At 30.1% G+C, this 288,358-nt stretch overlaps 3 protein-coding genes across 4 annotated transcripts in view; 2 read left to right on the top strand and 1 right to left on the bottom strand.

The window, feature by feature from the left end:
- The window catches only part of mmd (disintegrin and metalloproteinase domain-containing protein mind-meld), a 499,030-nt gene extending 493,655 nt beyond the window's left edge, over window positions 1–5,375 (top strand). Inside the window, exon 36 of the mRNA XM_075381718.1 lies at window positions 4,810–5,375. Within this exon, the coding sequence (XP_075237833.1) occupies window positions 4,810–5,241 (432 nt within the window). The 3' untranslated portion in view covers window positions 5,242–5,375. The remainder of the gene's footprint in view (window positions 1–4,809) is intronic.
- An 84,933-nt stretch (window positions 5,376–90,308) lies between these two features.
- On the bottom strand, window positions 90,309–213,752 carry LOC142333620 (serine-enriched protein-like). Its single transcript, XM_075380959.1, has 10 exons — window positions 213,571–213,752; window positions 205,264–206,042; window positions 137,968–138,188; window positions 129,816–129,951; window positions 117,314–117,352; window positions 102,800–102,917; window positions 100,861–101,018; window positions 99,106–99,237; window positions 95,911–96,093; window positions 90,309–90,538 (listed from the first exon to the last, which is right to left on the bottom strand). The coding sequence occupies exons 3-10, from the start codon at window positions 138,180–138,182 to the stop codon at window positions 90,356–90,358; spliced, it is 1,164 nt and encodes a 387-aa protein (XP_075237074.1). The 5' UTR covers window positions 138,183–138,188; window positions 205,264–206,042; window positions 213,571–213,752; the 3' UTR covers window positions 90,309–90,355.
- Window positions 213,753–259,417: 45,665 nt separating this feature from the next.
- LOC142333823 (uncharacterized) lies at window positions 259,418–280,904 on the top strand. Of its 2 annotated transcripts, none has more exons than XM_075381367.1 (6): window positions 259,418–259,515; window positions 262,200–262,352; window positions 264,484–264,612; window positions 268,628–268,756; window positions 274,526–274,654; window positions 279,067–280,904. In XM_075381367.1, the coding sequence occupies exons 2-6, from the start codon at window positions 262,203–262,205 to the stop codon at window positions 280,099–280,101; spliced, it is 1,572 nt and encodes a 523-aa protein (XP_075237482.1). In that variant the 5' UTR covers window positions 259,418–259,515; window positions 262,200–262,202; the 3' UTR covers window positions 280,102–280,904. The 2 variants fall into 2 exon arrangements, with proteins under 2 accessions (XP_075237482.1, XP_075237483.1); XM_075381368.1 differs by lacking the exon at window positions 279,067–280,904 and adding an exon at window positions 277,616–279,043.
- Window positions 280,905–288,358: the final 7,454 nt, after the last annotated feature.

Raw genomic sequence — 288,358 nt, 5'->3', positions numbered from 1 at the left:
TACTTGCTTATATTAATATACATTCAGACCTTCACCGGTATAAGTTGACAAACACAGATAAGCTGTGGTAGGGGTCGAAATGATAACTAGAAATTAAAAATAAAAATCACCCGATAAAAATCTCTAAGGTAAATAAATAAATTACGAAAAACCCACACAGGAAAAAAAGAAATTTAAATTTAGGTTAATCTCATCTAGAATGTTAAATATACAAATTATATGTTATTCTCCAGCAATGGAGATGATTAATCAAATTCACTGCATTCAGCTTGCATTGATGGGGAAAGTTGAATAAAAATGTTTTTATAAAAAAATTGAGCAAAGGGCAAACCATCTGATGACCATTTATTTGTATCGTTATCATTCATCGATGCATTTAACATATTCTGTGTATCGTGGTTGGCGTTTTCAATTTATAAAATGCTGAAAATTTGATTAATTTTTTTTTATAAATGTGGTGAATTTGATTAATTACCTCCAATCTTGGAGAATAACATATATAATTTGTATATGTAACATTAATTAGATGAGGTTAAATGAATGTTGGCTACATTTGGCTTAAATTTAAACTTATGTTTTCAATCTTTTTCCGATGCATTTGGTTTATGTCAACATTCAGCAAAGAATTGTTGTCGACATTTAACAGATATTGGTCTTTCACAATAACATATACATTAGTTTTTGTTAGGGGAGGATAGATATTTTATAAGCGACATGAAATAAATTAGAAGTCTTATGAAAACTCCCCAGCTGTTCTAAAAAATAATAAATGTTCTGTTTCAAGCTTGCTGATAATAGAACTGGTAGAAGAATTCCTCTTGCCTTTTATTTATTGAACAAAATATACTGTTGCATCACAACTCAGCAAATTTATTATAGATGATATTAAAATACAAATTGATTTGAAAGATTGATTCAAGTAATACCTTTTCTCTAATAACCATAGGAATTCGAATAACAAAACTACCAGTACTAGTAGAAATAGTTATTGTTGGTTTTTTACCTGATTTACTAAAACATCTTTTCTTTCTCACATGCCTTTCCATTTCTTTATCACTAGTATTGTCACTTTCAGAATAAGAAGGTAAACATCACCTAATATTTCACTCCTGTTAAAGTCATCCTCATGTTTATCAGACAGTAACTGTTGCCGTAACTTATTCGCATGATTTTCTAACGATTCACAGTTTCTTGCCATGTTGTAATGAAATAAAAATACTTCTAGTTCAATCTACACTAATAACACTATACTTTTATTCTATTCTACACAAAAACATACACTGAAATGTTTATAAACGTAACCTCAAATAACAAAAACACAGCAAATGCAGTACGTTGTCAATTCGTGGCAGATCGGGGAGGTACCTGTAGTTGCATAATCAGGCAGACATCAGCTGAGTACTCATTTTATTCACTCGACCACTACTGCTGTAAAATATCATTTCTGACCCTGTGAGTCCAATAAGGCATCATATTTTTTTGTGGTGGCATATTGAACTACATGTATAACAGTCAACTATTAGCTCAGTGATCCCAATGTGGCACCACAAAAAAAAAACAAGAACAAATTTTAAATAACTAATTTTTTTCAAATAGTGTAAAGTAAATTAAGTTAAAATTATGGAAGAAAAGAATTGAGCCAGAAGTTGAATTTTTTCAAATACATTTGGGCACTCAAGGTGTTTTAATAAAACATAATTTCTGAAAGGTAATGTATAGAAATTTATTTTTGTAACAGATTTGTTCAAGTTATTTTATTTCATATATTGCATCATTCAGGTTTTTTTTTCTGTATAAGATAAAAACTTTTGGGTAGCATCTCATACGTATAAAGTATTTTTATAAATTCAAAATTTTTAACATATATATTTTTTTAATTAATTAAAACATGATTTATATTGATTTGAAAAAATCCTTGACCTTACTGACTCCTCTAAAAATCTCCCCTTCTCTTTCTTATATACTTTTCCTCTACCTGAAATAAGGTAATTAATATTAGAACATCAAGTTTTCCATTCCAAGCACAAATCTAATGTTAATGTATATTCCACATTAATACGTGGTTTGACATTGCTTTTTTCATTATTGTATTACAGTTTGTTATACATGAGCTTATACAGAATGATTCACGAAGAATGTAACATGCTTAAGGACGTCTTCTACTGATAAAAATAAAGAAGTTGTTACAAATGTAGGTTTTGAAACCCTTTGTTAGTGAGTATCGGCTGATGAAAGATTTTTCTTTGATTTCTGCACCTTTTCTATAATTAAGCTCTACTGTAATTCTTTGGGCCAGAATTAAGAGGTGAATTTAGTGGTTTTATGTGAGATCTGACCTTAAAAATTAAAGAAAAAGAAATAGGTTCGAGATCTGTATTGTTAGTAATTTTTTAGATCTGGGTTAAAAGACAAAAAATTTGGTCAAAAAGCACTTTCTTTTTCCTGTTTAGCGTCTGGTAATTACCATTCAGATAATACTTCAGAGGATGATGTATATGAGTGCAAATGAAGTGTAGTCTTTTACAGTTTCAGTTCGACCGTTCCTGAGATATGTGGTTAATTGAAACCCAACCACCAAAGAACACCGATATCCACAATCTAGTATTCAAATCTGTGTAAAATAACTACTAGGATTTGAACGCTGGAACTCTCCAAATCAGCTAATTTGGGAAGATATGTTCACCACTAGACCAAACCGGTGGGTTGGGTCAAAAAACACTAGTTTATGTTTGGGTTAACATAATTTTGTTAAATATTGATGCATTGTTTTATATTTGATGTTTCATTTTTTTAATTTTGTTATTTTGATTGTTTATTTTTCTAGAAAATTTAATATTTTTGTTTTCTAATATTGAAAATTTTGTTTCATTTATAATATCTAGTTAAAATTTCCCACCACATTTTGTAATGTTTTGTTTTTAACAGAAAATTCTTACGTTTGCATTTAGTTTCTGTAGGCTTTATTCATAACATTTCAGTTAGAATCAAATTCTATAAAGTTTTATTTAATTTTTTTTCTGTTTATTACCCATTTAATAAAGGTTTTACACCAAACATAGGTACTTAACGTATTAACGCCACCGCAGCTACAGCTTTACTTAAAAACAAAGTAGTCAATCGGATTTCGGTGGAAAATGAACAGTCTCTTTATTAATTTTAATAAATGGTTATTTATATTTATTTATTTTATAAATATAATTTAACGAAACTTAACCTTGGCTCGCTAACCTTGACTAATTAACAACATAATTTTTTGAGTATTTATTTAATAAATTCAGTAATTATTGCAATTATTTATTATTTAAATAATCAATCAAAACACTCCTGTAAATTAGTCAAGGTTAGCGAGCATAGGTTAAGTTTGGTTAAATTATATTTATAAAATAAATAAATATAAATAACCATTTATTAAAATTAATAAAGAGACTGTTTTGAATCTATGTTAAACTCTATATCGGCCCATTTTCCACTGAAATCCGATTGACTACTTTGTTTTTAAATAAAGCTGTAGCTGCAGTGGCGTTAATACGTAAGTACCCAAACATAAAACAGTGTAATTGATGAATTGATTTTTTTTTGTTCTTTTTTTAATATATTAGTGTGTTTTTTGGCTCCAATCTTTTGGGTTTTTTTTACCCCAGGTCTCAAAAACTACTAAAAACAGTTCTGGTACCTATTTTTTTTTCAGGTCAAATTTCATATAAAACCATTAAATTTACTCTTTAATTTAGGTCCAAAGAATTACAGTACAGCTTAATTTTATCAAAAGCACAGAATCAGGGCCAAACCAAAACTCTCTAATGAAGCATTGCTGAACCTATGTTTATATGAACTTTCTTCTTTATTTTATTTTGTAGAACATGTCTTAAAAATTTGTTATATTCTTCTTGAATCACTTTGTATTTTATGAAATATTGTTTTTTATTACAATTTTTTTTTAAGAAAAACATTCTTGGTAATCATAATCTACAAAACTGAATGGTAAAATATTTTGAAAATTTTAAATTTAATTTTCTTATCAGATTTTCCCATGGTTTTCTATTTAAGATTCTTAAACCCGTATCTGAAGATAAGCATCATTCAGAAGCAGTCTATATAAAAAAAAAAATAACTTTCATTAGTTAACTATGTGCCAAGTTTGGCCTCTTCATTCCATTTGATATGTTTTTTTTATTTCCCGTATTATATCATTCTTTGAATAATTAAATCATTTGAGAAATTTTGATTAATTGCATTATGCAGGTGAATGAGAAGATAAGATTGAGTAAATCATTCCTACCCTGTACATGTAACAAGTGCCTGATTAATATCAGCTAGATTAAATTTAATTTTTTAAAAAATAGAAGCGGCTTGGTTTTAATGAGTTGGCACCTAAGCCATAAGTTCGGTTTATTGTCCAACCTACTGGTTTTGCTGATCTAAAATTTTTGGATTTTTCTACATGCAGAGAGTGTTGCTGTCCGCTCTGTTCCAATAAAGAAGCGGCTAGAGTGCCACCTACTAGGAAGTATCAGATATGATGCCACAAACAGAACCGGGGCAGGATCCCAATTTCCATGATGCTTATCTTAAAACAAAAAGGAATAAAATAAAAGGAAAGGGATAGGAAGAGGAAGGAGATGATTAAGTAGAGAAAGATTGCGCATGTGATCAAGGTTGATCAGGTTAGTTTATTGTTTTGTTCAAATCCAAGCATTATTTATTTGAGTATACCATTTAATTTACCACTCATATCATTTCATTTTATCCTTGATATCAATTATTTTTCCTTACTTATCCTTAAAATAAAATATGTTATAAAATGTATAGTATGAAAAAAAATCATGGTTAGAAACATGCTGGTATCAGTTGCATGGTAATATCAGTAGTTATTTAAGATATCTCTCTAGCACATTAGGAATTCTGCCGTTGTATTCTAGTGATGAATTTATTCAAGCTCAACCGTTAGTCCGGTCGGCTAGTGAAGAACTAGTGGGAGGTGCCAGCTCGTCCGGCCTATGCGCTCAGTCGGGCGCAGTAGGAGGCGCGACGCAGCGAGAGTACTTCCCATCGCCGCTGGACAGCGGAGAATCGTCCCCAGAGACAGAACCAGAAGTCAGAGATCCACCCAGTCCAGAGGAGCTAACGTCACGACCTCCTGTTCCCGACAACGCCTCATCTCAAGACACTCTAGACTCGTCACCTACGACAGAACAGTCCGCCCTATTACGACCGAATAGGTATCCAGAATATAAACACTGACCACGTCTCATCTCCCCCATCATCGATTTTACATCTCTTTATCCAAATCAGAATCGCATCATGTTTACCATTGTTCGAATTTCCTGTATTTTTTAATTTATATCAGTACATTTTACCATCGTTAAAAAAAAATTTAATAAATATTAGAACAATGAACTATCTGAGCTAACAATCGTTTTCTTATTTGTTCATCGAATCATATGGTGAGTGATTGTTTGTTTGTTTGTTTGACTGGTTGATAATAGTTTATTTGTTAAATTAAGAGTAAGTAGTTAGATGTCATATGTTTAAATAATACAGTATAGAAAAAATAAAACAAAAAAAAAAACTATCGCGATATTACTTTACATTATGTGAGAATAGATTATGTATGTTCATATGTAATACATTGTATTTTTTTTTCTTTTATTTTACATTTATGTAATAAACTTTTTTATTTTAGATTATTTTATTACAAGAATAATTTTAAAGTGTTCCAGAAATAAAAACCACACTTATAAATGAATGAAAAACATACAGTCAATTATTTAAATTACTGGCATTTAGAAGTTGGAATTTTGTTTTAAATTATGTGATTATTAGATATATTTATAAGTAATTTTATTTAATGTAGTATATTACCTTTATTTATTCATTTTGTATACTTTTAAGAATTCAGACTAATCATGACTTATCAAAACATGGAAAAATTATTAAAAAAAAATATTTTATTTAAAAGATAAAACTGGTATTTTGATCTTACTATGTAAAAAATAAATGTTAATTTTTTGTTAGAATATTCATATGAATAATGATTTTCTTATTAAAATTAAGTATTAATCACTGTTATAGCACTCTGGTGGAGAAAAATGAAAACAGTGAAAACTTACCCATAACACCTGTTTCTTTATATTAAACTATTATATTCAGTCTAAATCAGCTCAATAGTTTTAATTATTATTATTCAATATGTAGTGTAATTCCTTTACACCTATCTTCGTAGTGGAGTGGTAGCAACTCTTCCTTTTTTCTAAAGGTTCTGGGTTCAAATTCTAGTAAAGAATGGATTTCTCACGCTCTTACAACCCTCATTATCAGTTATTGGTATATAACATCTACCTATTGTTGTTGTATAAATAACCAAAAAAATTATCATATTATTCATTAAAAATAATAATTATATTGAAAAATATATCGTAATCGTGCAGAAATTATAAGTCGTAACAGCATGATGAAACATGGTGTAACACATTAAAGTACAAAGTGTGATCAAAATATCCAATCTTGTTTCAAAAACAAAAATACTTTTTTAGTTTTTACCTATTTAGTTTAATGACTTATCCCCTTCAAAGTAGACACCTAAAGACAATAACACATTTATCCCAGTGATGTTGAAAGCATTTGTCAAAGTCAATTTTAATGAGCATTATAAGTCCTCTTATTTCACTTCTTTTTTACTCTTCTCTGCCATAAGATCTCTTTACTTTAAAAAGAATTTTAAGCTTAAGAAGAGCCAAAAATTGCAGGGAGCCTTGTCTGGTGAGTAAGAATCCTGCTGAAGTCTTTCGATCCCTTGTTTTCCTAAAAATCCTTTCACCCAATATGTTGTGATGCTTGAGCCTGGAACATTGTCGTAATGAATTTTCCCAAAGCTGTATGCTTCTTTTGTCGATCAGCATCTCTTAACTGACGAAGAACAGTCTTATAAATACTGTTTAATGACAAACAGTCCTTGAGGAGAATATTCTTGATGAGCCATGCCTTGATAATAAAAAAAAAACTGTCATGAAAATTCATCACAATAATGCTCTGTAATAGATAATTTTCTGTATAATTTTTTGATGTGGAACGTTCTTGATTCAAATTACAGTCAGATTTAGTATTTTTCATAGATAAAAGAAAAAAATTAATTATTGTTACCTAATAATATATCCTAATAATAAACCTAATATTAATGGTATGGTAGTATCTAATGCCAAGTAATAATGGTATGGTGTATGTATATATATATATATATATATATATATAATAATAATAATAATAATAATGCTAATATTTAGCATAATTTTTTCCAAAAGAGTTTTTAGGAAATTATAAATTATCATAAAGGATCAGTGTACCACAATTGTTTTGGTTACATTTTTTTATTTATATAGAATCATTTATATCAAGTTAAAAGTGAATATTATATTTATTTTTTATAATATTTATTTTTCTTTTACATGTTTGCTTTATTATTATTGTTTCATATATTTAACTCCTACTCAGATAATATATTTTAATTACATCGTTTTTCTAATTTTATATATATTCTTTTTTTTTAATTTCATATTGTACAAATAGGTTGAGATCTTGGAATTTTATATGATATGTAAAAAAGGTATTCATTTATTGTGTTTTTAATGTCTTTCTATGTGTTCCTGTTTCTATGAAGTGATTTAAAAAATTTTATATAAATTAATTTACAGTGATCATTCAATCAAATACTACATTAGTTAGATTAAACATAAGTTTACCCGTCATACAAAAGACACATAATCATTGTACACAACTAAAACAATTTCTGAAAATCAAATTACAGAAACAGACACGAACAACGTAAAGATTTTATATAAACTGTGTATAAAAATCTCAACATATTTAATCAATTTATAATTTTCAAATAATAAATTTAAAAAAAGAATCAACAGATCAAATGCATAGTTTAATTATATATTTAAGGTATTTCTTAATTTTTATTTAAGATGAATTTTCTAAATTTGACAGCTAAATCATTACTAAAACCATAAATAAGATCTACTGAGAGAGAGAAAAACCTGTTGTATGTGCTCACATTTTTATTTTAGCTGCTATTGGTGCAGATCAGTGGTGATGTGCTGGGCAGTGCCCAGTACACAAACAATTCTTTGTTTGAACGATTTATCTAAAATTATATTTGTGGATAAAAAACGAAAACATTACGGTTAGAGCTGTGTTAAAAAAATTACAACTCAAGAAATAATTTTAAATGTTCAAGATTTTGAAGCTTTTCTTTGTAAAAATTTTTGTTGTTAGTACACTAAATTCATGAACAATTGGCAAAAACATTTAATAAGATCATGTTTAATGAAATATAAACCATGTAACATTTTCACTGTAGACTGTAGACCTGCTGTTTTCCTAATACATGAATAAATTATGTGTTTTTACTGCATAACTTAAATTTTTTTATCCTTATTACTTCTATAATTAAAATAGTAAGTAAAAGAAAAAACTTTATCAATTGTTTATACATATGTATAAAAAAATAATTTTAAATCCAATATAATTCTAATTATTATATTTTGACTATTGTTAATACCCAATAATGTAATTTTTTTTGTCTTTATATTCTTTTGTAATTAACATTGTTCTGAGTGAAATTACTTTATAAACTAAACTTCCCTATTATGTGCCTTTTAACTTCGAGGTATCCGTCCAATTTCTTCTGTGCTTAATAATTTCTAATACTTCCTTCAATTACAATTTAAAAATCTTTTGAAATTTTCATTATATGTAGTTTTTTCATTATCATATCTGGTCATGGGTATATCTTCTTTAATCAAAGTTTCTTACTCAAATATATCTTGTACATTTGTAAAACTAGTTTTATAATAACTTCCTCAAAATAAAATTAGTTTCCATTTAATATTATTTTGCGTTTTTTTTTTTCTAGTTTTAAAACATATATATGTACGAGCAGAATTAATTGGTCTAGATTTACCCAAAGTATCTCAGGTTCAGGATGTAAACCTCCTGATTATTACATAGATGTAACTTCCAACGTAAAATAATTCGTATACCAAAATTATGGAGTTAGTAATCTTATTTTTATGAGAAACTTATTTTCAATGAAGGAAAATTAATCTGCTTCTAGAAAGGATAAATGAAAAGAACTGTAAGGAAATAAGAGAATTTTTAACATTGATCAGTTTAAAAGTAGTTACTGATGAGAAGATCCTACTGAATTGAAGAAGAGGTTTACTACAAAATTTTTTCCATTTAGTGTATTGTTATATGAATATACTATCAAAAATAAGAAGATAAATGATTCTTCTTAACAATATAGTTGAAGAAGAGTGGAGAAAGTGAAATGAACTGATAAATGAGGTATAAGGAAGCATTGAGAAGAATTGGATGAAAGTTAAAGAAAGGGAAGTATTGTAGTTGGGTGTAGTGATTGTCTTCAAAAAAAAGTATTGGAGAGAGAAAATGAAAGGAAGAAGGATTGGATTACTTGTATACATTAATAAGAGAAAAAACAATCAAGAAAATGAAGAGAAAAAACAATCAAGAAAATGAAGAGAAAAAATGCTAAGACAAAACCTTTTGAAAAAAAATTTTCCAAAAAAGATAAATCATAATTTTAACGATCTCTATATCCTTAACACAGATTCATTAAATATGTAGCCAAAATCTACAATGTGTTACAGAGAAGGAATAGATAAAAAATAAATGAAAATGTTTAGATATTAAAAAAGAACAATTCATTCGTTCATAAGAAGGCTCTAAACGACTTCTTCCAGAATCTTTTCAAGAAGAATCTTCTATCCTGACCACAATCCCGAGGGGAAAAAATCAGGGTATCTTTATTCAGGTTGGGAGCAAAGTATTGTTGAACAGTGATTTTATTTTAATCAGTATAAATGTATCTTGTATCAAATTGTGTTTCCTTGTAAGTGACAAATTATCTCGAATCTAGCTCAGTTTTCATTCTTTCCCTTTTGCAGAACTGTGTGACTCATGAAAGTATCAAACTGAACTAAAATCTAAATAGCTTCCCCACTATAGGAATTTTATCTAACGTATCTTTACAGTCTTGTGTTTTGAAGTATAAAGAGGTCATCCAGATAATAATTTTATAGTATATATTATAAATGATTTGGTCGAATAATTTATAAAAAAATATATTTTTGTAATTATTTGTTTATACAACAATAAGTTGATTATGTTGTCAAAAATATATTTATTGAAAATTTCGTGCAGTGTATTATTTAAATATCTTTTGGCTTGAATAAAATTAATATTCTATAAATAAAAAAATCAGGTTTAAGCTGGTTTAAATGCAAACATAATTTAACTTCAACTGTTGTCTGGTTACAGTATACTGTAATTAAAATGAGATTTAGGATTTATATTATTTAATAAATAAATAATCTGTTGTTGAGTTTAACTAATTCCAATGGCTTTATAATAATATCTTTTTTTTTCTTTTTTTGTTAATTGTGTTTATAAGATCATTAGTATTACGCATACTAGAGGAAAATTGAAAAATTGTGTTACAAAGAAATTTTCATTTAAAATTGAAATACTCACAAAGTAGTGTAATGCAATGTATATAAACTACATTATTTAGATTTACATAAATATAATCTGTTTGGATTTTACAATATTTGTTTTCTAAATCTAAAAAGAAGAAAACATGATTAAAATTATATTTTATGTGATTTATTTCAAAACTATTAATCATTAAAACAAAAATAATATTTTGTTTTTTTGGTTCCAGGTATACTTCTTTTAAAATAGAATGCTTGTGATTTATTATTTTCAACGTAGAACTTTTTTCAATGTTCAAAATATTTTTTAGAAATCGTTTTTCAAAATAGTGTTCATGTCATTTTTTTTCATTGTGTTTTCAACACTATTTTCAGCTTTCGAGAAAAGCAGAAACCACAGGAAATCATATCTGGAGTAAAAAGTGCTTGATAGTCTGGCAAATCATACGTTTAATTAAAAAGTTATATAATTGGTCCAAGAATAGGTGGAGGTATTTTGTATAGTTTGGTATTTTTATGATGAGCACCATCTTTGTATTAAAAAGTATTTTCGTAATCTTAAAATTTTGTTTATCATTTTAATGATTTTCAATTGATTAATAATTACTTTCTGTGAAAGTTTACTTTTTTCTTTTTTTTTTGTAACCCCCTTATATAGTTTTATTAGCAATTGCGTGCTGAATTTTACTTACTTTCTAAATTTAAGTTATTTAGTAGCTTAAGTTATATTTCTCATTATTTCACTTTAAAAATCGCAGGAATATGATTTACATTTATAACAAAAGTAGAATAAAATTACACAAGAAAGTTTAATTATTCCCCATTCTTATTTAGTTGTTTCTTGAGAAAAAAATAATAGATGGACTCAATAAATAAACATGTTCATTATGAAATATTTTTATTTATAACCTATAAAACATGTAAGCTCTTGAAAAAAATATATTAATCCATCACATCGACACTTTATGACATTTTAATTTTATGGTATTAATAATGGAAACTTTTTCTAGATTTTATATAACTTAACTATTATTTTACTGTTATCAATATACTAAAATAATAAAAGATTTTTAACACAATTAAATATCTACAATCTCATTCCTCAGCATTATAAACAGATATTTTGAACGTCTAATTATAATTGACTTGAAATAGATAAGCTCAACAGCAATTAACTCTTCTATATTCCATTTTATTCTGGCTAGACCTTGTAGTAACAGCCGCCAATGGATAACGGTATGAATTATTTATAGCATCATCCTGGTCAGTCATAGCATAATTTTCCATTCTACAAAAGATTCATTTCATTATCATCCATCGACAGCTGTTACAGGGTGTCAGCCAAAATATAATACAGTATAGAGAAGTTAATTGCTGTTGAACTTTTTCTCCTTCAAATTAATTATGACATTCAACACATCTGTTCGTTGTTCTGAAAGAACAGATCGTAGAATGATAAAGTAGAATGTTTGTTTTTTCTTGTAACCAAATCTTCGTAATTTTCAAGGCCAGAATTAAAGTATAAAATTAAAATTAGATTTCTTTCCTGTTATAATTAATCACTATGTTTTCATCATAAATTTGGAAATTAAAAAAAAATGATTTTATTGATAATTTTATTACCTGTCAGTTAATCGAGTTGTACTGATTGGTGTAAATTGATATTATTTCTCTTATGTGGTACTGTAATCCATCAATTCAAATCCAATTAGTGTTAACAGTTATTTGAATTTGAATGTAATTTTATCAGCATTCTTTAATCAATAAAATATTTATATAATTCAAATCTCATGATGAATTGACAAACTATAATTCAACATCTTTTAACTATAGTCTTTTATGCGGCACTATTCCAAAAATTCACTTAGTTGATTTTAACGTTTTAATTCAAAATTTTTTACTTGTAACTAATTGTAAAAAACATATTCTACTAAATTATTTCATGAAAGAAAACATTTTTTATTGATTATTTTTATTATAAAATTATGAAGAGATCGTATTTATTTATAATTAATTTTAGTATTTTATTTTTATATTCAAAATTCTGTAGTTGTTTTGTAATTTAAATGATTTAAATTAATAAACTTACCATAACCTAACCTTATATTAGTTTTTTTTTTTAAATAGTGATATATAAAGCTAAATAATTCTTAGGAATATTCCTAAGAATAAGAAATTAAAAGATAGATAATTTTTTAAGATAATTTCTATATAGAAAATATCTTACAACTATATCTTTTTTATTTTCTGGAACACTTTAAACAACTAATTATTTATTTGTAATCCACTTCTATATAACATTATTTTTAGTTATTAATATATAAATTTAAGTTTGGTATACCGGATTGTCAAATTAATTTAAAATGTACTATTCTGTTATAATTATTAGTTTTATAAATGATAAATGCTCTTTCATCATGATGACATCTTCATATCAAGGTAAAACTGTTACTAATAGTTGAATTGAGAATTCATTCTCCTCTATTAATAATTAAAAAGTAGAATTCTCTAAAAAAAAAAGAAAAAGAAATTCAATAATTTTATAATTTGATTGAATATAAAAATAAATAAGTTTAATAATAATAACAATATATCTCCTTCCCGCTCTGTTTATTTTCAAAATTAATAAATCTTGCTATATTAATGAAACATATAACTTTTTATAACAATTTATTTTTAAAAAATATAAAAACCGTATTTACCCAAATACAGATCAAGATTTTTCCTACATTTTTTAAAAATGGGGACATAAAATGGGGTCAGTCTATATGTGTGCCCGATTTACATTTGGTTTCGACCAGGCTTGTAAGTTGTTTCGTAGTTTATTTTCGTTTTTATGTTTATGATTGGAGACTTATTACAGTTTATATTATAGTAATAACTACCTTCAGTTATTTTTATTACTTATTAATAATAACAGTTGCTTTTATATGGATATGAATGCTAGACTGTGGGTAAAGATGTTCTTTGGTGGTTGGGTTTCAATTAACCACAACTCTCAGGAGTGGTCAAACTGAGTCTGTTCAAGATTACATGTTTACCCCGGTATATTTACACATATATTGCAGTTACATCAGGCCTGACAAACCAGTAGCGGTAATTGTATTTGCGTATACACATACATACATACCCAGACCTGGCAATAGCTGTTAAACAGGCTGGAGAAAAATAAAAGTTAATAACAGTAATTCTAATTAAGAATTTCTTATTTTCATGAAGATATTGACTTTTTAAATTACAATATAGGTAAATTTAAAATGTAGAATTACATTTTCAAACTTTCAAAGAAAAGGGATGAGTCTACATAACCAGTTAGTTTTTAATTTTTTCTTCAAATAATATTCAGGTCAACATTAAACAAGTATTATGTGTAATAAATTTAAAAATTCATTTTTTTATTAGTGGTAAAATTTTATTTGTTGAAACATGGTAATTTATTGCCTTAATGTCTATATACGCCAATGTAGTCTAATAAAAAACACTTTTGATTGTACATCAACAAATTAATACTAGATAAGTAATATCAAAAAAATCTTCAATTTTTCAAATTGATGTGAAAACTGATATGTATAAAATAAGTTGTTCTTATGTTCTGGTGTAAAAAAATGTAATTTTATTAGAAAAATTTAACAAGCCGATTATATGTTTTGTAATTTTTACACGATTCAGCTGATAATATTTCTAGAATATATATCTGACTTATCTGACCTTCGATATAAATTTATAAAAAGTAATTTTTAAATGAAAAAAATTCTCTTCATATTTTCTTTTATAATTTTATTCTTATAAATTGTAATACATCTAATGCAGTTATAAACTCAGTTAAGTGAACTGAACCCTTTCAGAAGTAACTATTCAGTGATTTCTTAACAAAATCAATCAACTTTCAGCCTCATTAAGTTAAAGAATATAATAGTAGTCAAATTATTAAAAGAACATTACATTAAAAATAAAGTTTTACCAATTAAAATAGTAAGGTTAGGTTACCTTACCTATGATTTACCTAATTACTTTCAAATTTTTAATTTTATTAATGTCCATGAATAAAAAAAAATTTCAATTTAGTATTTTGAATTCATTTTAAAAAAAAAAAGTTGTATTTAAATGAAATATTACACAAGATTATAATAATAATAATTATAACAGTTGTATATGATATAATTTCTGTACACAATTAATATATTCTTCTCTTGGCTTTGTTAATTTTTTATTGTAATAACTAATAAAAAAAGAATGGAAAACCTGAATACTTAAATTCAAAATTTCTTTAATTAAAGAATTATATTTTTTTTTGATAGATTAATGAATTGCAGTAGAAGAGCATAACACGAGATGAACTATATTTAACGGGTTATTAAAAGAAAATAACTAAAAGTATTGTTAAGAACTGTTTACTATATGAAGTAAAAGTCGAATAACAAAACATGCATTTCAATTTTTAAACAATCATAATTAAAATGAATTTTTAAAAATTGTTTATAAAATAGAATAAAACAAAAAATTGAAAACTGAAAACATATTTATATATATTTAATATATCATATTTCTACTTAAACATCTATATGAGCAGTCCAGGTAATGAAAAGTTGGTTATAAACTGTATTGTAAATTTCAGCTTTTTATTATTCTACAATTTTAATTATTTGCTTCATTTATACTAACTTTCTCCCTCCTCCAAAGTATTTATCTTCTACTCTTTTTTCCATTAAATTAACAGAATTGGGATGTCTTTACGTATAATATAACAATCTAATTGTAATAGGAATTTTCAACATGTACATTTTTCTTATTCTTTGAAGGATTAAGTTAATGAAAACAACTCATTCTAAAATAGAAAAATTTTTTTATCCATCACACTACATTAACGGATATTCAGTGGCCTTTCCTGATGGAAACCAAAGTAAAGAAGTACTGTATTAGTACAGTATTGTATAAAATAATATAAAATCTAAGGAAATTTTAAAATTAAAGTTATTAAATTTTTATTGAAACAAATATTTATTCTAAAAATTTTAACTTATGAAAAATTTAAACGGGAAAAGAGGAAAAAGGTAATTTTTAAAAACATTACTGAAGATGAGCTTAGGCTCGAAAACACTTTGAAGGAAAGAGAAAGAGAAGCGCTTTAAGGTAAGAGTGTTCTTTATTTCTGTACTTGTAGAGCGGCTGAATAAATTTATATTTTGTAATTAGCTAGAATTTACGTACCGAAGAAATATAGACTACAAAAAATTTAATTTAAATAAATTAATATGTAAATGTATATATAAAATTTTGAACTGACTGTGGTTTTGGGGTCTGGGGGATGTTAAACGTGAAGATATGTCAAATTTTTCCTGAAGTTGAATCATGGTACCCATTACAATTGCTTTGTTATGAAATCTACTTAATTACTGGAAATATACAGCCACAAAGACAAAGTTTTTAAGAAAAAAATTAACACTTTTTTTTTTACCAATAAGATTTAAATATATGCATTTCTTAATTTTAAAATGGAAATTTAAAACTATAGTTAACAATAAAAAACAGAAAATATTTCTTTTTATTAAAGATTTTTTCCTTGTGTTAAACTGCTTTGTATATATTATTTATTTTAAACATAATTTGTAATTTTATTACATAATGATGTAATTTAACTCTGGGTAGTATATTCTATATATTTAATCCAAAAAGGTGGGGTTTAAATCCCAGTCATTTTTCACACGCTTAAAAATTCTTCTTTCATAAAATAATCGAGCGCAGTTAGCCTGAAATTAATAACTAAATAAAATAAAATATTAAGTTCTTTAGTATTTTGATAATTACTGCTAACTACCTTGCTTGTTTATCTTTAAAAAAAATTATAGATTGATTAAAAAGATATTTGTTTAAAAATTGAAATTTTTGTTTAGGATTTTTACATATATCTAGTTCTTAAGCAAACTTTTAATTATTTTTTCTAATAAACATATATTTATTTTTAGAGAGATTATTTTAAACACTGCCAAATATTAATTAAATTAATGTTGCGTAATAATCTCGCTATTAATAATTTATTTGCTATAAGTGTTTTATCATTTAATGAAAATATTAAAGATAAGAAAGAGATCGATAATAAAAAAGAAAAATCCTGTTTAAGATTATAATTTTATTTATTATTATTTTTATTACTTCATAAATGTTTTATTCATTTATTTACTTTTCTTTTATTTAAAAAAATACAATGTATCATGTTAAAAATTAATAATAAAGAATGGATAATATAAGTATGAATAAAATATGATAAATTTATACATATATGTGATTAAATGTACATAATAAATATGTACTTATATATACATACCATATAATTATATACATAAGTACACAAATAGTTCATACTTATTTAGGTGGTCAGCAAAATAAAAATAAATTGTTATAATTAATAAATAATTAAATACAAAAGTAAAATTTATAAATAAAAAATTTAAGCATTAATGTTTTATATAATGTTCATTATATATATAAAGATTATCGGTTATATAGTTAAATTAAAAATAAAATATTTGTTTTTAAATATAAAAATTGTGTATCATAATGAAAAAATAAAATAATAATAAACAGAAAAAAGTGAATGTAAAATATTTACACATGAAACTTCAATAATTTGTAATTCTATATTTCAGTATCATCTCAGCCTTTCATCTGGAAGGTCCTGGTTTTGAATCTGGTCAGATGAGGTAACTATATTTTGTATGCTGATAAAAGTTTTACATTACACTCCTATTTATAAGTTTTTAACTTATTCTGATAATAAACAATTTCTTTTTAATGACAGAACAAATCAAATCTCAAATTTTTTCAGTGCCTATCTTTAGTGACGTACTATTGTTTTCACTCTGTGTCACTCAGCATCAGCTGATAGGTTTTTCTTTGCCTTTTTTTTTATATTCAGTTTACAATTTCATATCGCTTATACTGTTTAATTAGTAATATATTATATTAAAAAAAGAAAATCCACTTTAATTTTATTGAAGCACAATTTAATTATAATATTAATAAAAGCAATGATTCGATTAACTTTAGATTTAAAAGAACAGTTGATCTTGTATACTAAATGTTGAAAGTATTAAAAATTATAAGAATATACCAAACAGTACTTTTTAAGTAATTAAATTATGAAATATTCCTTGAATAATATTTGACAATGTTTTAATACAAAGAACGCTTAATAGTTAACGAGACAAATTGATATAGAGAAAAAAATTATTTTTTCAAAAATTACGATGAAACCTGCACCGCTTTCTGATTCCTGCAGCATAGAAGTCTTTACCTTGCTGTTAGAACCATTTGTGTACCACTTTTTTACCGCTTTGTTGTCATCAAACTTTTACCATTCAAAAAGTTTTGGGCGGACCGAATAAATAAAAATCAGATGAGCGAGGTCTGCGCTGTAAGGAGGATATAGCAACACCTAACCCAACTTCTCGAGAGTTTCTCTCATTCTCTTGGAACCCATCTCGAACACGTTTGCAATGATTCAGTACATCATGAATGATTGAATGCACAGTTCCAAAACTAATATTACACAAACTAGCAATTTGGGAAGCTGTGACTCGCCTGTCTTTGCGAATAAAATCATATATGCGATATTGCAGCGCAGTAATTAAAATTTCAACCAGTCTTCCAGAGCGATGGAGATTAATCACACTTGTTCTGTCCAAATTAAACTGTTCCACCCAATACTTATACTGCGGTTTAAATACTTTTCACTAGTTTCACACCTTCTTATAGCAAAAATCTTATCATTAAACATTGCTCTTCCAATGTACACGTTTGAAGCAGAGCTGATATTCTGAAATCAACAAAAGAGGTTATCTTTAGATTAATTATGAACTAACATATGATTAAATGTATTCCCAACGTTGCCAACTTTACTCTTAAAAAGTTTCATTATCATTGAATGAACTATATTTTCTCTACATCACTTTGTTTCATTAATTATTCAAGTTCCTCGTATTATTTTTTTAAATATTTAAGATTTATGATCCACCAAAGTAGAAATAATATTGATACTCAAAAAAGGCTTATCTTAAAAATACTCATTTCCAGAAAATTGAAACCAAATGTTATCATATTTTTTAATTACTTTTTGAAAATTCTCCAATTTATTTACATAGTTGTTTAATGTTACTGGTTTTTTTTTTTTTAATAGTCATCCATATTTACATTTATGCATAATTATTTGAATTACAAGTCAGAGTTCAAAATATATTTATTTTGGTAATAGCAATTACAGAATAAAACTACTTCTTGTCACGGCCAACTCAACATTAATAAAAAGTATGGCATTTTTTTTCCAGTGAAGAATTGGCTGGTTGCTTTTGGGTTTGTTTTATTTAAAAAACTATATATTTTTTATTTAATTATTAATGGCTTAATATTTAATAAAAATATGAACTAACTTTAAAAATATCCCGTAAAACATTTATTTTTACAAAAATTGTACATATTAAGAATTTTTAAATTATTTATTTTCTTCAAATTAATTTCCTGTGGTAACTATATACTTTTGTTAAATATTTATTAATTTTTTTTTAACTCTGAATCTATTTTTAGAAAATTTTGTCAGCAATTTTTATCACACCTTTTATGATATCAGCTTGCGAGTATGATTTGTGTATGAAGTATTTACAGATTATTTTAATTGAGGATGTACAATTAGTTTGTCTACAGGCCTACAGACAAATACAAACAATTTCCAGATCATTGTGGAAAATTACACAGTAACTTAGTATTGTTATTCAAATGTTTGATAGTATTCCTAAAATAGATTTCGAACGGAATATTTTTATGGTAGACAAGAGCTTATCACAACCAACATTAATCAAATTATCATAAAAGTGCGAACATCATGTTTTTTCTCAAGGAATTTTATTGTAATTTTTCTAATGTCATTTTTAAGCAAAATAAAAAAACAACTGTTCCTTGTTTTAAAGAAGTAAACACACACATCCACACGTAAGAACATTGTAAACTTATGAAACGGTAATTTCCCTGTTAAAATTATTATTTCAAAACGGAAGTCTCAATTTTTTTAGATTTTTGAAACCACTTGATTTAAATTTTTTACATTTTTAACTAGAATTATAAGCGAGATTCAAAAAATTAATTAATTTGTTATCATACTGGAAAAACTTTCTTTATTGACTTTATATTATTTCAGTTTTTAAGTTATTTTATAAATAATTAAAGGTATAAAAAATATAAACAAAACTGTATACTTGTAAAACATTTTTCATTGATAACACTTTTGGAATTGAACCTCATACAAAGAAATATATTTCTCTTGAAAATACTGAATGTTCCATTAGATTGATGGTCTGTTACTGTACTTTTTTATGAGAACGTTGCTTTACAAAATTTTTATAATTAGATTTTATAAGATTTAAGGACTGATTATTGATTTATATACTGGCTTGTTTCATGTAAAACAACCTTAAGAATACCATATACAATTCAGTTTTATTTTGCAGTATAAAAAACTTTGTAGTTCATGGATACACATGATATAGTTAATTCAATAAATAATTATGTTATGATTTTAAGATCGGTTAAATATTATAGTACTATAATTTCTAAATAGTTTAAGAGCTTTTCATTTTGTTCTAGATTCACAACTAGTATTCGTAAGATAAACAAAGACACTGTTTTTTTTCCACAACTGGCCTTTTGCACATCCATTGAAAAGTGACCATACTATTTTGTTAGTTGGTACCATCACTGTTTTATCATCCAGAGGGTTCTCGGTTCATATCCCAAATAAAAATCCATTATCGTAAAATAATTATAATTGAGCTTAAACCTGTTGTGGCTACTTTGCAAAAAAATAAATTACTCCACCAACAGTGGAATGATAGCATTTCTACATTTCATCCAGATTATTCTCTGTTTGAATCCAGTTAGTAAAACATGAAGCATATTTTTATAACCACATATTTCATTCATTACAGATTCATAAAAATTTAATACGTGACATATTTTTTTTAATGTACATAACTTATATATTATTGCATTTTCTTTCTGTTTTTATTTATTTTAGATCAGTTACTTGTTTCCAAATTAAAATTATTTATTGGTTTTACACCCCGTTCTCAAATTATATTCTAGATAAACGGATGATTTGTGATCAGAGTTTCCTTCCTCAAGCCTTTGGTTATCTGACACTAAACTATAAAACAGTAGCTGCAAGTTTTGTTGTACTTCTGCCTGATCATTTAATGTACCTGATGAAAATACCCCAATCCAACTCCTGGGGAGGCACTAAGCAACTACATACAATTGCTACTAGTCTTTTTAGTCAATTATAGCATTACAACATACAATTTAAAAAAAAAACAGACTCATTTAATCTAAAGAATTTACTTCAGTTTAATGTAAATGAGGAATTATGGGTGAAAACCATTTTCAGAAAGATAGCAGTGGAGCCCTAATTTTAGATTTTTGGAAAAGTTTTTTAAATAAGTTGTCAGTTAAAATTTTTTTTTTGTAATATATTTTTGATAGATTTAAGCGTGACTTAAAATTTAATAAAAAATATAACTAATTTAACAAAAATTGTTTTTGATGCAATAAAATGTTTCATAAAACACAAATGTATTAAAAATGACTTGAAATTGTTTTAAATAGGAGAAGTGACAAAGATACAGTTGCCTATTTATAAAAAAGTTATTTATATATAATAAAATTTGTTAAACAAATCCGCTAGGTTAATCTAGTGGTTAAACTTTAAACTTGTCATTGTAAAATCAGCCGATTTTCAAAGTCAAGAATTCTAATGTTCAATTCAATTTGTAAAGATAATTGCTTTTATATGGATTTGAATGCTAAACTGTGGATATCAGTGTTTTTGGTGGTTGGATTTCAATTAACCAAATGTCTCAGGAGTGGTCGACCTTAGTCTGTTCCAGACTACACGTTTATTGGAACATTCTTCTATATCTGCAGCTATTTCAGGCCTGGCAAGTCAATACCATAATTGCATTTGCCTATATACACACCTACAGTAACTGGAAAACTGGTTATATATGCGTATAATGGAGAAATATATACATATTAAATTTGTTATAACAGAAATTATTGCAAATTTTATACACTTTCTCCATGATTAGACTAATTGAAATAACTCATTTAGTGGGAAAAAAAGGTTACCTGGACTTTTGTAAGTGAAAATGGTAAAGGGGTGCTTATAATAAACGTAAAATAAATATGCGTGAGCAGCGGTAGTGGAAGGTTGATTTGGGGGGGGGGGGTTGAAAATGGGTGATAAATGGTATTATTCGAGCAAAAGTTGACATCAAAAAAACTTTTGGTTAAGACACAAAAAGGTATACTTTCACCAAAATTTTTGTCAAAATTAAATTATTTTTGCGGAAATAAAAAATAAAAAACGAAAAAGAAGATTTTTCTTGGAAATTTTGAGGTTATGTTAAAACGTGACCTCTACAAAAGTTGTAGATTTTTGCATGATCTACAACTTTCGTAATGGAAATTTTTTTTTTTAAACTGCCCAGCCCCCCAAATCACCCCTCCACCACCTCCACTCGCGCATTTATTTTTTTTACATTTATCATTAGCCCCTTTACCATTTTCACTTATAAAAGTACAGGTAACAATTTGGTTGGACTAGAAGCTTTTATATAAAGTAAGAAAATGGCAAATAAAATTTCTTATTTTTAAGAGTGAATGCTCTTTGTCATCTGCCCTCAGTAGTTGAGTGCAAAATTGTGCCCTTAGATACAATTTTTAAATGTTGTGTTTTGTATATAATTTATTCCAATAATAAAAGTACAGTTTTCTCACTTGGAATTTGTCATTCAAATTAAATTCAATCAGTTTTTCTGAAGATGTGCCATAGAAGATAAACATTTTAATTTTATTTAAATTTATTTGCTTTATTGTATATTTATATAAAATTTTAATAATATATAAAAATTAATTTCAAAATATGTAAACCATATATATATAGTAAAAATCTTGATGTCTTGAATAAATTGGCTATGTAATATGCTTTTTTTTTTACTCTGTATAATTTTATTAAAACAAGGAATGTCAATTATCATCCACGCATTATAGGACTAAATGAAAGTAATATACAATATTGTATGTATCGCACGTAATGTATCACTGCCATTTTTACCAGTAGCCTTATTACATCTTTTTTTTTTTTTAATTATTAAAAAAATTTTACGAGGGAGTGAGAAAGCACCCATTAAAATTATAATAAATTTAACTTTTTGTCATTTCTTTTTCGCTAAAGTAAGCGCAAAGCTGGACTTTTCTTTTGTATGTTTTATCAAAGCGAAATGAGAACAGTTAAATTATACATTATCAATTCCTTTTTATAATCTTTGTTGTATTCATTCTTTCGTTACTTATTCAAAAAACCATAATTCAATCTTTAAGACTAATGTCTGTTCATTAATATTGTCAAGTTTAGATTGTAACATGATATACATTTGTAAGAAGAAGGATGATATTATCAATATAAGACCTTATAAATTCATAAACTTTGTATATATATATACATACAAAGTTCATGAATTACATATATATATATATATATATATAGTCTTGTACAACATCGTCATTAAGAGCAATTTTCATATGATAATGATAACTGTATAAACCCTTAAGAAAAAATACATAAAATGATCTAATTACTATTGATGAATTCATACGTGGACGTTTCATTGTAGTTAAGCATTCCATTCATTGCGTTGATTAGATAAATTCTTCTTTTACTTATAATATAATAAAATTTGTTAAGGTTTGTTGAATTGGTACATCTTGGTATAAATCTCTCAACCAGGATTTCAATAACGCTAAAAAATAATTTTGAGTAAAAACCCTCTCCATTACCTATAAGCGTTATATAATATTTTGCTTTCAAGGACCATTTTATATACAACCGTTCAATATAAACCACCAAATACACACATATAAAGCAAAATTGATCTTACTTTCAATCTAATAAGGCCTTTTCAAATCCTTTAGATTTATAATCAGTTATTAAAAATATTATATTAATATTAGCACTTAGCTACTTCGTAAGCCAAGTGATGACTGGTCAAAATTCTATTATACAGGCCTACCAATTTAAACAGATCATCCTGCTCAAAATTTACCTGGTGATTTATTAAATTGGAATCTTTATATTTATAAATATAATATTTCTTCAAATGCTCCAGTTTGTTTTTAACGTTACAAATTTCTAATATTTTAATATTATTTACTAAATGATCATTACATTCAATTTTTTAAATACTCAAATTATATAAATCAAATGAATCATGTTTATTACTTATTAGGTATTTTATTATGTAGTTATTTGTCTGGTGTGTGGTAAATTTATTAATAAACCTTTTTAATTTGTAATATTTGGTTATCTAATAAAATAAAATAAATATATTTTTATATCGTACAGAGGAGTATGATTCTTAAAAGAATTGATTTTTAAAAAATAATATATATAGCCCACTGGTCTCGTCTAGTTTGGTTTACAGTCCCAAATCGTTGATTTTCAAATTTGAAGGTTCAAATCTTGGTTGCTTTTATACGGATGTGAATACTAGAGAGTTGATACCGTTGTACTTTGATGTTTGGGGTTCAATTAATCACACATCTCAGGAATGGTCGGTCTGAGTTTGTACTTCACTTACATGTCATATATATTATTCTTATCTCATTGTGTCGGGGAGAGGAGTTGCTTTTAGTTCACTAGTTGAAACAAATTACAATATACATGTTAGGAATAAAAATAATATATATATATTTTTTTTTTATCAAATTAGAATTTGTAATAATGTAATTAGGCTACTGGTTATTAATTTTTTTTATTCTGATTACTTAGATAAATGATAATGCTTTATACAGATTTTTTTTCGACAAATTATTGAAGTTTCATTTTGATTTATAATAGAAATGTGTAAGTCAATAAATAATTTTTAAATAAATTTAAATACAATATTGCTCGAATTTATTATATTATTGGTCGATTTTGTGATAGATCATATTACTAATATTTAATAAAATGTAATATATATATTTTTTTTTTTTTTTATTATTAATTAATCATGTACGGTTGATGATAATATTATGTATAGATATTATATATTATATTATAGTAGTAAAATAAAATAATAATTTAAATAATATAATTAATTGTGTTGGTTTTTAAAATGGAAGAAAATTTTTAAAGAAGAATAAGAAATAAAAACTTAATGTGTAGCTCCGATTATAAAATAATGAAATGAAAAAATGTAACAACGATAAATTATAATTAATTGGACTCGTACATTATATATGTTTTATTATAATTATAATTTATAAAATACAATTTAAAAATAAAGTAATAAAAATTTTTACATTACCACTGATAAATTATTTTTTTTTTATTATTACAGTATATTATTATAGTGATGGTGTATGATGTTCATTTGATGAATGGTTGATTGTGTGTTTAATGGATTAATTGTAACAAATTAAGTAATTATAATTTATTATAATTATAACATAATAATAATTATAATAAAATTTAATTAATAAAATATTTTAAAAATTAAAAAAAAAATTACAAATAACACTGTACGTATAATGATTTAAGGCTCAAATTATCTATGTAGATATTGTCATTAGAGAAATAATGAAAAAAATTAATTGTTTATGTTTTAATTTTTTATGATATATTTATTAATTAAACTAATAATTAATTAATAAAAAATAATAAAAATTATATAATATAATTATATATTATATATATATATGTATATGTAAATTTTAATAAAATTATGGTAATTTATTGTTTTCACATATTATATTAATTTTTTTTTTCAATTATAAATTAATTTTTATTAATATTTATCTATCTCCTATTTTTATTTTATTACTATATATGTAATATATATGTATATATAATTTTTTTTGTTTTAATAATTTTTTTTTATTCTAGAATCCTGTTAATGGTAAACTAATTAGTCTGGATTGATTTAAAAAAAAAATATATATATATATATATGTAAACATTTATACACTATATATTTTTTTTAAATCTATTATTACTAATGAGTAATATATAGTTTTACGAATAAAAAAATCAGATTTATTTTGTAAACATAAAACATATTGAACTTTACGATAAAATTGAATTAAAAAAATGAAAACAAAAATTTCCGGTTGTTATGAAAGGTTTAGATCGTAGGCAAAAATAGTCTTGTTGTAAGAATTATTTCTAGAGACATTGAACATTACCGATTCATGTTAATCAAAAAGGTATTTTCACTTTTTTTTTGTAATTTATAAGTGTTAATTAGATCTTTGCTGGCAGCAACTATATTTAAACGGAACATTTTATAACAAATATCTTCATACACTGTTAACATCTAATAGAAAAGTATATATATTATTACAAAAAATTGGTCATAATTGTTTCACAAACACACACAGATTAAATGTTATTAAAAGGTCGATTTAAAATTGGATCTTGATTTATTTGGTACGATCAGATTTACTTCTCTGTGATTTTCATATATATATATATATAATTTTTAAAAATGAACAACATGGGAACAAAAGTTTTTTGTAATAATCTATAAAAACCAGTGTACAGTATCTCATTTTACAAAAGACAAAAAGTCAATGTTTTGCATTTTGCGTTGTTTTTTTTTTTCATCATATGATTAGGTTCCTCTATCCCAGAGGTTCTCAAAGTTATTTTTCTCATAGAGCACTTTCAAAATTTTGCTGGTTCCGGTGGACCCCTGCAGCTACATTTCTACCATATTTCCAGTCGACGGAAAATGTGAAGATTAGATCTAACTATGAAAATTTGCGTTACGGCTGAGTTCCACGAACTAACAGCTTCCGAAAAAAAAGTGAATATGGAATATGCAAGTTTTTACAAGTAACAGTCTTGAATTTTCCACTGAATTTTCATGGACCCCCGCTTACGAATTGTGAACCCCATTTTTTTGTCACGCCAACGTAGACCCCCATTGAGTCCCGTGGACCCCTGGGGTCCACCTGGACCACTTTGGGAATCAATGCGTCTATCCAGTTATATATTAAAAAAAGATGTTTAATATATCTTACAACAATATTGTTTAAATAAAACAAAAAAGAAATTTTTTTGAGAAAATATAAATTAACATCAAAAACTAAAATTTTGTTATTAGGCAGTACTTTCGATGATGAAAATACTCCAAATAAGAGAAATTACACATTTTTACTTTTCAAAGTGTATCAAGTAGCATAGATGATGATGTTAATACTAGTAATGACACCATGTGAGAGGTTAATATTTCTGACGCCCACCAATCCTGTTATATTTTAATACTAATAACACCTTATTTTGTTCCTGGCTATCGTTTTGTTGTCTGGTTCTAATTAGTGCATCCTATCAATGGATATAATGGCTACAGATACACTTAATTTACAAAAAGAAAAAAGTTCAGCCTCTACCAACCACAAAGTAAGAAATTTGTTTTAATATCTTGAAATTTATCAAAAATCATATGAACTAATAAAAATTCCATCAATATTTTTCTAGTTATAAAAAAATAACCTCACCGGGTTGGTGAACTAGTCATCACAATTCAGCTGATTTCAAAAAATTAAAAAAAAATCTTTTATATGGATTTATATATTATTAGATCGTGGATACCGGTGTTCTTTGGTGGTTAGGTTTCAATTAACTAACCACACATCTCAGAAATGGACAACCTGAGACTGTATAAGACTACACTTACATTCATTCATATTATCCTCTGAATATTACCTTATGTTGGTTCTGGAGGCTAAACAGAAAAAGAAAAGACAAAAAAAATGTATAAATAAACTATCAAATAAATTAAGTAATCTAATGCAACGTGATCAAGTTAACATTACATTCAGAAAAAATATGAACTAGACTTATAAACCGCCAGTTTATTCAATAGGTAATATGGTTACAAATACAGATAGGTTGTAAAGCATCTATTACAACTGTTCCCGTATTATATATTAAACATTATATTTATTTTTTTATTGAATTTTCAGTTATCATTAAATTTAGTATTTTTTTGTTATTTTATCATCTATCTCATACTTTTTTAGCATTTATTTTGTAGTTTTTTAAATTATGAACAAATATAATTCTTAACTTACTAAGCATTTGCACTGTTTGTCAAATTAAATTTCCACTTACCAAGAATTTAAAAAGTATAAATCCTAGTACTTTCAGAGCTGTTACTCCATCTTCAGGGATTTTCAGGAATGTTAATTTAAATCAATAATCGTATTTAATATTAAAACTATTTCATAATAGTCGCAAACATATTACAAAAATGTCATTACTATCTTATTGACGCACAAATTAATTTTATTCTGACTATTATAAACATAACAGTTTAATTTTAAATACAATTATTAATTTGAATTTAAATTAACATCCCTGAAGATGGAATAGCAGCTCCGTAAGTACTAGGACTTACACTTTTTAAATTGTTGTTAAGTGGAAATTTATACAAATATAATTTTGCAAAGTGACAAAATTCATAGCGAAGGTAGATTAGCAATATTATTAAATACTTTGATAGAAATAAAAAATAATTATAAAAAAAAAAATCATTATTTCATCTACTTTGAAAGCTGTTAGTTTATCATTTTGTTGCATATGATGAAGTTAACTTGGTTGCGTTGTAAATTGGTGTTCGATCACAGCTCTATACTGATCTAGTCCAGATGCAATTTTAATTTGGTCATGTAGTACGTATCAGTTAAAATTTTGAGTTCTATACTCGATTTTTTTTTTTTTATATTGTAATACTCTTGTGAATAGTGTTGTGTTACTTGTGGACACTGTATATAGATTTAAAGGTTCAGCAAATATTTTTTTTCATCAACCATTTAAATTTTAATATGGCTAAAAAAAAATTGTGTATGTGTGTGAAAATTCACGTGGTTGAAGTGAAATTTCCATGCAGTAAATATAAGATAGTATTGTAAAAATAAATAATGAAAATAATAATAAATCGTTTTATATATAATTGAAAATAATAATAATTTTTATTCTGTTTGCGTATCTTCAGAATTCAAAAATTATAATTTTTTTTTTTAATGTATTATATGTGATATAAACCCCCTAGACTAGCAGAAGTTCTTAAAATATGTTGAAAATTTTGCATGAATCATAATTCCTGATCTTTTGTAGTTGCTTCGTTGTTTTGTTTTAATTTTCACTTTTAGTTGTATCTTGAAGGAAATTAAAATTAATTAAAATTTGTGCTTCTTTCATAGCAACGTTAGTATTGAAATTACTTCCAAAAATCACAAATATTTTGTCTAAATTCTTGCGTAAGATTATAGCACCATCAATTGTGTATGTTAACAATATTTTATGGAGAAAACGTATGATCTCCTAGATGGTGTTATTAGGAAAAATGTAAATTACTTTCAACTTTAACTCCACAGAACATATTTCATCGATTGGTGCTTTTATTAAATGATAAATTATGTATAATGCCATTCATAATATCGTTTAACTGTTGATAAATATCTATTCCATCAGCTCTGACTCGTGAACATTTTAATTGAACGATGCAATGAAAATTTGATACCTCTTTGTTACTTCTCATGCACACTTGACCATTCTACATTTACGATCACTCTGCATGTATGACTATACTAACTGGAGTAAAACAAAGGTTAGTGTAGTCGTGCTTCTCCCACACATCTCACTTAGAGCATTACAGATTTGTAATACTTTAAAATTATGTTACCCTTGCTATAGAAGTTTCTGTTAATTAAATATTTGTTAGTTTCCATTAAAAACAATAGTGATTCATTTAAATCACTTTGAATGACAAATTAATTATCAATATTAACAAATAGTAATCCCACAGTTAAAAAAAAAAACGATGTGTTACCAATTAAATCTTTCTGAAAAATGTTTTTAAATTTTTAATTAGACCACGTTAAGTATATTGTTTAATGTTAGATCAATCAGTATTATTGATACTAATATTTTTCACCCATTATAATAAAGAATCCTGGGTTCAATTCTCAAATATATTTTGAAAAATTTATTGTCTTAATTTTTTGATATGATTTAAAATAGATAAAAATAAAATTAATATTTAATAGAAATGTTAATATAGAATAATATTAAAATAATTAAATGAATTGTATATGATCCAAACAAATCTGGATTAATATTTCAGTATTAGATTAAGCAGTTTAAAAAAAAATATTCTTAATTCCAGTTCTAAGAAGTCCGAATTAACAGGGTTCTAACGTTTAAGTATTAGTGAATATTTATATTATAAATTTATTTTCCTTTTTAAATACAAATATTCTAAAATGAAAAAAAAATTGTAAATAGTTATAAAAAATAAGAATAATTTAATTAAATAAAATAATAAAACTGAAAAAAAAATTCAAATCGCAAATTCATAAATATTTTGAATTTATTATTATTTATTAATACTAATTTTTTTAATATTGTATAGTATTTATTAATATAAAAATGTTTTACTCAATTCAGTTCAGTCTAGAAATTAAATTTATAAATTTATTGTTTTTCATAATATGAAAAAAAATAAACAGTGAAATTCACCAAACATTAACATTACTCTGTCGAATTATATAAAGGTAGTTACTATACTTTGTATATGGAAGATTCTGGGTTCTAATCCTGGTCAAGCTCGACTTTTTTTTTAATAAATCAAAAAAATTACAGCTTACTATAAAAAAGTTGATAATTGGGCCTACGCCTATACTTCAGTGAATTAATATATAAGTAAATTACAAAAAAAAAAAAAAAAAAATTTAATAAATAAAATAAACAGGCAAAATTCAGTAGAGAAATAAATGCATGTTAAACAGATTCACAAAGATATTTTGTAAATATTTCTAATTATTTAGGTTTTATGACTTAAATTTAGACTCTTTTGTCTCCTTAGTTCAGAAAAATCTACTGATTATAATTTTTTACTAATTATTAAAACTTAATTACAATTATATTATCTAACAAAAGCCATAAGATGTTTTATAACATCAGTCTGAAGTCATACAGCTTGAGGATATGAAAATAAATTTTATGGGCAGATTTTATATGCTGTGTCATTATCTCGTTAAGTACCTTTCCTATTTATTACTACTTATCCTATACATAAAGTTAATCAGCAGTTTAAAATATCTGTTTAGCAAGTAAAATATCACGATCGTTAAAAAGGGGAAAATGATAAGAGGAGAAAATCGGTTCAAAAGCAGAATTTTTAAATCAAGGAGTAATGTGTATTATTATATCAATACTTAAAATATACTATCATAAGATCTCTGTGGTAGAATGGTAGCATCTCAGCATTTCATCCAGAGGTCCTGGGTTTGAATCCCAATCAGACATGGCATTTTTCATATGCCACAAAATTCCATTTTTTATTCCATCTATATCTTTGTAAATTTCTGTTTAATTTCATCAACCAAAAAGTAGATAAGAGAAAAAAGTGAATTCCTATTCCATAAAATAAAAAAATTATATATATACCCGTATATTATATATATATGTGATTTGCTATGCAAACAAAACATACATTTATTTTTTATTAAAAAAAAAAATATTCTGAGTAAGAAACTAATAATTTTTGTATTTAAATGCTGATTTAATTGTTCAGTTCCTGTTGTTAATATGGTTACATGTTATATAAAATATAAATGTCAGTAGAAAAAGTAATATAGGGTTTGCTTCATCTGCTACCCCTAAGCCTTCTCAATTATTTTGTTTCAAAATACATAAAATTCAATTTATACATGTGTGTGTGTGTATTTCACACACACACACATACATGAAGATTTAGCTAGTTCACTTAAATTTAATGGTTTTTTTTAATAATTAAAAGAGATATGAAAATCAAGGGTTGTTGCTAACACCCCCTCTGGCAAGTATGACAGTAGTAGAGAGGCTGTGACACTACCTATTTAATCTTTAAAAAATGGTTTTTTGACACCTTCAAATTCATTTTATATGTAATTACATTAAAGTTTAACTGAACTGATTGAGTGAAATTTCCTGTAAAAATATAGATTGTCAGATATAATGGTGAGTTTTATGTTATCCCATAACATTATAATTATATATTGTTAATTTGTTACTGTTATGTAATTAATATAATTATTATATTATTGTTATTTCAGATGAAATAATTTAATATATATTTATTTTTTAAAAATTGATTATTTTGTTTTAGATATGTATAGTACAGTTTTTTCTGTATATAATTAATTTTAATGAACTAAAAAGTTTATCAGAATATTTTTTTTTTGTATTTTTTTTTTCATGCATATATATATATATATTTATTTTTGTAACTAATTAATTTGCAATTTTGTTTGTTTTTTTTAATTTAATATTAATTATTCTATTTGTCACTTGATATGAAAAACAAATTTGTCAAAAAAAATTTATCAAATAATGAATTTTGTGTTGTTTATTTTCAATACCTTTTTTCATAATACATTATTTTTGTCAATATGTGAAAATTAACATTTCAGCACACAACCTTTTGATTAAAATAATAATAAAAGTGTTGCGACTATCCTGTGGCATAATAGTATGGTTTTAGATCACAAGCTTCTTCCATTGTAGTTGGGACTTTTATGTGTGCTATCTACCAGCAGTAATTACCATGAACTTTTTTTCAATGGAGGGAAAACTTTCGATCCCTATGGTACTGTGGAATCCTTGCATGCCTATCCATTAAAACCCCTCCTGTACAACACAGGAAGCCGAGCCTATCTTACAGTATTATCACAGCACCCTATATGTCTTGTCTCCATCCACACCTCCATTGCTGGCTCCACACCTCAAACTCATCGGGGTCCTTTAACCTCGATCTTGGGGACTCAAAGGGACTTATTCCTCCTGGGTAATCACCCAGGAGGGGTGATTCGCAACTAGAGGCGAATTGTGCCTCTAGTTGCAGAAACTGATCACATATAAACAATGTGTGTTCTGTGATATTCTCTTCCCTGAAATAATCACATTTCTACAGAGGGTGACTGTCAACCTTAAAACACCCATCACCAGTAAGGAACTGGATCAACTTGTACCCCAGTTTCCCTTATTTAAGGCACAGTCATCACTGAAGGTCTGAAGTAATGTAATTATGCCGGAGTTGGGACAATTTCAAGGTCATCCGATGTCACCAGGTATGGTGAAAAATATGTGAACCCCATGCGAGGTTAGACCGATGTAGTAAGCATGCATAAGAGGCTAGATCAATCAATCTTCACCAGCCCAGGTAATCTCTTGTAGGATAATATCATAAAAAGGGAAAAATTACATCCAGTATTTATATTATTGTATTTACGATGAAAGGTCAGCAACTGAGCGAATTATTCCGTATACAGCACTTGTTTGGAAGTCACACGAGTTGTTGTTTTCTGATAAAGCAGCATCACCTTTCCTCATCTTAATAATGTAAAGGTAAGTCTTAACATTATTTAATATAACTGTAGAAAGCTTACAAAGACTGAAGAGAGATTCACCTAAAACATGAGTTAAATATAAAAAAAGAAAAACTGTCATATTTATAAATTCAAAAAAATTTAAAGAAACTATAAAATAATATTAATAACAACTAAATAAGTATATACGAGGTCTGTAAATAAAGTAATGAATCTAGTTTTTTTTTTTTTGGCAGCTGAAGTGGTAACACTAAAGTTAGTTAGTAAACGTATGGTTATGTGAACAGCTGATTTATATTAGGTATTAATATTTTTAGTCCATTGTTGCCACGTCAGACGTAAACAAATTTATCGTAAAACGAGTTTTTGTTGTGCGTTACAAAAATGAGTGATATTAATTACGAGCAACGTTATGCAATCTACTGAAAATTTGTCAAAATTGAAAAAGGGCGTATGGAGATGATGCTCTGTTAAGCCCAATTTTCAGGTGGCTTAAATCATTTTCAGATAGCCAGGAATCAGTTGCGGATGATCCACGCTCTGGAAGACAGTTAACGTCAAACAATGACAATGTTGAGCGAATGAGAGACTTGATACGGTACTACTGGCGATTAACTGTCAGAATGATTTGCCGAACAATTGAATTTGAACCGTACCACAGTCCACAAATTTTGACAAACGAATTGGACATGAAAAAAATTTCTGCAGAATTGATCCCAAAAAACCTCATTGTTGAACCGAAAAACAACAGGGTGGTAATGTGTTGCGATCTTCTACGGCTAATTGAAACTTATCCTGATTTTCTAAACAATTTTATTACTGTGATGAATCTTGGATATTTGAGTACGACCCAGAAACAAAACGCCAGGGCAACGAGTGGCACACTTCAAACTCACCACGTCCCAAAAAATCAAAAATGACCAAATCAAAACTGCTAATTTTTTTCTTCGATAGTAATGGCGTTGTCCATAAGGAGTTTTTGCCTACAGGACAAACTGTAAATCAATATGTTTACCGAGAAATTTTTGAAAGACTGCGGAAAAGAGTTGCCCGGATGAGACCAGCCATCAAAGATAAACTGGATGCTGCATCATGTCAATGCACCTTGTCATACTACAATCTCAATAAGTTTTTGGAAAGAAAAACATTCCTGTAGTTACTTGAACATCTCAAAGGACACCATTTTTGAACAGTAAAAAACATTTTTTAAAAATTGTAACTGACCATCTGAAGGATATTCCCGTTTTTGAGTTCCAGCACTGCTGTGAAGAGTGGGAAAACCGTTTGAAGCATTACGTGGCTTCCCAAGGAAACTATTTCAAAGGCGATAATGTCCATGTATAATTAGATTGTAAATAGAGTTTTTCTGAACCAGTCTCAGTACTTTATTTACAGATCTTGTAAATAATTTAATGTACGTGTTTAAATATTACTAAAATTAGCGCATGCACACTAGCCAGACTTTAGAGGAGACTCGAGATGACCTTAGGGGGCTTGCTTCGGGGTGCTCTTATAATATCTCCGCCAGAAATCGTCTGATTTTCATTATTTAAATGGTGAACGTAATAGTTTGTTGAAGGTTAACTGTTACAAACAAATATAATTATATATTTTGTCTGCAATAGCGACTCGTAAAAATTATTCCGAAATATATTAATTAATCCCAAAATACGTTGCATCTTATTAAATACGTAATAAAAAAAAGAAAAATAAATATATATACTCCAAAATACACTGTGTATACAGTGACATACACAATGAAACAAATTTAGTACTTTAGAATCAGATTCAAATTTTCAGATAAAATCACAAATATCTCTAAAACAGTTGATACCAGAGCGCTCTGAAAGATCTTTTAGATTTCTTAGCGAAAGGGTATCAGATCTCATCACATACCATCAACTGGTAATATCAAATTACTCCTAAGGAACTTATTTATGGAGGGGGTTCAGCGGTATGCTGTTGTGATATATCTGCAACAAGATATTTGTTACTAGGTTGAGGGAGGGTTAACGTTTACATGCAACAGGTACACTCCATCAACCCACCGGGTTGGTCTACTGTTGAACGTGTCTTCGCAAATCAGCTGATCTGGAAGTCAAGAGTTCCAGCGTTCAACTCCTAATAAAGGCAGTTACTTTTATACGGAGTTGAATACTAGATCGTGGATACCAGTGTCCTATGGTGGTTGGGATTCAATTAACTACACATCTCAGGAATGGTCGACCTGAGACTGTAAAAGACTAAACTTTATTTACACTCACGCATATCATACTCATTCATCCTCTAAAGTAATACCTGAACAGTAATTCCCGGAGGATAAACAAGGAAAAAGGAAGAAAGATGGTCACCATATCCTGGCAGCTTAACAACTTTCATAAGTGACAGCTGTCATGCCTTAAATTTGGTAGTAGGTAGCAGAGGCACAGACACAAGAACTGGGTTATAAAACCTCAAAGAAAAAATTACATTGGTTTATATTGAATGATAATCTTAACAGGGCAAACAAGCTCTATTGTTGGTTTCATGTCGACCAATCCAATATTTAGGGAAAAGTCATTCAATCAATCCTAAACAGAGTTATGCCGATGCACTATTTTATTCGAAAATAAAATTCTCTGATCCATCTTGCCATTGAGGAAAGAGCCATCTATGATGTATCAAATCCTTATAAACAATTCCTTTTGTGCTTGCTTAAACAAAAAAGTACAGCCTGTAAACATGTTGTTGGAATATTGTACAGAAACTTTAATTTTGGGAAATCCTTTTCTAATTTTAAGTGTTTATTGGGATTTTCTGAGCCCTAGATACAGATATTAAACGTGTTAATTTTTTCACTAAGATAAAATGTTGTTACTTATCAGTAAACAACACATTATGATCAAGAAAGATGTATGCTACAACATTTCGATTGTGAAAGTGTAGTCAGCAGGCTTCAAAGCAACTACAATTGGTATGGACATACACAGTGATTCAGGAGGATAGGGCAATACTTTGACAACTCATTATATTCTCTACAATTTATGTTTAAAAAATGTATGATTTATTGCCAATTTAACAACGTTATTGTACGTCAAACGTAAAAAAATGTGTTTTTGATCCTATTTTTGGCGTTTTACATGGGATATCGTAGAAACTAAGAGAGATACAGTTCTGGGACATATTTTTTTCGATTTCCCAGCTCAAAAACCATAAGAAACAATTGAATTTGCCCCTAATTGACCTTCCCAGAATTTCAGAAAGCCGTAATTTACACGGAGGAATTGAAACTCGGGCGAAATCTTTCACTCTGTATAACTCGCTAACAAAGCGTTTCCGAATCTATGTTCATATGAACTTTTTTCTTACATTTAGCCTCTAGAATGAGTTGTCAAAGTTTTGCCCTATCCTCCTGAATCACGTGTATATGTAAGCATTTCAAAAACATTTCACACTGTCATCACCATCATTACAAGTTCACGGCCGATTTTCCTAAAGAAGTTTTAGGACTAGTCAGGAGAGACTCCCTGACATTCAAAATTTTCTTTAGACACCTTCCATCATCCCATACAAACATCCAATCATTTCAAACTGGTTATGCTATCGACAAATGTAATTGTGACTAAGAGGATCTCCATTAAACTTAGTAACACACATTGACTGTAACTACTGATTCAAATTTAGTTAAACTCCTAAACACAGAAGGCTTTCTATTAAGGAGTCACATCTTTGCTAATGGCACTCTCAAGCGGAAAGGTAGGGAATAAATCTGTTCTCAAGCACCCCAACTAAAACTGTCCTTTTTGCTCTTTAATTTTATCCTTAAATTCACATTATACACCTCATCCATGAAATATTATAACAAATAAAAACCTCTTCTTTTTACCCCCATTACTTTGATACACAACTGTTTCCTTTCCATTCGACTTCTGTACAATTAATATAACAATTTTTTTCATCGTGCTTATTTGTTGTGTAAAAACATATAAAATATGTACTTTTTGTGTTATTACACAGTACTTGATAAGATTTAGATTGCAGCTGTCATAATGTATGTACCCATTGAAAGGATAAATTAATATCCTTTTTTGTATAGATTTAAAGATATTCTGCCAAAAAAGTGAATACTATATTTCACTGATCGTAAAATAGCCAAAATGAAGTTTAATTAAAGGTAAAGTATTGAAATTCTGATATATATTTTTATAAAATGAATGGTTCTTTTAATCATGAGATATTATTAAACTGTACAAGTTGTGCACACAAGTTGAATACAGTTCAGCTGTGTGTCCAATCTGGCGGTATATGCAACAACGTTGAACATCTACTAATTCATTTACCTTACACAAAGAGAAGTCAGTAAACTACCTGCCCTCACATTGGACACCTTAAAATAGAACACAACAACCTGGCTGACAGTGACCTCCTGCTGGTCGACAGAGGCTCATGGGCGGAATTTGAATTCCAAGACACTGAAGTCATGATGCAGGATACACGAGCTAAAGGGTCATGCGGAGAGTGGGCGTAAGTCCTCATAGGGACAATTATAAGGGGGATCACTTTTTCTAATTTTTCTGACTTCCTGTTCGTCCCAGACCAAAACCACCCCGGAACTCCACCGATCCGGACCTCTGCTATCTCCTAACCCTGATACAAAAAAACCTCAAAAATTACTCCCCCCCACAAAATCTTCACTAGGCCAAATCTTTCCGTTTCTAGGCGTTTCACTTTTTATTTTGGATAGGGTATTTCGGGTCAGGTGTTGGATTGATCAGAAAAAGCGTGAAACGTTTACAAACGGAAGGATATCACGTAGCGAAAATTTTTTTGGGGGAGGGGTATTTTTGGGGATTTTAGAATTTTAAAGGGACTTTTGAACAAAGAACCTTGGGTGATGGTCAAAGTGGCCAGCTACGGTATAGAGAGCAGGGAATTCCCAGGGTGCTGGAATGAGGCTTGAGTGGTATTCCTACACAAAGGTAACAACCCAAGAGGAAAATATTGAGTTCAAGCCATTACGCCTTATAAATAACATGGGAAGACTAGTTGAGAAGATCTTAGCAGCACATATTATTGAGGAATTAAACAACAGCACTGGCATTATCTGCAAGTGCAGATACGTTACAGATAAGCAGTCTTATGCCGATTTGGGGAATATAATAAAATCGGCATATATATTCCTCATCACTTGATGAGGAACACTGATGCTTCAGGTTAGGGCAAGGACACAAGAGGTTTTAGCCCAGGGGACTAGACTGTTCGGATTTATATTACAACTGTAGTGGCAAAGGCCACAAGATCGAAACGTGTCAAGAACGAAAACATTATCTAAATTTTAGTAACAAGGATCACCACCACACAAGGGGCCAGATGTGTGGACAAACAGACAATGCTTAAAGTAGTACTTGCTAACGTTAATCAAAGTACTCTATCACATTACCTGGTGGAGGAGGTTCTCATAGAAAAAGGGCCTGATATGCTTAGTGCCACAAGGCCCATCATATATGTAACGGCCAGATCTGGGTGGTGTATTGACACAGAAGGTGACATTGCGATCTTGGATGTAAGATGTAAGATTGGTAAGATGGCCTGGCAAGTCGAGAGCAGAAGTAAGGGTTTTATAGCAATAGAGATGGACACAGCCTTGCATAAATGACAACATTCCAAAATATGTTGCAAAGGGACATGTTTTCAGTCTTCGACTTAACCATACTGGATAACAGTGGAAATGCATTCAGACGACATAGTGAGTGACCATATGATCGCAAACTTAGAGATTAATGAACCAATTTTTAGAGCTGTATCAAGAAGTCAACCATTGCAACCAACGATTCATCAGATAGATGAAGTTGTTGATTGAGGGGTAGGTAGAATTATTAATGGGCAGAACCTTACATCTGAAGCACTTCAAAGTGATTCAACAAGAAATGGAGAAGGAGATCAACAGAAATGAATGTAAACATAAGGTCTACTGATGGACGACAAACAACGCAATGTTGAGAAGACAGCTTCAAGCTAATCAGTGGAAAAAATAAAGATCGAGAAGAGTAGAAGGAGAAACATAAAAGGAAACAGTTGATAATTACGTGCACAGGAGAAGAATGTTGAACAATGAAATAAATAATTCCAAAAAGAACACTGGAAATTTCTATGTGAAGATTTCAACAACAACCCATGGGGTAAAACATATAAAATAAATACAAAGCGATTTGGAAGACGTTTGACTCTTCTAACAAAAGAGCAAGTACAGAACCAAGCAATGATTCTCTGACCTTGTAACGAAGAGGAACAAAAGGACATTGATGAATGTGAGATCAGGATGTTCACACTTAACGAAGTACCGACAGTAGTCAGCTAATTGGGCAAAGCGAAGTCCTGACCCAGACGCTATACCAGCTGTGATTTTAAATGGACTGTTGAACAAATCACCTTCTGAGATGGTCAAAGTGGCCAGCTATGGTATAGAGAGCAGGGAATGACCAAGGAGGCCTGACTGGTATTCCTACACTAAGGTAACAATCCAACAGGAAAGTATTGAGTACAAGCCATTACGCCTTATAAATAACATGGGAAGACTAGTTGAGAAGATCTTAGCAGCACATATTATTGAGGAATTAAACAACAGCACTGGCATTATCTGCAAGTGCAGATACGTTACAGATAAGTGCAGTTACTTAGCTTCACTTGTCTATACTGTGTGTTGTATTTGACTCTGTGTATAGTAGTGTTCTCCTGCATTTTCATCAAATCTTTTTAATACAAAAATGATTTTTCTCGTATTTTTTGCTACAACATGGCTTAGGCAAACATTTGTGGATGTTATACCTTCACCGATCCAAACGGATGATGAAAAGTTTTTATACTTACATGCACATAATATTTTAGTTAAGAAGTATGAAGTAGTGCTTAATTGAAACAATATTCAGTATTCTGAGGAGAAAGGTTATTAGGAGTATAACTAATAAGAAATGATTATTAAAAACAAAATTTATTTAAAATTCATATTATAGTATATGTACATAAACACAGCAAAATTAAATATTATACAAGTATAATTCTATAACAATACAAATACAGGTGTTTCATAAATTAATAAAAATAATCCTACCTCTTTTTCTAAGCAGCTCTATATTCTAATTTTTCTACTAAAGTATCATAGTTCTAAAATATATTTTACAATACATAATGAAGAGTAGAAGGAGAAGCATATATGGAAGCAGTTGATAATTACATGCACAGGAGGAGAATGTTGAACAATGAATAAGTCCAAACAGAATATTTGAAGCTTCTATGTGAAATTTTAAACAATGACCCATGGGCTAAGGCTTATAAAATAATTAAAAAAAGATTTGGAATACGTTTGCCTGTTCTATCAAAAGAGCAAGTACAGAAATAAGCAATGATTCTCTTTCCTTATCACGAAGAGGAACAGGGTGCTGGGAGTAGGCCAGGGTGGTATTCCTACCAAAGCTCACAACCCAAGAGGAAATATTGAGTACCGATTATTAAGCCTTATAAATAACATGGGGAAACTTGTTGGGAAGATCTTAGCTGCATGTATTATTGAGGAGTAAAGCAACGTCGCTGGCAATAGCCACAGTCAGTTTGGCTTCTGGAAGGGGAGATCTGTTGTACAAGCAGTAATGAGGGTAAAAAATTGGACGGAAGAAGTGAAGATAGGTACATTGAGGACGAAAGGAATTCAGCTCCTGATTTCTCTGGATGTCAAGAACGCATTTGGGTCGCTCCCATGGAGCGTTATCATAATTGTGATGACAGAGAGAGAGAGAGAGAGGGGCATGAGCAGGTACCTAATTACAGATAAATGAGTACCTTAATTAGAGGTTGTGCATGACTCGCAGGAGGAGAAGGTGAGATTTTATGTCTTCGGGAGTGTTCTGCAGGGTTCAGTTTTGGGGCAATTGTTGTGGCTGATAGATTACAACAGGGTTCTGAAGCTACAACAACCTGAAGAAGTTGAGTTAACAGCTTACGCTGATGATCATGGATCATGGTGAGGTCGTGATGAAGAGGTGGAACAAAGAGGAAGCCAATCCTTAATGATGGTTAGTGATTAGAGGTTAGTAGAGTTAGTTAGTTAGTGGATGAGAGGACATGGCCTTTGTCTTGCACAACAAAAGTGCAAATATATAGGAATTACAGAATGGAGAGACATATGCCCCATAAACTTGACTGTGGATGGACAAAGGGTTCAAAAGGTGAACATATTGAAATACTGGGAGGGCTGGCATGCTCCAGTGTGTCAGTTTTGATGATCAGCTGGGGACTCCAAGGTAGCAGTTAGGGTTTAAATGAATATTGAAAAAACCTGATGCCGTGTCTGGCCCAATTGTGTCTGGGTATGGCATCAAATTGGCAAAATGATAACGGATCTGATCGATAAGCTGACTTGCCATGCCAGATGTACAGCTGGTAAGTGGAGAGGCTCATCAAAAAAATAAATAGAAAGTTTAAGTTATACCTGCAAGTCGGACTGAACCAGAGGGACCTAGTGAAAAAAGTAAAAAAAACATTTAAATCCAGCCTCCAATTCACCGGCCTCCATGGTAGACGTCTCGACCTTTCATCCAGAGGTCCCAGGTTCTAATCCTGGTTCCTAAAACCAGGAAAAAAATCCTAGGTAAAAGAAAAAAAATCTCCTTTAAATCCACCAGGTTAGTCTAATGGTGAACTCATCATCCCAAATCAACTGATTTCGAAGTCGAGTTCTACAGTTCAAATCTTAGTAAAGGCAGTTTACTTTTATAGGGATTTAAATACTAGATGGTGGATACTGGTGTTCCTTAGTGGTTGGATTTCAATTAACCACGCATCTCAGGAATGGTCGAACTGAGACTGTACAAGACTACATTTCATTTACATTCATATATATCATCCTCTGAAGTAACACCTTACGGTGGTTCCAGAAGCTAAACAGAAAAGAAAGGTCCTATAAATCCAAATATAATACATAAGAACACATGATACTGTAACAACCAAACAAAACATTTTTTAATGTGCGAATTTAAAAAAGGGATGGTTTTAGTTGCTATGCAAAGTAATATAAAGTACTAAATATTCATCTGTATCAGTATATGCATCAGTCAAAGGCATATTTATTTACATTAACCGATTTTTTTTAACCAAAAATTGTATTGCCAATAATAGTTCATGGCAAGTAAATATCTAAAGCTTTAAATATATTATTTTTCATTAATTTTCTGAAAATATCTTACAGGTGCAAACAACGAATAAAAAATATCTCCATAAACATTAATTCATTAAAATTTTATAAACCATTATTGAGAAGTTCCATTTACAAATTATGTTATTTTATCCTATGAGTGATAATTAAAATTTCTAGAACAGTACCTTGCTTTTTTGGTTGTTTTTAGACAAAGTCTAAAGGAAAGCTTTATAAACTTGTAATCTCTAAAAATTAACCACTGATTTTCTGAAAGTATATACGAGTCTTGTTTATTTTTCACAAATCCAAAAAACAAATTGTTTATAATATAGTTGACTCTTGATAATTCAAATCTCAAGGGAACAAGAAATTACTTAGTTACAGAGGTTAATTTTTTTAGTTACAAAAGAAGTTATACATTATTTCAAGATTCAGAGATTTAAATAACCAACCTGAGAGACAGAGGTAAAACTTTTGTGCTGTACTGTATTTTCTTATAGCAACAACAAATCTCCAAGTACTGTATTGTAATTAAATGATTATAAAAAACTAAGTACTTAACAAATATTACTTGCAAAAATTAATATATCTAAAAGTATGTTTAGGTAAATTAAAATGTAGACAAGTGTTAGATGCAATATTAAACTCGGCGACAATTTTCTTTATTACCATTCCACTGCATTCACTACGTTTTTTTTTTTTTTACCCTCTGGGACTACCATTAGGTATTGCTTCAGTGGATGAGATGAATGATTTGTAGGCTTTTGTAATGTACTTAATTTCAATAACCACACTACACCACAACTGTTATAAATAAAGGTAACAAGCCAAACATTAGGATAATGATCAAGCACAAGTGAGAACTTACTACTTTGACAGTTGTCAACAGAAATCAAGTTACAATACGCTTGTTTATCAGAATATAGATTCAAGTCAGCCAGGCTTCATGGCAAGAATTTTTAGATGTAGAGATAATGTTCCAATAATAAAGGTAACGCTGTTTAAGTTTCAATTTAGACATCTTTTTTTCAAATTACAGAAGGAATCGATAGAAAACTTCAACTTAATTTCAACAATAATTTACAATTTCCCACAATAATTTTTTTGAATTAACCATAGTTTCTTTTCGAGCAAGTTTTCTCAAGGGAAATGAAAAAAAATTCATTTACAAAGGATTTTGAGTTATCAAGGTTCACATTATCGAGATTCAACTGTAAAACCAGATCATGTAGATACATTTTCTGTAAAATTACCAAATTGCGTACTTTCTTAGAGTCTGATTCATATATTTTCAGTTATGTGCAATAAAAAGTATTTTATAACTGGTTTTTAAAGTGATAGTAAGTAATTCTTGAGATAATCTATAATTCTGAAAAATTTGTTTAAATGAATAGCAAAATTAAAAGAATTACTTTTAATTCATTTACAAAATGAGGATCATATTTCATAAACAATATGAAGCAGATGATGAGATTTTTCATAAATTTTAAAATGTAATACATTACTATTAAAATGGAAAATTAGAATAATTATTAAATTTGGTAACTAGAGAAAATAATAAACTAACTTGTTGGGAAGACTCTCTCTCTCTCTCTCTTTTTTCCTGTTTAGCCTCCGGTATCTACAGTTTAGATAATTCTTCAGAGGATGATATGTATGAGTGTGTAAATGAAGTGTAGTCTTGTACATTCTCAGTTTGACTATTCCTGAGATGTGTGGTTAATTGAAACCCAACCACCAAAGAACACCGGTATCCACGATCTAGTATTCAAATCCGTGTAAAAATAACTGGCTTTACTAGGACTTGAACACTGTAACTCTTGACTTCCCAAATCAGCTGATTTGGGAAGACGCGTTAACCACTAGACCAACCCGATGGGTTTTGTTGGGAAGACTGTACTTTCCTATCATTCAGACCTTTTTCTAATTATTATCTCTTCTTCCTATTATTAGTTCTGTGACATCCTTTCTGAACCTACATCAGTTCGGAAGGAAAAAAATACAGACATCAAAAACTATATAAAAACTGGACATTATATGATGATGTTCAACACAACCTTTCTAACTGCCTACTATAATAATAAACAAAAAACCCTATTGCATACCTGATCCCCAGTGTTCTAATCAAAAACAATATATGCCAGTTGTAGTCGTCTGTGCGATCCACTAAAGAGGTTAATAAAAATCACCTGATCCATGTGGCATAACACATGATCTGATCAGGAATGTACCTAATTTAAAATACGTAAAGAAATCGTCATACTCTAGAGAAAAAACAAACATGTACACTTATGAATAGTAATAGTATACAAGGGGCACTAGGAGTTTTGAAATGACAGAAAGGATAAACACAGGCTACAAGTAAGCACTTGTTAAGAGAAGTCCTAACCTGTACTATAGCTGCCCTAGTCATTGTCTCAGTACCATTTGCTTTTTAGCTGTGTTAATTAAATGAAGTAGTGATATTATCATGATCAAAAACTGAATACCGGGCAATTTTGCATGTGGTTTAATTGTTGATCAGTGTTTAGAGGAAATGTCTTGTGTGCTTGAAGAGGATTGTCCTTCTTGTATAACAATATTTAGATAGTATCGCAACTTTGAAAGAAGAAATATTGGCAGTGAGGATGCACTCTAAGTCAGGTTGACCATCTTGATTTGTGACTAATAGAAACATTGCTGTAGAATGAAAATTGTTTAAAATAAACAGATGTGTGACCTACCACTAAATAGAGGTCCTTGGGCATCAATGCATCAGCAGTTCATACTATTTTGCAAGATCACATTCAAGATTGAAAGTTTTGTACTTTTTGGGTGATGCAAAACACCAACCATTAGATGGCACATTATTTTTCATAGTGCCATGAAATGCTGAAAATGGGAACTGAACTGAACTCTATGTGAACAGTATTCTAGTGACAAAACTTAGTTGTACTATTATAATGTTCCAACCAAGGCTCAGAACAAAGTATGGATGTTTGAAAATGAGAAGACCTCATGGCTGTTTGAAAATTCAAACCAGTGAAGAAGAGAATGAAAACCATAATTAAAGGAAAGGGAATTTTAGACTGAGCTGTGTTGAAAACTCAAAAGACAGTTACAAGGAAGTGGTTTACTGAGGAATGCCTTTGTAAAGTTATCAAATCTCTCCAAGAAGCTGTGCCCAAATCAAGAATGAGCGTATGGTTTCTTCACCATGATAACCTCCCAGCACACCAGTCCAGTTTGCTCCAAGAATTTGGCCACCACTGCAAAAAAAAAACTGTTAAAGCACCCACCCTACAGTCCTGACCTTGTTCTATGTGCCTTCACGCTGTTCCCCCTGTGGAGAACAGATTGAAAGGGGCATTTACAAGTGATTATGATCTCTAACAGGCTTGTGACGATTAATGTGCCCAGATATATCACAAAACATGACAGAGTTTTTTTTAGGACTGGTCTTGAAGTATGGAGAAACCCATGTGTGGTGAAAATTATGAAAAATTATAATAATAAACTAGTCTTGCGAAATTTTCCTACTGCCCTTTATATCCATGTAAACTTATGGATAGCCAGTAAAACTTTCTTAATTAGGCAGCTGCATGTTGTTCATATAAGCAAAATGTTCTTGACAACCTTTTACACCTATGCTAACTCAGAACATTATATTTATTAACCTCAAAAACAGAACAGGGACCTGATAAAAGTACTAAGAGCTGTTAATGTAATAATACAACTGTTTCAGCCAGACCTCAAACTATCAAATTCTTCCTACAAGGGAAATCTAATGCTAACTATTTGTTTAACGTAATAAAAAAATTACATTTCATTTTAATGCGAAATGCCTTGACTGATAATTAAAAACCAATAACCAATTGGGTAAAACAATTTAAAATAAAAGAAAATTTATTCAAAGAAAAGTATGAAAGCAACCAGCAAATATTAAAAAGAAAATTCAGTTAAAATTTTAATGATTTTTTTTTTTACAAATATTTAGCTTTGAATTCTTATACACTGGCAGTCACAGCTATTACACAAAAGTAGGTAGCTTTTGGTATATTTTGTTTTGACAATGGTTGTAAAATATTTTATTGGGTAACAATGTAAATAAGTAAAATATATATAGTACAATATACCAATTACATTGCTAATTATTATCCTTGTTTATGTTATAATTATTTACATATTTGTACTTCTGCTTCTTGTAACAGCACCCTTTGAAACCTAAAGAAAAAAGAAAACCAACAAAAGAAAATTAATGATATGTGATAAAATTATAAATCTATCTTTAAAATTTTAAAAATTAGTAAAAAAGGGATATAGGAAATAAACTATAATCATCACAAGGAAATATTTAATTATTAACCTAATATAAATTGAAAACTAGTTTGTGATAATTGTGGAATTAGATATTACAACGCACTGTGCTAGTTTATAACATTTTAGCTCTGATTTTAAAAAGAAATTATTGAATATAAGCAGTGTTGTAAATAATAATTTAGCAGAAAATTGTGACAAAGAAAGTTGATATGGGCACCACATGACTTCCTTGACCACCTATTAAATTACATATACACATTTTTTTTTTAAATGAAAAGTACATAAAATTTTATTTCATTAATAACTTCTGATATTTTTTCATATATTTTATTTTATTATTATTGAATTATTTATTGGAAATTTTTTTTTACAATCAAAGGTTAACAATTATTAATAAATTAATATATTTAAATTGAAAAAAAAAAAAAACGTAAAAACAAAAGGAGATGAAGTCTGATTCAAACTGATGTGCCTTCCTCTTCTAAGATCCAGATATTTCATTAATTAGAATTTTTGTACCTATGTATTAACAACACCGCATTATTTAAAAACAAAGTAGTCAATCGGATTTTAGTGGAAAATGGGCCGATATAGAGTTTAACATAGATTCAAAACAGTCTCTTTATTAATTTTAATAAATGGTTATTTATATTTATTTTATAAATATAATTTAACCAAACTTAACCTACACTCGCTAACCTTGACTAATTAACAGGAGTGTTTTGATTATTTAAATAATAAATAATTGCAATAATTACTGAATTTATTAAAAGAATACTCAACAAATTACGGTGTTAATTGGTCAAGGTTAGCAAGCGAAGCGAGCGTAGGTTAAATTATATTTATAAAATAAATAAAAATAAATAACCATTTATTAAAATTAATAAAGAAACTGTTCATTTTCCACCGAAATCCGATTGACTACTTTGTTTTTAAATAAATCTGTAGCTGCGGTGGCATTAATACGTAAGTACCGAAATTTTATTTGGCTATAACTCTGGAACCAATGAAAATAGGTACCACTAATGAATGATATATATTTGAAAAGATCATAATGAGGGCTTATTACTGCTGTTAAGAAAAAGTCCAAAATCCAATTTTTGTTTGGAGTTTGGGCTTTTTTGGACACTTTGTTCAGTCGATTGCAATTAAAAAGGGAGGTGCACAACTAGATGTTACAATAGTCCTAACACCAAAATTTCAATATCCTATGGCTAATTGTTTCTGAGTTATGTGAGATACATATGTACATACACACATACAGATGTCACATCGAAACTAGTCAAAATGATATTTCTGTTGAAATCTGAAAACCAAAATTTTTGGCGATCACAATACTTCCTTTACTTTGTACAAGAAACTAAAATATAACTATTTCTCCACATTTTTTCCACCTTCACTTGGAATAGCAACAGGTTTTGTTACCCCTCATTGAAGAACATAACTAACCAATGTAGAGTACCAAGCCAGTTAGCAATATCATTTATCAGATCCTTAATGATTCCAAAGTGTGGGAAAGCCAATCAAATCTTCATCCTGGTTGATGATTTACTCAAAGTGCTTACTGTAAAGAAAATCATAAAAAATGTCCTTCCAACTTTAACTGCTTACATAATGCACAAGAAAATACTTCTTCACAAACATTTTTTTTTTCAACTGACTTCTAAAACATATTTAATGAATTCATTGGTCACAAATGAGTAAAACCCTTTCCCAAAACTGCAAAGCGCAGCTGGGCTCCTTCTCAAATCTGTCATAGTAACTGTCATTCTTAACAATATTAATACAAACATTGATTGACCTTGGTAAATTATGATTTACTTTTTAAAATACTGTGTTGTCATGGCAGTTTATTTACAACCAATTAGAAGTATATTTTAGATTACCTCTAACATTTATATGAGATTATCAAAATTTAATTAAGTATTCTCGCACTTTAGTGAGTAATATAAATATTTTTTTGGTAGACTACAGATATAGTCTACCAAATATTTACATATATAGTCTTAAATATTTACATTTACATTTAATAATAACTGAAGGAATTTAATACAATATTTATACAATATTTCATCGGCATAAAAATAATCTCAAGACACAGCAGAAATTTCAGAGCACTGACAAGTCAGATGTTGTGATCAGTATGTTGTGTAGATAGTATCACAATAGAACTAGGTAATTAAGATCATATATTAAATTCACTCCCGTATCCCAAATTCCATAAATCATGTTCCAAGTCTTTGGATAGCTTTTTATTTATTTAAATGTGATTCCGCTGAGTTTTTTCGACATTTTTAACGTGTATGAAACATACGAGTAAGTTCACCATTATATGCCAAAGACCAAACAGTGGGTAGGAACAGGTGAAAGTATACCAAACAGTGAAAACAGTATCACAGCAGAAAAAATCATGGGTACGTTTTTATGGAATTCTTATAGTACAGTGCTCGCTCGTACACTATCTGGAAAAAGGTAGAACCACCATCGCTTCACTACTGAATTGACTGAAGAGTGCTATTCAGACTCAAGACTCAACATCCAGATCTGGGCAAAAATAAAATTCTCTTTCACCATGATAATGCATTTGCACACATGTTGTTTCTGCAAAACTCTATGACCTACATTTTGAAGTGCTTGCATATGTAATGCATTCCTTTGACTTGACTCCCAACGATTACTGCCTTTTCCAAAACCTGAAAAAATAGCTCCCAGGACGAATACTCATTTCAAATGAGTTTAAAGCTAATTTTGCAGAGCTGGACAAATTGCATTAAACAGAAGATATTACAAAGTTGGAAAATCACTGAGATTCAATATATCAAAAATTACTATATTAAAAAAAATACTTGTTTCCTTAGTCAAGCCAAGGTAATCATTGGGAATGTAGGGAATAATCATTCAGAAATTCCTGAATGTAGAAAAGAATAAATTACATCAACAATACTTCATTTTTGTTGCGGAAAAACAAAACAATCACCACTAATAGCACAAATTGAAAAATGTGACAACTAATTTTCAGTATCTTGGGCAAACGCTTATTTATCTTCATTAAGATTATGTGAAATATTATTGCCAAGCTTAATTCTTTCTTAAATCTTAAAAAGAATGAATTTTTTTACGCACAACTTGTTTTTCAGAAACAGATATATTTAAATCAGAAACATAAATTATATTTTACTTAGATGTAATTGTACTAATTTTTGAATTTTGAAATTTATATCAGTTATGCATAATATATATGTATGAATAAAAAATATTTAAGATTACCTATACTCCAAATTATATAAATTGAATGAAAATGTACAGAATTTATTTTCATTTGTAACAACAAAATAAAAAGCATAAATTACATAAAATATGATTTGGCCATGATAATTGTTTCTAATCGTCATAAAAAGAAACATAAAGACATTAACTAATGTCAATTCACACATTCTTTCCTAGCATATCACTGAAGTTAGACAACTACCCCTCTCGGACATACAACTCTCAGATAGTGCAATTCTGATTCGTCCAGTAAAATGAGATTATACGGTTCTCAAAAAGTCAAAATACCACATCTTCACACCAGTTACTATTATGAATATATTTGACCAATTGTAAAACAGCATGTTTACACCAGTCAACAGCAAGAAAGAATTTTTGGTACGTACGTATTAACGCCACCGCAGCTACAGCTTTATTTAAAAACAAAGTAGTCAATCGGATTTCAGTGGATTAACATTAAGCACTGATTTTGGTGCTATAACGTTAAGGTTATACTATTAATAAGTTGTATATATTATGCATATTTAATGTTAATTATAAGAGGTTAGCGAGCGTAGGTTATATTTATTTGGGTTATTTTGATATACGTACGATTTGTGAGTACACGAAGTCAACATAACCTAAACAGCAGATGTAGCTGCGGTGGCGTTAATACCTAAGTACCAAATTTTTTTACCTATTTTGGTTGACAAACATTAAAAAGTGTTTGGATAAGTTCTCACAGGAGCTAGATTCTCACAGGATTCACTTTACCATAGAGTAACTATAATCAGCAACATGATTTGTATGTAAAATTGAAATGCTGATGCAATAATTGCTGTGTATTCACAACCAAATAACTATTTTTAAATATGTCTCCACTATTAATCATTAATGTACAATGTACAACACTTTACTACTACATTGTAACTGAAATGGCATTTGCAATGTAAGGTCATAGTCATTTTGAGTCCTGTCAACACATCAGGGTTGCCACCTTATTTTGGTTTAAAAATTGTCAGATTCTTGTGACTCATCCTAGAGGGCCTCTCAGCTACAAATCTGGTGGATTTTAATTTATAAAAACTTATGGTATGGTGATCCAAAAATGAAAAAAGCTATATGTGTATTTACTTCATGAACCAAGGATGATAAAAACCGCTGACCAGTTCAAATTCAACAATGATTTCTGAAGACTTGACAGAATATCATAAAAGCTGGTAAATTATTACATGACTTTCCCTGATGTGCCTGTCATTTTTAACTAGATACTTTATAAAATAAAGTATAACTTCTAAATAGTCTGGTTTGTTTATCGATGAAAAAAAATATCAGTTAGTTACAACTTATTGTACAAGAAAAACCCAAAATGGTGGCCTAGAGATCTTGAAATGTAAATGACTTGAAATCTTGATGTGATAGTTTTAAATGCATATCAATTAACTGGTAATAATTTAAAATTACACACAAACTTAATCATATTACTGTCAAAATTTATCTTTTCACAATCTTGTAATAAGATTTCTCTTTGAAAGAACACACATGCAGTTATGATCACAGGTAATTTTAAATAAATATAAAACAAGTGTAAACACTCAATATAAATGATAAATTGTAAAAAACAGAAAAAATGTAATTTCTTTTTTATTTGACAACAACATACATATCACAACAAACACATTAAATATAATGCCAACTGATTTCATAAATCTGTTATATCAACATTCTTAAATATAACAATAATAATAATCTAAACAAATAGGTGTCCTGTATTAAAAAAAAAAATTCAACACATAAAATTACCTATTGTTTTTATTCACCAACTATTTCTACAATTCTACTATTTATTAGTATATAAAATAGATTTCATTATGTATATTTTTAATCATAGTTAAACGAGTTATATAAAAATATTAATCATTATATTCATTAAGAAAAATAAAGTTTTGGAAGAGTGACATTGTATTTATTTTTTTCAACAACCATCACAGAAATATTTATTTGAAATACATAAAAATATGTCTCGTACATATAATGTATAAAATATTACCTATAATATAAACATTTTTAATTATCAAATTTCAATTTTGGGATAAAATTTAAACCTACCGGTAAAAAATTTAGAAGTATATTTTTACATAATTTTTCAATAGTTCAAAAATTACTCAGGTGAACCGTTATTAAAACCTGAACAACAGTCAATGATTATCATTGTCCATTGCATAATACTGTAGTATGTGGCTCAAAGTTTGTTTATAAATCATTATAAATGGATAATAAAACCTAAAAATCAATAAAAATACAAAATAAAAAGGAAGAGTGTAATCAGGAAGCCCAAATTGGTTTGTATATTCTATTTTCAGGAATCGATTAACTCATGTACATCTACGTACCTGTAGTAAAACCATTTTTAATAAAGTTATAAAATTTTGTCTAAATTAGTCTGAAATTACTATATTTTCTGACCAATTTAGATAAAAAATTATCTTTATTTTATGATTAAATCAAAAACGAAGTCGAAAAATTATCTTTGACTTATTTTTTTAAACTGTAAAAAAAAACTATCTTTGATAATGTCTTAAATTAATTTAAATTTAGTCTATTCCGCTACTATAAGACAAAATTTACAGCCAAAAATTTTTTATTTGTTCGATAATTTTCACATATTTCATGCTACACTAAGCATTGGGAAAATAAATTTGACTACACCTATTAGCACACATTTCCCAGAATATTACGATTTGCTTAGCATAGGTATGTTTCATATTTGAATAAAAAAAAATAAAAAACCAATTTATAGAAAAAAAATTTATATTAATAAAGTATCTTTTATTTATATAAATATAGTAAAACCCTGTTCATCCAGACTAAATGGAACTAGACACGGTCTGGATGAAAGTAATTCTGGATATTTCTGAAATATAACTTAACGTGTAATGATTACAAGTAAAACAGAATAATTTATTTGAAATGTTTTTTAATATATGTATTAATAATAATTGATAACTTATGTTAAAATTTAAACTTGTTTTTTCCCTCTAAAATTAATACAGTAAATTCAATCTGATACTTGAAATAAGACAGACCAAAATAAATAAAAAAGAAGAGATTCGGAAGTTTCATAAAAAAAATAAATAATGAATTTATTTAAAATAATGCGATTGATTCATATAAAATGGATTTTACAGTAATTATTTTAATGCCAATAAAAAATTTGTATAATTCTCTATGCATGATTATGGAAAATTTTTATATTTATTTGACTTTATTTGTTACTTCTATGAGATAGTAATGTTTAAATTCTTACTAAGTAAAGAAAACAAGGACCAGTAATTTGTAAAATTAGTAAAAAATATTAAAAAAATAGTGTTCGGTTATTTTCTGAACAAACCTGTTATGTTTTTTTTATCCCCCCTGAAGCCAGACCCAAAACCAAGCATGAACACAGCTCCAGGGGGTGCCATCGCCTCAAACTCCCTAGCCGAGAACTGACGTTCCCTCCAGGCAGCCGGGACTTTAATTAATCGCTATGCCTCTAATGAGGGGACCTCATAGAGATCCCCCCCAATCGGAACTCCGGTCTTGACACCACACCTAAAATGAGAAACCCCAAAGGGATCCCTCACCGGGATAACAATCTTAATTTGACCCCTCATCAAATTTCCACCGGAACTAAGGTAGTCCCTACCCAATCACCGGCAGCGGGACACCTAAGCGGCCCACCCCTCCTGGAAGACCTCGTAATGTTAAAAGTTCTATACTTAACCATAACGATTGTATGCAATCTGAAATGAGTCACAACCAAAAGCATAACTATTCTCATAAAGCAACAAGCATATCATGCCAGGCTCACAAGGAAAATGAGGGATTAAGAGATATCATATTATCTTCTTTACTAAGTCAAATGTATCTGGTTATATAATAAAACAACATTATTGTTAGAAAAAGCAACTCTATATCTTAGGTGCTTTATTTGTTACCACCATATGAGTGAAGTCATACAGAAGTATTAAACATACTTGGTTGTAAAAAACTTATATAGTAAGGGGTTTTACTGTATATGAAAATAAATACTTTTTTTAATTACATAAAAAATATATATAATATATACATCTAACATTTGTATATTATGTACATACAAATAAACAAATAAATAAGAAAAAAAAATTAGCCTTATTTTTATAAATACAAAAGTTGACGTAAAACAATATACATTTATTGCATGCATTACACAATACATAAATCTGAATTTATTCAGGTTTTAAACTACATAATTAAGTTGTCACTTTTCCAAAACCTAAAAACTCTTTTTTTCAAATTATTGTAACTAAACACAAAATAAAAGTAAAGATAAATTATACTTTATTGTTATTACTTTTTTAATTTTTTCATGAGTAATTAGATACAAAATGTGAAAATACATATCAAATGAAATTTTGCCATAAAACATTCAATATATTTTTTTCTAGTACGATCGATATAAAACTTTATATTTAAAAACAAACCAAAGTAAATTTAATTAACTATTTTTTTTTTATTTTCACATTAATTTTGTCATTAAAAATTAATAATTTTGTTAAAATTTTCAATGAACTTTTAAAATGTTTTCTCTCTCTCAATAAAAATAACTTATAACTGCTTCACTATAACAGTATTGTTATTCTTATTTTTATAAGCACATTTATAATATAAGAAAGCAATGTTTTTTTTATTTTTCTTTAATTTAAGATAATTAAAAAATTAAATATAAATTTAATATAATCCGTTGTAATTTTAATGGTAATTGAACTATCAAAGTGTTTTATAATGGTTACATGAAAAAATCTGCAAAAAGATACCAGAGTTGTGGTGAGACAACCATGGTTCTTTCACCACGACAATGCACCCGCACATTCAGCTTTGCCAATTCATCAGTTTTGTGCCAAAAATCAGATAACTGTTCTCCCTCAGTCGCTCTACTCACCAAACCTAGATCCTTGTGATTTTTTTTCTTATTTCCAAAATTAAAATCAGTGATGAAAGCTGATTTGAGACTATTGATGACACTAAAGTAAGTTCGTCACAGACCTTAAAGGCCATTTCAAATGAAACTATCTTGGACTGATTCACAAAATGGAAATACTGCTGGGAAAAATGTGTGAATAGGGGAGGGGAATACTTTGAAGGGGGACCAATAATCTGTAAATTAATTATTCTCTGAACATACCTCATACAAACAGTTTAATTGGCAGGGTTATTGGGATTTGAATACTATATTAGTGGGCCTTAAAATTGGTTAAACAGATATTGCTGTTCTTTTTATGTTTATGGTACAGCAGAGCAACACACACCATTTTCTGTTTAAATAAAAAAACAAAATAAATAAAAGCTAAGAGGAGAGCTTCAAACATTTAAAAGACCTTTTTCACAATTAAGTAAAGCCAAACTTAAAGAGGGTGTATTTACTGGATCTGACATAAATAACCGATTCAAGACCTAGCTTTTGAAGGAACACTAAACTACAAGGAGTTAACAACATGGAAATTGTTTGTGAAAATGGTAAAAGAATTTTTAGGCAATAAAAAAGAAAAAAACCACAAACAACGTGTTACGTTGTAATAGGTTATCAACGTTATAGGATATCAATTGTTACTAAAAAAATACATTTTCTACATTTGTATACAGATTTCTTTTCAAGAAATTTTGGTACAGTTAGCAATGAACATGAAGAGACAAAATATTAAGAACATTAAGAATACTGAGAATATTTAATATTTAGAACATTAAGGACTAAATATTGGACAAAAGGGATTCAGTAGTATAGCTGACTACTGCTGGTTTGTAAAACAAGGATTTGATTCCACATTAAAGGAAAACATAAGAAAATGTTAACACATTTAATTATACTTGTTTAAAACTGTTATTTTCTTTTTATAAAGCCCAATATAAGCTTATGTTGTTTAAAATGATATTTCATGAAAAAAAAATTCTTAATAACACCAAAGTTCATTTATTGGTTTCATTCATTCTTCATGACATATAATATTGTTCAAAATGAAAATGAACTACACAGTTTTTTATAATTATTTTTTTTTAATTTTCAGCTGTAAAATCAATTACAACTTCATTGTTGCAAAAAAAATATTTTTTTTAATACATCAGTAGGAATTTGCGCAAATTCCTATTATACAAACTAGTGTTATTTGTTGTAATTGCTAAATTATTTCTTTAAATAAATTTCAACTCTCAATATTAATGAATAAAAGACAAAGTTTAATATAATATACGAGGAAAAAGGTGGGCCTAAGACCTGCCATGACAATGTTTTATTACATATGATTTTGTTAAATATTTTTTCCAATTGCAACTAAATAACGTTCATTAATTTAGCGTACTAACAACAACAAAAACTTTTGTAACAAAAAGCTTTAAAATCCTGAACATTTTTAGCCATTTCTTGACTTTTGATTTTTTAACACAGCTCTAACACAAATGTTTTTGTTTTTTATCACCAAAACACAAATATAATTTTAGATAAATCGTTTGAATGAATGAATCGTTCGAGCCACCTGGTGCACTACCATCGGTCCACTCTGCACAAATAGAAGCTAAAATAAAAATATAAGCATATACAACAAACAAACCCACGCAAAATCCTTTTTTACAGGGACTGAAAATTGTATTTTTAAACTCTTCAAAGAAAAGATTTTTCTTTTGTGATGAGTTAATGAATTATTTACAAAACCATTATTGTATTACTTAAATTATGGTAGCGAATCGTGTATTTTGTTGTTTAGAGATGGGGATAGAATTTGAAATCTAAGAATTAAATCCATATAACTTAAATTCAAAAATTACAAATTAAAAATGAATTATAAACAACATATGGCTAAAAAAAATAATAATTTGTTTAGTTGGGAAACAGAATAATATCAACCAAAATGACAGAGGAGTGTGAGAAAACTTAAGATGCTGAAACGAGCTAAAATCACAAATTTTATAGTATGCTGATATTTTTCATCCATAAAGCAAATTAAACAATATCTAATTACTCTTTTTAATTACATACATTAATTAGTAATGATTACTATACAATACATGTACAAAAATAACACACATACCTATCATTGTAAACAAACACAAAAAATGCGTATTATATAAAAAATTAAAAAAAAAAAAATGTAACATAGATTTTACAAACTAGTTTACAGAAAGCAACACATACATAATATTACATATAAGAACACAAATATGAATACAACAACACAAGGACAAACACATCAACAGAGAAATTCAGTCAATTTCCCTTGGCAGCATTCAAAACATTATCTATCGATCTACAGATCATTACAAACATATTAATTACAATAAACTTTGATAAAAAAAAAGTTTGTACTTTTATAAAGAAGTTAATGAACTGAGATATTCTTTTACAATTAGAAAATAAAAACTTTAAAATTAAAACATCAAATTATATCTGTCGATCTACGTGGCAGATTGGTAGCGCCTCGACCTTCCATCAAGAGGTCCTGAGTTAAAATCCTGGTCAGGAATGGCATTTTTTATACACTACAAAAAACTCCAGTTCCCACGCACAATCTTCAAACTTATATGGTGAAATCATACAAAAAAAACTATATATATAAAAAATAGTATAATCATAATTAAATACATCCCCCTCCCTGAATAAAATGTAATGTAAAATCAAAAGTTTGTTTAAACAAACATAATGCATTTATGGTTACATGGTTATTTTTAGAGGTGTTTTTATAAAAAATATTAAAATTATGAAAAAAAAACACTTGACAACAGTAAAAAATCACATATTTCAGGTGATTTTTATTAAATTATATCAACAAATCCATGAAAATAATAAATTCACTATGAAATAAGAGAAGAAAATAATATAATTTCGAACAATATCTATACCGATTATGAAAAAAATATTTAATTTCTTAAAACTGGTTCATATAAGGTTCCCATTTTATTTCTTATTTATATTAACGATGTAAAAAAAAGAAACACAGAAGTGTTGTTAACATATATATATATATATATATATACAACATTAAGATGAAAGTAAACATTCCCTTACTAAATACTGTAAAAGATTTATAATCGCTTCATGAATATCTAAATCAAAGAAAATTAATACTTTAATGAATTTCAGGTAATTATATTCAAGAATTAGATAAACATAACCTTCAAATAGTGAGATTAAATAATCGTATAAAGTTAAACAAATTATCAGTTACACTGTGTGTTTCAAAATGAATTTTGAAAGGTTTTAAAGTTATGTATTATTTATTAAGTTTTACTTACTTTGATAAATTATATATGAAATGAAAGAGCATTCAAAAGTTTTTCCTATAAATTTTCAATGTAAGCACAATTCATCACATAGCACACATCCAGACAACAGAATTCATCCCATACTTTAATCAGCATGTCTGAAGTAATTGATGTGAGACAGCTGCTTCAATTCTGTGTCTCAAGTCAGGTAGGTCAGCTAGTAACACGGTGACATGGCACATAAAGTTGATCCTTTATAAAAACCCAAGAATAAAATTGCACAGAGTCGGATTGGGCAAACGTGAAGGCCACGGCAAACAATGCCATCTGGTCCCTTGTGACCACTCCAGCAGTCAGGGAAAATTTCATTCAACCAATCACGTAAGTTATGCTAGCGAGATTTGTACCATCTTGACAAATAAAATTCTGCAGTTCTTACTGCAGTTGTGGAAAGAGAAAAGTTTGTGAAAAATTAAGATAGATTCCAGACAACTTGCTTCCTCAAAAAACAATGGCCCATAAACTTCCTGTCGGGATACAGCATTAAAAACATTCAATTTTGTTTACAAATACAGGATTGTTGCCACACTCAGGAGAATCACAACGGAACTTCACATGGAAACACGTTGAACAGTAATTATAGATTCACACTTTACAAACTGCAAAACACAGAACACTATCTGTTGGGGTTGCAATCTTTGCTACTAGCACTTTCAAGCAGAAGGTACAAGTAAACGTTTATGGGTTGCTTTTTCATTTCAAGTATAATTAATCAACATATGTGAAACTTAACAGATTATTACATTGCTTTAAAATACCGATATTCATTTGAAACACACAGTACTTTAAATTTAATTTAAATAGTTACTTAAGAAACTAATTAACATAAAATGTTTAGTATTGAAATTGATAACTTAAACATTATGATATTAAAACCAACAAATGTCCGTCTAGTTTGTTAACAGACATTTGTTGAAAATTCTTTTCAAATCACTTTTGCACTTGCAAACAATCTCCTGTTTTAAAGTTACTTTTTTCTGCTTGACTATAATGCAAACAGTTTAATTTATGCCGATCAGATAGTTTAGATAAAAAATGGAAATAAACATTTTTCTAGCAATATTGTTACGTTTTCACCCCCTCTTACCGTTGGGTGCTGAAAACTAGTGGTGGCTAGGGTGCCCATGGCAAACTATGGCTAACTACATGGGTGCCCATGGCGGTCACCAGACTATCACACCACAAGCTGCTCTCTCGAGCACTGTACATAATGTCTTCTATCAGTCTGCACTCATACCTGACCCAAGGCGGTCACATCTGGATGGACTCTCTCAATTCTTGTTCATTACTTTAAGTTTTATTTAATTTATGTTTGCTATCTTTAACGTTAAGTTATAAGTTACAAGTGTTATGTTACAAAATTATTTTAAACCGTCAAGATGGTGTACAGTTAAACAATCCTTCAGTAATCAACAAGGTGTTGTCTTCATTCATCACCTACAAACACATACAGTCCACTCTCACTCAAATCTACCATAACAAGGTTGTCCCAAAGGTGTCCCGTCGACGTCACAACACCTTTTTTGGTCCTTCTATTATGTTAAATAATCATAATATATATATATATATAATGTTACATTATTGGAACATTCTTTAACTGTAGCCGTGGGCACCCATAATATATATGTTACATTATTGGAAAATTCTTTAACTGTTGCCGTGGGCACCCTAGCCACCGCTACGTTTCAGCAAACCTTGACTGACGTCAAGAGGGGGTGAAAACGTAACAATTATATTACATAAATAACATGAATCAAAACGCAATATACTTACATTCCACATATATATTCTATGATTTAATAAAAGATCTTACGTTCAAATAAATAATAAAATTTTAATTTTTTTAATATACTGCAAAAAGTACAAACAATTTTTTTTTCTTAGTAAAAGAAGTCGATTTAATATAACAATAACATAATGCAATACCAAATAATTACAGTTTTATTTTTAATACACATGTAGGTAACTATGTACACATAAATTATATACAAATGGCAACTCTATATCGTGTCATATTTATGCATATACATATATATATATATATATATATATAACTTAACTATATTATAAATGGTGTTTAAATTCCCATCAATGGTAAATGGTAATAACATGTATAGTAGTTAGTATATACTATACATCTAGGATGACAAAAATATTGTATTCAAAATATAACTTAAAATACTATTACAAAAATTACTAAATCAAAGTTCCTTAATTAAAATAACAATAAAAAATACATTTTGAATACTAATCACGATTAAACAAAAAATAAAACAATACAAAATAACATGAACTACTAAATATTTTGTTTGAAAAAAAAAATACTTAGCTAATGTTAAATAATCATAACAAAATTGGTGGCTAATAAAATGAAATATATATATATGGAACATTCTTTAACTGTAGAAATTAACTGACACTTCCAAGTAGTCAGATGAACTATCATGGGTCATTGCAGAAAGATTTTGAGATAAATAAGCTAATCAAGCACTGTACACGAAATTTTTATTATATAATTTTGTAACAAATGTTAGATTATTTATCTATAATCTGGACGTAACATTGGAGCACAGTTCCTGTTGTATCCAAGAAACCTACTGTATGTAATCTATAATAAAAATCATATTCCTATCTAGGAATTTGTCCTAGTTAAGTTACATTAAGTACAGAAAACTTGGCTCATTACCAGATACACACCTTGTAGTCATAGGAAAGAAAGAATAGATATAGTTCGAGATCAGCAAAACCATTAATAAGAATTCCAATTAGGACGAAACTAGCCCTAAATATCGGTTAAAAAAAAATAATCCATTCTTTTACACAGTACTACAGAGTGATTGTAAAGTCATGAAACCCAAAATTTTCTGCTTTGTAAATTAAATTTGTAAAAGATATTTTAATTAAGGTAATCTTTTGTGTGACAGAGTAGTATATGTTAGCACTGCTACATCACGCCTCCGCGCAAGAGAGGGCATGGCACCAAGCAGTTAGTTTGAGCAGCAATGTCTTTACGCAAGAACATTTCTTTATTGTTGCAAGTTACTGCAAATCAAAATCGTACACGGAAGATTTTTTAAATGCTTTTCCAGATGCTAATGTGCCACTCAAATCCACTATATATTGTTTAATTGTTTTCAGGATACAGGTTGTAGTATGCATGACCGTAAGCGTAACAGCCATCCAAGTGTTGATAGTTTGCAGACCATAAATTAAACACTTCTTTGTTCTCAAAAAAACTCTTCAAAAACTTTCTAACCAGATTGGGCTAGTTTACAGAAGTGTTCATAAGGCTACTAAAGTTCTAAAATTACATCCATACCTGATTAACCTGTTATCAGGTCCAAGAAGCAGAAAAGGAGAAACGAATGCAGTATTGTTTGTTGTTTAGAAGTTACATTTGAATGACATATCTCAAAAAAAAAATTTTTTTCAGATTTTTTACACTCATTTTTTTGTATAGGACCCCATAAAAAAATTTGCAAAAAGCAAGGTTTGGGTAATTACAAAAGAATAAATTTCTTAGCTCCTATAAGAGATAGAGAGCTCATCTTGGTATCATTTTAAAGCTCTTGGAATGGCAAGGTTTTGTGATATTAATAGTTCAAGGTCACCAAAAAACATTATTTGAACTTGAATATATCCAGTAGTGTACTTTTTAAAAATTTGAAAAAATATATTTTTTACTTCCTTACATGTTGTGCATGTGGTAAACATTTCATAATGGGACTGCAATGGGATCATGTAAAAAAAATAATTTTGTAATAATTAGTACAGCAGAATATTCCAATTGTTCCCCCTATATGACAACTGCTAATTGAGATTCAATCAATGAAAACCCTCCCTTCCAGTCTTCCAAACTGGGTCACTTGATGAGGCAGAAAAGTAGCCATGACATGCACTCCTACTACCAGAAAAAGAATGTACATGTTTCATCCTGTTGAGACAAGTAAAATAATCTTCAGCGTGGATCACCTTTTGGAACAGTAAGTTCAGTGGTGTACTCCTCAACAGGATTGATCATATCTATAAAGTGATGCAAAAAAAATATTTTTTTAAAGATTTTTCAGTCACTCTTTGTTAACTGAGCTTGCCTTTCTCCACAGGTTTGGAGTTTTATGACTAATTGATCACAGCCTTGAATCAGAATACAGTGATCAGCATGGAACCATCAACTTCTACAGCTTCAAGTAAAATGAACTGTTGCAATCAATTTGAAAAGTCAAGAATAATTCCTGTAAATAAAACCTGAGAAGCATAAGAAAGAACTTGGTGCAAACATTTACACTTCTTAAACAAGGTTACAAAATTTGTGACTGTTAAATTTGACTGTTTTAAATAAATCACCCATTCAGAAAAAAAACATTATGCGAGAGAAAATACCACCAGGAAAAGCTTAAGAAAGCGGAAATAGTATTGAAAAGCCAAATATTGAACATGGATTCAGATTTTGAACATCAAGAAAAAATTAAGTACTACAGATGATAAGAGCATCAGGATGCTCTTATCATAATATTAACAACGATCCCTAAAAGCTGGACTTTAAAGGACATTCAAGATGAATCTGGAGTATCAGAGTACACTTCAAGGAAAGCTAAAGGGTTAAAGAAAAAGGTGTCACGTTATGTCCTGATCCTAAACCTGGTAGAACTTTAGATTTTGAAACTGCAGAAAGTAAGTGATCTGTATGAAAGTGAGGAAATAAGTCGAATGATGCCCGGAAAAAGAGATTTTATTTCTTTTAAGATAAATGGAAGACGAGAACATGTTCAGAAAAAATTAATTCTGTATAATCTGTGTGAAGATTTTGCATTGTTTAAACAAAGGCATATATTGCTGAAAATGGAATTTTCAAAGTTCTGTGAACTCAGGCCTAAGAACTGTGTTCTTACAAGTGTAAGTAGAAACCACAGTGTTTGTGTATGTACAACACACTAAAATGTAAAACTTATGGACTCCATTGCAGAATGAAAGAACTGATAGAAGGTAATAAACTAATTAAGTCTTACAAAGATATTATGATGTTTGTAGTGTGCTAATCCAACTGAAGCTTGCTACTTTGGAAATTGCAAAAATTGTCCTGGGTTTGAAGAGGTCAAGGGAAGGATCGAGGAAAAATAATGTGGTTTACTAGATAAGGTTACGGAAGAAGTGTTTAGAGTTTCATGAATTTTGGATTACGGATTGTACAATTTTGATTTTTCTGTGTGCATTAGTTTTTCACATATAACCAGTGTGTAAGTTATTGAGGTTAGACAATAAATATTCTAAGTAGAATAGACAGGGAATTACATGTCAGTGATGTCACTACTAATAACAGTAAACAAGGATTTTGAAAGTTTTTCAACAATTTTTCACCGAAGTAAGCGAGAATTATTTTAAGTCCTTGCACACTTTATAAGGGGGACAACCTTTTCTGCTATTTCTCTGCCCCTATTCTTCCGATCCCAAAATCCCCCAGGATCTTTGCGTCCTGGGTCCTTCTGGATCCCTTGACCCACCTCAATTTTTTTGAACCCTTTTTGGGGGGATACATTTTCGACCCCCCCAAAATTTTTGAACCTGTTTTCAAGCAGATAAATTTTACCTACCCCTTCCAAAAACCCCCGACCACCCCCTTTTGACCCAAAAACCGAGCCTTGTGGGATGTCAAACTATGAGCCAATATACTAAAAAATATTGGAAAACTATTGATAGTCCAGCTGATCATTGCATCTCTTAACCAGAATGATTTATAACAATTAACAAGATGGCTATCAATCACATTACTACAATAAAATGAAAAGTATCACAATGAAAACTTGCCACAATGTTGGATAGGACGAGTTGGCAAAGGTGATTTAATTTTTTGCCAATTCTGATCAAATTTAATTCTGCAACATGATTTTTTTCTGATAGAGATTTGTGAAGATACTGTTTTTATAATATACCAAAATTCCTAAAATATTAAAATATACCAAAATTTTAAGGTAATAAGATTTAGGATTTGTTTTATAATTTATTAATAGCAATTATTTTAAATGTTTCATATAGTACATATATGTTTCAAGTAGCATAACTGTACATAACATTTCGAGCCAAAAAAAAAAATAATGCTATGCAAAAATATGCATCATGATAATAATTATTCATTCATTCTTTTGAAAAACAATTTTTGTTTGAAGACAAGATGAATTTATTTATCCTCATTATTTGTTAACAACAACTGTTTTAAAGAATAAAACTTAAAAACTGAAGGGTAAACAGTTTTAAAAGATTAAAAAATTATTAATAAGGGGTTATATTAAAACATCTTTACCAAGAAATAAATAATTGCATTTTCAGTATAGTTTGAACAATTCTGTTAGATGAAAATTACATTTTCACTACTAAATTAATTTATGTATGTTCCTAGGCAAAACGGTAACTACTTTGATATCCCAAAGGATGAATGATCCTCTTACGGGTTCTTCCAATACTATTACATTCTTTGGACTTCTTTTTTTCTGGATTGTTAATCATGGTAAATTAATCAGTTGCTACAACATTAACATTCATCTTTCTTGACCCTAACTAAGATAGTAATCTACTTTTACCTCAACCAGATCCATCATCTAATCATCCATTTCCTTCTTATCCTACATCCTTTTTCTTTCATAAAGATACTATAAAAATTGCTTCCAATCATTATTGATGAGGAAGATGCTTCTTTATTGAAGTTAAATATAGTCATGACTCCAACTGTGGAATTGATCAGAAACTAGTTTTTCCTATTTGAAGATATCAGAGAAAGCCAAAATAGTAATAGAGTAGCTATTGGATTATATAAGGTCAAATTTAGGAAGTTTAACAACTTAAACTCCAATAATAACTTATGGTACTCCAATAAGGGAATCTGTAATTTTTAAAGTCTACATCACATAAAACTAGGTCACGCCCTCTGATTCTGTAATATTATAAACAAATATAAAGCGTTTATTCATTCTAACTGGACAGCCAGTTGACTATTTGGCACATCTTAATTAAAAAATAAATAAAAATAGAATTAATGCACACTTTTTCTAATATAATAGTTATTTTAGTAGAGGATAGAAATACACTAAAAAAAAAAGGTAAAACAATGAAAATGTAAAAATTAGAATTAAATCCAACAAAATACAAATTACATCATGCTGTAAAAACAACACTTTAAAATAGTCATAAACATAATCTATAACATCATAAAAGAATATTTGATTAAGCACACATGATATTACAACTTTTCCAAAAAGTTTTATATATATATATATTTTTTAAAACTAACCAAAGAAGTGAGCTAATAATTTATACACATCTAGCAACATTGAAAAAAGATCGATATTTAATTTTTAAAACGCATTATCATAATTTATTTTTGTTAATTATTGAGATAATTTTATTATTTTTTTTAATTATAAAACAATATAACAATATATCATAAATAGATTTAATGATCATAATTGGTAATATAAATATATAAGTAGGCCTTACTTAACAATAGGTAAACGAATATTTAACATTAATTATTATATAATTAATAACAATAATTTATTCAATAACAAATAACATAGATTACATTTAACATAAATATACAATTAAAAATTAATTCTTAATTACTCCATTACAGTAGTACAATTCTTAATTACATAAAATAATGCTGTTAAAATAATAAACTACCAATAGAAATATAGACTTGTACTGAATAAAGTAACTGAATACAAAAAAACCTTTAGTTATGCTTTAGTGATTTGAATACTATACTGTATTTATTAAAGTATTTATTTGAATAAGGATTTATGATAATTAAGCTAAATTAACCCACTGGGTTCTATAATAATTATTTTTTTCAGGTTTCAAACAAACCAATATGCCATCAGACAAAATCATGAAGTAGTAATTCATGGAGAATTACTACAGGGCTTAATCGGATGAGGCTAAACCAAGTAGGCTTTTCCAGAGCTCTTGGTTGGAAAAGCATGGATTGGAGCACACGACCGCCAAGACAGAGATGGTATGGTTAACAAGAAAGGAGATTGACACAATCATCTGCATGAAGGTACAAGACGAAGAAATTCAGAAGAAACGATCAGTTAAATACCTAAGAGTGATGTTGGACAGGAGGCTCACATTTTGAAACCATCTTAGGCTGGTGGTGGACAGAGCATTGATGAGGGTGGTGGGTCTAAGCTTAATCATGCCGACTGTCAGGGGACCTAGTCCTGCCAAGCAAAGGCTTCTTATATTGACTGCCCAGTCCATCAACCTATATGGGGCAGAGACATGGGGAGATATGATGGACATCAGAAAAAACATAAAAAGTATAACCCAAGTTCAAAGAAAAGGAGCACTAAGGATTGCCTATGCATACTGCACAGTCTCTGAAACTGCAATACTTGTGATATCTGGGGCAATCCCAATTGACCTCCTAGCAAAGAAAAGAAGGCTGAAACATCTCACTGAGCAGGAAATCGGAGGGAATGAGGCTAAAACGGAAGCCTGGAAAATAACCTGAGTATTTTGGCAGCAGAGGTGGAAAAAGGACGAAAGGGGCAGATGGACTGTCAACTGATAAAGAAGGTGAAGCAATGGGTTGAGCGACAGCATGGAAAGGTGAACTTCTACCTTATCCAATTTCTGTCAAAAAATAATAATAGGCTACTGTGTAAATAAAAAAAAATAATTTCTGTGTAAATAGGCTACTTCCACGCCTATTTACACAGAATGATAACAGACGATATACAACACTCATTCTTTGTGTGCAGTCAGTGGCAGAACGAGACGAGATCTTAAAAACATGATAGGCAGCTTCAGTCCTGATGGCGTTATCGAGAAGATGCTGCATTACAGAGAAAATTGGATGGCAGTTGTAAGCTATATATACACTGTTCTTCAAACAAAGAAGAGGAATGGATGCTTGGAAGACTGTTAGGAGAAAGGCCAATTCCCCATAACACACGACGTAGGAAGACAGGATTAAGGAGACAGATAGAAGAAGGCCTCCATCAAAAGACAAGTCACAGTGACCCCAGCTTGAGGTTTCTATATGAGAGCAGATACCAAGTGTTCCTGGAATTAAGTCTTGCCAGTTTGGTGCAGTAGTACAGCCCGTATTACTGCAGAAAGGTTATGTTGTTTATCAACGAAAGGTACTAAATTACCCCATCATTTTTTTCTGTTAGTCTTCATAACCACCATAAGATATTACTTCTGAGGATGATATGTATGAATGTAAATGAAGTTAGTCTTGTACAATCTAAGATCAACCATTCCTGATTTGTATGGTTAACTGAAACCCAACCACCAAAGAACACTGATATCCATGACCTAGTATTCAAATCCTTATAAAAGTAACCTGCCTTTACTAGGATTTGAACCTTAGAACGCTCAACTTCAAAATCAGCTGATTTGCGATGAAGAGTTCACCTCCTAGACCAACCCAGTGGGTCACTAAATTACCCCCTATGTAGTTTTTATTTTTTAAGAATCTAAAATCTATTAAGTAGTAACTCAAAGTAAAAGTTCTGTATATGTCCCAAAGTTTCTATTATTTTTGTTTAACAACCTAATACAGCCATTCTTAGAAATGGCTATACATCTAATTAGCTTTACAAAGGAGAATGAAATGAAGCCAGGTGTATTCCATACAGCAACTGATCACTTTGTTTATCGATAAACGTTGGCTGTGTAATAAAATTACTCTCAGAGAAATCAACTTGATGAGGATCTCAGTTTTTTCGTGTATCAAAACCATACAAAATCAGTGTATACTGATTATTATTAAAAAGAAATTTATATCTCCATGTTTTATTCAGTACAAAACTATTGTAATTAAATAAATTTTAAACTGCTCATCAGTAACAATGAAAATTAAAAAAAAAAATCATTTAATTATCAATAACTTGTAAACATTAAGTACTTAATTCATTCATACATATATGTGTACACATGTAAATATATATATCTATATAAAATCTTGGGTGCAATCTATTAATTTTAATATTTTTTTATAATCATAAACTAATTATTAAAACAATAAATTAATATTTATTACAATTTTTGACATGAACACTTAAATACTATCTCAGTGTTATCTGTAATAATAAGATAACCTGCAGTATACATTATGTGTGTATGCTAAAAACAAATAACCAGTAAAACCTTTGTATAATATGTTTGGTGCATGCATACAGAAATTTATGATAATTCATTTACATAATTATTTTTTCACACCTTAATGAATCTGTACTGATTACATTTAGAAATTATCTTTTCATATGAACAAGATGAACAAAAATCTCTTTGTATACAATGATATGATTTCGGACTGGAATATTAAATAATCAAACTAATTCTTATTTTATAAATATGAAAAACTACCACATATTATAGTATACATAAATCACTTAAAATTTTTCATAAAAACATCAATACGGTATAACAAAAATACAATCACATAACAGCAAAATTTACATGTTTACACACATAAAAATTATCTATCGTGCTCAATTAAAAATGAATGGTTAACATAAAATAAATACAGCAACATGGGATTAAAAAAAGTTAAAATTTGATAAAATTAACTATATAACTAACTACAATAATGACTTTTTAAAGATGGAGACATTAGATATTGATTAAAAAAAATTAAGATACTAGAAAGGAACTGAATTCAGGATAAATCACAATGGATAAATTATCTTATTTTAATTAATTAACAAGAAATATTAATAATTTACTAGGCAATGGCATCCCCTAACTAATGCATCACAGTAAATAAATACAGCCTTATAGTAAATAAGTAATAATAGGTATGGAAACATGATGATTCATCATGACCAGTACATAACAGGAAATCGTCATGATGAATGATGAATGATAAATAATAAAAATTCTGCCTTTACAAAGAATTACTGAAATCTAATTAATAGAAATCGGAGTAGAAAACTTTATAGGAAGAATAAAAAGATACATGACCCCCAATAAAAAAAAAACTCTGACAATCAATTGCATACAACTGTCAATAAAGTTATGCAATTAATGTTTTGAAAAACTTTTTAAAAACTTTAAACAAATTTTTTTCCAAAAACCCCTTTCTGGCAAACCAAAATTTTCAATCATTTTAAGCTATGTGGGGATTGTTCATACATCAGAGGTCTTTTTTTAATGATTAAAATATTCTGACGCGATTTCTTTCCAGCCATGGCGCTTTCAGGGACAGACTGCAGAAATTCGGTCTGATATTTTCTGGGATCTGTCCTCAATGTGGACAACTGGTTGATACTAACCTTGTCCTTTACAAATGTTCGAAGTACGAAGTAAGCTATTTACCTATTGTTAAATTCATACTTTACCTATTCATAAATTCTATTTACATATTGTTAAAAATATTGTTAAATTATATGAATATTTGCTTAAGGTAAACTGATAGTCCAGTAGAGTTGTATTGATAAGAGTGTAGGAAAAAAAATTAACTAATTTTATTTTCATCATATAAATCAACATGAAATATATACAGAAATGAAAGATATATGGGAAAACCCACAAAAAAGTGATTAAAATTTCCATCCATTTCAGATTTATTCCAAATTTTTCAAGAATTTTGTAAGATGAAAAAAACGACTCCATTACTACAGAATATTTATACTTCTTTTTCATATTTGTGTTCAAGATTTGTAAATAAAATTCCTTGTATAATATTATCATGCATAAATCAAGATTTTAAAATTTAAGTTTTATAAATTTTGCTGTATGAACTAGAGAATTCTGCTCCCAAAAAAATAATGTTTTGACAGAAAAGAGAAGACGGTGTAAGTAGATTAACAAACAGAAAATTTTAAATTCAAAAAAATACTGAAAAATTTCTAATTTCAGATAATGATTTAAAGAACTTTTGTGAATAGAATTCACAAAAGTTGATCTACAATCCCTAATGAATAAGATGAAATGAATGCCTATAACTAAATTAATGATGATCATGAAAATGTACAATTCTCAAAACCAAAAATCAGTTGTTAAAGTAGAATCAATTTTATAATAACACTTAACATATGATATTACTTTATATAATGTGAAAACCCCATTTATTTTTGGAATGAAAATATGGTAAGATTTTTTTTCGATAAAGTGGTTTTTTTAATCACATTTATTTCACAATGCATATTACAATAACTACTAAAATTAAAATAGCAGGAAATTATATATTGATTATATGCAAAAAAAAAACCAATACTTTTCAATGAACTAACATTATTTTCTGTCTACTCTACATTGAGGCCTGAAATAAACATGTATGTGTGTGGTACACGTAAATACACAACACACATACATATAACAACCTTAACCAGTTTATAACAACCTTACGCAGTTATAAATGTTAGGTCTACAGCAATGTAATTAATGCACTATTACTGAAAAATTTATACTAATTTCAGTTTCCTAATTTTATAATATTCATATTATTTTCTACTTGAGGCCTAGAGCAAATTAACGTTCTGTGTGTAAGTGCAAGTATTAGAATTACAATTTGGTACATATCATGTATGATGTTACATAAACAGAAGTAGTATTTCATAGCTACTTATAGTTTTATGACACTGTTTTAAAAACAATTACTCGGTCTTGTGAAACTTCATTGTTATTTTAACTGTGGTGTTGTTAACTGCTCATGATAGAAGTTACTAAGAATAAGGTTGTTTTTGTAATTAATTTGGTTTAAACAAGTATCAATAAATTTTGTGAAAAATACCCTATTTTAAAAAATGAACTAGTAGAAGTGCTTACATCTGATTTCACAGCTGTATCTATTTCAAGTATCAAGAGGTTGTGAGCTGAAGAGAAAAAATATGGGGTAGTATACACTCCAAAAAAAAGAAAATATTCAAAACCCGTTTTAGGGCAACTTGACAATTACAATAACAATACTATCTAATCTAAAGTCCACAGTTTTGTTTTTTTTTTAAATGAATTGTCCACACTCAATAAAGTACATTCAACTGTCAAACATAATTCGGATTTACTGAAAATTAAGTCAGGCTAGTTTACATAAACTTCTTTTATAGAAGAGTTTAAAATTTGCAGGAAAACTAGAAATAGTTTTATCGTTGATAGAGATGACATAAAGATTTGGTAAAGGAAATATTTGAAAAACAAATTTTATTTAAATGGGAGAAAAGATTTTTTTATCTGGATGAAACTTGGGTGAATGAAGGTCATTCAGTCAATAAAGTTTGGTGTGACACTTCTGTTACAACATCTAAGCAGGTTTTTCTGTCTGGTTTACGTATAAAATTAGCAAGTATCAAAGGAAAACAGTTGATTGTAGGAAAGAAGATGGATATGTTAGTGCATTATTAGTTTTCGAATCCAATAAAAAGTGAAATTACCACAAATATATATTAAAGATAATTTTTTTAAAACTGGTTTATTACGATTATGAAATTAATTCTGCCGAATAGTATTACTGTTATGAATAATGCACCACACCATAGTGTAAAATTGGAAAAAATCTCGAATACATCAAGTCTAAAAGCAGATATAGTATCGTGGCTGAGAAAAACAAATCTCATTTGATTCTACATTTTTAAAGGTTAAACTCCTAGAAGAAGTTTAAAAAAAAAAAGAAAAATTTAACAAGTATGTAATCGATGATATGGCTGAAGCAAACGGACATACAGTATTACAGCTTCCACCATACCACTGCCATATGATTCAAAGTAAAATAATTTGTAGCGCGGAATAACAAACCTTATAATTAGTGGTGTAGAAGTTTTATTTGAAAATGGTATCACTAAGGTAACGGCAGATAAGTGTATTAAACATGATTAAACACAAGAAGAAAAACTGTAGAAGATTTGTTGATATCAACGTAGATAAACTCATTATTAATTTCAAAAATGATTCCTCTGAATCTAATCTTAGTGAAGATGACGATGAGATGTTGAGTGGATGTGATTATTTATAGAGTGATTCACCGTAAGAAATCGAGAAAAACCAACAAAGAATTCTAATAAATCATAAAATATTTTTTAATTTATTTTATGCAAGTAAACAGTATAAAGCTCTTAAAAAATGAATTAACTTCGTTTATCATTTCATTAAACCATTATTATTTTGTATAGCTATTAACTGCATATGATGATTGTGCTATAGGGTAAAAGAAAATTGCCATTGAAAATAACATGAGTATATTTAACAAGCATTAAATGTTTTACAGCTAAGCGCACACTGATAAATTTTTAAGTTTCAACATTTTTACCATGAACTACTCACTCCAAATGAAGAGTGGCAGTCACCTTAAAAAAAAAAAAAGCTGTGATATTCATCATAATTTGGATTTCGAGAGGGAAGCTATGTTACCTGTACTTATAATAAGAATCTGAAAAAATAAAAGAAAAAGAGAGATACTGGATCCATCTATTGTAGCACGAAAGGCTCTTTAAAGGAGAATTTTACTAAATATTTCAGAACTGTGATCCTAAACCAAAATTTTAGATAAAGATATTTTTGTACCGAGTGTTTCTATGAATTGTTTCACATTATAGCCCTGTTATCAATTAATCAAAATAAAAATATTCAGTTATCAATTCCACCGAAGGAGAATTGTGACTTTAACAAAATATTATTAAATAATTTTAATAAAAAAAAAAAATGTACAGAATTGCTCCCCTTTGAAGTGAATTTCAGTAATTGATACATTTCCTTTACTTTTAATTCAGTTATTTCGACTTCTCATTGTGTAATTAATAATTATTTCCTACTCATTTTATTTTCAGTAGTCATTGTAAAATGCAAAGAGAAATAAAAAAACACTTTAGTGAAAAAAAAATCCTATAAAATCTACATTCCGAAAACAAAAACAAGTTGCTTTTTTATATTATATAAAATAAAGTAATATATTACGCATTATTATAGATTGGTTCAAGTTTTTATTCTCATTCACCGTTTACAAAACTAACCAATTGTTGTTTTTGAGAATCATACAAACTAAAATTTCATTTTCACTAAAAAAAAAAAAATAAACAAAATTAACAGAAAAATATAATGTGATATATCCAATGAATGCTGAAAAGCAAACGGTGACAATTATCACTCAAATGTTGTCAACCAGAGCAGCAAAAAAAGCCTTTCTGCTGTCATGTCACTTATTGCTTGAACTTAAATTATAACTTGACCTGACAGTCATATAGCAAATTGTATCGAGTGTATGGAAGGCCTAAGGAAGAACAAAAAAATCTCTGGAAATTCAATTAGTCACTGGGACCACAGTTAGTTATTGCTTCAGAGGATGAAATGGCAATTTTGTAGCATGTGAAAATGCCATGCATGACCGGGATTCAAACCTGGGACCTCTGGATGAAAGGCAGGCCAAGACGCTACTACTTGCACCATGGAGGCTGGCAAAAAAATGCTGATACTAGTAATAAAAGGGAACAGTGAAATGTAATTAGTAAATGAGGAAAATGTACAGACATTTAATTTGACAAAAGATGCAATTAGTACCCTCAGAACTCGCATAACTTATGCAGGATTAAGAATTCGATCAGAGGTTATGCTCAAATATAAAACTATGAGAACACAAATTTATAATATCTAAAAACTATATCCATATACTATTATAAAAAAAAAATTATATAGATATTTCAGCTAGAAATACATATATTATTTTATATGTTTGAATACAAATGGATAATCTGTAGGTACAAATTTAGTTGAGAAAATAGTTCACACTAAAGCTGAAAATAATTCACTGTCAAACTATAATTCACTAATCACACTATATCAGTAAAATTTAAATATTACAAGTTATTTTTTTATTAAAAAAAATATATATATATACATATATAATAAAAGCTTAATCGTTTATTATTACTTAAACAGCAAAAAAGTCTCTTATTGGAGAGCATGATTAAACATGAAAACACTTTAAAATTAAACGACTTTCAAATTATTATTTTTCCAAAGACTACAGAGTTAATTTATTGACTTCATCTGTGGAATACCTGGTAACAATGTTGTCAATAATGAGTCACTTTAGCAAAGATAACAAACCCCACTAAGTATTTGATTGAATTATCCATTCAGTCTATCTTGAATTTTGTTATTTTATCTTGTTTTTATGTTTATAAATTTAATACTGTTTAAACATGATGTAAATTTCTTTCTTGAATACTTTCTATGTTGGTTGATATATGTTAAGACTATGTATTTTCTGTCAGTAGATGCATTATAGATTTTATTATATGAATGTGTAACCATTAAATTTCTGATACTGTAAAAGAATAGCTGTTTTTACTTAACTTTTTCTAATAATTTCTGAGAATTACCTTGGATATTTAATATAATAACAAACAGTTATTCCCACAGATTCATATAAATAGGCTTTGTTTTAACTATTTTTCAATCCTAACAAAATAATTAAAAACAAAATGATTTTTAACCGAAAAATCTTACATTTTTAGATTAAAATATATTTAAAATATAAATTGTTTAAAACAAAAAAGTTAGGTAATAAAACAAAATTTTGGCCTAAGTGAAGTTATGCAAAAATCATGATTGCATTGGCAGTGTTAAATACAAAATTTCTGAATTAAAAAAAAAGTTAAAAAATTAATAAATTACAATTTAATTAAATTACTAAAGTCTAATTCCCTACTGATGTTAGATTACCGTACAATAATTATATTAGTATAACAATTTCTTTTTAATTCAAGTACTGTCTATCAATTCACTTAATTCGTTGATAAAATCTATAAGAAAAATACAATACATATATTCAAAGAGTGAGAAAAGTCTTTTTTCAACTATTTTACATATTTAACGGTTATTTTTTTATAATCAAGATAAAATAAAAAAAATATTTAATTTACCATCACGGTTTTTAATAAACAATAATTTTATTGATGGCAACATCAATAAAATAAATAATCAAACAGTAAAATCAATGTCAAAACTAGAAATGCAATATATGCAGTAACACTGCATGAGCAATTTGAAAAAAGAAAACTGTAGAGAATTACAAGAGAAATAGTAGCAATAGTAAATAATTTGACAAATTCCATTTAAAGGCACTCACTCACATACTTACATCTTTTCAATGTATTCAAAATATGTCACATACATTCATTAATTTGATATGATTGGTGTATTAAATATTTATTCTTCTTTATAATATAAATATAACAAGTTTCTATACAATATAAAAGATTCAAGAATTATGCAACTTTCATAAAATCATAAAGATTACTTTATTTAATAAAAAAATAAATAAAACTTTATCAAAATTAAATATGTAATATATAAAAATATGTATTTAGGTAGTAACAAAAATAGAAAAGGTTAAAGTTAAAAACCTTTAATAGGCAAGAAAAGACAAATATTTTAACAAAAAATATACTACCTATTTAGGAACTTTAAAACAGCAATAAAAAAAAGAAAACATGCACACGTTAATTTTTGAAAACGGCTTAACAGTGCTGTAAATGGCAAACTTTTTTTCACTGTAACTTTTAATTTCGTAATAGGTTGATTTTTTTTTTAATTTTTCTACGAAAACATAGTAAATCGTGGTACTGTTGTGCGAACGGGGAAGAGACTTTTTAGTACCGTTAATTATTGTGTTTAGTTTACTGATGTTAAGAAGCTGTATGCAATTTATAAATTAAACAAGTTCAGCGAGCGTAGGTTATGTTTGGTTAGAAAGTCGACTGTGTGTACTGACGAATCCTATGTACAATATAACTAAATCCTTTTCCATATTAGCTATTAATTATTTCTCATTAAGGTTTAATAAATTAATTATTATTAATATTATTGTCTTTAGTTTTTATATCTTTTTCTACAGTATCTGATAAAAATAAATTTGTAACTTAACTTTTTTTAATAAATTCAGTAACAATTATCTCTCTAAATTCGTCCACGATTGCGCAGGACAATAAAACGAACTAACGCGGGGACGTTTTTATTTTTTACACTGATCTCTATATTACTAGTGAAGGGACATATATTAGAATTGGTAGTTTCATGCATAAACTATCGCCACTAATGAGTGGTAGAACTAAGTAAAATGAAACAGTGCATCCGCAGAGGTAAGCGCAAGCGTACAATAGTTTTATTTAGTTCCCAGCATCTCATTCTGTGGCGCTGAAGAATGCTTCAATTAGAACACTTATTGTATTTTACACCAAAAGTTCCTAAGTTCCTCTATCCAGTTATATATATATATATATATATATATATATATATAACACTATATATATAACTATATATAGTTAAAAACACTATATATATATATAGTGTTTTTTATCACTTCTTTAGTAATAGTAAGACTTGTAAATTCTAATTTGCTTTTAAATGAACAATTAAGATTAAAACAATTAACCCTTATTAAACTTATAAATGTGAGATGTGCTTCATATCTTAAGTACTGCCTGTACTTACTGTTAAATTTATTATTATTTTTTTTTTAACCTCCGGGTCCAAAGTTAGGTATTGCTTTAGAGGATGAGATGAATGACAATTTTTGTAGCGTGTGAAAATGTTATGCCTGACCGGAATTTAAACCCGGGACCTTTGGATGAAAGGCCAAGATGCTACCAACTGCTCCATGGAAGCATCAAATTTATTATATTACTGATACATATGTATACTCAGACGGTTGATTCTATGCAAATATCTTAAGACTCTGACAAAAATCGGGGTGATATGTGATTATAAGTACTTAACAAAGGAGTCCTTTTTAGCCTCTGTTATCTCAATTCTTCAACTTCCAACATACTGGAGGTGTCTCTGTTAAGCCGAGCATCTCAGTAAAAGGTGTGGTACCCAATTCCGGCAGAAAACTGAGTCGGTGAGGAGATAGGATCTGGAGGTCAGTGAAAGGCAACAAGAAAAAACTACTAGTAATTTTCCCTTGGCAACCTCATAGCTTTGCTCAGTTCCAGTTGTACAGAGCTTCAAGTTCCCCATTTGAATCTCATAGGGGGAGGGAGAGAGGAAGACAGGATTGAGACAAGCCAATATATCAACACAGTTAAAAACATTCTTATGCAGAATAAGAAAAATTGAAATATGTAACCTTCACAGTCTCCTGCAGTTCAGTAAACTGGCAATCATGGAGAGGGAGATTCGTTAAATTGCCTTGGATTTTTTTTGGAAGGAGCAAGATTCATTGGAAAGGATGTATGACCCATAATATAAACACAATGTATTTTTCAGGAAGTGTTAATAAGAGTCAGAATGGCATTGAAGCAGTTGACCTACTGAAACATGTATATGAAAGGATATCACAGTTGTAAAGACATATCCAACTTTTTCAAAATTTCTAAAGGCGTTGTATTCTCTCCCCACAACTGTACAACATATATGTGGAACATGTCATTAGAAAAACCCTTGATGGGGCTGGACTGAAGACATATCAGTTGGTTGAAAGACCATTAATAATTTGCAGTTTGCTGACAATACCACTCTTCTTGCCAAAACTGAAGATGAACTTGCTCCCTTACTAGTAAAAATCAAGTACACAAGTCTTAAGATATGGAGTAGTTATCAATATCAACAAATTTAATTGATGATGATGAAGATGACAGAGGTGAATAAGTCTAACTCAGGGTTCAATTAAAGGAACTGGAGGTGATGCACAATTTTATTTACCTGGGGTCAACCATCTGTGACAAGAGAAGTTTGGAAAAAGAAATATGAAGGTGAATGAATTTAGGATAAATTGCCATGAAGATCATGAGTATCTGGCAGAATAGAGCAATAAATTAGAATACAAAGGTCCATCTTATTGAAACGCTTGTATTTTCTGTATTCTTGTATGAGTGTGAAACTTGGACCCTCAAGGGCAAAGATAAACAACGTACCAACTCTTTTGAAATGTGGTGTTTGCGTAGGATGCTACAGATACTATTAATTGTAAAAAAAATCAATATTTCAGTTGTTGAAGAATTGAACATCCCAAAATAACTTTCTTCCTGTGTCAATCAGAAAATCCTTCAGTTTTTTGAATATTGTGACAAGAAACAGAGAGAACCTCGAAAAAGCCAATGTAGAAGGAAATATTGAAGGACAACAGACCACGGGAAGGATAGCAAGCAGATGGATAAATCAAGACAAAAAAGTTACTCATTTATCAATACAACAGGCCTTGAGGGGAGTTGAAAATTGTGTCACAACACTCTGCAATGAGTAAAAATTGATGATGATGATGATGATGTGTACACTCCCTATTGTTGTTCTTTATCTTTATGTATTTTATCTCTTTTGGTTTTATGTATTTACCTTTTTCTTTGTAACATAGTTTTTAGTTTTTGTATTCTGCACGTAACATCTGAGGAAGTTACTGTGTACGAAACAGCTGTCACTTTTTAAATAAATTTTGTGAAAATCAAAAAACATTCTGTTTTCATTTCCTTTTTGAAAGTAAAGTAGGTTCACAGCAACATCAAATCAATGTTAATTCGTTGTTTTTATTTTTTTTTTTTTTGATGCTATTATGAATAGCATTTCTTCTGTTAGGTCAAATTGTGAATAGAAAGTCCTATTGTGATATTCTGAGGCAGCTCCAAGAAAATATCCAACAAAAACAGCCTAAAAAAAAGTCTTTATTCATCCACCATGTTAATGCATCAACCCACATGTCACTTTTGCATAAATTTGTGGCATTTACTAACATGACATATTATTCCACAACTTCCTTACTTACAAGACCTCATTCCATGTAAATTCTGTCTGTTTCTGAAGATGAAACTGCAACTTAAGAGGCAATGTTTTGAGCCCATTTAAGAGCCATAGACCTATTTGCATGAGGTAATGAATGACTTCATTGTCATGAGAAAATTCGCAGTGTTTCCAATCACAGGAAAGATAGTGTGATTGAGTTATACATGTAGAAGGAGACTACTTTAAAGATGGTGCTCAATAATTTTTATAAGTTGCTTGGGAACTTCTGGGTCCCACCTGTGATAAACTTAATAACTTTTCTATACAATGAAAAGTTTGCTACATTTAAAAAAATAGTTTAAAATTTATATAATCAATTCCCTTACTATTAAACCATTTTATGCTTTTCATATTATTAAACCTCAATGATATACTTTTCCTTAATCTGAACTGGTTTGTTTTTAGACTGAATTACTAGTACTCAGCTGATAACTATCTAAATAATAAAGGAACTAATCATTAATTCTAGGCCTAATACACCACTTCAATGTTATCTAAGATTTATGTAACAGCAAACAAAAGCATAACTTTTGCCTGTACAGTTTACAAAACTAATTTTAATTATTATATCATATATACAACTGATGGAAGAAAAAATTGAGTTTTATAAATATTAAAACCTTTTTCTACTTTATGTTTTAATTTGGAATTTATGAGGTGTGACTGGTAAGTTTTAAGACAGGTGCGGCCACTACTCAATAGGAGGAGGTAGGTTTGCCCACGAGTATAGAAGGGAAGGCTTGTTTTGTCCTTGAAATGTCTTGAAAAGATCAACATGATAACTTTGCTCAGTATAGAATGCATCCTAGTAAATTCAGTTCTTAGATGATTGATTTCACAAAATGGATGAAAAACAGAACAAGTTTATGTAAAATTTTGTTTAAAAACTGGAAAAAAGCTTCAGAGATTGATGAACTTAAAAACAGTTTTCTAGAATAAATGTTTGAGCTGGTCAAGTGTTTTTATCTGGTTCAACAGATTCAAAGATGTCCTTGATACAGTAAAAAATGACCCACAGGACTGGCCGTTCACTTAAACCACTAAAACATTCTGAAAGTTTGCAATTCAGTGCGCTCTGACCATAGACTTAGGGAGATAGCTGGATGAATTGACTCTAAGTTTCCACGTACTTTTTCAATTTTAACAGAAGATTTAAAGATGGGTCAAGTGTCTGAAATTTATTCCGAAATTGTTGTCAGACCAGCAGAAACAACACTGACTTGAAGTGTCTCAAGAACCGATTAATAGAACTGAAAATGACCCAAATTTGCTGAATAGGGTAATTACAAGCAAACATGGGTTTATGGGTATGACCCAGAAACAAAGACAAATCCATCATAGTGAAAGAGTCAAACTTCACCACAACCAAAAAACATGACAAAGTTAGTTGAATATTAAGACAATGTTAGTGGTTTTCTTTAATTCTACAAGTATCATGTAACATGAATTTGCACCTAGGGGGCAGACAGTCAACCAGGAATACTATGAAAGTATCCTTCAGTGTTTGCGTAAAAATTTGCAGAAGAAAAGGCCTGTACTCTGGCGAGACAAGTACTGGGTCCTCCACCACAACAATGCACTGGCTCATCATGTATTCTCAATTGCGGAATTTTTTGTCAAATTCCAGTACTTCTGCAACCCACCTATTCCCCTGATTTAGCCCCTGCTAATTTCTGCCTGTTTCCAAAATTGAAATTTTTGAAAGGGTAATTGTATGACTCGATTGAAAACATCTGACCAAATATGGAGAGGGTTCTTAACAATCTTAAGAAAGAACATTTCCAGGAATGCTTTTCAAAAATGGAAACAAGTTGGAGTCAATGTGTTCAGTCAGATACAAAATAGCCTATATCTACTGCCATTTTGAAATTACAAGCCCAGTCTTAAAACTTTCCAATCACACCTGATATTTAAAGGAAACTTACACAAATTCTGTAAAATTATTTATAAAATGTACCCGACTTTTTATATTGTTTCCAATGGTCAATGTTTTATTGAAAAACTATTGCAATATGATTTCATTTAGATATATAACAGGGGTGGAATCAGCTACCTCCCCTGGATAACATTAAACTGATCGTGGTCACCTTACTAGCCCAGAAACAAACTCAATAGCGACTGAGCCACTGAAAGTGTTCTAACTCAAGCCTACACAACTTAAGTGAGACCCATTACGGAGTATGGAAGTGAACTTATCTCAACATCGTCTAGTACCAACTTGGAAAAATTAAATAGGATCCAGAATCAAGCTCTGCAACTCTTGACCCGGTCCTCTCTGTTGCCGGTCCTCTCTAATAGGTACAATGGAACTCCAAACCCAGTGGACACCCAGTAGTACCCACTGGAAATTAAAAGAAACATTGAAGCCATAAAGTTCAGTGAACAAATAAGGTGCCTCGGCATAGACTACTGGGAAAATTATAAGCCATCTCACCAAAAACTGAAGACCCAAATGTCCCTGTTGGTAAAGATAAAAGAGTTAACCAGGACATATGAATTGGATATAGAAGGCAGGAAAGTTTTTCCAGCATGGCTATTAGACAATATTACCTTACCTAGAGCTGCAGGGAGGTTGTACCAGGTCAAATCTGTGGGCAAGAGTAAGATGCTGTCAACAAAATTAAAAGCTATTGTCCTGGAAACGATTAATAAGTGGCACCCCGCTGTAGACTGGTTCTAAATTTACACTGATGGATCTGCTAGTGGCACATGTGATAATGGTGACGCCGAAGTTTTCTCTCAAAAATTTTAGATATCGGAACCGGTGGGAATGATTGCATCATAATTTGATGGTGAATTTCGCGCTATCATGCTGGTCTTAAAACAGCTAAGGTTTGCCTCTGGAAATAGAGCAGTTAGTTTTGTTGATTCGCAAGCGGCGGTGTGGGCATTTACTTCTTTAGAGGTAAGTATATCTGTCGATGTCTGGCAAGGAAGAGAAATGATGGCAGAGTTGCTACACACCGGTTGGACCATGATGCTGCAATGGAATCCCAGTCACAGTGGTGTCTGGAGTAATGAGAGGGCGAAAGAAGATAGATTGGCAAAAGAAGGTTCCAAGAAACTGCAACCACAGGCCCCTCTTGAATTCAGTACGGTAAAAAAGATTATTACAGAACAAGGTGAAGGTAAAGGCAAACAAAAAACGTGCGACCAGTGCTAATGCCAAGCAATGGTCTTCATTATTGCTGCCTAATGCGAGAATTCCCCACAACCTTCTGCGAAGTGTCACTGTAGCCTGTTTCAGGATCATTTCTGGACATGACTGCTAGAGTACTCCCCTATATAGAATTGGATCAACCTATATAGAAGTGGCAGACATCCCTGCGTGTGGGTTATGCAGCTCAGGAGATCTTATGAATGGTGTCCATCTCAATACATGTGAAGCACTGACTGAAGTTTGATGATTCCCACAAAGGCAGGAAACATTATCATACCCTATGACAAGCAATCTTTATCGGACTGCTCAATGTAGAATGATGTTAAATCATTAAATATAAAACGTTGTAAACATCTTACGAATGTGACGTTACAGTCTTATTGGTGTAAAAATGTTTATTTCTTGACGACCGACTATTATGAACATAACAATTTTTAATTTAAATATAATTATACATTTGAATTCTGAATTAACATCTTACAAGAAATCCCTGATGATGGAGTAACACCTCCAAAAATAATTGGAAATATATTTTGAAACTTGTTGGTAAGTGGAACTTTAATTTATACAATTGTATTAATGGTGCCAATGGTGGCAAATGCTTAGTAAATTAAATCTAAATATAAGAGGCATTGTGAAAAAAAAGAAAAAAAAAGATAATTTATAAAAACAATAGTGTCCTAGTATAAAGAAATAAAATTCATCTGTTTACATTTTTTTTTCTGATTATCAGTTTCAAAGCAGTCATTTTTTTAAATCACTAATCCAATTCTTGGTAATAATAAGAACTTTTTTTTGCTAAAGATTATTAAAGTACTTACATAGTTTCAAAAATTTTAAACAAGAGTTTATATCGAAACTGTTAGGAATTTTAATAGTCTGAAAGAAAAAAATACAGTTTTGCTTCATTATGTTAACAGTGAAATAACAAATATTGAAAGTACCAAGTCTAAATTGTGTTCTACCTTTACACCAAATACTATATTTTTTTTTTACACAATCTAGAATGATATCACAGAATGTAAAACTATCAAGAAAGCAGATGAAAAATAGGACACCATTTGTGTACAATTTTTTTTTAAATCGTCTTTAAATAAATTGGAACTATAATAATAATAATATCACAGAAAATAATAAATTTTAATAAAGTATAAAGCTCAATTTTTATCATTAGGTGTTTTTGAAAATTAGAACCCTTCAAAGACAAGCTTTTCTTTTCATGGTAACCTCAATATTAGAAATATTATTATAGTAATTACAGTCTAATGCTCAGTAATAATTATTCTGGTTGTAACTATGAATCATGTTGTGGAACATGAGATGAATTTTATTCTGTATAAAAATGTGAAATCTGTCTGGATTTGAACCCTGCACTTTATGGTTGAAGAGGAAGGATGCCGATCATTCCAGCATGGAAGTTCATATTAGATATGTAGTCCAATCAAGATAATAGCAAAATTAGAAATTATTTTATACACTATTATCTTATAATTTCTCTATTATAATAAATGTAAGTTGCATAAATTATGAATCAATTATAAAATAATTTATAGATTAAATACAGTATAAACCTGTTAATCTGGACTTTTCAGTCTAGACTTCTGGTTAATGCAGACTGTTCACAGCCTCTCAAATTAATTTTCTAAAGAAAATATAGAAGAAGAAAAAGCAAACAGAACAATAAAATTAACATTTTATGTGAAATCTGCAATTAATTCTTAAAAGCTAATATGTTTTGGTAATAACACGTTATTAGGAAATGTTTTCAAAAAGTAATTCATTTACTTCCCAATAAAGAGATTGTGCAACCTTGTGTGGATATTTCTTGAATGAATGAGTTTCATTTAGCTTTAAGTTATACTATCAAAGCCACTTGTTACTTAATTACATCACCAAAATTACCTACCTACTGTTGAGTTTAATTATCTGTAACCCACACCAGTAGTAACTGAATCTGATGATGAATGTGATGTTTGCTGTTACCTTGGTAGATTACGAGTTAATTCTTCTGTTCAAATATATCTTATGTCCAAATATATCTTTAAGGAACAGAACACAAGGATAGCGGAACTTTATTATCTCCCTATTAATCGCAGAGCCTGGATGAATGTCCCTTGCTGCTGGGTCTTTCGTTAATTGAACGGGTCATTATTTATTTAGTGGCGATTATAGATTTTTGTTTTTTATTTATGGACGGAGTTGTTATTTGCGTTTCAGTTCTTTAGACCAAAGAGAAATAATTGACCGGGGCTGAATGTGGGAGTTTAGGTGCATATGAACTTTGTACTCCTGGCGTGATTCCCCTTCAGTCCATCCCCTGAAGCCCTTTCAGTTCTAGTGCCTTTTGGCCTAACAGGAATATGCCTTCCAGGGACCTAGTGTTTGGAGGAAGCAATGTGCTCCTCTTTCCGGAGGGAGTTGCATGTGCTTAAATATCTTTAAGTTGTAGAACATATTTTAGTACTATTTATTGACCAGTATTTTCAGTCTTCAATCAAAGTTTGGACTGCCTGAGGGACATGCGAATAAACTGACCACCTCCTGTTTCCATAGGGATGCCAAGAACAATAGATTTTCATCAGGAATGCACCAATTACATTTCACCCAACTGACTTGGTGCACAAGGTAGAACCATTTTACTGATTCTTAGAGAATTGCTACATACTAAAGCCCCATGTGGGATCATAGATAGAGGCATAAGATGAAGTGTAGTCTTAAACAGTCTCAGTTCAACCATTCCTAAGATGTGTGGTTGATTGAAACCCAACCACCAAAAAACACCGGTATCCACAATCTAGTATTCAAATCTGTGTAAAAATTTAACAACCTAAAAAATGTTAAATCAACGCTTTTAAATAACATCAAGAAGTTCTTGTAGAACTTGAAAAGTTCCACAACATTCTTGACTAGGGATCAGCTAATTCTTACTTGGCTTTCTTCTTTCTTAATTAAAAAAATTGTACAAGGTTGTGCCAATCAATCATTACTATTAAAAAATTTTAAGAAAATCTACAAAAACTAACTCCAGCAATGTTTGCATAAGTTTTATAAATGTTGCGAAAAGTTTGTGCTTATAATTAAAACAACTTCATAGAATATAAAATACAGATATTTTTAATATATGTAGTGCTTTCTGTATATATATATATATATATATATATATATATATATATATATATAAAACACATAATATCCCATTTTTGTTTTTTTCCTATACATTATTTTAACTGTTAGATTGTCATTTTTTATAATTTTACTATTATAATTATTAGATTCATTTATTGCAATTACATAAAAATTGATATAACTTCTAATTAATGCAGATTTTCACTAGTAAGAATTCAAGTTCAGACTACCAGGTTTCTACTGTGTTATAGTAAATTTTAAATGTAAATATACTATTTTTATAATATAAATATATATATTAAATAAGTATATATTATTTATACAAAAAAAAATATTAATCTTATTATCAAATTACCAGTAGGCCCAATTCTGATTGAAGAGAATTACTGTAATTACACAGTATAAGACAATTATTTCTCATTTAAATGATAAATACTACAAGATTTTTTAACATATATTTAAAAAAGTAACTTTAAAAAGACTAGTGTAAAAATATTTAAATAAAATTATAATGATATACATTAATATAAGAAGTAATGTCTTTAATTTTATTTAATACTACTGCAGCTTGTAAAGTTGATTAGTAAACTTAAAACACCCCAAAAAACATAATTTCTTTTTTTGTAATTAGTGAGAAATACTGATATATATACAACAAAGTTCTTATCTTATAAAAAAAAAAAAATATTATGTCTATCCCAAAATTAACTTACAATTAGATATTGAAAATAAACCGGTTGCCATAGCAACAACACAATGAATATAAAGTAGCCATTATCATTATTTTCTCTTTTTTTCTGTTTAGCCTGTGGAACCACCATTAGATATTACTTCAGAGGATTAATATAAATGTAGTTTTGTATAGTCTCAGGTCGACCATTCCTTAGATGTGTGGTTAATTGAAACCCAACCATCAAAGAACACTGGTATCCACAATCTAGTATTCAAATCAGTTTAAAAGTAACTGCCTTTACTAGAGCTATTATCATTCTATCATTTTTTTACAACCCATCACAGCCAACCATTCTGTTCAATGCTAATAAAAGAACGGATGATAAAACATGAATGTTTTTTTTTTTTACAAATGTAAGGGTACATTACCACTGAACAGTAATAATATTGTGTGACAAAACTGATGAGAAATTAATGTTAGAAATTAAAAAAGAGCCATTTAGATTTTCATGAAAAAGTAGGTAAAGAACACAACACTTAGTGATAACGTTCTTAAATAGTTCAATATATCACAGATCAAAATATTTAATGATTTCAGAACTCTCAAGTGACTCACAAATATTATTACCAAATCGTCACATGAGAATAATGAAAAGCAGATTGTATTTCTATAACTTAAGTAAGATTGATAAAATTTACAGATAAAACTCAAAGGATTGTCATTTTTTATTATTTTATTCTATTCATGACAATCATTCAGTCGTACAACAACAAGGGATGCATATATTAACAGAATTATGTCTGGTGATGAGACATGATTAAAGTTTCTTGAACAAACAGCCTAAGACAGTATAAGCGGTGGAATCACACTCGTTTAGTTAACAAATTACAAAAAATCAAGCAGGCCCTATTGATTAAGAAAATATTGGGTATAATATTTTGAACCACAATGCAATTTTTTCTGAGAGAATTTATAGAATCTGATACTATAATAATATCAGAAGTTTATCAGAAATCAAAACAAATTGTAGATTGGTATACAAATGCACACCCGCACTCTAGAGATTACATAAGACTTTACTTTCACAGTTCTGCTTAGAAATTTATTTTACCAAATTGTTACAGCCTGGACTTGATAATTATTTTCTACCATTATTCATTAAAATGGCTGGGTAATTGGCATTTTTAAATAAATAAGGAATTCATGTACTAAGATCATAACTCATTAGGTATCCAAGTAATGAAGTTACTCGACAAGTGTCTTCTAAAAGGTGTCAAGGTCCAGTAAATACCTGACTGTGGTATGATCATGTAAATATGTAGGTTCTATATCATGTAATTTTCAATATTTACCAATCAATTGGAAGTCAATTTTGGAATAACCCTTATAAAATTAAAATATTAGATATAACACTAGTAAAAATAAAAGTATAGTATAATTTTTACTAAAAAATAATACTGTATACAACTTAATATAGTTGATAAAAGATCTAAATGACAGTTTATTATTAATGTTATATTATATTAAGTTTAACAAACAAATTTTGAAAACCAAAAACATAGCAAGTTGAAATATTTTAAGTCGCACTTATAAAAAATCCTTTAAATCAGTTTATCGTTTAGAATCTCTTATTTCAAATAGTATTGTACAAACTTTCTTAAAACATTCTTTGTTTCTAAATGGTTCTGTAATATTCAAGTTAGATAAAAAGGTCAAAGCAAAATTTTCTGAGCAAAAAAATTTTCAATAAAAGGATTCCATGCTGGAGTTTTTATATAAATGAAAGAGATCTCTCTAACATGTGGGTATTCCCCAAATGTTAGAACCTTAATGACATAAAAAAAAGTATAATTATATTACAGTACAACTGAGCTGAAATAATCTAGAATATTGAATAAAATTTCAACATTAGTATATGGACGAACTGAAAAATATAATCTTAAAAAAAATTGTCCTTCAATTAGTCTTTTTTATATAAAAAAGTTGAAAATTGGCAAGAATAGGCAACAACCTTGCTAATCAATACGTTTTTATATACCAATCAAACTAAAGATTTATTTATTTACTTATTACACGACTGCCAAAAAATGAGTATATATATATAAATATATATATATGTTTGTTCTACCATAGCAAATCAATGGTAGAATCGATTTAGATGTATGATGCCACGTTGGAATTCTTACATTAGCAGAATGTCATAGTCATATAGTCAATATAGTCATAGGCTATATATATATATATATATATATATATATATATATATATATATATATATATATATATGTATATAAAATACTATATATAAAATTGTCTATAGTACATGCTCTTTAATTATCCTATTTTTGTAATTACCTCATATTAAGAGCAATGTTTGAAACGCAAGCACAATTTGCTGCAAATGATGAGGATTATGAGAATAAATGTGGCAATTTACTTGATAATATGTAAGATGGTAAAATCATTATCACTAGTATAACGCTAATTGACACCAGCAACACCAAATATGAAGTCTATTTTACTTGATGTTACAGACGACCTTCCGATATCTATTTATCAGTAGATGCATAATATAAAACAGCTCCTCCCATCAGCATTATGAGAGAAGAAACGGCATAGGAATTGGCACGGGTCAAAATGTTTCCAGACAATAGGAATGGGTTTAGAGAACACAAATCAGTGCCTGTAACTCCATTTGACTAATTGAAATCAACGGTAATGAGAGTAAAGAAAAGAGATTACAAACCAATGAGTTGGTCATGGATGTTTTAATAAGTTCCTCTATGATAGAAAGAGGAAGAGGTCGCCAGATTGTAGGTATTGTGGGCTATGCTATACGGTTGAACACACAGTGTTTAACTGTTTTAGATGGGAGGAGGCTAGGAGGGAAGTGCTAGCTATTGTTGGTGACATAACACCAGATAATGTGATAGAGGCAATGTTGCATAGCCCCAGAAACTTTAACCTAATTGGTAAGATGGTGGGCAACATTCTGAAAAGGAAGGCGATGGAGGGAGTTTAAAAGGAAGAGGATATTACCTAGTGGGGTAGTGTAGGGTGTGGCTGGATAGCCCCGTTCATGAGGAGTGCGATGCTGAGGTTTTGCACTTCCGATCAGTGAGCGGGGACTCCTGCTGTGAGTAGTGTAAAGACCGAGTCCCGATCGGAGGTCCTGTGTGGTGTACCTCTGATTTGAGGCAGGCAATTGAGAAGACCTAGTCCCGGCTGACTGGGTGGTACCCCATGCCGGGGACAGCATAGCCGGCTTCGGCATGGTTGCCTGGAAGGTAAGAGGCAGTGGCACCCCTGGGATCGAGTGTGCTTCTGCGCCGGGTCCAGGCCTTGGGGGATGAGATTAAAAAAAAAAAAAAACCAATGAGTGTCTGTTTTACACCGTCTCAACTGTAGAGTTGCATAAAGTTCTGCAAAATGTTTCTGTTTGTGGTCACTTATGCCAAAATGGAGTTGAGTCGAATAATGTTGTTCAAAAACGTTTTCACCTTGTGATACGTAGTAATCGAAAGACTCATATTGGCATAAAGCCTTCCCAGATCCAAAATTTAGGGGCTTTGCACTTCTAAATTACACCGTTGAATAATGATGTGCACTCTTAGGACTTCCTATTTTTTTTTAGTTTTTTGTTTTCGGCAGTCATGTTTTCATTCCTTACTAAATCATAGCTAATCTTTCTTTTTCTTAATGAATCATAACAAAGGTTGATAATCATATTGTTATTTTTATCTTACTTATAACTCTAAATAATTAAATCATTCTCTAAGGTTGAGCAGCTATTATATTCACCATCATATATATCTCGCTTTCCGTCAATCTTTCTTTGTGTAATCAATTGCAGAAGTCTATAACATTGTCCTATTATCAAATGACCATACCAATTGCATGTTTTTATAATTTATCTTTTTGTTGAAAGATTGTAACAAATTCAATCTAGACAGTGTTAACAGGATTAAATTTTTACTAATTTTATGGATGAACAAATAATAATAAAATATTTTTATTTAAAGAAATCTTTTTCTTTATTTCTTTTTTGATAAGAAAATAGGAAAATAGTTAAAATTTCATTACTGTTAAATTGTTAAAACTAATTTTAAGCTCTATAGCTTAAAATTATCGGAAATGTTTAACAATACTGTTGTCAGTTACTTACAAAGTCATTTGGTAAAACCAATAAAAATTTGTTATAATGCAAATATGTTAATACAAATTAATTGTTTTCCAGCAGAATATAAATTATTTTATTTATCTAACTTAAATATTAAAAAATGATAATAAAAGTAACTGTCATTTAGATCAATTCATGTCAAAGGCAATTTATATAACTGATGATTAGACTTAATGTGTATTTTTTTGTTTTTCTTAATATTAAGAATGATACAAAACTATTAATATTTAGATAAAATTACAAGTTATTTGTAAGCCCTTAATTAACAGGATTAAAAATAATTATAATGAAATTATTTGGTATGATAATAAAATCATATAAATTTGATCTAATAAAATTTATTAATAATAGGTTTATTATTACTAATTTAATATAATTAATTTGCTCATATTTATTTTTTAATAATTATTTGAATAAATTCAATACTCAATTTTTTTTTTAAATAGTAATCATTTTTAGACTATTTTTATTTTATTTTTTAATTTTAATTTTAGTTGCTAGAGTGTTTATTAGCTCCTTCACTACTGACCATTTCAGAGCTGCCACTTGAAGATAATGTTGTATTGCTGCCGTACGGGTCTAATGAACTTTGGACAGACATTGATCGGCCCTGAGCTGATCGTCTTACTCGGTTGGGGGAGAGCTTCCCGGGGTCGACACTTGTTGGGTCTGCCTGCAAAAACAAATCACTGACAAAAATCGTTTCAAAGAGAAAAATATACGTAAAATAAAAGATATTTAATACTAGAGTTGTCCCAAAAGTAATGCATTGTATGCATGCACGTTCAAACGAAGACATGTAACAACACACTGCAATCGACAGTATATAGTCTAAAGCATCATAAAGTAGACCATATAAGTTGTTCAGGGTTTACTGCGAGCATAACAACGTCAGAGCAGCCTGAAGATGATGGAGGAAAACACTCAGGTTATACAGAGTGATATTTTAGTCCTGTTACCCAATTTTAAATGTAATTTAAGAAAGGAAAATTTAGGTGGAATAAAAAATGTATTTGTTACTTACAGAAGAGATTTAATAAAAAGCTATTACTTACATAATTGTTAAAGAACATGCTCAAAATGCCCACCCCTTGCGATTATACACGCACGGACTCTTTTCAGCATATTAGCAGAAACCTTTTTAAGAGTTGCATTCGAAATATTCGTGATTAAGTCTGTAATATTGACTTTAAGTTCATCAACAGTGTGAGGATTGTTTTTGAAGGCCTCGGACTTAATATAGCCCCACAAAAAGTAGTCAGGAGATGTGAGGTCAGAGGACCTTGGAGGCCATAAGCCCTTACTTATTATTCGATCATCAAATTATCATCTATTTTCTTGCAGAAAATCCATGGTTTCTCGAGATTGTGGCATGTAGCGCCGTCTTGCTGAAATTAGCAATACCGTTCTCGAGGTTCCAGGAGGGACACAAATTGGCGCACAATATTCCTGTATACTTCACCATCTATTGTCTGTTTGAAGAATACGGGTCCGACTATACGATGACGAGATATCGCACACAACACACCAATTTGTTCAGGATGCAAAGATTTGTCTTGTAAAGCGTTAGGATTTTCAACCGCCCAGATTTGACAGTTTTGACTGTTCACATAACCATCGAGATGGATCCAAGCTTCATCACTAAAGAACACTGTTTAAAAAATTTGATTCCATTATCGTTTACGAGAGACCTAAATGAACAGCAATATTGCAATTGCTTGTTTTAATCTGGAGGCTGAAGCTCTTGGACTAATCGTACGCGATACGGATACAATTTCAATTTTTTAGCAGCTTTCTGAACACTCGAATATGACAAACCGACTTGTGTGGAAAGTTTTCATAAACATTTCCATGAAGAATTGAGCAATCTTGTTTTCACATTCTTTAAAACATCATCTGTCAAGCGAGCTGGTCGACCACTACGTTTTCTGTCGCAAACACTACCTGTCTCTCAAAATTGGTTTGCTAGCCTAGAAATTTAATTTTTTCTGGCGAAGGACCAACAAATTTAATTTGAAATGATTCTTTTACACTAGCGTACGATTTCATAGCAAAATATTGTTCAAGAATGAAAACTCATTGTTCTATGGTAAAAGATATTCTGTTCATAACACAACCGAAAATGGCACAAAAGTTTACACAGATCAATGAGAATCAACTCACACTGCCGTATCTATACCGGTTGAGTAGTACTACCAACTTCGTGTCACTAAAAAAAAATTTCCCTTTCTTAGAAAAAAATGACCAGACATTAACAATTGGGTAACAGGACTAAAAAATCACCTGTATAAAAGAATTCAAGCAACTTGCATATTAAAAATCGAAACTTTAAGACACAATACTGTGCCAACAATTTACCAATTGTTACAGGAAGGATGTTGTGATGATACTGTAGATTGCAGCACAATATACCATTATATAAAAAGTTTAAGTTGAAAAGAAGAAATATACCAGATGAGCCATGCTTTGGCTGATCGTCTACTTATATAAACAACACAAGAATCGCTAATGTTACCACAATGATCGACGAAGACCATCACACGACAATAGAAATCAAAAATCAAACCAGAATACCATAAAATATTATATTAAAATAGTATTCACCACATTTTAACAGAACATTAGCACAAAAAAAAATTCAGAACACGTGGGTACCACACAAGACTAATGAAGACACCAAAAGGAATGCATCCTTGAAACTGCACAAGAACTGTTTACACATTATGTAAGGGAAGGCAAGCAGTTTTTTAATAGAATAATTACTCCTGATGAAACATAGATACGTCATTTCAAACCTGAACTGAATTCATAAAGCGTTTGAAAAAGTCAACATTCTCAGAGACCAAAGAAATGTCATTACATGCAGTCAAAAGTGAAACAAATAATGATTTTCATTTACAATAAAGAGTATATTACTGTTGGGGACAAGGTGCCAAATAGTGTTAGTGTGACTAGTGCTTACTAGAGAAACTCCATTTGGAAGGTTTTGAAACCAAAACTACATGCAGAAAAATATGATAGTGTTGTTTCAATTATGCCTACATATTGCGAGTTCTTTCGGTAATATTTTTATCAATTATGCTTGGGAAACGATCGGTGTACTATAATCAAGGGCTGTTAACTTGATTTGTGTACAAATAAATTTTCTTTGAATCCTGAAGAATGGTGCATTATTTTTAGGGACAACCCTAATAACTAAATATAATTAAAATGATAATTAGTTATTAATTAACAATTAATTTTCTACAGATTTCAGAATAAAAATAAAATTAAGAATAACTGAAAAAGCATTATAATTATCATATCTTTTTTTAATGAAAATTTTATTTTTTTATATTTTTAGTTAAAATATGAGTGGACCAATCTTTATATTTAGCCTCTGAAACTACCGTAAGGTATTACTTCAGAGGATGAATGAGAATGATATGTGTAAATGTAAATAACGTGTAATCTTACACAGTCTCAGGTTGACCATTCCTGAGATGTTTGGTTAACTGAAACCCAACCACCATGAACACCAGTATTCAAATTTGTATAAAACTGCCTTTGCTAGGATTTCAAACTTCGAAATCAGCTGATTTGTGATAAAGAGGTGCCCTCTATAACAATCCAGTTGGTTAATATGAGTGGATTAATAGAAAAACACTATTGGTATGACTTAAAGGCCATTCACAAGAAACAAAAAAAGTGAGAAATCATTATAAAAATATAAAAAAAGACATGCAGAGCAATGACATTAAGTGATTACTGCTGTGTGTGAACAAAGTCTGAAATTTGGGAAAATTATTTATAACCACTAACAGAAGGAGGAGGTCCTCAATTCTATCTGTAATTATATTTTTATATGCATTCAAGGCTTACTCTTCATCAATGGATTAATTATTTTTTATTTCATAGATAAACTTCTTCTCCTATTATAAGTTTTTCTATATAACTTAAGTGGAAGGCTTTTTTAAACAAAAAATAAATCATCTACCATAAACAATTAGATGAAACTTTTAATTTTAATTTCCCGGCTGTACAATAATAATGTACAACTATAATATGCACTACATATTATGTAAGAGAAAGTATGCTAATCAGGTCAAATTTTGAAACTTGGGGTTTTTGTAGATCTTGGCATTTCATGACCCCATCTAACAAAAAAAAAATATTAGCACTGAAAAATTCCAGAAGGATGTCTATACTCGTATGTGTATACATATGCGCAATGGTAAATCAATCGGTTAGAGATGAAAATGCAAGTTTTTTAGAAAACATTTTTCATATTTTTCAACATAATCTCCTTTTAGTAGGATACACTTTTCCCAACGTTACCATTTTTTTAGACCCTCTAAAAAAATAAGATTTGTCAAACTCTTCAAAATAGGCTTCTGTCTCAACAGTGACCTCTTCGTTTGAGTCAATTTTTTTGCTGCATGCCAAGTTTTCATGTTGGAGAACAGAAAGAAGTTGCAGGGAGCCAGGTCGAGCGAATGCAGTGGATGCAGCAGCAATCCATGCAATTTTGCCGTGAAGATTCCGGATGAGTGAACTGGTGCATTTTCATGATGAAACAGCGCTTCTTTCTTTGCCAAATGGGACCGTGTCTGTTTCAATTTCTCATTAAATCTGTCCACTAATTCACTGCAGTACTGCCCCATGATTGTGCTTCCTTTTTCCAGAAGATCTATTAGTATTATTCCCTTCGCATTCCCAAAAATCATAGCTATGACCTTTCTGGCCAATGGGACCACTTTGGTCTTATTTGATTGGAAAAACAGGCTGATTTGCCTGGAAAAACCCATTGTTTTGATTGTCGTTTGATTTCTGGTGTATAGTAATGGATCCAGGTTTCATCAACCGTGATGACTTGATGTAAAAATTCCTGCGGATTTCGCTTAAAGAAATCCAACCACACTGCTTCAAAGTTGACAACCTCTGCTTGTTGTCCAAAGTGAGCAATTGTGGCATACATTGAGCCAACATCTTTCTGATTCTTAACTTATCATGCAAAATGTTTATTGCTGTTCGATATGACACACCTACAGCTTCTGCTACTTTGTGCACTTTCATTTGGCGATCAGCAAGAATTATGTCATGGATCTTTTCAATGGTTTTCTCAGTAATCACATCCACTGGCGACCTGGGCGCTCCTCATCAAAAACAGATGTACAGGCACATTTAAATTTATTAAATCAATACCTCAGAGTTGTCATAGATGGTGAAGAGTCTCTATAGGCAGAATACAACTTTGCTTTTATTTCTTCGCACATTTTTCCATCCAAAAATAAAAAGCGAATTACAGATCGATATTGTTTTTTCCTATTGTATCGAAAAACACCAAACATATTTAATACAAATGGCTGTCAAATAAAAACTAACCTATGAATCAGTCTGAAATTTTGTACAGGTCGTTTGACAGATGATACTGTAGTAATTCCTCAACAACACCACGTATCTTCAAATAGGATACTTATTGATCAACCCTCATATGTTGGCCTGTTTTTTGCTTGATATCTTCAGAACGGATATAATTTGGCACAATGATTTTTATATAAAAGATATTGATATCGTTTAATTTTGGACAGAATTGGTCAAAGAAGCACGATGATATGGACATCATGGGAAATGTATCTCAAAGTTTTATTCAAACCATAGGCAAAATTTTTCACATAATTTAATAACCCTTTGATAGCTTAGATAATTTCTAATGATTGTCTAATTTCCATTTCCTTAGGTACAAAATTTAAAAAAAAGACCAACCTTTTAGAATCTCTTTTTTGATTGATCTATATACTTTACCATTGTAGCTATATATGCTATACCACCATATTGCTATAAGTGGGAAAATAAAAATTCTGAATCCAACCACAGTCAAAAATAAAAACAGACAACATAAAACTGTGCTGAAGTGAATTAAACATACTGGTAAGATTACAAATGATTGTACATATTATGATTATAATCAACATCTTAGTAAAGTTCCAAACACATAGTTGAAAAAAAATATTAACATAAACGTAAAAAATATAATAATAATAATAATATTAAAGAATGATTGACCTGATATGCGAGGGCATTCATAATAATGCTATAAGGTACAAGGCCAAGAGGGTGAACTTCTCTCATTAACACGTTGGCTGGTATTTTGTGAAATTGGATATATTCAAGAAAATTACCAATAACATCTTTTAATACCATATTCTGATTACTGTCACAATACTTTTTGCTCCACATTAATGCTGCCTGCAACAAAAATATCATTATATAATTAAAAAAATTAATAAAAATCTTACATACAATTTTTTGAGCAACTGAAAAAAATAATCTAATAAATCAGAGATAATACAAACAACTAACTCTTATTTTGTCATCAAAATAAGAACAGTTTAAAACTGTAAAAAAAATTAAGTATTACTTTCCAATTTTTAGTGTAATTATTTGTAATCAGTTTTATTTTTTTATTTTTTTTAAGTTTACACGTGCACAAATAAATAGAACTTTAATTTGATTGTACATAAAAATACATTACACAGAACATAACATTATACGATTAATTACAAAAAGAAAAACAAATTTTAAGATAAAAAATTGATGATTTTGAAATGCACTTAAATTTTTTAATACACACACACATGAAATAATATTATGGTAAAAATATATAAATGTAAAAAATTATTACAAAATAATTTACTGTTCAGATGTTCAAACTATTTTGAGCAAATAGTATGTACACGCTGAACAGTATACAGATAAATAGTTTTATTTTAAATAAACTAGTGGGAGGATTTTTTTAAAGATTTGGCAACTTATTAAATATTGCAACAGTCGTGACCTGTCAAAATAGTCCAAGACTAAATAGCCTTGAAAAAATAGGCTATTCTAAAATAGCCTGACTAAATAAACCTGAGAAAAAAGTTGGAAGATCCATACTAGGTTTTCATCAACAATGAAAAAAAATTGATTGACGATTAAAAATTTTATTGTAGTTGAAGATACAAAACTACATATTTCAGGGTTGTCTTCAATATCCTTTTCGGTCACCGGTGTAAATGCTGTACCCACTGAAGCAGCAACCATTCCGTATAGACTTTGTATAACTACAACATCATCGTTATCCAATTCCAGTTTTGTAGAGTAATACGGGTACGTGATATTTTTCTTTTCATTTGAATGAACAAAACCTAATGTGTGACCTATTTCGTGGAACTGTAATCCCACTGTTCTTCAGAGTCTATATGGATTTCAACTAAGGAATTATTTCTCACAGAGTAAACCACATGAGCTAGTAATAAACCTTCACCATCGAATTTTACTAGAGATAGTGATGGTTTCCGCCTATCATTATTGTGACTACCTTGTTTGTTTAATATCAGTACACCAGGATTATTTCAGTTGTGGTAAAATGACAGTCCTAAGGGAACAGACCACATCTCAAAACGCTCTCTCAGCGATATCTAAAAGACTTTGCTTTACCAACATATAATGCCAAGACAGTCTCAACTTTCTCTATATTATAGAACGGGTCTATAAAAGTTTGAAAAATCCTGCTCGCCGCAACAAGGTGTCTTTGTTAATTGCCGGGTTTCGTTGTTCAGTTCACCATCTATCAGCAACTTATGGTTTCTTGAAACAGCATTACGGCTTGTTTAATAAGTTTTTAGTCTTTGATTTTATTATCATTCTCTAAATAGCCAAACGTAGCCAGGTAATCTACCACAGAACTGTTATGGTCTTCTATTTTGTAACCATTCATCAAAACCAACAGTACAGTATATGTCATAAACATTTTCATAGTTGAATATATAAAGAAGACGTGGTGTTGTAATTCATTTATTGTATCCACATTATAAAAAGATTAACATCTCCAGCTTCTATTTCATTAAGTACTACTTGATCTGATATATAAAATCCTAATACCTCCACAGATATCGCACAGTATTCATCCCCATTATAACATGGGGATGTGATCTAGTTCTGTGACAAAATGTGTTACAAAAGCTCAATAACATTTACCTCTATACTAATGAACTGCTGCTGTTAGCTCTGAACTAAACATATGTAGTATGGTATTAATTGATTAGTATCAATTCATGTGCATACAGATGTAGATCAACCGGTAAATATATACACAATAGCATCGGCTGGAACTCCAGCTGTTGAAAGGTGTCATTCTCTTGTGAACAACATTTTCTTGTGGTATGTTTTATTTTTACTGAATTTGCCTCAAACATTATGAGGCATTTACTCACTAGTAGCTTACTTAAATGAAGAACAAGCCGCAGGGTTCCTGCTTCTGTGAACTCAGTTAGCTAGTTCAGATGGCAACGAAGTAGGACAATCAAGATGTCCAAAAGAATCCTACAGTGAAGGCTAAGACGAGTCAAAATTCACTGATGTAAATGTCTACAAAAATGTTTACATCAGTGGCATCCCAATGAGGCCTGCCTAATTACTTTGAGATGTAATCAGTTACAGGGTCAAAAGACGACCTCCGTTAAGCCCATCAGGGCTGCGAACGGGGGCGTGGGTGTGGAGAGTGGCAACCAGAATCATCACAAGTCTTCCCCGATGGGGGTTGGGATGATGAAAGGTATCGTATATTCATTGCACCACTCGCTATAAAATGCTTCATTTCGATCTTTCACTTTTATTGTGGTGCCAATAATTATTAGTATGGCGTCGTAGCTGATGACATACAGGTGACATCATGGGTTACATAGGTTAGTTGTGACACCCATGATCTTCAGTAAATGAAAGTTTGATAAAACATTAAAAAATTGAACATCACAAAATTTAACTTTTGTTTTTTTCCCTCTTCCAATCTTTACCTTTTCCCCTCATCCCTTATTCCTTTTTCCATCTTGCCTTTTACGCAAAAATATTTCTTTTATTTAAATAATAGATATTCTGAATAGGAGCCAAATTGGACCATAAATACAATTTTTTTGAAATATCTTGACCCCTGTGCCACCTAGCGGGTCCAAACTAATTTAGAAACCTTCAAAGGCATGCACACAACTACTCATGAAAGTTTTGTTGCAATCAGATGAATGTATAGGAACACATATGGGTCAAACAAACTAACACTTATATATATATATATACATACACACACATACACACACACACACACACATATATATATATATATATATATATATATATAAGATCACACTTATTATTATCTTTAAAGTATGTAATTTTATTATAAGACAAATTTGATTAAAATCCAACTTAAAATAAAACAAAATCTACCTGAAACTTTGTAAATTCATCAGCTCTCAATTCTTCTCTCGCTAAAATTAAACGAACAACATGCTGTGGTAATAATGTAAATGAACCAAGGTTTAAAACCTCATTACCATGTTCGTCAACAAACTCAAGAACCTGAAAGTTGTGAATAAAATACAAGTAAGTAAATAAATAATTAAAACAAAAGATAATCTGATAATTATAAACAATTAAGAACTTGCCTCACCTATTTAGTCCAAAAATAACATATAGCGCTTAATTCTTAATTAAACAATTTTTGTTTTCGATTCTGTGTAATTTACGAAGGGTGTAAGTTGAATGAAAGGTGTTTCCAATGAATAATTTCAATTTTAACAAACAACTTAGATCCTAAATAAGATATATGAAAAATTTTATTTAAATCAGAGGTGAGTTCCTAATTTTACATAATTACAGAAAATTTGTATGGCAAAAATTAGAAAATCATTTTTAATTTTATACTACACCAGTAATTACAAGATTATAATAAACTTTATAATTACCGACAAAAACCATCATAAATAAACCAAAATTAATAGGAAGCTAAATGTAAACTTATGAATTTACATAAGTATTTTCAAATCCAATGAATCATCAATTATTTTAGGTAATGTATTACCTTTGTCATAGGTAAAACTGATAGTTAATATGATCAGTTGAATTAAAATTGGATTTCAACTAAGCTAGCTATCAATTCAAGTGTGGCAATTTAAATAATTCATCATTTTTAATATTCAACTATTTATTTATGAATGTTCATTTATGTTTATATTTCTAGACCCGTTGGATTGGTCTAGGACAGATTCCCAAACTGTGTGCCATGATGCTCCAGGGAGCCGCAGCCTCTTCACAGGGGTGCCGCAAAATATTCTAAAAGCTTCATAATTAATTGAACCAAGACATTTATAATTTTAATTTAATGTTAATAAAGTAAAAAGATAATGAAGACACATGAGTTTTATTTATTTTTATCTGTTACTTACTAGTAGTCATACATTTACTTAGAGGAGGGCGCCATGGAAAAAATTTAATTGAAAAAGTGTGCTGCAACTTGGAAATGGTGCTGCGACTCAGAAAAGTTTGAGAACCACTGGTCTAGATATCACCATAGTTCTTTAACAGGTGATTTTCTAACCCAAAGGTTCAAATCCTAGTAAAAAAATTTTACTAGGATTTTTCTTTCTTAGAAAAAATATACCAGACATTAACAATTGGATAACAGGACTAAAAAATCACCCTGTACAATAATATTTTAAGTTCATAAAATAAAAAAATACTAACAATTTTAATATAAAAAGTCAATAATTATTTTACAAATTTTTTATGTTTATTTTTTATTTTTTAAATTCTTACATTTAAGATTTATCAAAAGTTGTAATTTTCAGAAGCAAGAATCTTTTTTTTAAATTCTCTTTCCATTTATGTAACTTAAAAGTAAACGACTTAATAAATAATTTATTAATTTACAGTTTAAATGAAGTATATATAATGAATGGGCATTAAAACAAAATTGGTCCATTGTTTTTAAGTTTTTATGTAACCTCTCTCCTCCTTTTGGTAATATTCACTTTTGTCTATTAAAAAAAAATTCTGGTAAAAATTCATTTTACCATACATATTTGCCACAAATGTAAAAAAAAAAGAAAAATATTACCGATTTTTTATTTTAAAGTCGAGATATTTTTTAGTAAAACAATTTTTTAAAAGTTATGTTGTGTAAATAATATTTAAAAAACTCACCTTTTGTACGAGTGACTTTGTGCACTTATATTGAATATATCGTTCAGCCGATGCTAACAACGCGCAGACAGTGTCAACATTAATACAGCACTGTACAAATCCTGCGCAAGCTCGTCTTAATTCATCTAAACCGTAATAATCAGCTGCATTCATAACACCTACAAAAATAAATTAATAAATTAAAATTATTAGGTATGCATTCAGATATTCATATTAACAGAACCAAAACATTACTGTCACCAGGGAGAAAGGGATGAAATTCAAATGAAATAAATAAATGGAAAAAGATAAATTTACCCACAGAGAGACGATGAAATATAATATACAAATCCGATCCAAAGAACGTGCTATGAAACTTCCTCCAAATTATGGGTATCTATTTTACCCATAATTCAGTGAGATATGAGATATGTTTATCCCAAATAAAAGTATGTAATATGTAATATTAGAATGAATGCACGTGATTAAAATATGCTGTCAAGTTCTGAATTATGTTCGCTAACATTACATATACAATAAATGAGATAAATAATATTGTTATTGAAAGCTGATCTCCATGGCAAAATGGTAGCATCTTGTCCTTGCATCAAGGGGTCCTGAATTCATATCCCTTAGTCAGGTATGCTATTTTTTACTACAAAGTTCCATTTCAATACTCCCACATACAAGCTTTTCAAAGCTCCTATAGTGAATTAATTCATCAAGAAAAAAATAGGAAACCTACTTTTCATCCATTATTTTAATTTTTTGCGCATCAGTACTCCAATAAAATAAAAATTCGTAGTTAAACCCAATAAGAAAGCAATTGCCCCATTATATCTTTAATGGCAACAAGATAAAACTAGCAAAATTATTGATACTATTCCCACAATTAATAAATAACAAAGAAACAATCAAGAATATGGAAAAAAAGAGGTATGACCATATCAAATGAGGACATTACAGATTGAGAATATATAGATCCATTCAGAAAGTTCACAAAGAGATGGTGTAAGTATAACTAATGATTACTATATTTGTTTAAGTTTTAGTCTATAGATTGTGTTCTGCAAAGTTTTTAGATACATGTATTTACAAAGATGACCGGCAAAGCCAGGATCTCAAGAAGTGGAAAGATAGAAATAAGTCATATCTTGGGCAATCAATTGGGACATTTTAGTAACACCATTGGCAGTTTTTAGCTTTTAAACATCTCCCCCCTTTTTTTTCTTTTTCCTGTTTAGCCACCGGTAACTACCGTTTAGATAATACTTCAGAGGATGAATGAGGATGATATGTATGAGTGTAAATGAAGTGTAGTCTTGTACATTCTCAGTTCGACCATTCCTGAGACGTGTGGTTAATTGAAACCAACCACCAAAGAACACCGGTATTCACGATCTAGTATTCAAATCCGTGTAAAAATAACTGGCTTTACTAGGACTTGAACGCTGGAACCCTTGACTTCCAAATCAGCTGATTTGGGAAGACGCATTCACCACTAGACCAACCTGGTGGGTTAAACATTTCCCCCTGGAAAAACCTAAAAATCAACATACATACATACTTGAGAGAGAGATAGAATGGAAGGTGGAAGGGAGGGAGTGAGAGAGATAGGTGGGGAAGAGTAATTCATACAGCATATAATACAGTAGCATACAGTTTTCTTGTCAAATTCAATAATTTTTTTGAGTTCTTTTCACAATTATGCATTATGTTTTTTTTTTTTTTTTTAAATACAATTGCGAAATAAAAATACATAAGTATAAAAATTTCATAACCATCTAAATAAATCTATAAATATAAAATCAGCAAAGACATATATATGGTAAGGTATGACTAAATAATTAAATACAAATAACTAAAAAATGATTTCCTACTTGTTACCAGAAAAACAGTATATTTATAACACCAACAGTTCAAAACTGTTATGACAAAATTAAAAAATATAATTAACTACCCAATAATGTACGAGGCTGAAGAGTAACACAGCCAGTATGTATGTATTCAATCAACTGTCTAAATACATCTGGTTCAAATTCTTCAATAATTAATGTAAAATGCTGATTTGAAGCAGGCTAAATAACAAATAATAAAAACAATATGTAAATAAATAACATTATTAATAAATAATACTAAGATAATTGTAATATTAAAGGTGAGGCTACATCAGATGCTGACTTGATTAGAGTAAATGCACTTGAGTGCGGCTTCCAGGCCAAATATGAGTTTACTTTGTTGTAAAACCTTGCTAAAGAAGTATATCCATTCTACTCACACTCTGAGATTTGTACTAACAAACTCCAGATTATGAATTTGAATTTTTGGTGCACAGTGAAAAGAAAACAAAAATGGATGAATAAATATGTAAAGAAAAAAGATAAAAATATGGAAATTTCCACTCATTAATTTGTAAATTTTATTTTCAGTTTTGTTTATTATAGTATTCTCCAATATTAAATCTGTCAATTTTCTTTTTTCTATTTTATTAGTAAACTGAAATGGTTATTAAACTGTACTCTGTAACAAACATAATGTGTACACCAAATATTAAGGAGAGAAACACAAATCAGTGTTCTCAAAACTATTTCGAAGAGGTAGGGGAACTTGATTAAGTATCAACCCAAGAGCACTACACAATTTTATCTGTGAAGTCAAGTCTAATCAGGAAATAATTTAATTGTTCTCATTAGAAAATGAACGATTGGATTTTCTAACATAATCGCAGTCTAGTCAGGTAAAGTCAAGTAAGAGTCAGTGTAGCTTCACTTAAATAATAATAAATATAATAAAATATATCATATACTAATGAATTGCTTATTACAGATAAACCCAAGAAATCAAATTTTATTTATTGAACAGCATTACAAAACATAGAAACACTTTAAAACAATTAAATATTAAATAACTTACTCTCAAAATACTAATTTTTTTTTTTTAGAGCTAATTATAAGCACATTATTCAAGAGAGTTACTAGTAGTAACACAACTGTTAATGTCACCTATTTTAAAATATTAAAAACCCATTCAATATAATTAATCTCGCAATATAGATTAATTGCGTTAATTCTTTTAATATGATATTTTTTGAATAATTTTGTGCAATAGTGAAATTTTGCGCAGAATTGTGGATAAATTTGGTGTCATTTTTTTGCACAATTTCTACACAAATTTTGTGCAATTGTGAATGTTATATTGTTCAAAAATACTGAGATATCGTACACACAAAATTTATATGTTGTGTTTAAATGTCTTTATATGAGTCGGTTCTGTTTCTGAGATGATTTGCAATAATCCTGAAGTCTAATCTGTATAATAATAGGTTGCTGTATTTATTATAGTATATTTTTTTATTGTTTTCTATAATCTGTTTGTCAATTTGAAAGAAGCACCGTATTCCTTTATTATTAAACATTTTCAGGGATTGTTTAAAGATCAGCAAAAGGCTCTTCTCCGAGAATGTTAGCCATTTTACGTAATTGTTGGTTAATATATGTTAGTTGTTTTTTGTTGTGAAGCAGATGAGGTTCAGTCAGAAAGTTCTCAGCCTTAAACAGAGATGGCAGAAATATGTCAACGATTTTTATAAAGTATGATCTTTTAGATAGTGTGTTGCAAAATTCCAGATGAATGAGTTCAGTTGCTTGTTTCTGATAATAAAGTAAAGCAAACAGGGTTCGATATTTTCTGAAAATTGGATAAAATTGGGTTCAAGCTATTATAAAGTATTTTGCTTTAAAAGGTTTACAAACCCATATGGATATAGAAAAAAGAGTTAGATTCCATTTTATAGGAATTTTCCCCCTTTGTTTTCAATAGTAAAAAATTTATCTGCTTAATTTAAACATGGTCACACATAAATTCAAGATGATAAACACCTAAAACTAACAAAACCATCATAAAAATCTACAGTTTTGTACTAAATTATCACCAACTGAAGGTAAGCGAGCTTACTGATATGACAAACATCTCGACAGACTGTCCCACTACATTTTACATAATCTTTTAGGTATGAAAAAGCTTTCTACTTGATGAATGCTGCATTTGTTAACAATCAACCAAAAATGCATTCAATTGAACACTTCTGAAGGGTGTTTGGAATTATTTAAATGTGATTTCACTGAGTTTCTTCAACATTTTATAACAGTAGATGAAATATGGACTCACTATTATATATCAGACATGAAATAGCAGTCCAAACAGTGGGTGGGAGCAAGTGAAAGTGCATTAAAGAAAGCGAAAATGGTTGCATCTACAGAAAAAGCCGTAGCTGCGGTTCTTTGGATTCACATAGTGTGGTACTCATAGAATATCTGGAAAAAGGCATCACTGCGAATATTAAGTTTCATTACTGATATTATTGAAATGTGCTATTAAATTGTCTACATTTGGCCAAAAGGACTCTTTCACCACAGTAACACGCCTGGGGATTGCACATACATCTCAGGTTGCATCCTGGCTGAAAAACTCCATGACCGCCAGTGATTCCCAGACTTTTCTAAGTCAAAGCACCCTTTCCAAGTCGCAGATTTTCAATTAAAATTTTTCCATGGCGCCCTACCCTAAGTAAAAGTATGACTACCAGTAAGTAAGTGATAAAAATAAATAAAAATCGTGTATCTTCATTTTTTTTTACTTTAACATTAAATTAATAATTATAAATGTCTTGTTTTAATTAATTATGAAGCTTTTACAATATTTTAAAGCACCCCTGTGAAGAGATTGTGGCTCCCCGGGGTGCCATGGCGCACAGTTTGGGAAACACTGACCTATGCTTTAACTTGCTTCCACATGACTGTATTCACCAAATTTGGCTCTCAGCAATTGCTTTTTCTTTCTAAACCTGAAGAGGTAGCTCATTAGATGAAGATTCACTTCAAATGATGTAGTCAAATCTGAGACAAGCATTTATTTTGAATTCGACAAGTCACATTATACTGAAGGTATTAAAAAAATGGAAAGTTACTGGTCTAAATCTATCTAACTGCAAGATGATTATGTTGAAAATAAAAATTTCTGAAAAATCTTTTATTTCCTCTGTCAGATATAGAACTTTGAAACAGCCCTCATACAGGTAGTATGCTTCAAGAGAAAACAAAAAACATACCTTAACCAACAATTTTTTTTTTTTGAGTTCTAATTAACTTTGAAAGATCCGATGGGAAAAATTGTTCCAGTGTTTTGAAAATAAATGAATAAATATTTAATAATTCTATTAGCTGGTTTTCCAATGATACTTTTAATAACTAATCATAGTTTTATAATACGTATAAATTTAAATGACTTGCCATTAATTGAATAATTTCAAAACATTTTTTGATTGTATTATACAAATTCTGCATTGTTTTTGCTAAAACAAATGTTATGATTTAAAAGTAAGATTTTTATATTTAACATAGTATTTGTATACTGAACAGTGTTTTTTCTAAACTGCATATTTAACCATAACTACATATAAATTCTCTTCCTTCTGTTAAAATACGGTAATATATTTTTTTCAAAAAATATTCAGTGAAAAAAGAATTAAAATAATAATACATAAATAAGTTATTCAAAAACTAAACTCCTTTCTGGTTATTGAAAATAAACCAGTTACCACAGCAACATGATGCATGTACAACAGCTACTAACATTTATAATTCTGTTACACACTCATCTGTCATCCATAAGTAAACAACAAGTAATGTAAAGCTGTCATTGTTTCACACACCAACTATAGAAGTGAATAGCATAATTAGTTTTCTACATATGAAAAAAGACAGAACTGCAAGATCATATTTATGAAAGTTTAGTTATGAATAATTAGTGCAAGAAATTTATAGAAAGAATAAGACAAAAGAAAATCTAAGCAAACAATATGGAACCAAGAAGTGGATGGAATACAACCGTTTTTAAACTAAAAAAGATTTCTCAACTGAATCAATGGAACATGCACCACAATAAAATTATAATTTCATTACAAATCTTTAAAGATATAAAATATTTTATAATAGATAAGTTATTAATAATTACAGATAGGCATTCACGTATATTTATTAGAAATTTAAAAGATGATATTAAATTAAGAAGGAAATGAAGAAAAAATTGTCCAATGAACATAAATTGAAAAATATTTAATACACTTTTGTCAATTTTCCCTTTTTCCTAAAGAAAAAACACCCAAAAAGAAAAATCAAATTATCTGCTATTCAAAATCTTAAAACCTGATATTTTACAGCAAAAAAAAATTATCAAAATATTAAGAAATAAATAAAGGATAAATTAAGCAATGAAATAAGAGAAAAGAATATTTACTTGATAAAAAATTTAATATCTTTCTTATCTGACTAATGAAAATATAAATTTCTTATTTTTTGACAAGACAATAAATAAAAAATATTTATCATAATGCATTAATTAATTCTTATGCATTCAAAGTTTGATTCTTTGTAGTTTCTTTATTTATACTTTCTCAGTGAATACAGCTAGAATAGCTAAATTAAAGAGAAAAGTATTACGATCATGTAAAAAATGGGGTAATGAGTTTTATTCGAAATATTTCCGTTTTACGATCCAACTAGTTGTAAATAAAAAACGTACTTAAATAAAAAATAAAGAATGTTCCCTATCACCATTACTTTTTAATCTTTACATAGAACTAGCAGTTAATGATGTTAAAGAACAATTTAGATTTGGAGTAATAGTACAAGCTGAAAAGATAAAGATGGTACGATTTTCTGATGATACAGTAATTCTAGCTGAGAGTAAAAAGGATTTAGAAAGAACAATGAACGGCATGGATGAAGTCCTATGCAAGAACTACCACATGAAAATAAACAAGAACAAAACGAAAGTAATGAAATGTAGAAATAACGAAGATGGACCACTGAATGTGAAAATAGCAAGAGAAAAGATTATGGAAGTAGACAAATTTTGTTATTTGGGAAGTAGAATTACTAAAGATGGACGAAGCAGGAGCAATATAAAATGCCGAATAGCACAGGCGAAACGAGCCTTCAGTCAGAAATATAATTTGTTTACATCAAAAATTAATTTAAACGTGAGGAAAACAGTTTTGAAAGTATATGTTTGGAGTGTCGCTTTATATGGAAGTGAAATTTGGACAATCGGAGTACCTGAGAAGAAAAGATTAGAAGCTTTTGAAATGTGGTGCTATAGGAGAATGTTAAAAATCAGATGGGTGGATAAAGTGACAAAAAAAGAGGTGTTGTCGCAAATAGATGAAGAAATAAGCGTTTGGAAAAATATAGTTAAAAGTAGAGACAGACTTATAGGCCACATATTAAGGCATCCTGGAATAGTCGCTTTAATATTGGAGGGACAGATAGGAAGGAAAAAATTATGCAGGCAGGCAACGTTTGGAATATGTAAAACAAATTGTTAGGGATGTAGGATGTAAGGGGTATACCGAAATGAAACGACTAACACTAGATAGGGAATCTTGGAGAGCTGCATCAAACCAGTCAAATGACTGAAGAAAAAAAATTTAATGTGACTATAAATAAGAATATAAAAAAAGAAAAAGAATTTAACTAAATTAAAAGTTTTTTATCAGACAAAAATAAAGCATTTATGCTTTAAATTAAGAAAGCATTGTTACTAGACATTTTTTATTCATTTTAAAAGCAAATTCATATGGCTTAGTCATAAAAAAACCTAAGGGAACTTTTCACAAAAAAAACTTAACAAATAGGTTTTTTTATTAATTTTATTGTTTTATTTTTTAGCAATAAAAAGATAATTGAATTTATTTTTTTGGACATTGAATTATTCATTTTATTTCCATTCACTTGTAATATGTAAATAGTCTAGATAATGTATAAGAATCTACAATACAAAAATTTATTTAATACATTAAGTAGTTCTGGTACAAAACAATTATGCATCCTTGATTGAATATCTATAAGCTTAATATACAAATTTATTTTAAAATTAACTTTTTAATGACAAATCAAATCAAGTTTATTTAAATATAACTTTTCTAAACCCATGTCATAACGTTTAAATATGCATTTGTAGAAATTTTTAACAAATAATGATTCTAAGAAAAAAACCACTTAGCATATGTAGATATAATCTACATGAATACACAAACAAACAAGTATATACTAATTAACAAACAGAATTCATATTTTATTCTTTTTTACCGCATTTTAAATATTTTGTTAAAAAAACTATCTGACTAAAAATATTGATGATATTTTGAAAACAAAATATTTATTAAATTTTATTTGATTTGTTTGCAAAATGTTGAATATTTAAAATAATATTCGTCAATTTTATAGAAAAAAATCAATCTCAATCACCCTATCACCTCACTTCCTCCTGAAATTCTCGCACTTCATATATAAACATTAAAAATAATTATAAAATTTGTTCTAAATTATTATAAGCTTTATTGTTCAAAAAAAGGTTATGATAACATTCATTTCAACTCTTATTAAGTTTCAGTAAAAAAAAATTGACACAAAGATGCATTCACATTCTCAGGGGAGGGGGGGGGGGTGATTGGATGTGACCCTGGTAAAACTGGTATTGTATAATTCAACACAGTTTTTGAACATTTAATAACACATAATTGTCTTCTTTTTACAAATAATAATATACTATAATCTTATACTATTAATAGAAGAAAGAAATAATATAAATTTTTACAATTAAAAATAACAATAATACAGAAAGTAATGAGTGCAAAATGTGAATAAAATAAAAAAATAAAGCAATGTAAAAACGAAGAAACATTAAACAAATACAAATAATATTAATGTAACATTATTTATTAATGTTTCCATTATAGAGGACTTCAAATATAATTTAGGAATACAAACAATAATAAGTTTATAAATAAACTGAACATCCTCTCCCCACCAAAAAATAATTTAAAACTGATATATTAAAATATATTTCTTAACATTAATGTATTATTTTCAAAGCATACATTTTTTTAAGGAATATTCAAGTTATTACAAAAAATATATGACTTAATTTTCAAAAGAAATTGATTATTTAAAAATAATTTCATAAAATCTTCAAACAAACACAAAAAAAACCTTAGAATTTAGCAATATTAACGTAAAAATCTATGAGTAAGGTTGGATAAACATAATCGTAACTACTCATAGTAATACATTTTATATATCGTTATAAAAAAAATAATACATTACCTAAGTAGTATTATAACATCCTGACCCCTCTAGGGAAAGACATCCGCCTTGTGGCGATCCTGGTTGCTATACCATCCCCTAGCCCTGATGGGCTTTACCAGAGGTCATCTTTTAGACCCTCTAAATTTGATATCACAACACAGTCATCAATTTGGCTTCTGTCAAGATGCCACCGATGCAAATACCTCAGCAGATGAAATTTCAATCAGTGTATTTACAGAACTTACTATTGCCTGTATGGCCTCTTCCAACCATGACCACCTACCGTATCTTACAACCCTGAACTATCAAATTAACCGATTCTTGAAAGCACAATCCCTGTGCTTTTCTCTAACATCGAAGGTTTCACACAAAAACTCTTCCTATATATAACTTCAATTAGACTATACACTCAGATCATTACTTGACCGAGTCATTAAACATCAGAAATTCTATCCTCATACCAAAAAAAACAAGTGTTGATCGCAATAACGACAATTTTGTCTTACTATTCAATTTACTTAAAGTAAAAAATTTAATTAGCCTCTAATGAAAATATCCCTCTGCTCTGATCCACTTTTGGGAGCAAGGTCTCCCACACTGGAGCTCTGCCGCAGAGTTCTTCACATATCCATTCTCATCCTAACAGTGAATATCTAAGTTATCCAGGGCTCGATGCCAAAATGTCTATCTTGGCAAAGTAAGCACAAAGATGGGCCCCTAGCGACCCAGATTTACTATTCTATCTATACATTTGTAACAAATTCAGCCTCTCTCAGCCATCCTTTGCAGGGCTAAGAATCTAAGGAAGCCAGCAACTATGTTTCATTCCCTTTCGATTTTCCTATTAACTTGCAGATCAAACTTACAATTGACCCTCGCAAGCTTGAGTGGTGAAAAACGGTTGGCTATATGCATCTTTAGCAGTGGAATCTGCAAGTTCATTACCCAGGATTCTCACATGGCTAGGGATCTAGCAGAAACTTACTTGTGTGTTGTGACAGTTCAACTCAACAAATGCATCATGAATTTCTGATAGGATGTCTAGAATACAAACCTTCTAAAGCAGTGTTCCTCAACCTTTTTTTTATGGCGGACCCATAAAATTATAGAAAAATAAATATACAGGAACCGGCAGACCCTCCACTCATATTTTTATTTTATTAGTAATTAAATTATCATATGCATAATATTAATTAATATCATTTCTATCTATAAACAACAAAACAATATATAAATGAAAATCAGAAAATAAATAACCAAAATTAAATGTAGGTTGTTTTATTTTATAATAGGAACTAAGAACAAATCATATTACAAACTAATCATAAATAATGAAAGTTAGTGAGAAATTTGTTGTTGCTCATTTTGCACAATTTTTTCAATGTCGGATTGTAAATTACTTAAACCTAATACAAAGAAATGGATTTATTGATGAACGATTTCTTGTTTTATTTTTAATAAGTGTCATAGATGAGACTTCACACAAATATGTGGTAGCAAAAAGAAGTAGTATTTTCATGGTTTTGTTATAAAAATTTGGATATTCATTTTTTATTGCAGTCCAAATTTAATTAAATTTGTCGTTAAAAATTTGTTTTTTAATGTTATCTGAACTCAGTTCCAAGAGATGTTCTTGTCTTCGTTAATTAAATTTTTATTATTGCAATTATTCTCAGTAAAAGTTATCCATAAATTCATCACCTGCAAATATATGTTTATAGGTAAATATTTTTCAAATCCATCATACAATGACTTTAAATGTTGACTTATTACTACAATCAGATTATCAATATTCTTTTTGTATAGTAATAAAATATTAATAAGAATTAAATACATCAGGATTATTTTCTTCAATTTTTTTAAAGTGCATCAATTTTGTTAAAAAAATTATATGCAATTGTTATACTTCCCTGCAAACCTAAATTTAATTTGTTTATGTAAGAAAATATGTCACTTAAATATGCCAGTTTTGCAATCCAATACATATTGGAAAAACATTTTGATAACAGAAGCTGTTTTCTACCAAAAATATCTCCATTTCTGTCCTTAATTCATGAAGTCCTGTAAGCACTTTTCCTCGCAAGAGCCATCTCCATGAAATAAGTATCTCTTACTTCTCCATGAAGTAAGAGATGCTGGTGTTCTGCTCCTAATTCTTGACAAAGAATGGTGAATAATCTAGAGTTAAGATAGCTTTTCTTCACACAATTAACAATTTTTGTCGATTCCAAGAGAATATCATTTAATTCAGGTGACATATTCTGGCTGCTAAATGCTGGCAATGTATTATGCAATGTGTTAATAATATATCAGGAGGAGCAATTTCTTGATTCCTTTTTGTTACTCTGCAATGTTTCCCAGTCATATTTGCTGCTCCACCAGTACATAGACTGATACAATTTTCCCAGTTTAAGGAATAGTTATTAAACACAAATTTAATTAATCAAAAATTTCAGAACTTGTCATGTGGGAATCTAAATTTTTGTAAAATAATAATTCTTCTTTAATTTCTTCCGAAGAATAGTCTATGTACCTTACGTAGCAGAGCAAAATAGCTTTTTTTAAGGATATCACATGATTCGTCGATCTGGATGTCAAACATTGGTGATTTTTTAATACTTTTTAACTGGTATTCAATATTTTCAGGTAGTTTCAGTTCAATGACTAATTGTATCATTTGAAAAAGGAATTGGTTTGATCTGATCTGCAGCTGAGGATCCAAATATTTCATTGCAAACATCAATTTACACCAGTTTAATTACATTTTCTCTGGTTGTGAACGATTTTTTTGTTTTGGCTATACGTAGTGCAACTAAATATGAATATTTCAATTGTGATTTATTTTGAATAAAAGTTTCTTTACATTTTTTATTTTGGAGATTAAATTCTAGTTTTTATCGTTCAAAATATTCCAATGGTTTCTTTTCTCGTTTGGGATGTCTTGATTTTAAATGTCGCAACATTTTGGACAGTTTCATTGTATCATTATTCTTAACTTCCTTTACATATTATGTATATTATCTTCTGTAGAATCTGCCCAAAGTATAAAACCATATTTTAAATACTCATTATTATAGCATCTTGTGAAAGCAGATTTATTTTTCTTATTTGGTAGACATTCACTTTCTGTTTCAGTCGATTTTATCCCAGAGTAGAACTTGTCTTTTTTTACTCATTTTAAGAAGAATAAAAATTTGTTTTTTTGCAATAATTAAAAGTAAACCACTTGACTATAACACTACTACTCAACTGTGTAAAGTAAATAATGTAATTGTAAATGTAGTGTTGCAGTTAGCTGCAATTGTACGTGCACATAGCTGTCATAAAACAAAAGTAGCACCAAAGCTGTACTATTTAGGGCGGCGTTGTTTTGATATCTTCCACTCCTACACTTCATACGTCGCAGGATACTTTCTTGTTGCCAACTGTGCAAAGAATATAATGTATTTAATAAATTAAACATGCACCACTATTCACCAATGTATACGTACAGAGCATTATTAAATAATTACAAAACAGTGTATAAATTCTATATTATCGTTATATGAAATTTTTCTCATACTTTTTAATTTTTTTTTTTTTTTTTATGTGGACAATCTGTTCAGGAGTGGCATTATCTCACGGAACAGTGGTTGAGAAACACTGTTCTAAAGCTTGGAGTGCACTACACGAATTGCTACAAATAAGATGTGACGGTATTTTGGATTAAAGGTACTCAAAATCTTATTGGTGGCGTACAGATCAGCATTATATACACTTGTAATACCAAGTAGACCAAACATCTAGATTTTGTCATTTACTACAAAAGCACATCCAATGGTATCATTCTGTTTCGACCCATCTGTCTAGACTAATGTCTACTTTGGTAGGTTAATCTTCTAGATAACACAAAAAAATAATCAATTAATTAATTAATGATGATGTTCATTTAAATAGCCTTTCTTTTCTTCTTCTTCTTTTTAGTTATATTTATTTATACAGCTGTCAATTTTCTCTGCTGAGTGGTAACAAGCATGTAGTTTCACAACAGTGTATATTAATCTGTTTTATACACCATTTATTCCACCACTTAAATGATGTAATAAATGCACTCTAGCTACTTTGGTAGGTTCACCTTCATACCTGAGACAGACATAGTGCACATCATAAATGGCCCTACACTCCGGACATAAGCCAGAATTAATCAGACCGTACCTGGGCAACTTATCTTGAAAAGCACAATATCCAGAAAAAACTGTGTAATATTAATCTAATTAACTACCTGCATACTTCTCACATCAGGAACAATTCTATGCATGTAATGGCCATCAGGTGATTCAGTCCACCTAACCTGCCATAAATGGAAACCCTGGTTGTCTAGTTCTTTTATGCACCGAGAAGTAAATTGGCCCTTCTTAATATCATAACGTAATTGGGGCTCAGGCGTAAGGATATCAATGGGCTTAATTCCAGAAATAATAAGGATAACCTTTCTGTAGACAAAAATATTTCTAAAAAAAATTATAAAAACAATGTAAAGAGACTGCTACAAAAAAAAATTAGAAAAAATCAAGGAGTGAGTACATTAACAAGAATATGGGACAATTATGTATTACTTTTTACCCTGTTTTTTTTTTTAAAGTGTAATTTTTTTTACACTTTAATAAAAAGTTCTCTTAAGGATAGAACAAAGAACTAAGAACCAATATGAATAAATATGATAAAACATATTTGTTACGGTGTAGTTAACTGGATAAATGCCACAAATTAGTTTTAAAAACCCATAAGCTTTTAAAGAATAATAAATATCCATTACCTTCTTACAAAGAAAAATGAGTGGTGGTTTTGCATTGCTTTTGTCAATGAACTGAACATATTTCATATTAGATTGCCAAACTTGGCAAACTGCAGTTGATATTCAACCTTAAAAACAAAACTTTCAATTTGTCCATCTCATAGATCACCAGGAAAATCAATATCTTTACTCTCAGAGAAAGCAACCCCGATTGGTGTCTACTGTATCTCAAACAGTCTGCAAACATCACAGCCATAAGAAACAGTGGGATAAATGGTGTAAAAAAAAAATTAATATACACAGTTGTGAAACTACAAGCTTGTTATCAATTGGCAGGGAAAATTGACAGCTGTATAAAGATATATATATAACTAAAAGAAGAAGAAAAAGAAGAGCTGTTTAAAATCTATGTTATCAGTAAAATTAATTAACTGATTATTTTTTTATAATATTCTAAAAGATTAAATATAATGTGCGACTTAGTTAAATCAAAGATATCTGCATTTCTGTTTATCTCTGCTGAACACAAAGTCAAGATGATTTGTTAACTACGATTTAATAATGAAATGATAGCTAGTAGCTAATATTGAAAAGCCAACAGCATTAAAATATAACTGGTCAGAGCTGACTTTAACTATCGACCCTCCACATGGTAAGGCAAGCTCTATCACTACATCACATTGATACACATTAATAAAATGAAATATTTTATAAAGAAATAAATAATAATGAAATCCTCTAAAATGTAAATATTAATACTAAAACGTCAATATTTACATGTTGTAATTTAATGAATATAACATATCTGAAATATAAAAAAAAACAAATATTTGTTTTCTCAGGTAGAACCTCTCATTGAGGTTTTTAACATTCTTTCATTATTAACCAGGAACAATTGTCAAATACAATCTACTCATTTATTTATTTTTAATCACAACATAAATAAATGAACATATGGAATATTTATTTGTAGCGTATGAAAAGTTTCAAACATAACCAAAAATTTAAATACAGAAAATCAATGATGAAGCTGAAGATGCTACCCCTCTATGATAAAAATCGAGTTACAAATTTCAGCAGGATATTTTCTAAACTACTTCAAACAATATTCAAAACACAGCAAGTAAAAGATTTGCATTTTTTAAATATTCTATGAGTAAATATTATATGAAAAATCGAATATATCACCAATGTTTACCTTTTAGATTGCTTATTACCTTAGCTATAAATCCCATAAAAACAGAACATATAAATATATATGTAAGACGTAAATCAATCTCGAAAATGAAACAACCACTTTCAGGGATAACAAAATCCCCATGCCAAGTTTGAGCAGAATAAACTGTTACATCTAATTTAAGTCCACTAAAATTTAGGTGCTTTTTTTACTCCAACAAATGACACTTCAATCTTCACCAAGATGACTAGCAGTATATTAAACATCATTTCTCTCAGAGAAAGCAATTCAGTATTTCTTGATACTTATATTCTTTTTAGACATATTGCAACCAAAAGTAAGGGGATGGACAAATCATATAAATAAAAATAAAAAATTATGTTTTAATGTTAATAAATCAATATTAAAATAAAAAAAAAGAGTTAAAAAGAAAGGAGATGAAGTCAGATTTGAACCAATGTGCCTTCCCCTTGTAAGATCCAAATATTTCATTAACTAACATTTTATTTGGCTATAACTCTGGAATCAATGAAAATAAATACAACTTATGATATATTTTTGAAAAGCTCTTAATGAGAGCTTATTACTACAGTTAAAAAAAATTTTAAATCCAAATTTTTTTTGATTTTGAGCTTTTTTGGACACTTTTGGTCCAGTCAATTACAGTCAAAAGGGGAGGTCAGATTTCCATTGAAATCTGAAAACCAAAGAAGTAAAAAAGCACTTTCCTTACAACCTGATAGTTTAGCAACACAAGGAAAATATATCAAGGAGTAGCATCCTACAAATTACAAATAGTGAAATAAGATGATATGCTTTAATTAAGTAATACTTTAAATTAATTAATACTTTAAGTATTAAGTAATACTTTAAATAAATCAGTTTTTTGAAAGTAACTAAGTTAAACCACACTGCATGCAGTTTCACTATATACTGCTGACACTTATTAAGAGGATTTATCATGACAGTTGATGTCACACAAAAAATATATATATTTATTAATTTCCAATATGATTAATCGTTTGATTTATTTTTCAGAGATGTTACATTCATAACATTTGTAAAGAAAAAAATGTTACAACAAATAACAGTTATATGTTACCACGATTTTGATAGTTCATAAATATAAAAAAAAACCCTGCTCTAAATAAAGAAAGGAAAGTCAGTATATAGATAAAAAATTATAATTTTTTAATGTGATGTATAAAAACAAACATTACATAGAATTTACTTCTACAAACTAAAAATCTGGAATATAAAGTGCTAAAAATATGGTTATGATAATAACAAAAAAGTGAGACTATTATTTCTCTTTAATTTTTAAAAAGAATGAGATTTAAATATTTTTTTTTTTTTTAAAGGAATGTATTCTGTTACCTCTTGTATAGGGGCAAGCTGTTGAGTAAAGCCTCCCTTCTGTCAACAAACAGAGAACAACAATACACAAACATACACAACAGTTAATTGTATTTAATGCATACAACATTAATCAACATAAAAACAAACAAAAATATTAATAAAAATTGAATATAAAATCCACATACACACACATGTATAAATAGTAATTTCTCTTTACATCTGTATAATGGGACAGCGATTTCAAGAGTTATAGTTTAAACTTAGTGATTACAGGAATCAAAAATAGAAAAAACTTACATAATCACTTCCTTTTCCTTCTGTCAATAATTTATATAGTTTTCAATTGAAATTAATAAGTAAATAAATATTTTATTCAAATCAGGGTGTAATTATGCAAGGGATGGCTGAAATGTAATCCACATTAAAATTTAACAGGAGAATAGAAAGTCATACGAAGGGACAGGTTCAGCCATGTTGTAATTTCATTCCCTTACTACTAATATCTAAAATTCATTTTCTATTAGTCACCAATGTTGAGGAGTCGAGTATGCCTGCTATGTCAATACATCTTAAACAATATGTAGTGGTTGAATTTTTAACCGTTGTCTAACAGCTGTTTATGGTGATAAATTGTTGATCGAAGTACTTCACAATATTTCAATCATACCTACATGAATAGGCGGGCAATAAAATTTTGTGTATAAGAAGCTGGTAAAACAAATATTGAGGATAAGCCTCACAGTGGTGAACTGGATTTTATGACTGATGAGAATCATTAAGAGGAGTTAAATGAACTTATTCAAAATTACCATCAACTGCGCTCTGAAAATGGTAATGAGGGGATGGCTCAAAAATAAAAATAGGTCAAAAAATCAAAACAAAGTGCCTTGATTTTGTCAACAACTTGGTATTGTTAGCAAACGACTACAACACAGATATTCAAATTTCAAAACATTGTAAATAAAATTGTCCATAAAATGTCATTCGAAAAGACAGAAATTATGTGCCAAAAACCAACACAATTAAAGAAATAAACATAAACGGAAACAAAGTCAAAATAGTAACCCAATTTAAATACCTCGGAGAAATAATAACAAACAACCTAAACAAAAAAAACCTCAATCCAAACAAGAACAAACAAACTAGCTTAGGCACAAAAATTAACCTGGTACACCTGCGGTAAAAAATATCTATCCATAAATACAAAAATAAGACACTACAACACAGTTATAAAACCGGAAACCACAAATGCAGTAGAAACACTCTTCCATCTGAACGAACAATCAAAGACGACAGACTCCAGAAAATTGAAAGAAAAACTGCAAGAACCTGCATCAACAGAAAGTACCAGAAAGACAGGTAGAAATAAAAGAGGATCTGAAAGAAACTGGCCTTACACTAGAAGATACCATACACAAGATAAATTTAAATAAAAAAATCAAGGATAAAAACACTCGCTTCATACTCACAAGAAAGAAACTCATAACATGAACATTTTCAACACCAGAAATGGCACAGAGATTGGAACATATGTAAAAGTATTGGCAGGACTGTGCAAAGCCCAAAAAGTCCCTTCAAAGAGACTTTGATAATAGACTGACTAAAGTGATCATATGCAGTTATATAAGATGGAAAAAAAAGAAAATCTTTTAATTGTCTTTTAAAGCAATTGGCGAGACAATTTTTTTAAATAGTTCAGTAATTTATAAAAATAGCAACGGAACCATAACTTTTATCCTCTGTCTGAAGTCATAGCAGGCATTCCCCCAATACAATTAAGAGCAGACCAACTGGTGAGAAAATAAGAAGGTATGAAAAAAGCAGAGGCACGTAGAGGAACTACAAAAAGGTGGCAAGAGCTGTGAGATGCTACCGGGACAGGGTTGTGGATCCAAAAGTTAATCCCTAGGATAGATGTTTGGGTTGGAAGAAAATTGGAAAGGTAAATTATTACCTAACCCAGTTCCTTACAGGGCATGGGGAATTCTCCTCTTATCTCCATAGGTTTGGGATGGCTGAATCCTGAAAATACTGTAAGATAAATGCTGGAAGATCCTAATCAGTGGGAAGCAATGAACAAACTGGTGACTGCGATACTCAAACAGAAAGAAGAGGAGAGCAGAGCATGGGGAGTGGACTGAGAAGGTCAACAATTGAAGAAGAAAAGAAGACTAGTTCGAGCAAGTGGCAGAGGTGCTGATGTCAGATATTGAAAAATCCTCTTTTGAGGTGAAGAAGGGGAGGGCTGGGCGGAGGGGCGGGCGGGGGGTAGGGCGAAGGGGAGGAGGATAGCTCCCAATAAGGCTGTCATTGGTCTGCGCTTGTGTGGATCAGCAACGGTGATGAAGTACAGAGACTCTAAATCCCTTGAGCCCAATGGCACCTCCCAGAGCTGAGTTGAGAAGAATAGAGGGTCCAGCCTCGGACAGGGAGGTACGGTGAGGTAGGAGTTTTAGTCAGTAGAATGCAGGTACACAAAGGCTCTCATTAACATCTAGCCGAATTCAAATGAATCTGAAACTTCCCCATTTATGGGGTTTAAACCTACTGTCTGGTTTGATAGAGCCTTTCACTTCCCTATCTTAACATTTAATTTTTTATTATCTTTCTTTTCATCATATTTCATTACCCTCTTTTCTTTTTTAATTCACCATATAAGCTTCGAAGCTTGTGCATGAGAAATATGAAATGGAAATTTTATAGCATATAAAATGGGGGGAGGTCCAATGGGACCCCCAGATGAAAGGCTGAGGCACTACCATTCCACCACGCAGATTGGCTATTTACTTTCAATTCTAATTTCTACCTTAGTAATAAGTCGATGCAATTCGGAATATCTTAATTAAATATTTCAAATCTATGATACTTCATGAAACCTATTATACTTTTGCACCCTTCTTAATACTTTTATTAAAAATAGTGCCATTTAGATATTTTTTAAAGTTGCCCACAAAATTCACATTAAACGTTTTGTTTAGTCACACCTATAAACAATAAATAAAGAGCATTTAAATGTTAAAATGTGCATTTATTCAATTTTTTTATAAAAATGTTTTCCTTTTTACATAAAAAAAATAAAATAAAACTTTTAATTAGACATACAAAAACCTTTGTATGTTTTTGTAATATTGTTAACAGAGAAAATCAGATCTGTATGAATTCTCCAATATCAGAAAACACATAAAAAAACATCAATGTAAAATCTAAACACATTTTAAGTATTTTTTTTTTTGAATTTATAAAAATTATGAATAATTCATTTAGAGTTACATGCAACATAAAACATAAACACATTTAAAAATTATGCACACAAAAACTAAACAAACAAAAATAAAAAAATAAAATAATTATGATGTACATTTTTTCTTATTAAAAACGTTTTCTTTATTTAAAAACAATGAAAGTATTTTATAGAAGTATGTATAAGTTCATTTTGTTAATAAATCTAAAAATACACTAATCTAAAAATCGCACTACCATATCTATGATTTTGCTTTTGGACAATCTTTAATTTTTTATATATACATGTCTGCACAATCATCACTCGCACTAAGTAGCAGACCGCGCAGCTTTCCCACCAAAACGGCACTGCGGCCCCACCACTCATAGGCTCCAATAAAAGAGCGAATTTTTAATTCGTCGTCGACCACCTCCTGGAGAAAGAAGATGGAGGAAGAAAGAGGTTCCCTAGCCAACTCAACGTGGGACCTCCCAGCAGATGCCAACATCTCCGCCAGAGCAGCAGACCTGGCTAGCCCAACAAGGGAGGATGCTATCTTCCACCCCAGTTTGCTGGGCTTCAATTGCCCTGGCCAGCAGGCCCAGTGTGGGATCGCTTGGGGAGAACCACCTCAGCTGCATCGGCGGAATACAACCGATGCCAATCCTACCCTGCGGGGATCTGGGGGCCACCAGTGCCAAGCTGTACTGGGGACCCAATTGCTGAGGGGAAGCTTGGTCTGATTTCAATGGACGAGCAGCAAATCCCCGACTACAGTCAAGCCAACAACACCGGAGACCAGCTTTTGGACCAAACAGTTCTTCTCAGAGCTACCTAACAAAATGCACAAACGATTAGATTGCACTATAGCAGAGCTATAATTCTAGAAGAAAAAGTATTGTAATTGGTCCAATTTGGGCATATGCAGTTTTCACTGGATCTGGATCTTTTTGACACCTAAGGGACTCAAAAAATTAGGTAGAAATTTTCCAGATGTTAATGTTCATACGTACATGTGTGTGTGTTTGGCTTTTGGCCTCTAAATCACCTTATATCTCTAGAACTACTGGAATGATTTTGACCAAACTTGGTAAAATTACTTCTATATATGGAACACTGATGCCATTAAATTTTCAACTTAAAAGGTCAAGGGAGTGAAGCTGTAGAGCAAGATCACCCTCAGTATCTCAAGATTTTGCCTTAATTATAAGTAATATTTTTCTTAAGCACATTTGTTAACAATTAAAAAATAACAATATTTGCAAAATTGCACCCGCACCCCAAAAAATACAGTTGTAAGTTAGTCGTCTGCTATGTTGTGAAATCACAGGTGAGCGCGGTAGAATTAAATAAATGAATAATATATAAAGTGTAAAAAAAAAGTAACTCAGTCTGGCTGGGTCTCAACTTCGATCACCTGGTTGACTTAGTACCTGGTGTGTTAAGCCTCAAAGATACACCAGTCTACTGACCGTACAACCAAAATTTGTTCTATATAAGTTGTGAAATTACATTAGTTTAGTTAGTGCCGACCGTTGCTGTTAGTACTGCCACACTCATGCGAATTAAATGTAATATGCACATGCACTTTAGTTAGAATCACTGAATTAAATAAACAAAAAAATATTATATTTAAATAAAATTATAAATATTTTAAATTGTGTGTGTATGTGTATATAAGTCATAAATCAGAAACAACCTACAGTTGTAGGACTTACCTAGAACGTGACTTTAGCTGCGTGACAGGAAATTCCTACAACTGTGTTGTCAGTTTTTTTTTTTACATAATTCAATATTTTTTTAGGAGGCTTATACATTTTTATTAAAAAATAAAATGAGCAGTATATATAAGTCCTACATATATTTATAAAAAGACTAACAGTTTATTTATAATGGTATATAAAGGCTGGTGAAATTATTAAAGCTAAGCATTTATTCATAATTTTCTTCTTAAGTATTAGTCTGCTGTGAGTGAAACCCCCAATAGACATGCCAATAGACTTTTTTTTAATTAATTAAAAAGAGATTTTTCAATAGTGAAAATAATAAAAATCAGTACATAATAATTATTTTTTTATTTATAAACAACAAAAAACACAATTAAAATAAACACATGCAGTTGTAAAGTATTGTAATAAAAAATATTTAAAATTATATTTATAAATAATTTTTAAAAAATATATACATTAAAAAATTCTTTGTATACTTACATAACGACAGATTAAAAAATAAATAAATAAAAAAATAAATGTTAATTTTTTTGTATAAAACACAAAAAAATAAATAACTTAAATACATATATATATATAAATATATTGATGTTGTATAATGTGTAATAACATTATTAGTTAAAACTAACAGTTATGATAACATACAAAATAAAAACATAGATTCCATTGACAACGCTTATATAAATACTCACTCGTTTAATATTATATTAAATAACTATTTCAAAATTTATAATTAAATGAATATAAAATGTACACTAATTAGGCACCCTTAGTAAAATATTCACATAAAATTCATCCATTACAAAACACAAAAAAAAGTTTTTTATTTTTACAGCACAATAGATATATTGTTCTATGAGGTATGATTAATCAAATTTATTTACACAGAAAACGTATTTTTTATATGATATCTAAACAAATATCATTTCAAATAGCACTGCAGAATTAGGGTGCAAGTAAAACATTCCAAGACAAATTTTTGTATAGGAAAATATAAGATGTATATAAAATTGAACATTGAATTCATAAAATAGTTTAAGTAAATTTCATTATACAGGGAACTGTTGTCATCTCTTTATAATTAATTCAGATGATATATGAAAGGAAATGAAGGAAAATTAGCAATGGAATAAGGAATCCATTGTAATTTAGTGATGACATATTTGATCTGAAAATGAGAAACGTAGAAAACAAAACTAGAAATATAAAGGAACTGGATTAAGAATAATGATATATCTAATTGAAATAAACAACAACAATTTTATCTATATTTCAATCAAGTTTTTTTTCTTTTTTTAAATTAAAATTACAGAATTTTTTAATTCTATTACTTAATTATCGTTGGATGGATATACAAAACTAAGAAAATTATTTACAAAAAAATTGTTTCGCATTATTTTCATAAAGTTGTTTTCTTTGGTTGTCAAACACTTTTGCCAACTTTAAATTAAAATTCCTAATTTCAACTTTAAAATAATGATTTCAAAACAATGAAATTGTTGTTGTTATATCATTTTCCATTCACAATAAATCTCAGCAAGAAAAATGTAAAAAAAAATAATAACTGAAGCAAATTTGGAAGAGTACAAGGGATATATTTTGCTATACAAAATACTTTTTGTTCATCAAAAGATCAGTGTGTTGATGTGTTGTTACTATAAAAAAATTATTCGACTTTATTTTCAGTTTTACAAAATATTTCTTTGTAATTGTACTACTTAGATGACAAGGGTACTGATATTCTTTTTTTCCCTTTGTTACTGTTGACTATCTGGAAAAATCTCATGATGGGTAATATTTGGTAAATTAAAAAAAATCTTCCAGTTTTTCCATGTTCTTATTCAAAGAACACCTCTGAGTCTGATACGATGACTTTAGTTTCCACTCAAATGATTGAGATTTTTTCTGCAAATGTATAAAATAAAAACAAAACAATCCAATTCCTCTTTACTTCACTTTTCAGAGAGTTTCTATTTCTATCAGTCATAATGATGGCATCTCCTGTTATTGTCATTTGCGTTTCCTTTTTATATACAAACAACAACTGGAATAATTTTTTTCACAAACCATATTTCCATCATTATGGTACCATACAATGATTAAGTTCAATTGAAACTTCAACTTCTGATGCTACCCTTTTGTCATTTGTCATAATAAATGGAAACGAGGTGTGGCTATTAAATAACGAGATTAATGCTGTAAAATATTTTATTTTAAATTTATGCATATTTAGTTACTATCGCCTTCTATATACACCTCTACTCAATTCCTACAATGCTCCATGTGAATTTTCCATTGTTCAAAACAGTGCTGGAAGTCTTCTTCTGTAAGCTCTTTCATGATGTGTGCTGCTTTTTCTTTCACAGCTTCAACGGTCTGAAATCTTGCTCCTTTTAATGCAGATTTGACCTTGGGGAACAAATAAAAGTCACATGGTGGATGGTTTAACACTGGGATGTTATACTTTGCTAGAAACGTCTTGACAGACAATGCAGTGTGAGCCGATGCGTTGACCTGATGAAGAACCCATGACATGTTTGTTCTTCCACAACTCAGGTCGTTTTTCTTATTTTTTCATGGAGTTAAGCAAGGATCTTGAATAAAGACAAGAATAGTTAACCAACGATCAGATCGAGTCAGATTACCAATTTTTTCAATATTTTTATTCGTTTTTGACGTGAAAGGGCAACCTAGGCGTACATCATCTTCAACGTCTTTTCGGCCATCTTGGAAACGCTTAAACCACTCAAAATCCGTTCATGTGATAAGCATTCATTTCCATATACTTTTTTTAATAAAAGATAAGTTTTGGTACCAGTTTTTCCAAGTTTCATATTAAATTTCACGATAATTCTTTGCTCTAATAAAACACTTACAATTTTTTTGGCAAAACAAAAAAACAGATGTTATCCAAACAACAGCCACAGTCAGACTAATATGTCTACAGAAACTGGAATGACAGCAATCGAAAGAGAGGACTACACAACTATCGATTGTATGAATTTAACGCATGCACAGTTCTTCTGTAGCAGTACCAGTCTTGTTATTTAATAGCCATACCTCATATATGCTACCATTATCAGCAATAATAATAACAACTCAATCCTCCTTACCAGTCATAAAATTACTTATTTTTTTTTTATTGCAGTTTCACTATATACTTTTCCAAGCAACATTAATGTCTGTCAGCAAATTTTAAAACTAAAAGTAAAATTTAACATTTTTATTCAGTTTAATGAAGATAATTTCCAACTGTAAAAATATCACAAGCATTTTCTATTGGAGAGGAACAAAAATGTGATGCTGTATTGCATTATAACGAGTGTCAATAATTTTATGAAATTACAAGGCACAGTTCAAAAGTAAGGGCTGATCGGTAATAAAATGAAAATGGTTGAAAAATTTATTATTTTCAAATACTTTTCTACATAATAACTATTTTGTTCCAAACACATTTGATATAATGAAACAAGCTTCTTCTAACCCACTGCATAAAATTCCAACGCCTGGATTATAGCCACTTATGCACCAACATTTTCAACTTTTTAAATTCCTCGAAATTTAGGACGCAAGCCAGTCTTTAAGGTGTAAAAGGGAGGAGTAGTGAACAAAAAGATGATAGTCCCTGGGCGTGAGATCAAGACTATAAGATGGATAATTAAAAATCTACCATCCAAATTTTTCAATTGTTTCTGTTGTGCATCACACGTTATGAAAAAAAAACTCCTGATCCCAGCACTCCGTAAGCTTTAAATGCACAACACAGTTTAGAAAGTGTTTCACAACAGACTTCTGATATGATGGATGTGGCTGGTTCCATGAAAACAATCAAAAAATCAAAAGCACACTCTTTTGGTCCCAGAATAGAGTTGCCAAGATTTTCCTTTGAGATTGGTCTTGATTGAATTTTTTCGGTTTAGGTGAATTGAAATGACAACACTACATGGATTGTTATTTCATTTCATTATTGATGTAAAAAATCTAAATTTCATCACCAGTGATAATATGGGAAAAAATGTGTCTCCTCGTGTCTAAAGCAGCCGAGAAAAACATGAGCAGATGTCATTCTGTGATCTTTATAATATTTTCAACATTCTAGGCACCCATCGTGCATACAGTTTACAATAGCCTAGAGTGTCTGTCATTATTTTAAACAATGTTGTCTTTAAAACTTCTGGAAATCTAAAGAAATATTGCTAATTGTAAAACAACAATTTTCTCTCACTTTTGCATACACACGTTCAACGAGATCATCATCTCTGTTTGTCATAAACATTTGAATGGCCTTCCGTACACTTATGATTCCATTGTTTCATTTTTCTATCACTTAATGCGGTAGGCCTGTGTTTCACACAATTGACTGCAAATCTCAGCAGCATTATGTCCTTTTGCGTTTAAAAATCTAATCATTGATCGAACTTCATAACTGGCAGTTTTTGTTATTACCACACTCATTTTAACACACTGTCTTGCAAAGATAAACAACAATGAACTGATGGCAATGTGACGGTTACATTACATGCCTAATAGAACTACTTAAAGCTACTCTACATATGCAAACCAATCAGTGTTGCAAATCGTTATTTATAACTCATCGGCCCTTACTTTTGAATCATACCTCATATAATACGTTTCAAATAGATGTTTCTGAGAATGTTTTGGAACTAACTTATAAATACACACTGGTACACACAAGAAAATGATGTTATAAAAAAAATATTAATTTAGGTTAAACATGACACAAAGGATATAAATCATTTTTTCTAAAAATTTAGCAAGTGTACATATATTTATACATAAAACACACACAACAGAAATGAAATCTTATTCCTTACAGTTGAAATTAAATCAAATTTATCATTATTAAAAACTAACTTCAAATAAAAACAATAAACAAAAATAAACAGACACTTTTTATTATAAGATCAACTATTAGGGAAAACAGAACAAATATTTAACAACAACTTTATCAAAATTCTTGTATAATATGCGATTCATGTTTGTAACAATAACACAAATAAATAAAGCATCAAATTTTCATAATTTCAAGCCTGAGAACCAGTTTCAAAAAATAAGACGACATTTTGATTTCTCTTCAATATATTTTTTTTAAAACAGTAGCACACCCACACAAATATTTTGCAAGAATACTAATACCAAATAAATGACTTTTACATACTGGAAAAATTATGTAATTTTTAGTTTTGAATTCAACAACGTAAGAAATACAGTTTACTCTCTTATCTAGAACCTAAGTTACAGTTATTTTTTTCAAAAATAACAGGAGAAAACAATTTCTGACATTTTATAAGCATTGATGTTGTATTTTATTTATTTTTTGTACTTTTTTTTTATTAATCTAAGTATATACAAGCTCTGTTCAAAAAATAACAAATAAATAAGTGACGTACGGTTAGCAGCATTGTGTTTTACATAACCTCCTCTGTAACCACATGTTCTTGAATTTTTGTTTAGTTTTCATATTATTGTTATGAGTGCAATGTGTTTAAGTGTTAGCAGCGATTTTTGTAATGTGTGTTTTTCAGGAGCAACAATACAACATAAAATTTTGCGCAAAACTAGGGAAAACTTTCACAGAAACTTTTAAAGTTTTGAAACAAGCTTACAAAGATGATACTCTGGGTCATACGCAATGTTGCAAATGGTTTTCATGATTTAAAAGTGGTTGTCAGTCAATTGAAGATGACCCTCGACCAAAAAGGCCTTCGACTTCAACTAATGGCACACGCTCAGAAAATTAACAATCTGGTGCGTGCAAATCACCAATTGACTGTTAGAGAACTTGCAGAAAGGGTTACAATCTCGATTGGATCATGGTGTGACATTAAAAATTGAACATGTATCAAGCTGCAGCAAAGTTTGTTCCTCATTTGATGACCGAACAGCAGAAAGAACATCGAGTGGACAATTGCCAGCAACTCCTTGAACAAGCTGATGATGAAACATTCATGCAAAGGATCGTAACAGGAGACAAAAGCTGGGTTTATGGTTATGACATTGAAACAAAAGTCCAGTCATCAAAAAATCACACATTACAAAAATTGCTACTAACCAAACATGTTGTACTCAAACAACACAAAAACTAAACGAGATATCAACAATCCAAGAACATGTGGTTACAGAGGAACGCAATGCTGCCAACCATATGTCACTAAATATCTCCACTTGCGTGTAATTAAAAAAGTTCAGTTATTTTTTGAACAAACCTCGTAGTTTTTATAAAAAATGATTATCAAGAATGTAACAAACTTTTCAGCCGGATATCTTCTTCTGATGAAAATACAGAAGAAATTTCATAAAAACATAGGTGCAGAAACACTTTGTTAGCAAGTGACACCTGGCAAAAGTTTTGCCTGATTTCTGTGCACTTCTCTACAAGTTTTGTTTAAAACTTTTAAATCTTTACCTATTTAACAAAGTTATTTTATACCAACCAAACAAAAAATAGTGCTTTTCACCTCAACCTTTTGTCTTTTGCCCCAGATTTATCAAAAACTACTAAAAATACAGTTCTGGGACTTATTCTTTTTCTCAACTTTTCATGTCAGATTTCACACAAAACGACTAAATTTACCCCTTAATTTGAATCCCAAGAATTATAATCTGCCTTAATTTTACTGAAGGTGCAAAAATCAGGGCAAAATCTCTCCAGCCAACACTCATTAACCAAGAATTTTCAAACCTGTTTATATGAACTTTTTTTCTTTATTTTCACCAGTAGAAGTTCCAAAATTTTGTTACATTTTTCATGAATCACCTTACATTCATTTATTTTTATTCTTGATATACCCGTTGATGATTACTGTTTAACAATTAGATGTAAAACTAATCTTGATTTTTATTTTTACTATTTATTTATTGTTCCACTGAGGCTTACACTCAGTAATATTTACCCTACATATTTTTTTTTAATGATAAATGGATTTTTTGTGTCTTGTGAATAAAATGCAAACCTTACTGGGAATCAAAACCGCCATAACCTGGTTGATAGGCAAAGATGATACCAATCTGCCAGGGTATGCGAATAGATTTTGAATATTTCTCTTTAGTAGTTAATTTCACACAGTATTTACTATAACTCATTATTTACAATAGAAAATAATAACAAATATGTTTATTTTTAAGACACTGAACATTTTCTAAACAAGCAACTGTGCATAAGCAAAGTATTAGAAAAAAGAAACTACATGGTTTCAGCCATCTTTTTAAACTGTAGCTGGTTCTTAGGCTCAAATTAGTGCAAACTAGTTGACTTAATCAGATTATTGCATTATATAAAAAAATAGTAGTGTTTGTTATTTTATTCCCTTAAATTTTATTTTTCCTGCAAAATGTATACTATTAATTATAACAATTAAAATGCATAAAGCACCGTTTATAAATATAACTCCTATAATGGACCAACAATTAAACAAAAAACAATCAAAGCATTAAAAATCTACAAAAAAAATCATAAATTAATTTTTTATAAACAGTAAATTTCACCACTACAATTAATATTAAAATTAATAACTACAAGTACATTAGACATGTAAATAAATAAACAGACCTGCTGAGCAGCATTTTGTAGGTTCAAAAGAGGTTCACTGCTTCTTTTAAGAAATAATCTTAATTTATTCTCTTTGGGTGGAGGCTCTTTTTTACGTTGTGGACTTGGTGCTTGGTACAACATCTTATGAAACACTCTGTAAAATAACATATTTTTAATTAAAATATAAATAACTAAAATGCAACCTTAAGCAGAATTTAAAAGCTATTATTACTGTATGATAGGCACAACCATTGTGTTTTTTAAATTATTTTTTTAAATCAGTTAATATAACTTAAATTAAAACAAATATATTATCGATTAGTCATTCTCGAAGTACTAGGAAATATGTTTCCATAACTGGATCAAATTATTTGAAGTGTCCCAAAAAAACATAAGCTGATTGCTTGACAAATTAAAAAAAAAATTGAAACTTACCCATTTGTTTCCTATATGTTTCAGGACCTTAAAATTATTATTTTTATTTAAGTAGTTTACCTGTAACGGCCATTTTTGTTATGGTGTGCACACCTACTTTTGTGGTAGTAAGAGTTTATAGAAAAAAAATCATAACTAAAAAACCATTGGTCCTGGATCACTGGTTCTTATTAAAGAAAATTTTTATCAGTATTATTCTCATGAGCAATGAACACAGTAGGAGTCCAGGTGGCAAAGCCCCCTGCAAGACAAGCATAGCAAGTGAAACAAGCTCTGACCAGCTAATAATAAATAACAGATTTGTTTATGTACTATAATTAAAAAAAAAAATGAATTACTTTTTTCTTCATTTGGTATACGTATAAGATTATGTAAAGTATACCTGGCAAATGGGATAGCTTTCAAATTTGATGATTTAACTGGCCATAAAACATTATCTGGAAATTTTGAGCATATTGGTCATCAAAAGCAGCAGTAGTCTGTGCTCCAGTTTTGTTTGTTGGCGATATTTTTTAATAGCTTTGTTATTAGGACTTTGTTCTGAAGTAAGTGTTTCAATGTTTTCAACCTTACTGTCACTGTCCAAATCATAATTATTATCACTTCTGTAGCCAAAATTCTATTCATTATTATTATTATCACAATCTTCATCACCTCTTATGTTTTCTAAAATTTTCCTTACATTTTAGTCGGACATTACTCTCCTCACATTTAATCATCTTTTCAATCAAAAGATTTCATTTTTTCTTGGGGGCACAACATGTTATCAGCACCCAGACACAAAATTACTATAGTAAATGATTAAAAATTAAAACACCTATGTGGTATCTTAAGTGCGAAATAAAAATAATATTAAAAATCTAACATGAAACAACAAAATTGTTATTTCAAAACAACAATTTTGTTGTTTAAAACAACTATTAACGTAAGTCAAAAGCCAAAAACAAAATATTTGAATCCAGATGCACAGCCTTAAGAAATCGTAAGATGTTAGGTACATTGTTGCCTAAGATATTTCGGATGTTAGCCCCCAGTTTAAACTTCTGATGTAATGCCGCTTAACAGGCACAGTCTACAAGGTGTGATATACCTTGAAATAAAGAACAAACTGAAGTTGAAAAAAATGCAATATTAGGAATGTTATTAGTACATAAGGTTTCATATATATGGTTTTAATGAGGCATGTTGGTTGGTACATGATGTACAATAACACCACTGTATGTGTTAATAGTGTTCAAGCTTTAACACTTCACTAAATGGACCAGTTTTAATGATTTTTATTTTCTAGAAATAATTCCTATGTTGGTTCTATTGTAAGTTTTCCCTTACAATTAAGTCAACAATTTTTTTTTAAATGAAATATTACATTGTCTAAATAAACAATTTGAAGACAATTAGTTTTTTAAATTCTTTGTTTTTTATTTATTTGTCATTCAATTATTTCATTCATTTTTTTAAGTATGATTAAGAATTAAAATAATAAGAATAATTATTTTTGTACATAAAATTTATGTATTTATGTTAGTTGATGTTTTTTATGTATATAATTTGTAGTCAATGAAATAAATTATTAGATGAAATGATTTTTTCTAGTCATTAAAATCTTAGCACAGCTCCCTTGTGCATGACGTCAGAATCCACAGAGCCCCCAAGAGAAGATAAATACATTAGATAAGGGAAAAAATAACAGTTAGAAAAGGATGATAATCTACAACACAATTTTGAAATAAGACAAACGAATGTTCCCAAAGGAGTAGAACTAAATTAGTTGACTTGCTATTCAAGAACAAATAATGTCTTGATATTCACAAGGGACATGTTTTAAGTATTAAACAAAAACAGTAATAACATGAAAAGCAAGACTTTAGTATTGTGGAAGTTAAGGAATTATGTTACTTAATAATATAGTAGCATGAATTTATAATGGTTTTTTTCAAACATGATAGTTAAACATACAGAATGTATCACGAAGTTCTCCCGGGACTTTCATATCCTATTCTACTCATGAAAATAACAAAAAAAGTTCACATAAACATACATCCTAAAATGTTTCCTCTGCAAACTATGGCTAATGAAAGATTTCACTCAGATTTCAGTTACTCCGGTGAAATGAGGTCGTACTGAAATTTTAGGAAGACAATTAAGGAGCAGAATTACTGATTTCTTATGGATTTTGAACTGAAAAATCAAATAAAATAGGTCCCAGAACCGTACCTGCAACAGTTATTGTTGCAGGTGTTTTATATAACACATAAAACAAACAAAACAAAACTTGTAGAGAATTTAATTCAGAATAAAATGGGGTAAAATAATTGAATAAGACAAAGAAAAATTGAAAATATTCAAAATTTATTTAGAAACAGTACACTAGACCAAAGCGTATTATACATACCAGTTTATATTAATTGTTCAAAAATGACACTGCCATTTTTACATTTCTTGGCACGATTCTGTACTGCAGAAGTGTTTTTTTTTTTAATTCTTCAGGGATGTCCTTAAGTTTCTCAGCGCATCCATAATGCGGACAATTAATCATGAGAATGTATTTTTGTTTTGCATATAATATTTTTCATCCATGTCCAGATGGAAAAATCTAAAGGTGTTAGATTAGGCAATCTTGGTGGCCAGGTATGTGGACCTTCGTGACTGATCCACCAATTTATTGGTTTTCACCCCTATTTCTCAAAAACTATTGCAGATGTAGTTCTGGGACTTATTTTATTCGATTTTTCAGGTCCAAAACCATAAGAAATCAATAATTCATCAATTAATGTCCTAAAAATTTCAGTATTATCTAATTTCACCTGGGTAGCTAAAATCTGAGTGAAATCTTTCATTAGCCATAACTCGCAAACTGAGCATTTTAGAACGTAAGTTTAGGTGAACGTTTTCCATTATTTTCATGAGAAGAATAGGTTATTAAAAAGTCCCAGGAGAACTTTGTATTACACCCGTATATGTAATAATGAGTTATTCTCCCAGTAAATATAGCTAGAATAGCAACATTAAAGCAGAAAGTATGATGATCATGCAAAGAACGGGTATCAGGTTTTAACAAATTTTTGTTTTAGGGTCCAATTATTTCATCTAGACCAAAAAATGTATGTAAGTATTATGTGTATCACATTGCTTTTGGTCTTGTATCTCAGGATTGAACAAACTGATTTTCATCAAGTTTGGTTCAAATATTTCTATATATGGGACATTCAACCATATTAATTTTTTTTTTCAAAATTCTTTAAGGTGGTGGGTGGACATTGAAAAAAAAAACAGATTTCGATTTTCTTAAGACGCATTTTTGAAAACTTTAGTAAGCCAAATTTGTTGTTACCTACAATTCATATTCATATATAAATAATCCAAAAATTTTTTTTAAAGAATCAACCCCCACCTCTTAAAATTGAAAAATATATTTTTTTCTTTTTCTCTATCTCCCTTTGATTTAAATATTTATTTCAAACATATTTTGAAACTTTAAACTTCATAAATAGAGCTATCATGAAAAGTGTACATTTTTTTAAACCATAGATCCTGGACTTAAACTGCAGAAAAAGTTCTTATTTTAGCATTTAATGAATGGGGTGTTGTTAGAGTTGAAGAAAACTTTACTTAAACAATTTTTTTAAACTTAACCTATTATATGAATATTTTTGAAAACATTTTCTTAAAATTTATTCCTAACCTCTAAAAAATATACATGCTGTTTTTTTGTTTTTTTTTCGCTCAAACTCTTTTAATTTTTAATATTAACAAAAATTTTTAAATATTTTTCTTCATCACTTAAAGATTATTAAAATTAAAGTAGCTTCAGCACCTATATTATATCCCAGATCCAAAATGAGAAGCAATTTTTTTCATTACTTTAATAAAAGTTATACTTTTTAATAAGTTATACTTGATCAACATAGCTGAGATAGTCATGCAATACTTTGTCAGCTTTTTTTATTTATAAACACTTCCTGACCTACACGTAAAACATCCAACAAATTACTAGTCATGAAATATTATCTTACTTATTTTGATACACTAACTACAAGGGTCAGTCAAATGTAAACCATACTTTTATTTTTAACATTTATTAATATAGAATAAAAATACAAAACATATTTATTGCTTTTCTATGTAATCTGTGTAGTTCTACACATTTTACCAATGTCTGGTGAGTTTGTGGGAAAAACAATTTGAGGAAACATCACAAACCAAATGCAAATGAACTCTCCTACTTCATTATCAATCTAAAATCAATATCCTCCTAGTACCCCCTTCAATGGCCTGAACAAAAAAAAACACAGGGGGATAAATCTGGACAGTATAAGGATATTTAAGGTTTTCCAGTAAATTTCATCCAGTTTATCCTGAGTGTTGAGATCGGCTGTGTGAGGCTTGGCATCATCGTAAAGGAGAATCAAACTGGCACTTTTAGTTCATGTAGACAGTTTTTATTTTGTCCAAAAGCTGGCAGTATGTCAGACATTGTACTTTGAATGTGACACTTGAGGAGAAAATTGAAGAGCAATATTCTTTTCCATTCCCAAAAGATGGAGACACAAACTTTTTCAGCTGATTGACACACTTCACCTTTACAGACAGGTTCTCCATCCTATTCCACTACATACTTCAGAATGTAATGATGTATCCATCACAAACAATTATTTGATGTAAAACATTGGCTCTCTCTTGTCAAAATCGATTCAAGATCCTTTGACAAATTTTCTTAGGGCCTGTTTCTGATTTTGGGTTAAAAGTCTTGGAACATACTTTGTAGAACCCAAGGAGCTTTGTGATAATGGAATGACCATTCCTGACAGATCCGCCGAAACAATTTTATACTATAAAATGTCAATCATCTTCAATCTGATCATGGATTGAACAGTCACAATTCCTTGAACACCAACTGTGACTCATTTTCTACAGCTTCAAACCTTATTTTACCCAGTTTCTTAATTTAGTCATAGTTTTGCCTACGTGACAATGTCACATCCCCAAACTGTGCATGCAGTCGAGTCAAAATTTCATACAGTTTTGACACCCTCATCTATAAGAAATTTCACAATAATACATTGTGCATCTGACAATGGAACCTCTTGATCTAACATAACACTACTGACCAGAGATAAGTGAATACTAAATATCGGCGATTTGAGCCCCTTATCACATCAATACCTCTGTCACTGTAATCCATCACTAAGCCATTCCATATTGGTATGCAGACCGTGAAAACAAAAGTACAGTTTATGTTTGATTGAACCTCATACCAATGAACAATTTGCAAATTTACCATTAATAAAAACTAAGATAAACGTTCTCATTATTTTTATTTATGAAAAACCAGTAACAGCGTACTATCTCTGACAATAATGTATAATCATTTAACATACTTTTGAAGTCACTAATGAAGAATAAAATTATTTAGGTCTAGACTAAATGTAAAAAAAGACTTATAATCCTATTTATGTTTTGTCATACGAAGAAAATAATTTGTTAACTTGCACTTGTTTGCTTAAATTTTTACACAAAATAACTCATTCTTTTAACATATCCCTTAAATTTCAAATCTGTACCTTTAATCAATTATCAGCTATTATTATTCACTTTGTAGAACCATTTTATCTTTTAAATTAGATACAATGTAGAAACAGCAAACAAGATTTTTTGTCTGCATCATTATTTAAAATTGATGAATTTTATAAGTTTCTTTTTTTCTGGATGATTAATTCACAATAAAAGCTTGAAGCCTGTGCAAGGGAATATGAAATGGAAATTTTATAACATGTGAAAAATGCCATACCTGACAGGATTTGAACCCAGGGCTTCAGTATAAGCAGCCAAGACGCTACCACAGAGATCAGTCATCACTAAGCTGAATTTTTTCTTTTTTTTAATTTTTACACACAAAGAAATAATTCTTTTAACTGAACTTCTAAATGAGTAATAAATTATAGGAGTAGGTAAATTCTCTCTCTCTTTTGACCCTGCCTATGGATACAAAGCCAAAATGCTTTTATTAAGTTTCATATATTATACTACAACATACCAGTAAATATTAGTTTTGAATTATTATTTTACTTTTGTTTCTTTTAGCAATTTGTTCAGGAATACAAAGAGACTAAGAAATTTGCAATATGACAGAACGAATCAATCACAGGCAGTTACAATTTAGGGTGTGTTTAGACAAGTCCCAACCCGCACTATACCTGGTCTAGTTACTGCCTCACTGTCATTTGGTTTTTAGCTGTATTAGTGAAAACTAGTAATGATCTCACCATGGTCAAAAACTGAATAGAGTACTTTTGCAGTACAAATTTGCACATGGATTAAATATTAATCAGTGTTCAGAGGAAATGACCCTTATGCTAGGAGAGGATTATCCTCATCATACAGCAATATTTAAGAGGTACCGAAAGTTTGAAAGAAAAAATTTTGGCATAGAGAATTCTCCAAGGTTGACCATCTTTGTCTGTGATGAAGAGAAACATTGCTGAAGTACAAAATATACTTGAGACAGACAGACATACCTGTCTACAACCAAACGAGGTGTCCTTGGGCATTAACGGACCCACAGTTCATGCTATTCAGCGAGATCACCTTCATGTTAGGAACCTTTGTACCCTTTGGGTGCGCATAACTTGACCAATGATCAGATGGCATGTCACGTTTTCATAGTGCCATAAAATGCTGAAAAAGTTTGAAAACAGGAAATCCCTACGTGAACAGTATTGTGATATGTGATGAAACTTGGGTGTACATTATGATACCTTGAATATGTGGGGACCCCCCTGCCATTGGCTGTTTGAGAATCCAAATCAGTGAAGAAATTTTAGAACGAGTTGTGTCAAAAATTCAGAAGTCAGTTACAGGGGAGTGGTATACTTAGGAATGCCTGCCTAAAGTTGTCAAACCAATCTAAAAACAGTGCCTAAATTTATGGTTTCTCACAACAATAACACTCCAGCACACTGCTCTAATGTTTGTTCTGAGTATTTCACCAGCACTGAAATAAGACTGTTAAAAGTACACTTCCTAAACTCCTGACCTCACTCTACATTCTACAATTACATTCTACATTTTTTAGATATTACTTAATTTCCTCTTTTATCAGTTCAATTAAAAGTAATTTATATATAAAAATCTATAAAAAATAATTTTTAGTTAGTAATAACATTTATAAAATACGATACTGGCCAATTTAAAATAACAACAAAAGCACAGAGCTCTGACTAACGTTTATATGTCATATAGTTCTGAAAAAAAAATGGTTTTATAAATTGAATAACAGCTCATAATCAGTTAAAGATATAGATCTAAAATTTAAGGAGTGATAAAAGTTATAAGTGATAAGTTAAAAAAATGGACTAGCTTACATAAAACTTTGAGTAAGATTGGTGCAATAGTTCTTTAATACCATATGATCAAAGTCTAGCTATCAACAAAAGACACGAAAGATAATCGTTTTCCAAACTCACAGTAAAAATATATCTTGAAAAAATAAAAGTCTAAAACCATCAAATGTAGAATAAATTTTGATGTGATTTGTTTTGAAACTGGATGGATAGTTTGGTTTCATTTCAAACTCAAATGCATATAATTTCAATGATGACAACAAAAATTATAGCTTCAATATTTAATGCAATAGCAAACATTCCAAATTCATCTGTTATTCTTGAACAAATGATGTACATAAACTCACTACTGTATATTTCCATCCAAACATTAATAAATACAAACTAGAAATTACCTGCTTCTGGCTGCTAGCACAGCTTTTACAGCACAAACCGGTTCTCTTGTATCACCAACAAGAAATGTAACGTCACACAATTCTGGCATGCTAGCCAAAAATTTCATATCTTCAGCTAAACCAGTTTTATTTTCAAACGTACTAAGATCTGGCTCATCTGTCATCAGAGTAGCTTCAGCCATTACACTGCTTGGTACCACCTGCACTTCAGGCATCCTAAACTGCAAAATAAAACTAAATTATTATTACAATAAAATTAAAACCTGATAATTTTTTAAGATGTTGACACTAACTTATGTAGTTTTTAATTAGATTAGTTCTTTCAAATCTTCAAAGATTCATCGCCAGGGTAATTTAAAAGCCTTCAGAACGTATGAGGGACAATCCAAAAATTAACATCTGATTGGTCATTGAAAGTTAACTGTTTGCCATAACAATTCAAAGCAGCTACAATAGTCACCAGCTATTTATAATCTCATTGCATGCCCATCGACTGTGCTGTAAAACAATGGTCAATAAATCAGGTAAAAATCAAGTTTTGGCATTGATGTTGAAATTCATGATTTAACTGTGTAACTATTCCATATTCCATGTAAAAGTGGCTAGAACAAGGTGAATCATCCATTGAAAAATTCACCGCTAACAGTATATATGATAAAAAGAAATTACAATGGGCTAAGAAATACATAAACTAGACTTTTGAAGATTCTTCAATGGTTGATTTTCCCCAAGAAATTCATTTCACTGAGGAAGGAAAATGTCTGCAGTTTGTTTGAATGGATGATGGAGAATATGTTTCTTCTAAACACATTTGTTTTATTTGTGAAACACCTGATAAAACAATTTTTTTGGGGCCATTTTTTTGTTGAAGGAGTTCATTGTGTTTCAATCAAAGGGAAGATGAATTTAGAAAAAATATATAATGATTTTCTAAAACAGAGCTCTGCCCTTGGAAAAGAAAATCAGGGTATTCCACCAAGATCTTATTCTCTGTAATTTTTCAAAAACAGCAAATAATCTCAAGAATTACAATTACAGGCTAGGAAAACTGCTGAATTCAACCCTGTTGATAATTTATAGATCATATGGTGAAGTAGTAGCATCTCAGCCTTTCATCCCGATGGTTGATCTAGTGATGAATGCATCTTCCCAAATCAGCTGATTTGGAATTCGAGAATTCCAGGGTTCAAGTCCTAGTAAAGGCAGTTATTTTTATATGGATTTGAATACTAGATCGTGAATACCGGTGTTCTTTGGTGGTTGGGTTTCAATTAACCACACATCTCAAGAATGGTCGAACCGAGACTGTATAAGATTACACTTCATTTACATTAATACATATCATCCTCTGAAGTAATACCTGAATGGTAATTTCCAGAGGCTAAACAGGAAAAAGAAAGAAAAGAAAGCCTTTCATCCAGAGGTTCTAGATTCAAATTCCAGTCAAGCATGAAATTTTTCTCATACTACAAAATTCCATTTCCAAATTCCATGTGCAAGATTCAAAGCACCTGTGTAATTCCACAAACCAAAAAATAAATCCATGTGCAAGTGAGGAACCAGTTTTGGGATAAAAAATTGAAACAAAGTATAAAATTAATTTAGCCTACTCCAAAAAAAAATAGTGAAAGAGGTAATAAAATAGAAAAGGAGCAATATTTTATACTAGGAAAAATGTATGTTAGGTTAACCTCAGTTATCCTTTCGCTAGTTTATAGAACATCATTACCCCATGAATTATATTACATTTATTGCTGCACATATAAACGACTGTATTAACAAAACTTATAACTCATGTTCATGTTCATTCCTGAGCGTTTAAGGTAGTCCCCCATCAATAGGTTAGTGCAATTAAGGTGATTATGTTAGATTTTAGCAAGCATGTTCATACTTTCTGATTAGATCATTGTACTACGTACGAATACTGATATTTATTATTAAAATTACACCACACATCTTAGTTATTTGAAATGTTGTGTTGTCATTATCACCGTTGTAGTAATTACAATTCAGTAATGCTACAAATCTTCCTGTGAATGTATATGAATTGTTTGTTTTATCAAGAGATAAAATGAATTGCATTTGGTCTGTTTCAACATTTTGGTATTTTACCAGAAGATAAATAGTGTAATCAAGGGCACGTCATGGCATAAAATCTTTTGAATGACTGAGAATGATGGCAATACAAGAAAAGGCAGTACCTATTCACAATATAAGTGTCCAGTCTGATACATGGTTGCAGGGCTCTAAACCAAGCCTTCATAAAATGTTACTATTTATTTATTCATGGAACTATGAAATGACAACTGAGGCATTCTGTGAACACAAATTAAATATAACCATATTACAGCTGTTGACTGGAAAAATTATCTATGGGAAGTGTGTGCCAAGAAGCTTTTAAAATCAAATTGTGTAACTGGCAGCCCAGGTCTGACAGTAGAGATCAACAAGTCTTTATTAATAAAGAGGAAAAGTCCCTCAGGAGCAATTGCTGTTCGGAGAGCTATGCCATGAAACAGAAGGTTTCATGATGCAGTAGATAATCGTTCTGCAGATATGATATTGCTGATTATAGTACAGCACACTGTACCAGGTTCAATAATAATTTCTGTCCAGTGGAAAAAATTTCAAATGGTATATGTAATTTGAACAGGAATTATGTACACTACCATTCACAGAATGCAGAATTTCATTGATCCACTAACAGTATCACATACTCAAAAAGTAGAAGTACAGGTACAGCTAAAAATAAAATGCACTGTAAAGTAGCAAGAGAATTTCTGAACAGCTACTTGTGCAAATTCTTATCGTAGAAAAATAAAAACTGATGATCGCAATAAGTTTCAAGCAATTCTTTCTAGAGATATGAGGTGTGTGAGAAAAGTAATGAGATTGGTAACACTGCGAGCGATCTGGCAATGCTGTGTCTACCGGTCTGTGCTAGACCGGTTTGTTCATCCCTTCCACATGCTCAGTACGAGTTTCAACTCTGTTCAGCTAATACATTATTTTTGACAGCGCCATCAGTGAAGTTGTGCTTTTGTTGTGTGTTACGAAAATGGAGCATCAGAATTTAGAGCAAAGTTGTGCAATCAAGTTTTGTGTTAAACTTGGGGAATCCACAACTGTGACCTTTGAAAAGTTGAAACAGGCCTATGGGGAACATTACTTATCAAGAGCATAAGTTTTCCGCTGGAACAAATCATTTTTGGAAGGCCGAGGACACGTTGAAGATCAACCTCGCTCAGGGAGACCTTCAGCTTCAAAATCTGACGAAAATGTTGAGTGTGTGAGGGTTCTTGTGAGATCAGAGTGAACAGTTAAATTTCACCGTACATCAAATTTTGACAGACGATTTGGACATGCAAAAGGTTTGTGCGAAATTGGTGCCGAAAAACCTCACAACGGAACAGAAAGACAATCGAAGAAACGTGTGCATTGATCTCCTTGAGGATTGACAATGACCAAGAATCTTCAATCGTGTGAACAAAGGTGATGAATCCCGCATATTTGAGTACGATCCTGAAACAAAGAGGCAAAGTGAAGAGTGGCACACTCCATCTCTCCTCGACCAAAAAAATGTCAAATGAGCAAATCAAAAATCAAAACCGTGCTGATTTGCTTTTTTGACAGTAGGAGTATCATGAATAAAAAATTTGTTCCTCCAGGACAAACTGTCAACCAAGTGTTTTACAAAAGTGTCCTTGAAAGGCTCAGGAAAAGAGTGATTCGCATGAGACCAGACATTGCAGACAAGTGGATGCTTCGTCATGACAATGCCCCCGTGTCACACGACCATTTCCATCATAGAAGTTTTGACCTCAAAACACATTCCTATGGTTTCTCAACCCCCCCTATTCATCTGATTTGAGTCCTTGTGACTTTTCCCTTTTCCCGAAATTGAAACGTGTCTTAAAAGGACATAATTTTGGAACTCTAGAGAACATTCAAAAGACTGTGACCAACCAGTTAAAAGCCCTACCAGTTGAAGCCTTCCAGTGCTGCTATCAGGAGTGGGAACAACGACTCCGTCAGTGTATAGCCGCCCAAGGGAACTACTTTGAAGGTGATAATATTGTTGTTTGAAAAAATAAAAACTTTAGTAAGTAAAAAGTCAGTGTCATTACTTTTCTCACACACCTCGTATTTCCGCTTTTTGACCTACACAATAAATAATTGTGTTCAAATGCCAGTATTCAATGTTTCGAATATTATTACCTCAATTTCAGCTTTCATTAATTTAATCATTTCAATTGGCAAATTTTTTTTTAACATTTTATAAAAATTATTTTTGGCATTTTTATAAATTTATCTATTTGCACATTTTTTATTAATTTTTTTTTAAAATGTAAATTAATTAAGAATTTCTTAAATATTTTTTTTCTAAAGCTAATCTAATTTTTTGATAAAAATACAGACAAAATATATTAGGGGAAGATAATGGAAGACAACCACTATTAATCTTTAACACAAAAGAGTCTGAAATTTTTCAATTAATTCAATTATAATGGGAGAGACTGCATAACAAGAAATTACACAAATATAAAAGTAAAATAATAGATTACATAAAAAGGAAATATTAAATGAACAAGTTACATTTTTAGAGAGTATTATTAGAAATCCTCACAATAAAAACATCAACAATACTTGGTGAATAAATACCAGTACTTCTACAGATGTTACAAATGTTTTAATATGTAAATACATTTTAAAGGATTTATAATAACTTGATAACAGGCCCAGCATTTCTGAAAAAAAGAACCAAAGGGCATATTCACTAAAAAATGCAGATAGAAAACTACTATTATAAAGTAAAGAAAAGCTGATAAGTGGCAACAGTACACAGAAAGGAAAATTCGCTGGTGATATGTTGAATAAAAAAGAAATAAACTGATGAAATCAGATTAGAATCTAAAATTTGAGTTTTATATAGCTCTTAACAATTTCAACAGGAATTCTGTAACAGGAATAGATTATAATTTTAATAACTAAAATACTTATTGGTAAGAAAATAAGTGATTAACAATATAAAATTTTTCAACAACAATAATGTTAGACTTTGAGACAAAATGTTGGAATTACTATAACTCATAAAATACAATTCCAAAGAGTTGACTGCCCAATATGGCTCATATTCAAAAAGAGTTCTGCCTATCTCCACAACCAGCCTATCCAATTTCTTTTTTCAAAATAATGAAACTGAAATTAAGTTACATTTATCAATCAGATATATCCTATTCAAATGTGGGCTGATTCATTCTAACAAACCAGATATCCATATAAAATAGTGTACCCCAATAAACATCTTAAGCAAAAGCTGCATTTTCAGTTACTAAACAACAGTCAATTTCTGCTATTTACAATAACTTAAAAAAAATAAATAAGTAATTAAAGTATAACAACAACATTAAGATATTCTAATTAACAGATATTAAAGATTAATTAAGATATGAACTCGATGTTCAAATAAACAAAAATCGATATTAACTGATTACTTTGCAAACAGAAAAAAATGTTTTATGATCTTAATATACCAGATGTAATTTGCTTTAATTGATTAGATTAATCTAAATTCAGCCTTCATTTTTCAACTCGGGCATTTAATAATTTACAAAATCTGTTTATATCATATGCTACATAAAACAACATACCTGTTGCTAATCTAAGTCAAATATTATCTAATTTCATATTACGATAACACAAAATATTTTAATATTATTTTTGATTGGTTGACAGACTGATGCAGATTAAAAATCTTAAGTATTCATTACTAACTACAAATAAATCATAAGAAGTTTTAAAATGCTATTTCAAAAGAAAAAAATAATCAAACGTCACACAACCCAGGCGAAACACCTTCCAGTAATGGCTAATTCTAGCAGACGAATTTTGTAACAGCTTCCGACGCATGCGCTACCCCTGATTTAGCAGCTAGAAACAGAATGGTAGGGGAAAATATTGACTTTTTGTTTCTTTTAAAAACAATAAGCGCATTATTTTATTAAACATAAATTTGAGATTACATTTTCAAAACGTACTGGCGGTTTTTTCTAAGAAAGTTGATTTTAGTATGCAATACAATCTAAAAGTATCATATGACGTAGTAAAATAATACTATTAATACAATGCGTCGGTCTAATGTTCATCTCACAAAAAGGTACATTTCTCTTACATACAGACGAGTTCGTTGTAAAAATTAGTCTATTTAAAAAAAAAAAAACCAATGCTGAATTTCTAGTTATTAATTATAACATATTTTATACTTTTTTTTCAATTAAAATAACCCGCTAGTATCTCATGTAATTAATTATGCGATAAACAAAATACAATTTTGTTAATTATAAAGTGTAAAATAAAGCTATAGAAATTTAAAAATAGCTTGTAAATAACAGCTTTTAATGTATCCCGTTGATATATTTCGTAAACATACTTAGGAAATTACATTTCACTTTTTTTTTATTGCCGAGTACTGTAGTAGGAGTTCAATGTTTGCTTCCTTCATCTAATCACCGACGCCCCGTGTAGTATTGAATAAGATGAACATCCATGCGCAGTAAAGTAAAGATGAATTTGACGTATGACCAGTCTAGTGTTAAATTATTTTGCTAAACTTACTCAAGCTAATATTTTTAAATAAAGTAAATTCGCTTATTTACGCTTCATCAACCGCAGTTCTATTAAACGATAAATGTAATATTAGAAAAAGAAAGGGTGTATATAATTTAATCAACCTATTTAATTTAAAATAATTAAATTAAAGGTAAAAATATATTGTTAATAATATAAAATATATTATATTATATATAATATAATGACTACAATTCGATTACTTTTGGTTTTTTTTAACCTCCGGTACCACCTTTAGTTATTGCTTCAGAGGATGAGATGAATGATTTGTAGCTTGTCTGAAAATTGCATTCCCGACTGGGATTCGAACACGGGGACCTCCGGATAAAAGGTAACAATCACTTTAATTACACTGAAAAACATGACAAAATATGATAACACTTTTAAGTTACACTGCTCAACAAAGAATTTTTTTTTTTAATGTTTCCATCACTTCATGAGTCAAATCTTACTAATTTTGGGTTGATAAAAACGAATATGACAAATAAAAATTTTTATTAGTTCTAGTTTCTGTAATATACAATAGGTGGAAGTATTTTATTTTAACAGATTATGAGAAAACTATATATACCAACAATATAGAAAGTTCATTTGACATTTTTTTAATGACAGTTACATTCTAAGAGTTCTTAATTGATGGAAGAATACCTGGCAGTTGGTTGGGTCTGAACAGAATCATGCGGTATCTTCATGAGATTGTTGTCTTTTGGCTTTCCTCTTGTAAGTGAGTTCTGGAGCATCCCTATCCACAGACCACCAGTAATCCGCAAGCATTGCTTCATTCCAACAGCCCTGATATCTTTGTTCCATTACAGAAATATCCTGATGAAATCTTTCTCCATGTTCATCACTGATAACTCCATAACTCTGAGGGGAAAAGTCCAGGAGTGAGTTGAGAAAATGGATTTTAAAAGACATGTTGCATTCGAGTTGATGGTACTTTTGCAGAAGTACTGTCACCAACTGACTTGTTTTCATCTCTTTTGTTGCCTAAAAATCCACGAATGACTCCCTTCAAGGCTTCCTTTTCTTTCCCGTCCAAAATTTTGTCAAATGAAGAATCCTTTACAAGTTGTCGAATTTGCGGCCCAACAAAAATACCTTCCTTAAATTTTACATCACTTAATGTAGAAAATTTGTCTCTTAAGTACTTAAAGACCTGTCCTTCTCAGTTCATACTTTTGACAAAAATTTTCATCAAACCCAGCTTTATATGACGGGGTGGAAGATCATCCTTTGGGTCCACGAGAGTCTCAACAATGACATTTTTCTCACTAGAGTTAAGATTTCTTGCAGGTTTGTCTGCTTAAATATAATGTGATTTCCTATCCCTACTGTCTCACATACATAAAAATCAGCAGTATTTAGTGTAGCCCAGTTGCGTTCCTAAGAATACAGCGATGACTTTTAGATTGCCACCGATTTTCCACTTGTGTTTAGTATATTTGATGTCAGTCTAGGAGGATTTCCATGTTTGTATAAGTCTCCTTCATGTAAACTACATTACCAACAGGAATAGAAAGAAGATGGTTGCCATTGTGAAGTAATACAGCTTTCAAACTAACCTTGGAGGAGTCTATGAATAGCCTTCAATCAGTTGGATCATCATTCAAATTCAAACATTTCATCAAGCCATAACATCACAGCAAATAAAAAGATTGTTTTTCTTCTCAAAAAAATAAAGCAGATCCCTATGATGATGTTTGTATTCCGAGACCCTGACATCATGTTGGAGAATATACCATTGCTGTAGTCTTGACCCTAGAAGTTCTGCCTTCTTCAACAAATGAAGGTCTCGAATAGACCATTCAATTCCACTAAACTCAGTCTGTGCAGTTTACCAATTTTTTTGTCAGAATCAAAGTCATGATGGTTGGAAGGCTAGTTGGGTTCTTCTTCCACAGTGTCATCATTTTCTACTTCAAGCTTATAATTTTGAGGTGAAGTAGGAACTGATAAACTATCAGAATGTGGAATAAGTCGAATAGCAGATGGAAGATTAGAGTATTGAACTACTTCCCTTTTCTTCATTGACAATCCTGCCATGTGGAGTCAAGCTGAAATAACAGTTATCTGTGGTTTGTAGGCTCCTGCCACACCACAGGCACAGCAAAAGCCATACATCGTTTTTTATTTTTCAGCCACAAATGTAACAAAGATTATTCACTGAATTTACACATTTTCTTGGCGTTTTGATTAAACAAATGTTTCACTTCAAAAACCAGAAATTCTGCATTAATTACAACATAAACAATGTGAAACTCATAGTCATAACACATAATAATGTTTATAACCTACAAACAGCTGGAGAACATTGTGTTTTGTCACTCAACAGGTGCGACAACTCCAAAAACAAAATTACCTCCAAACAAAAAATTTAGATTGGGTAAAAATTCTCATGTCATTGTATATCCAAACCAATAGCTAATTGGTAATTTTAAGTTCCTTGTGCCAGGAACTTCCATGTATTCCTTCTTAAGAAATATCCTGGTTCTCGTAGGACATCTCTTGATGCCCCGAGGGACAACTGCATCGGTAAACTTCACCCCGATAGTAGTTTTTAGGTTTATGCCTTCAGAAAGAAGACAACGGGCACCTGCAGCTACCATGTCGCCCTCAGGAACTAAGCTAGAAGCCTAACTGCGGAATGAAGACCCCGCGCCTAGCACTAACTTTAAAGAGCCAATTTATCGAATGTCTCAGATCCGAGCAAAACAACCACTATAACAAAACTTTCCCACTAAAAAGTTTTAACACAGCGAAATTTAGTCCTAGTTCCCTTAAGAACCCCGCTTATTACTCGAAATGAGTTTCCTAACTGACTCCGCTCCGGTCTGCACGGGAGAGGAGAATAAACGCCTACTCCCACACAGCTCCATCGCGGAGTCCCGCGTGACATTCACCATCTTTCGTGAAACGCCGCTGCATACCACCAAAGCGGCACCCAGAGACGCTCCGCCGACAGTGTCGTTAGCTCACAAAATGCTCTCGTCGAAGCGCGACCGCACCCCCCGGGACAAGGATAACCATGCCCGTTGGCAGCGGCCGCAACTCTGCCGACAGCTTTATTCCAACAAAATAACACTAATTAGTTCTAACCGAGGCACGCTGCCTTAAGCGCCTACCTTCGGCCAGTCAACTGCCCAGGCGGTCCCTAGCCACCCAGGTTCCTATCACCTACTAAATCCCTTCGGCAGTCCTGCTCAGGGCGAGGAAGCGAAGGAAGCCAGCAACGATTGTCCACTCTCTACGGGTCTTCCAGTTGACTCGTAGATCCAAAACAGAGTTTACTCTCTCGAGTTCCCTAGTAACTCTAGTACGCTCAGCTTCGTACCGGGGACATATGTGTAGGACATGGTCCACGGTGTCATCAACCCTACAGTCCGGACAGAAGCCGGAATCGACCAACCTAAACCTAGCCAATTTATCCCTAAAGGCACCATGTCCAGAGAGGAACTGCGTCGTGTGCAGATTGGGGGGTACCCAGCTAACCGCTCGCAACTCTCTAACATTGGGAAATATACCATGCGTATAACGACCTGTTGAAGAATCGTTCCACCTATCTTGCCAAGAGTTAAAACCTTGGTCTTCGATCTCACGCATACGCCCTGAAGTAAGAAGGCCTCCCTTCTTTGCAACATACCGCTGGCTACGTTCCGTACCCAAAATATCCACAGGTTTGATGCCTGCGATCAAAGTTACTGCCTCTCGCGAGACAGTCCTGTAACCGCCGACAACCGCTAATAAAAGAAGACGCTGGGCTCTTAATAGAATCTCCCTATAACATTGGTACCGCATACGATGAGCCCATACGGGCGCAGCGTACAACATAATGGCCTCGCAAACACCTTTGTAAAGAATCCGCATGGTACGGAAATTCAACCCCCAATCGGGATGGACTACTCTACGGACGCCGAAGAAAGCATCAATTGCCTTCTTCGCCACATACTGCAGGTGCTCCTTGAAGAGTAGCCTCTCATCAAGGATAACACCCAGATACTTCTGAAGAGTGACATACCTAATTGAACGGCCGTCCATCACAATCCGCGGGTGGCGAGTTGCAGCTAGCCGGCCCTTCAAAAACATCATAGTGGTTTTCTTCGCACTGAAAACCATCTTATGGTGAAGACTACACAACCGCAAAACCCTACAAGCCTGTGCCGCTCTAAGCTCAATCTCAGCACGCGAACCGCCCTCATAACCAGCAGCAGCCCATCGTCGGCGTAAGCCACAACGCGACAGCCACCGGGCAAACGCAGCCGCATGAGAGAGTCGAACTATATGGTCCAGACGAGTGGACCTAATACACTGCCATGAGGACATCCTTTAGACAGTGTCTTTCCTACTTGCGAACTGCCGTCACGAAGGACAACAGTTCTATCGCTGAAGTAACTCGAGAGAGTGCTAATTTCATTCCGCGTGCAACCACGCTTCTGCAATTGAAACAGTGCAGAGGGCCACCACAAGTTATTAAATGCCCCGGATATGTCTAAGAAGACACCGAGTGCATATTTGCACTCACTGCCTGAAGCCAGATCCAGGACCCTAAGAATCGCGTCCTCTGTACTCTTGCCGGGTTTAAAGCCATACTGATCGTCCATCAGCATGTGATTTGAAGTCAACATTCTATTTATGCGGAGATAGAGTACCTTTTCGAAAACCTTTCCATCAACTGGCAAGAGCGTCAGAGGACGGTAAGAAGAACTGACGGTGGGGTCCTTGTCGCCACCCTTGAATAACAGCTTCAAAATACCACGCTTCCAGCAAGCCGGGAATTACCCGGCGAATAAACACCTATTGAACACCCTAGTCAATGGGCTGAGAATCACAGGCAGGATGCGAACAAGGAGCTCCACGTAATACCATCATATCCGGGGCTTTGTTCCTAGCCAGGCTACAGATTACTTGGCGGACTTCCGCCTCAGTAATCTCCGAAGACACAGAGTCTGTGTCAAAATCTACAACCGCCGCTCGAACTCTCCGATGATACGAGGTCTCGCCAACCCATCGGGGAGCAAATCGTCCATCAGAAGAGATAGAACACGATCTTTCTCAACTACAACGCCTTCTTGGCTTGACAGAGCCAACAGAAGATTGTCCTTTTTCCGCTTGTGACCAAGTACTCTATAAACAACACCCAAAGGGTCTTTATTCCCCTGCTCTTGAACAAAAGAGCGCCAGGAATCTCGCTTCGAAGTCCTAATGCTATGAAAATACTCGTTCCTTTTCTGACGATACTCCGCAAACAGAACCGCGCGCCGGTCAGGATCACGCGCACGCTGTGCGGCTCTCCTGAGTCGGCCCACGGCCTGCTTTATCGCAGTCAAGTCCCGAGTCCACCAACCAGCTACTCTCTCTCGACTCGTGGTCCGGGGGATTGAGAGTTCTGCGGCTTCAACCACCGCAGAAGAAAAATTCTCTGCCAGGCTATCTAAAGGGACCTCGTCCAGGGTACAAGTAAACACACGCATCCTGGCCGCAAGAATGTGAGAAAACTTGGGACAATCCGCCCACCTGTGCAAGAAGCGCCACTGCTGAACAGGAGCGTCCGCCCTAAAGACATCGCGCAGCCCACCTATCTAATCAAAAACTATGAGCCGATGATCGCTTTCGCAATCATCGACTACCGAGACCAATTAAGAATCCTACCAAAGATATCCTTACCAATGGTAACACCAATGTTGGTACCATGGAAGGCTCTCCGCAATCCTACTGCGCCGGCGAAAGTAGCCAACTCGCCGGCGACATTGAATACTTCAAATCGGTGCTGCGCGATAAAGCCTTCTAGAAGTTCACTGCCGTCGTCTGTGATCCCACTGTGCCAAAGAAGCGATTTGGCGTTCGCATCAACTCCTATAAGAATAGGACGACCCACTATCAGCTTGATAATTCTATCCCATCTTTCCAAGTGTAAATCAGTGGGATCTCTGTACTGAAAGTACGAACTAACCACAACTAGGTCGAAACCATCCACAGCAAGCTTAACAACGACGTGATGCGTGTCAGAGGCTTGCCGTATAAAGACACTATCTATGGACTTCTTGCACAGCAAGGCGGATTTACTTTCGCCAACATGGAACTTATTCCAGCCTGAAAAACCTGGCAGGTCACCCTTGACAACGTACGGGTGTTGCAGAAGGAAAACATCGAGGCTCCGCTTTTCAACGACGTTACCTAACTCTACTTGGACCGCATAGGCACCCTGGGCATTAAGTTGGCCGAACCTAACCATCGAGCGAATTGAAGTAGACCTCAACCGCTCTTAAATAACTACCACACTCCCTACTGTTGATGGAGTGCCTATGATTCTTACGTAACCGCTTGCAGTTAACGCAAGTCGGAGCCTCTTTCTTTTGCGGTCAATCGTCACGCTTGTGGCCCTCATCACCACAATGCGCGCAAACCGACGCATACTTACAAAACTTGGCCCTGTGACCAAACCTACAACATTTGAAGCCCCTCTGCACGTCAAGGTATTCCTTGACGCGACAAGAGGCAAAATCAACGAAGACTCTACCCTCGGACAAAAACTTCTGGTGGAGACCAGCACCTAATTGAAATACTCCGTGATACCGAGAGGCATCACACTTTCCAGTCTTGAAGATTAGCCTGCACTGCTCTTTGAACGAGGCCTCGTGCAAATCAGTATTCTGCTCCCGAATGAGAGACAGAACTTCGTCATCGGAGAGACTTCGCTCGTCATATATTATGACACGGGGCTTCCTCAACCGCTTGGGGTCCACCTTAACCTCAAGTTTCTGTACCGCTGGAGAGTCCTTGATGACTTGGACCGTCTCCTTATTGTCTGCAACAACTAACCCTTTGCTGGTCTCCTTAAATCTCGAATCCTAAGCGGATTTCGGTCACCACGAAGGGCTTCCCGTAAATCGCGCTTCAGCTCTCGACTCGTGGTCTTCGAGCCCTCCGCCTTGTTTACGACAACAAGAATTTGAAAACAACAACACTGAAATTGTGGATTCCAGCTACAGATTTTTATTCTCCAGTTTATAATTTCATAAAATGATAGCCATATAATTCTTTTAGTTTAAAAAATAAAGGGAATCACATTTGAACTTTATGGTGGGGGGCTTAAATACATTCTACTGAAATTTTTAATCAATCCCTCAGGTATTAAAGAAGAATTTAGATGAGTACAATTGTAAAATAAAACAACAATTTTTGTTAAGTACTGCATGAAGGAGTGAGTTAAATCTAAGTATGAATTTATTTTTATTCTATCTGACATGAAACTAATGAATAAAATGCCTTTCCAGCCTAAGAAAATGCTTATAATTACTTCGGTTTTTTCTCAAAGGAGTTTCTGAAAGATCCCATTTCATTGACTGGCTAATAGTTTAAGATAGTTTCATATTTCAACAAAAATATTAACATCTTTTAACCTGCAATTGGTGAGGCAACATCAAAATGTCGGCATATATCTGTCTGGTCACTACATGGTTACCCCCACCCTTGATCACATAATGAAACGTGCTTTGCAGTAGCTGGTTATTTTTTATTTATAGTTTGATTGCTGTGCACTGAGAATTTTTATAGTGTCTGATTTTTCTCGATCAAGTGTTCAACGTCAAACTGAGGTGCACTCACCATTTATGTAAGTAAAATGATCAAATAACGCGGATTTTTCCATAATATAAATTTCTTTGCATCTAATAGTTTCAATTTTATTAGCAAATAATATTACTTTTTTCCAGTGTAATAATCAATGTGAATGATTAAAATTTTGAAGAAGCAATTCTTTGTGAACTGGATGGATGGAAAAGTGAAGATTCACATATTGATGATCAATTACAGGTCAAAATAGGGAACAAGGTGCAAATGGTAATCAAGAATGAGCTAGAGAATGGAAATCAAGAGGTGGTTTCTGTAGGAAATTAGGAACAGGCTGTTGATCGGAATGACTATCTACGAACATGACAGGTTCTGAGTTTGAATTTTCAGATGGTGGTAAAAATGTAGGAATTGATAAACATGGGGAATTAAATGAGAATGTTTATTTGAATAAATCCAATTTTAGATGGTCTAAAGTAGAACCGAGAAGAAATGTCCAAGTTATGACACATAATACATTATGAATTGGTTACTAGCGTAATATACAAAATGAAAGTGAAATTGGAGTATGGAATAAATTATTTTCCTGTTTCCTATTTTGAAGTGTTTTACTGTATTAAAGGTCTTCTAAAATCTTTTTTCACTTAACAATAACTAAAAAGTTAAAAAATTTACTTAAAAATGATGTAAAAAGTAAAAAAAAATTAAGGGGTGTCAAAATGACATCATCTCACCAACTGAAGGTTAAGATTAACATGTTATATATATCTAAACTTCTTCATATAGTAATAGAGGAACCTGTACGGCACAAATATTTTTTTGAAAAAGATATTCATTGATAATTTTATAAAGAAGAGACTTAAAACTTTGAGTAAATGAGGTATGCAATTCTCCAATCTCAACCATCTATTCGTACGAATTTCATTGATGATTTTTTTATTTATCTACAAGTGTCATCCAAAATTATCTGACTTTGTTAAGAAAATAATAATCACTTTTTCGTTTTTGAATCAATGGATTCTCACCTGTAAATATTTTACAACTGATATTAGGAAGCACGCACAGTAGGAGGGAAACATAGACATCGATCAACAAAGCAATTTAACAACTTTAGCTTTGCTCATGGTAATAAAAATTGAAAAAGTACAACTATGGAGAGAAATATGTTCACATTTAAGCACCAATCTTGCATTGTTCTTAGAAGTTTTTTTTTAATGTTTTATCCATGATGTTTTAATTAAAAGTATAAAAATTGAACTAAACAAATTTTATTAATAAAATATTTTTAATAAACTTACTTCAAAATGTTTTCAGTCATTTTTGAGACCATTTTCAATAACTGGTGTGGCAATTCTCACACTGGCATCACTGATGTTATTGTTGGCAGTTCTACTTTCTTGGCATCGTAGTTATAGAGCTATGCTTTAAGAAAATATGGTAATCAGTCAAAAAAATTTTTTTTGCATTTCTTGACGTTTTATGACTCAGTGACTCCAAAAAATGTGGGGTATAATTTATACCTATACATGTGTTGGCATGTCTGAAAAGCTTTTGACTGGATAAACGAATTTTAATGACATTTGACACAGACTCATGTAAATGGGGCAATTTGTTGGTAAAAATTTGAAGTCAATATCTCCAGGAGGTGAGGTAAATAGTTTCTTTTGGGTCAATTTTTTCAAAGTTTTGCCAAAAACCCCACTTTATATTAAGATCAGTACATGCATGCATGTTTATTTTACTATTTAAAAAAAATTTCTCCCCAAATTCTACCCTACCCCAAAAATCAAAAAAGCTATATTTTTATTTATTGCATATTCTTCAACCAGTTTTTTGGTACTTACATATTAATGCCACCACAGCTACAGATTTATTTAAAATTGAGTATTTATATTATCGAGTCTCTTTATTAATTTTAAGAAATGGTTATTTATTTTATAAATATAATTTAACCAAACTTAACCTACGCTCGCTAATCTTGACTTATTAACACCGTAATTTTTTGAGTATTTATTTAATAAATTCAGCAATTATTGCAATTATTTATTATTGTTAATTAGTCAAGGTTAGCAAGCGAAGCGAGCGTAGGTTAAATTATATTTATAAAATAAATGTATTAAAATTAATAAAGACTGTTTTGAATCTATGTTAAACTCTATATCGGCCCAATTTCCACCGAAGTCCGATTGACTACTTTGTTTTTAAATAAAGCTGTAGCTGTGGTGGCGTTAATACATAAGTACCGTTTTTTTTTCCTAAGCAGTAATGCAAGTGGCCCCAAAAAAAATACTTTGGGGTAATATTGGGGATGAGCGGTCTAAACTTAGTTTAAAGATATCGATTCTTTGAATCTTTTAAAACATTTTTCATGTACAATTATTTTTCCACTACATAAGAATAAATAACCAATGCCAAGAAAGTATATCAACCCTGTAGTCAGCTTTTTTTAATTAGAGGCATGTTTAGAATGTGATCAAACAGAAAGTAAAATTTGAATTGTCTCTTTATAAACATCATTTTACATTAACTTATTCTAAAATGTTTTAATGTTTCAAGGTAAGATCTTTTTTTATGTATATAGACTATTAAAGTTGTTAATGTTGTAAGATTTGTCTATGAATTCCCAAGATTAACTTTATAATAATAACAACGCAAATCTTAATCGGGAAAAAAATTAGATTTATAACCTTTTTGTCAAATTCTTTGAGTCTATTTGACATTTATATGAACTTAAAACTACCTTTTAACAATGAGATAACATCTCTGATAGATTATTCATGAACTGATATACAGAATATGAAAATTATTAAATGTTTACGTTTAATAGTGACAAAAATATGAAATGGGAAGAACATGTAAAACTCATTCACAACAAGAAACTAAAATTAATTCTAACTTTTCTATAAAGTTCAAAAGATTCGAATAAAAAGCTATTAAAAATTTTATGTAGTGTGTTTGTTCAATCTGTCATTGCGTATAGTTTATCCATTTGGGGTGAAACTTTAAATTTCCAAGTAAAAACAATATTCACTATGCAAAAAAATGGTATTAAATCAATTTTCAATAAAATCGGGTTGTATCACAATACAGATGAATTTAATGATTTCAAAGTATTAAAACAATTAAGAAATATTGAAACAATTATATTATTATGGATCAAAAAGGGCTTTTTTTAAAAATAATCCCAATATACATCAAATTCCATACTTAACAAAAATAATTACAATTTCAGAGCTGGAATAAAAAATATATTTTATATTATCATCCAGCTATTTATTGTATAAAAATGATTTCATTTAATTATCAGTTAATTAATACACTTAATTCTGATTCATTCGATGAACATCAGAATGAATTATCTGTTAAAGATAAGATTAAACAGAGACAAAACATTATTTTAGTGATGAGGCAACCTTCCATGCATCCGGAAAAGTTAACAGATACAATTGTTGAATTTGGAGAATTGAAAATCCCCATATAGGAATCAAAAATGAAAGGGACACAATGTAAATTCATTGTCTGGTTCGGACTGAACAAAAAATGGTATTATCGATCAGTTTTTTCTTTGAAATAAGCGTAACTTCAAAGAAAACTGGTAAGAAAGGTTTAACCTTTGAACAGTTATGCATTTATTTTACAGTATTTAATAGAGCATAACAGGTCTAGTATAAAAGATTTCTTCCAATTGAGAAGGAGGAAAGAGAAAATAATAAAGAGAAGAATCCAGAAGGAACTAAAAGTGATTATTTTCTCAGAGTAACTGGTCTGTTTAACAATTTTTTCTTTGTAATAAAAACAATGGCACTTCCAAAAGCTGTTGTTTGATCAAAAGAGTTACTGGACCAGAATAAGCATTTATAGAAAAATGTAAGGGAGTGGACGATGAAAATTATTATGCTTCAACAATTAAAGGGATGAGGTGGAGTACTGGTTCTGCAAGCCAGGATATAAATACTGCCGGGAACCAGAGAGTCAGTAGTCTGTTGTCACCTGTCAAAACGATAACACATGTTTTGGTACGATCGGCAATTTTTTATTTGTATAAATAATGAGAATTTGTATTAAATTTTGTTATAAGAATGGAAAAAAGTGTAGCAATGTTTTAAAAATATTAAATATTACTTCTGGTGAATCTGCTATGAGTAAAGCAACGATTTACGAGTGGTATAAGCATTTCCAAGAAGGTCATGAAGTCGTTGAAAATGACGAGCCTCTTGGATGCCCCAGCACATCACCAACAATGAAAACGTGAAAGAAATGATGATGAATGATCGCCGAATCACAATCAGAGAAGTCGCTGATGATGTTGGGATATCAATTGGCTTATGCCATGAAAAGTTTTCAGATGTTTTGGGTATGAAACATGTGACCGCAAAATTTGTTCCAAAATTGTTGAATTTCAAACAAAAACAGTGGTGAATGTTTTTGTTTGGAATCACTAACTGAAGTCAACAACGATGCAGAACTACTGAAACGTGTCATAACAGGTGATGAAACATGCGTTTACGGATATAATGTCAAAACTAAGGCTCAATCGTCCCAGTCTAAGGCATTCTAGATCACCAAGATCGAAAAATGCTCAACAAGTACGGTCAAATGTGAAGGTTATGCTCATCGTATTTTTCGACTCGGCATAGTGCATCATGAGTTCTTGCCACAAGGACAAACAATTAATAAGGAGTATTGCATACAAGTTCAATACAGTTAGCGTGAAGCAATCCAAAAAAAATGCCCAGATCTGTGGTGAAACAATTCATGGCTTTTACACCACGATAATGCGCCAGCTCACACTTCATTGCTTGTTAATCAATTTTTAATTAAAAACAACACTGTAACAATACCCCAGCCGCCATATTCGCCAGACATGGGCCTGTGTGACTTTTTTCTATTCCCAAAAATAGAGACCCTTAATGGGCCATCATTTTACAAGCATAGATGAGATTAAAAACAGCTGAAAGAGCTAAACGCTATTCCAAAGTTCAAGTTCTAGTAGTGTTTTGAGGATTGAAGAAAGCATTGGCATAAATGAATACTATCTAATGGGAACTATTTTGAAGAGGATAACATTACTGTAGACAAATAAATAAAATTCTTTCTAAAAAACAAAATTCTCATTATTTTTTGAATACACCTTTGTGTACATATATTTAATATTATATGAAATATAAACCACAAAAACACAATAATTATCTAAGTTACACTTACCAAATTAATTTCCAGTAACTAGATTTCACGACATACTGCATTTTCAGTTGATATTAAATTATATCTATTACAATAAAACATATATATTCTTTTGATTTTTTTGTCTTTTAATTTTATTTGAAATTACGTTTTATAATTTGAACTTTTGAATAATATAATGAGCGAGAGTATATGTAAATTTTGCTGTCCAACAAAAGTTTGTTCCATGTAAAACTGTACCATATTAACTCTAATAATCAATTTTCATGGGATTCCACCTCTTTAGTTGGTACTGAATTCTATAATTACATTAAAAGATTTATAATTTGTCGAAATTGTATTCTTTTAAAAATTATTATGGATGTATATGCAATTTCTACTGTCCTGTACTGGAATGATGTAATATCTAAAACATAGTATTTTCTTCGTTCTATTGTCATTATTGCCATATTGTATTTTTATAATGCTTTTAATTAAATCATCATCTTTGAATGTACTCTGTGATGGTATATATTTTATATTTATATACATCAATGTAATATTTCTCGAGTACATTTTGTTTTTAGCATTATTAAAAACTTCCTAAATCTCTAAATTATATTTTCAGTCATTAATAATATGTTTTCATTTTAATAAATGGTCAGCTACATTAGATATACTACGGCTGACCATTTACTAAAATCCAAACATTATTACTTTTTGCAAAATAATTTAGATTTTGTAAGTTGGTAATAATGATAAAAAAATGTATATTTAATGTAACTGACCATTTATTAAAAGGTATAAATAATATTGCTGTTATATGTATATAAATGAGGGCTATTTTTTAAGTGAGGGCTCAATGCCTTATATTGTTAACAGTAACGGGTGGTTACCGTACAATTTCACAGGAGGCGATCTTGGTAATCACGGGTGTGAAACCAATAGATTTGATTGCGTCAGAGAAACAACAGTGTTATGTTGCAAAGAAGTCAGGTGAGCAGACTTTAAAAAAAATTCAAGAGATTGAACAACATGATGATGCCTTGTGGCAGGCCAGATGGGATGAGGCAGAGGGTGGGTGTTATACGCCTGATCTCTTCCCAAATGGTTTGCAGGATGCGTTTTGGGTACACTCTAATAAGTATGTGACACAATTTCTTTCTGGCCATGGCTATTTTCAGGACAGACTGCAGATATTTGGCCTTCTTCTTTCTTTTCTTGTTTAGCCTCCAGGAATTACCACCTTCATTTACACTCATACGAGCGTAAATGAAGTGTAGTCTTGTACAGTCTCGATTCAACCATTGCTGAGATGTGTGGTTATTTGAAACCCAACCACCAAAAGAACAGTGGTATCCACGATCTAGTATTCATATCCATATAAAAGTAACTGCCTTTACTAGGACTTGATTGCTGGAACTCTCGACTTCCAAATCAGCTAATTTGGGAAACCATGTTCACCATTAGACCAACCCAGTGGGTTAGATATTGCCGCCGTCCTGCCAGACAGGCAGGACAATGTCCATGAAGTACTGCGATTGGGCCGAACTTCTGTAATCACAGATAATTTGGTACGTGAAGTTGGCACAAAAATTTGTGAAGACCAGCAATTCATGATTTTCACTTTGTCACCGATATTCCCACAAGTTTGAAATTCAGTGCTATACAAAATTATTTCTGAAATCCTGCAGTTCAAAAAACTGTTCTTGCGATGAGTTCCTAGACTGCTTACTGAGAACACCACAAAAGGAGAATGGCTAGGTGTTTTAACATTTTTGACTTGGCACAGTAAAGAACTTTACTGTAGGAGATGAACTTTTACATTATACTTTTGTCACATGAGATGAGACATGGGTTTCTCACATCACTGCAGCATCCAAGCACCAGTCAATGGAATGGCGACATACAACATCTCCAGTCAAAGTGAAAGCCAAACAGATAATGTCAACATGCAAGATTATGGCAACTGTATTTTGGGATAGACATGGTACACCGTTAGTCAGTTTAATGCCCAAAGGAACAACAATAAGCTCAGCTGCGAACTATGAGACTTTGACGAAGCTTTAAAATATCATACAGAATAACCTATGTGGCCTACTGTCATCTGGGTTTTTGTTGCAGTATGACCTCATTCTGCAACTCAAACTGTAGAGTTAATAAGATATTTTAGAAGGGAGCAAATTGAACACCCACCATACAGCCCAGACTTAGCACCGAGTGTTGTCACCTGTTCTGCTACCTGAAGGAGTTTCTTGGTGGTCAGTGGTTTGACACTGATGAAGTGAAAACAATGATTGAAGACTGGTTGTTTTCACAAACAACAGCCGACTGATTTCTATGACATGGGGCATAAACAATTTCATAAAACACTATGATAAATGTTTAAACAAACAATGTAACTAGGTAAAAGTAGCATAAAATGTAAAGAGTGAAATAAAAAAGGTTTTTAACCATACCTTTATTAGTTTTGTTTGTATTAGAAAATGGATCGGACGTTACTTAAAAATAAATAGCTCTCATATATAAAACAACACATAGTAAATGGTACACTCAGAAACCATCTTTGACATATTTGAGTCTATTCCCAGAACTTTAAAACTAATTTAAAACCGTATGATAAGAAAGAGAATCTTATCTAAAAAAAAAATTCAATTATAAATTAACTTAAAAATTAATAAAATAAAGTTTTTATTTATATAACAATCTAATTACACGATTTAATATTGCTAAAAATACTTTTTTTTTAAAATAACTAATTTTATCCTATCACCAAATTGTGATTCACATAAAAAAAGTGCAAACATATAAAAATTACCATTAGAGAGCATCTGGTATAATAGTTTACAAAATAAAAATTTGATTTCTGTAAATTTCCAATTAAAAATAATCTTTCTTTTTAAATAATTTTAAAAACGTAGTAAAAATAATTTTATATACTGAAAACTTTTAAATTTATATATAAAAATAATATTTTTATCTGATCACAGTTCAATAATGAGCAAGGAAATGATTAACTTAAATATTGAAATTCTCTTTAATCTTTTTCTGCCTTTAATATATTGTTAAACGCAATGATGTTAGAATTTTTTCCGGGACTGGAGAAGTCTGTTTTACAGATATTAATGTTGTTTTCTGACTTGAGTAAGAATCAATTCAATTCTATTAATAACCATTCAGATTTTATAGCAATCTTTTTTTCTTTTTTAATGAAAATTGGGTAAATGGATAATCAAATCTTAAATTTTATAACAAAATATATAGCTATTAAACTGTCCCAGCCCAAAAAAAAAAAAAAAATTGATTTATAAAATTAAACATAAATTCTTGAAAATATATTTTATTAATATATACACAAATATAAAAAAATAATGCTTATTATTTATTATTTAAAAAAAATTATAATTAATAATAATAATACACATATTTATAGCCACCACAATAAATTAACACTAATAAAAAATTATTACCATATATTCGACTTTACACCAATAAGTTCTCATAATGAAACCCATACATATATATACATATTATTCTATCAGAGAATTATGCTTTGTTTTTCTTCTTTTTTTTAATTTACATATACACACACTGTGAAAAAAGTTCTCGAAGAGGAATAAAATCTATCAACAATTTTTTTTTTGTCAAATCAACACCATTTCTAAAAATGTAAGTTATGTATGCTTAAAGTTATTGTAAGTGATCAAAATAAAAAATAGAGGCATAATTTGTATATCGCAGAACATTATATACATAATATAAAGAAATACTTGAAAAAGAAATTTAATAAGTGCCACTGTTAGAAAAATTGTCATGTTTAATTATTTCTTGTTTTGGTTTTCAAATATTTTATATAAAGAAAAAATATAGAAATCTAATGATATATTTTGTTAAACGCAGCTAAGTGTCTTATTTTTAATTTTTTAATCACATACGTACACATTTTTATTTTGATTACTTATAATCACTTTTAACAGTAAACGTAAGTTACATAATATTAAAAAATTCAATAAAAATTCAAGAGTAAAATCCAAAAAAAACAGAATTAGTTTTTTTTCTAAGCACCTGAAACAAAACAACAAAAAAATAATAAATTTTTTTATTAAAAATAAAATATCTATAAAAACAGAAAACTATGGATGGGTTAAAAAAAAGAAAGAAAAAATGAAACGCCTCACTTTTAAATTACATGAAATTATCAGCTCCATCATCAATGGAGTACTGAACAGAATTGATTTTAATAGTACCTAAATTAAACAGGATAAGAACCTTGTTTTTATCGCATTTGTCAAAAATACGTTGTAAAATTTCTCTCTGTCTCCTAGATGAGTGTTTACAGCTAAACCGCCAAACTCTTTTACACCACCAATTTTCCTCCTCCAAATTCCTTCTCACCATCACCTCAATCACTCCAGACATACAATGCTTTGGAGGTTATCCAAGTTTCTTTTTCTCTCCTGGAGTCCATTCCAAACATCCTCCTAGGCAATCTATACTCTTTCAATCTTCAAACATGCCGAATCCATTGTAGTCTTCTTCCTTCCATAACATCAATCACTGTACCCGATATCCCAATTCTTCTTTGAATTGAAATTTGAATTGTCTCTTTATAAACATCATTTTACATTAACTTATTCTAAAATGTTTTAATGTTTCAAGGTAAGATCTTTTTTTATGTATATAGACTATTAAAGTTGTTAATGTTGTAAGATTTGTCTATGAATTCCCAAGATTAACTTTATAATAATAACAACGCAAATCTTAATCGGGAAAAAAATTAGATTTATAACCTTTTTGTCAAATTCTTTGAGTCTATTTGACATTTATATGAACTTAAAACTACCTTTTAACAATGAGATAACATCTCTGATAGATTATTCATGAACTGATATACAGAATATGAAAATTATTAAATGTTTACGTTTAATAGTGACAAAAATATGAAATGGGAAGAACATGTAAAACTCATTCACAACAAGAAACTAAAATTAATTCTAACTTTTCTATAAAGTTCAAAAGATTCGAATAAAAAGCTATTAAAAATTTTATGTAGTGTGTTTGTTCAATCTGTCATTGCGTATAGTTTATCCATTTGGGGTGAAACTTTAAATTTCCAAGTAAAAACAATATTCACTATGCAAAAAAATGGTATTAAATCAATTTTCAATAAAATCGGGTTGTATCACAATACAGATGAATTTAATGATTTCAAAGTATTAAAACAATTAAGAAATATTGAAACAATTATATTATTATGGATCAAAAAGGGCTTTTTTTAAAAATAATCCCAATATACATCAAATTCCATACTTAACAAAAATAATTACAATTTCAGAGCTGGAATAAAAAATATATTTTATATTATCATCCAGCTATTTATTGTATAAAAATGATTTCATTTAATTATCAGTTAATTAATACACTTAATTCTGATTCATTCGATGAACATCAGAATGAATTATCTGTTAAAGATAAGATTAAACAGAGACAAAACATTATTTTAGTGATGAGGCAACCTTCCATGCATCCGGAAAAGTTAACAGATACAATTGTTGAATTTGGAGAATTGAAAATCCCCATATAGGAATCAAAAATGAAAGGGACACAATGTAAATTCATTGTCAGGTTCGGACTGAACAAAAAATGGTATTATCGATCAGTTTTTTCTTTGAAATAAGCGTAACTTCAAAGAAAACTGGTAAGAAAGGTTTAACCTTTGAACAGTTATGCATTTATTTTACAGTATTTAATAGAGCATAACAGGTCTAGTATAAAAGATTTCTTCCAATTGAGAAGGAGGAAAGAGAAAATAATAAAGAGAAGAATCCAGAAGGAACTAAAAGTGATTATTTTCTCAGAGTAACTGGTCTGTTTAACAATTTTTTCTTTGTAATAAAAACAATGGCACTTCCAAAAGCTGTTGTTTGATCAAAAGAGTTACTGGACCAGAATAAGCATTTATAGAAAAATGTAAGGGAGTGGACGATGAAAATTATTATGCTTCAACAATTAAAGGGATGAGGTGGAGTACTGGTTCTGCAAGCCAGGATATAAATACTGCCGGGAACCAGAGAGTCAGTAGTCTGTTGTCACCTGTCAAAACGATAACACATGTTTTGGTACGATCGGCAATTTTTTATTTGTATAAATAATGAGAATTTGTATTAAATTTTGTTATAAGAATGGAAAAAAGTGTAGCAATGTTTTAAAAATATTAAATATTACTTCTGGTGAATCTGCTATGAGTAAAGCAACGATTTACGAGTGGTATAAGCATTTCCAAGAAGGTCATGAAGTCGTTGAAAATGACGAGCCTCTTGGATGCCCCAGCACATCACCAACAATGAAAACGTGAAAGAAATGATGATGAATGATCGCCGAATCACAATCAGAGAAGTCGCTGATGATGTTGGGATATCAATTGGCTTATGCCATGAAAAGTTTTCAGATGTTTTGGGTATGAAACATGTGACCGCAAAATTTGTTCCAAAATTGTTGAATTTCAAACAAAAACAGTGGTGAATGTTTTTGTTTGGAATCACTAACTGAAGTCAACAACGATGCAGAACTACTGAAACGTGTCATAACAGGTGATGAAACATGCGTTTACGGATATAATGTCAAAACTAAGGCTCAATCGTCCCAGTCTAAGGCATTCTAGATCACCAAGATCGAAAAATGCTCAACAAGTACGGTCAAATGTGAAGGTTATGCTCATCGTATTTTTCGACTCGGCATAGTGCATCATGAGTTCTTGCCACAAGGACAAACAATTAATAAGGAGTATTGCATACAAGTTCAATACAGTTAGCGTGAAACAATCCAAAAAAAATGCCCAGATCTGTGGTGAAACAATTCATGGCTTTTACACCACGATAATGCGCCAGCTCACACTTCATTGCTTGTTAATCAATTTTTAATTAAAAACAACACTGTAACAATACCCCAGCCGCCATATTCGCCAGACATGGGCCTGTGTGACTTTTTTCTATTCCCAAAAATAGAGACCCTTAATGGGCCATCATTTTACAAGCATAGATGAGATTAAAAACAGCTGAAAGAGCTAAACGCTATTCCAAAGTTCAAGTTCTAGTAGTGTTTTGAGGATTGAAGAAAGCATTGGCATAAATGAATACTATCTAATGGGAACTATTTTGAAGAGGATAACATTACTGTAGACAAATAAATAAAATTCTTTCTAAAAAACAAAATTCTCATTATTTTTTGAATACACCTTTGTGTACATATATTTAATATTATATGAAATATAAACCACAAAAACACAATAATTATCTAAGTTACACTTACCAAATTAATTTCCAGTAACTAGATTTCACGACATACTGCATTTTCAGTTGATATTAAATTATATCTATTACAATAAAACATATATATTCTTTTGATTTTTTTGTCTTTTAATTTTATTTGAAATTACGTTTTATAATTTGAACTTTTGAATAATATAATGAGCGAGAGTATATGTAAATTTTGCTGTCCAACAAAATTTTGTTCCATGTAAAACTGTACCATATTAACTCTAATAATCAATTTTCATGGGATTCCACCTCTTTAGTTGGTACTGAATTCTATAATTACATTAAAAGATTTATAATTTGTCGAAATTGTATTCTTTTAAAAATTATTATGGATGTATATGCAATTTCTACTGTCCTGTACTGGAATGATGTAATATCTAAAACATAGTATTTTCTTCGTTCTATTGTCATTATTGCCATATTGTATTTTTATTATGCTTTTAATTAAATCATCATCTTTGAATGTACTCTGTGATGGTACATATTTTATATTTATATACATCAATGTAATATTTCTCGAGTACATTTTGTTTTTAGCATTATTAAAAACTTCCTAAATCTCTAAATTATATTTTCAGTCATTAATAATATGTTTTCATTTTAATAAATGTTCAGCTACATTAGATATACTACGGCTGACCATTTACTAAAATCCAAACATTATTACTTTTTGCAAAATAATTTAGATTTTGTAAGTTGGTAATAATGATAAAAAAATGTATATTTAATGTAACTGACCATTTATTAAAAGGTATAAATAATATTGCTGTTATATGTATATAAATGAGGGCTATTTTTTAAGTGAGGGCTCAATGCCTTATATTGTTAACAGTAACGGGTGGTTACCGTACAATTTCACAGGAGGCGATCTTGGTAATCACGGGTGTGAAACCAATAGATTTGATTGCGTCAGAGAAACAACAGTGTTATGTTGCAAAGATGTCAGGTGAGCAGACTTTAAAAAAAATTCAAGAGATTGAACAACATGATGATGCCTTGTGGCAGGCCAGATGGGATGAGGCAGAGGGTGGGTGTTATACGCCTGATCTCTTCCCAAATGGTTTGCAGGATGCGTTTTGGGTACACTCTAATAAGTACGTGACACAATTTCTTTCTGGCCATGGCTCTTTTCAGGACAGACTGCAGATATTTGGCCTTCTTCTTTCTTTTCTTGTTTAGCCTCCAGGAATTACCACCTTCATTTACACTCATACGAGCGTAAATGAAGTATAATCTTGTACAGTCTCGGTTCAACCATTGCTGAGATGTATGGTTATTTGAAACCCAACCACCAAAGAACAGTGGTATCCACGATCTAGTATTCATATCCATATAAAAGTAACTGCCTTTACTAGGACTTGATTGCTGGAACTCTCGACTTCCAAATCAGCTAATTTGGGAAACCATGTTCACCATTAGACCAACGCAGTGGGTTAGATATTGCCGCCGTCCTGCCAGACAGGCAGGACAATGTCCATGAAGTACTGCGATTGGGCCGACCTTCTGTAATCACAGATGATTTGGTACGTGAAGTTGGCACAAAAATTTGTGAAGACCAGCAATTCATGATTTTCACTTTGTCACCGATATTCCCACAAGTTTGAAATTCAGTGCTATACAAAATTATTTCTGAAATCCTGCAGTTCAAAAAACTGTTCTTGCGATGAGTTCCTAGACTGCTTACTGAGAACACCACAAAAGGAGAATGGCTAGGTGTTTTAACATTTTTGACTTGGCACAGTAAAGAACTTTACTGTAGGAGATGAACTTTTACATTACACTTTTGTCACACGAGATGAGACATGGGTTTCTCACATCACTCCAGCATCCAAGCACCAGTCAATGGAATGGCGACATACAACATCTCCAGTCAAAGTGAAAGCCAAACAGATAATGTCAACATGCAAGATTATGGCAACTGTATTTTGGGATAGACATGGTACACCGTTAGTCAGTTTAATGCCCAAAGGAACAACAATAAACTCAGCTGCGAACTATGAGAGTTTGACGAAGCTTTAAAATATCATACAGAATAACCTATGTGGCCTACTGTCATCTGGGTTTTTGTTGCAGTATGACCTCATTCTGCAACTCAAACTGTAGAGTTAATAAGATATTTTAGAAGGGAGCAAATTGAACACCCACCATACAGCCCAGACTTAGCACCGAGTGTTGTCACCTGTTCTGCTACCTGAAGGAGTTTCTTGGTGGTCAGTGGTTTGAAACTGATGAAGTGAAAACAATGATTGAAGACTGGTTGTTTTCACAAACAACAGCCGACTGATTTCTATGACATGGGGCATAAACAATTTCGTAAAACACTATGATAAATGTTTAAACAAACAATGTAACTAGGTAAAAGTAGCATAAAATGTAAAGAGTGAAATAAAAAAGGTTTTTAACCATACCTTTATTAGTTTTGTTTGTATTAGAAAATGGATCGGACGTTACTTAAAAATAAATAGCTCTCATATATAAAACAACACATAGTAAATGGTACACTCAGAAACTATCTTTGACATATTTGAGTCTATTCCCAGAACTTTAAAACTAATTTAAAACCGTATGATAAGAAAGAGAATCTTATCTAAAAAAAAAATTCAATTGTAAATTAACTTAAAAATTAATAAAATAAAGTTTTTATTTATATAACAATCTAATTACACGATTTAATATTGCTAAAAATAGTTTTTTTTTAAAATAACTAATTTTATCCTATCACCAAATTGTGATTCACATAAAAAAAGTGCAAACATATAAAAATTACCATTAGAGAGCATCTGGTATAATAGTTTACAAAATAAAAATTTGATTTCTGTAAATTTCCAATTAAAAATAATCTTTCTTTTTAAATATATCTTTCTTTTAATATAATCCTTTTTAAATATAATCTTTCTTTTTAATATTTATGTGTATATCTGACACCTTTTCTTCAGGTTTTTAAACCTAAATCTACATTTCATTATCACCAAATTGTGGTTGCTATCAATGTCTGCTCCAGGGTAAGTTTTGCAGTCAACAGAGAATTATATAAAGAACTAAAAAAAAATAAAAACCAAACAAAAATTAAAAGTTTTTTTAAAAATAAAGTAAACATAGGCCAATATTACGTGGTTAAAACATTTTGTTCTTAGTGTTTGTTTATCAGCAAGGTTACATGTGATTATTTTACTTCTTTGTCACTCATTAAACGCTTTACAAATTAATATTCTCCATTCTTCTAAATCCTCAGCATCCTCTTTTTCTTAATGTCTGTAACATCATTCCTTCATCCCCTGCCTCTTCTTCGCTACTCTTAATTTCTTAACAGATACCATAAATGTCAGTTGTATTCACCGGAAGAAAATTTGTCAAATGCTTTTTTGAAAATGTTCAAAATATTATAGGTAATGTCCACACGATAGTAAGTGGTATCTGGATTAGAAATTAATGAAACAAAAGAACTAGGAGAGAGTGAAATAAGGATGTATGTCATCTAAAAAAAAAAGAAAGGAAGAAGAAAGAATAAAGGAAATTAAATATGCAGATAACAAATGTTCACTGTTAGCAGGGAATGAACTGCATTTTATAATGAAGAGAGAGTAATTATAATTGTTATCTTAAACTGCTAATTAACTAGCTGATAATTAACTAACTCTCATCATAAAACTGTAGTTACTGTAAAAGCGGGGAAAGAGCTGAGAATAAAGATAAATATGGAAAAATGAAAGTTTGGACACCAGAATTGACAAAAAAGTAGGCTCTATATATTGTGCTGGAAAGAAAGATTAGAGAGTAGACAGCGACTTAATTACTAAAGAAATTATGTGACTTGGAATGAAAGATGTATGCAAGAAATAAAAAGTTGATTATCTACAGGAAAAAAAATTTTTTAAAAGTGAAATGATAATATTAAACAACACAGTTCTACTCATTTATAAAAGGATTATCAAATCTAAATGATAGGCTTCTATTATCTTACTAAATACTTTTGTTTAAATTCTTGTGTAAAAAAAATTGAGCAATATTTTATACATTTTAATCACACGATGGACATCTTTAATGAAACTGATTTTAATTTAAAAAAGAAGTTTTAAAAAATGCTTCAGCTTCATCAAATATTCCATGAAAGCTCTTTGGTTTTTTTTAACAGCAGTTATATTTTTTTTTGTCTTCAGTCCTTTGAATGGTTTGATGCAGCTCTCCAAGATTCCCTTATTTCAGTATATCCTCTATATCCTACCTCCCTAACAATTTGTTTTACATATTCCAAACGTGGCCTGCCTACACAATTTTTCCCTTCTACCTGTCCTTCCAATATTAAAGCGACTATTCCAGGATGCCTTAGTATGTGGCCTATAGCAGTCATAAACAAACAAAAATAAATAACCCGCACTATTTTGTAGTCGGAAAGTACTGATTTTTAGAGTACAACGCATTACATAAGTTTAATAAACTAATAGACCATACATACAAGCATCAAATTTCACTCACTCACCACTGTGACTAACTGTATAAGCATAAATTAGAAACACACCGCTACACTGTCAACATAATCTCAATCTTTTTTGACCTCAAATTGAGCATAACTCAAGAACAACTTGAATTCTTCATCGAATTTTCATATGTAAAATTTCAGATACAGTACATCAAATCTAAATTTCAATAAAACTGATCAATAGTTTTCAAAATGTTAAAACCACAAAATTAGGACTATACATATGTATGAAACCCCAATTTAAATGAATGATATTTTTGTATTCCTAATGATTCAAAACGTAAACAAAATTCATTTTCAGCTCTCACTACCACCATGTAACTGAAAGTAATACCGTACTTTTCTTGAAAAGGTGGTAAAAAAATAACCACACACTAATGTTTGTATTGCTTATATGGATTGTTCTCAAATGTTTTTAGAAAGTTTGATAAATTTTGCACTTAACTTCTTCTCATTTCATCAGCTGTTTCAGCAGACTTTTTCCTATAACCATTTGATTTTGTTATCTCTTTCTTTCTTTTGATTTTAACTCTCTTTTCAGCTCCTAATGCCATGATTGCATCAGCTTCCTTGTTCAAAATTCCTAATGATTTTTCCATTGCAGATTTTTCTTTTTTAGCGTTTTTATTTTTTTCTTGAATCTGTTTTTTCATCTTCAGTTTTTTTATTTCTTCTGGTCATGTAAACAATGAACGCTAGCCTAAGGTGCTTTACTTAAAACATAATCACAATTTCTTTCTCTGAATACATCATAAATGATACTCGATGGAATTAAACTTTCTTCCTTCAGATTTGCCACAATAATCGTTTTAAATCTGAATAGCTTCATTCTACAGTTGCTTGTCCATAAGATAACATTAAGATAAGTTGTACCATATTCCAAATATCACTATCCCCTTTTTTAAAAATGAATTACCAAACAAAGCATCCAGCTTTTATTTATCCCTCTGAAATTCATTGAAATTAATTGGGCATTCCAACATTTCCTTCAAGAAACAATTTAAATTGCTGTAATGCTGTATTATAGATATTTGAATCGATTATGTATGGTGTACGTATATTTTAAAACTTGCTTCAAAAATTTGCAATCCATCAATGCAAAATAGATAAATTTTTATCTAAAATGATTCATGAAAAATATTTTGAATGGATTTTTCTCAAAACTTTATTTAAATAAAATCTTGCTCCATTTACCCAAATATTACGGTTAACTTAGCATTCAAAAACCCTTGTATTTGAATAGATGCATGAAATCACGTGAAAAACTGCAACTCAAATCACATATGCAGGAACCTATGGAGGCACAGTTTATAATTTAAACTACTTTGGGAAAGAGTTGCATTTAAATTTCATTTTAATAAAGAAGAAAGTTAAATACCTAAGAGCCTGTGCTCATCCTGGTATAAAAAGTAGGGGGTTTTTATCAATTCACATATTATTTCTACATCGTGCAAACCAAAGTGATTCAAGCATTCGCAATAAAGCCTTATGCTCCTGAAAACATATGATATTCCCGACATGAATTCACCACAGAAATCTATAATACATCATAAAAATAATAACACAGTGAAAATCAATTGAAATAGTTATCATAATATTATAATACGATTTGACAGAAGTTTTTTCAATATTTCTCAAATCACAGTGGAAACTAAACAAGAACATTATGAAATGATGAAAATTACACATGGAATCAATTGTTTTCTTTCTTAGACTTTTAGTGGATATAGTATACCTTACTCTATTCAACCACCCACTTCAGTTCAAGTGTCTGTGGATAATTTAAATTATATAAAAAATATAGGGTGATTATTTTTATAAGGCAAATTGTAATGTTATTTTCACGAGTATACAAAAAATTGAAAATTCTCTGGAACACAAATAAATTGGAGGGAACCAGGATTTTTGTTACGGAAGAGTGCAATAAGGAAGTAAATATGATAAGAAAGAAGGTACTTAAGATATAAGTTAAGCAGCAGGAATCAAACAAAACGGTAAACTTAGAGGGAACAACTTCTTTAGAAGATAGAAAACTGCATTATACAGAAATATTGAAGGTACATGGAGAATATATGCAAGTGAAGAATCAGAAGAGGGAGCAAGGAAGCGATCGGCAAGAGTTCTGAAGAATGTTAAGAAGCACAAGAGATCATCAGGGCAGTCAACCTCACCATCCACTGGTAAGATTAAGAATTTTTTTCATGCGGATTCTGCATCTTTATCAAACAGAAAGTAGAATGATTTTATGATGATAAAGCATGTTTTATAACTTCTTAGAATACGGAGGAGTTTTGCAATATACTGTATTAATTTCAGTACTAATGAAACAATGTGCATGCCACTAAAACATTAAATAATTTGTTTTTTAGAAACTTTCTCATTTCTGTGGTAGTAAAGTATTCTGTGCCCCAATATGACTGATACATTATGACTGTTTGCAAATATTGCTGTCAAAATAAACAAATGGGTAAGGTAAATAGGAATAAGTCAATTTTTGGTTAAAAAAAAAATTTCATAACAGAAACCAATAATTAGTACAACAAATTTATGGCTAAATTACATTTCAGGTAAGCCAGTTTATGATACTATATATGTGTATTTCTATTAGTAGTAATGTTGGATTAGATCTAATGCATTGTAATGATAGTATTAAAAACAGTTCTAAAGCAAAAATATTAATACCTACTTTCCAAATCAGAATGATAGGATGAATTTATGACCGATAACATATCACAAATCGGTTTTGTAATTGCTGTATTATAAATATCACCATTTAAAAAAAACGCACACAGCTAATACAATGAAATAAACTAATAAATGAAACTTTTACATAAAATAATAGTCTCATAAACACACCAAACTTTAAAGGCAACGTAAACGACATACATAACCTGAATATACACGTATTTTGTTTTCAAAAAATATCCAGTAGAATGCGGTAAAAAATTACCGGGATTTATAATAATCGAGCACACGATTTATAATAATTGGCACATGACATATAAAATAACTAGTTCCGTTCTTTTAAGGTTACCTCAATACAATGAAATATTTAATTATTTTTACAATAATGGAATATTGAAACGGCACAACATTCTTAATAAATAAAATTCATCCCAAACGGGTATAAAAATTATTTTTTAAATGCATGTAATTTATTTAATCTGATTATCTTTTCTTCTATTGCCGATTGAAATTTTGCAAAACAAATCGGTGTACATAATATGTAATTAATGGGAAATGGAATCATGATTGTTTTAAGAAAATCTGACTACATCCCATCGTTGTAGATTCCATTACATAATTTTGTTATCTTCTGAAATCCTATTTAATTCTTAAGCAGTTCTGTTGATGCTGATAAAACTTCCAATTTTGGTTTTGCTGGTCCTACTTCAAGTTTTAATTTTATTCCAGCCTTTATAAGATCATTTGGCTTCCTTTTGAGCAATGTTGTTACTTTATACACTTATTCCACCTTTCAAATATCTTTCCCTCTTCCTATAACACTTTACCATTTTTACTGGCAATTTCTTTAGTGTGTGTACCATTCCTATGCTTATCTCATGTTACTGTTTTTATGTTTTATCACATTAGTTCATACCAAAATGTTTTTTCTGAATTTTTCACACATGGTGAGACAAAGTGTACAATGATAAACATTGGAGTCATGTTTGAAGCAAATTTGAGACCAATGTTGGACACATTGTAAGGCAGTGCCTTGATCATGACATGGATTCTAAATCTCAGAGCTATATACAATCACAATTTGTATACAGAGGGGTTGTTATAAAAGTATACTAATGTATATTCCCTTTTAAAAATTGACCCCTCCTTCTATTGAAGCCTAGACATCTGTAAATGAATAATGAAATAAATTTCAAAATAAATCCAAAATCTCTTGCATTATCAACATGGGTTAGATCATTGTTATTAGTCGTACAGCTATGGTAAGGAGGATTCCTTTTACTGATTGAAGAAGAGAATAATTCTCTTCTTCAAAAAAAAATATAATTATTACATTTTCCCTTATTCATATCTAGATCACTTTAAATTCACCAATTAAATACACAATCTGCAAGTTCTCAAAACATAATGTAGTCATTCAGTTCAAAAATGTATATATCATTCACAAACATTAAAAACTTTAATTTTTGATAACTGATGACAATTATTTGCAATTAATAAAAACAATGGAGTAATAATTTATACACAAAGATTTTGATTTATCTTCAATTAATGATATGGTAGCTGTACTAGCTGGAATCCTATTCTAAATTGATTTATTTTGTCTGTGTCATATTAACAAAATTATGAGGTGGCAGTGTACATATCTCATGAGCAAAGTCAGGATCCTAAATTTTCTTGAATGAATCCTACCACTTTTTTTATCTTCAATTCCCTACCTCGACAAATTATCAATTACCATCAGAAATATTTAAAATGATAGTACTCAGTGCAATCTGACACCTTTATTTACTCTTAACCTCTTGGTCAAATTTCCTGGGTGAATGACTTGAGATTTATATTTCTCTTTAGCAATGTTTATTATGTTTGTTGGTAAATTATATTTTTCATGGTTTTCCAGATATTAAAATTTTCTTAAATTAAATATTTAACCAAGATTTTCCTTCTATCTTCAAATTCATTAAGCCTATTCTACATCTCACATCAGCCAACTCTGACTTTCTCACCCACTACATCCAACTTTTTATCTCAATTACTGAAAATTATAATTGTACTGTAAAATGATAATAATAAGATTTTACAAGAATAGAAGCTTAATCAGAAAAAAAATAAGAAAGCTAACTGGCTGGGATACATTCTGAAAGAAAAAAAAATTGGTTAAAACAGCATTTTATGTTCTTGGATGTCTGTAGCTGGAATAAGCAAACGATTTGAAAGGCCTTGAATACCTTCCTATGATTCCAAAATATATTTTTTTTTAGTAGGAGACATAAATATTAATTAAAGAATAAACAGTATTTGTAAGCATTATCTAAAAATATTTGGTATGAATGAGTACAACTCCTTAGTTAATATTGATAATAGAGGTACTGATGATGATAGGCCATCCTGTATTGATCACGTTTTCTATAAATCAATTTTATATAAACACAACGTTTCTAGTGCTGTCATTCTGGTACATTTTAAGGATCATAGGGCTTTTGCTATAGTTATTTCTAAGGACGGAGCTCAAAGTAATTCATAAAGGATTTTAAAGAGGTTAGGATTAAGGTAAACTAAGATCATATTTACATGAACATGACTGGAGGGAAATTCGTGATGACGATGCTAATTTTCAGTTTAATAACTTTTTACATATTACATTAGGGTATATTAATCAATCAAAATCTGTTATTTTAAAATAAACCTGTTTATTCATTTTAAGCCATGGATAAAATCGGGCTGTGCACTACAATTTCTCAGAGAGAGAGATGGATAGTATAAAATATGGCATAAAAATTCTCACAATCACAAAATTAAAACTGAATCATTAAGTTTAACAACAAGATAGATGTATGGATTATGGAAGCTAAAAAACAACATTTTAAAAATATGAGGGAATTACCTGCAAAGAATCACTGAATTAAAAAACCATTGTACTTCTATGCCTACTATTAAATATAAAATATATATAAATGTTGTTTCTGATACAGTAAAATTGCTAATATTTTTAATGAATATGGTTCTTGGATCTACTCTATAATTTCTATTAATGTCCTACTTTCGCAAAAGTTTTATAGTAAAGCTACATCTTTTTCAGATGATACTGCTCTACTTAACCTATCTTGATAGTTTGCAAACCATAATGCACAGTGATTTGGATAATTTTGGCTTATAGTTTTGTCAATAAATTAGCTCATAATGCTTTAAAAATCAAATATATAATTTTTATTTTAGCATCTGCTTCCAGCGTATTAGTTTCATTAATATATTAGAATGGTGACTGTGGTTGTATACAGGGCAAATGTTAAGTCATATACCAGATGAATTTTATTAAATACTTGGCTTGATGGTAATGACAAATTTATGGGATTTGCATATACAGAGTTTGAAGAAATATTTATTTATATGAATTAAAACAATTTTATCATATAAGGAAGTTTTTTCCACTAGATGTTCTTTGCCAGATCTACTTTGTTTTTAGTTCATTCAAAATTCAATTATAGATTGCACTGCTGGGGATTGGCCTAAGAATAAATAAATGTGTGGATTATGGCAGTTAAAAAACAATATTCTAAAAATGAGGGAATTACCTGCCAAAAGACAGTGGAGAATTATAAACCATTACATGTGTTCTGATCTGATATGTAAATTTTTTTTTTTTTTTTCAGTTATTTGACTGGTTTGACGCAGCTCTCCAAGATTCCCCATCTAGTGCTAGTAGTTTCATTTCGGTATACCCCCTACATCCTAGATCCCTAAAATTTGTTTTACATATTCCAAACGTGGCCTGCCTGCACAATTTTTTCCTTCTACCTGTCCCTCTAATATTAAAGCAACTATTCTGTGATGCCTTAATATGTGGCCTATAAGTCTGTCTCTTCTTTTAACTATATTTTTGAAATGCTTCTTTCTTCATCGATTTGTAGCAACACCTCTTCATTGGTCACTTTATCCACCCATCTGATTTTTAACATTATCCTACAGCACCACATTTCAAAAGCTTCTAATCTTTTCTTCTCAGGTACTCCGATCGTCCAAGCTTTACTTCCATATAAAACGACACTCCAAACAGATACTCAAAAATCGTTTCTTGACATTTAAATTAATTTTTGATGTAAACAGATTATATTTCTGACTGAGAGCTAGTTTCACCTGTGCTATTCGGCATTTTATATCGCTCCTGCTTCGTTCATCTTTAGTAGTTCTACTTCCAAAATAATAAAATTCTTCTACCTCTGTAATCTTTTCTCACCCTATTTCAATGTTCAGTGGTCCATCTTCATTATTTCTACTACATTTCATTACTTTCGTTTTTAAATTGCTAGAAAAAGCAATTAAAAAAAGTTGGTTAGTTTTCTATCCAAAAATAATTTTTTTACTCGTGTCAATTTGGTTTTCAGGAGGGTGAATACTGAATTTTCAATGCACCTTTCTGTATTATTTCTTGATTAAATATTAAATGTTTGATATAGTTAATCAGCAAAATTCCCTTTAATTTAAAATGTACATACTGAAATTAGAGGTCTAGCTTTAAAATGGTTTGCGTATTATCTGGAAGGCAGAAATAAGTGCATAATTATGGGCGACTGAGTGAGCAATAACCTTCAGGTGAATTGTTTAATCCCCAGGGGCCGGTTAGTTAGGACCAATTCTATTTACAATTTTTATTAACGACATATTTCACATAAATTTTATGGCAAGAGGAAGCTACTATGGTAGAAGTTGCTCTCGTACATTCATCTAAGAATATCAATAGGTAGCAGGCTGATCTGGACTGCTTTAAAAATCAAATTATCTAATTTTTTCCTTATTATCTGCCTCCAGGTTTTAGCTCCATTTATATACCCTAGTGTTGATTGTGCTCATATTAAACTACAATGTCACTTTTCAAACATATCTTGGATGAATTCTATTAAATACTTAAGGTTGAAGGTAGATTGTATATTATCAAGGAATTTGCATATACCTGTACAGTTTTGAAGAGATTTTTTACATGCATTAAATATATTATAAGTTTTTTCAGTAGATATTTGTCAAATCTACTTTAGTCTAGTTCATTCAAAATTAGACTGTGGATTATATGGATGCATTGCTGGGCATCAACTTATTGGCTACCTTCATCTGATAATTTTGGAAAATGCTATTGTAAATGAATTTAGCAAACTATTGTAATGTAATGTGTGGTGCAAGTAGGTAAAGCCTTTCCCTTTTTTTCAGTAAATATCTGTATTTTCATTAGATCTCTTTGTTTATAAGGTCTTCTAATCTTTTAAAAATGAAGTGGTAACATCAGGGTGATGATAGGTAAGGATGAAAGCTATTACTAAAGAGATTTTTTACACAAAATGTTATTGTTCCAGGCCTTATTGTACATTGTTTCAAAAACCTTTCTTTTTTTAGACCTAAGTTCTTTAACTGTCAGCTGGGTGTGCAAGAAGTACTTACAATATTAATTTAAATTTAATTTTTAGAGTGGAATTTCTACTTTACAATTGAAAATGATTTAATCTACATGAAAGAGTAGTCAACTTTAAATTTAAATGTTATGTTAATATATATGGTTGGTGTCAATATTGTGTTGTGTATGTGTGTAAGAGAGAGATAATTGGAGAAAACTGGGGGGTTGGCAAGAAGTTAAATTTTTTTTTCTAATAAATTATAATTGTTGATTTGGTACTCCCACCTATGGCCAAGCTTTTGTTTTGCAGGTAAAATATTTTCATATGCAACTACAGTTATATAAAAAACAATGGGCTAGTCGTCACCTGAACTAGTACTTCGTTCCACATTAATTGTTTCTATTTAACCTCTTCCTGGGTGGTCTGCAGGTTTTTAAACTGTATATTTGGATTTTCAAGGCCATTCTTTTATAAACAAAAAAAAACTAACGATCAACTTAACTATTTATAGGCATTCACACCCATTGATTACTTGAAACTGCAATAATTCTAGCAATGAAGCCAAAAAATGAACATAAAGTACCCTTATGAGTGCTAAAAATTAGGAAATTGTTAATTCTGAGATAATGCAAAAATTGAAATGCAAGATAATATTTCCAGGGACAAAAATCACTAACTGTGATCTCAAAGCTGTAATTTAGGTTTTACCTGAAAATTTACTTGAATTAGTGGAAAATATGAAAATCAAAATAAATTACCAAACTTTGTATACCACCTCCCCTTAACCCACTATAAATTACTTTGAGGCACAAGGTAAATTTGAAAGGATACATTGGTTATAAAACTGCTTGACTTCTTATGAAGCAGTATACTAATTTCATGTTGTAAATCTATTCCAAGGATAAACTTGCCTAATTATTTTCAGTATCTAAAATATTAAAAATCACAACTGCCAAAAAAAAAAAAAAACATTGCTCTTTAATATAAGGGTAATTAGTGTGTGGATGACAATTTTGTATATATAGTCTATGACATTCCTAGTAATATAAGGATAACAACTCAGGGTCTAGTACATCTAAATCACTTAATGACTTAAGCCGTTGAGCTGCTACGGTGGAACATACATATACCTGAAGTACATTACACTCCTTTTTGGGCAGTTGTGTAAAAATTGAGATTCAGCAATATTCTTTCTCAAAATGGACTTTATTAAAAAAAATAAAAATACCATCTAGTAGAAGGAGATTCAAATCCCTTCTTGCCCGCAAATCTGTAGCCTACCACCTTCAACAAAAATCATAGTATTACACTGTTAAAACTTTGTTTTCCCAAAATACAATCTACCTTCAAAAAAAAAAAAAAAAATTAAATTATGTAAGGGAAGTTCACATATTGAGGTCTAGTAAGGAGGTCAACAGGATTTCCAAGTTCTGTATCAGTAGAAACAAACCTGCAAATTGTTTTTTAATATTTTACTTCCAACGCCGCTTTCTAATTTGATACTTACGCTTAATCGTAGACCTGAACACAGGGCAAGCAGGTTTCAATCAATAAAACTTCACAAGTAATTATTTTTTTCAACAAACATTTGTAGTATACATTGCAAAACTGCTTGACTTCTTACTAAGCAGTATACATATTTTATTTTATAATGTAAATCTATGCGTGCATAAACTTACTCTCAATTATTTGCAGAATTTCAAATATTAAAAAAACCATTGTTCTTTCATACAGGATAATTGAAAGAGCATGCAGGTGACAATTTTGTACATCGTATAATTTTTTTCAAGTTTTTTGAAACATAAACATATAAATGTATAGCCTATGACACTCAGAAACGTAAGGATAACAATGTGGGCACATATATAAATCAGTTCAACTGTTGAGCTTCAACAGTGCTAAAAATCAGAAGATTGCACTGTTAACTGTTTTTTGAAAATACTATCTGCCTTCAAAAAACTACACAATATGTAAGGAAAGTTCATATATTGACTAATGAATCTTGTGCTCTAAAGAGAACAAAGGAGTCAGTCAACAGGAACTCTGAGGTCTGTAGCGATAGAAACAAACCTGCAAATCTACTTAATATTTTACATTAATCATGTTTCCAATTTGACATTTATGCTTAACAATAAACCTGAAGAATAAGCGTTCTAGCCATTTTCAATAGAACTACAAATATCAAAGTAATGATCTTTTTTGATGAACAATTGTAATATAAATTCTAAAAATGCTGGACTACTTAGTAAGCGGTATACTATGATTTATTTTATAATGTTGTAAATCCACTCCAAGGATAAATTTTCATCAAAGAATTAACTGTTACAATAGGCAGAAAATAACTGGAATCAAAAGATACGAGTGTGCAAGAGGAGTTTAGTTCTATGAGATCAAATTATCATTAGAGCTGAATTTTAAAAAATTCTTTTACATCATGTATGCCACTTTGATAATGGTTTTATTGATGATCACTTGCATGCCCGTTCAATTTATAATTAGTAGAAGTAACTTTCAGCCACCAGCATGGGGGTATAAATAATGTCATATTAGAATATTTTTGGAAATTTATGTAAACTTTTATAATTATGTTAATATAACAATAGAAACAAACCTGCAATTCCACTTACAATAAATATTGTACTCATACGTCCAGTTTTCCTTTGTAATTAGATACTTCTGCTTAACTGTACACCTGAATAATACGTGTGTTGTTGCTGCTTTTCGAGGTCACAAATCAAATATTAAATGTAATCTTACAACAATCCTTCCCTTAAACCTACTGATGGACAGTTGGACCATGAATTTGTGTAGACTACACTAGTGATCATATACTACCATATTGTAGAATTAACAAGTTTTGTAATGCATTCTGATATTAGTTTTATTGTTGATGATGATGATGATTGATGATCGCTGAACAATGACTGATCTGTGACCCAATCGGTACCCATTGAACATGATCTGTGATCTAATCGGTGCTCAATGAATAATGGTGATCGTGATCTGATCCATGTCAATGACAGCTGATTTATGATGGTGGTGAATACTTATTATTATGTTTCTGTTATGTAATGCACAAATCAAACTACTCTAGTTTTATTTTGACACCTTAGGAACCCAAAAAACCAGATGCAAATATTCCATATGTACATGTATGTGTGTTCGGTATTCACTGCCCACCTGTAGCACCTCAACACGAGGTTTCTCCCGTCGGGGTCCCCCAAGCATCCTCGAAGGAGGCCGACTACCTATCCTGGAAGCCAGCAACCTCCTCTGCTAGAGGGCTACCCTTCCCGGCCCTAACCTAATGGATCCAGGCATGCATTTTGCATGCCCTTCACACACCTCAAGGGTCCCTGATACCATCATCGGGAAATCCCGGGGTATAGTGACTTGGTAGTACCCACTGTCACCCCAAGGAGCACTAGTGTAGTACTGATGTACAGCTGCTGTAGTTGTTTTGGTATGTTGTAACATTATAATTAAATAAATGAATATTTAAAGTGGCCGCTAGTACCCAACACCCACATGAATGAAATACAGTATGTGCGCGCGCTTTAGTTGGAATCATTGAATTAAATAAACAAAAAATATTATATTTAAATGATAAATATTTTAAATCGTTGCATGTGTATGCTGTGCATCAGAAAAAAAGCAGTATCTTTTTGGTTGGCTGATTTTTCAAATCTTGGGAGTGTAATTTGTTTTAAGGGTGCCTGTTTTGAGTTGGAACACAGTAAATTAGAGGAAATTGTATTAATAGTGTATACAGTTACTACAGCTACTGCCCTTTATAGAGACATCAGAGAATCCCATGTATTTCAATAGAAACAATTCTACTACCAATGTTGGATTTCATGAAATGACCTATTTTAATGGATTTAATCAAATGCTACTCTTTAAAACCATTAGCATGAACAGTTTGGTAGCTTATCTGAGGAATTATTCCATAGAACTCCTAAAGTACATAAGTTCTTTTTTTGATTTAAAGGAAAGGAAGTATTGTTTTCAAAAGAAGAAATTACATTATTGTTTGAAAACCATTTATGGAGTGGAAAACCATATTGTTGAATAATTTAGAAATATCAATTTTTAACTGAATAACTTCTTCAAAGTTGTCTGAACCTGTTATTAGATCATCAACATAAAAATCTTTTTGAATGGACTTCCATACAAGTGGAGATTCATTTTAATTAAATACCGTGTGGCCAAATATGAAGCACAAGTGGTTCCATACTGTTACCACACATAATGAGAAGTGTTTTATCTCCTGATCTGGAGAATCACGCCAAAGTATACATTGTAAATTGGAATCGCTAGATTTAACTAATATCTGACGATACATTTTAGTTATGTTAGAAGTAATGATGTACTTATTGATTTTGAATCTAAGCAATATGGAAATTAAGTTTTATTGAACTACAGGTCTAACTAAGAGAGTATCGTTGAGGGATAAACCGTTAGTGGTTTTCGCTGAACTGCCAAAGACATCTCAAATTTTAGTAGTTGAGCTTTATGAAAGCGGAACAGTCTTATTTAAGGTTGGAATTGTTGTTTAGTGTTCTTTCCAAAGATAAAAATCTATTTTTAGCGTTGACAAAGGAATCACCTAGTTGAATGTTATTAGCCTTGCATGGTAATGACACAACAAATTTGCTGTGATTATTTCGAATAGTATTGGTTTGAAAATGTTTTTAACATGTTGAGGTTTCATTTCCTGAAGTGAAGCATCAGTATTAATTTCTTCCCATAAAGTAAAGTAAAGTTCACAGAAATTCTTGAGTATAGTAGATCATCAACATAAAATTTTTATGAGTGTTATGTACAAGAAAAGATGCAACATTATTGTTGCCCACACTGTTATTAGGAAGACGACCATTAATTATATATCCTAATTTAGTTTGCTGTATAATAGGATATCTGAAATTACAAATGAATTTCCCAGGAAGAATAAGACTCAAGTAGAATTCATTTCCAATTAGTACGTCAATGTTATTTGGTATTTTGAAATTGGGATCAGCCAGAAATATATTATAAGGTAATTTGAAGTGAGAAATGTCAAATGCATATGAAGGGAGGCTGTCAGTAATATCTGGTAAAACAACACATTTTACTTGAACAAAATGTTTCTATAATGTGAGTGTAACACTGTATTTGGATTGAACTAATAAATTATTTATGCCTGAAATGAGTAATTATTTTTATTAAGTTTAAGATCTAATTTGCGGGCAAAGCTAAATGAAAAAAATTTGCTTGCGAACCAGAATCTAACAGTAATCTACATGAAAATGTATTACCACGTATATCAGTAGTATTACATACAGCTGTTGACAGAATTACATTTTCATTTGACTGATTTTTAAACAAACAATAAGTTATACTTTCAAGTTTATTGCCATCAACCTTAGAATGTTAATTTTATCCATAAGAACAAGCGTATTGTGTTTCTTATCACAAATCTTACAGACTCTTTGAACAACATTGATTAATACAATGACCTTTACATAAACAATTAAACAGCAATTATTTGCCAAAAATTTTTTACAATTATCTATGAACAAATTTAAAAATTGTTTACATTGATATAAGTAATGATTTGATTAACAAAATGAACATCGATACAAATTGGATTTTACATAATAACTAACATTATGAATTTTGTATTGTTCATTAGGATTTAAATTAAAACATTTGGTTAAAGATCTGGTTGTATTTTATGACGTTGTATTCACTTGCGTGTTTGAAATGGATAAATTAATATTTTCTAAAAGTTATCATCTAGAATAAAGAAATTCAATGAAGTCTGTAAAGGTGGGAAACCTCTCATTTGACAACCTTTCTTTCCATAACCTTGAGGTGTTATGATCCAATTTAGATGTTAAAAACTGAACCACGATAAATTAATATGTATTAATAGGAAGTTTCATCGCTTTAAGTGAGTTCACGTTTGCGGATATTTCATTAATAAAATCGGAGAAAGTATCTACAGATTCTTTTTTTACAGAACCTGATTTTAAAATGCGTTCAGCATTATGAAAACCTACTACATATTTATTGTCAAACCGCACCTTTAATAATTCTAGAGCAAATATTTTAAAGAATGTAAATAGTGTCATTTTTTATTGTTAGTTAAATCATCTCTATTATGTATTAAATTAATAAATACAAGATATATTAATATAATACTGCCATTCTAAGACATTACCTTTAAATATTGCTATATTTATAGGTTGTAATTGAGTTTGTTTAAATGATGTATTTGTACTAACTTCTTGATTAGATGGTTTTTGATTAATATTATTCATTAAATGTTGCAATTTGCATTCTATATAGTACACTAGTTTTCTTTGACCTGTTCATGATGCAATGATAAAACATCATTGTCATAATCTAATTCAAGTTTTCATTGAATGAGGCCATATTTGCATTGTAAATAAAGAAGATTCCTTAATTTAATTTACAAGGCATGACTATCACCTTGTGATGGATCAAATTTGTCAGTAAATGTGGCAATTCTAGTTAGAGGCTTTTATTGATCCTCCTTGTTTAATTAATTGTTCCTTTTCTATAATAGTGATTTAAATTAATATAAATTATCGATAATGTAAATTAAATATGAAATAAATTAAAAAAGATCGTACATAAATGATGTTGTAAAATTAAGACACCGTGAATCGTAGATTTTTGAACTGAAGATTCTTGAATAACATTTCTTCAAATTGTAGATTTATATATACCCGCAGTCGGAGGACCAATAAAAATGTAAATTGAAAAGTGGAGATGTTTGTTTTAATAAAATTATTCTTGAGTTTTTGTAATTATAATTATTTTATTGTAATTGGAAATATAATTCATATGTATAACATTAATAACTTATAAATCTTTATGTAAGTTTATTGTATTAATAAATGTAATCAGTGAGAGAAGACTAGATGAGTCCTTAGAGACTTGTAATAGGACTGAATGAAGTGAGGAGATTGCTTATATACTGTGTACGGAACCGCTGAATCGTCAGGAGCCGTGTAACCTGTAAAGAGCCGAGTGATGCCGACAGGAGCTGAGTGCATCTCAAAGGAGCTGCGTGAACTGTATGGAGCCGCTGAATCATCAGGTGCCACTTGCAACTGAAAGAAGACAAAGTTCTTTAAATTTTAAGTCCTCATGAATAAAACCTCACTCTATAACCCGTTTTCAACATTACTATGAGTCAAATTTTCTTCTTAATTTTGAAACTTCTGTTTTTTATTTAGAACAAAAGAATATTCCATAATAATTTTACTTTAAGATGAAAGAGAATAATGAAAATACAAGATATAATGTAATTCCAATAAGTGATGTTAGAAATTGGTTTAACCAGGAATTGTGATTTACTGTTTACATAAATTTATACAGAATGTTTATAAAATCGTGAGCTGGCTATACTTTTGGATTCTACTTTAAAAACTAAACAAAAAATATCCATAGGAGAAATTGCAATTTCTTCTTTGTTCTTCCCCATCTGTCATTTTGTTACTTTTATAAAAAAATTTATATCTCAAGTTGAGATAGAAGAATCACATCATTATTTGGTATAAAAAGTCTTGGTAATAAAAGTTTTAAAATTAGCAAAAAATCAGGACTTATACCTTAACAAATTTCAAAATGTTACAAAATCAAAAAATGTTAATTTTTTGATCCGTTATATAAATATAAGGTTTTATCAAAATGTATGTTATTAAGCCTTTTATTATTTTTAAATCCGTTAAAAGTAGCCGAGTTATGACAGATAATTGAAGTTGTAATTTTGTGTCTGTTTTCATGTCCTCCACTTTATGTTCAATTTGATTAAATATTAATTGTTTTTATTTATTGTTAATTCTAGTATTGTAAATTAGTATCAAATTAAATAATAATTTTACGATAGACCTATTATCTTTTCATGAGCACAGTATAAGTATATCATACGCATTATAATACAGGCAATATTTATTTAGCCGTGCTACAAATGTACGTTTACCCGGAAGTCGACCGAATTGAACAAGAAAGTAAACTTGCTGAAATGTTTCAACAAGAAGGTGCACTCTCGCATTTTAGCCTAGGCGTTCGACGGGGCCTTTCGATGAAAGATTTCCTAATCGTTGAGTCGATCGAGCCGGTCTAATGCTTTGGCCTGCGAGAAACCCGTATTTGACACTCCTAGACTTTTTTCTACGGGAATTTAAAAACAATCGTCTTTTTGGGGGTGGGGGTTCGATTTTGCAATTATTGTTATTTTTTAATCGTTAACAAATCGCCTAAGAAAAATATGGCGAAATTCCCTATAAAGTGACAAAATCGCCTGTGATTAGACAGAATCTGGAGATATTGAGGGCAACCTTGTTCTAGAGACTCATCCCGCTGACCTTTTACGCTGAAAATGTAATGACATCAATGCTCCATATATAAAAGTAATCTGACCACGTTTGGTCAAAATCGGTTCAGTAGTTCTTGAGATATAAAGTGATTTAGAGGCCAACCCCAAACACACACACACTATGAACCTTAACATACGAAAAATTTCCATCCGTTCTTTTAGGTTTCTTAGGTGTCAAAACGTCAACCCACCGGGTTGGTCTAGTGGTGAACGCGCCTTCCCAAATCAGCTGATTTGGAAGTCGAGAGTTCCAGCGTTCAAGTGCTAGTAAAGCCAGCTATTTTTACTCGGATTTGAATACTAGTTCGTGGATACCGGTGTCCTTTTGTGGTTGGATTTTAATTAACCACGCATCTCAGGAATGGTCGAACTGAGACTGTACAAGAATACAGTTCATTTACACTCATACATATCATCCTCTGAAGTATTATATAAACGGTAGTTACCGGAGGCTAAACAGGAAAAAGAAGAAGAAGAAGGTGTCAAAACGTCATGATCCGGTGAAAACCACATATGCCCAAATTGGACCGATTACAATACTTTCCCTTCTATACCTATAGCGCTATCTAGACGGGAAAGTAAAAATGGAGATATATATATGATTTATTGGATATCTTTCTTTGAAGAAATAATATCACGCTGATTTTCCTGATGGTATGGTAGCAAGACTGCCTTTTAACCAGAGATTTCGAGTTTTAATTATAGATACTAAATTTTTTAACAGTGTTCGTCAGTCAGATCTTGCGATAACGAGCTCAGAAGCGGTGTAAACGATTCCTGTTGGCGCGTTAAAATATCGACTTTTGAAATATAAATTTTCTTTTTTTATTTATTAATTAGCTTTTATCTCGATTAATTTTGAATTATTACTTTTCCATTTTATATGAGAATAAAGTTAACGCGTCAAATTAAAACAGATAAGCACGCAAGGCTAGCCCTAGCGTTTTTACCGCCATAGGCAAACCCCAAAAATCTCGCTCCCGCCAAGCTTCAAAAAAAGTTTAAAATTAAAAAAAAAAAAACAGAATTATAAAAGAACTATGTTAACCAGAAAAATGACATATAGTTGAATTAAGACAATAATACTAATATAGATTTACGTAAAATTGTTTTATTGAAACAAAAAATTACATTTTTAACGAGTTAACGACAACTAAAACTAGTACCTACTATTTTCAGAGATGATTTAAATATACTTTTAAAAAAATAAACAAAACTACTAATAAATAGTAAATAATATTATTTTCTACATTGAAGTAATCGAAATATATTTTTGTGGGTAGTTATTTTTTTTTACGCTCTAATTCAGGCGGCTTTGCCGCCGTAGGCATCGCCTACCTTGCCTACCGCCGGCCCCGAAACGTGAAAAAATATTAATTTTACCGTTTATCGAAGAACAGAATGAATTTTTCGAAACATAGTTTACAGAAGTATACTTCTGTAAAAAAAAAAAACAACTTTTTTTCAAAACTTTGAACGTTTGCTTAGTGATATTACAGATATTACTATTGAAAATAACTCTCACTGTTTGAAAACCTACTTAAATATACACTATCACAAATTTGAGTATACAATTAAATTGTAGTCTGTTCTACATTTCACTGTATCAAGAAAGTTGGACAGTTCAACAAACAAAAACAACACAAAACAACAGAATAAACCTTTGTAAACCATCTCGTGGAAACTGAATTCTTACATAAAATTACCGACACGCCGTGCAAATCCTAACTTTTTTAAATATGGATAAAGTTTGCGTGATCCACTTCTCAGTAAGAAATATATAAATATAAATATAATTGTCATAAATAGTAAAATTTCTGTTATACATAATGTAAAATGTTTGGACCGTCTAATTAGATAATAAAGTTTCATCAGAATAATAACCCGATTTCATTTACAGTGGGTTAAATCACACTGTGTTGCTTTGAAGTATTTTATTAAACGCTAACGATGATAGGGTATACATAAACGTAATTTATCATTACGTTTATGTATACCCTATCTAAAATATACTATTATGTTTTGTGATTACTTGAAAAAGTAAAAAAAAAATACATATACTAAAATAGACTATCAGAACTTTGTTTTGTACCGGTAAATATGATTCGTGTAAATTATTTCGTAAATTAAAAATTCTCATGTTTCCGTGCATTTATATTTATGAATGTATAACATTTGCTAAGAAGTAAATGCTATTTATTATTTTAATAAAAATTAAAAAGCGAAAATTGTAATTAACTGGTAACAGATTAACAAGCGATTTTCCCTTTGCAAGCGTGCATGTACGTGTGAATTCTTGTATTACTGATGAACCTATGTTGTACACATGTAGTTCTATCAAGACGGAACATTAGATTTGATTAAATTAAATAAAAAGCTTTATCAACCCCTAGTGTACCGTCGGTATATTAATTTAATCTAGTTTTGAAGGTACAGTTTTATTTAATTTATTGTAAATACATAGCTTGCGATATATTATTAAAATACATTTTAAAAAATCCAGATTGCGATTAAAACAAAATGTTTATAAATAAATGTAATAAAATATTTTTTTATACTAATAAATAAAAAAACAAAATAGTTCAATAGCCTATGACAAATATAATTTATAAAATTCTATCGGTCATAGCTGATAGAGGACTATTTTACAAAGACGAATTTTAGAGATAATTATTTTTTTGTTTGATTTTTTGATGACGCGCCAAAAGAAAAGAATTGTCAGTCGGTTACTAATGCCATGGTGGAGTGATGCAGTGAGGGGAATCACCCCCCTCACTGACCCGCTGCGCCTCTGTCGCGCTGTCCCTCTGTTAAACACGAACAACAGAACGGCCAGCTGTCTTCCTTCGCGTCTGATTGGCTACCGTCGGACAGTACTGATCACGCCATGGTACAATTCAAATACAACTGCTAACGTAACGGTCATCACTTCTAAACGAGTAACAAAGTTAATAGCGTCACTATTTCTTATATAGACGTTCGATATAATTAAATTAAATCAAGATTAGTCCATTATTTTATATTGATTACATTTTATTTAAAATAATAATTAATATCCTTTAATTTTAATAAATACATTAAAAATATTACGATAAAGTATATTCGTTTTGTAAAGTAATAAAAAATTTAACAATAAATTATAACAGATCAAATTTCTCCTGTTTTATTTACAATACGACCTCGTAAGTAGGATATTACGGCCAGTTTTTAATATGATTGTTATAAACTTACTTTGAAATAAAGCATTAAAGGATAAAAAAAAAAATAATCAGTAAAACTTATAATTAAATCGATTATTTATGTTTCTAATAAATAACGTAACAGACGGCCAGATAAATACAATGTTGCGTTACAGGCTATAAACAACCTACATTCCTACATTTATGCAATTCTTTAATGTTTATAAGAACATAAAATATAATGTTATTTAATAGATCAACAAACATCAACTAAACCGTTTGCCGACCGACCTCCTAAGTAAGAAGCTTCGTCCGGAGGTCCCGGGTTCGAATCTTAGACACGGTTGGAATTTTAAATTTAATTTATATTATTGACTCGTTTAATTATTTATCAAAATATGAATTTATATATTACAGAATATAAGGTATATGTTTAACGAAGGCTGTTTGTTCAGTTTTTAGTCAAGGTTACAGACACAACGTTGTTCGAAAAAAAAACGCATTAAACGGACTAGGTTTTGTCAACAAATCAGTGAATTGTGTTATAAACAACATAACCCAAGCTTGTTTATTATTACAATTCTGACCTGTGTGCGATGCCGTTACCAGCTGTCGCCATCTTGGCGACAGCTGGTAACGGCATCGTGCGTTGGGTGTGTTAGTGGGTGCGATGAAAATTATGATTGAAAATCGGGCCGCAAATACTGAAAGATTGATATTAACCCACTATATTATACCCTCCATCGCATTATTTAATCGCGTACTATTTCTCTTAATATTAAATATTATTATTCAAATTTCTTACAGTTTGTGTAAAAAAATAATTTTCTATTTTGTTTTTGTATTGAAGTAAAAATACTTGTAAAACACGAGACAAATTAACTACAAATAGTTAAACAAATACGACATCCTTTGATACGGTTTTAAATAGACGTTCGCAAAGTATAACAGATTATTTTTTATTTTATAAAAAGCATTAAAAATATATATTTTATTGTAAGCGCTAAAAATAAAGTTATAAAGAAATGCATTTTTCATCGATGTAACAGGATGTTTACGTTGTAAAACAAGATGTTATCTTGCTGTTTTAAACCGATTTTACCTATTTACATAAAACATATTCGCCACGCTAGGATATTTTGTTAACGGAACTCGACAACAGAATAATGCTGGAGACGTTTTCAGGACCACCGACGATAAAATGTAACCGATTCAGTAAAACAACACATTTTACATTCGCGTATACATTTCCGTAGCACGTAGTATATAAATCTGCAGTAAAAAAAATAAATGAAATTCATAGTTGTAATGCTGTTGTTTAAATTTTTTCATTCCTTTCAGTACTGTCGTATTAATACGCTCTCTCTCAGTGATTTTATTAATCCTACTCTCAATTACTCGGACTTCCAAGGTTTCATCTATCCCTAAAATACGCATAGTTTTATTGTACGATTCAATCGTTATATGAATTAATTATTAATAAAAACTAAAAAAAATTTCCTTTGTTGGAAATCGGAACAAGTAAATCTATTCAAAATAAATATATTCTGCGATTAACATCTATCAAAATTTCGATTATCCGTACTTCCATTTTCAAAAAAAATTACAGCGGTAATTCAAAATGTATAATTATAGATAGTATATAATCCGATGTTAGATAACGAGTTTTGAGACTAGCACCGCGCCTAATCATCTTTCTCAGACTCCATTACTGAAGAAGAGACGCTAACTACAAATGAAATGTTGAGTATCATTAAGGAGGGTAAATATACTTACGGAAACCCACCGGGTTGGTCTAGTGGTTAACGCGTCTTCCCAAATCAGCTGATTTGGAAGTCGAGAGTTACAGCGTTCAAGTCCTAGTAAAGCCAGATATTTTTACACGGATTTGAATACTACATCGTGGATACCGGTGTTCTTTGGCGGTCGGGTTTCAATTAACCACACATCTCAGGAACGGTCGAACCGAGAATGTACAAGACTACACTTCATTTACACTCATTCATATCATCCTCATTCATCCTCTGAAGAATTATCTAAACGGTAATTACCGGAGGCTAAACAGGAAAAAGAAAGAAAGAAATATATTTACGGATTCAGAAACTTTAGGATTAGACAATAAATGTTCTACTGTTCTACCACTGAGCTATCTTCACCAAATCTCTCTCTCTCTCTCTCTCTGTATGTACGTATATATATCACACACGTAGCTAGCAAGAGGCTAAGGAGGCTATAGCCCTCGCAGAAATTGTCGGGCTATGGGGGCTGCAGCTCCCATCGCCCGACAATCATTAAACTTTATCATTCAGGGGTTAAATCTAGTAATTTGAGAAAAAAAATTTAGCATATTAAATTTAAGTAATGTACAACATCTCAAAAGTATTTTCACAAAATTTGAGATAAATCGGTACATAATCATCTCTTTAGTCATTAATCCACACTTATATACCTTAACCTGCAAGAGTAACGCCGTCACTCGACGTGTGAAAGCCGGGCTCACTCTGGCGCAATACTAATAAAAATAATTGATTACCGGGGATTCCCCGCAAACCAGAAACGCAGCGCTTGCTTATCGCAATCCAAACTCGGTCCAAGAATCTTCAAAACGTTTTCAAGCTCTTTTGCCAGGATCAGCTAGTCCTGGAAAAGCGGATAAACTAAAACTCTTAGCGATGCATTACGATAATAAATGTTCTGAATCTGTCCTCCAAGCGGAGTATCTTAAAATTTAAAATCGGAAGCGATTGAAATAACGGATCGCTGCAACAAAGAATGTTTGCCGAATATCCATTACAAGTTTTAACGACTCTTACGGTAACATGTAATAATGAACGCTCGTTCTCCACAATGAAGAGAGTCAAAATGACTGCGCGTAACAAGTCGGGGTATGGAAGATTAAGTTCGTTCGTTAGTTTCTTTGTCAGTGCATAGAGATATTACTGTTACTCCTGATGAAGTTTTAGATATTATGGCGAGAAAGAAAAATCGACGAGTACCTTTATAACATTGATAACTTTTATTGGAGTGTCAATGTGGATTATGAAAAAAATGATATACTAACATTATGATTCTTATTTTCGTAGTAAATGATGTATTAAATCTAAGCGTATGTTTTCTATTTTTCAAGTGCAGTAAAGTATAAAAAACCGTTTCAATATAAAATGATTTTCATTATTATTACTATTATCTCATCATCATCATCATCAGCCCCCTTAGCTTCCCCCGAAAAAACACCTAGCTACGTGCCTCTCTGTCTGTCTGTGTGTGTGTGTGTGTGTGTGTGTGTGTGTGTGTGTGTGTGTGTGTGTGTGTGTGTGTAAAATCTCTCAGTCACTCTCTCTCTCGCTGTGTGTGCGTGTGATCGTTATTTTTCTCATCACGGTCTGTCCTTTCAAACAGAAAGAAAAGAAAATTCGGTAACCTAACTTGTGTATATTAAGACAAAAATAAAGCAAATTTTTTAATTAATTTAAATGGGTTAATTGAGTATTTGTTTTTCTAACGCGAAAGATAGTAACAATTTTTTTCAAAAAAAAAAAAAAAATTAAAATGAGACACGATAATATTTAGTTGCACGCCACTTAATGAACACTAACATTTTAGTCGAGCGGTAGCGTCTCGGTCTTTCCTACGAAGGTCCCGGGTTCGAATCCCGGTCAGGCATGGCATTTTCACAGTCTACAAAATTCAAATTTGTATAATTTTATTCTATCCTCTGAAGCAATACCTAATGTTGGTCTCAGAGGCTAAAAAAAAATCTGATGAGGACATCACTGTCTTCATTTTTTACGCCTATTAAATTACATATACGCATTTTTTTTTTTTTTAATGAAAAGTACATAAAATTTTATTTCATTAACTTCTGATATTTTTTCATTTAAAAAATGTTTTTTTTATTGTTATTGAATTTTATTGTAATTTTTTTTTAAACAGATGTTAATAATTATTAATAAATCAATATATTTAAATTAAAAAAAAAAAGAGATGAAGTCTGATTCGAACCTAGGTGACTTCCTCTTGTAAGATCCAAATAATTCATTAATTAAAATTTTATTTGGCTATAACTCTGGAACCGATGAAAATAATTATCACTTATATCGTTGAAAAACTCTCGATGAGGTTTTATTATTGCGATTAAGAAAAAGTCCAGGATCCAAATTTTTTTGGATTTTGGGCTGTTTTGGACACTTTTAGCCCGGTCGATTGCAATCAAAAGGGAGGTGCAAAACTAGATGTTATAACAGTCTTAAATTCAAAATTTCAACATGCTACGGCTAATCGTTTTTAAGTTATGCGAGATACATACGTACGTAAAGACGTCATGCCGAAACTATTCAAAATGGATTCAGGAACGGTCAAGATGGATATTTCCGTTGAAATCTAAAAAACGAAATTTTTCGCGATCACAATACTTTCTTTACTTCGTACAATTAAGTTTAAAAAAAAAATAATAATTTTTTTGTACGATATGACAGCTAATTGGTATATAAGAAAAAAGTTTAACTTAAAATGTCTAAACGAAGGTAGATTAGTTCACACATTACTTAATCTTAGTATTATTAATAAATAAATAGATCTCATCTCTCTCTCTCACTGTGTGTGTGTGTGTTTGGGCGCGTGCGTATTTGTATTGTAGATTTGCTTACAGTAAACGTTGTAATCGGCTAAGTAAGATAAATTTATAATTAGTGTAATCGTATCATTACCCCCTTACATACCACTTGTTAATCTTTTTTATAATCTATAATAATTTGCGGTTCAGTTTAGTTGTGGAAATTTTTCAGATACTAATCTGAAATCGAACCCAAGACTTTGGTTTAAGATTTAGTAAGCAAAGCACGTTTTCTGTGGCACTGAAGCGGCAACATTACATTTTTTATTGTTAGTTATATTTACCAAAAAAAAAGTATAAAAGCAAGCACGCGAATGTGCTTTTGTATACGTGCAATCATTATGTTTACGTGCGCGGTTGTAATTATATATAATAAATTGAATATTAGATAAAATTAAATAATTGAAAGCCTCATAATTACCCGTTTATGTACCGTTAGCTATGTTTTTTAGCTAACACAAAAAAAAAGTCAGAACAAAAATTTTGGCTAAATTTTGTCGAATAAAAAAATTAATAATAAATCTGACCGTCTAACGTAAAAACCGACTGTTTCGATCTGCAGAACACATCAATATAAATTTCAAGAAAAGTGTGAAAATATTTGTAAAGTATTTCACGGTGACAATAAAAGGAAATTTACCTTCCTAAAATAGATAGCTAAATTATTAATCACCAAATGCAGACACAGGTAAAACAATTTGTTAACAGAAACGTAAATTTTTTAAAACAAAAAACAGAACTTCAATAAAATATTGATATCCGAAATAATAAGTAGCAATTATTAGAGCACATTTAAATAAAAATAAATTTAGTATACAAAAAAATGAGCAACCCCTTTTCTAGTGTAACGGTACTTACTTGAAAGCAAATTATTTTTATAAAGTAATCTATGTATATAAATTTTATTTAATTTTAGTTCATTAAATTCCCATAATACCTGCTAATGAGTTAACCTTTTGTAATTAATCATATTATTTGTGTACTATTTTGCTTATTAAAAAATATTTTATTGAAAGAACTTACCTAATTTACATGTAGAATTCTTCTCTAAATGGTCGTTTAGATTCGTGTAAAACACTACTATATATACTGAAAACAAATAACGTATAAGTAAACAAAATTTGATACGGTTTTAAAAACACCATTAGATCGGAAAGAAATAAATATCATTTATTTTTATTTTACATGACAACGTTAATCGTTCGTTAATACTACTTATATTAGATTAATAAGTTATCAGAAAGAAAATATTAGGTAATATTACAATCTAAGTTTTCTTTATTTTTACTACATCGCTGTATATAATGGAAGCAGCTAATAAATAATATAAACAAATATAATTGTTCATGAGCGTAACAAATATTTTGACACACGCAGTTGTTTTGACTAATTGTAGCCGAACCAAGTTGAAGGACGAAATAGTCGGATACAGTCACAGCAATTACAGCTCCTGATCAATTCTATCTGTACACTCCCTTTTACATACACCAACACGTACAAGTTACCGCAGTTAGTAAATTTTTTTCTCCGCTCAATCCGTAGTTCAGAACCCATCTTTTTATTTTATTCTGTTAGGTTTTTTTTTACTATTATTTTCTTATTAATCTGCATAATTAATTTTAATTTTCTAATTAATGTTTTTATATTAAAATATTTTTAAACTTTTTTTAATATAATATATTTAAAAATGTATTTTTTAAATGTAATTAATAATTTTTTCACAAAAAAAAAACAAAAGGATTGATTTCTAACAGACAATCGATTTGGTTTGCTTTAATTCTTATTTTCAATTAGAATCGCATTATCTTAACTGAATTTCAATGGTTTTCTGAGAAAAAGAAATTTTGACTATAAAAAAGTAATCGGGTTTATTTAACTATGTTGCTTTCCAACCTGTTAACTGCCATCTGTGATCGGAATTAAGTAACGTTTAATGATTTTACAGTCTAGGAACTCTTTATAACCGTATTTAAAAATATATAAAGTTTCATATCATTAGTAAATATCCTCGATGAATCGGGAGCTAAATTAGACGGTTCTGAAACTTCTTCAAGGTTTGTTATTTCAAAAACAAAACGTTAAATTTTTCAACGAATAAAACCTATCTATATTTAATTTATTCTGTAGTAAAAAGATTACGTACATATGACAATCTGCCATCGTTTAAAACACACACATACACGCACACGCACGCACACACACACACACACAAGATTTTATTAACCTCCCCTTAGAGACTATTGAGTGCGATATTAAACTCGAAAATCTTCTTTTTCCTTTCCTTATTTATACAAAATAAACAAACTACGTATCATTGTATTTAATAAATCACATTGTCTACACAAATATTCCATTTTAACAAATACAATTGTTACATTTTAAAATGCGTACAATAAGATAGATTAATAAATAAATTACACTGTTGATTCTTGTATTAAAAAAACCGTTTGAAAATAAAGATATGTTGCAAAAGGTTCTGGTTTCGAATCCCTAATCCCAGACAGGCTCAATATTAATACACCCTAAAAATTCATTTCATAATTAAAGAGAAAAAAATAACCGGATATTAATTTGTTGGCAGTTTAGATTAATAAATTGTTTAATATAAAATAGATTATAAATATTTGTTTTAATAATGCGTATTAAGATCACAAGTTCCTTCCCGCGCTGTCTGGCCAGCGCCCGTTGTTGAACAGAGTTATGTAATATTACTCACTCCAGCCGACAACAAAGGTTCAAGTTTAACAGTCTGACGCGCTTTAATAAATAAATCCCTTACGCGATAGAGCTGAACTGTAGTAAGAATAAATCGATTCCGTATCTAATATTTATATGAATATAAGCGATCTGAGACAGAAGCATTACGCAAGTAATTCTGTGCGGCAACTAACAATCAACTACAGTGTCTTAACGTTATGAATAATTTTTTTTTTTTTTTTTTTTAATTATAAGCATATTACGCTGCTGCAAACCCTCTCCAAGCTGAGAAAAAAACCTTAGATCTTCAGACTACGAGTAACGTTCTTTTAACTGGCAATACCCAGATAGGCATTAAACATGTGAGCTTAAGTCCAAGCCAAAAATCGAACCCAAAACCCTCAGTATATCATTCGGTTGTTCTATTACGGAGGTGACAAAATAGATTACAAAAATCCGACATCCGACAAAATTTAATTCCATGTCACTCAAAGAACTTTCAATATAATTTTTGGATTAAACTGTTTCGTTCATTGAGAGCCAGGTATTAGTTAAAAACGACGAAATATATTTTAAAAGATCGAAATAAAATAAAATTAGGCTTTATACATATAATAAAGTGAACTAATAAATAGATCTACGGGTGTATGTACGCTCTTACACACCCATTCGATTTGGATATTGTAGACGGGCCGAACCGTGAAATTTAGAGATAATACTAATCATTCATTACCTCCTTGCGTACTGTTCGTGGTTTCTATAATCTACATCGTAAAAGATGCGGTTCTGTTATTTTTCTTTTTGAGAAGATGACTGTTCGTCTTCTCAAAAAGAAGGAAATCTTTTGTTCATCTTCTCAAAAAAAACTGCAGTTCCAGATATCGATCGAATCTGGAACTTTTAGTCTAGCAGGTAAGGTAGCTAGCGCTACCTTTTCTCTAATAGCATGTAGGTCATGTTACATCTAAAAAAGAAAAGATTAATAATACAATTTTTTTTAATTCCTGATTGATATTTAAAAAAATATAGTAACACTTAATAACAAAATTGTACGTGCGCGCGCGTGGGGGTCCGTATTTACATGTAGTATATATATATATATATTTTTTTTTTTTGAGAGCGAAAAACGGTTGAACGTTATCATCGCCCGGATGTACTATATATTGAGCTTGATTACGTATATTAACTGATTATACGTATTTAAATAATAAGTAAAAATCTCGTTATAACCCCTTTGTGTACGGTTGGCTGTTGTAATATGTCCATTTATAGTTTTAAGCGAAAATTTATTCTCTTTAATATTTTATCTAATTATAAGTTGGGCAAGACCGATAGTCAATTTTAAAAACAATTTAATATTAGACGACATGTAACGGATGGTCTAATGTTAAAAAAATTGATGGTGATGACAGTTTGCGAACCAAATTTTAGATATAATAATTTTGTTGTTAAACTAGCGGATGTCTTTCGATGACGTCGATTCCGTAGTGGGGGGAAGATGAGTCTAACTAAAGAAATTCACCGAGATGCTTTGTTTTGTGGTTAGTTATTGGCGGGAATTATCGGTAGATAGCCGACTGAATACGTAATGCTTCCAGTTAACATTGACGTCATCCAATTTACATCTTTTTACTGAGATATTTCTTATTACTGATTAAGGTGAGTTGTATTTATTTTTTTAATATTATTGGCAGTTGTTTTATTCTGTGTATGTGTTATTCAAATTATTTATTAGATTAAAAATGTTAGAACCCAATTTACTCTCGTCTATTTTTACAAAATAAATTTAATAATAATAAATTTGTTTATTTATCTCTTAATAGCAGCTAAACAGTATCGAAAAAATAAACAAGTTATATGTTTGTAAGAGTATTTCGTGAGTGATATATTAGATGTATTTCGTGTTAAATATATTATGTTTTAAGTCGGGTAACGAGAATGAAGCTAAGAAAATAATTTGCATCTGTATCGTTATAAAGAATATACCGATTTAGTCCTGGGTTCGACACCTAAATAGCTTACCGTTTATTCACCGATCTCAATTAATGTCGTTAAATATTCATAAATGAATGTCTCGGGAATAACACAAAAATTTGAAAAAAAATATTTTTTGATAGGAAAGAAAGTAACAAATAATCGTTTTAATAAATTTGTAAAAATATTTTTAGAAATTTATCGGCGTAGTTTTTATTTAACATATATATATATAATAATATAAGTAAGAAAGGAAAAAAAACATAGGTAGTGAGTTTGTAGAAGGCAACCAATATTTTATAATATGAGTCGACACCCGGTAAGGACTGTATAATCGTGTATCATCTCAATAATTATGCGTACATAATATTTAAAGCAGAAATTATTCGTAAACAGTACAACGAGATATATACAACAAATAGTTCATTACAGATTTTTATATTTCCGTGTTTAATTTATATTTTTTAAGCTAAATTAAAAAAAAAAATCACAAAATTGTTGAAAATGTATAGTCGATCATTCTTTTAGAGGAAAACTATTTTTAAGAAAGTTTTAATGACCCTCAGATCGATCGGTTGGTAAATTAACCGACTGATATACCGAAAATCCTGGGTTTGAATTTCGGCATTCCTTATAGGTTACAATTCATCTAATTCATTACGTACAATAATAAACGACGCGAAATAAATAAATTACAAAAAAAACTATGTTTGTTTAGCTGATCAAAGGAGCGCTGAAATTTAAAAACAATTGAAGTAACATAATTTAACGGTGTACTCGTATTTTCGAAATAAAATTCTATACGCGTAATTTTTTATTACTACAAACGACGTTGTAACTTTTCTTCTCGTCGGCAAAAACCTTAACGGTCAATTTTTTTTATTACAAAGTTTTTGTAAAAATGCACTTTGAGTGAGAAAATTGAAAAAATACAAACATGTTTAAGTAGCCCACCGCATACAGCGAGAGAGATTGACGGAGGGGGAGAGTGAGAGGGTGATGGAGAGAAATTGAGAGAGGGGTTGGTAGGGGGATCAGTGATGGAGAGGAAGCGAGACAGAGGGTCTCTCTCTCACTCTCTCTTCTCTTCTAATACTATTCTTAATACGGAGTGGTATTATATAAACACAGCTCTAACATTGTGACTACAACAGGTGCTCCTATGTTGCCAATTAACCTGACTTTTCCTTCCCCCCTGGCCCTTTGGCAGCCAAGATCGGCATCAGGTAAATCACTGCGTTGCGTTTGAGTTATTCAACACTTTTACATAGAATACATTTTCCAAGCTAACCAGTAAGGAAGATGAATGAAAAAAATAATTTTTAATATTTTTCTTAAAATTTTTATTATTTATTTTTTTTTTAAATTTAATAATGAATCATATTATTATTTTACTATTATTTATATTTATATATTAAAAAAAAAAATTAAATCGTGTTAAATTCTTTGTTTGACAACAAGGTCAATGAACTTTGATATTTATCGATTATGTATTAGTGTTAAAAACTTAAAAATCATACTTTATAACTTTTTTGTTTATTTTAATTTTTTTTATGTTGTTATAATACAATTAGTAAAATAATCACTGATTTTATACATCCGACTCTTGGTTAACCGGACTTACATATTTTATTTATCCGTAAAATTTACATAAACTATTGCTTGTTTAAGTACTCGAATTATCAGAGATTTTCTTGTTACAAAATTGTGATTCAAATTAAATATAATCTGAGATTAATGTTTGTTAAAACATCGATTATTCGGACCTCCATATCTCAAACATTTTTCGACTAATTGCGGGGCCTTTTATACCGAGGTCCCGGGTTCGAATAAAAGGAAATAACTGAAAACCTTAACATTACAGTTTAACGTTGGTTACGTTCCTTTGTTAACTTTGTATACATAGGTTTAAGCGAAAATTTGGTTTCAGTTATTATTTTGTAAAATTAAAAGTTTTCAAATCTGTAAAACATTAATGCTATACTGTCGGTTGTTATTATGAGAGGAGAAACAGTACAGTGTAGGCAATACATTTTAGTGGGCGCGCCAATTTTCATAATTTATTTTGCAGATTTGTTGGACGTTGTTTGAAGCGACAGAGAAATAACGTGCGTGGCAGAGAACGAAAGCTTATGGAATCTAGCGACATTACAGATGGCGTGTGATATGCAGTTTAATTTGGATCCTCGTGTCTGCGGTCATTCTTGTTTAACTATTTCTTATACGTTGTTTATTTTGTTTTGGTGTTTAATGACCTTCATTATTAATCGAGGTAAGTTTCTTTATATTAATATTATTTTAATATAGCTTAAAATAAGTGTTATTATTTTTGTTTTCTTATCACGTACTGCATATATATATAACTGCGTATATAATTTCGTACCAAATTCTTACGGTATTTTGTATTTCACTTTTAGTCGTTTCTGAAATATTAAATTTCGTATTTTAAAATGTTTGAAATTTATCGGTGATAAATTATAATTTTAAACTTGTATTTACGAGAATAAAGAATAAAAACAAAAATAATAGTAATGTAAACATTGGCAAAAGATACCAGAATTACAGGTAGACAGAAAGTTCTGTGTTCAAATTTCGGTCAGAATTGGCTTTTTTATACGCTTTATTAAAATTTGAAATAAAAGTAAGCGACGAACTGAATGTCGGTCTATTGCCCGTACAAATAAATAAATAGAAAGATTACTAGGTCGAATTGTAAATAAAACTGGAAAAATTTTATCTGTTATTATGTAATATTAGAATCTTTTTTTTTTTTGTAAATTACTTTACAAAACTGATAAATTTAATCGTAATATTTTTAAAAAATTATTAAAATTAAGGGAGATTAATTATTATTTTAAATAAAATGTAATAATAGATATAAAATGATGAACAAATCTTGATTTAATTTAATTATATCGAACGTCTATATAAGAAATACAATAGGGATATTAACTTTGTTATTCGACAGTAATACACACACACGTACGTACACATGTACGCACATTTACGGTTGTATTTGAATTGTTGTACCATCGCGTGACCAGTACTGTCCGAGGGTAGCCAATCAGAGTGAAGATAGCCACCTGCTGCATTTGTTTCATCTCCCCCCTCTCCCCGCACCATCGTCGCAGTAGTCAGACTGACAAGTTGTTTTTACTATGCGTCATCCCAATAAAATTAAACAAAAAAATAATTACCTCTGAGAGAGTATGAACCATACAATTTTATAAATTATTATTTTATTTTATCATTGCCTATCGAACTATTGTTTTTCTATTAAAGCATTTATTACTATAAGGAATTTACTTATTACATTTATTTTATTTATATTTAATTTTTTTTATTAAACACTTCGCTTTTATTATAATCTGAATTTTTTTTAATCTAGCACAAATTATGTATTACAGTAAATAAATTTGTACCCTCAAAACTAGATTTAACTAACATACAATCTAGTTTTGAAGGTACAAATTTATTTACAAGAGGTTGTTGATGAAGATTTCTATTATTTAATAAAATCTAATGTTACAGCTTGATAAAACTATAAGTGTATATGTCTTTATCAGTAATGCAAGAGTTCGCACGCACGCACACCCGCGTCTAATGTTTGACGTAGCAGAACTGCGGTTCAAATTTAGTCTCTCTAGAGAGATATTCAACATTTATAGTGAATCAATGTAGATGTTGATCATATGATAAAAAATGTCACACCCTTACCGTGAATCGAACTGACAATATATAAAATAACATGTACATACCACCGCACTACACTATTTGATTGTTCTGTCGCCTAAAGTTATTCATCTACTTTCAATCGAGACGTGAAAGTAAAAGATACCTCTATAAATTTTTCTTTTGGGGTTTAATTAAGTTAATAAATAATTTTTTTATTCCGATTAGTGTAGAATAATATATTATATAAGAGTATATAATACTCGGGAACGCGTAAATACGCTATTTCATTAATAAAAAAAAGGAACTGTCCCGGAATTTGTGCGGATGGATCAAGGGAAACCGTGGTAAAACCTTAATCAGGTCGGCATGACAAATTTCACTATCGATTAAAAAATAAAGTTAGGTTCGATTAAAGTCCATAAATATAAAAACAGATGAAATAATATCGAGATAACTAAATTAAGCGACTAAATATATAATAATTCACAATTCAAAAGGCGTTAATGAAAATGATTTATATTTGTTTACACGGTTAACAGGATACAGGAAATTGAGTTTTTTTTTTACTTTTTAATCGGTATAATTTAAAATTTTATCGACACAGTAATATTGTTTATGTAGAATGAAATAATTTAATTGTTTTTAAATAAACAACCGATGTTAAATTTTTTTTTGAAACGGTTCAGTAACGGAAGTATAATGCGGGAAATGTACACATCTTTTGTCTTTTAACCCGTGATTTCTCAGAAACTACTAAAAATACAGTTCTCAAACCAATTTCTTTCGATTTTTCACTTCAGATTTTATTTTTTTTATTTATTTTTTTTTTTGTCTTCAGTCATTTGACTGGTTTGATGCAGCTCTCCAAGATTCCCTATCTAGTGCTAGTCGTTTCATTTCCGTATACATCCTACATCCCCAACAATTTGTTTTACATACTCCAAACGTGGCCTGCCTACACAATTTTTCCCTTCTACCTGTCCTTCCAATATTAAAGCGACTATTCCAGGATGCCTTAGTATGTGGCCTATAAGTCTGTCTCTTCTTTTAACTATATTTTTCCAAATGCTTCTTTCTTCATCTATTTGCCGCAATACCTCTTCATTTGTCACTTTATCCACCCATCTGATTTTTAACATTCTCCTATAGCACCACATTTCAAAAGCTTCTAATCTTTTCTTCTCAGATACTCCGATTGTCCAAGTTTCACTTCCATATAAAGCGACACTCCAAACATACATTTTCAAAAATCTTTTCCTGACATTTAAATTAATTTTTGATGTAAACAAATGATATTTCTTACTGAAGGCTCGTTTAGCTTGTGCTATTCAGCATTTTATATCGCTCCTGCTTCGTCCATCTTTAGTAATTTTACTTCCCAAATAACAAAATTCTTCTACCTCCATAATCTTTTCTCCTCCTATTTTCACATTCAGCGGTCCATCTTTGTTATTTCTACTACATTTCATTACTTTTGTTTTGTTCTTGTCTTTTTCATGCGATAGTTCTTGCGTAGGACTTCATCTATGCCGTTTATTGTTTCTTCTAAATCCTTTTTACTCTCGGCTAGAATTACTATATCATCAGCAAATCGTAGCATCTTTATCTTTTCACCTTGTACTGTTACTCCGAATCTAAATTGTTCTTTAACATCATTAACTGCTAGTTCAGATTTTATAAAGAAAAGAAAAACCATCGCGTTTACTCTTTTATTTGGATCTACAGTCTGGCTGAATTTTACCAAACTGGCAAGAATTAAGGCAAAACATTTTACCTTACCAGACAAGACTTATTTAATTTTACCTGGCCAGCCAACTATTTGAATTTAATTAAGCATATCTAAATTTTAATTGAAGAAACATATTTTCTTCTTGAGGTTTTTTTTTGTAATTTCAAGTAATCCTCATTACAGCTTTATATATATTTTTTTTAAATTATAAATAATCTAAAGCAGTATAATTTGATAAAGGGGAGATCGACTAGGAAACAAAATGTTTTACTAAGAAATTTGATTTTTTCCTCGATATACTTTCAATACTGCATAATTTTTATAGTAAAAACGTAATTTGACAAAGGGGTTCAAATCTGACTCAAATTTTATTACTCGATATTTAAAAATATTTCGCGATTTTACTCTAAATATCAATGGCGTATTTGAAATAAAAATCAGTCAAGAGGAAATCTGGGGAAGTTATGTAACCGTAAACTAGTTTTGATTTTACTCAAAAAAAAAAAAAAAATACAAAAATATATAAATAAAATATAATTTTTTATAGAAATAGAATAAAATAAATGGACTGTGAATTTTTTATTCTGTAGTCTTCAATTAGCCATTATTTCTAATTCTGATGCACGGCTAACACACACAACTTAATTTAAAATATTTATTATTTTATTTAAATATATTTATTCGTTTACTTAATTCAATGATTCTAACTAAAGCGCGCGCGTATACCGTATTTAATTCGCATACCGTCATGTGTGACGGGACTAGCGACAACAGTCGGCATTAACTAATGTAATTTCACAAGTTACACAGAACAAATTTCGCTTACACCGTCGGCAGATTGTTGCAGCTGTGAGTCTTAACGCACCGTCCAGTCCGAATTATTTTTTTACACTTTAAATATTATTCATTTATTTAATTTTACCGCTCACCTGTGACGTCACAATATACTCGTATAACAGTAGTTTAGAGCATTTTTTGGGGTGGAGGTGCGATTTCGCAAATATTTTTATTTTTAAGAAAAATACGACTTTAATTAGGTGAAATCTCGAGATACTGAGGGTGCCCTTGTCCTACAGCCTCGCCCCCTTGAGTTTTTAAGTTGAAAATTTAACGCATCAATGCCCCGTATATAGAAGTAATCTGACCGTGTTTGGTCAAAATCGGTCCGGTTGATCTGGTGATATAAGACGATTTAGAGGCTAACACCGAACTCGTACATACGAACATTAACATTCGGAAAATTTCCATCCGGTTTTTTGGGTTCCGTAGAGGCGAAAACCGCGTATGCCCAAATTGGACAGATTACGGATACTTTTTCCTTCTAGAGCTACAGCTGTACTATAGCGTTATTTAGACAGGAAAATAAAAGAACCGCTCAACATTTTTCTGGATGGATCAAGGGAAATCATGATAAATACATAACCGTGATAAATTCATGACAATGAGTGTCACAAAATATTTAATTAAATGAAAAAAAAAAATTAAAATCAGTTAAAAATTGTATTAATACTAAAAAAAACACAACCACAGCCGATTTAGTACAATTTACAACTCGGCATCGAATTGTATTTACTATACATAACCTATCGGAAAAATGTTCCGTTGAATCGCTTAAAACTCTACTTTAAATTTACTGTAGAGATATCCTTCGTAAGTTAGATCCACGTGTGGATGTCTGTTGCGTATGGAAAAATTATGCAAACCATAGAAATATGATTTTACTCTCAAATAAATATACATACAGAGTTTTTATATAAGAACTGTTTGATTTCAAGTACGATTTAAACGGCATTATATTTAAGGTAGTATGACTTACTTACTGTACATTAGTGTCTATCCTTAACGGGTAGATTTTGAAGTTTTTCTTGGTGTACTTCGATATATGTACCGTTCGTTGCCCTGCAAATGTCCAGACGGTAATCCGGCTCTTCCCACGTACTCGTCAGGATGTCGAGTGTAATGTATGCTACCGTCGCACTGCAACAACCCTCTCCTGTAGATGGTTGATGTCGCGGATTTTCTCTGAATAATGATTTTTATATGCCTCCCATATCTTTAGATACCCATATCTAATGGGGTTTAGGTTCCTTGGTGGCCGTGCGATCAGCCCTCCTCTTCCATTCCGCTTGTTTTGAAACCGATGTATAATGCAGCACGGACACGGTTGCTGTAACACGGCGGAGCGCCATCTAGCCGATAGAAAATTATGTATTTGAGCAAAATTTCAACTTTTAGTGGTTAACGGGGGTCACATTAATTCGGCATTAAGCAGGTAATGAAAAAAAACTACAAAAAATAAAATTATAAATAAATATTTATTTTCATTATTTTAGGTAAGAATAAGGATATCAAAGATTAAATTCCACGGAAAACTAAACGAACTGTTCCGGCATTTGCCCTATTGTATCGAGGGAAACCGTGGCAAAACCTTGATAAGAACAGCCTAACAATATTTATGTCTACGATACATTTCACATTACAGGCTTATAACATAGTAAACAAAAAATTTATACATTACGATAATATTACAATTTTAATTATAATAAATCTTTATGATTTATAAATTTCTTCCACATCTGGTGATATCCATCCTTTTTCCCTGCAAAAAGAAATAAAAATTATATAATAATAACAATCTACAATCTCTTATCAATAAAATGTATCGAAAGGTTTTCACCTGTTACACCCGTCTTCAGGAGAATATAGAAAGAATGGAGTAAAAAAAAACACATTATGTGTTACGGTGGTTCATAAAACGCACGAGTATATTACTTCAATTCTAACGATCGATTATGAATACATTTTTGATAAAATATTAAAAAAGTCTTATATAATATAAGGAAAATTACAATGAATGTAATCGATATGTGGATCAACAGAATAAAAGTTCTTTGAACAATGAACTCAAACCTAGAAATTTACAATTATGTAATCTATTCTGATCGGTTCCAGATAAAAATCTAAACAGTATTTTGATCCTGTGTACTGATATTTGTCATATATATATATATATGTATTTCTGAGTTTTGCAACAAAAAAAAAAACACATCAATTATTTTCCAGTTATAAATAAATCAAAAAATTATTGTGCTTTAATGAGCAAATATCGTTTACTATGCTTAATTTACAAAATGTATGAACAGAATATTGCCTTTCATAGGAGTGACATAAACAAACAAATCGTTTTCAACTCTAGATGGAGATTAAAATTTAATGAATCAATTTTTATTTTTTAACTAATTTTTCTTCTGCTACCTCTTTAGGCTACCTAATGATGGCATAGAGACCTGCAGTCTGGTCTTTGGAACTGTTGCTAATTGTAATCTTAGTTAGCAGTCAATTTACTGTTAAAGCTAAATATTTAAAACTTATATTTAGGTATAAAATAGATAATAGCGTAGATAGGGCTATTAGTCCCTTAGTCAAATGTATGTACACTACTCTTGCATCGATTTAAAATACCAAATTTGGCCTTATAATTGGTAAAATAAAATAAAGTTAAACGAAGTCAGGGACGGACTCCCCTTCTATGACTAGACTAATTTACTGTAACAACTCTTCTTTTAGCTGCGCGATTACAATTGCGGTCGATGTCTATACATCGTTATGGTCACAAGCAAGAATTTAGCCATCGAAAGTTACCTTCACAAAAAATAGACTTGTTGGCTGTAGTTGAATGAATTGACAGATTCTTGTACATTCAATCCACCAGTATGGCTTACGCCATAAGGGCTCACCGTTAATGACAGATCATTTTTCCTCTTGGCTTTGAAGTTTCAAGATGTTACTTTAGCATCCAAGAAAGTTTATTTAAATGAGTTAATTAAATCTTGTATTCTGATGAGTAAATAATAATAATATATTATATACTTTATATACATCGCATCTCTTTTCCGTTAGATTCCAAAATGTGTGTTATAGTTATGATACCGAAGAAAGCAGGAGCAGATAAACGTGAAGAATACAGTAAAATTAGCTTAACTAGTCATGTATCAAAAATCTTAACTAGAATTCTGTGCACAAGAATTGAAAGGAGAGTGGAAGCAGTGTTAGCAGAAAACCAGTTTGATTTCAGGAAAAGTATAGGGACAAGGGAAGCAATTTTAGCATTCAGATTAACAGTAGAAGGAAGATTAAAGAAAAACAAACCTGCATACATGGCATTTATAGACTTGGAAAACGCATTTGATAACGTAAACTGGAATAAAATGTTCTGCATTTTAAAAAATTTAGGTTTCAATTACAGAGATAGAAGAAAAATTGCTAACATTTATAGGAACCAAACAACAACAGTAATAATTGAAGAACATAAGAAAGAAGCTGTAATAAAAAAGGGAGTTCGACAAGGATGTTCCCTATTCCTGTTACTTTTTAATCTTTACATAGAACTAGCAGTAAATAATATTAAAGAACAATTTAGATCCGGAGTAACAGTACAAGGTGAAAACATAAAGATGCTACGATTTGTTGATCACATGGTAATTATGGCCGAGAGTAAAAAAGATTTAGAAGAAACAATGAACGATTTGGAAGAAGTTTTACACAAGAACTAGCACATGAACATAACAAGAGCAAAACAAAAGTAATGAAATGTAGTAGAAATATTGTAGATGGACCACTGAATATGGAAGAGAAAAGATTATGGACGTAGAAGAATTTTGTTATCTGGGAAGTAGAATTACTAAAGATGGGCAAAGCAGGAGCGATATAAAATGCCGAATAGCACAGATGAAATGAGCCTTTATTCAGAAATATAATTTGTTTACATCAAAAATTAATTTCAACGTCAGGAAAAGATTTTTGAAAGTATATGTTTGGAGCATAGCTTTATATGGAAGTGAAACTTGGACAATCGGAGTACCTGAAAAGAAAAGATTAGAAGATTTTGAAATGTTGTGCTACAGGAGAATGTTAAAAATCAGATTTTTCTGGCGAGTGTGAAGCAGGCGTCTTTGTTTTTGATTTGCTTGTTTAATTTTATCTTAATGTGGTGTCTTCTGGTGTAAGACAGTTTCCTTAAGATCCTCTCTTATTCCTCCAATCCACCTGCATCCTGTTATGGTGTTTTTCTAGTAGAGATTGTACTATACTAGCTGTCTCAGAAGACTTGAATCTTCTGATTCAAGAAGATTACTACAGTTAAATTTTGGAGTAATAAATTGTAAAGTAATGATACATAAAAAAATTAGCAAAATTTCTCATAACTTTTCATTTGTTAAAAATAAATATTTTGTTAATAGTCTATTAATTATGATTCTGGCCATTTAAAAATATTCTGCTGTTGCTTGCTGTAAGGTATTTCTATGCAATTTATTCAACTTCCACAATAAAAATATATAAATGACATTGAGTATTTATCATTTTCCATAATTTATTTTAGTGTTCTATTATAATGTTAGTTAATAATAATATACTGAATGTTCAAAAATTTGAACGTATTGAGAATTCAAATTATCTATGTCCTGATTTGTTTGATTTATTAACTATACATAATTTTTTGTTTTTAATTAAACATTAATGTCTTTTTTCTTTTTCCTTTTCTGAAAGTATTATGTGTTATTTTTAAATTTATCTATTAGGTTAAATCGATTACATTTATTATCAAATTATTGAATTTGTAACAAAATTATTGAAAATAATGAATGGTATAATAAAAAATAATGTTAATTCCTGAATTTAAAAATTATAAAATTCATTTACAAACATAAAAAATACCTAATTATTAGTCAGAAGTGATCCATTAGTGAAAAAAAACCTTTTGGCATGCCGAAAGGTGGAGGTAGATTTCACCGGTGCTAAGTAAGGGATAAAAAAGATTTCTACCTTAAAGTTAAGAAAAACTTTAAATTTACTTAATACAACAATGGTTGCATGTGAAATAAAGTTTCACATGTTTAGCCTACAACAAGCCCCATCTTCTTACAATTTCAGCAATGTTTCAGTCATCCCTTGCTGTAAGGGTTGGTCATATCAAACATTGTTTCAGACAAAGGTTTTAAGGTCATGTTTAGAGGACTAACGACCACTTTAAACATATTTGATACTGTGCCTATTGAGGAAGGTATGATTTTTTTTGTCTTCAAAACTTCATTTTTTCCATCCCTTGGACTGATAGTTAGAAAAATTTTACTTAGATAAGTCTTAGGCCCTTATCCAAAGAATAGTAGGAACTTTAAAGAAATTTGATATTTTACTTACAAAAGTTATAGGGATATTTTGATTTTTGAAAAAATCCCCCAATGGTCTGATTTTGCCCATTAATGAATTCAACCGAGATTTTGGGTTGTTATATTTTATGTATAATTTGAAAGTGATTGGCGAAAAATTATGGCAGTTATCGTGTCCACAAGAAAGTGAAATATATACAGATATATATATATCAAAAGATTATATTTAAATAATCTTTTGAGCTGATGGTGGTTTTGGGGTCCTGGGGGACGTGAAACTCAAAGATATGTCAAAATTTTCTAGAAGGCAAATCATGGTACCCATTACAATAGATAACTTTCGTATGAAATTTAAATCATTACTTTCTTTTTTTCCTGTTCAGCCTCTGGTAACTACTGTTTAGATAATTCTTCAGAGGATGAATGAGGATGATATGTATGAGTGTAAATGAAGTGTAGTCTTGTACATTCTCAGTTCGACCATTCCTGAGATGTGTGGTTAATTGAAACCCAACCACCAAAGAACACAGGTATCCACGATCTAGTATTCAAATCCGTGTAAAAATAACTGGCTTTACTAGGACTTGAACGCTGTAACTCTTGACTTTCCAAATCAGCTGATTTGGGAAGAAGCGTTAACCACTAGACCAACCCGATGGGTAGATATAAGAACCTATTTTAGTGTTAATGAAAGAGTCACCTAACAGGAGTTTATCGGATTTACATGGTAATGAAACGATAAATCTACCTTGATTGTTTCTAGTGGTATTAAGTTTGAAGTGTGTTTCACATGTAAGAAGATTCATTAACTGAAACATCAGAATCAGTTGCATGAAGTTTCCAAAAGTTTTCAAATATAGTTCAATGATCTAAGGTACTATTGCTTGTAAAAAGGAATGTAACAGTATTCTTATGTTTAAAGTTAGATCTAGAATAGCAACTAACATTATATAGTTTATAAATCTTGCTAACCTTGGAAGTAGGATGTTTGGGATAAAATTTAAATGCATTGTTGTACTTTAACATTTGCATTTCCAATACTGAATTCCATAATTTGGCAGTATTATAATCTAGCTTTGTTGTTAGAAATTGAATTACAATAAATTCAAATATGTTAACTGGAAGTTGTATTCCTTCAAGCGAGTTGACAAATGAAGAAATGTCATTAATGAATTTAGATAGAAGATCTAACGATTCTTTTCACAGAAATTAATTTTAAAATGCAATCTACATTAAAATATTCAATCATAAATTTATTATCAAGTTGTATTATCAATAAATCTAATGCGATTTTATAATTTTCATCAATTATTGGAAGATTTTTAATAATGGCTAAGGCTTCATCTCTAATTGTTGAATGTCAATAATGTAATTTTTGAATATTTGTTAAATCTTGTGGATTAAATCATTAAATATATTAAAAAAGTGAGGCCATTCAAGAATTTCACCTTTAAACGATGGTAAATTATGGTAAGTTGCAATTGTAATTGTTTAATAGTTGTGCCTACAGAATGTTTTTGATTATTTACTCTATGCTGACTATTTATCTGCGAATAATCCAATTCTTGTAATACAGTCCTTAATTGATTTTCTTTAACATAATTTTGTTCTTTACCCATAATGATTACAATAACGAATATGGCCAAAAAACAAAGTAAAACTAAATTACACAAATATTACATAGATATTAGTGTTAATGTAAATTACGAATCCAGTTTCAATGTAGTGAAGAAAGCACCAAAATAATATTTTTGTTCATTCATAATTTAATTATTATTGAAGATCAGCAATGGAAATTGAATTTTCCAAGCTGCAATTTATATATATATATGTATATAAAACAATATTAGAACTTCACATATAGCAGATATTTAACATAATTATTTAACTATCTGGTCTTATCCATTTTTTTGGTCTGCCAGGCTGGATCATTTAATCGGAGCCCAATTTTATTTAGATCTTATTTTATCTTGTTAATTTATTCAAGATACAAGATATCCTATTATTCAGGAGACTAAGCTAGAATATACTCTCACCGGTTATCTTCCTATTATTTAAACATAAAAATACTGTTACATCCCCTTTTACAAGCAACAATAACTTAGATCATTGAACTATATTTGAAAATTTTTGGAAACTTCATGCAACTGATTCTGATGTTTCAGTTAATGAAAGTTCTACATGTGAAACACACTTCTAATTTCATACCACTAGAAACAATCAAGGCAGATTTATTGTTTCACTACCACGTAAATCTGATAAAATCCAGCCCGGAAGACGAAAAATAATGTACAATTCCAGCCATGGAGTAATTTGTTGGTTGTGTAAACTGTATATATTAAGTAATTGTCAGATAACCAAGTAATGTTAAGCACTTCCTTTATTTATTTTAAACTTACATTGAATTAATCATTACACTGTTTCAATAGTTTCCATTTTTAAATATATATTAAATATGCTGTCTAACTAGAACAGATATAGAATTTAGTAATGTTATCTGTTCAACATTTTAAAGGAAAGGTGAAAATTCAGACATTAATAGTTCTAACAAAAATTAGATGAGCTGGTTCATTAACAAATAAGAAGAGAAAAAAATGACAGATGTTTACATTCAGCAAAATGGCAAAGAAAACAGATGAATCTGAACAATACTGAGCATTATTACCATCAAAGAAAGTAATTCTTATTAGTACTACCTACACTGCAGATGGTTTACAATTATCACAATCATAAGAAAGAATGCAACAAATTAATGAGCTCTTTCATTCAGGAAACTATGAATTACACACAGTTTCCAGTATGTGTGGAATGTACAGTAATTAAGACTATACCAGACTCTTTAACAGTTTTACAAAATTAAAAATAAAAGTTATCGTAATATTTTTCCCCCTAAAATGATCAACAATTTTGTAGAAAAAATTAAACTAGCAAGTTACAAATTAAATATTTCAAGTATGTAAAATGAATTACTTGTAAAATGTGTACTATTTTTATGTGTAATTCCAGCATAAAAGTTTCTTTATAGTTTGATAATGATTTTTTTCTTTATAAATTGTTTTATGAATTAAAAAATTATAGTTTTTATGAATCAAAGAAAAAAATTAACGAAAAGGGCAAAAAGAGGTTTGATATTTGCTGCAACAGTAACAGAATAACAAAAATGTATCGCTGTCTCTCTACTTTGAACTGTTGTGTCGGGTTACATGAAAACAGTCTGGTTTTATTAAGGTGGATTTGTTCTTTTTTTAGTAGTATCTTTGTAAATAAAAAAATGGAAATAAATTAAAATATATAAAAAATAATAGTTTCTGTATTCTATTGTACAGTTTAATTAAAAAGTTGTAATGGCATGAACCTGACATTATTTTTGAATAAATTATTTTTCTAGGTTAGATGCACAATATTATTTTATAAACTAAAAATATGGCTCCGTAATTGAAATCAGTAAAACTACAAATTAATTTAATTTAATTTATCACCCCATCGATGGCACAGGCGAACTTGTCTATTATATCAAAGATCCAGATTCGATTCTCGGCTTCGGTCCAGAAAGTGTGTAACGAATAGGCCCCTGACTGATTACTTGGGACTAGATTTTAAATTATCTAAAATAATTGTTTTTAACACATCAACCATATTTTGCTTACCCCACGAACACAGTACGTTTAGATTGTACAATAATTTTATTTCCTTGGTTAATTATGTATTGCCCATTTAACCTAAAATTTACAACCATGCATGTAACTTGTTTCATATCTGTTTGTATATGTTTGGGATACCATTTCGCCGGTATTATAAATAGAAAACAATGTTAGAAATGTTTGGATATGATATTAAGAAATAGTTATGTAAAAATAGGACAGTGCACATTGTATTCTAAAATGCATTACGTAAGTATGGATACACCAGGAAAAACAATAATTTTAAATTCTATTAAAATAATAATATAAAAAAACTTACCCCAATCAATGAGGGTCGCTATCTAAAATGAACAATGCATAAGAAATAGTAATAGTTAATAATATATCAAGTGTGATCACAGACGCAAAGATCCAAATTGAACAGCGTATCGCAGGCCATCAATAACCACTTTATAATCAACCCGAGTCTGACTGCTGGGTTTCATATTCTGTCTACGTAATTCACTGTCGTTCCCCACCCTGCAACTTCTGTTGCGTTAAGAGAAACAAATCTCTTTAACCGCCAGAGCAAAATAAATTATGAAAATTTATTTCCTGCACCGCACTGTTACCTCTGATAATAACAACCGACCGTTCTCAAAGTTCTCCGATAAAGTTCTCTTATATTTGTCATCGCTTTTAAGTCGATATACAAATATCATTAATAGTACAACCAACCGTATTGTCCATTGGAGAATTTAACACGATTTTAAATATTTTAGGAAATTTTTTTTATACATATATATATATATATAAAAAAGTAAAATTATACTATATTGATTCGTTATTAAATTTAAAAAAATAAATAATAAAAATGTTATCATAATATTAAAAATGAGTTTTTTTATTCATCTTCCTTACAGCTTGGAAGAATTTTTCTATCTAAACGTATTGAATAAGGCAAACTCAACAAAGGGATTTATCTGATGCCAAACTTGGCGGTTATGGGGCCAAGGAAGAAGAAAAATCTGTTTAAATGGCAACATAGCATCTATCAATCACTAAATGTTAGAACTGTGTTCATATACAAGCTCTCCCTATTAAGAATAAATAGTATTCGCTGTATATTAACCAAAGCGAACTGGTGTCTTAAATAATTTTGAAGTAATTTTCAGTTTCAGTAAACCTTATTATTATCTCTTAATAAATAATATACTAAGTTATTTATTTATTTGTATACTCACACACGCGCGCACAATTTTTATACACATTTATTATTAAAAAAAAAAAAAAAAAAAACAATTAAGATGACAAACTTTCTTTCTGCGTAATTAATGACATCCAGTGTTGCGAATGAATACGTTGGAGGTCTCCGGTTCGTTTTTCAATTTAGACGTAAGATTACAAATCTACAGGTTAACCGGATTAAAAAAACTGAAGATTCTGCGTTGAGCTGTTTGAATTAGCGGGTTTTTTTTAATACTTCATTCTTAATTTGCGTATAAAAATAATTTTTAAGGCGACAACAAATTCAAAAATAAATAAATAAAACCCATCAGACGCTGAAAGGGAACGTAAAGCGTAAATTTGCATGTTTTATTTTTGACTTATTTAATTTAATTGTTTCATAAGATGACATACTCAATCTTGCTATTGCGTAGGGATTGTAAAAAAGCGGTATGCTGTCTTAACCTTGAACTTTCGTAGATGGTTGGAGTGGGGAAGGGTTACGTAACAACTGTGTATAACAAGACGCTGGCCAGACAGGGTGGCAAGGAACTTTTATCATCTTCATCACTCACTCATTACTAAAACAAATATTCATTATCTATTTATCTCAAACAATTTATTAATTTGATTTGACAACATATTAATATACAGTTATTTTTTCCTTTAATTTTGACATGAATTTTTAGGGTGTAAAAACATTGATCCAGACTGGGGGATTCGAAGACAGAACCCTTTTGCAACATACTTTTATTTTCAAACGGTTTTTTAAACACACAAATCAGTACTATAATTTATTTATTAATCTCGTATTGTTAGCGTTTTAAAATTTAACGGTTGTATTAGTTAAAATGGAATATTTAAATAGGCACTAATTTAGTAAATGCAATGACAGGTAGTTTATTTAATGTGTATAAATAAGGAAAGGAAAAAAGACGGTTTTCGGGAGTAATATCGCACTCAATAGTCTCAAATGGAAGGGTTAATAAAATCTTGTGTGTGTGTGTGTGTGTGTGTGTGTGTGTGTGTGTGTGTGTGTGTGTATGTCTGCGCGCGCGCATGTTTATGTGAGATTTTATTTAAGGTAGCTTTAGGTACATTACATTATACTAAGTATGTTCCACTTCAGTAATTTTAAAATTTCTACGAAAGAATTTCTGTTAAAAAGATTATTTAATTTATTTGTATTTTAACTAAAATAATGATTAAATATTTCCATCAAAATAAGTACCGTGTACTTCGAAAATAATATTTGTGGTATAGTCGATTATCCGGTTCTTCATTTGTAATTTATTTTCAAATGTAATTATATGCATATGTTAATATTTTTATTTCAAGTATTTTATAAAAATAATTATTTTTCAAATGTCATTACTTGATAGAATCATGGTAAATAGTACGTATTTTGTGAAATACTTATTATTGCTAAATAAATAAAAAAAATATAAATATTTTAACTAGATAAATAAATGAAAACATATAGTCGATAACTTTTGCAATGGAACATACAGTAGATGACTCCTTTCTTTTTCTGTTTAGCCTCCGGGAATTACTGTTCAGGTATTACTTCAGAGGATGAATGAGGACGATATGTATGAGTGTAATTGAAGTGTAGTCTTGTACAGTTTCATTTCGACCATTCCTGAGATGCGTGGTTAATTAAAACCCAACCACCAAAGAATACCGTACTTAGGGACGGGAATATTCCCACCCCTAAGTTGGATCAACTGACAAATTTGTACCAAATTTTTAGATCCTATGATGCCTCTACAAAAATTAAAAATTTTTGAACGGCGATACGTACCCCTCTCCTTTAAATAAATTCAAAATTTTATGTTATCAAATTCCTCATATTCTTGTATGTAGACATACCGCAATATTTGAGCAAAATTTCAACTTTTAATGGTTAATGGGGACACAATAATTCAGCATTAAGCAGGTAATGAAAAAATTACAAGAAATAAAATTATAAATAAATAATATTTATTTTTATTATTTTAAGTGTGAATAAGTATATCAAAGATTAAATTCCACGGAAAACTAAATGAACTGTTCTGGCATTTGCCCTATTGTATCAAGGGAAACTGTGGCAAAACCTTGATAAGAACAGCCTAACAATATTTATGTCTATGGTATATTATCAGATTACAGGCATATAAAATAGTAAAAACAACTTATACATTATGATAATATTACAATTTTAATTATAATAAATCTTTACGATTTATAAATTTCTTCCACATCTGATATCCATCCTTTTTCCCTGAAAAAAAGAAATAAAAATTATTATAGTAACGATCTACAATCTCTTATCAATAAAATATATCGAAAAAAAGTTTCATCTGTTACACCCATCTTCAGGATAATGTAGAAAGATTCGAGTGAAAAAAAAACATTATGTGTCACGATGGTTTATTACAAGTAATGAGTATATTACTTCAGCTAACAATCGAATATGAATACATTTTTGATAAAATATTAAAAAAGGCTTATATAATATGAAGAAAATTATATAGAATGTAATCGATATATGAATTAACAGAATAAAAGTTCTGAAATTACTTTGAGAAATGAACTCAAACATAGAAATTTACAATTATGTAATCTATTCTGATCAGTTTGAGATAAAAATCTAAACAGTATTCTGGTCCTGTGTACTGATATTTGCCATATATAAAAAAAACACAAATCAGTTATTTTTCCATTATAAATAAATTAAAAAATTATTGTGCTTTAATGAGCAAAGATCGTTAGTATGCTTAATTTACAAAATGTATAAACAAAATTGCACCTTTCATATGAATGACGTAAACAAATAAATTGATTTCAACTTTTGATGAGGGAGATAACATTTAATGAATCAATAGTTTTTTAACTAATATTTCTTCTGTTACCCCTTTAGGCTATCTAATGATGGCATGTAGACCCCAGTCTGGTCTTTGAAACTCTTGCTGATTGCAATCTTAGTTAGCAGTAATTTTACTGTTAAAGCTAAATATTTAAAACTTATATTTAGGTATAAAATAAATAATAGGGTACATAGGGCTATTAGTCCCTAGTCAAATGTACGTAGGCTACTCTCGCATCGTTTAAAATACCACATTTGGCCTTATAATTGGTACAAAAAAATGAAGTCGGACCTTTTTATAACAACTCCGTTTTTGTCTGTGTGACAATCGATGCGGTCGATGTCTGTACATAGTTATGGTCAGAAGTATGAATTTAGCCGATGGCAGGATTTACCTTCACAAAAAATCTACTTGGTTGGCTATAGTTGAACGAGTCGACTCCCATACATTCAATCAATCAATCACAAAATCATATTTTTATAAAATAAAAAAATTATGTAATTAAACATACATATATATATATATTTATACAAAATAAATTACAATTCAAAAATTATTTGATTACATATTTTTATATATATCATTGAGATAAAAAAACCCAGGGTTGTTTTTTAATTTTTTTATTAGTATTGTTTAAAAATCTACAGTTATATTGTTAAATTTATAATTGTATTTTTAATTTAAAAAAAATGTTAATTGTATTTTAAATAAATTGTTAAAAAGGATATTTTTAAATGTTAGGTAATCTATTAAAAATAGCAAAGAAAACACAATAAAGTCCCTCCTCTTAAGCCAAAATATCATTGAGTTACAAGATTAAATATATCTATTATGTTTATTCAACCCTTTATAGGTCCTTCGTACCTATTTGTACCACCAGACATTAGAGGTCATATTGTATACAAAATTATATATAAATTAATTATTATTGTTCATTTAGATTGTATAAACGCCCTTTGGTACAGTCACATGCCAGATTTTAATTTTCCCGCTTCTATTGTTACAGATCGCTGTTGACTTAAAAGCGGTTTGCGACTACAGCACCAGCGGTTTGTTGGAGGGAGAATTACGTCCGTTTTGTGGGATAGTTTTATTTTTGATTGTACGTTTACAATATCTTCTATTTTAACAAGGTAAGTTACTAGATGATAAGAAAAATAATATATTTTAATTATTGTGTATTACTTTTTAAGGATTCAAGACATTATTTTAATTACGTATGAATAAATATAGCATCATCAGATAACCTATAAATAAGGTACTGCTTACATGCGTTTGAAATGCAATTTACAGAAAGTACTAACAATTTGAGTGTTGTAAATTAGTTCAAAAGAATCCTTGAATATTCTAGTTTGAAGTGATATAAGCAAATATATGGAGTTTTTTTGTTGAGAAGGTGTTATAAAACTTAAATCATGAATCTGTACAAAACTTAGATTATGTTACTTCTTTTATGACGGTCAATAAAATCAGTGCTTCTGCGTTTTGCGATTACTGAAAGAATTTATAGAAACTTAATAAAGTGGAACCTATATTGTAATATTCTTTTTTAATTTGATCTGATTCAGGTTTAAAAATTTATCATATTAAATTATATCCATAAATTAAATCATTACATGATGCTTATAGGCCTTCAAAAATTATACCTCTATTTTGTTCTTATTGTAAGTGAAATGTTACTAGCAACTGTTTATGCTAATAAAAAGCTATTTTATTTTATTTTAATATACAAAAATTCAAAATGTAATTTTGTAAAATATGAAATCAGAAATATACTACTTATTTCTTAATGAATGATGAAGTTTAAGGAGAGAAGCTTCTTGTAACAATACATGCCAATGAAGCTGATAAAAAGGAGGTTCAAGATGTGGGTTATAGCCTCTGGCACAACCAGTATTAACTATTATGTTATTTCATAATAATATACTGTACTTTCAAAAATTTGAATGTATTAAGAATTGAAATTATCTACGTCCCGATTTGTTTGAATTTGTAATGTTTAATTATGTATAATTTTTTGTTTTTAATTAAATGTGAATGTCTTCTTTTTTTGAAAGCGTTATGTATTATTTTTTTAATTTATCCATTAGGTTGAATGGATTACATTTATTACCAAATTACAGTTGATTGCAAACATATTTGAGGTGATGGGTTACTGCCTCTTTGACAATTTCTTTTCAAATATTGAAATGATTAAACAATTATTACAAAAAAATATATTTATCTGCGCTACAATTAGACAGACTAGAAAGCTTTTCCCTAAAAATCTTGTAAAAGTTGATAGAAAAATGAAAATGGGTGGGATGGACTTTGCTATGTGGGGACATTGTGGTTTCAAAATGGAAAGATGGAGGAAGAAAATTTGTATGTGTTTTTTGCACAATGCCTATGAGAAAAATCAAGTGTTATGTATAAACAAACAGGGAGTACGAGTCAACAGATATGTGGCTGACATTGATCAGTTTGTTCAGCTTCACTCTGCGTATAATATAGGTTGGGTTGTAAATCTCATTGATGATGGATGAAGTTATTTTACTACTTTAATTTATCATATCTTATCTTGTATACCATCTTAAATGATTTTAATAAGAATGTTCCCATCAAATTCTGTTTGCAGATTTATATGTCTAAATTTACATATATATACACACATATATATATTGTATATATATATATATACAATTTTTCTAAATATCCAGTTTCCAAAAAAAATGGGTTTCTCAACCCTGACCATCTCTTGCTGACCATTTGATAAATAATAATCATGATATGACTAATTTAGAAGATAATTTGGAAATAGTTGGAAAAATAAATATTGAAGATGAAAATAGTAATAAAAAATTGGAAATTTTAGAAAAATTGTATATATATTATACACATACAATTATATATATACAGTTGTAAACATGAATTCTTATTTTATTTTTAAACAAACAATTTTTTTACAAAATGTAAAAAGCTAAAAATTTTATTGTGTGGCTGTAAACAGTTTTAAAAATTATAAAAAAACCATCACTGAGGATGGGCTTAGGCCCGAAAGCGCTTAGATGGAATAAAATATTAAAGGTAAGAATGTTTCTCTAATTCTGTGCTTCATGGAGGCTGAAAGAATATTATATTGTACATATAGATATTTACATATAGAGAAAGAAAAAATGGACTATAATAAGGTTAACCTAAATAAATTAATAATATTTTTATGGGTAAGAGTCATTTTGTATTAGCAATTTTCTTGTTCTTATTTTATTTTTAAAATAAAAAAAAATGTTTGATAAAAAATTTTGTATGATATGTACCACTGCCCACATGGTAAGTGGTACATATATGTATATAACAGGGCCTAACTGCCACAGATTTGGTAATGGATGTCCAATTTTGACGGAAATACATTATTAATGCCTAAGTCCACCAGCCAAGTAAAAAAAAATATTTTTTTTAGGCCCCAGAGTTGTGCCCTATAAAGTGTTAAAAGAGATGAATGAATCTCAGTCATTTAATTCTTGTTTGAGATATAATGATAATTAAAATGAAAAAAAATGATGTTATTGGAAAATCCGTAAAATAAATTTATGCTAGTGAAAATGATTCTGATGATGACATCAACATTGAGTCTTAAAGACTCATTATAAATCTTATTAAAGATCTTGTATGGATACTCGTGATATAAAAAAGTTAAAATCTTGCAGTAATAAAATGTAAATTAATGATGCATCAAAAAATTTGTGGATATTTCAAATAATTTTTCATTTGTTAAAAATGAAGTCTATTAATTATGATTCTGGCCATCAAAAAATATTCTGCTATTGCCTGCTGTAAGGTATTTCTAATTTATTAATTTATATTGTTCAAGCTGTAACTTTCTTCTACCCACAATAAAAATATATAAATGATTTTTGTATTTATTGTTTTTCCATAATTTATTTTAGTGTTCTATTATAATGTTATTTTATAATAATATACTGTACGTTCAAAAATTTTAATGTATTAAGGATTGAAATTATCTATGTCCCGATTTGTTTGAATTTTTAATGTTTAATTATATATAATTTTTTGTTTTTAATTAAATGTGAATGTTTTTTTTCTTTTTTTGAAAGCGTTATGTATTATTTTTTTAATTTATCTATTAGGTTGAGTGGATTACATTTATTACCAAATTACAGTTGAATTCATAATGAAAGGGTTTCTATAAAAATAATAACTATAAATAAAATTATTGGAAATAATGAATGCTATAATAAAAGATAATGTTATTTCTTGAATTTAAAAATCAGAAAATCTGTTTACAAACAAAAAATATGTAATTATTGTTCAGAAGTGATTCATTAGAAAAAAAACTAGAATTTTTAGGTTTCTTAGTACTAGTTTATAAAACTGGAAATGAAACTCTAAAGAACATGAAAACTGCAAAGAAAGAAAGAGGGATAGTATAAAATATGGAACAAAAGAACTAAAATTTGAAAAGGATTCAGAAAAAATTCTAACTTAAGTGATTATTAACCTGAGCAAAAAATATAATAAACGCAATTAAGTTTACTCGTTTTTACAACTAATAATGACTTCTAATTAAAAATATAAATACTCTTAATATATAAAATTTAAAAAAATCATTTTAATATATGATTTTTTATTCTATTGAAATAGTACTGCAAAAGAAACTTGATTAATTTAGACCGGTTCTAAGCCATGCCATCAGACAGGTGAAAATAAATTATAGTATGTCATAAATTATATTTTACAAACCAGGAATAAATACTAAATTTGTGATATAATTCATTATATTTATTCTTTTGTGCGTATTTATTGTTGTTGAAGTTTGAAGAGTATCTTTAGGAATTCTGAAAATGACACATTCATAATTATTATATAAACATTTAGTCTTACATAGCTGTAAGATTTCAATTAAAATAAAGCTGAAAAAGGACTATTTTTAACAAGAATTTCTGTTACAATTGTTGGCAATCTTGGTCATCATTTCATAATTCTGGGCAGAAAAAAAGATTTGCGTTAATAAGCATAATGTTTCTAGTGTACAGCTATTCTACACAAATATGGAGAGTACTTATTTTTAACCAATGACCGAGATCGACAAGGGTTTCAAAGAGAAGCTTTTTCTTTTGCAATACTATTAAAAAATTTTACTGAAAAATAAAACTTTTTTCTACTAAAATTTAAATAATATGTACTTACTTATGATCGCAGAAAGATACACTTATCTCGTACAAAAACTTGTACAACATAAAATAATTTAACTATAATCTGGTGAAAATTTCTTGTTCATTGCTTCAGATTCCTTTCTCTAAAGTTAATGAACAAGAAATGCTGAAATCATGGCAAACAGGGCTGTAAATAAGAAAGAAGTATATTAAACTTCTTAGCATAAGAGCAACAAAAATTATTTTTTATCAGAATAAATTTTATCTTAATATTGGGAAATTTAATAATAGATATCAATCACCTTACCTGACAAAGTCAAATAATCATTACAAAAAAAAAAAAATCACACATTTGATAAATAAACAACATTTTATATTTACCTTCCTGATCAAAAAAAAAATTGCTTTCTTCACCATTATGTAGAGTAAAAAAAATATTACCATGAATTACACTACAGAAAAATGGTTTTAATACTATATGTTTTTTGTGTGATTCAAACAATTTTTATCCTAGCATTCAATAAAGGTGTTACAGACTTGATTTTATATGAAATTTACTTTTATAAATCATTTAAATACATATACCCCTCTTGTAGTGGTTATACAAAATAAAAAATAAAAATATTTAAATAAAATTTTTAAAACATAATACTGTTAAATTTAAAGAAATATTTTAACCTTTTGAAGTCGGCGCAAATCACAAACAAATAATCGTCAACAACTTGCTGATTCCCAACATTTAAAAAAAAAAAAATGTTATTCCAATTGTATGTATTTAATAAAGTGAATACTACTTTTTGCATGATTTCAAATCTGTAAACCAAAATTAAATCGGTGGGCAGGGTATTTAGTAACGCAAATTTAAAGAAAACCTGACTTATGAATTATATAGCCTAAGTATGAAATTACCTTACCTAATATCTGTTTTTCTTTAGTTTTCTTCTAATTCATCCTCAGGAATATCCCTTTTCATTCTCCAGCAGTAATCGGCAAGTATCTTTAAGCACCATTTTCCCTGAAAGCATGTTTCCATCGCTGATGCATCCTGAGGAAATTGTTTTTTGTGCTTATCAGTTACATCGCTAAAGTTAAGTGGAAAAAATTTCAAACGTAAATGTAAAATACGTAATTTTCTTTAGACATATTACTATTTGAAATCACTTTCTTGCTTATAATTATTTCCCTTGTTAATTTTATCTATCCATTTTTTGCAAAATCTTTTTTGTAATAGTTATGAACTTATGTTTGTTCCAATTTTTATTTCATATCATTCTTTTTTTTTTTGTCTTTATTATCCCTTTTTTCTTTTGTTTTCTGTACCTCACCTTGCATTTAGATATAACTATATTGTAGTAAGAATCGATGTCTTTTCCTGGATGTAATTTACATTACATCATTTAGTTTGGAAATCTCTCCTAATGGATGGATTTCACTAATATATATAAAACTTATTTTATGATTACCAGTTTACTTTCTTTTTTTTTTGCGCAGGACACGCTGCAGCTCGCATCACTGGGTGTGTGAGGTTTCCCATCAGAGATGATAAGGACTCTCTAAACAACCTCCCCTAAGGCAACATGCCTTGATACCCACCTATTGGCATTACTCAGGACATGCTGTTTTTCCCGTGGGACACACAGGGCAGTGTTGGGAGTCCTACACATATCACCAGTGGCAGCGACCCAAGAGCCCCTAACCACCTCCATACATAGGCTATCACTATCCCTATCCCGCTTACCCTGCATACTCCGGCAAAACACATGGTCGTTGGAGCCTTTATTCACAGTTGAACTTCTTCCTGTCTATGTCTATTCACTCATGGAGCAACCAGTCCAGTAGGGGTCTGGGGTTTGATCTACACCACAACTGTGAGGGGGGGGAGTCGCTGTCTACATCCAATGCTAGTAATGCTACAGATCTGTTGGAAACAAGCACAGGTCATCGTCGGCCCAGAGCTGATGGGTTGGAGAGTCCTGCACATCTTGACAGTAGTGACGACCCGAAAGGGATCCCCAACCACCTCCTTGTACAGGCTGTCCCCTCATCATCCACCATGTGAAGGCTAGCCCTCGCGCAATAATTCTTCTGCCATCTTGGTTTTGAGGGATATCCTCTGTCAAGGCGACCAACATTCGCTGGTCAACATTGTCTCCAGCAGATTATATCTGCATTAAGCCTACCAACAGCAGCAAAGCACCAGGCTCTCTTTCATCACCAGTTTATACTTGGCTACTAAAAATATTGAAGGTTCAGTTCTTCAATTTTTTTAATCTAGCTCATACTAACTTCACTATTTTTTCTTCTCTTTATTATAAAATTAATTCATATAATAAACCTTTGTCAATCAGATAGTGTTGTTTAATTTCCCTCCATATGTGAAATCTGGTTTTTTTAAGTCTATTGGTAAGCTGTAATGAAGTCTCACTCATGTTTTGCAGTGGTAGTTAAAATGTATATTGGATTGAATTTTTGCATTTTATTGTACGATCAAATGAAAATCACTCTTGATCCATTTTTGTTCTAAACATCTGTATTAATTATTAAATCAATTTATTTTGAAACTTTCAGCCACTTTTAACTTTAAATGTTTATTATTAAAATTTCAGCCACTTTTGAACTGTTAAACTTGCTAGTAAAAATTTGCATGATTAAAAACTTTTTTGCTTAATAAGGTGGTAATAAATTTTAGGTGGTTTTTACAACACCCTAAAACATTAATTTAATCGCTGAATTTTTTTATTCAGAAATGCACTTTTCAAGAAGACTTATTGAATAATTATGATTTATATATACAAGAGTATTTATTATTCAGAGTTTTAACTGTTTACACAGATGCTCTCAATTAATGATTTTATGATTTGAAAGTAGCACATATCTATTTTTCTTTTTCTTTTTATTTGCAAACGTACTTACTGAGGACCAGACCCATTTTTGAAGCATTACTCAGTCCCCACCCAGCGAGAGGTCACCACCTCTGCAAAACAGCCATACTGACATTATCGGCCACACAATTGTAGTTAATTGTTCAGCGCAGTTTCATACACTGAAGCAATCTTACACTCCACATTATTTTAAGAGCAGTATATGTATATATATATATTTAAAAAAAAATATAACTACTAAACTTACTCCCAAATGAAATTTCTTAGTGATGCCATCCAGTCCAGGGCTCTTCCTCAGGCTAACGCGCATAGCGGCCGCTGTTCATTCACTCCGGTTAAACAGAGGTACTGTACCTTCTGCAGTGATATCCTGCCAAGGCATCCAATCAGCCTTTGGGAATAGTTTTTTGAAACAATCCACCAGGTACTCTGTCAACAGAATGGGGAGGGAATGAACAAACTTCTTTATCACTATTTTGTAGCTGCTCCTCCACATGTCAACAACCCTGACTGCCTTCAACACCTCAGTGTCAGATCTATACCCCATAGGATCCACCATCTTCTTCCCCAGATGCTGATTCCCTAATTCAATTAGACCACCCTCCTTAGCAGGTGCCTCTGCAACCTGACCACAAACGGGGGACCTAGACAGGCTTGCATGTAGCCTAAAGCCATCTTCCTGCGACATTTCACTGCAAAATACCCACTGGTCACACACGAACCACAATCACGTTGAAGAACCGACCAATATATCCCACCTAACCTCAACTAAGAAGACACATCTATTTAGATATATTTTTAACTAAAGATGTTTGTCTCTATATATTGAACGATTCTTTATTATAATTCACTATATTTCTTACTCTTAATTTATAATATTTAAATAAAGTATGATGTCAATAACGAAAAAAAAATTAATGATTGGCTGCTTCTTCCTAAGTTTTGTTTATCTACACTATTCTTTTTTTTTCTCATGCGATCTTTGTTCTTTGGTACATATATTGCATTTTACCATCAGTAGTATATTTTTTTCAAATTACAAAAGAATTCTTCATTAAGTTTAAATAACTTTCATAGAGAAATACCAAATTGATTGTATAAAATATTATAATCCAGTTAATTAAAATTCTGAAAAAAAAGAACAATTTCTTAGTGTATTATGATTTTTTTTTGTTTTAATAAATTACAGTACTAAATATTGTATTTGTATTATAAAGTTTGTTATTAATTATTATTATTATTATTCTGTTTCAGAGGATTTGAACTAATTTAGTAAAAAAAAAAAAAGCTTCATAGTATTTTGGGAGAGAGGAAAATAGAAAATTAATTTTTGACATTGCCAGGGGAATCCAACAACCTGGTAGATTTTCCAAGTCAGTGTGGGGTAAGGAAAATTTCTTTAATGGATATTGAATGCACAGTTGATACTAAAATAAGTTTATTTCCATTGAGAGAATATCTTTTAGAATACTTTGAGTCAATAAACAAACATAGTGTGTTGATCATAAGTATATCTAGATGACCGACAGATTAAGACAAGGATCTGCTGAATAATTAGAATTTTTCCTGTTATCTCTGTATTAGTAAAATTTCATCCAGAAACTAGAATATTTTTCCATTCAATATTGATCCTAAAAGTTTATTAATTTTTTTAGCAAGACCCAAATTGTGAACAAAATCCTTCATCTTTGGGTGGCTATAGATTCTAATCTTCGAAGGCCAGTGAAGAAATTGTATCAACTTTTTCTATATGCTAGATGGATGAAATTTTATTGCCTGGTAACACAGATTGAAGTCTTAAATAGAAGTATCCTGTCCATGAAGTACAGGTCTTAATGTCAATGGTAGATTAATGAAATGAATAGCAACTTTTTTTTAACTACACATATTTTGCAAACAAAAAATTGAAATGATTTTGTTTTTCACACTATACCATTCGAATACCAAACAGCCCTTGAATTACTGTATTAAATTTTCTGCTCAAGATATGCAGAAGACATGCATAGATATGCAAAGACAGAGCCCATGGTTTTATTTTATTTCCTAAGTTAATTTTAAAATATGTCAATCAAAAATTCATAACAAGAGGGACAATGCTATTTTTCTTTTTGCTTTATCTCATTAACAATCACTTACACTGTCTGGTATTAAGTTTGTTACACTGTCCAAAGTATTTCCTCAGCCTTCTGTTCAGATTAGCAATTTTTAATGTCATATAACCAAATTTGTGTAACATAATGCAAACAAAGATCGATTACTTATAAGAGAAGTCCCAGTGAGTTTGGTAGATAATAATCAACTTACTAGGTTAGCAGTGCTGTTGGTAGAAAGCAGCACATCTTTAATAGCCCACCGAGCTGGTCTAGTGGTTAACTTGTTATTGCAAATCAGCTGATTTCAAAGTCGAGAATTCTAAGATTCAAATCCTAGTAACTTTTATATGGATTTGAATACTAGATTGTGGATACCAGTGTTTGGTGGTTAGGTCTCAATTAACCATACATCTTAGGAATGGTTGATGTGAGACTGTACCAGACTACAATACTTCATTCATACATGTCATTCTCATTCATCCTCTAAAATAATACCTCAAAGTGGTTCCGAAAGCTAAACAGAAAAAGTGAGTGCCTATCTTTAATGTGATGTAAAATAAAACTGCTAATGAAGATTTATAATGCTTACATGATTAATATAATGTGTCTATAGTGAATGCAGAAGTTCTTTTATTGTTAAAAATAGGTAACAGCAACAATATCTTAAAACTATTTAAACTCAAATGCAGCATTCCATGAAATGTTTTACCATTTATGGAGTCAAAAATTAAAACTTTCTTGTACAAAAAAAAAAACTTTTCAAATATTTTATAAAAGAAATTAGATCATGAGGTTTTACATTGTTTTCCTATAATCTAATTAAATTTAAAATTATACTCACTTATGCCATCTAGATGTTGACTGTCTTCTTCTTAATCTGATCGTTATTTGAACTCTTTTCAAATTGGCCTTTTCATCTTATATTTTGTTATACATTCATCATCACATGTTCAATTTTCTAAGCATCACTTTAGTGTGTTGTTCCAGCATTAGTTAGTTAAAATATCACAATTTTCTGTACCTAAAACACACATGAAATACTCTGGAGAAAATTTAGTATAAAAATAGTAAAATAAATTAATACAAATTAACAAGTTATTAATATTTAAATTCTTTTGGAATCCATTTTTCCTTTTTTATTCTTTATCACACTATTTTTTTCACTATCGATTAGTTAAAATATTACAATCATCTATTCCTGAAACAAACTTAAAATTTCTGAAACAAAATTAGTAAAAATATCAAGACGATTAATAGGAATACAATTTGATGTACTTGAAATATATATATACATAATAAATAAAACAGTACTTAGGGAAAATTCCCTTCAGGTTAACATGGCTTAACAGCATGCACTTAATCTGATCTTAAATAAATATAACAAAGCATTTTTAAAATGATATCTCACTTCATAATTGGTCCTACTATGGATGGGGTATGGAACGTGAACGCGACTTAACATAATTAATTCTAACTTAAAATACACTAAACTGTAAAAAAAATACAACATATATAACATAATTAAAAAACAATTATAACCTACTGAGGGGCCTACTGGGGAAACACAATTTTTCCTTAATTCTAACATGTAAATTTACTCTAACATGCACATGTTTACAAAACAAAACAAAAATATATAATTACCTAAAAAAAACTTAATCCTACTGGGAAAGAAGCGCCAGTTACAAAGTAAGTAGTCCTCCCTTTAATTGTTATTATAAAACTAATTAGCTAGCCACATTAAGGCTGTTCACACTTAACCTATGTAAGTAATCGTTGTCGTACCTGCAACAAAAGATAAAAAGAACAATGTTAGTATTATATATGTACTCTTAGTAACAAAAATTTATTTATTTACTCGCATTAAGAAAAAAACACTATCTAATTCATAGCTGTTCTATAACAGTGTTATAATTCAGTTTTATGATTTAAAAGAGTGGATAGGAGTGACTTAAAAGAGCTTGTGTATCTATTTATTTATTGATCTAAGAAAACAAGACCATTTATCAAAAATACTTAATTAAAAAGAACATTGTTAATCGTTATAATAGAACTATTAGTTAAACTGTAACTTAATAGTTCAAGAAACTCATTATATAAAGAACTCAAACTAACTTATTGACAAAATTAGCAAGTAAATTTTCAGATAAAAGTTTACATTTGCTCACTAAATACTATCAGAGAGATTTATAAGCAGCCCATGTATGCCTAAGTAAATGTGGATTAGAATTAAATAATGTGCCAGAGCGGTGCATATGGTTAATGATATCTTTTCATACAGAAGGTGTGAGATATGCATCATAGGATAAATATGTTGACAACTTATACAGTAATGTAGTAGTATGTTGTATGGTTTAACGTTTGCCAGAATGATGAATAAAAAAAATCAAATATTGCGTTCAGTTTATCATGTTCTAATTACACTAATAAACACAGTTTCATTAAATGAAAGTTTTATTGTTTTTGTGATTTAACTTTTTATGCTGAATTAAAAAAATGCAGTCAGGATTTTTCCATAATCTACATGTGATAACATATTTTGAAGTACATTTTTTATGTATTTTTAAATAATATATTTCTACATATTTTTAAGTGGAATTCGATGTATTTTTTTTAGGGATAACTTACGTACATAAAAGAATATTTAAAATGATTTCTAATTGAGAGTGGATACAATTATAATATTATGTAGCCAACGTCTGCAATTGTATGATTGATTCATGTACAGTAGGTTCTAACACGTCAGTACAGAGCAGAGTGATTCAATGAACACACCAATATTGTATAAAAATTCACTGTGTATGCACATACAGTGGTTTCATTCTGTTTTGTGATATACAGTTACTGTGTCGGGTTTGTTGGGTTAAGAGAATAAATTTGCCAAGAAATGCGTAATTGAGCCAAACTTCTGTTACAAGTGTGGGGATTCGATGCTTGAAGAACAACTATTAAGTTTGACTGCACTAATTAAAAAATGCTATGAAGTAAATTCCGGCATTAAGGTTTGAGATCAAAGTTAGAATTGATCCCATCACATCTACTGTTCAACCTGTGTGAAACATCTCAGTGTCTGGGCTAGGGATAATTAGCACATGAGTTTTACCATATCAATATGTGGCATGAACTACAAGATCATTGAACTATTATTTCTGTATTACAGAAACAAAAGAATAGCTAATATCCAAACGTACACCATCTGCTATTAGGAGAGTGCCTCGTGGTGAGGATTTAACTTTAGAAAATTAATCAGAATATGAGGTAGCCATTGAATTCTGACAAGAAGAGCAAGAAGGTACTACTTTTGAAGCAGAATCCTCTTCCCATGAATCTTATTAGGTAATTCAAAGTGAATTATGACTTTGTTCAGGATTTGAATTTGTGAAAGGCTGGAAACTACTCCAAACTGATATGAAATATATTTCTTTCATTATTATCAGAAAGAGTTTCAAGATTGATATTCTGAAAAAAATAATTTAGTGTTTTGTAACAATATTTGTGCTGTGATGGATTCACTGCATAATGAACATAACTTTACAGAAAGAAGATTGCTCATCGATTCTTTGAAAATTAGTTTAAAAATTGTCCTTTTGCACAACGGAAAAAAATTTTCTTCTGTGCCATTAGCAAATGCAACTAACATAAAAGAAAAATATGAAAATCCGATTAGAAAAAATTCAGTACAAGTACTAGTGAACTGCCGTTTACACAGAGGTAGCAGATTACAAGTACCATTGAACTATATGTTGTAGTTTATTGCGTTTTTAATGGTTTGCAATTCAGCTGCATTAAATTTTGTTACTTTCTGTGCAAATGGGGCAGCAGGGGCAAAACAAATCATTATAAATAAGGAATTAATAACCAAAGTGTGAAACATTTATGCCTTTTCATGTTAGGAACAGATATACTTAGAATTTGATCAAATACTGTATTGTAATTAATTGTGCTTATTCATTTAATATGTCACTTTGTGTTCTACTGAACACAATTCCTTACAGTGTGTATACAATATCAACACTATTTTCTATCTTGGTGGATTTATAACTCATATCTACGAGATGCTTGGAGAGTATTGAATATATTCCTACAGAGAGATTTTAGTTGTTCAGTTGTTGAGAATTTATTTGTATTTCTTAAAAACTATAAACAAAGTTCCAAGCAACTCAGATTGTTATCAAGATGATTATGCATATTATATGTAAAGTTAATTAATTGCCTGTATGATAAACAATTTGTTATTATTTATTTTATTTTTTTCTGTTATTATTAAATTATTTTTATTATTCAGTTAAATCTGATATTCCAATTTTTTTATTTCGTAAGTTAAACATTTTTTCTCTTAAGAAAAATATGAATTAAAGTATTCTCAGACCTCTCTTTCGCTTAGTTTTTAATAAGAGTGTGGTAAAAAAGAAACATTTTTATTAGAAAATATACTTTTTTTTAAATTTGGAATAAAATAACTTTACCATGAAACAAAGAAAAATTTCTTGTTAACTTAGCAGAGAATTTACTTCTGAGAAAACTTTTGTAAATATGTCTTAAATTTAAACACAAATCTGATAAGTTCAACTTTAATTAGAAACAGAACGCACAATCTGGATTGGAAAAGTGATGTGGTTTTAAACTGAACAATTTTCAGCAGTGTTTGGGCAAATAATGTAAATGAAAAAAAAGAAGAAAACATATCAATAACAGAAAAAACAATAAAAAATATATTTCAAAAAATACCAACCACATACCTTTTGGTTTTTTCTAAAAATTATTAAACATCAAAACTCTTCTTATTTGATAAATTTGCAAATGTTTCTTCAAAGCAGTACCTCAGTGTGGCTCTCATTCTGTTCAATGCATAGTTCAGCTCGGCAAATCCATGCTAGTCGGGCACGTCTAATATCATCATTATTATTCCCAATAGTAGCTCCTCCTTTTATCTCTAAGCACAGAGCTCAACTCTTTGAAGTAACTGAATATCAGCTACAATTGTAATGGACATAAACTATTTCATATCATTGGCAAGTAAAAAAAATGCAAATAACTTATTAAACTGTCATTTATAAGTAGTAGGAAAATTGTTGAACCAAAATGCATGCCGTGTCTTACTCCAGATCCAACATAAATAGGCTTAGAGATAAAATTATCGTTTTTAACACAGAGAATTCTGTTTGAGTGAAATTAATGTGTCCAAGAGAATTTATTAAATCCACACGCAGCACGTTTTCTAATAAGTAATTTTATGTTAACTACATCAAACGCACAACGAAAATCTTTATAAATTGCATCAAGATAATAACTGTCATTTAGCACATCAACAATATCTTCCAAATATGCACTTAAGTTCATTTGTCTAATTTACTTTCCAAAAAAACCATGTTGTTCAGAACTATAAGTTACTGTATTCAAGGTCTAATTTTTTCTAACAAACTAACTTATCCAAGAGTTTAGCGAAAAAATTGCATTTGCTGATAGGACAATCATTATTGATATCTGAATGTCACAACTAGGAAAAACACCAGTATTTAAATAACGATTGAAGAGCTTAGTTAAAAGTGAAGCGATCATTATTGTTAAATCTAATTTCAGTCTAGGAAAAATCAGTGTAGATACTTCCAAATTTTTTAGCAAAAACTTCTACAATATCAGCACCTTTATCAGCATACTTATTTTCAAAACTAATAAGAGATGGATAAGATCTACTGTTGTCATTTTTATTAGCAAATTTTAAAAAATCTTTGGGATCAGTATATAAAGATTCCTCAAGTTTAACAATATAACTTAATAATAAATCTTTACGACTAAGAGTATTACGTACAATTTGTTCTTAAATAATTCATAATAAGTAGATCTACATTGTTTTTGAAGCTTATTAATAATTCTGGTAATAAGTTCACTAGAAAATCACTTATTCTTTTATGTTTACTATTATTTATTAGTATTTTCACTAGAGAAAATTAATTTTTTTTTATAAGTACTTTTGGTACATATGTATTAATATATGGTTGCAATTCCTCAGCAAAAATTTCTATATCATGATCAATATAAATCCCAGTCAGCATGGTATTTTTTCATACACTACAAAATCAATTTCCATGTTCCACACACAAGCTTCAGACTTATATGTTGATATATAAAAAATAAAATAATAATAAATAAATATTGATTAGAATCAAACTCTCATTTAGTAAATGTTGACTCTTACAAAATTAATATTTTTATAATCTGATATGTATTTATCACTTATAAGTAGAATTCAAAATTTTAGGTTAGATTATCTCTAAAATATTATCATATGAAATATGAATGCTGTCTGTAAAATTGGAAAAACTAAATGAAGTGAATTACTGCCGCAGTTTATCAGTTTATTTGATTGTAAATGATTAGATTTTGTTGAAGAATCTGTAAGGTGAAGAGCTAAATTTGGATGAAACCTGGCACATTAAAGTCACTTAATAATAATAATTGAACTATGGCTGCACTGTTAATGTATCTGGTAAGTGAATTAGAGATAGTTTTCTCTTCATAATAAAAATGATGAATTATTAATCATAATTATAATAATTAATTTTTTTTTTTTAATTTTAATTAAAATATATAATTTATTTTTTATTTTAATTATAATAATTATTCATAACAAAATATCATAAATATACTTACTTTGTAGCATTCATTTTTTGTTTTGTGTTACAGCAGAAAGATTTAATGAGACTGAAGGAGGAACCGCTTGATATTAATAGTGATATTCCAAAAGATCCTTTAGCAATTGAAGATACAAACTTAGTTAAATCAGAAAATGTAAAAGTTGAAAATGAAGAGGTAAGGATGTTAGATTTTTCATACAGGGAACACCAATTTTCCAGATTTAGCCCTCTAATTACTCCAGCCCATAGCTCAGTCCCATAAAGCAGTGTGGTGTACGTCACTCCCATAAGTAACCTTCTATGATGCAGGGTCGGTCTGCCATTGTTTGGGAGGAGGCGAGTAGTCAGTCTCGCAGTCCTCTCAGATTTTTTTAGCCACTCTATGGCTTGTATTCCAAATCTTAGCCTAGTGCCTATCCATATGATATCCACATCACTTTTATCATCAATCCCTAGCTCCTGTCTGAGAGGAAACAGCTTGTTTATATTGTGAACCTTCTGCACATCCTATCCTGAATGACATGGGTTCTGGGCTTTACGGCTATCCTTTCCAGTATGTTGTAAGGCCTGTCCTAAGGATCAATTTCTACATCTGTAATTAGCTTCTTCCAGGATCTCTTTTTAGCTTTGCGAATGCATGTAACTAGATCCTTACACTCGCGATATCTGTCTGCCATCCCAATCTCTTGTCTGCAATCGCAATATCTCTTTAAGGGCATCCGAACCCTATAGGGGAAGACACCTTGTAACATTACCAGTTGCCACACCACCTCCTCTGTTCCGAGCCTTGAGGGGCCTTACTGGAGGTTGTCTTTAGACCCTCTAACTGATTACATCTCACAGTCATCAGCCAGGTCTCGTTCAAGATGCCACTAATGTAAATGCCTCGGCAGACGTTTGCATCAGTAAAATACAAGTCAAATTTTGCCGGAAGGACAGACCCCACGCTTAGTCCAAATTTGACAACACCGTTTGTGACTGTGAATGCCTCAGAAAATGAACGAGTTATAAGTTAAATCATTGCTACACTCACACCAATCAAATTTATGTTTTACGCAAGGTAGAAATTTAGACCTACATCCAAATAAGCCAACCAAATAAGTTAGGTGACATAATAAGCTAGATGAACTATACCCAATAAATTAGGTGACTTTGTTAGGTCACCTAACAAGGGAATGTTAACCTCGTTTTTGTCCGCACAGTAGCCGGGGACAAACCGTGCATTTCCACCTGGTCCCATCATGGAGTCTGTTCAGACAAACAAGATCCAGCGCCACAGCTGTCTGCATTAATAACCTTGCCTTGACTGTGAGTCCTAGTGGAGCCCCAATCTGTGGACCACACATTGAAATCACCTGCAAGGAGTGCAGGGCAATTTACAGGAAGATCCCTTGCAATAGCGGCAAATTTCTCTCATACCTCTCAGTTGGGATATTCAGTGATATATAACAAAAGTGGAGGTAAATTCCCCTGACTTGCCCTGATGAAGCTCTCCTGCAGGCGCACATCCTGGATGGGTGAAGTCCCACATGTCCAGATGGCGGCACGCCTGTCTCCTGACAATACCACTTTGGTGGGGGGTGAGTGACATATGGCCCTGAGATGAGTATGATATTTGCTCCCATCTCTAAGGCATATCTGGCCAGTAGATCATGAGCCAATACAGCATGATTCAAGTTAACTTGAATTATCCTCATTTCCGTACTTTAATCTGGCCAGTCCTCATTAGCAGTCTCCCTTCCAGTTCCTCTAGGGCATGCAGTAGATCCTGTACATTGTCCTTTGATGCCACAGGACAGACATTTGGAAGTCTCCATAGAGTCTGCTGCCCTGTGGCCCTCACCACCACAGTTACAACATGCTCCAGTCCTTTTGTTTCAGCAGCTACTTCTTGCCGTATGGCCTGCCACAAAACATCTGAAGCATCTCAGGGGCTGCTCCATTATATCGACGTGACAGAAGACCATAGTAATTCATATGCAGCCTTCTGCACGATTGACGCAGACAATGTTGCAGGGAACCAGCATGTGGCAACCTTATTGTCACTGTAACCAGTTCTGATGGTATAGCGCACATTTTCAGGCAGATGTGGACCAGCAGTTTCCATGAGTTTTTCATCTATGTCTTCCATTCTTATGTTACATTCAAGATCCTGGATGCGGAGTGCAGCAGTTATGGTTCTCTTGCACACTGATACTTCTTTAAGGGCGGTAGTAACCACCTGTTTAAATGCTCCAGCATTATTTTTATCTTTAATCTCATTTTGTCACCAGATTTCTGAATGAAAAGTATTTCAGCCTTGTCAGGGACTGTAACACCCATCCTGGTGGTTCTCAGAAGGTCAGCATATGAAGTTTTTGTCTTCAATATGAGTGTCTATATTTAATGATTAGGCTGATCTTGCTGCTCGCTTCGCCAAGCAGAGGGGGATTTGCTGCCTGGTACAGCCACATAATAGTTCTGCTCACTCATCCTCCTGTCACATTCTAATATTTTATTTTACGCACGAAGGTAGCACACTTCATGCCTTAAATCTTTTGTCTGTACGGGTTCTATGTTTCTGCCGTTAATCCTTATTTTACTGAGGATGCCAACTAATGCCTGGGCCAGGTTGGAACCGTCGCCAGAATTTATGTAGGCTATATGGAATGTATCTTTACTGGAACCTGCTCTCCTATTTTCTCACCGACTAGTTTAGTCTCTATAGCAGCTGTCAAAACATTACTTGCCTGGATCCGTGAAGCATTCAATAACCACATCACCTGTGAGTGCCTCATTGTTAGAGCTTTTAATATTCTGCTCTCGGCAATCTTGCTATCTATAACTGTGACTGTATTCACTGTGGATACACTGCCGGAGAGGACTGTGTCCTCCGGCAGCCTGGTGTATGCATTACGATATGCCTTCACAGGTCATTTTTTCTTAATAAAATTGGTCGTGAGCTTGGTTGGAACTCTATCTCCAGGCCATCCAAGTTAAGACGATTTCAAAACAAAGAGCTGGTTGCGAAGGACACAATGAACAATAATATTGGGATTCTCTTCTAACTTTTTTTTTTTTTGAGTGCACACTCAGCATTTCCTCTGTGGTTTTCTAACAGATTCATTCTTTTCCATTTTCCGTGGAATACGAATTTGGGTCTTGCCAATGCCTCTAAAACTGCTGGTTCTGATCTTATTTTCTGTTGGTTACTATAGATTAATTTTTCAATAATACGTCCTGAAATTTTAACAATGTCATTTTCTTGTTAGGCCTATATATTTTATACAGTAAATATGCGTTATTCATCTGGCATTGTCGAACCACTTAAATACACAAATACCTTTCGTGGTATAACCTTGCTCAATTTCTCCGCTTGAAATTCTTTTATTAATATGGACTGGATTTTTTTTATGGTTTGCTTTCAGGGTCCCCGTTACATAAGTTTTTCTTTCCAACAATTCATCGGTCAAGAGGTGCATTACTATAAAAATTATCCACATAAACACCATGTCCTACATCTAAATAATCCTGGAGCAAGTGTTTTACAACCTCTTCTACTTGGATCGTACCACCCATTTGATTATCTTCAATATCTGAATTCATTAGGAAATTAAACACTTCTTCCAATGACACGATTCTTTCTTCTGCAGTAACGAAGAGGTTTCTTTTATTTATTCCTGAAGGGCATGGCAGCTAAATTTTTATAAGTATATGTAAAAGTATATAAATCAATTAAGGTAAAGCAATATTTTCAAAGAAATTGAAATCATGTACACGATTATGTGACATAAAATAAGAACTACTCTCATTATGTGACCGATTTTTTAAATTTAATTTTTTATAAATTTTTAAACAGTATGCGCTAAAAAATGCTTTGTATTAAAAGTATTTAGTATTAATACTAAAGTAATCATCTGTAATAGTTTCAGCCAAGTGTATAAACATAATACAAGATAAGTAGAGTTTCTTATAATGACTAATTAATATTCAAAACCATATTGATTATGAATATATGTTTAAAAGTATTCAATTTTTTGTACATATTTAGTGGCTTTTTACAAGATATAATTAATTTAATGTTGTAATTGATATAATTTTACATTAATTCATAATAATCTTTTAATTAGTAGTTATTTTTAGTTCTTGCAGGTTGCTATTGATAAAGGAATCATCAAAGGAAGTACCAAGAAAAATTATGTTTGTAACATTTGCCAAAAGTCATTTAATTTCAAAAGTGGTTTAAAGAGACATCTTAATAATATTCATTCAAAAGAGAAACATTATGTTTGTAATTTTTGTCCGAAGTCTTTTAATCAAAGTTGTGATTTAAAATTAATTTAAATATTCATACTAAGGAGAAAAATTATATTTGTACCTTTTGTCAAAGGTCATTTGATTTCAAAAGCAGTTTAAAGAGGCATCTTAATATTCATTCAAAAGAGAAAAATCATGTTTGTAATTTTTGTCAGACGACTTTTAATCAAAGTTGTGATTTAAAATTACATTTAAATATTCATACTAAGGAGAAAAATTATGTTTGTAACTTCTGTCAAAAGATTTTTTCCTACAATTCTAATTTAAAGGCGCATATTAATTTACACTCCAAAGAGAAAAATTATGTTTGTAACATTTGTCAGAAGTCTTACTTTCAAAAATCTGCATTAAAGTTACATTTAATTACTCATACTAAGGAGAAAAATTATATTTGTAATTTTTGTCAAAAGTCATTTTATCAAAGTTCTAATTTAAAAGCACATTTAAATATTCATACACAAGAGAAAAATTATGTTTGTAATTTCTGCCAAAAGGTTTTTAATTGTTATTCTAATTTAAAGGTTCGTATTAATTTACACACCAAGGAGAAAAATTATATTTGTAACATTTGTCAGAAGTCTTTTAATAACAGTTCTTCTTTAAAATCGCATTTAAATATTCATACAAAAGAGAAAAAATACGTTTGTAGTTTCTGCCAAAAGGTTTTTAATCATCGTTCTAGTTTAAGGATGCATATTAATTTGCACACCAAAGAGAAATGTTATGTATGTAAATTTTGTCAAAAGTCTTTTAATCGAATCTGTGATTTAAAAAAAAACATTAATATCCACACTATAGAAACAAATTAATGTTTGTTGTAACCTTTGTAAAAAAATCTTTTAATGACAGTTACTCTGTAAAAAGATGTCTTAATGATATTCATATTTAAGAATCATTATGACCTTTAAAAGATTTATATTAAAAAATCTGTGTAAGGAAAAGAAATTAATAGCATTCTTTTAAGAATGCATAATTTAAAACAAGTGTAACCAAATTTATCTTATGTTTTTAATGTAACGTTTGATTTCTCTCAAGTTGTATAAGTTACAACTTAAGGGAAGGAGGTTTCTATCTTGTGTGCCTCAAAGGCAATTTAAAAAAAAAAAAATTAAAAACGAATAAAAATGCAATTAATTTTACAAATTTAATTTTATTGAGTAAAAAGAAAACTTAAGTTTTTTGATCGGTGCAAAGGTACGGAAAACAGATCAGTCAAGGTATCGCTGAACGTGATGTTGGTCAACAGTGTAAGGGATAATTATTGAAGTTAATCTGAAATTAAAGATCGAGCAGTTTTATAATAGGTAAACATCAACAAATAAAGTACTCCAGAGTGAAATTAAAAAATTATTTTTTGGCTTATAGTTACAAAGTACCCTTTTTTTTAATGTGTAGGATCATTGTTCGGTATTGCATCAGAGGATGAGATGAAATGGCAATTTTATAACATGTGAAAAATATCATGCCTGACCGGGTTTTGAACCCAGGAATCCAGATGAAAGGCCAAGACACTACCAGTCATGCCACTGAGGATAGTTAGGCTATAAACTGCTTAAAAAAATTTGTTAAATTTATATATTATTACATTAAAAAAAATGTTAGATTTATATATTAGTCTCGTTCATAATCCTGAACCATGCCAATCGCATAATTTGGTAGGTGTTGAGGAATTCCACCAGTTCAGGAAAAGTTGTATAAATCCAATGGTATCAACCCTTGGGTGATACCATAATAAAGACAGTACACAGATGCTCAAAATATTTTAAAGCTGTTACTGGCTGATAATACTGGTGTAATTAAAAAAAATTAAATTAATAGTTACAGCTTGTTATTGAAATTTTTTTTCTTTTAAACTCTTATATCTTCATTGACACAAGCGGGTGAGTGTGAGAATCAGCTAAGGGCCAATTTGACCTAGTCTGTAAAAATATAGCCTACTTTTACAGTTATAATAATAACAGGAATAATATTTACAGTAATAATAATATTACTGTAAAAACTGTATCTTTATACTGCTTATAATGAGGACTTATTTAGCTATCTGAAGTGCAGTTGTATAGTAATTTAACCTATTTTGTTTGACATTAAGGCAGGAAAACCTTTGAGGTCAACCGCATTAACACTTCATTAGTTAAATAGTTATTTTAGAGCTACAAAAGTTTACTCACATTATTAATATGAAATTATTAATAACTATTAATTTTCAGAAATTTTGATAACTAGTTATGTGTAAAGATGTTTACTTCATAAATTCCTGAAAAAGGTTAATTGTAAATTTGTACTAGAAATTAAAAAATTAGCCTGACCTTCTAGTTTTTTTAAAATTTGCCACATTTGATATGTTTTGTTTTTAATAAACTTCCAAATTGTTATGTTTGTATTTAGTTTTTATGTACTTTATTCAAACTGTTTTACTCAGAATCAAACTTTCTACAAGATTTGTTTAAAATTATTTTGCTCAGTAACTTGTCTGGTCCAAACTAATCTTTTTGGAGGATATATGCTCATGTCATAAACTCAGTATTCCTCTATGGAATCACGGTCTGGGAAACTGCGCTAAAGAAGGACTTGAACAGGTGCATCCTGGAAGAGGTCCAAAGGAAATTAGCCCTCAGGATCAAGTCTGCCTTCTCCTCAGTCTCAACAGAGGCTGCTCTAGTAATTGCTGAAGGGTGCTCTTGAAATGTTCAAAATATTTGTACAACATAAGATACAAGTATTACCTTTGTGATGGAGGTAGTATTGGTTTTACAGCTCTAACAAGAGAAAAACCTTATGGACTTGTTTTTAAAACTGGCATGTGTAAACGTGCTTGGGTACTCGATTGCGTAAAATAAAACTGCTTAAAGGCAAACGACCACTAGCTGACGGTAAAACTATTGATGAACGTGGTCGATTATCGGATCCAGTTATTAGGCCACATCAGCTATACAGGCCTATTGCTGCTATCTAGATTTATTTTTATGAACTAAAGCTTATAATACTATTCAGAATACTGTTGATTTTAGTTTTTCACATAGTACAATGCTTTCAACGGTCTGATTTGAACGTGAACAACTGTGCTTTGTTTTCAAACTTCGTTGTTGACTTACAATGTATGTGAAAATGGTTTCTATGAGTGCCGATCATGTTTCAGACAGTGGTATTGAATATTTAGTGTTTTTTAGTGATAGTGTCTCTTATGTTGGTTTTAGTGATGTTTCTGATTCAGTGAGTCTAGCGATATGAAAATTTATGTCATGGGGCCAGAGGTGATAATAGCTCATACATCTGTCACTTTGTAATGAATGTTACTATTACATATAGCTTTAATATTTTCAAACGAATTAAGGCTCCAGCCCTGAATAAACATGGTTTTACAAATTTAACATTCAGAAAAAATCATATAACTCATTAAAATTTTCTCCTCAAGAACATTAGGGCACTTGTGCACTTTAGGTAGTACTGCAGTTTGAAAAAAAAATTATTTTTCTCGAAAAATAATCTGATTTTATTGATTTGTAAACCGTTTATATGTATTTATTTTGGTACTTATGTAGTATAACGATGTCATTATGGTTGGAAGGGCATGTAAAATAATCCTGTAAATTTATGATAGGAATAAAGTAGAAACACAAACTAGAAATTAAATCATTTATTCAAATTGATCTTATCTTTTTTCTTTTCTGTTTAACCTTCAGATCCACCATAAGGTATTACTTCAGAGGATGAATGAGTATGATATGTATGAATGTAAATGAAGTATAGTCTTAGATCGACCATTCCTGAGATGTGTAATAAAATCCCAAAAATGATCCCACGAGCCCATAAAACTGAAAAAATATGTTCAGAATTGTATACTTTTGTAGCGCTAAAAAGATAAAAAGTTTAGACAGTAAGAGAAATTAGATCTTCATTCAAATGTAAACAGTGGGATATCCCATTATATAGAGTTGGATGTTTCCTTGAATATCATCAATTGAGAGGTGTTGGAGTCTCCCAATAAAAAATTATTGATTTTTTCTTAGTTTTAATTTTTATTTTAATTAATGGTAGGTTTTTACTTACTTGTACGAAGTAAAGGAAGTATTGTGGTAACAAAAAATTTCGGTTTCCAGGTTTCAACAGAAATACCCATTTTGACTAGTTCTGGCATTACGCCCAAAACTAGTACGTACATACATATGTATCCCGCATAACTCAAAAAACGATTAGCTGTAGGATGTTGAAAATTTGGATTTAGGACTGTTGTAACATGTAGTTGTGCATCTCTTTTGATTGCAATCAACATGACCAAAAGTGTCCAAAAAAGACAAAAACCAAAAAAAACATTTGGATTTTGGTATTTTTCTTAACTGCAGTAATAAGCCCTCATTGAAAGCTTTTCAATGATATATCATAAATGGTTCTTATTTTCTTTGGTTCCAGAGTTACAGCCAAATAAAATTTTAATTAATGAAATATTTGGAACTTAGGAGAAGACATCGATTTGAATCAGACTCCTTTTTTTAACTTTTTTTATTTTTATTTAAATATATTGATTTATTAATAATTATTCACTTTTAATTGTAAAAAAATTTTCATGATGAATAATTATTCAATAACAAAAAAAAAAAGAAGAAAAAGTATCAGAAGTTTTTAATGAAAGAATATTTTATGTATTTTCATTTAAAAAAAATGTGTACATGTTATTTAATACAAGGAAGTCATGTGTTGTCTACATCAGATTTTTTTAAGTAGTGACCAAATTTTATTGCTGTAGTGATAATATATATATATATTTATTTATTATAGAAATAAACCATATGTGAGAGCGATCATCCTAACATTTACATTTCTTCAATTTAAGGTAGTAGGTTACCACGATATTTTTAAATATTACATTACGAAATTTTAATATTTATTTTTCCAGGCGCAGGTAAAATGTAAGTAATTGCGGTAAAATTGACTAAAATAAAAAAACTAAATCCATAGCATTAAATAAAACCCAATAAAAAATCCCATGGAATTATATTTTCTGGTTTTCTGTAAAAGTATACGAAACATAGACAAAATTAACATTGTATGTATAGGACTGAGCACATGTCCTGGTCAAATAGGGGTTTATCATGAGAATGTAATTTACAATGGTAAAATTAGTTTCATTCTTACTTGAGTGCAATATTATTCGTGTAATTTATAATCTTTTTGAAGAAATTGTTTACCATCTGGCGTTAATTCATCCTGCTAGATACGAATCACAGGTATCTCAGGTTTATGCTCATTGAATTTTGTAATATGTCTATAAAGCCACTATTTTTGCTTCTCGGTTTCGCTGTTGCGGGAGGCATGACCGTGATATATTTTGTCAACGCTGAGCAGAGTATGGCTGGCAAGTGCTCATCTCTCTTTTTGATTATGGAGCAAGTTGATGTGAGTTTGGTGGCACGCTGTAGTGGGGACCCAACTTCCACTGAGGGGAAGTCCGGTCTGACTTCAATGGACGAGCTGCAACTCCCTGACTTCTCAGAGCTAACTCAAAAAACTGTCCTTTTCAGGGCCACCATGACGTTAGTAAATGCCACGTGCCGTCGAAGCCATTTGGAAACAATGTATATGTATATATATATATATATATAATTTTTTTAGAAATATATTTTCTTAAAATTTATTTCCCCCCCTCTATTGTTTGCTTTTTAAATCTAACTTCTTTAACTTTTATTACTAATAGCCAGTAAGATCATGCAATACTTTGCCAGCACTTTTTATATTTCCTTTAATCGAATTAATATTAGAAATTTAAATATTTTAATTATAATCAAAATTATCTTTTTTGAATTTATACTTCTTTTGGCGGGTTAGGAGAAACTTTTTTCTTTTCCCTGTTTAACCTCCGGTAATTACTGTTCAGATATTACTTCAGAGGATGATATGTATGGGAGTAAATGAACTGAAAGTGTGGTACAGTTCAGTTGGAGCATTCCTTAGATGTATCGTTAATCGAAACCCAACCACCAAAGAACACCGGTATTCACGATCTAGTATTCAAATCCGTATAAAATAACTGAGTTTACTATGACTTGAATGCTGGAACTCGTCTTCCAAATCAGTTGATTTGGGAAGACGCGTTCACCACTAGACTAACCCGTTGGGTTGGGTTATGAGAAACTGACCATGAAGTTATTTTAGGCAAGAGGACCGTGTTGAAACCCTTCCTTCAGTTTTCTGTTTTTTATTAATTACTTTTTAATTAAAATTTACTTGATTAGTATTAGGGCATACAGTATATTTTTGTGAACATTTTCAAATGATTAGATCAATTTTAGGAAATTCTGTGATTTATTATAGAATTATTAATTTTTTAATATTAACTTCTTGTGTCTATGCATCTTGGTTTAGAGGAGACGCTTTCATACTCGTTGAGAGTGCGTATGTTGGTGTGAGGTTGTATGTGCCGCCGGGACAGCTGCGATTCCCTTCTCTGTTGCTGTTGGCGCAGAGCTGACCATCTGGGGTGCGCCCTGCTGTTCTGCGCATCTTGCTGCTTAGCAACCGTTTAAATTAAATTATAATAATCCCCTACGACTATTAATATCAACCTATTAATAATTAATTAGTGTATAATTTTTTTATATAGAATATCCATATTCTAGTCCATTAGTTAACTTTTTATACGAGGATCTACATTTCACTATGAGTAATGACCCTACAGTTTCTACAACACGACACAGCTCTACCATCGATGCCGTATTTATGCAAAATTTAGAAAACGTTTCAACAAAACTATTTGTATCATAATTTTCATATCATAACTCTCGTGCCTATTCAATCGTCATCCGAGGAATTAATAGAACTAAACTAATCGAAATAATCCGATGAACTTTGTTTTATACGACGAATACTTAAATACTTTTTAAACTGTATAAAATAAATATTATTTAAATTTATTGTTTTTTATTCATGGTATTTAACGTCGTCTATCGACATTAAACATTTATAGAAAGGGCTCAATGTAAAATTTATTATAAAGGCTAGGCCTTTTATTTCTATATTATCTTCTCAAATCATCCTCACTGTCGTCTTCAAGCTCCGATAAACTATCGAGTGCAGACTCGGCAATCGCCACTCCGCGCCTGCCCGGTCCCAGAGAGATTTATAAGCAGCCCTAAGTAAATGTGGATTAGAATTAAATAATGTGCCAGAGCGGTGCATATGGTTAATGATATCTTTTCATACAGAAGATGCAAGATATGCATCATAGGATAAATATGTTGACAACTTATACAGTAATGTAGTAGTATGTTGTATGGTTTAACGTTTGCCAGAATGATGAATAAAAAAAATCAAATATTGCGTTCAGTTTATCATGTTCTAATTACACTAATAAACACAGTTTCATTAAATGAAAGTTTTATTGTTTTTGTGATTTAACTTTTTATGCTGAATTAAAAAAATACAGTCAGGATTTTTCCATAATCTACATGTGATAACATATTTTGAAGTACATTTTTTATGTATTTTTAAATAATATATTTCTACATATTTTTAAGTGGAATTCGATGTATTTTTTTTAGGGATAACTTACGTACATAAAAGAATATTTAAAATGATTTCTAATTGAGAGTGGATACAATTATAATATTATGTAGCCAACATCTGCAATTGTATGATTGATTCATGTACATGTTAATATTAATTATTATGAAGATAATTTTATAGAAATTTCTTCTTTATGAACAATAACGTGTTTTTCTAATCTATATTTTCTATTAAAAGACTTTTGACAAATATTACACGTAAATTTCTTCTCACCTGTTTGAATAATAAGGTGTTTCTTCAAATTACCATTATTATTATTAAAAGTTTTTCACGAGTGTTACATTTAAATCTTTTTTCACTGATATGAATAGAAAAATGTCTGTTTAAATCACCGCTTCGATAAAATGAATTTTGACAATGTACGACGGTAACTTTTTTCTCCAACATGAATATTATTGTGATGCATCAGATTATATTTTGACTTGAATGTTTTTTCACAATGATTACACGTATATTTCTTAGCGTCATTAATATTTTGTTTATTACACTCCACTAATCTATCGCTTGCATCATTATTATTATTAATTCTTATATCGTGTTCAAATTCTAATGTTTTATCGTTATTAAATCCATCAGTACTAACACTGTCGATTTCATTGATTTTTTACGTAAGCGATTACGTAAAACGTTATCTTTGCGCTTCTTGAGAATCATATATTTCATATTCTGAATATTATCCTCGACATTTTCTAAAACTGAATCGTCAGTTGTTTGATCAGCAAGATCCTAAAATAAAAGATATATATTATATTCAAGAAAAAAAAAATATATATAAAAATAAACAATGAATAACACAGAATAAGATGAATCAATCTAAATTAAATTTGCTGTAAACACCATAAATAAACAGAAAAAGGACATCAAAAACTTTTATAAACAGTACCAAAAAGACTGTTAAGATGATAAAATTTTCCATTAATCATCGATACAATGTTGGGGAGGGAAAATCAATTCAAATTTGTTAATCTTTAATGTCCAACTTTGACAACTGTCTGACTTTAACAATGCCCAACTTTTGACTGACTTTAACAACATTCCTAAATATAGATAGAGCCCACCACTCTTTCTACTTGGTTAATTATCTTCTCAAATTAATCTTAAAAATTTTACATCAACCCATGTAATTTTCAGCACTTCATATTTATAGGACTGCAGCATTGTACACATCAGATTTTTAAGTTATAAAATTAATTTTTTTCATACTTTCCTGGCTTGCACAACTCTACTTTTGAAATCATGTTTAAAAAAAAATATTTCTGCTAAAACATTTTAACTAAGTAAATAATATCTTAACAAGAAAAGGGAGAACACATGGAAGAAAATTATTTACAAATCTATACTTAAAGTAATGTCAAGGATGAAATGACTAGATAAAAGTAAAAGAAATAGGAGTTTTAGTTAATTTCTGTTTCACCTCTTTCTTTACAAATTTTTTATATTTTGTGTAATGCCGGTAGATCGTCATCCTGAACATTCATCATCATCAACACATCTTGACCGTTTTTAAAAATCAGTTGTAGATCTGTGTTTGACCAAAAGCATCAACACATCTTGACCGTTTTTAAAAATCAGTTGTAGATCTGTGTTTGACCAAAAGCATCAACACATCTTGACCGTTTTTAAAAATCAGTTGTAGATCTGTGTTTGACCAAAAGCATCAACTAAATATCCGCACTAACATTGTGTGAGTTTCTGCTGCTATTTTATCAAAATAAATACAGAAATATTTCTAATTGTCATACATTATTTTATATACAGGTTATTACAAATAAAATATATACTTTCAACAGCTTTATTAAAAATTTATTTTTAAGAGATTAGATGATCGCTTACATAATATAGAATTCTTTAAGTTCTTATTTATAAATGTTTAATGTGTGCACCATTTGTAACATGACAGATATCAACATGGTTATTGAATTCGTCCCAAACATGTGCAAGCATATATTGGTCAATGGTAGCAACAGCATTTCTAATACGTCATATTAAGTCACCGATATCAACAGGAAGGAGCGGTACAAAAACTTTGTCTTTTACATAACCCCATAAAAAGTAGTTGCAAGGTGTCAAGTCTGGACTACTTGGTGGCCAACACTTTCACCATTTGGTGATTTACCATATTTTGTTCTGAAATGCCACTGCACGGCAGTAACAGAGTATGTTTTGGCTAATTTGAACACACAAAAAACTTTCTCTACAGCAGTAGTGGCCACCTTGCCAGTCTGTTAACATGACACATCAATCAGTGACATTAGCAGCTGAGCAGATATATCAAGATAAACTTTAAAAAAATTCCCTGTAAAACCATATCATTTAGTGTATTCACATGCACCAGTTTAATTTTTATAAGCTATCAAAAATGTATATTTCAATTCTAATCACCCTGTATTACCACAGGTTGATAACCTGGAAATGTTTAGATTAAAAAAACATGCGTAATTAAGAGTAAGAATTAAGCAAACAATCCAAATTATAACACTAATAAGTTAAATTAAAAACGACTGAACACATTATATTTTTAAATAAACAACTTTACCAATTCTTCCTGTTTAATTTGATATTGTTCTTCCTTTTTTATAAACATCAAACCTTTACAGTTACAGTTTTTATCTAAACTTAAAGGATCATTTTCTTCTTTTATAGGAAACACTGTGTATAATTTATTATGATCTATTCCCTGAAACAAAAAAATTTCACATGCTACTGTAATATTAAAATAATTTCCGTTCTGAGTTAACCGCTAAATTAAGCTGTTGAACTAAATTATACAATAAGAATAGAAATTATTCAAAAACTAAATATTTTTTACATCACCTACAAACAACTAACAAAAAACTACATTTTTCCCTCCTCCAGTGAAATTTTAATTATATATTTTTTACTTATACAATCGTACTCCATGTCTTCATTATATTGTGAAAATAAACATTCTGTTTCTTCAGGTATGCTTTCTTCTAATTCTGTTTTAACATCGATCAAAGTGTTTAATGTAACTTCATCAAAAAATGTATTATTAATGAATGCATTCATTTTCTGTAAAAAATGAAAAAATCAAAATAACTAAATTTTTATTCAGTTAAAACTGAAAAATAAAAACAATATCTAGCTGAATACAACCTTTCCACAGGTTTTGAACTATTAATACAGTAGCCCTTTTATGTTAATGATTTTACTTTCAAAAGATACGAGTTCTCAGTGTAATCCTGCATTTAGAATTTTACTGTCAATTTTGACCCGATTTCTCTGTTATTTGTCATTACTGAATTAAATCGGGCACTTAAATTAATGCTTTCATGAAAACTATTCTCCATTTAAGTATAAATCAATACGCTAAATACGGTTAAAAACAAGCTAAAACATATACAGTTTTATTTGAAGTACATTTTACCAAAGCTTTTTGTAAGATATTTTTTACTACTTTTAAATATTAAGCTAATTATTTTTCTTTTTTTTTGTCAATATTATTTTAAAAATAATGTTTATTATATGAAACATTTAAAAATAATTAGCTTAATATTTGATGTATACTTAGAATGGAGTTGTAGTTTTAATGAAAACATTAGTTAAATGTAGAAGTGATAACGTAGAAGTTCCTTTCAACAAGCAGTCTATTTATAACATAAGGGTTAAACTATCTCTTAATCCTGCTGGTTACACTATTATTTATCGCAGTTATACCTGCAATACAAAAAGCGTTTGCAAATGAACATAACTTAATGTAGCTTTATACTTACTGCCGGTGCAAATTAGTAATGGGTTATTAATAGATATGTTATTTATTAATATATTTGTTTTAAATTTCAAACAGTGTATGTGTTTTGCCCATAACCAAGTTTCATTTACAGAGTGATTTGTCCAACTAACTTCATTTTCAATCAGTTCTGCACATTTCATCACAAACAAAACTGTCCCTAACATACTATCCTGCAAATTGTGTGTGTTGAACTATGGTTATACTGTTTTATTATTTAAATTAGTATTTATTCAAATAATTGTAGTACTTAACTTGAGTGACGCAGATAGAAGTGTACTTAGTGATTGCAATGTTGGAAGCGGAAAAAAGGAAGTTACAGATGGAAAACAAAAAGCTTTAAAAGGGCCTGGTATTCTGTACCAAAGAAAGCAAAGAAAGTCTTTAATCCTTGCAAACATGACAGTAGTAGGTTTGCTTGCATTGTATGTAGGCCTACAGCTCTAGATGTATTTCTGTCTAGCTTCTTCAAAAAACTAGAAAAAATTAGACAAGATACCAATAACACTTGTACCAATAACACTTTATTGGTACATTGATTACCAATTAATTGTCCAATTAAAACGGTGTTGGCGTAGGCCAGTCACTGAAAACAAAACTAAAAAACCTGGTGGATAATATGATTGCAAGTGCAATTTATATTTATTTCTTTTGCAATTTTAAGAAGTTCCAGTCTGCAAGAAATTTTTCTTACAGTTCTTTTAGGCATTGGGCTAGTAGGCTAAAAAAAGTTTTTTTTTTGTAAAAAGTATTGTTACAAAAGTTAACTCTGGCAACAAAGAGAAAAGATAGGGGTTATAGGAAAAGCCACCTTAATTTCACAAAAAAATGGAAGAAGTGAGGAAGTTTATCACACATCTAAGAGATACAGAGTCATACTACGATAGTAAAAAATCCAAAAGAATCTATTTAAGCTGTGATTTGAACTCCAATATAGGCTTCTGGTCTCCGGCTTTTGCAGAAAAAATGACATATATGGTAGAAAAAAGAGTCCAAACTAGGAGAGCTCGTGCTTTTTATGATCATTTGAAAGAAGATGTAGAAGATTCTTTACTCCTTATGCTTTGATCTACAGCAGATCCAGCTGTTACCAAAGGCTCCCATACAAGAATCTTTCTAAATAATATAAATTATTTATTATCATTCTATTATATAAATTTATATAATTCTTTGAGATCATAACCGATCTCAAGACAAAAATCCTGGCAAAGGCAGCCAAACCTTTGCCAGCTTTGCTAAACCACCTGTCATATCTTGATTTTGAAGGGAAAAGTGTTCTATGTTTCTTTTTGCTGGTTGTGCATCACAAAATAAAGAAAAAAAAAACATAATTTAAAGAAGCTTTCTAATTTTCTACAATGTTAAAACTTGTATTAAAGAAATTGTTTTGAACTTCAAGCACGTGGCCATAGTGTTCATTCTGCTGACAGAGTTTTTGGCAGTACAGAAAAGAGAAACCAAAAAATCTTGACCATAGAAGAATATTTTAAATGCTACAGAACAAGTAAAGTATCTTGGTAAGGGTTAGAATCTTTTCAAAACTAAACAATTAAGTATACATTACAAAGTTACTGATTATATCATTAAGTTTAGAAGAATACAAATAAAAATTAAAGAAGGGAATTTGATCAAAAGATTGTTGAAGTAGGAAAGTTGGTTAGAAACCGAAAATTTGCTATTGTCAATGGGTTAAGAAACCATAAATTTCATTAAGGAGAAAAGGAAACATTATTTTTATCAAAATTCAGCTAGAAAATGTGTCTGTTCATATTAATCAATAGCGAGAAGAAAAATGATGTCAACAAACTTCTTATAAAAATACTTGGTGAGAACCACTTCCTGATGAACGATTATAGTGATACAAAGAAATAATTTTTGGATTTTTAAGAATTGTTTGGTCTATTATTCTAAAACTTAGGACATTTTCTTGCCCTTCATTTTTATTTTTTTCATACGCAAGTAATATGAATTGTTTTACAGGCCTGTTTGGAATAATTTATGTCTTTACAGAGTTTTTTGAATAGTATTAAAAATGTACTTTCTAATAAACAACATGTTCAAATTAAGTTTGACCTAATATATTTCATTCAAAATGTGTTTTGCCCACTTCTTTTATTATTTTCCCAGATTGCTTTTGAAGTACTATTTTAACATGAATTATATAAATGAAAATGTTCTTTCACCACGGTAATGCATCTGAACACTCGTCTCAGATTGTTGCTGCAAAACTTTACAACCTACATTTCAAATGCTTCCTCTTGCACCATATTCATGAGATTTGGCTTCTAGAATTTACATCCTCTTCCCAAAGCCGAAGAAATAAACAGTTTCTTCAGGTTTACTTTAAACGTTGAAATCAAAGCTGAGACACCACTTATTTTTCAGACCTGGACAAATCACATTTTACTGAGAGTATTAAAAAGTTAAAAGTTGTTCGTCTCAATGCATCAAATAGCAATATGAATACGTTAAAAAATAATCTTGTTTCCTTTGTCAGTTTGAGAACTATAGATTTCCATTCTATATTTTATAATAAATTTGTACATTTTTAAAATATAATTTATCTTTTTTTGCTGTTAATTAATTTTAATTACTTCTACATTTACTTTAATTTTGTTTTTCAAACTACTGCATCATCGGTGCCTGATTTTTTTCGTTAAGTTAGGAGCCATAAATTCTATACACCTTGTAATGGAGTCGAATCGTTAACTAAAACTTCAAAATATCTGTTATGTATTAAAATTATTAGATTCGCCAACATACTTATATCACTACTTCTTAATGTTATTTGTTTACAGGTAGTAGATACTTCATTGAAAGACAACATTTTTACAGCTTAATTTTAACATGAGAAAATTGAAGAAGATTGTTTACAAACGTAAAATTGGAGGAGATTGAATTAACTGAGTTTTGTGAATAAAATACTTCCATTATGTTGCAATTTATTTTGTTAACAGTTATTTATATTTACTAGCCTGTAATTTCGTTATTAAAAGTAGTTGATGTGGAAAAATTAGTGTTATTTATGCTTTTACATTGGAGAGTTTTTGTTATTCTGAAGGTTAATTACTATTAATGTGGCAGATCGGTGGTATTTTTGGCAGTTGTTAAAACAGATAGTATGAGAATGAGCTTTGTTGTGAAGGACTAAATCAATCTTAGTTTTCTCCTTCTTCCAGAATATGTTACTTAATTCTTTTCTTTTTTTAACATTATTAAATAATGTTTCCCTTTAACAATTTCTTAAATGAAAAGGAAGACCAAGATAAATAGTGGCCGTTCTTAAATCCTTTGGTTAGAGAAGAAAATGTTACTTTTTTAATATTCTAAATTTCTATTTCACACTCTCAATTTATTCTACTCAAGATTACAATGGTGGATTATATTTTCTCAGATTAAAATAAGTTTAAGCAGATTTTTCACTTTTTTGAAATATTGAATCCAAGTAATTTTTGTGAAAAGGAAATATCTTTAACACTACAAAAGTGAAGTGACATTTTTTGTACTTCAACATTTTATAGCATTTAATATAATATGTGCATTGAAAATAATCATCCACGTGATATATTTCTACATTATTCCTATGAAATTACTAAATTTTTTATACATCTGTATGCATTAACTTGTAAAATTAACAATAAATACCATAAGTAAGTGTTTGAATAGTGCTTTCAACTATTTGAAACAAATAGATAATATTTTTGCTGAAAAATTATATTTAATTTCTTTTTTGAGTGATATAAAAATTTATAGAATGCTGTGAGGACAGTTGGTTTGAGAACATTCTCTTATTTTTGAAAATGTTAAAAATTATATAAGAATGAATTAAAATTTCTGGTCATGATCACAATGGTTGTTGAACAGAACTTCCTTCTAGGAGGCATTAAAAAAATTAAAATTGGGTTGTCGATAGGCAGATTAATGTGTATTGCATTGTTAATTGAACTTCATCATTCCCTGCCACATAACATTTTTCCTATCTGCTCTCCTGACAAAATTGAATGTAATATGTTTTGGACTTTAAATCTCCTTCCTTTTACCATGACACTAGCAGTTATCTATAAAAGCATTTTATCAAGTTGTAAAGTAGTAAATATCTTATTACCTTTGTAAACAATTGTGCATATATTTTCATTTGGCAGTTCAAGTACATGTGAATATCTAGTGCATCGTACTGGGAATGTTGTTCCACATTATGTAGTCTGGCCGTAAGTCTATTATTAATTTTTTAGAGTGATAATGTTTTATCAGTTAGCTGCTGCACCTCAACCTCAACCTCAACATTATCATTTGCAAACTAATAAAGTCCCCTGTAATATATAAAATAAATCAAAGTAATCATGACACATTTTTAACTTCTGATAAAGCTAATAGATAACATTACTAGAAGTTATAGTTAGCTATCTTTGTGTTATCAATCTGCAAGTTGTTTTGCAGTGAGTTTCCAGAACCTCTTTTATGGATGACCTGTGACTGTACAGACTACACTTCATTTACATTCATACATATCAACCTCATTCATCCTCTGAAGTAATTAATTCATTATGGTGGTTTTGGAGGTAAACAGAAAAAAAGAAAGAAAGCCCCATAAGGCGCTAAATTTCAGCTTGGAAGGGATGTTTTGCCGTGACATTGAGTTCCCGGAAATTACAGATGAGTTGCTACTGCTGTCAGTCATGTCTGTGTAGAATATTATGAAGGAGAATGGTGTTGATGTGCCAACATCCTTGCTTTTTCTACTCTGACTGAATAAAAGTTGGTTACCTCTCTGTCCATGTGCGATTATGTACGCCAAACCCCAGACATTGTTTCAGTGTCAGGAGTTTTTTCAGAACAAAATTGATTAGATGAAGGAACAAATTTTTGCGCATTGCAGGTGTACTGGACATGATGATAGTACATGAGCTGAAATAAAAAAATGTTTAAATGTTTAGGTCCACATTTGGCAAGGTCTCGATTGTATTCCCTTTATAAGGAAGAAAAGCCTGTATTAAAGATCTGTACTGAGCACAAATTGTTCTTTTCTGTGGCTCATCAGGAATACAGAAACTCACCCAGCATGAGGAATCTTGTACAACCTGGTGTTAGTCTTGTCCAGGGTCTCTCTAACAACGTACAAAAAGAGAATGAATACTCATTGTACAAAAAACTAACCAAAATGGTAAAGGGTCTTTTAGACTAAGTAAAGTCCCACACATCTGCTATTGCAACATTGAGCACAGGCAAGGAGAATGGTTACTTCTGCTACTAAGACCAATACTGGTTTACTGAAAACGACTTCAATCAATCGCTATCATATAAAATTCAATACACCAATTAACACAGCAAACAACCATGATCTTTGTGAAGGGATCTATTAAAACATTGCCTGTTTTCCCAGAGAAAACAAAATGCATCTGCTTTTCTCGGTTGAGGGTAGATGTTGACCTCATCTGTTTTTATGTGGTGAACCATGCACCCAGATAAAAATTTTAAGATTTGTTTTGACCAGTGATTGTCACATTTAAAGGAACTGAAGGTAAAATATGTAAAAATGCTAGACATGCTGAGACTTCTCTCTAATACTCGTTGGTTGGCTGATCAAGTATGAATGTTACGATTCTACCAAGCTCTGGTCCGTCCCTGTGTGGCTTATTTGTCTGCACTAGCCACCGCTCGAACGAGAATGCTCACTGCAGTCCATCATTCATTTGCCCATCTTGCTACTGGTGTGTTTGGTTCAAGCACTGTTGTATGTATTTTAGTGAACAGTAGTAAGCCAACTCTTTGGTATAGACAAGCGGAATGATGTGCTCCCATGTAGCTTAAGTTAAAGTGCAACCAAATTATCTAACCCCTTTGACATGGTGTTCTCCATCCCACATAATCAAGATGAGGAACACCCCAGACTAGTGCCATGCTAGGCATCAGAGCTTAGCACCTAGGTTTCTATAGATATATAATTATCTACAGATCTCAATATTATTCTCTTTGGCAGCTCTCTCACTCTCTCCTTTTTTTATAAATTACTGTTTTAGTTTTTGTCAATATCATAAAAAGTTATACGAATCAAATTATCTTACAACAAGAATTTTATATTATTTTAAATAATATGAATCCGGATGCTATAATTTATACAGATGGCTCTAAACACGGTAATTCTGTTGGATGTGCTTTGTAGTTGTCAAACTACAAAAGCATGTCTATTGACATAGAACATACATGTTTGGCCTACCAGCATCGCCAGTGTTTTGTTGCGGAGCTGTAGGCTATTAATAAGGCTTTAATTACAAACATATCATCTCATACTTTTCTGTTCAGATTCCACGATTTCCTTTCAGACAATTAGTAACTTGTACTTTTTAGACCAAGTGGTTTCTCGAATGGCACTGAAAAAGACACAGGGAATTAACCAACTTGACCCGGATATATTCTACCATCTGCTTCCTGTCATAAGAGAGCAACTTGCAAGGCTGTTCTCTTGGTGCCTAAGCTGGGGCTGCTTCCCAACTTGTTGGAAAGTGGGTTTGGTGAGGATGCTCTTAAAACCAGGAAAGGATCCTAGTGAGGTCGGCAGTTATCGATCCATCAGCCTCTTGCCGGTAATCGGCAAGTCGCTTGAAAGGCTGTTTGTGGAACTGTTCTGGGAAAGCATTGAGGTGAACTGTTTTCTAAATCGAGGCCAGTATGGCTTCACGAAAGGGATTGGCACCGAGGATTGCATCTTAAATGTTGCTTTCGAGGTGGAAAGCGTCGACTGTAAATATGTTTTAGCAATTTTTATAGACATACAAGTAGGCATTTCCTTCCTTGTGTTGGAATGCAATGTTCCCGTAGACCTGCAGGCCGTGGTACGTGACTATTTGCCTAACCGTACGGCTCTGTTTAAGTATGCGCACCTAGTTGTGCAAAATTCCGTCAGGGAAAGCCCGCAGGGTTCCGTTCTCGGTCCCCTTGTGTGGAAGCTGGTATTCGACGGATTTTTGGGATTGACATTTCCAGAAGAGGTTACGGCTCAGGGTTTCGCTGATGACTGTATCTCCTTTTAGTTCGTGGTAATTCACGATCACGGGTAGAAGACCGGGCGCAGGCGGCCTTGTCAACCGCAGAGGGCTGGATGAACATTTAAAATTTAAAGATTTCTGTGCCCAACACTAAGTTTATGCTTCTCAAGGGTGTAGACAAATTATCGTACAGTCGTAACCTTCACATTAAACATAAAGGCTGTGTAATCAGCCGTGTTAGAGTTCTTAAGTACCTAGGTGTTTTGTTTGATGAAAAGTTACTGTTTAGCAACCACATTTGGCAACTAGCGGCGGACGCCGTCTCAATAATGCACAAACTTAGGAGGATTGCTCGGGAAGACCTCGAAAGCATGACCTCATACGCGGCGCCAGTTTGGGCGCATAGGTTGGATACGAATAGAGAGAGCACTTGTCAATATTAAAGGAGTGCCCAGCGCAGAGCCTTAATTGTATGCACTGGTGTTTTTAAAACAATCTCCTACTGGAGTACCACCATATTGGGAAAGGCTCTTCCACTCGATTTAGTGGTAAAGTTCGAGCAGCTATGTGGGGATTGGGAAGAGGTCGGGAGCCAAAGTACTTGGCTGCGGTTTCGAGCCGGGCCTGTACCGGAGCGGAACGGGTATAAGTTTATACAGGATCTGGGGGGATGATTTGCCTGGAGCTCGTTTTTAAGGGCAACGGATGCCCGGGTCCTCACCAACCATGTTAATTTAAACCAATATCTGTTTCAGCTGCTTCTGGCAGTCAAATGAACACCTGACGTTTGATTGCCCTGCTCTTGTTGTGGCGGGGGGGGGGGGCAGAGACCCCTGGAACTTAGAGTTCAAGAGGAAAATTGGCCACTCACAAGCGGCGAGAGCCGCATTGTCGGACCGTGTGTAAGTTCCTTGGTGCGGTTGCTACGTTGAACCGACATCAATAGTTTACCTAATGGGAAAAGACTCCTACCGCACTGTTGTGTGAAGCTAACCTAGAGACGTATATGGCTGACCACAAGCCAATTAAGGCTCCAAGCGATATAATACCAATATGGTGGACAGGTACTTGCTGGCATACAGCGACCTAGGCGTTGCAACGAATTGGTGTCTAGACGAAGTAAATTTTAATTTATGGATGTTAAATTTATTTTTAGTAGTTGACGGGTTGCGCCTATACATTTTAGTAAATATATGACACGTGAGCCGTTGAGAAACGTAAGCCGGTGGTGTATGGTACCGCGCTTAGCCCGCTCACGCTGTTAGGTAAGCTCTAGGAGCTATTTAGGATACTGGTCGCCAAACTGTTTCGAGGCTCAGTATCTGTTTGTGGCACAGACATCTAGTCTTATGCTTTTGGGCGACCGAATGGGGTAGTGATGGGAGAAATACAAAGCAAACCAAAAAACTCGTAAACAACTACAACGGGACAGAGCAACTAACTTACAATTACGAAAAAAAAAAATTTAATTATGTGTCGGACCAAATAAACTACAGAGAAAGAGAATTATAAAATATGAACGAATCCAGTATTTTAAATAGTTACTTAAGATTATTACCGTCCAGCAAAGACAAACAGCTGATATTATAATTAAACACGTCGTTTAGTATAAAATGCGTTGCCCTAAATATTTATGCAGATAGATAGAGACTGTGATGGAATATTAATCTGAGTGAATGTCTTATTTGTAATTAATTGTATAATGATGAATAAATCCGGCATCATCTTTGTTGCGTATGGGTGCCCCTTATTTAATACTTCCTTTTCCCGACTAATATTACTCGGAGTAGTCGATTATAAAAATTAATCGCCGACGAATTAATAGATTAAAGAATTTAGTCGATAGTCTCATGCCTTTTCCTTTTCTATTTAGCCTCGGGAACCACCGTAAGGTATTACTTCAGAAGATGATATGTGTGAATGTAAGTGAAGTATAGTCTTGTACAATCAGGTCGACCGAGACCATTGTTAGGTATTGCTACATAGGAAGAGATATGAAATATGAGATATGAACGATTTGTAGCGTATAAAAATGCCATGCCTGACCGTGATCTCCGGATGAAAGGCCGTGACGCTACCACTCGCACCTCGAGGGCCGGCTCCGAGATGTTTGGTTAATTGAAACCCAACCACCAGAGAGCACCGGTATCCACGATGCCAACCCGACGCTATTATTTGCGTATGCGGATATCCTCAACTACGTAAAAAAAACCCAAAAAACTAATTTCTTATAAAATATTTGAAGTATAAAAAAAATATATATAAAATTTGGGTCAGTTTGTCGCTATACAGATCTCCGATCATGGACATATATCAGTAAAGTAATTAAAAATTATTAACGGTTGTTTAATATATTAACGTTAATATTATTTGATTTTTATGTTTAACTACTTTCGTGTTTGTATTGTATTACTTTTATGATGAACAAAAACATTATTATTAAATGCAAGCCCATATTTTTTTAATAAAGTAATAGATAACAATACCTTCTAAGAATTTTTTTTAAATTTCAGTAAGTTCAATTTTTTACATTGAACTTTTTTAAATGTTCATGAAAAAACATTTATTTATTAATTCTGATGTGCATTATCTTATATATATATATATATATATATATATATATATATATATATATATATATATATATATATATATATATAACCGAATATATGCTATATTATATATATGTATATATATACTTTTTTTCCCCCAAACTCATCGTGCATTGTAATATAAAATTTTATGTGTTGGCATCATTGATCACGGTTACTATTTCTGTGGAATCATTGTGACAAAGATATATATTTTAATTTCTTTCCTATTTTTTTCGTTGGGGTTCTCAATTGTTTATCTCACTAAGTAAGTAATTTTACACTATAATTAGAATTTAAGTTTGATTTATTTTTTGTAATGAAAAATGATAATGTGGGCGTAATCCTGTGATGTAAATATTTATTCCATGACATTGCCTCTCGTTGTTCATAATTCAAGTTCACAGAATTTTATAATTCATATTGAATTTTAATACCGATGAGAATCTCCATACCTTTAATCAGATGATGATCCTTTTGTGAATGTATCTGCCGCCTGTTTTTCAGACAATGAAGCTTCCCGCTTTCACAAGCTTCCTCGCATAATGGTCGTATCTAGTTTTGATATGTTTTGTATTTATTGTGGAACATCGGTTTTTTTTGTAACTTTAATGGCACTCTCAATAATATGGCTTTGAATTAACATCAAGTGCACGAACTTGCTTTAACTAGATGTCAAGTCAAACCAACCATTTGGTTGTCTGTATTGCAGCAACATTCAGCTTTCTTAGAAGAGAGTGATGCTCATTTCTGCAATTACTTTACCACACAACTGGTCTGTCACAGTTTTTAACCCTTTGAGGTTCGGACATTTTTTGGAGATTGTTTAAAAAAAATATTACATGCTTATATTATTATTGGTAAAAAAACTGTACAGTGCCTTAAACTTGAAAATTTCATGATTTTTGCCTAGATTGATAAATTTTAGTAAAATCTGTAAAATTATGTTTTTGTTTTAAGTTTAAAATTATGTATTATAGCAAACATCAGAAACAATGATAAACTTACAGTGTTCTTGCTTATCTATATACTATACCACAGGCCAATAAGTACAGTATTGTAATATAAATGAAATAAAGTTTCTTTTTCATTCTGAACAAACTATGATTTCACAGCCAACTCAATACAATAACAATTGTTTGTTTGTTATATTACTTAACAAACATGATTAAATGTTCTATAAAAATAAGAGCATAAACAATTGTTAAGTTCAAAGTAATTATTTTTGTTTACCATCTGAATATTAATTGGGTTGTTATGTTTGACTTTGAACAATAAAAAATGTAACCTCTATCAAGTGGACTGTCCTGACACTCAAACATGTGATCAGTACAAACATCATTTTGATACTGATGAAATTTCATCTGTTCATCTTACTCGCTCAAAATGAGATTGACAAAAAATCAGCTGTTGGTCTTTTAGCATAAACTGAACCTGATGAAAAACTGTCAAGTGGTCTTTTAAAGAATTTAGGAGAGTTCCACTAGTTGATCTTGAAGTCACTTTGTCACTAACATAGTTTACATCACTGTTTGCCTCAATTTTCTACTGTTTGTTAAAACAAACAGAAATAATTTCAAATATCTGAAAACTCCTTTTTACCAAATTAAAATGGTTCTTTATTGCCTGACTGTGCTCTAGATGGAATAATTAAGGCAAATCTTGAGTCTGGTATGTGTGCCTGAAGCTAAATAATTTAAGTTTCTACCATTTCCCTGTAATGCCCACCGGGAGATTAGAGTTAAGTTTCCAGATTTACAACCAAATTTAAGTAATGGTTTACAGTTGTCAAAACTATATTTTTGTAAAACTATCTTTGCATGGTCATATCTATTGCATAACTTGTCTATCTGTATAAATTTTTTCGTTGAAGTAATCTTTATCAGAAGATAATTGTCCACTTCATGTGATTATAATTCAAATTCAGAATTTATAACTTTGTTATTATGCTCATGATCTTTGAAGAAGGACTTAAGACTTATCAACATGAAAAACACCACAATTTCTTAATATGATGCATGCAAGGATCATCATTCTTGCTTTCTTCTAGAACACACTGTTATAAGAAGTACGTTAAGTATTTATACCAATACTTTGAAGCTTGTGTAAGGCCGTAACAACGTTTTCATAGTTTCCATACATTTTTTCAATCTCATATCCTTGAGGTTATCGCTTGAGTACATTCTTGTTTAGTTGTCCATTGAGGAACGATGTCTTTACATGAAACAGTGTTATGTTCCATCCTTTTTCCAAGGAGTAAATGAAAATTCGCTGGATGTTGGCTATAGCCCTTATCAATGAGTCTTGCTTTATAATTAATTATGTCATCCAAATCAGTTTTGACAGTAAACACCTATCCACCCTTGGCAATCTGGACATTTCTTCGGTAGCTGCCATGTTTGATTCTGATTAAAAGAATTTATTTCTTTACTTATCGCTTCATTTCATTCAGATACTTTGACACTCTATATGGCCTCTTTATAATTAGAAAGTGTTTCTTGAAAAAGAGAAACGGCGCCCTTTTTTATAACTGGAAGGTTTTGGTAGCTATCCTTGTTATTATCTGTTGCTACTGCATGTGAAATCAAATTTTCAGCTGTTGTTTCTTCTTTAGAAATCAAATTATTTCCTAGTCATTTTGGGTTTTTCAGTAACATCTTTACTCTGTATAAGAATCAGTGAGCCACAAGCTGTGTCACATGGCCTCATAGATAGATTTAAGGTGAGCTGCACGTGGTAATCATTATGTTAATATTATTTCGCTGTTCTTATTCTTTTCATTAAGAACACTTGCTTCTATATCAAATATAACGTCATTTAAGCCACCATAAAACAAGAACAGTCATTCACTAATTACAAGAGATGTTTTTTATAACAGTATTTATAAATTATATTTTTGTTATGGATATATTTTTAATTTTTATTTGTTTTCTTTTTTCTTTTTTTTTACAGATAATGACTGCGCCTGCAAATAATACTTTTATTAATGAAGCTCTGCCTCTTTATAAAGATATTAAATTTGAGACTGAACAAGAAAATGTAGCAGAAATGACATGCTTTTTTTTACCACCCCACGTGACTGAAACTGATAAATCATCTGAGCATGTAAGCTTTTTTTTTTTATGTTTGGCCATCTGAGGACTGTGAAGCAATATTTTGCATTAATTTCTCTTTCTTTATATTTTTCTCGTTTATTGTTTATCCTTCTCTGTGAAATCTTTAACATTTTTCTATAATGTAATATAGCCTTCAAATATTTTCATTTCATTTATAACCACTGAAATCTATTGTTGATTTCCGTTCTTTTTGCTGTAAATGTGGTAGAAGATCGGTTTTGTGAGCGTGAAAAAAGATTTGGCTCTTCTTTTTCAGGTGGATATTGGCATTTTCTTGGTTTCATTGTATTTGTAATTTCCATTTATATTCTTGTATTCTTATTGGTGATAGGACTTTTCTGAAGTTTTTACCTTCTTTTATTCTGTTGGACTTACGTTATCTGTTTTTAAACTGAAGATGCATCTGATGTAAACGGTACTATTTGATTATTTTAGTATCTGATTTAGGCATTTTCTGAGATATCCTTTTTGTTGAAGTAATCTTTTGTTAGTTGGTTGGCTTATTTTCATTCTCTTTTGATTGGCTTTTTATCTAAACCATTAATTTGGATTATTTCTCCCATATATTTAAATTTTTTGATGTTATTGATTTTTTCATATTTTGTTATTTAGGAACTTTAGGGAATCTTGAACGGTTATGAATTCTGTCTGATAAATGTTTTTAGCCTTAGTCTGCGATTAATTAGACTCTATTTTGAAGTCCTTTTGAAAGGATTTTGTATGTAATAGGTAAGAGGGTAATCCCTTTGTAGTTATTTACTTCTGTCTCATTTCCATATTTGTGTAGTGGATGTATTAATGCATTTTTCCAATCTTGCGGAATTTTTTTGAGTTTTCCATATCTCTTTCTTAAGTTTTTTCTTTCCTGTTTGCATGATCTTTTTGTAATTCTGCTGCAATCAAGCCATCACTTGTTACCTTGTTTATTTTCTTGATGAGTTTGTCTATTTTTATTTCCTTATGTGTTTTTGATTTGTCAGTTCATATTGCTGAATTTTGGAATTGAAATCTTACCTTAGGTTCCTCGTAGTTTAATAGTTTTTCAAAGTACTTGCTAAAATTTTGTTACTGTCTTTAGCATTTTTAACATTTAAATCTGGATCTTAATATTTAACAAAAGAAAGGTTTTTGTGATTTTCCCACGCAAAACCTTGCACATTGAAGTCGCCTAATAATAATATAACAGTCACTGCACTGTTAATGTGTGTTGTAAGTGAATTAGAGTTGCAATTTATTTTAATTTTATAAATTATACAAATTAAAAATGTTCGAGATTTATTGCTTTACATACAATTATTAACTTAATTTCACTATTAAGCATAAAGTGAAATGATTTTCAACATCATTTTGACTTAATTAACATTCATTGCAGGCTTTTTATAAAACTAATTACTAATTTTTAAAAAAGTAAATTTTGCTAAAACATTGACACATTTTGTTTTTTATCTCTTGATCCCCAAACAGTTCCCGTTTCAAATTTTCTCAACTGTTTCATAGTATAATGTCAAATAGCATAATACATATATTATTTTTAAAAATTAAAGACTGGTTTTTCTGTTATTCAAGGTCAAACATGGTGACACTTAAATCATTTATGAAAATATAGTTTTGTATATCATACGAAAGAGCATCAAATAAGCTTTAAAATGAGAACACGTTTATCATTCTACCTTAGTAAATAGAAAAGTTATGTTGTTGAATTAACACTACTACCACAAGTAAAAATTTGCCATTTTCCGGCAAATGTAAAGATCTGTAAAAACAAAACAGTTTGAGAGATCTGAAATTCAGTATTTTCTCATAACTCTATCAACAGTTAATTCATACAAAGTTTTATGAAAAAACCAGTTGCTCAAGTTGTGTGCCTTGTTGATTTAACATGGAATGACGTGTATGGTAACTGTGGCAAATATATTAGGTAATGTTTTACAACTGTTTTACTGGTTTTCCCCACACAAAACCTTGCACATTACACTCGCCTAATAATAATGTAACTGTGGCTGCACTGTTAATGTGTATGGTGAGTGAATTAGAGATACATTTCTTTTTATTTTATAAATTATACAAATAATCATAAACATATTTACTTTATAGCATTTATACTTTGTTTTTTATTACAGGAAGTAGATTTAGAACAACCGAAAGAGGAATCTCTAGATGCTATTAATGGTGATATTGAAAAAGATCCTTTAGCAATTGAAGAGACCAACGTGGTTAAATTAGAAAATTTAAAAGTTGAAAATGAAAGCGTAAGTGTATGCGATTTTGTATTCAATGGAACACCAATTACCCGGATGGACCTATGCATGGCCAAAGCTGGATAATTTAAAAAACTGCTATTATAAATACTGTACATATCATTCTAATATTTAATTGGTAATACTCTATGGAAAAAATATATAGAAAAATAAATGTATTACAGTAATATTAAAATAAAATTTTGAGTATATGTACATTGTAAGAAAAAAACCAGTAATGCGGTACAAAAAATGCAATGTGTAGAAATTTGTTTTTGTAATTAGTGTAACAAAGGCCTAAATATGTATATGTTTTTGCTAAATGAATTGAAAAAATTCATTAAAAAAATCCAGTAAAATAAAGATTTATAAAAAAAAGTCCTTTTGAAGCAATGATTTATTTGAATAGTGTTTAAATTTTTCAAATAATGTGTTTTTTTTAAATTACCTAGTCTGAATTTAAGCAGTCCAGTTAGTTAGACCAGGAAAATTGGTGCTCCACTGTTATTGTTACCTAATGTGTAAATTTTGGATTACATACAGTTTATTTTTTTTACTTTTCTCTCTCTCTCTCTCTCTCTCTCTCTCTCTCTCTGTGTGTGTGTGTGTGTGTGTATTTTTATCCCGCAGGCTGGTCTAGTGGTTATTTTGTTGTAAATCAGTTTTTAAAGCTGATGTTCAAAGTCAAAGGTTTTCAGGTTCAAACCTACTAAATTTTAGTTGCTTTTATACCGATTTAAAAACTAAAACATGCATACTGATGTGCTTTGGTGGTACCATATTTCTCGGGAATGGTAGGCCTGAGTACAAAATTACACATTGTTTACATATCATCCTCATCCAATTGGACCACGGTGACATTGCTTTGTTGTTCATTTTATTGCAACGCACACATTAAGAAAATAAAACTCATATCTGTAATAGCTTTTGTAAATTCCATAGATAGTAAATCCGTATAAACAACAAGATCCTTCATTTGCTGGCTTATTTCTGTCTTAATTCTTTGATTTTATTTTGTTTAATTTTTAGCAATTAGATAGAGATATTTAATTGTATTTTTTAAATTATTGTTTTTAATCCCTTATTTGTTCTTTATTTTAGTGCAAAACCATGTTATTATTATGCCCTTTATTTTTTCACTAAATGTTATTTTACCCATTTATTTTTTCTTTCAAATTTTTTTTTGACAATGAAATTTGCAGAAAAATTAATTTAAGTACTTTTCTAATCATTCAGTTTAATGACGAAAATTATATAATGAACTAACTGGACGTGATGTTGACTGAAATATGTGAATATAGATCTCCTATGAATGTAGAAAATGTTATTTTAACTTTCAATGGTATTGAAGAAGTCATTCGCCGAATTAATAATTCTTTGATGGGCCCAGAATATATTCATCCTCTTTTAGTGAAGAAATACTCTGCCATTTTTTGTGGTTTTTAACTAAGCTCTTCAGTCGTGTATATGTAACATATAATTAAATTAAACTAATGTAATTTATAAAAACTAGGAAACCTGGAGAACACAGATGTGTAGCTTGTCTTACTCCAGATCTAAGTTAAATTGGCTTAGAAATAAAATTATTTTTTTAACATGTGGAATTCTGTTTTTCTGTTTTCATATTGTTATTGTTACAGGTTCCATTTCCTTATAAACTGCCTCGTTCTATATTATCCTTCTGTGTAGTAGTTTTTGATTGTGCAGGTCCTTGCTATTCTTTCGAGTTTTAGAATTTTATCTATCCCTGCTGTGTGGCTTGTTTAGAATATAGTCTCACTACTTTATATTATTACAGTTGGATGACTGGTAATGGTTAAGTTTGGTGGCTATGACAGGCATTTTTTGTTGTGTGTGTTGTTAGTGAGGTTTTGTGCGTTGACAGTTTGTAGATTCTATTTCTGCATGTGGTTTTCTTGTTTAAGTTGTATGTTGTGATGATTTTTCCAAGGTACTTGAATTTTTCTACTTTTTTAATCTTGATTATTTACTGATATTTTGTTTGTAAGTGGAGAGTTAGTTAACATCAGTTTTGTTTTTTTAAAGAGATTTTTAAGCTTATTCTATGTTGTATCTTCTGCGGTGAACTTATTTATGTTTTGGCTTCTTGGATGCTATTTGACTATCCAGGAGGACTATAGTCAGTGAGGCCTAGGCAGTGTTTAGTTTTATGTTTTCTTTCTTTCTTCCGATGTTTGTGTTTTTGGTATTTATTTCACATACCACTCCTCATTGCGAATTCCAAGGTGCAGTTGAACAGTAGGGTAGTTCATCTATCTGTCTCAGCCTCGTGCGTATAATGAATGGGTCTGAAAGTTCTCTAAATTATACTTTAGATGTTATGTTTGTTATTGTTTGTTTTATCATTTTCATTAGTTTTGGATAGAGTCCTAAATGTCTCAGCATTTGTAGCAACGAGGGTCTGAATATAATCGTAGGCTTTTTTAAAGTATATAAATGTTATAGCTAGTGGTTTGCTCATTCTCTTATAATATGCCATCATTAACTTTAGTGTTATCTGTTTACAGGAGCTTCATCATGGTTTTAATATTCCCTGATAGTCGCCTAGTTCTTCTTCTTATAGGTCTTTAATTTTGTTGTATAAGATTTCTTGAGAAGATTTTGTATAATTTTTAAGTTCTGTGATGACATTTCATACGTCTTGTATTGTTCACTTTGGGAGGGGGGTTGTTTATCTTTCTGTCTTTGTTTTAATTAGTATATTTGTGTTTATTTCTTCTGTAGGATCCTTACAATTGAATAATTTATTGAATGCTTCTGCCATTATTTCTGCGTTTTCTATGTTATTGTGTGCTTTGTCTACCATTTTTATGTATTAGCATTAGTGTTGGGCAGTTTGTTCCTTTATAGTTGTTTGTAGTTGTTGTACCTTTGTAGTAGTTTTGTAATAATCTCAAGAGTTGGTTTTATGATAGTTTTCTTCTATTCAGTTTGGGAGTTCTTGTGATTGCCTATTTATTTTCCTTACTGTTTTGGAGAACAATTTTCTGGTGGTTTTCAATCGGTTTACGTTTTCTTCCATTTTGTGACTTTGGAACTTAATCATGCTCTGTGTCTTTCTTCATACACTTTATCTTATCGCATTCAGAGTTCTACCATAGATGCTTTTTATGAGGATTTTTAGGTGCCAGTTTGTTCATTATGTTTTTTAGTGTTTGAATGATTTCTTCCAGATTGTCTTAATTTTGTGTTTTTATCTCTTTCTTCTTGATACTTCTCGCTTGTCTTTCTTCTCCCTGTTTTGTTTTTTTCTTTTTTGTGTATTGAATCTTATCTTTGTTTTGATTAGTTAGTTGTTATAACAGTGTCTATTTCTCTCAGGACATTGTATGTTTCTTTATGAAATTCCTTGACTACTCCCCTGTAGTCCAATCTGGGTGTTTGCTTGTCTTAAGTTTATTCTTTTTCCTTTTAAAGTATGTCGATTTAGATATGAGGTTATATGTGTTGTAGAGTTCCACAAGTTTTTGTCCATATTTGTTGGTCCTTTTCTGTGGCGTCCACTTTTCGATGATATTTCTGTACCTTCTTTCTCTGCCCAGTTGGATATTAAAACCATCTCCTATTTGAATTTGTGTAATTTCTATTTATTTGGTTTATTGTTGGTCGAGGAGTTCCCAGAAATCTTTGACTTCTTTTTTAGATTTATCATAGTTATTTCTCTTATTTACTTGGAACATGGCATTTATTATTGATTTAGGATTACCGCAACAGTTCAACGGCTTATTTGATGAAGCAGCATAAGGTGAGTATCAGCACTTTAACATTTAAATTTGGATGTTAAAAAATTTTACAAAAGAAACATTTTAGTGGTTTTTCCATGCAAAACCTTGCACATTAAAGTCGCCTAATAATAATAATAATAATAATAATAATATAACAGTTGCTGCACTGTTAATGTGTGTTGTAAGTGAATTAGAGTTGCAGTTTATTTTGTTTCATAAATTATACCAATAATCATAAACATATTTACTTTGTAGCATTCATATTTTGTTTTTTATTACAGGAACTAGATTTAGTACAACTGAAAGAGGAACCTCTGGATATTATTAATGGTGATATTGAAAATTATTCTTTAGCAATTGAAGAGACCAATGTGGTTAAATTAGAAACTTTAAAAGTTGAAAATGAAAGGGTAAGTGTTTTAGGTTTTGTATTCAATAGAACACCAATTATCCAGATGGACCTTTGCAAGGCCAAAGCTGGATAATTGGAAAGGGTAATTTAAAAAATGGCTATTGCATACTATACGTATCATTCTAATATTTAATTGGTAACATGCTATGGGAAAAAGTATAAAGAAAAATAAATGTATTTCAGTAATATTAAAATAAAATGTTGAATAATGTACAGTGTAAGAAAAAACTGTAAAGTGGTACTAAAAAAGCAGTGTTTAGAAATTTTCTTTTATAAATAGTTTAACAAAGGCCGAAATGTACATGGTTTTGCTAAATGAATTGCAAAAAGTCAGTTAAAAATATCCAGTAAAATAAAGATTGATAAAAAAAGTCCTTTTAAGGAAAATATTTATTTGAATTGTCTTAAAATTTTTCAAGTAATGTTTTAGTTATTTTTTAAATTACCTAGTAATTTAAGCATTGTAGTTGGATTTAGTTGGACATCTAGAAAATTGGTGCCACACTGTTAACTTTTCATTATTATTACATAATAAATTTTGGGTTACATATAGTTTATTTCTTAACTTCACGTGCGTGAATGTATATATTTATCCCACCAAGCTGGTGGTCTAGTGGTCAACTCGTAAATCAGTTGTTTAACAGCTGATTTTCAAAGTCAAAGGTTCTCAGGTTTAAACCTAGTAAAGTTAGTTGCTTTTATATGGATTTAAAAACTAAACCGTGCATACTAATAATTTGCGTTGGTGGTAGGGGTTCAATTAACCATACGTCACAGGAATGGTAGGCCTGAGTGTAAAAGATTACAGATCATCCTCATCTAATTGGGCCATGGTAGAGTTGCTTTATTGTTGACTAGTCAGACAAATTGCAACATACACATTAAAAAATACGTATATATTTTTATTGGCTTTTGTAATTTTCCATAAATAATAAATTTGTATGAAAAAAATTTATAATTTATAGTTTTTTTTGCAAGATGTAATTTATTATAAAATAACTTATCTACGAGGTTTGCAAAAATATTGCATTTCCTGATGCGAAAAAAAGATTTCTTCATTTGTTGGCCTATTTCTGTCTCAATTCTTGAATATTCCTTTTATTTTTAGCAGTTAGACAGAGATTTTGAATAAATGTATTGAAATACTCTTTTTAATCTTTTATTATTTCTTTATTTAATTGGAAAATAATATTATTATGCCCTTTATTTTTTCTCTAAATCTTTATAATTTTCCTCATTTATTTTTTCTCTCATATATTTCTTTGATAAAATGAAATTTGAGAAAAATCTAATTTAAGATTCTACTTATTTACTTTTGTTATCATTCAATTTAATAAAAAATACATAATGAACTAACTAGATATGATGGTGACTGAAAGATGTGAATCTACATCTTCAATTGATAAATATCATAATATTTATCAATTGAAGATGTAGATTCACATCTTCATAGGTTTCATACCTAGAGAACCCGAACGAATGCCTGGTCTTACTCCAGATTTATCATAAATAGGCTTACAGATGAAATTATCTTTTTAACATACGGAATTCTGTTTGAAAGAAATGAATGTATCAAAGACAACAATTTATTGTTCAGTCCACACACAGCAAATTTTTAAATAAGTTATTGGGTGTTAACTAAATCAAATGCTCAGCAAAAATTAGTATAAATTGCATCAAAATAACAATCATTTAGCGCATCAAGTATCTCCCATTACACACAAGTTTGTTTGTGTAGATTTACCTTCCAAAAAAACCATCTTTAGTGAAACTATAATTTTTTTTTGCAAGGTGTAATTTATTATAAGATAACTTATCTGTGACGTTTGCAAACACATTGCATTTGCTGATAAGGTGATAATTATTGATATCTTAATGTCGCCTTTTTCAAATAATCAGCATATGTAGCAAATTTTTCAAACGCTAGGAAAAAGAAGAGTGCTTAATGAATGGTTGAGAAGAGCTTTGTTAAAAACCACAAAAATGACAGAGAATTTCTTCACTAAAAGAGGAATCATTAATTTGTCAGATGACCTCTTCAACATCATTCTCAGTTAATATAATCTTACTGCAGGGATCAGTACAGTTAAATGTAATTTAGTCTAGGAAAAATCATTGTTAGTAGACTCCCAAATTTTTTTTTAGCAAAATGTTCTTCAGTATTAGCATACTTGTTTTCCAAAAGCATATAAGGTGGACAAAACCTATTGTTGTCATTGTTTTTTTAGCAAATTTAAAAATTTTTGTAATCATTTGGTAAAGATTCCTCAACTTTAACAGTGTAGTTTAATATTAGATTTTTATGACTAAGAGTATTGCACACACTTTGTTCAGAAATAAATATTATACTTGTTATAAATAATATTTATAACAAGTAGTTTTATATTTTTTAGGGAGCTTATGGAAAATTTTGTTATTAATGATAGTGATAATAAGTACACTAGAAAAACACTATGAAAATTGCATTTCTTGTATAAGTACTTTTAGTGTATGACAATCAATTGTTGTAATTCCTCTGGAAAAATTTCTTCATCATGATGAATATCAAATTCCAATCAAGCATGGTATTTTTCTTATACTACAAAATTCCATTTCCATGTTCAGTGTAAAAACTTCAAGATTTTTTGGCAATATAAAAAAAAAAATATATATATATTATTTGAAATCAAATTCCTTTGGTAGATTTTGTGTAAAATTTATATTTTTATAATCAGGCATGTACTTACCTGGTATAAGATAAGAATTCAAAATAATATGGGTCCTTCCATGTTGAATCAACTTGGTGCGACCACCGAATGGGATGTTCATGAAATTTTGTGTGAATAACCTTTTGATATAGTTGTGAGAAAATACTAAATTTCAGATCTCTATTATTAACCATTTTGTTTTTAGAGCCCTTCAAATTTGCTGAAAAATGGTTTGTAATCAAATCATCAGTTTAGTCATAATCTATGTCCATTTTTTTAATGTAAACAATATTAAATATGACCTAAAATATTTTATTTATTTTAACAATTTATTTGTGGAATAACATCATGTAAGAAAGGATGAATACTGTATAGATGTACCTGCTATGAAGTCAAGATATTCAGTGTTCATTTATTGATTGCTAAGTGTTGTGTGGTTAATTACAGGTTTTTATTTTTAACCTTTTCCCATCACAGTGATCCACGGTTGATTAGTGCTCCGCGAAAATATGTTGGTCTCTGATTGCCTCCCTTCATATTCTTATGCTACCATCTTGTGAAAAAAATTTCAAAACATTACAGTATATTAAAGAGATTTAACAGATTCTGACAAAAAAATAACCGTTACGATTGATATTTTTTATGCTGTAACAAAAAAAAATTGAAACTACAAAAATTACGATAATTTATGTGCAGAATTTTTTTTACACATTTCTACCATGTTTTTTATTAGTGAATTTTTTTTTTTGCTTTGTGTTTATGAAACATAGTTTCCTGATTTTAAAAATAATAATTTTCAAGAAAATTGGTTGAAAATTGGGCAAAATATGATGAAAAACCCGTGTCATAAATCACAGATTAGTAACATATGTTAGTATAAGTGAACGTAGATTCAGAAAACTACGTTTTATAAAAATTCCCACCACTCAAAAGGCTATTCATATTGACAAAAAACCATTTTTACTGTAAACTCTTATTCATTACGAATCGTTATGTGTTACATGTTTACCGATATCATTTGTCAGAACAGATATTTATAGACCTCAAGTAAAAGTAATGTATTTATGACCACAAATTCCTTTTTTTTGTGTGTGCCATATATCATAATTTATTATGTGTTTCAATACCTCGATATGTTGCTACTAAGATAAGGTATTTTTTTAAATAATAAATAAATCCATAATCCTCATAGCAATTATAATACACAAGTCACACACACACACACACTCAAGCACATTTCTGAGAAAAAAATGGTCGTATTCTTTCTAGTCTAAAAACATTTTACATCGTATAAACGTCGTTCAAATTGTGAAATAAAACTGATTCCTTTGTGAATATAAAAAAATAACCTACTTAGATGCCATATAAAATGATTTTGTAACAGCGTTTTAAAACTGACGCCGTACATAACTAGTACCAAGGCTACATTATCTTTTGAAGTGTGGCAACTTTTTACAATAATAAATTAATCCATTTCAAGAAGTAAGTCATTATAATGTTACTAAAAATTGAAGAGAAGTTTTAGGTTGAATGTCAGAATAAAATCCAAGTTTAGAAAGTGATTGGTAGATTTGTGATAAGTGTCAGAGAAAACTTGCCTCGGTTAGTAATAAAGCTTCAGAAGAAGAAGAAGCAGCAGATGATAGTGAAGAAGCCCTTTATGATGAAGCGAATTATGCATTAGACAGGCTCATTGAGAGTCTAGTGAGTATTGGGGAATCAGCTGTAAAATCTAAAAGGTTGCAAGAGAAAACATCCTATCAAAAAGATTGCAAAAATTGAGTGATCAATTTTGGAAAAAATATTTAATGTAGCTACTAAAAACTTTGAAACTTCATTTCAAGTTGAACCTGATATCGAAATCTTTGAAGAGTTGAAAGAAAAATTTAATTGTACAACAGATAGAAGTCTTAAAATCAAAATATCGTACACGAAGTCAGATCATTAAAAAAAGTGCAAGATGAATTCCCAGCAACAACAAATTTCATAATACAATAGGCAAAACCACTAATTAAAAAACAAGGGATATTGTCATTATCGAACTCTAAATGTGCAAGATTTTAAGACTGTCAAAATGTACAAATCACAAATGTAACTAATTATTTAAAGATGTGCTTTATTATATTTTAATTATTAGTCGTACAGTTATTATTTGTATTATTGTATCTCTTCTATTAGAAGAGATAAGTCTTGAGAATAATATTGTATACATAATTATGTTTTATACTTGTGTTTTTATGATCAATTAAAAATGTTTGAATTTTATAGTTTTACTTACAATTATTAACTTAATTTCACTATTAAGTATTAAGTAAATGATTTTCAATAACATTTTGACGTAATTAACATTTATTGCAGTCTTGTGATAAAACTAATTACCATTTTTTAAAAAAGTAAATTTTGCTAAAACATTGACACATTTTTTTTTTTATCCTGATCCCACAGCAGTCCCTGTTTCATGTTTTCTCAACTGCTTCATAATATAATGTCAAATAACATATATATATTTAAAAAATTAAAGACTGGATTTTCTGAAATTCAAGGTCAAACATTGGTGACGCTTAAATCATAATTTATGAAAATATAGATTTGTATATCATACGAAAGAGCATCAACTAAGCTTTAAAATGAGAGCAAGTCTATCATTCTACCTTAGCAAATAGCAAAGTTATGTTGTTACTATACCACGAGTCAAAATTTGCCATTTTCCGGCAAATCTGAAGCTCTGTAAAAACGAAACAGTTTATGAGAGATCTGAAATTCAATATTTTCTCATAACTCTATCAGCAGTTAATTCATACCAAATTTTCTGAAAAAACCTATTGCTCAAGTTGTGTGCTTTGTTGATTTAACATGGAATGACGTTTGTGGAAACTGTGGTAAATATATTAGGGAAGTGTTTTACTGGTTTTCCCACACAAAACCTTGCACATTAAACTCTCCTAATAATAATAATTTAACTGTGGTTGCACCGTTAATGTGTATGGTGAGTGAATTAGTGATACATTTATTTTTATTTTATAAATTATAGAAATAATAATATAAATAAAAATAATAAATAGAAGTAATTTTTATTACAGCAAGTAGATTTTGTACAACGGAAAGAGGAACCGCTGGATATTATTAATGGTGATGTTGAAAACGATCCGTTAGCAATTGAAGAGACTGACTTGGTTAAATCGGAAAATTTAACAGTTGAAAATGAAAGGGTAAGGGTATTAGATTTTATATTCAGTGGAACACCAGTTACCTAGATCGACGTTTGCAAGGCCAAAGCTTGATAATTAGAAAGGGTAATTTAAAAAACTGCTATTATACATACTGTACGTATCATTCTAATATTTTATAGGTAATATGCTACGGAAAAAGTATAAAGAAAAATAAATGTATTTTAGTTAAATAATAATGAATATATATACAGTATAAGAAAATACTGTAAAGTGGTACGAAAAAAAGCAATGTGTAGACATTTTTTTTTAATGATTATTATGATTACGAAGACCTAGATATACGTATTATTTTTGCTAAATGAATTACAAAAATTCAGTTAAAAAATTCAGTAAAATAAAAATTGATAAAAAAAAGTCCTTTTGAAGAAAATAATTGTTTGAATAGTCTTTAAATTTTTCAAATAATGTATTAATTTTTTTTTAATTACATAGTCTGTAATTTAAGCAGTGTAGTTAGTTGGATATCTGGAAAATTGGTGTTCCACGTGTTAACTTTTCATTATGTAAATTTTGGATTACATACAGTACCTCAACTTGTGTGTGGGTGTGTGTATATATATATATATATATATATATTTTTTTTTTTTGCCCACCAAGCTGATTAAGTCGTTGGAAATCAGTTGTTTTTAACAATTGAAAATTGTTTAAAACAATTTTCTTCTTTTTTGGCCTATTTTTTCTTTTAATTCTTGGATTATTCATGCAACCTTGTTTTATGCCTTTTTCTAACTGAATTGTGTATGCTGCTCTTAGCTGGCATTCTATTATTCAGAAATTTTTTAGCGAATATTTGATATGTTCCTGGAAAGGATTTAAGAACAGTGATTAGCTTCCAAAATAGTAACCCATTCCTTGAGCTATTAAGGCGTCAGAAAAGCACAACTTAAGGAACAAAACTTATTGGAGTGAACCATGAATAGTTTACAACTGACAGCAGTAGATTAGAGTAGTAACATTCACAACCAATAATGATGTTAATAGAAGTGTTAAAGGTAACGTTCAAATAACTGCAATTCAAGCTCTCTCAGTTCAGTTTTATGTTTCTCACCCTATATGTGTATATAATACATATTAGCGCTTTTGCAGTATGCACTTCATCAGACATATTAAAAACCTTTTAAAAGAATGTAAAACTTTATTAAAACACATTAAATACATTGATGAAAAGTTGTGTACCACAGTAGTGCTAATTTATAAGAATTAAAAAAATATCATGCAGTATGGGTGTTTTTATTTTAGTTATTATAAATGTATTATCATTGTATTATTTATATCTTATAAGATATTATATTTATTATATATTATATTAATTTTAATATATAATTATATATTATAGATAATATTTTCTTTGTTTTGTTTTATATATATATACACACACTTTATAATCTACAGGATGTCCAGACTAAAAGTATCCAAAAGTACATCTTAATAACTTACTTCTTTTTTTTTTACTAAACTTAGCAACTCGTCATGTTTTAATGTAGGTTAGTCAACTTCAGTGTATGCACTTTTTTTAGCTGGTCAGATGCCTAGACAATAATCTAACTCTTGCTAGTTGTTTAGGTTGTTTCCCCAAGCAAAAACATCCAGAGAAGTGGTATCTGAGAGATATAGGTAGCCATGGAGTTGGACTTCCTCGTCTGATCCAATATCTGGAGAAGTGTTTTCCAGGAACATGCTAACGTCTTCATAAAAGTGTAATGGAGCACCATTTTGTTGAAAACTGTATCCTCCAGGAATGTGAGGAACAGCAAATTTTGAAAAATGTTGACATATGTGTGCCCTGTCACAGTGAACTCTATGAAAAAAAAAACAGTTCTATAACATCATTTTTTCTCGTCATAGCCGACACTTACTTTGAGTATGTTCCTTTCATTCTTGGTTACTGTATGGAGTTTTCGGTACAAGAAATTTGACATTGTCTTTAATTATCCCAAATGTATGAAAAGTATCCTCATCACTAAATAAAATATTATTAAGATTGTTTTCAATGTGGTGATTATCTCTGCAGCAAACTGATATCATTGGCGGCAGTCATTTGGTTTAATGTGAAGAAAGAAGCAGTTGTAATGTATTTTTGCAAATGGAGCGCTTATGACCGATGTCGTGAACAGTTGAAAAAGGAGGAATCTTCAGTCCATAACTAGATCATGTAATAGACTTATCTGGCAGTGAATGTATCGCTTACTTTAAGCACAGTCTCTTTAACTAACTGAAACCTTCTGATGATTTCCAGTTTGTGAAACCCATCTTCTAGTCTCCAATTCATATTCTTGGAATACAATAGATTTGGATGTAGGAGAATTGACATTCAATTCAGTTCATACAAGCCGTTGAACATACATAACTGATTGAAAGCAAAGCATAAACTGAATGTTTTTTGTGGGGGGGGTCTGCATCTTGGTGGACCACAATTGTGTTCAATTCGATTTGTCTGCACATGCATATTCTGGTGACTCTGAGAATATACTGAACAAATCTTTGAGATATATTCTGTCGTTTGAGCCTACATTTAAGAGATAACAGTGACTGTTTTCTTGTAGGCCATTAGTTTTGGATGCTTTCAGCCCAGACTTCCTGTATATAAAATGTATGGGTTTGTAGGTCTGATCAGCATGTATATAGATAAAATGTGTTATAAATTTGCTAAGTAGTTAGTTTTGTTGGTTTTCCTAAAACATGCTTATGATAATAAAATTTCAGCCAATGTGTAAATATACTGCAAGAGAAGCAAAGTTCTTTATTATAATAAAGTTAACTCATTGATGATTAATTAATATCCAAAATCACTTTCATTATGAATATATCTTTAAAATATTCAATTTTTTTATACGTGTTTAGTGACTTTTTACAAGATATAATACTTAATGTTATTGTAATTCAAATAGTTTTACGTTATTCATAATTACCTTTGAATTATTAGTTATTTTTAATTTACAGGTTATTATTGATAAATGAACCTACAAGGGAAGTTCCAAGAGTCGCATTACTCATAAGAGATGTGTAAATAATTCAGCATATGATGGAATTATAAAAGAAAAATCCAATGAATAATAATCAAAGTTATAATTTAAAATCACATTTAAATCTTCATACAAGAATGAAAAATTATGATTGTAATTTCTGCCAAAAACGTTTTACTGATATTTCTTATTTAAAGATGCATGTTAATTTACATACCAAGGAGAAAAATTATGTATGTAAATTTTGTCAAAAGTCATTAAATTTTGGAAGCAGTTTAACGAGGCATCTTAAAAAACATACAAATAAGAAAAATTATATTTGTAACTTTTGTCATAAGTCATTAAATTTTGAGTGCTGTTTAAAGATCCATCTTGCTACTCGTATGAAGGAGAAAAATTATATATGTAAAATTTTGTCAAAAGTCATTTAATAACAAAAGCAATTTAACAACACATCTTAATATTCATAAAAACGAGAGAAATTATGTTTGTAACTTTTGTCAAAAGTCATTTAATTGTAAAAGCTATTTAAAGAGACATCTTAATATTCATACAAAAAAGAAAAATTATGTTTGTATCTTTTCTCAGAAGTCTTTTAATCAAAGTTCCAATTTAAAATCACATTTAAATATTCATACTAAGGAGAAAAATTATATTTGTAACTTTTGTCAAAAGTCATTTAATGATAAAAGCTCTTTAAACAAAGCTTCCAGTCTCTCTGGAAGTCATATGTTTGGAATATGATGTCTTGGATGTAGGAGAATTGATATTTAATTCAGTTTGTACAAGCTGTTGAACATGCATAACTAATTGATACTAACCAAAGCATGCATTAAAGTTGCAAAACATGCACCAAAGCATGTATCTTGACAGTTGCATTGGAGTCTGCTTGTCTGCATTTGTGTGTTCTGCTGAATCTGAGAGTATACTGAACAAATCTTGGAGATATATCCTGTCATTTGAGATTATGTTGTAAGAGATTTCAAGGACTGGTTTCCTAAATAGAATAGGGCCATTAGTTTTAGATACCTTCACCCGAGACATCGTGTATATAAAATGTGTGGGTTTGTCGATGTGATCAATATGAATGTAGAAGTAATAAATATAATAAATATATTGACCTGTTATAAATTTGCTAAATAGTTAGTTTTGTTGGTTTTCCTAAAACATGCATTTCATAATAAAGTTTCACTCAAGAGTATAAACATACTATAAAATAAGTAAAGTTTCTTATTATACTAAAGTTAACTCGATGATTAATTAATATTCAATACCATGTTGATTATGAATATATGTTTAAATTATTCAATTTTTTATACATATTTTGTGGCTTTTTGAAAGATAACACTAATGTTATTATAATGTTATTGTAATTAAAATAATTTTTTTTAAATTCATAATTATAACAAAAAATAACTTAATTTGCAGGTTGCTATGGATAAAGGAACCATCAAGGGAAATACCAAGAATTTTATTACTTATAAGAGCATAAATAATTCTTTAAATGATGGAATTATAAGTGAAAACTCCATTGAATGTAATTGTGCTTATGGTGATGTAACGATAGAAAATTTAATAGAGAATATTAGTAGTGAAAACAAGTTGCTCGAGCAAAAAGGAAAAGAATTGGTTTGTGAATATTGCGATGAAAGATTCAGATGTAACTGTTATTTAAAGAGACACATTAACATTCATACTAAACAGAAAAAAAATAATAGTAACTTTTGTCAAAAGTCATTTAATTTTGAAAATGTTTTAAAGCGACATCTTCATAATATTAATACAACAGAGGAAAATTATGCTTGTAACTTTTGTCAAAAGTCATTTAATCAGAAAAGCAGCTTAAAAAGACATATCAATATTCATACAAAAGAGAAAAATTATATTTGTAACTTTTGTCAAAAGTCATTAAATGATAAAAGTGCTTTAAACAAACATACTAATATTCATACCAAAGAGAAAAATTATATTTGTAACTTTTGTCAGAAGTCATTTAATCAGAAAAGCTGTTTAAACAGACATCTTAATATTCATACAAAAGAGAAAAATTATATTTGTAACTTTTGTCAGAAGTGTTTTTATCAAAGTTCGAATTTAAAATCACATTTAAATATTCATACTAAGGAGAAAAATTATATTTGTAACGTTTGTTATAAGTCATTTAATGATAAAAGCTCTTTAAACAAACATATTAATATTCATACTAAGGAGAAAAATTATATTTGTAACTTTTGTCAGAAGTGTTTTTATCAAAGTTCGAATTTAAAATCACATTTAAATATTCATACTAAGGAGAAAAATTATATTTGTAACGTTTGTCATAAGTCATTTAATGATAAAAGCTCTTTAAACAAACATATTAATATTCATACTAAGGAGAAAAATTATATTTGTAACTTTTGTCAGAAGTCTTTTCATCATAGATCTTCTTTAAAATCACATTTAATTATTCATACTACATAGAAAAATTATATTTGTAACTTTTGTCAGAAGTCTTTTCATCATAGTTCTGCTTTAAAATCACATTTAAATATTCATACTAAGGAGAAAAATTATATTTGTAACGTTTGTCATAAGTCATTTAATGATAAAAGCTCTTTAAACAAACATATTAATATTCATACTAAAGAGAAAAATTATATTTGTAACTTTTGTCAGAAGTCATTTAATCAGAACATTTCATACTTTTCTCAATGGTCATCTTGACTCGAGCGCTTCTCGAGGCGAAGAAATCTAGCTGAGGCGCCATCCAGTGTTTCTTCAAAATAATGTATGTTTTCCTTTGATGGAAGATGAACTATGTAGCGTCCTTCTTCATCTCTAGTAGTATTATGACAAAAATGATCCTTGCAGTTTTTCTTGTTATTTGTTTGCAGCTGAATCTCTTCCAACTCCCAAAAGCGTAGAATTTGGTCACCTAACCCACCATCAATAAGCAGAAAATTTTGTTGTGCATTGGATGATGCATTATAATCGGGATCTTGGAATAGGTCCCGACAAAATCCAGCCAAGTTCGGTATTGACCAGAGTAGGGTGACCAGGTTTAATAATTTTGTCTGCTGGCAACAATAAACTAAAATACAGTTCAGCACCAATTAATAGATAAATTCTACCAGGTATATTAAACGCTGGATCAGCTAGCATGATATTCGAATTAACATTGTTAAATATTACAATAAATGTTTATTGAAAAACAAGCAGTAAAAAGAATAAGATACCTATCTAATCTGTATTAATTTGATGGAAATAAAATAAATATCAATGTGTTTTTTGTTTTTTATTCATAAATTTCACCCACAACATGCTGTTTTGTGCTGTGGTCCTCTACTAAAAATAAGTAATGATATAGTTAATTTTCATAATTGTAAGTTTTTAAACCCGTTTACATTAATTATTTACAGTTGTAAAGTATGTAAATGATCAAAGAACATTCCAAGATTATAATAATAATAATCTAAACTGTGATTGTGGATAAAAAAGAATTAAAATGTATGTGTATAAAAAAAAGATTATGAATTTGTGTGAATATATAATGTAAGTATAGTATTTTAATTTAATCTATCTTCTTTATTAGGTTTTTATAAGTTCCAGAATAATATTGTTTTTTTAATACATTTATAACACTCACTTGACTTGTTTTCCGTGTACATTTAAAAAAAATGTTGGCAGATTAAAATTGTTTCTACATCTTGTAAGAAACGAGAGAATGACATGGTTGTGCGTCCTTTGTAACTGAACTGTTATATTACTATACTGGCTATATTACTCAATTTAACAATGTAGATCAAATAAGAGAAATAATTTGGTAGGTCTATAATAATTAGGATTGGTTTTTGTGAATAAAGAAATACTATTTTGGACCGTTGTCCTTTACTAAAAGTGGTCTAGATAATATAAAACTATAAATAACTTTTAAGATGTTATGTTTATAGTTAATTTTTAGACCTAACCTTTTGGTGTACCTTTTATCTGAAATTTTTTTATTGTTAAAATATTTTTTGTGCTCATTAACAAAGTTTGTTTTATTATTCGTAAGGTATACTGATTATTGCCGCTGAATATCAATAATGATTTACCCATCCTAGCTATCTATTTTAATGGTTTACTTAAAGTGGTTAATACTTGTATTTAAAGAAATGCATGAACATTACCTCCTCACACAAAAAATGTAAATGTTAAATGTAAGCCTCATAAGATTTTGTTTATTAACTCAAATTTGTAATAATGCTAATGGCATGACAGAACTAAAGTTATTAATAATTGAGTTTCAGATTAATTTAATTTTTCTTCTAAGTCATGTGTAGCTCCTTCCTGGAGTAAATAAGAATGAAACGGTAATTAGCTGCATAGGGCATTTTGGAAGAAAGAGTCATTAGTCTGAAACTGGTTGTCAAACTTTATTTTACGCTGGTTCTCAACATATTTAGAGAATTATTTAAACTAGAATTCAGATTTTTAAAGGAAGAAAAAATGGAAGAGGTTAATGAATCAGTTTTTCTTCGAGGGAAATAATTAAAACAAATTTTAACTTTTCCCTTTTACGAAACAATTCAAAATTTATTTTTATTTGTGATTATAGCTCAAGTAATGTCACTTCAACACTTCTCCAAAATTTTACTTATCTTTTGATCTCAATGTTTTTAATAAATACCTCAATGTTAATTAATTCTTAACATTATATCTTATCATATTCTTTATATATCATTCTTTCCATTACTAAATTATAATTGACTAAGTGATGGGAGGGAGGTTGGGTGGGTAAGATGATACCCTACCACAATTCCTTACAGTTTGATGGTTTCACAACATAGTGCAGAGTAAGATCCTGGAAATTGAAGATTATAAAGTAAATGCTAATTGCCAAATTATGAAGGGCTTAACAGATCCCAGTCAAACCCCTGGCCAGCCTTGTACAGTAAAAATATTCATGATTTTATTTTTTTTTATATTTTCTTTTAAACCATTGATTCTGAAACTTTTTCACCCACCATCCACATTTAGAATCAAAACTTTTCTAATGCCACCAAAATTTTAAATTTAGTATCCGTTAATAATTGCATAAGAGTGCATCTTAAAAACAGCAATTTCAGAGTTGAAACTTACATTTTAAATAAGAGCAGTGAAAACACATATTTATTGATATTTTTATTAAAATTGCTTTCAAAAAAAATTACAGTTGTATTTGTATAGATACAATTTGTATGTATACAATTGTATCTATGCAAAGTTTTCAATTGAAAAATATTTTGTACATAGTAGGTATTTTTAATTTTAGTTTGAAGTAATAGGAAAACATATATAATTTTTGCCTTTTTTTTAATCAGTCATTACCTTTGTTGACCGCCTGAACACACCCCCAATCTTCTGTGGGGCACATGAATACCTCCAGCGCTCACAAGGGAGCATTATTACCCACTTTGAGAATGAATGTTAAACTAATTTTTTTTTAATTAGGTACAAAATTTTTAACATTAATTTGTAACATTGTAATTCAATTTCTAAACTTCCTGTTTTTGTTTCTGGATTTCTTTCTGTGCTATATTTACATATTTTATAACTTTTATTTTATGGTTTACGTCAATGCGTAAAGCAGTTTTAATTCAGCTTGGTATTTAACTTATTTTCATCTAAAATTTAATAGTATTTCAGTGTATTGAATATTTCAATTATAAATAAGAAATTTTTCATACACTGAAATTTATGCATTCCATTCAACATACATATAAATATATGCTCAGCTGATTTTTATTTATGCCTTTTGTATTGATTATTTAACTCTGTATTATGATTTAACTCTGTATTATTTCATGTTTATAATGTTTAAAAAAAAATATAAGTAAACATGTTGGGTGAACTCGGCTCCTGATGATTCACACAGCTCCTGGTGGTTCACTCGGCTCCATCTACACTATATATGCCGGCTCCCCATTAGATTCAGTCTGTCTGTCTCTGACCATCAGAGTCTCTCAGCCTCTCTGATCACTGTCACTCTCCTTGTCTAGTCTATTCTCAATCTATCATTTGAAGACTTATATTGTTCAGCCAAGATTTACACATCATACAGTATACAAGTACGTACATTAAATTATATATATTTTTCAACAATTTGTTAAGCTATATTTGTGAGCATTTTGTTTGTAAGGTACATTTCATTTTTTGTTTCGTACGTTTAAAGATTTTATAAGTTTTCTTGTTAAAAAGTGTATGTTTCAATTAACTCTGAAAGTATCTTTTGTTATGCTATAATACCTATGAATCTTTGTTGTGTAAACTCGGCAAACATTCTTTATGTTTAATACTTATGAATCTATATTGTATGTCAAAAATCCTTTAAACATTATGCTTGTGATTCTTCTTCTCTATAATTGTATGATAAAATATTAAATTCAAAGACATTTATGTAGACATATATAAAATTCACGATTGTAAGATTTATTTTTTGTGCAAGTGAATATCAAGATGTGTCAATGTTTTTCATCCTACAGTAATCGTCTGTTAAACTTTCTATTATGATAGTCCAGATTACATTCTGTGCCAGTGAGTATCAAGATATTGTTTTTCATTAACAAAAAACAGTAATCATTTATTAAATAATAAGGTAATCCTTTGTTAAATTAAGATATTATTATTATACTCTGTATTGTTATTATATTCTGTCTGTAAGTAAAAGAAATATTTAAGGTAACAAGTTTACTTATACTTTACTTAACGATTGTTATATATAAATATCACATAAGGAGATTTTGTACAAAACATTGTTTTTAACAAAGCAATTATGTAATAATGAATTTATGCATTTTTTTGTTTTTATGAATATGGTTATATAATTCTGTTAAAAATAAAGTCCAATTTTCTTTTGGCAAAAACGAGCTATGTGTAATTTTATTTTTGTACCTTTCCCCAACAATTACTTTTTCCTAAGAAATTCCATAAGGCTTTTGAACAGTATAAGACTTTTAGCAAAACTACTGTTTTTTAATGTGTTAATTTCACTTTTTTGAGTGAATATAATATTTATGAATAACACTTCATGATGTTTTTATCGTAGAATTACATAATCCAGCTGAAGTAAATGGAACATGAATGGGTGAGATCATGGGTGGTTCTGTAACTTAACTGGCTTAAGTATTAATTCTGGATCTCTAATTTTTTGGTATGATTATTATTATCTTATAATTATTTTTTTTTGCAAAAACAAGTGTTTTAGATTTTTACATTATTTATTCTCAAACTATCTATGGTGGAAATATGTGAATCTTTTAAAACTCAGTTCTATCAAACCAGCTGATATTTTTAATTAAACATTTAATTTCAATTTTTCAAATTTTATATCTTTAGTAAAGAACTGTTTTTTATTGGCTTATAATATTAACTTAGGTACTACTTTTTTATCTAAAGAAAAAAAAAAATTTTTAGATTTTCTAATTTTTTTACAACCACACAAAGTATGAATCACTTCTGAAAACAGTAAGAATTCTCAAAAATACTTATTTTTTTAAAGCAAAAATATTCCATGTAAGTATATTGCAACTAGTGGTATTTCACATAAATAGACTTTAATTGAGTATTATTTAGACTAATTTAAGTGAAACTTATGAAAAATCTATACTTTTGTTTTTCTTTTGAATATTTTTGTAACCATTAGGGTCAGTGGAAATGTAAACATCAATTGTAACTGAGGAGGATGGATACACCAGGGTACACCAAGTGGCAATTATACTTGTATATAAGATAATAATTTTAATTTTATTGAAAAAATTGTTGAGATTAAAATATAATTACACACACTATAATTACACATTTTTTGTCAGGGCTGTTCTATTTATTTTTAATTATTGTTAAGTTTTAATTTTTTTTATTTTTCACACAAAATTGTTAGACCAACAAAGATTAAAATAATGCCCAAGTATGTAAAGGATTTAAATATCTAATGTTGATGAAAAAATATCAGTATCTGCATAGAGTTAAAAGTAACAACATTTATTAATTGCATAGGTGAAATACACTAAGATACTTTTAAAAATTTTCTGGAAAATTCTTAGTTTTATTCAATAAAATTCTTTTGATTGTTTTTGGTTCTCAATGGGAAAGTTAGGCGTAGAATGCCATTGTTTAGTTGCCATTTTATAAAATAAAATAGTATTATTATATGATATACTGATCACTTCTGTGATTGTACACACAAATTCCTTGTCCAACTGTTCATTATTATATTAGTGGGTTTAAGGTAAGGATTATTGTAAGATTACATTTATTATTTAATGACAAAATTTGATTTGAGACTTCAAAAATCTGCTAACACAGTTGTAGGACTCCCACCATGTGGCTTTTTCTGATGCACAGCTTATGCACACAACTTGATTTAAAATATTTATAATATTTTTTGTTTATTTAATTCAGTGATTCTGACTAAAGCACACGCACATGCTGTATTTATTCATGCAGGTGTTGGGGAACTAGTGGAAACTTTAAATACTTTTTACACTAAATATTAATTTATTTAATTCTGACGTTACAACTACAACAGTTGTACATCAGTGCTATACTAGTGTTCCTTGTGGTGACAGTGGGTAGTAATGAGTTACTGTACCCACTTAGCCACTAGTTTAGTTATAGAAGTAATCTAACCAAGTTTGGTCAAAATTGGTTGAATAGTATACACACAAACATCTGGAAAATTTCCATATATGCCCAAATTGGACCAATTACCATACTTTCCCTTCTACTGCTATAGTGCTAGGCGGGAAAGTAAAAAGCAGCAAGAACACATGAAATAGATTTACATTGTCAAATAAAATATAATGTATACTATTTACTAAGAATTCAAGCATTTTTATAACTTATATTGCCAACGTCTATCTACGTTTTAACCATTACTATAATCTCAAATACACAAATGTTACTTTATAGTGCATTAACATTACATAACAATAACTTAGTAAATAATAATCATCACCTATCGGCTGTCATTGAGTACCGACCAAATCATAGGTCACCACATGGTCATTGAGCACTTGTACCCTTGTACAATGAGTTTCAATCAGATCACTGTTCATCGCTCAGCTGTCATCATCATCAACAATAAAACATTGATCAAAATTGATTACAAATCCTGTTAAAATAATTAAGCCCACAATTCCCAACTGTTATTTATTTAAATATTCATTATTATATCAATCGGGTTTAAGGAAACATTTGCTGTTATGATTACATTTAATATTTGATAAGATTTGATTTGTGACCTCAAAAAACAGCAACAACACGTGTATTATTCAGGTCTACAGTTAAGCATAAGTATCTAATTACAAAGGAAAGCTGGACGTACGAGTAAAATACTAATCGTAAGTGGATTTGCAGGTTTGTTTCTATTGTTATATTAGCATAATATAAATGTTTACATAATTTTCCAAATATATTCTAATATGACATTATTTATACCCCCATGCTGGTGGTTGAAAGTTACTTGTACTAATTATAAATTGAACGGGCATGCAAGTGATCATCAATAAAACCATTATGAAAGTGGCATACATGATGTAAAAGAATCTTCAAACAATCATTAGAGTTGAATTTTTAAAGATTCTTTTACATCATGTATCACATAGAATCAAACTCTCTTGCACACTCACTCATATCTTTTGACTCCAGTTATCTTCTTATTGTAACAGTTAATTATTTGATGAAAATTTATCCTTGGAGTAGATTTACAACATTATAAAATAAAACATAGTATACTGCTTACTAAGTAGTCAAGCATATTTACAACGATTGTTCATCGAAAAAGATGTTGAATATCATTACTTTGATATTTGAAGTTTTACTGAAAACAACTAGAACATGTACACTTCAGGTTTACGGTTAAGTGTAAATATCTAATTAGAAACATCATAATATGTAAAATATTAATTGGAAATAGATTTGCATTTTTGTTTCTATTACTACAGATCTCAGATCTCCTTGTTCTCTTTAGAGTACAAGATTCACTCTACTCTTAAGAGTCAATGTATGAACTTCCCTTACATAATTTGTATCTCTTTTTTTGAAGGCAGATAGTATTTTGGGAAAACAAAGTTTTAACAGTGCAATATTCCAATTTTTATTTTGATTAAGGGTATAGAAGGGAGGCTATAAACTTAATGTGACAAACCCACCGGGTCGGCCTAGTGGTGAACATATCTTCCTAAATCAGCTAATTTGGAAGTCGAGAATTTCAGCGTTCAAATCCTAGTAAAGTCAGTTATTTTAACACAGATTTGAATAGATCGTGGATACCGGTGTTCTTTGGTGGTTGGGTTTCAATTAACCACACATCTCATCAGGAATGGTTGAACTGAGACTACAAGATTATACTCATACGTATCATCCTCTGAAGTATTATCTGAATGTTTCTTTTTCCTGTTTACAGGAAGAAGAAAGAAAGAAGACAATGTGGAAGAAGGGATTTGAATCTTTACTAGATGATATTTTTATTTTTCTGCAAGTAAATCCATTTTGAGAAAATAAATCCATTCAATGTTCTATTTTTACACTCCCCAAAAAAAAGTGTAATGTATTTAGGGTGTATTTATGTTTGTTGCACTGTTGCAGCTCAACAGTTGAACTGATTTAGATACAGTGTCCCAAATTGGATATATATATATATATATATATATATATATATATATATATATATAATACACACACACACATATATATGTGTGTGAATTTGCATGTTACAAAA

This window comes from Lycorma delicatula, chromosome 13, assembly GCF_047948215.1.
Source record: "Lycorma delicatula isolate Av1 chromosome 13, ASM4794821v1, whole genome shotgun sequence".
Lineage (NCBI taxonomy): Eukaryota > Metazoa > Arthropoda > Insecta > Hemiptera > Fulgoridae > Lycorma > Lycorma delicatula.
This window is presented reverse-complemented; position numbering and strand designations above follow the sequence as displayed.

What these genes read in the sequence shown, in the direction of transcription:
- LOC142333620 (XM_075380959.1), bottom strand. Translation starts at nt 138,182, where the DNA reads ATGCCTGAAGTGCAGGTGGTACCAAGCAGTGTAATGGCTGAAGCTACT. An exon ending in CAAAGTCACTCGTACAAAAG is followed by an intron (nt 99,238 to 100,860) that starts GTGAGTTTTTTA and finishes CACAACTTTCAG; the next exon opens with GTTCTTGAGTTTGTTGACGA. An exon ending in TGAATGCCCTCGCATATCAG is followed by an intron (nt 90,539 to 95,910) that starts GTCAATCATTCT and finishes TTGTTTTTGCAG; the next exon opens with GCAGACCCAACAAGTGTCGA.
- LOC142333823 (XM_075381367.1), top strand. Translation starts at nt 262,203, where the DNA reads ATGACTGCGCCTGCAAATAATACTTTTATTAATGAAGCTCTGCCTCTT. An exon ending in CTGATAAATCATCTGAGCAT is followed by an intron (nt 262,353 to 264,483) that starts GTAAGCTTTTTT and finishes TTTTTATTACAG; the next exon opens with GAAGTAGATTTAGAACAACC. An exon ending in TAAAAGTTGAAAATGAAAGC is followed by an intron (nt 264,613 to 268,627) that starts GTAAGTGTATGC and finishes TTTTTATTACAG; the next exon opens with GAACTAGATTTAGTACAACT.